Source organism: Salvelinus alpinus, chromosome 1 (assembly GCF_045679555.1).
Source record: "Salvelinus alpinus chromosome 1, SLU_Salpinus.1, whole genome shotgun sequence".
In the NCBI taxonomy this organism is placed as follows: Eukaryota; Metazoa; Chordata; class Actinopteri; order Salmoniformes; family Salmonidae; genus Salvelinus; species Salvelinus alpinus.
In genome coordinates, this window is record NC_092086.1 from 110,633,058 (window position 1) to 110,862,826 (window position 229,769).

Sequence of the window (229,769 nt, forward strand, 5' to 3'; positions counted from 1 at the left end):
ATCAACTCTAGGGGTTAATATAACCTCCCTGTTTATAAAGCCACAAAGCATTGAAGGAAGGCAGCTAGCTAACTAACGTTACTTATTATTATTATTTATAACTAACCTGGCAAAAGCTAGCTAGCTGGAGCAATGGTCAGGTAATATCAGAGTCACACAGCTTTTATTTTGAAAACAGTTAGCATACGTATCCTCTTGCAACCCCCACCTCTCTGTTCATTAATTTTATCTTGTGGACAACATAAGAAAAATGTATTAATGCAGTCGAAATGATTATCCGTCTTAATTGTTTAAGTTTGGATATTCATTGAACAAACCGTACACGGATCAACAATGTGCAGAAAATTATATATATATACATATATAAGCTTCTGCAGGGATTCGACACAATTTCCTGTCCCCTCCCTGTCTACTCTACCTGCTGAGCTACCGTTCAGGTGATGTTCCATAAAAAAATCCTAGCTAAATTGTAAATACGGTGTCAAGGAGAGGTCGGTGTTTGAAAACAATTTGGAATCGAAGAAATGGAACCACAGCGAAATCAGTGGGATCTCGCATTTTGCAACACACAGTTTGAAAAAGCATGTGATCAAATGAAGCTTCAGACTTCATTGATCATGTGATATCGTTACTTTGAAACGAGCATCGGTACATTGTGTCGGATCAGTGCTTTGAAAACTGCATCTGCACTCCGGTGTCAATCGTCCCATCAATAGTTGTATCGTTGTTACAGAGTGCTAAAAAGTATTGATGTTGATAACTAGCATGTCTTGTGTTACGACGGCTAGCTGGACTGCGACGTTTGTCAGCGCGGCATTATGGGAGATTTGAGCTCTTTAACTTCTAGTTCCTCCCAAACCCGGATCCGGGAGCACCCCCCACAGTAAAAAAGCTGACTAGCATAGCCTAGCATAGCGTCACAAGTAAATACTAGCATCTAAATATCATTAAATCACAAGTCCAAGACACCAGATGAAAGATACACTTCTTGTGAATCCAGCCATCATTTCTGATTTTTAAAATGTTTTACAGGGAAGACACAATATGTAAATCTATTAGCTAACCACGTTAGCAAAAGACACCACTTTTTTTACTCTACCAGTTTTTTACTCCATCAGTAGCTATCACTAATTCGACTAAATAAAGATATATATAGCCACTAACCAAGAAACAACTTCATAAGATGACAGTCTGATAACATATTTATGGTATAGCATATGTTTTTTTAGAAAAATGTGCATTTTTCAGGTATAAATCATAGTTTACCATTGCAGCCACTATCACAAAACTCACCAAAGCGACTAGAATAACTACAGAGAGCAACGTGTATTACCTAATTACTCATCATAAAACATTTCTTAAAAATACACAGTGTACAGCAATTGAAAGACACAGATCTTGTGAATCCAGACAATATTTCAGATTTTCTAAGTGTTTTACAGCGAAAACACAATATATCGTTATATTAGCATACCACATGAGCTAACATCACCCCAGCATTGATTCAAGGCAAAAAGAGCGATAACGTTATCACCACCAAAATATATTAATTTTTTCACTAACCTTCTCAGAATTCTTCAGATGACAGTCCTGTAACATCATATTACACAATGCATATAGAGTTTGTTCGAAAATGTGCATATTTAGCATCACAAATCGTGGTTATGCAATGTAATCTGTCAAAACATGGCATGCATTCTGGCCGGCGCCATCTTGGAAAGGCACCTAAGTTTACGATTATTTATCGATTAGATTGACAAAAAAAATACAGGTTGGACAGCTAATGAAAGATGCATTAGTTATTAATGCAACCGCTGAGTTAGATTTTTTAAATTAACGTTACTAGACATACAGTGTGCGTTACAGCCATACTAGTGCCGCAACAATGGCCGACAAATGCGTTTACATTTTTCCACATAAATACGGAATAAAATTATAAATAGCTCTTACTTTTGGACGAGCTTCCATCAGTATCTTGGGCAAGGTGTCCTTTGTCCAAAAGAATCGTTGCTTTGTTGTAAAACGTCCTCTTCAACTTCGGAACTAGCAGCTAACAATAGCTACGTGGCACACACATGTCCAAATCCTCAAAGCGCAATACTACGAAAATTCAGAAAATAGCAATATACTCGCATAAACTGATATAAATCGGTTTAAAATAACTTCGTTATGATGTTTCTAACACCTATATCGAATTAAATCACAGACGGATATATCTTAGCCCGATAACGAGAGCTTTTGAGCATGCCATTATGATGTCCTCTCTTGCGCCTTGACGAGCGTCCAAAAGAACGTACATGTCACTCCATGGCGTTTTATAAACTCTGAGAAATACGTACAGACTCCATTCCACTTCTCATTGGTTACTAACATCCAGGGGAAGGCGGGTGCAGTTCATTTCGACCCATAGGGCACATACAGAGTTTTAAACTGATCTCAGAACAGAGCCTAGTTTTCAGACCTTCGCATGTCCTGTCATGATTTTCGCTGTAGAAAGAGTTCTGGTTCACCCGCAGACATAATTCAAACGGTTTTAGAAACTAGAGATTGTTTTCTATCCAATAGTAATAATAATATGCATATTGTACGAGCAAGAATTGAGTATGAGGCAGTTTAATTTGGAGACGATATTTTCCAAAGTGGAAACAGCACCCCCTGTATTGAGAAAAGGTTTTAAGGTCCGAATGCGATTTCACATTCCAGCTTGTTTGTAATAGTGGTTTGGTACCGGAGTTGTTGTATTTTAATACTGTCAACACTGAAAAGCACCTAGCAATGTATTAGAGATGTGAGACAGGATAAGTGTTTAACTTTTCTTCATGCTCCTCTATAGAACATGTCAGATGGTGCATTGAAGACTTATGTGTGTCTGTCTTTTCATAATGTCATTGCAGGTATGGTTCTATTGTCTAATAATTACTTCCGAGGCTAATTTAGAAGTCAATTCATGGGAATAATCTAGAAGAAGTAATACATAATACTTTGGGTTTAGGGTTTAATCTTTAATGAGCAGCATTTTAATTCACAGATAGAACAAATAATCAATATAGTAATGAATCTGTATGTACTTTCACCAAAATAAACTCTGTATGGAAAAATATCCCTGTATTTCTTTTTGTAGTGCTTTTTTTCCTTTGTACTTTATTATTTTCTTTAATACAAAATTGTTTTGTATTTTGTAAATTGTACTTACAGCTATAGAACACTTTTCTATAACTATAGTTTTCTAAACCAGAAACTGAATCATCAGCTGGTACAGTATCTCTCTGAGACTAGACACATTTTATAAAAGTCAGAATAATACATTTAGATTAATTTAGAGGTTTCCCCAGTTGTGGTTCTACAAGAATCATTTCACATACACCTGCATAATATCTGTCTACAGAAAAGTATACTTTGCAAGTCGGTTGAGGAAATAGTCTGCAGTAGTACCTTTTGGAAATCAGTAGAGTTTCAATTTGCATTACATAGAGAGACAACAGAGCTGAAATAAGTAATAATTAGCATACAATTGAATTTACACCATTATGATCAAATACATTCATTATCATGAATAATCATGTATATTAAAAAAATAAATATATAGCTATTCAGTCTGGATTCTGAAGCATAAAACTGTTTTCCATCGGTTCTTGTATGAAGTACACATATATAGTTGGTTCTTTAACAGTTTGTGAGTGAGCTAAAGGGTTTTGGTTCTGCCTCTGACAGAAACTCTCCTCACTATCTCAAAGTGTTTGTAAGTTTTTGGGAGGTTAGCTTAGCCTTAGAGAGAACAGTTTTTATCCTCCACAGAACTATCCATCCAGACATCCTCAATGTACAAAACTCCTGTGCTGACCTGGAGACTGACAGAAGGGAGTCACAATAGCAAACTGTCTAGCTGTGTGACGTCACAACCCAGCTCGTGACTACAGGAGGAGCAGGAAGTTTAGCACACAGACTGTCTTTCAGACTCTCATGAATGAATCTAGAAGGTTCATTCATGAGAACCTTGAATCTAGATGAATCTAGAAGGTGGGCATCGTGGGGGCAGTGTCCACATAGCCGCTGGTGGTCAGGCACGTGCTCTCCTGGAGCTGGGTAGCTACAGGTCCGTCTTTGGCCGTCTTGCCCTGCTGCTGTGTGGGATATCTCTCAGCAGAACCCCCCTCCTTCTCCTGGTAGTCACAGTACTGCCCAGCCTCAGCCATCTCCCTCTGCCTCTGCAGCAAGAGCACGTTGTCATTGTTCACCCCGTTGACTTTACTGTAGTTCACCCCGGCCCCTCCGAACTGCACCTGGAAGGGGCCCCGGCCGTGGCTGGAGAGGGGCTTCAGGACCAGCTGGTTCTCCTGGTTCACTTTCTGGACCTCCACATACTCCATGGACCGGGAGGGGGGCAGCCCAAGCCCTGTGGCTTCTTTCTGGCGCTCCAGATTGCGGATGTTGAAGTTGCTGTGGGCCTGGGGGTGGTGCTGGGCCTCCCAGTGGTAAGCAACTCCAGCGGATGGGGATCTACTGAGATGGTACAGGCTGTCGCTGTACTCTGGGTGGTGGTGGTGGGGAAAGGAGGTGGATGTGGGGAAGAGATGATCTGGGACGCTGTATGTTATCTCACTTGTGCTGTGCTGCTTGGGCATCTCAAGTGTACCATAGTGGTGGTTGTCGGAGGATCCATGGATCGATGGGGAGAAGACTGATGGCCAGGTCTTAACCCTCCCATCTGATGAATCTGGGGTGTCCACCTCCTGGCTGTCTCCCTTCTCTAGCCTCTCCCAAGACCCCGCCTGGCCTTGCAGTAGCTCGGGTTCCTCGTAGCTCGACTCCTCCTTGGACTCCACACCTCCACACTTCTCCATCAGCAAGGTGTGGCTGTCACAGCTGCCCCGGCCCGAGTCGTTGTCCAACTGGCTCTTGGACTTGAGGCAGCCAACATCTTGGAGGTCTTTTCCCTCCGGCATCAGTTCCTGTTTCTCGTTGACGTACACGTCCAGGTATTCCACCAGCAGGTCCTCGTAGTCAGTAGACCTCGGAGGGAAACTTTGGACTACCAAGGCGTTGAATACCTCTTCTGGCTTGCCCTTCTGTAGACAGAGCAAAGAGGTTTAGTGGAAAGGACAATTAGACGGTGGAATCAATGGAATCACTTAACCCTGAGAAACATTGAGACGTTGAGTGAACTAATGAAATCACTTTACCTTGAGAAGCTGTTGATCAAATCCTTTTATTTTAGGTCCAGGAACAGGAGGTAGTAGACAGTGCTTCACACTAGAGGGAGAGAGAGAGTGACTGAGTGAGTGAGCTGTTCATGAACGGAGAGTACTGTTGCTATGCAATCAGCTTCTTCATTGATTCGTCTAAATGTCATGACTTCAGAAGGTTCTTTCTACCTGCTTCTGTTCATGGTGATAATCCATGTGAGAATCAAGAAGATGAAGGCAGAGAAGACGGCTATCAGGATCCACATGGATCGTTCCCGAGGAATGTCTGTCAACACAACAAGAAAATAATAAAATTAGAATACAACTTCTTTTGAAAGAGAAATGTTTATTTTTTTACTGCCTGACAGACATCACATACACTCCCCCCAAGTGGCTGGAACCAGCACAGCACATTAGTGACTGCGGTGCTGTCTAGACATGATTTAAAACTATGACAAGTATAGAGGCGTGGTTGGCAGACTTACAGTCTGGAACTTTGACATAGCTGGCGGTGCTCCACTCGCTCCAGAAGCCGTGGTCTGGCTTGCAACGGACCTGCACCATGTAGACACCACCAGAATGCAGGCTGAAGATGTTGAACATTTTCTGCTGACCGGCGCGGTGCTCCTGTTAGGGAAAAGACACACCAGATAATATTATTAGATTATTATTATTATAATATTATATTAGAGATTGTGAATAACCACAAGGGTATTGATGTGATGCTTTCATGAGGACTTTTATAAACCTACACTTTTATCCAAAGCAGTGCAATGCATACATTTCTAGTGTGTGTATGTTACCCCTGTGGGAATCAAACCCTCGACCTTAACTTTCTAAGAAACAGACCTGACCCTTTTCTGAGTAATGATATATTGGTTACATAGTTAATGATAACTTTGATTGTCTGGCTTTGAAAAGGTTCCAGGAAGTTTCTCTGAACGATCCGTGATGGCTTTGTGTTTTGGTCTAACTGGTTGATTATTCATATAGCTCAGCAATAATGACCAATCTTTAACTAGGGAAGCATATTTAATCATTATTTAACAGGTCCCGTGATAAAGACATTGGCCAGTCTAGCATTGTAGCTGTAGGGCAGATGACTGGGTTGTGCCTAGAAAGGCTAACTGCTACCTCAGTGTAGAGCAGGGGCTCCCAACCTTTTTCTCACCCCCTTTTACAACAAAAATGTCCTGCAATTATACATAGTTTAACAACATCTATCAGGTAGGCTATTTACTGATAATAATAATACAAATAATAATAACAACAATAATAATCATGTATATGGAAAATAAATTAACTCAGTGTTGCGTCTTCCTCTGGAATTTTACTGCTTGTTTCTAGCCCAAAGCATCATGGGATGTATGCGTCCTTTTAGATCGGTATAAACAATCGCAAATTGTAAAAATAAACAAAGTTAGGAAAGCCTGGTGTAGATAATACACCTGGCTACCGTGTCAGCGTGCACTGCGCCCGGCCCGTCACGCCACAGGAGTCGCTAGTGCACGATGAGACAAGGATATCCCTGCTGGCCATATCCTCCCTAACCCGGACGACGCTGGGACAATTGTGCGCTGGACCTCCCGGTCGCGGCCGGCTGCGACAGAGCCTGGGCTCGAACCCAGAATCTCTGGTGGCACAGCTAGCACTGCCTTTTACCACTGCGCCACCCGGGAGGCCCTGGTGTAGATAATACTTGATGTAGCTTAGAAAACAGTGATCCTAGAGACCTGCAGCTCTTTATCCCAGCTGAGCTTCATGCCTTCATCACATTAGCCTCAACTGATCTTCAACAACTTGATTAGCGAGTCAAGTGTTTCACTGCTGAGCACATGCTGGTACAGCAGTTCTTTAAGAGCAGGATTGAGGGTCACTGGCCTAGGGGTTACAAACTGTCCGCTCCCAATAAATCATTTCTAATCACATCACTTCCTCTTCTTCAGTGTAGCTGCAAAGGCATCACTTCATGATTGTGGTTGCAATGGTGAACGTTTTGAACGTTCTAGCTTGTGGTTTCTGTGGCAAAAATTCTAGTTGTGTGTTTAAGTACCTCCCACTCCTCCGCCTCCTCCAGTTTGACCCTGAGCTCATAGATGAGGGTGATCCAGCCGGAACGTGTGTCGGCCTTACGGGGCGGTTCCCATGACACCCTGAGGAAGGGACCATCTTCGTCCTCCAACACCCCTACCGTCACGTTCTCTGGTGTGTGTGGCTGGACTGTAAAGGGGGGACAGACAGATGCTAATGTCAATGACCATAGAAGAGCAGACACAAGGGCCATATTTTGGGAGTATTTGTCTGCTTAGTGAAAACCTGAAGAATAAACATTCATATTAAGGCATGCCATACTTTTTATGACCTTTTTTACTACAGTCCAATGACCATTTTTTTCTCTATTCTCAAGCTATTTTGGAACTCTTCCAATGGAGGTGTGTAGCACATTTTCTATACTCTCTGTATATCCTCTATACTCTCTGTATATCCTCTATACTCTCTCTGTATATCCTCTATACTCTCTGTATATCCTCTATACTCTCTGTATATCCTCTATACTCTCTGTATATCCTCTATACTCTCTGTATATCCTCTATACTCTCTCTGTATATCCTCTATACTCTCTGTATATCCTCTATACTCTCTGTATATCCTCTGTATATCCTCTATACTCTCTGTATATCCTCTATACTCTCTGTATATCCTCTATACTCTCTCTGTATATCCTCTATACTCTCTCTGTATACCCTCTATACTCTCTCTGTATATCCTCTATACTCTCTGTATATCCTCTATACTCTCTCTGTATATCCTCTATACTCTCTCTGTATATCCTCTATACTCTCTGTATATCCTCTATACTCTCTCTGTATATCCTCTATACTCTCTCTGTATATCCTCTATACTCTCTCTGTATATCCTCTATACTCTCTCTGTATATCCTCTATACTCTCTCTGTATATCCTCTATACTCTCTCTGTATATCCTCTATACTCTCTCTGTATATCCTCTATACTCTCTCTGTATATCCTCTATACTCTCTGTATATCCTCTATACTATCTCTGTATATCCTCTATACTCTCTCTGTATATCCTCTATACTCTCTGTATATCCTCTATACTCTCTGTATATCCTCTATACTCTCTGTATATCCTCTATACTCTCTCTGTATATCCTCTATACTCTCTGTATATCCTCTATACTCTCTGTATACCCTCTATACTCTCTGTATACCCTCTATACTCTCTGTATATCCTCTATACTCTCTCTGTATATCCTCTATACTCTCTGTATACCCTCTATACTCTCTGTATATCCTCTATACTCTCTCTGTATATCCTCTATACTCTCTCTGTATATCCTCTATACTCTCTCTGTATATCCTCTATACTCTCTCTGTATATCCTCTATACTCTCTCTGTATATCCTCTATACTCTCTGTATATCCTCTATACTCTCTGTATATCCTCTATACTCTCTGTATATCCTCTATACTCTCTGTATACCCTCTATACTCTCTGTATATCCTCTATACTCTCTCTGTATATCCTCTATACTCTCTCTGTATATCCTCTATACTCTCTCTGTATATCCTCTATACTCTCTGTATATCCTCTATACTCTCTCTGTATATCCTCTATACTCTCTGTATATCCTCTATACTCTCTGTATATCCTATATACTCTCTCTGTATATCCTCTATACTCTCTGTATATCCTATATACTCTCTCTGTATATCCTCTATACTCTGTCTGTACACAGACCACGTCTACGTCCACGCGGTCAAGTTTCTTATCTCTATAGACCACGTCCATGGGGTCAAGTTTCTTATCTATATAGACCACGTGCATGGGGTCAAGTTTCTTATCTCTATAGACCACATCCACGGGGTCAAGTTTCTTATCTCTATAGACCACGTGCATGGGGTCAAGTTTCTTATCTATATAGACCACGTCCATGGGGTCAAGTTTCTTATCTATATAGACCACGTGCATGGGGTCAAGTTTCTTATCTCTATAGACCACGTCCATGGGGTCAAGTTTCTTATCTCTATAGACCACGTGCATGGGGTCAAGTTTCTTATCTCTATAGACCACGTGCATGGGGTAAAGTTTCTTATCTCTATAGACCACGTGCATGGGGTCAAGTTTCTTATCTCTATAGACCACGTCCATGGGGTCAAGTTTCTTATCTCTATAGACCACGTGCATGGGGTCAAGTTTCTTATCTATATAGACCACGTCCATGGGGTCAAGTTTCTTATCTTTATAGACCACGTCCATGGGGTCAAGTTTCTTATCTATATAGACCACGTCCATGGGGTCAAGTTTCTTATCTATATAGACTACGTCCATGGGGTCAAGTTTCTTATCTATATAGACCACGTCCATGGGGTCAAGTTTCTTACCTATATAGACCACGTCCATGGGGTCAAGTTTTTTACCTATATAGACCACGTCCATGGGGTCAAGTTTCTTATAGACCACGTGCATGGGGTCAAGTTTCTTATCTCTATAGACCACGTCCATGGGGTCAAGTTTCTTATCTCTATAGACCACGTGCATGGGGTCAAGTTTCTTATCTATATAGACCACGTCCATGGGGTCAAGTTTCTTATCTATATAGACTACGTCCATGGGGTCAAGTTTCTTACCTATATAGACCACGTCCATGGGGTCAAGTTTCTTATCTCTATAGACCACGTCCATGGGGTCAAGTTTCTTATAGACCACGTCCATGGGGTCAAGTTTCTTATCTCTATAGACCACGTGCATGGGGTCAAGTTTCTTATCTATATAGACCACGTCCATGGGGTCAAGTTTCTTATCTATATAGACTACGTCCATGGGGTCAAGTTTCTTATCTATATAGACTACGTCCATGGGGTCAAGTTTCTTATCTCTATAGACTACGTCCATGGGGTCAAGTTTCTTATCTCTATAGACCACGTGCATGGGGTCAAGTTTCTTATCTATATAGACCACGTCCATGGGGTCAAGTTTCTTATCTATATAGACTACGTCCATGGGGTCAAGTTTCTTATCTATATAGACTACGTCCATGGGGTCAAGTTTCTTATCTCTATAGACTACGTCCATGGGGTCAAGTTTCTTATCTATATAGACCACGTCCATGGGGTCAAGTTTCTTATCTATATAGACCACGTCCATGGGGTCAAGTTTCTTATCTATATAGACTACGTCCATGGGGTCAAGTTTCTTATCTATATAGACCATGTCCATGGGGTCAAGTTTCTTATCTATATAGACCACGTCCATGGGGTCAAGTTTCTTATCTATATAGACTACGTCCATGGGATCAAGTTTCTTATCTATATAGACCACGTCCATGGGGTCAAGTTTCTTATCTATATAGACTACGTCCATGGGGTCAAGTTTCTTATCTATATAGACCACGTCCATGGGGTCAAGTTTCTTATCTATATAGACTACGTCCATGGGGTCAAGTTTCTTATCTCTATAGACCACGTCCATGGGGTCAAGTTTCTTATCTATATAGACTACGTCCATGGGGTCAAGTTTCTTATCTATATAGACTACGTCCATGGGGTCAAGTTTCTTATCTATATAGACTACGTCCATGGGGTCAAGTTTCTTATCTATATAGACCACGTCCATGGGGTCAAGTTTTTTACCTATATAGACCACGTCCATGGGGTCAAGTTTCTTATAGACCACGTCCATGGGGTCAAGTTTCTTATCTTTATAGACCACGTCCATGGGGTCAAGTTTCTTATCTATATAGACCACGTCCATGCGGTCAAGTTTCTTACCTATATAGACCACGTCCATGGGGTCAAGTTTCTTATCTATATAGACCACGTCCATGGGGTCAAGTTTCTTATCTATATAGACCACGTCCATGGGGTCAAGTTTCTTATCTATATAGACCACGTCCATGGGGTCAAGTTTCTTACCTATATAGACCACGTCCATGGGGTCAAGTTTCTTATCTATATAGACCACGTCCATGGGGTCAAGTTTCTTATCTATATAGACCACGTCCATGGGGTCAAGTTTCTTATCTATATAGACCACGTCCATGGGGTCAAGTTTCTTATCTCTATAGACCACGTGCATGGGGTCAAGTTTCTTATCTATATAGACCACGTCCATGGGGTCAAGTTTCTTATCTATATAGACTACGTCCATGGGGTCAAGTTTCTTATCTATATAGACCACGTCCATGGGGTCAAGTTTTTTACCTATATAGACCAGGTCCATGGGGTCAAGTTTCTTATAGACCACGTCCATGGGGTCAAGTTTCTTATCTTTATAGACCACGTCCATGGGGTCAAGTTTCTTATCTATATAGACCACGTCCATGGGGTCAAGTTTCTTATAGACCACGTCCATGGGGTCAAGTTTCTTACCTATATAGACCACGTCCATGGGGTCAAGTTTCTTATAGACCACGTCCATGGGGTCAAGTTTCTTATCTTTATAGACCACGTCCATGGGGTCAAGTTTCTTATCTATATAGACCACGTCCATGCGGTCAAGTTTCTTACCTATATAGACCACGTCCATGGGGTCAAGTTTCTTATCTATATAGACCACGTCCATGGGGTCAAGTTTCTTACCTATATAGACCACGTCCATGGGGTCAAGTTTCTTATCTATATAGACCACGTCCATGGGGTCAAGTTTCTTATCTATATAGACCACGTCCATGGGGTCAAGTTTCTTATCTATATAGACCACGTCCATGGGGTCAAGTTTCTTATCTCTATAGACCACGTGCATGGGGTCAAGTTTCTTATCTATATAGACCACGTCCATGGGGTCAAGTTTCTTACCTATATAGACCACGTCCATGGGGTCAAGTTTCTTATAGACCACGTCCATGGGGTCAAGTTTCTTATCTATATAGACTACGTCCATGGGGTCAAGTTTCTTATAGACCACGTGCATGGGGTCAAGTTTCTTATCTATATAGACTACGCCCATGGGGTCAAGTTTCTTATAGACCACGTGCATGGGGTCAAGTTTCTTATCTCTATAGACCACGTCCATGGGGTCAAGTTTCTTATCTCTATAGACCACGTGCATGGGGTCAAGTTTCTTATCTATATAGACCACGTCCATGGGGTCAAGTTTCTTATCTATATAGACTACGTCCATGGGGTCAAGTTTCTTACCTATATAGACCACGTCCATGGGGTCAAGTTTCTTATCTATATAGACCACGTCCATGGGGTCAAGTTTCTTATCTATATAGACCACGTCCATGGGGTCAAGTTTCTTATCTATATAGACCACGTGCATGGGGTCAAGTTTCTTATCTATATAGACCACGTCCATGGGGTCAAGTTTCTTATCTATATAGACTACGTCCATGGGGTCAAGTTTCTTACCTATATAGACCACGTGCATGGGGTCAAGTTTCTTATCTATATAGACTACGTCCAAGGGGTCAAGTTTCTTATCTATATAGACTACGTCCATGGAGTCAAGTTTCTTATAGACCACGTGCATGGGGTCAAGTTTCTTATCTTTATAGACCACGTCCATGGGGTCAAGTTTCTTATCTCTATAGACCACGTCCATGGGGTCAAGTTTCTTATCTCTATAGACCACGTGCATGGGGTCAAGTTTCTTATCTATATAGACCACGTCCATGGGGTCAAGTTTCTTATCTATATAGACCACGTCCATGGGGTCAAGTTTCTTACCTATATAGACCACGTCCATGGGGTCAAGTTTCTTATCTATATAGACCACGTCCATGGGGTCAAGTTTCTTATCTATATAGACCACGTCCATGGGGTCAAGTTTCTTATCTATATAGACCACGTCCATGGGGTCAAGTTTCTTACCTATATAGACCACGTCCATGGGGTCAAGTTTCTTATCTATATAGACCACGTCCATGGGGTCAAGTTTCTTATCTATATAGACCACGTCCATGGGGTCAAGTTTCTTATCTATATAGACCACGTCCATGGGGTCAAGTTTCTTATCTCTATAGACCACGTGCATGGGGTCAAGTTTCTTATCTATATAGACCACGTCCATGGGGTCAAGTTTCTTATCTATATAGACTACGTCCATGGGGTCAAGTTTCTTATCTATATAGACCACGTCCATGGGGTCAAGTTTTTTACCTATATAGACCAGGTCCATGGGGTCAAGTTTCTTATAGACCACGTCCATGGGGTCAAGTTTCTTATCTTTATAGACCACGTCCATGGGGTCAAGTTTCTTATCTATATAGACCACGTCCATGGGGTCAAGTTTCTTATAGACCACGTCCATGGGGTCAAGTTTCTTACCTATATAGACCACGTCCATGGGGTCAAGTTTCTTATAGACCACGTCCATGGGGTCAAGTTTCTTATCTTTATAGACCACGTCCATGGGGTCAAGTTTCTTATCTATATAGACCACGTCCATGCGGTCAAGTTTCTTACCTATATAGACCACGTCCATGGGGTCAAGTTTCTTATCTATATAGACCACGTCCATGGGGTCAAGTTTCTTACCTATATAGACCACGTCCATGGGGTCAAGTTTCTTATCTATATAGACCACGTCCATGGGGTCAAGTTTCTTATCTATATAGACCACGTCCATGGGGTCAAGTTTCTTATCTATATAGACCACGTCCATGGGGTCAAGTTTCTTATCTCTATAGACCACGTGCATGGGGTCAAGTTTCTTATCTATATAGACCACGTCCATGGGGTCAAGTTTCTTACCTATATAGACCACGTCCATGGGGTCAAGTTTCTTATAGACCACGTCCATGGGGTCAAGTTTCTTATCTATATAGACTACGTCCATGGGGTCAAGTTTCTTATAGACCACGTGCATGGGGTCAAGTTTCTTATCTATATAGACTACGCCCATGGGGTCAAGTTTCTTATAGACCACGTGCATGGGGTCAAGTTTCTTATCTCTATAGACCACGTCCATGGGGTCAAGTTTCTTATCTCTATAGACCACGTGCATGGGGTCAAGTTTCTTATCTATATAGACCACGTCCATGGGGTCAAGTTTCTTATCTATATAGACTACGTCCATGGGGTCAAGTTTCTTACCTATATAGACCACGTCCATGGGGTCAAGTTTCTTATCTATATAGACCACGTCCATGGGGTCAAGTTTCTTATCTATATAGACCACGTCCATGGGGTCAAGTTTCTTATCTATATAGACCACGTGCATGGGGTCAAGTTTCTTATCTATATAGACCACGTCCATGGGGTCAAGTTTCTTATCTATATAGACTACGTCCATGGGGTCAAGTTTCTTACCTATATAGACCACGTGCATGGGGTCAAGTTTCTTATCTATATAGACTACGTCCAAGGGGTCAAGTTTCTTATCTATATAGACTACGTCCATGGAGTCAAGTTTCTTATAGACCACGTGCATGGGGTCAAGTTTCTTATCTTTATAGACCACGTCCATGGGGTCAAGTTTCTTATCTCTATAGACCACGTCCATGGGGTCAAGTTTCTTATCTCTATAGACCACGTGCATGGGGTCAAGTTTCTTATCTATATAGACCACGTCCATGGGGTCAAGTTTCTTATCTATATAGACCACGTCCATGGGGTCAAGTTTCTTACCTATATAGACCACGTCCATGGGGTCAAGTTTCTTATAGACCACGTCCATGGGGTCAAGTTTCTTATCTCTATAGACCACGTCCATGGGGTCAAGTTTCTTACCTATATAGACCACGTCCATGGGGTCAAGTTTCTTACCTATATAGACCACGTCCATGGGGTCAAGTTTCTTATAGACCACGTCCATGGGGTCAAGTTTCTTATCTATATAGACCACGTCCATGCGGTCAAGTTTCTTATCTATATAGACCACGTCCATGGGGTCAAGTTTCTTATCTATATAGACTACGTCCATGGGGTCAAGTTTCTTACCTATATAGACCACGTCCATGGGGTCAAGTTTCTTATCTATATAGACCACGTCCATGGGGTCAAGTTTCTTATCTATATAGACCACGTGCATGGGGTCAAGTTTCTTACCTATATAGACCACGTCCATGGGGTCAAGTTTCTTATCTATATAGACCACGTCCATGGGGTCAAGTTTCTTATCTATATAGACCACGTGCATGGGGTCAAGTTTCTTATCTCTATAGACCACGTCCATGGGGTCAAGTTTCTTATCTATATAGACCACGTCCATGGGGTCAAGTTTCTTACCTATATAGACCACGTCCATGGGGTCAAGTTTCTTATCTATATAGACCACGTCCATGGGGTCAAGTTTCTTATCTATATAGACCACGTCCATGGGGTCAAGTTTCTTATCTATATAGACCACGTCCATGGGGTCAAGTTTCTTATCTCTATAGACCACGTGCATGGGGTCAAGTTTCTTATCTATATAGACCACGTCCATGGGGTCAAGTTTCTTACCTATATAGACCACGTCCATGGGGTCAAGTTTCTTATAGACCACGTCCATGGGGTCAAGTTTCTTATCTATATAGACTACGTCCATGGGGTCAAGTTTCTTATAGACCACGTGCATGGGGTCAAGTTTCTTATCTATATAGACTACGCCCATGGGGTCAAGTTTCTTATAGACCACGTGCATGGGGTCAAGTTTCTTATCTCTATAGACCACGTCCATGGGGTCAAGTTTCTTATCTCTATAGACCACGTGCATGGGGTCAAGTTTCTTATCTATATAGACCACGTCCATGGGGTCAAGTTTCTTATCTATATAGACTACGTCCATGGGGTCAAGTTTCTTACCTATATAGACCACGTCCATGGGGTCAAGTTTCTTATCTATATAGACCACGTCCATGGGGTCAAGTTTCTTATCTATATAGACCACGTCCATGGGGTCAAGTTTCTTATCTATATAGACCACGTGCATGGGGTCAAGTTTCTTATCTATATAGACCACGTCCATGGGGTCAAGTTTCTTATCTATATAGACTACGTCCATGGGGTCAAGTTTCTTACCTATATAGACCACGTCCATGGGGTCAAGTTTCTTACCTATATAGACCACGTCCATGGGGTCAAGTTTCTTATCTATATAGACCACGTCCATGGGGTCAAGTTTCTTATCTATATAGACCACGTCCATGGGGTCAAGTTTCTTACCTATATAGACCACGTGCATGGGGTCAAGTTTCTTATCTATATAGACTACGTCCAAGGGGTCAAGTTTCTTATCTATATAGACTACGTTCATGGAGTCAAGTTTCTTATAGACCACGTGCATGGGGTCAAGTTTCTTATCTTTATAGACCACGTCCATGGGGTCAAGTTTCTTATCTCTATAGACCACGTCCATGGGGTCAAGTTTCTTATCTCTATAGACCACGTGCATGGGGTCAAGTTTCTTATCTATATAGACCACGTCCATGGGGTCAAGTTTCTTACCTATATAGACCACGTCCATGGGGTCAAGTTTCTTATAGACCACGTCCATGGGGTCAAGTTTCTTATCTCTATAGACCACGTCCATGGGGTCAAGTTTCTTACCTATATAGACCACGTCCATGGGGTCAAGTTTCTTACCTATATAGACCACGTCCATGGGGTCAAGTTTCTTATAGACCACGTCCATGGGGTCAAGTTTCTTATCTATATAGACCACGTCCATGCGGTCAAGTTTCTTATCTATATAGACCACGTCCATGGGGTCAAGTTTCTTATCTATATAGACTACGTCCATGGGGTCAAGTTTCTTACCTATATAGACCACGTCCATGGGGTCAAGTTTCTTATCTATATAGACCACGTCCATGGGGTCAAGTTTCTTATCTATATAGACCACGTGCATGGGGTCAAGTTTCTTACCTATATAGACCACGTCCATGGGGTCAAGTTTCTTATCTATATAGACCACGTCCATGGGGTCAAGTTTCTTATCTATATAGACCACGTGCATGGGGTCAAGTTTCTTATCTCTATAGACCACGTCCATGGGGTCAAGTTTCTTATCTATATAGACCACGTCCATGGGGTCAAGTTTCTTATCTCTATAAACCACGTCCATGGGGTCAAGTTTCTTACCTATATAGACCACGTCTACATCCACAGGGTCAGAGAAGTTGTTGCCGAGGGCGTTGGTGGCCACTACAGTGATATTGTAGTTGACCCAGATGGATGTTTCATTCTTGTTGAAGAAACAGGAGTTGGCCCCTGCTGTACGGTAGTCTGGACACTCATAGACTGTTTCAGAGCTGGAGAGGGACAGAGAGAGTGAGGGACAGAGAGAGACAGTTAGTTCCAGTTAGAGACAGAGAGACAGTTAGTGAGGTAGTCTGGACACTCATAGACCGTGTCAGAGCTGGAGAGACAGGGACAGAGAGAGAGAGAGAGAGAGAGAGAGGGAGACAAGAGACAGGGACAGAGAGAAAGAGAGACAGGGACAGAGAGAGAGAGAGAGAGACAAGAGACAGGGACAGAGAGAAAGAGAGACAGGGACAGAGAGAGAGACAGAGAGACAGAGACAGACAGATAGGGAAGTAGTCTGGACACTCATAGACCGTGTCAGAGCTGGTCAAGGAGCGTTGACACAGAGATGACAATGTGATATTAGTGAGGAACAACATGTCCGGACAGGTGTCGGAATAACAAGTGTTCGTGTGGCCTTGTTATGATTTTTCAGTCTTGCTATTTACATGACAGCAGGAAAAAAACAAGTCAACATCCTTTGCCTTTGTGTTTACATAAACAATTCCTGAAAAACACCAGCGTGTTTGTACCTAAGCCTGTGTGTGAAGGTGTGTCCAAGACAAGTGACCAATGGTTTTTAGGTTTTTAGGAGGGAGCATGTGATAGGGGGTAATGCAGGCGTGGGGGGTAGGGGGGGGGGTGTTGCTTCGTGGGTGTCCACCTCCTTGCCAGTGGGCATGTCGTATGTCTGTATAACCACTCACTTCTCTTTGTGGTAGAAGAGGGAGTAGGTGGTGGGTCGCCCCCCGTCAGAGCCTGCCTCCCACCAGCAGGTGAAGGTCTCCTTATCTGGGGACCTACAGCTGGTCAGCTTGGGCTTTCCTGGGGGGGTGTGGCCTGAAGGATAGACAACCGGTAGAGCAGGTCAGACAACCGGTAGAGCAGGTCAGACAACCGGTAGACCAGGTCAGACAACTGTTAAACCAGGTCAGACAACAGGCACAGAAGGCAGCACAACACACAACACCTGTGAGACAACACACAACTCATTTGAGACAACACACACTACCTTTCACAGTTAGACCAGCTATTTCCTTATTCATTTTATTTGACCTTTATTAGTTTTCCCATTGAGGTCAAAATATATCTATCTAGAATATATCAAGATCTAAAGTGTCCATTTTACTTGTGGCTGTTTAGGGTCCATTAAAAATGCACAACTTATCGAGATATGGAAGTAGTGTATTCCCAGTGTCTACTGGGAGGAGCATAGTATTGAAACTACAGTCATGTTTTTACATTTGATTATTTAACCTTAATTTAACTAGGCAAGTCAGTTAAGAACAAATTCTTATTTACAATGACGACCTATCCTGGCCAAACCCGGACGACACTGGGCCAATTGTGCGCCGCCCTATGGGACTCCCAATCCCGGCCGGATGTGATACAGCCTTCAGCCGACACTGTTGATATGCTCCATGCATAGTCTTAATCATTCTGGACACACTGTCTCCCTTTAATTCAGCCAGTTATATATGGACATTGTAATACAAATCCAATCAGAGGTTACATGGCCTGGTCTTCGACTTATATGTTCTGAGTGACCACATGCAGATTAGTGGCAGTATCAGACACAGACACAGACACAGACACACACACACACACACACACACACACACACACACACACACACACACACACACACACACACACACACACACACACACACACACACACACACACACACACACACACACACACACACACACTTTGTGGTCTGTGACTTACGTGCTCCCTGAACAACCACATGCAGGATTAGTGACAGTATCAGTGTTACTCCCACGTCTCTCCACATCATGCCTCCTCACTGCCTCGCAAGTCAGGTTGAATTCTGGGAAAACAGAGACAGAAACAGACCAAGCATGAAGCATGCCCAGGGATCAACCTATCAGGTGTCTCTGAACACTAGAACACTAGACAGGCGACATCATATAATTGAACCCCTGGTTGTCTTGTGTGATCAGTAGAAACAAGACTTGATGCTAGGTGAAACAACATGGTTACTACCAGTAGATGCCGGCCAAAGTCAGACTGAAGACAACGATGGAAATACCTTTTTTGTGTAATCCTACTTGATGATTTTAAATGCAGTGTATCAACTTGTGTTATTAGTGGAGTTGTATTTTTTAATTGACCGAACAAATTCTTGCCATCTGACCAGTTACATAATGAAAAAAGGTCAATATGTCTCAATGGTTTCTAACTCATTTACTTATTATATCTTTAATGTTACATAAAAGGGGCTGTACCTCCATCCTCAGGAAATAATACTAACTGTAGGTTGCGTATTAGTAGCCTCAACTAGACCAGATTTGGAAAGAGCCATTCTAGACTGGCGTGTTAGTGAAGGTCAGTGTCAACTTGGTTCAACTGGGCCATCCTACCCATGTCCAGGTGGTTGAGTTCAACTTCTAACCGCAACATGTGTCGTTTAAATTACATTTTCTAATCCATCCATGGCCCCATTGAATTTCCACAGTCATGGAAATTCCCTCGGAGTGTGGTGTCAGGAAAATAACCTCTCACTCAACAAAACAAAGGAGATGATCGTGGACTTCAGGAAACAGCAGAGGGAGCACCCCCCCCCCCCTGTCCACATCGATGGGACAGTAGCGGAGAAGGTGGAAAGTTTGACTGAAGAAATGTGGCTTGTCACCTAAAAGCCTCACAAACTTTTATAGATGCACAATTGAGAGCATCCTGTCGGGCTGTATCACCGCCTGGTACGGCAACCGCCCTCAAACGCAAAGCTCCCAAGAGGGTAGTGCGGTCTGCACAATGCATCAGCGGGGGCAAACTACCTGCCCTCCAGGACACCTACAGCACCCAATGTCACAGGAAGGCCAACAAGATCATCAAGGACAACAACCACCCGAGCAACTGCCTGTTCACCCCGTTATCATCCAGAAAGTGAGGTCAGTACAGGTGCATCAAAGCTGGGACCGAGAGACTGAAAAACAGCTTCTATCTCAAGGTCATCAGACTGTTAAACAGCCATCACTAACATAGAGAGGCTGATGCCAACATACAGACTCAAATGTCTTGCCACTTTAATAAATGGATTTAATAAAGGTATCACCAGTCACTTTAAATAATGCCACTTTAATGTTTACATATCCTACATTACTCATCTCATATGTATTTACTGTATTTTATACCATCTACTGCATCTTGCCTATGCCGCACGGCCATCGCGCATCCATATATTTATATGTACATATTCTGATTCCATCCCCTTACATTGTGTGTATAAGGTAGTCGTTGTGAATTTGTTAGATTACTTGTTAGATATTACTGCACTGTCGGAACTAGAAGCACAAGCATTTCGCTACACTCGCATTAACATCTGCTAACCATGTGTATGTGATCAGTAAAAAAAAAGAAAATTGTTCATGTTGTCTTGATGTTTACCACCATTCAGGTGAAAATCAATATAAGATCAGAATATAATACTAAGCTGAGGAAAATAGCTGTGATATTTTGATAGAAAATAATAATAACTGAAACAAACAATAGCTGGAGAATTCAGCTTTTCAGGCAGAGTATTAAACATGTTTTATTTAATCATACACCTGAAACTGGGAAAAATATTCCCTCAGCAACAGAGTTTCCTCCCAGTATTCTCTGTAGAGTGGATCTTCTGCATGCTGACATCCTGTCTAATTGGGTAACTGGGTAACTAACGAGGTCAATTAGGCTCTGTTCATGGTGACGAACAGGGTTCTCTACACTGTGATGTAATCTGTGTGCAAGGCGAGCCAGAAAGACGTGTGAATCTCTCTGACAGCTGGAGTGTGCTGTGCATAAGGTCTTATTACTGAGCAATCATCCCAGGTCAGCATTTTAACTTAACACCCTGAGAAAGAGCTGGAATCACATAGCCTTGCTACTTTGAAGTAGTCATGAGTCAATTTTTGAAGTACTGTATATAGAATGATATAAAAAATATATTTAAGGCCTGCAGAGAAGAGTAAACATGACAGAAAAGCTGGAGAAAAAGGATATTGTTTTCCCCCATGTGTGCAAAGATTAACAAAGCCCCTCCTCTTTCCAGCTGGCATGTACAGCACATCTGATTGTGTAACGCTAAGGGCTTATGTGTCATCCTAACCAAGGAGAAACAAATCCAAATCAAATTTAGCAGATGTTAATGCGAGTGTAGCGAAATGCTTGTGCTTCTAGTTCCGACCGTGCAGTAATATCTAACAAGTAATCTAACCTAACAATTTCACAACAACTACCTTAAACACGGCTACTGCTGCTTCTTTATCAGACTGCAATGCAACCCCCATTTGCAGGACTGTGGATCGCGAAAATAAAATATGAACTGAAGGGATCACTAACTAATAGCAGCCAGTCAGAGATCGTCTGTGTTCTGCGTGCCTAACTGGTACTTCCACTAAGCCGATGAAGTAACACTGATTTAACTACATTACTCCATCTAGCTACCTCCACGACTTCTGACCCCCAGAGTGACGGTGGTATTTACTCCACGGTGCCTTGATTTCTACGTCACCCTAATCTGATAATTGTCAGATTAGAGTTGAAGTGGTTGAAAGGAGGGGAGGATTGTCCTCCGGCTGTATATAGCTCTGTCTTACATAACCATAGCATCACTAAGCTGCAGCCCGCTAAGCTGGCAAAGTGAGTGAAGGCAAACAAACAGGGAAAATTGATTCAACGTAAATTGATTCAACGTCTGTATAGTGACCCTAAACGTCTTCGTTCTCACGGTTCTCATCTTTCGCTCACTCAGGTCCCCCTTTTTCTATCCCTTGCTGGTTTATCCCTCGAGATACTTTATCGTGATTGAAAGGCTAAATTAAATCTCAACTATAGGCCAGAGCTAAGTCAGTAGGCTAGATAACAATGGGTTAGGTTAATATCTTGTATTTTATTTCTTGGTCATTAGTAGTTAAACTAGATTTCTTTGGAATCATAAAATAAAATAAAATAAAAGCATAAAATATCAACTTTCTTTGGAATAACTACAGAACCCTGGGTCTAGGATAACCCCTGGGTCTAGGATAACCCCTGGGTCTAGGATAACCCCTGGGTCTATGATAACCCCTGGGTCTATGATAACCCCTGGGTCTATGATAACCCCTGGGTCTATGATAACCCCTGGGTCTATGATAACCCCTGGGTCTAGGATAACCCTGGGTCTAGGATAACCCCTGGGTCTAGGATAACCCCTGGGTCTAGGATAACATCCTAGATGTTAAGAGGCTACAGACTGAAATTTCAGATGTGAGGTATCAGATTGCGCCCTGTGAGGTAAGGAGATCCTAGTGCTTCTTCTGATAGGCCCATATCCTGATGCTCCCTGGGTGAACAATGATTAGGGATATTTAATTATTAAGGGGCTCAGGTATGACTCCTCTAGGCTAGTAGGGTTTTGAATGGCTCTGGTGGGTGATGCCTTCAGACTGGAATAGTAGGTATTTAGAACCTGACCTGGGCCTTACCTTGTGCACAGGCCTGGTCGTCAAACATCAGTACACCAACTGGAGAGTGCTACAAAAGCCACAATATACAATCTTAGAAAAAAGGGATCCAAAACTTATCTTTAGCTGTCCCCATAGGAGAACCCTGTTTTGTTCCAGGGAGAACTCTTTTGGGTTCCACGTAGAACCCTCTGTGTAAAGGGATCTACATGGAACTCAAAGGGGTTCTGCCTGGAAGCAAAAAGGGTTCTTCAAAGGGTTCTCCTATGGAGACAGCTGAAAACCCCTTTTAGGTTCGAGATGGCACCTTTTTTTCTAAGAGTGTACAGTAGGTACGATGGCTCAACAAAGTAGTCTTTAGACACTAAGTGTGTGTAGTTGTTTAGATATCTTTCTATATGAATCACAGTACGCACACGCACACTAACCTTGACACACTCTGAGGCCTTGTCAGAAGAACCTTGACCGTCATGTGACCTAAACAGTAAAGTGTAAACCGGCCTGACCAGCCTCCTCATGATTCTGTTGATACAGGATGGGGACTGGGCTGTTGTGCACTGAGAAGTATCCTGGGGCATGGGATAATACACACACACACACACACACACACACACACACACACACACACACACACACACACACACACACACACACACCACACACCACACACCACACACCACACACCACACACACCACACACACACCACACACACACAAAACCAATTCAAGAGGATGGCTCTTCTTCCTAACATTAAAAAGTCTTTGGGTTAATAAACGTCCTGGTTTGTGATTGGACTGGTTACTGTGTTTCCAAATGGCTGCCATTTCTAGTTCTTCTAAGTTCTTTGATTGTGCTGACATTTTCCTCCAGGGCTGCGACACACCACCAAGGTACACCTACTGTAGGTACACCTACTGTAGGTACACCACCAAGGTACACCTACTGTAGGTACACAGAGCACACAGGGAGGGATGCTGAATACCATTAAAAAGCAAGGTGCTGCTAGACATGGATATGATATTTTTGCACTGAAAACACATATTATAGTAGTGTATGTCGGCACACCTCAGTATTGATGTAAAGTGCCTTCAGGAAGTATTCACACGTTTTCCACATTTTGTTGTTACAGCCTGAATTAAAAAATGGATTAAATAAAAGCGTGGCAAAGAAATTTCCTTTATTTCCTGAAAACAAAGCTTTATGTTTGGGGCAAATCTAAAACAACAAAATCACTGAGTACCACTCTTCATACTTTCAAGCTTGGTAGTGGCTGCATCATGTTATGGGTATTCTTGTCATCGGCAAGGACTAGGGATTTTAGGGTGAAAAGAAACGGAATAAAACTAAGCACGGGCAAAATCCTGGAGGAAAACCTGGTTCAGTCTGCTTTCCATCAGACACTGGGAGACAAATTCCCCTTTCAGCAGGACAATAACCTAAAACACAAGGCCAAATAGACACTGGACTTGCTTACCAAGACGACATTGAATGTTCCTGAGTGGACTAGTTACAGTTTTGACTTAAAATCGGCTTGAAAATCGGCTTGAAAATCTCAAGATTTTAAGAATTTAAAAAATAATAATATGAAAATATTGTACAATCCAGGTGTGCAAAGCTCAGACAGACTGTTGTAAAAATCACTGCCAAAGGTGATTCTAACATGTATTGACTCAGGGGTGTGAATACTTATGTAAATTTCATTTTCAATATATTTGCATTTACATTTTTTAAACATTTGTCATTATGGGATATTGTGTATAGATGGGTGAGAGAGGGGGGAAAAAATCAATTTAATCCATTTTTATTGAGATGTGGAATAAGTCAAGAGGTATGAATACTTTATGAATGCGCTGTATCTACACGATGGACATCGTTATTGCAGATCTCCCTGGTGAAATAGACATTGGTCTCATTAGACTCCCTTCTTATCGTTGATCTTCTGAATGGCACAGAGGTTGCTGAGCATCTTCAAACTGTGCCTTGTGTCTAATGAGTGGTATCTCTCATGACCAGGACTACGTCCCAAATGGCAATCTATTCCCTACATAGTACACTACTTTTAAGCCCTGTGGCTCCAGTCAGAAGTAGTGCACTAGGGCAGGGATGGGCAGCTCCAGTCCTCGGGGGTCTGATAGGTGTCATACTTTTAACCTAGCCCCAGCTAACACACCTGACTCCAACAACCAACTGATTATGATCTTCAGTTTAGAATTCAGTTAGTTTAATCAGCTGTGTGATGTGGACAACGTGGAACACCACTCCTGCCCCGGAGGACTGGAGCTGGCCATCCCTGATGTAGGGAATAGGGTGCCATTTAGGAGGCAACCTAGGTCAAATGATGTATAAAAGCTGAACCAGAGCATCATGGAACCTTTTGTAGGATGACGTTCATTGTAATGGAAACATCCAGAAGCTTGTCACCGTCGTACTGGAAAGATACTGTACATAATATAATCTAGTGAATGGACATGGCGAGCAGGCCCACTGGCATGGTTCTCTCACCACACAGACGCATATGCACAGACAAAACACATGGTACAACATATTGTGACGGTCTGTCTCACAGTAAATACCACTAGTGTTTCCTTCACCCTCACCATGTCTTATGCCTCAGTTTTTTCACTGTACACAGAGTCATAAAAACATTATCTTCTTCCACCTCCAAGAGCTGCTACACTCTCCACTTCTGAGTAGCCTAGTAGCCTAGCCTAGGTAGTTCTGTAGCAAAACAGCCCTGAGACGAGGTTGTTAAGTGGGAAAATAAACTCTGTTTTACTACTGTACTTTTGCCATTGAAACTATGGTATGCTAAATCATTGGTCCAGTTTAGCCAAACCTCAGGTTGAGGAGCTAACACGTGTATGAGGATGATACCGCTGTGCATTCTGTTGACAATGCTCTAACAGAACTACAATCGGCTTTTTGGGGCGGCAGGTAGCCTAGTGGGCCAGTAACCAAAAGGTTGCTGGATCGAATCCCCGAGCTGACAAGGTAAAAATCTGTCATTCTGCCCCTGAACAAGGCAGTTAACCCACTGTTCCCCGGTAGGCCGTCATTGTAAATAAGAATTTGTTCTTAAGTGACTTGCCTAGTTAATTAAATAAAGGTGAAATAAATAAAAAAAATCATAATAAATGATGCTTTGCAGAAAGCCTTTGTTGAACTGAAATTGGAACTTAATGCAGGCAAAACTAATTATATGTTATTTTCCAAATGACGTGAAAAATATATCTGATGATTTACACATTGATCGTGTCCCCGCTTATTAATATCTGCGTATCTAGATGGACGAGAAGCTATTTTTCAGAAAGCATATTGATTAGTTACTTAAGAAGTGAAGAAATAAAATGAATTTCCTTTATAAGAATAGGGCATGCCTTTCATTAAATAGCAGATAACAAATCCTTCAGTCGACATTCATACCGGTTATAGACTATGGGGAAAATTGATTATATGAATGCAGCTATCACTGTACTGAAGACAGTGAACGCAGTTTATCATAACACACTCTGTATCAGAAAGTAGGCTGACCCTCCTTGAAGTCTCGTAGATCGATGCATTGCACTCATTTTGTTTATAAAGCCCTCTTGCATAAGCTTCCACCGTACCTTACTACATTATTAACCTACAGACGAATACGAGCAACCAGACTGGTCTCAGGGATGGCTAACTCTGGACATCTCTTCATTATTTACCTACAGACATATACGAGCTATCAGACCGGTCTCAGGGATGGCTAACTCTGGACATCTCTTCATTATTAACCTACAGACGTATACGAGCTACCAGACCGGTCTCAGGGATGGCTAACTCTGGACATCTCTTCATTATTAACCTACAGACGTATACGAGCTACCAGACCGGTCTCAGGGATGGCTAACTCTGAACATCTCTTCATTATTAACCTACAGACGTATACGAGCTACCAGACCGGTCTCAGGGATGGCTAACTCTGGACATCTCTTCATTATTAACCTACAGACGTATACGAGCTACCAGACCGGTCTCAGGGATGGCTAACTCTGGACATCTCTTCATTATTAACCTACAGATGTATACGAGCTACCAGACCGGTCTCAGGGATGACTAACTCTGGACATCTCTTCATTATTAACCTACAGACGTATACGAGCTACCAGACCGGTCTCAGGGATGGCTAACTCTGGACATCTCTTCATTATTAACCTACAGACGTATACGAGCTACCAGACCGGTCTCAGTGATGGCTAACTCTGGACATCTCTTCATTATTAACCTACAGACGTATACGAGCTACCAGACCGGTCTCAGGGATGGCTAACTCTGGACATCTCTTCATTATTAACCTACAGACGTATACGAGCTACCAGACCGGTCTCAGTGATGGCTAACTCTGGACATCTCTTCATTATTAACCTACAGACGAATACGAGCTATCAGACCGGCCTCAGGGATGGCTAACTCTGGACATCTCTTCATTATTAACCTACAGACGTATACGAGCTACCAGACCGGTCTCAGGGATGGCTAACTCTGGACATCTCTTCATTATTAACCTACAGACGTATACGAGCTACCAGACCGGCCTCAGGGATGGCTAACTCTGGACATCTCTTCATTATTAACCTACAGATGTATACGAGCTATCAGACCGGTCTCAGGGATGGCTAACTCTGGACATCTCTTCATTATTAACCTACAGACGTATACGAGCTACCAGACCGGCCTCAGGGATGGCTAACTCTGGACATCTCTTCATTATTAACCTACAGATGTATACGAGCTATCAGACCGGTCTCAGGGATGGCTAACTCTGGACATCTCTTCATTATTAACCTACAGACGTATACAAGCTACCAGACCGGTCTCAGGGATGGCTAACTCTGGACATCTCTTCATTATTAACCTACAGATGTATACGAGCTATCAGACCGGTCTCAGGGATGGCTAACTCTGGAGATCTCTTCATTATTAACCTACAGACGTATACAAGCTACCAGACCGGCCTCGGGGATGGCTAAGTCTGGAGATGGCTATATTTTTTTGTTGTTGCTGCAATTAGACCTAGATTACAAAACATTCTTTGATATTGATCACCAATATTTACATTTCCCAACAGACATAATCATGGAGATAGATGGACATAAATTGATTTCTTTGATTCCTACGTCACCCTAATCTGATAATTGTCAGATTAGAGTTGAAGTGGTTGAAAGGAGGGGAGGATTGTCCTCCGGCTGTATATAGCTCTGTCTTACATAACCATAGCATCACTAAGCTGCAGCCCGCTAAGCTGGCAAAGTGAGTGAAGGCAAACAAACAGGGACGCTCATAAACGTAAATTGATTCAACGTCTGTATAGTGACCCTAAACGTCTTCGTTCTCACGGTTCTCATCTTTCGCTCACTCAGGTTCCCCTTTTTCTATCCCTTGCTGGTTTATCCCTCGAGATACTTTATCGTGATTGAAAGGCTAAATTAAACCTCAACTGTAGGCCAGAGCTAAGTCAGTAGGCTAGATAACAATGGGTTAGGTTAATATCTTGTATTTTATTTCTTGGTCATTAGTAGTTAAACTAGATTTAAAAATAAATAAATAAATGGCTTTATGGGAAATCTACACCCTGATACCAGTAAACCTGCCAAAAGTACTAATGAATGATTTTTACAATCTGCACTGCACTTACAACACTGTACTTGGACTTGTACTTTCTTTGGATTAAAACCATTAAATAAATACACTGTCTTTGGATTAAAACCATTAAATAAATACACTGTTTTTGGATTAAAACCATTAAATAAATACACTGTCTTTGGATTAAAACCATTAAATAAATACACTGTCTTTGGATTAAAACCATAAAATAAAACACTTTCTTTGGAATAAAATCATAAAATAAATACACTTTCTTTGGATTAAAACCATGAAATAATCAACATTCTTTGCACTAAAAGCAATTCTAGAACCTTGAGTCTAAAGATGAGATGGCATCCTAGAAGTTAAGAGAGGTGGTGTCCATGGCAACCCCATGGGGTGATACTTTATGTGAGGGAATGATTACAATTATTCCTAGATAATGGCGGAGGGGGACTCTCTTTTACTCTTTACCTCCCTTTCACCGATACATTGACTGATTATGATCAAACAACCATTGGTTACTCACAAGGAGTTTAGAACAGTCAAAGCACTTTCAAGGCCAATGAGGTAGCCTACGCTGAATTCTACAGCATCTGCCCTTTTCTCTCTCTGATTCCTCCTGACACTGGGATAGGGGTGTATTACAATTACAAGATCAAATAATGCTCCTCCTCAAAACAATAGGGTTATGTTTGATCTTTCAGCCTGGACCAAAGGGGACCAGCAGAGCACGTTATTGTATCCTAGTGTGTTGTTGATTCCCAACACCCAATGCTTGTTCAGAGAATAGAATAGGTAACAGACTGTAATTTCAGAAGGTGTGAGGTATCAAATCCCAGAGTTAACACACTGTGCGGTAAGGAGATCCTAGTGCTTCTTCTGATAGGCCCATATCCTGACGCTCCCTGGGTGAACAATGATTAGGAATATTTAATTATTAACGGGCTCAGGTATGACTCCTCTAGGCTAGTAGGGTTTTGAATGGCTCTGGTGGGTGCTGCCTTCAGACTGGAATAGTAGGTCATTAGTGTGTAAGTGTGTGGTTGTTAAGATATCTTTCTATATTGGCCGTCACTGTAAATAAGAATTTGTTCTTAACTGACTTGCCTAGTTAATTAAAGGGGGAAAAAAGTGAAACACACGCACACTAACCTTGACACACTTTGAGGCCTTGTCAGAAGAACCTTGACCGTCATGTGACCTAAACAGTAAAGTGTAAACCGGCCTGACCAGCCTCCTCATGATTCTGTTGATACAGGATGGGGACTGGGCTGTTGTGCACTGAGAAGTATCCTGGGGCATGGGATAATACACACACACACACACACACACACACACACACACACACACACACACACACACACACACACACACACACACACACACACACACACACACACACACACACACACACACACACACACACACACACAAAACCAATTCAAGAGGATGGCTCTTCTTCCTAACATTGAAAACAGTTTTTGGGTTAATAAACGTCCTGGTTTGTGATTGGACTGGTTACTGTGTTTCCAAATGGCTGCCATTTCTAGTTCTTCTAAGTTCTTTGATTGTGCTGACATTTTCCTCCAGGGCTGCGACACACCACCAAGGTACACCTAATGTAGGTACACAGAGCACACAGGGAGGGACGCTCGCTGAATACCATTAGAACCCTTTTTTCTAAGAGTTTAGGTCAAATTATTTACAAAGTGTAAAAACTGAACCAGAGCATCATGGAACATTTGTAGGATGAGATTCATTGTATTCGAAACATCCAGAAGGTTGTCACTGTTGTACTGGAAAGATATATAGTTATAGTGAATGGACATGTTGAGCAGGCCCCCTGGCATGGTGGTCTCCCCAATGGTTCAACAACATTTAACGCAGAGAGACATCTCATACAGACACATATGTACGGACAAACACATGGCACAACATATTGTGCCATATGTTGCTTACAGTAAATATCACAAGTGTTTACCCCTCTGTCCTGTCTCACATACTTCCTTCACCCTCACCATGTCTTATGCCTCAGTGTTTTCACTGTACACAGAGTCATGAAAACATTATCTTCTTCCACCTCCAAGAGCTGCTACACCCTCCACTTCTGAGTAGCCTAGTAGCCTAGCCTAGGTAGCTCAGTAGCAAAACAGCCTTGAGACGAGGTTACTTAGTAGCCAGATTAACCCCTGGGCTGCCCACATTCCCAGAGTAACCCCTGGGCTGCCCACATTCCCAGAGTAACCCCCGGGCTGCCCACATTCCCAGAGTAACCCCTGGGCTGCCCACATTTCCAGAGTAACCCCTGGGATGCCCACATTCCCAGAGTAACCCCTGGGCTGCCCACATTCCCAGAGTAACCCCTGGGCTGCCCACATTCCCAGAGTAACCCCTGGGCTGCCCACATTCCCAGAGTAACCCCTGGGCTGCCCACATTCCCAGAGTAACCCCTGGGCTGCCCACATTTCCAGAGTAACCCCTGGGCTGCCCACATTTCCAGAGTAACCCCTGGGCTGCCCACATTCCCAGAGTAACCCCTGGGCTGCCCACATTTCCAGAGTAACCCCTGGGCTGCCCACATTTCCAGAGTAACCCCTGGGCTGCCCACATTCCCAGAGTAACCCCCGGGCTGCCCACATTCCCAGAGTAACCCCTGGGCTGCCCACATTTCCAGAGTAACCCCTGGGATGCCCACATTCCCAGAGTAACCCCTGGGCTGCCCACATTCCCAGAGTAACCCCTGGGCTGCCCACATTCCCAGAGTAACCCCTGGGCTGCCCACATTTCCAGAGTAACCCCTGGGCTGCCCACATTCCCAGAGTAACCCCTGGGCTGCCCACATTTCCAGAGTAACCCCTGGGCTGCCCACATTTCCAGAGTAACCCCTGGGCTGCCCACATTTCCAGAGAACCCCCGGGCTGCCTACATTTCCAGAGTAACCCCTGGGCTGCCCACATTCCCAGAGTAACCCCTGGGCTGCCCACATTTCCAGAGAACCCCCGGGCTGCCCACATTTCCAGAGTAACCCCCGGGCTGCCCACATTTCCAGAGTAACCCCTGGGCTGCCCACATTCCAGAGTAACCCCTGGGCTGCCCACATTTCCAGAGTAACCCCTGGGCTGCCCACATTCCCAGAGTAACCCCTGGGCTGCCCACATTTCCAGAGTAACCCCTGGGCTGCCCACATTTCCAGAGTAACCCCTGGGATGCCCACATTTCCAGAGTAACCCCTGGGCTGCCCACATTTCCAAGCAAATCAAAGAGCCTTGCCAGGTTAAATATGGTAGGTGAAAAAAGGTTAATTATTATAGAAATAACTGTGAATAACTACTGCACTTTTACATTGAAGGGACATGCCATGGAAACTATGGTATACTGAATCATTGGTCCAGTTTACCCAAACCTCAGGTTGATGAGAGAGAGAGAGAGAGAGAGAGAGAGAGAGAGAGAGAGAGAGAGAGAGAGAGAGAGAGAGAGAGAGAGAGAGAGAGAGAGAGAGAGAGAGAGAGAGAGAGAGAGAGAGAGAGAGAGAGAGAGAGAGAGAGAGAGAGAGAGAGAGAGAGAGAGAGAGAGAGACAGAACAAAGTGAAAGCGTGTAGATGAGAGCAGCTTAGCCTTGTTCACAACTATACAAATAGATTTAGTTTGAATCGGAACATATCTACACATACTATCTCAATCAGCCTGACTAACCGGTGTCTGTATATAGCCTCGCTACTTTTATAGCCTCGCTACTGTCTTTTTACTGTTGTTTTTATTTCTTTACCTACCTTTTGTTCACCTAATACCTTTTTTGCACAATTGGTTAGAGCCTGTAAGTAAGCATTTCACTGTAAGGTCTACACCTGTTGTATTTGGCGCACGTGACAAATACACTTTGTTTTGATTTGAGTTAATTGCCATTACCTCACCACAGCTACTGTGGGACAGCATAGAGATAAATCAATCTCACACAACCTCCACAGGGGCTTGACCCTAAGTGTTAATTCCTAATTCTATGGACGCTGACACAGACAAAGGCACAGCAATACCCACTTCTACCACCACCACCTCTAATGACAACCTTGTTGAAGGTTCTGCACATCAAACCTTGCTGCTTGGCACAACACGTGCCAACCACACTCATACAAACAAAGTTGTACCTTTTCCTAGATTAATGTAGCCTAGATTTGATTTTAGGACTGTGGTTGATGTGATAAATCCTTGGAGTGTTAATCATTGTTAATAATAACCATGTTTTTTAAATGTTTTATTACCTATTAATCATAAGATTATTTTGGCTGAACTAAAAATGGCAGTTGACTTGACACCTACAGAGCGAATTAGATATAATCAAGGGGATGATACAAACATGATACAAATACACATCTCAGTGCTAAAAGAGAGAGCAGTGAGCAGCTTCTCTCTCTCAGTTGACAGCTAGTCTCCTCAATTCAAAACAAGCACACCAGCAGGATTACTCATTAACTCACAGGGGAAATCTCATTACACAATTCACAAATCAGCACTTTCCACCGATCCATTTACTACTAACTAGCCTCGACTACAGTGGGTTTCATAAGTATTCATCCCTGGATTTCATTCACATTTTATTGTTTTACAAAGTGGGATTAAAATGGATTTAATTGTACTTTTTTGTCAACGATCTACACTAAATACTCAGTGTGAAAAGTGGAGAAAAAAAATTATACTTAATAAAAAAGATGAATATATCTTGATTAGATAAGTATTCACCCCCCTGAGTCAATACATGTTAGAATCACCTTTGGCAGTGATTACAGCTGTGAGTCTTCTTGGGTAAGTCTCTAAGAGCTTTGCACACCTGGATTGTGCAATATTTGCCCATTATTCTTTTCATAATTATTTGAGCTCTATCAAGGTGTTGGGGATCATGGCTAGACAGTAAGCCAAAGCTGTAACTTGGCCACTCAGGAACATTCACTGTCTTCTTGGTAAGTCACTCCAGTGTACATTTGGTCTTGTGTTATCGGTTATTGTCCTGCTGACAAGATGAATTCCTCTCCCAGTGTCTGATGTAAAGCAGACTGAAATCAGGCTTTCCTCTAGGATCAAGTTGGGTTTTATCCTGAAAACTCCCCAGTCTTTGCCGATGACAAGCATACCCATACCATGACGCAGCCACCACCATCCTTGAAAATAAGGAGGCAGTTCCTCAGTGATGTCTAGTGTTGGATTTGGCTTAAACATTAGGCTTTGCATTTAAGCCAAAAAGTATTTTCCTTTGCTGTGTTTTTTTATTTGGGGTATTACTTTAGTGCCTTGTTGCAGGATGCATGTTTTTTTATAATATTTTTATTCTGTATATTTGTATTCTTCTTTTCACTCTGTCATTTAGAACTCTGTAGCTGTTTTAAAATCACTAATGGCCTCACAGCGACATCCCTGAGCAGTTTCATTCCTGTTCTCCAGCTCAGTTCAGAAGGATGACTATCTTTGATGCGTCTCTGTAGTTTAATACATCACCCACAGCACAATTATTAACTTGACCGTGCTTAAAGTGATATTCAATGTCTAATTTGTTATTGTTACCCATCTACCAATCACTGCCCTTCTTTGAGGCTTTTGAAAATCTCCCTGGTCTTTGTACTTGAATCTGTGCTAAATTCATTTTTTATTTATTTTTTTTAATTTTATTTATCCGTTATTTTACCAGGCAAGTTGACTGAGAACACGTTCTCATTTGCAGCAACGACCTGGGGAATAGTTACAGGGGAGAGGAGGGGGATGAATGAGCCAATTGTAAGGATGCATGTTGTAAGGATGCATGTTTGTAAGGATGCATGTTTGTAAATTTGACTTTGGGACCTTACTGATGTTGTATGTATGGGGGACAACCTGTTGAAGGTTCTACCCATGAAACCTCGCTGATCTTCACCCACACTCACACTCAAACAAAGTTGTCATTCAAAAATCATGCCAACCCCTATTATGTCACACATGGTGAGTCCATGTAACTTAATGTGTGATTTGCCACATTTTACTCCTAAACTAATTTAAGCCTGCCTAAACAAAAGAGGTGCATACTTTTACATTTTAGTTAATTCATTATTATAAATTAGTACAAATGTATAAAACTTTTTTTTTTCAGTTTGACATTGTCAAGCTTTTTGTGTAGACTCATGACAAAAAAAACACACAATTAAATCAATTTTAATCCCATTTTATAAAGCAACAAAATGTGAACGTGTGATACCGCCGTGTGTAGACTATACAGCCTATGTTCATAACTGTTAACCTTTAGGAAAAAGCTAAATGGAGGCGTATATCTGTGTCACGTCTCTGACAGCGGCTGCTGAGAAATTGGCCCAGCACAGCAGCGAGCTTTGAACAGAATAGAGGAAAGTGACAGTCAAAGTATGGAATGTGAAATGTCAGGACAACAAGCAGGAACAGTCAAATATGCAATATGTTATCTAAAAAGTTTGCCTCAACTTAAGCCAGACATTCAGCAATATAAGATAGATTGCTATGTTAGAGGAATTATGTGTGTCCGGTGCTTATATTTATTCTGTTACACACTTTACACACGTGTCATGGAAATGTGTTTACCCTGAGACAACCGCAAGGAGAATCGTCACGGAAACGATCACCATTGTCCAGCACCCCTGGAACAATTGGGGTTTAAGTGCCTTGCTCAAGAGCACAGCGACAGATATTTCACGTTATCGGCTCTGGTGTTCAAACCAGCAATCTTTCGGTTACTGGCCCAATGGTTAAACCTCAAAGCTACCCGCTGCCTCACATGTAGGATACGGTGTCCCAGGGCCGACGTTATGGGAGGACCTTAGGGGGCCTGGCCCGCCCTAACGCACCTCCTTGCCCATCCAAATAAAATATAATACAAAAAACACAGAAAGATACATCTCAGATAAAGCATCCAAGAGAGTGAAACAGCTCCCCTCTGTCTCAGTACGTGTAGACCATGTATCTCATGCTGTCTGGACAGTGAAACAGCTCCCCTCTGTCTCAGTACGTGCAGACCATGTATCTGATGCTGTCTGGACAGTGAAACAGCACCTCTCTGTCTCAGTATGTGTAGACCATGTATCTGATGCTGTCTGGACAGTGAAACAGCTCCCCTCTGTCTCAGTATGTGTAGACCATGTATCTGATGCTGTCTGGACAGTGAAACAGCACCTCTCTGTCTCAGTATGTGTAGACCATGTATCTGATGCTGTCTGGACAGTGAAACAGCTCCCCTCTGTCTCAGTATGTGTAGACCATGTATCTGATGCTGTCTGGACAGTGAAACAGCACCTCTCTCTCAGTATGTGTAGACCATGTATCTGATGCTGTCTGGACAGTGAAACAGCTCCCCTCTGTCTCAGTACATGTAGACCATGTATCTGATGCTGTCTGGACAGTGAAACACCTCCTCTCTGTCTCAGTACGTATAGACTATGTATCTGATGCTGTCTGTTCAAAAAGAGTATGACAGCATCAGATACATGGGCTGCACATGGCTTGGATGCTTTCTCTTGTGAGGTCATTTCAGCCATGTGAATTGAAGGGAAGTTGGCGGTTACAGTGTACTCTGTGGTGTACTGTTCGGATGCTGGAATAGGCCTTTCTCTCATTTCCAAGTTGGGACTTCCGGTTTTGGGAAATCCTATATCTGATCTAAGGTGTATCCGATCTAAGGCGTATGGTCTTTTCTCAAACCTCTATGGACCAAGAGCAAGTCTTGTTGTAGCGTACCTCTTTGTTTGAATTGGAGAAAAATCTAAAGCCTCGCACTTTGAAGTCAACCCGAGTTGGGCTGGTCTTGGAGGGCAAGCTCAATTTGCGTTTGCACTGCCTCTAGAATAGAAACGATGTCATGTTGCTAGCGAGCCAATATGACTGTGCACAGAGAGGAAGAGGAAGAGAGAGCCACAACTCTGCGAAAAAGTCTCCCTCCGTTTTTCTTTGTTTCGCCCACCAAGCAAGGAGTTTTTGTATGGACGTCAATGAGTGTTGAATTTGGCCAACAACAAAAAATGTATGGCTTATTTGCTACTTGAGGTTTATTTGATTGAATAGAAGTTTCATTATACTTACGTTGTTCTGGGTGGACTGATATAAGTAGGACACGTGACATCCCGGTAACTTTGCAGAAAAACACTTTATGTAGGAACATTGCTGCGGGGACTTGCTTCCATTCAGCCACAAGAGAATTAGTGAGGTAGGGCACTGATGTTGGGCGATTAGGCCTGGCTCGTAGTCGGCGTTCCAATTCATCCCAAAGGTGTTTGATGGCTTTGAGGTCAGAGCTCTGTGCAGGCCAGTCAAGTTCTTCCACAACATTGTTGTAAGGAACTCTGTGCCCGGGGGCATTGTTAGGCATTCCCCAAACTGTTGCCACAAAGTGGGATGCACAGAATCGTCTAGAATGTCATTGTATGGTGTTAAGATTTCCCTTCACTGGAACTAAAGGGCCTAGCATGAACCATGAAAAACAGCCCCAGACCATTATTCCTCCTCTACCAAACTTTACAGCTGACACTTTTCATTGGGCCAGGTAGTGTTCTCCTGGCATCCGCCAAAGCCAGATTCGCCCGTCGGACTACCAGATGGTGAAGCGTGATTCACCACTCCAGAGAACGCGTTTATACTGCTCCAGAGTCCAATTGCGGCGAGCTTTACACCACTTCAGAAAGACGCTTGGCATTGCTCATGGTGATCTTAGGCTTGTGTGCGGCTGCTCGGCCATGGAAACCCCTTTTTAACCTTCCGACGAACAGTTATTGTGCTAACGTTGCTTCCAGAGGCAGTTTGGAACTCAGTAGTGAGTGTTGCAACCGAGGACAGATGATTTGTAGGCACTACGCGCTTCAGCACTCAGCGGTCCCGTTCTGTGAGCTTGTGTGTCCTACCACTTTGCGGCTGAGCCGTTGTTGCTTCTAGACGTTTCCACCTCACAATAACAGCACTTACAGTTGACTGGGGCAGATCTAGCAGGGCAGAAATTTGATGAACTGACTTGGTGGAAAGGTGGCATCCTATGATGGTGCCACGTTGAAAGTCACTGAGCTCTTCAGTAAGCACAGGAGGTTGGTGGCACCTTAATTGGGGAGTTCTTGAAAAAGAAAAGGAGAGCCGCCCATTCTAGGAGCTCGGATGCAATAATAACCTAAGAACCTACATTTCAACAGAAAAGCTGTCTTCATCAGGGTATATGAATTGGGGAGAACAGGCTTGTGGTAATGACTGGAGCGGAATCAGTGGAATGGTATAAAATACATCGAACACATGGATTCCAGGTGTTTGATGCCTATCCATTTGCTCCGTTCTGACCATTATTATGAGTCGTTCTCCCCTCAGCAGCCTCCACTGTCAGTAAGGTAATTCTACTGTCAATGTTTGTCTATGGAGATTGCATGGCTGTGTGCTCGATTTTATACACCTGTCAGCAACGGGTTTGGCTGAAATAGCCGAATCCACTCATTTGAAGGGGTGTCCACATACACTATATATACAAAAGTATTTTGTTGATTGTACCGTATGTTATATACATAGTCTTAGCAAGCTCTTTGGCAGATAGCTAAGCTTTTCTAGCTATAATATTTAGCTAGCTAGCTCACGTTGCAAACATTAGCCTAGCTAGATAGCATTAAAAAATGGCCGTAAAAGAGGAAATTTACACTTGGTTGATAGAACGGGGATTATGTCAGTAACAGTGGGGGTCAATGCCATGTAAGATTAGGGAGGACAATACATTTTTTTATGACCATGGCCTTATTTCTATTACAGCATATTGGATGACTGTCAGTCATACTCCATTCACCCAGTTCAATGTAACATTGACAGGTTTAGGATCCTACATGACTCGAATTTGCCCTCTACCCATCATGAGGTTGCTACAACCTAGCCTACAAATTAAAGTTTCTAACATAAGGTGCACAGGTCGAGAGACATTTTTTAGTAACCAAGGTGACAGACAGGGACACATTCAATACCGCCTTCTGTTGCCTGAATCTAGCTGATCTAGGGTGTAATCATTAGTCCAAACAGTTTTAGTTGCAAAACATTACAAGAGTTTATTGGACACATTCAGGTAGGTTCATACCCGTTTCGTTCTGTTTCTTTCCATTGAAAAAACATTTTGCAACAGAATTGGCAGACTGAATAAACCTCTGATCACCCGCACACACAGTTCACTTTCATAGCAGCCATTCAAACAGCATCATCACATCTACCTGCTCTCATCCTCTCACATTTTCCCTTCACTTGTGGGCTTCAGTGCACAACACAACAGCTGTCTGTGACCAGGTGGAAAAAACCTCTCCATGCCAAACCTTAGTCATAGTCAACATACAGTAGCTAAAAGAAGTAAGGCGTTAGTAAACCCACACAATCCAATCCATGTGTACTATCACACAGTAGTGTACCTCAAGTACTTTAGCAGTTACAAGGGCGGGCCCTGGTGGCAATAAATTAATAAAACCGAAAGCTTACCTTGAATTGGAAGAGTTGGAGTGATGGATAGCATTAACCAGCTAGCTAAAAATAAATATCTTTCCTCTCTCAGTCATATTGTTGAGTAGGCTAAATTAGCTGCATTAGCTAGCTTAAGTGAAACTGGAGAAAAATAATATATTAAACATCTCTCTCTGCTGTTTCTCCTTGTCTTCCTCTCTCTTTGAGTCAACTACTCACCACATGTTATGCACTGCAGTGCTAGCTAGCTGTAGCTGATGCTTTCAGTACTAGATTAATTAAATGATTCACTCTTTAAAATTCACTCTTTAAAAAAAAAAATGTAATTCACCAAGTAGGAGGGTCCTCCCCTTCCTCCTCTGAGGAGCCTCCACTGGTCAGTAACCTCCAGTAGCTGCTAGATGTGGTTGTAATGAACAGAGAGGTTTCTGTTTTCTTTATAAAATGTGGCTCTATCTTTTGACTGGTTGAAGCTATAAAATAGTATGACCCCATCACTGAAAGATAAGACTCTCATGGACACTTACAAACCTACTGTTTCCCTCTAAAAAGCCCACGAGTCGTTAGAACCGAGTGGACAAGACCAGGCACTAAATCATACTGGACAAGACCAGGCACTAAATCATACTGGACAAGACCAGGCACTAAATCAGACTGGACAAGACCAAGCACTAAATCAGACCAGGCACTAAATCATACTGGACAAGACCAGGCACTAAATCAGACTGGACAAGACCAGGCACTAAATCATACTGGACAAGACCAGGCACTAAAGTAGACTGGACGAGACCAGGCATTAAATCAGACTGGACAAGACCAGGCACTAAATCATACTGGACAAGTCCAGGCACTAAATCAGACTGGACAAGACCAGGCATTAAATCATACTGGACAAGACCAGGCACTAAAGTAGACTGAACAAGACCAGGCACTAAATCATACTGGACAAGACCAGGCACTAAATCAGACTCGACAAGACCAGGCATTAAATCATACTCGACAAGACCAGGCATTAAATCATACTGGACAAGACCAGGCACTAAAGTAGACTGGACAAGACCAGGCACTAAATAAGACTGGACAAGTCCAGGCACTAAATCATACTGGACAGGACCAGGCACTAAATCATACTGGACAAGACCAGGCACTAAATCATACTGGACAAGACCAGGCACTAAATCATACTGGACAAGACCAGGCACTAAATCATACTGGACAAGACCAGGCTTTAAATCATACTGGACAAGACCAGGCATTAAATCATACTGGACAAGACCAGGCATTAAATCATACTGGACAAGACCAGGCACTAAATCATACTGGACAAGACCAGGCACTAAATCATACTGGACAAGACCAGGCACTAAATCAGACTGGACAGGACCAGGCATTAAATCATACTGGACAAGACCAGGCACTAAATCAGACTGAACAAGACCAGGCACTAAATCAGACTGGACAAGACCAGGCACTAAATCAGACTGGACAAGACCAGGCACTAAATCAGACTGGACAAGACCAGGCACTAAATCATACTGGACAAGACCATGCACTAAAGTAGACTGGACAAGACTAGGCATTAAATCAGACTGGAAGATCATACAACAATAGTGGTACTGATGACAGAATTATTGCCTGATGATCTTCTGAATTTCCCAACACCTTTCTGATGCATTTCAGTCACTAAAAACCACACTGTCTGTAGATTGAAATACTGTCAAAAATACTGTCCGACTGATTTGTAATAGACCAAATAAATAAAAAAAGTCAACATTGGTCAATAATTACATAACTTTTTTTTGTTACATGGTGGGGTCATGAATTGGTCTAGCAGATTATTGAGTTGCAGCTGTCAGTGATAAGCATCTAAAATATGTGTGAAGATAATAATTTGAGAATAATTTAAAATGTTGAGACAAGAAGAAGGGGAGGGGTGTGTGGCGGAGATATAGGCGAAACCCTCCACAATGCAATCTCTCAGCCTTCTCCCACCAATCTCTCAGCCTTCTCCCACCAATCTCTCAGCCTTCTCCCACCAATCTCTCAGCCTTCTCCTGCACATTCATTGTGTGAATTGTTTGCCCCTTTGATTGTTTAGTTTGATAAATTCCCCATTACATATGTCACCAGTGGTACATGTACTGTTAATCCCCATAATTTGGTTACATTAATTTATGTTAATGCATGTATTAATTACAATAATCTACAGTTCTCATTCTCAGATTAGAACCATTATCCTTCACTCATGTTGCCAAACATACTCTCGTAAAACTGACCATCCTACCTTGACTTCGGCGATGTCATTTAGAATATAGCCTCCAAAACTCTACTCAACAAATTGGATGCAGCCTATCACAGTGCCATCTGTTTTGTCACCAAAGCCCCATATACTACCTACCACTGCGACCTGTACGCTCTCGTTGGCTGGCCCTCGCTTCATACTCGTCGCCAAACCCACTCCAGGTCATCTACAAGTCTCTGCTAGGTAAAGCCCCGCCTCCAGCAGGTATATCTCACTGGTCACCCCCAAAGCCAATTCTTCCTTTGGCTGCCTTTCCTTCCAGTTCTCTGCTGCCAATGACTGGAACAAACTGCAAAAACCACTGAAGCTGGAGACTCATATCTCCCTCACTAGCTTTAGGCACCAGCTGTCAGAGCATCTCACAGATCACTGCACCTGTACATAGCTCATCTGTAAATAGCTCATCCAACTACCTCATCCCCATAATGTATTTAATTATTTATTATTTATCTATCTTAATTATTTACCCCAGTATCTCTACTTGCACATTCATCTTCTGCACATCTACCATTCCAGTGTTTAATTGCTATATTGTAATTACTTCGCCACCATGGCCTATTTTTTGCCTTACCTCCCTTATCCTACCTAATTTGCACATACTGTATATAGACTTTTTCTACTGTATTATTGACTGTATGTTTGTTTATTCCATGTGTAACTCTATGTTGCTGTATGTGTCGAACTGCTTTGCTTTATCTTGGCCAGGTCGCAGTTGTAAATGAGAACTTGTTCTCAACTAGCCTACCTGGTTAAATAAAGGTGAAATAAATACATAAAGAATATTTGCAGAGTTCACAACCTGCTACACTTGTAAGAAACTATTTAGATTTATTTCATAACCATCTATGAGTTTTGTTAATATTGTGTATTATATTTTGTTTGGAGTGTTCCATGTGAGCAATGAGCATGTGTCTGTTTTTTCTGTCTGTTAATGTTAAGGGAACACGCGCAGCTGACACGCACACCTGAGCATGCATAGAAGTCGGTCTACCTGGCCTGCTGCGCGCAAATGTAGGAAAGAGCCCATTTGGGGATGTTCTGATTGTCTTAACTCACCATTTCCACCACTAATAAACTGAGTTTCTCAGTAATTTTGTCTTCACCTCACACAGTAAGGCTACGAAGTAAAAAAAACAAACACGTTTTACATCCTTTGCAAATGGCCTAATTCAGTTGATTGATATGATACAATGTTGCACTTCACTAGCGATAGTTCAAGTCAAGATAGATAGAAATTGAGGCAGACAGGTGGAAGTAGAGAGATTAATGCGATTGAAAGTAGCTGGACTTTCATCCTGATATTTTCTACTGTTTTATTTGTCGACTTTGTGTATTTTGCTTGGTTTACAATGTAAGTTATAGGCCAATTTCTGCATTGGCCTATTTTTATGCTATGTCTGAGTTCCATGCATACGCTCATTTATTTTCGCTGCCTATTGATCACGGTGTATCAATGTGTCCATACGGCTGGTGCTCTTGCCTTAGTTGAATTTTTACTTTGAGATTTTTTTCCTTCATTTTAATTCAGATTTTTATGATTAACCAAGTCACAATGATTTTGACAAACGAAAACGTAATTATTGAAATGATTACTACTGTTCCATGAAAATGCGCATATGATAATCCTGTCACGCAGCTCCGTAGAAATGGTAGGACAATTGTAAGCTTCTCCAAACTTGAAACTCATGCACAGCCTACGATGTGATACACTGGTTGTGTTCATGCCACATTAAAAGGCAATAAATTTTTACAGTTAAATTATATGTCTTTAATATAAAACCCCTTTTAAAAACGTGACCCCCCTATGGAAATCAAATGCCCGTCCTACTGATTCGTTCTGGCACCGGCCCTGCTGTGTCCTACATACAATAGAGTTACATATCAGAATATGGTGCAGCGAATATAGTGATTCATTTAAATGATCATTATTTTCTATGATATTTCTTAACCTACTGTAAATGATGAAGTGTTGTGCTAAAGTTTGTATTTTTTTTAAAGGTTTAAACGTATTTCTTAATGTAGCCTATTTATGCTTTGGAAGTTAGCTGATGAAACTAACCAGATCGCCCACCCACCTAGTTTCCATCCCTGGAAAACAGTGTCAGTGTTACTGAGTGGACTACCCTGGCTAAGTAAATCAAATCAGGCTATGTAATGTAGCCTACTCACCTCACTTGCATTCGGCGAAGTCCAGTCAATTGCTTTAAATTCCTTATGCTTTCCAGAGGAGCTTGACTCCCATGCGACGGCGCTCCAACGGAAACTTTGTTGATATCTGTTGTTGTGTAATGGGATACTTGGCTATAACACAGAACGAGGACACACACAGCCATGTACCTCAAGAATAAACCCAACACTAAAGAGCTTTCAGCATCTCCGGTCCTGAGGGCGAGAGAGAGGAGGGTGGAGTTGACGGTGTTGACCGCTCCCTCCCACGAGATCTAGAAACTCCGCCCAGCTCCGAAATAATACTCTCCCACGCATTTAGATACAGTACACTCTATGCTCCTGTAAATCGCTCTGCTAAATGAAATAAATGTATGCACTTTGAGTTCAATACAAGCAACATGTTTCAATTTTCATTCATTTCATCTACTCAGTTGATCTATGTGTTTATAATGTGATGTCACTCCCTTCAGACTATCGGTTTTGATGGCCCACCATCTATCCATCTATAGGAGATACAACAGTTAAAATGCATTTAGCGCTGCAGTTATGTCAGGTTGGTCTCATAGACTAGACATAACATGGTCAACAAAAATCCGGGACACTCAAATTAGTATGATATGTTATGTTTGCCATAAAACAGAAGGTTACTGTGGTCCTGTATGGCTCAGTTGGTTGAGTATGGCACTTGCACTGCCAGGGTTGTGGGTTCGATTTCCAGGGCAGTCCATACTTAAAATATATGCATGCATGACTATACATCGCTTTGGATTAAAGCGTCTGCTAAATGGCATATATTATATTACTTAAAAAGGAGGATGGTTGGTTGGGGTGGCCGTGTTCGACTTTCATCACAGACAACTTTAGCTAATTAGCAACTTTGCAACTACTTTGCAACTACTTAGCATGTTAGCTAACCCTTCCCCTAACCTAACTCCTAACCCGCCTAACTCTAACCCCTAGCCTAGCTAACGTTAGCCACCTAGCTAACTTTAGCATCAACAAATTGGAATTCGTAACATATCATACATATTGCAAATTCGTTACATTGTATGAATTATAATTCGGAACATATCATACGAAATGGATGATGGACATCCACAACTTAATGCATACCATACCAAACGGATTTTTGTTTACTATGTTATGTCTAACCCTGAGTCCTGGGCTCAGTTTCCCAAAAGCATCTTAAGGCTAAATTCATCGTTAGAACCTTCGTAGGAGCATCGTTAAATCTCTGAACTATTAAACATAACCACTGTAAGTAAAGTTGCACTTGAAAACGCTCGTTATTTACCGACTGCCTCAGACCACTTGTAGAACGGCTAAGTACTTTTTTGCCCTTCCGCATCACTTTATACAAAGAATATCTCCTCTAAACATATAATCAAGCTGTTTATCTGTCTCTCTGTGACGGCCAATAAATGTAATGTTCAGCTAGTTGAGTTCTATTTGTAGGCTACACTGTCTGTAATTTGTGCCTCAATATATTTCTTGATGTGTAACATGTGCACAATGAAACATATTGTAAGCTTTACAAGGAATTATTCTAAGCATGGTCAGAGAGAGAGAGAGACAAAGAAGCCATGGCTTGTACCATGGCCCATAGCTCATGAGAGAGAGGTTGGTGAGATCAACACAGAGAAGGCTGAATTCCTAAGACAACACAGGAAATTATTGAGTATAGTTTATAAGAAGAGTCACTTCGGGGGCTGGCCTGCCCTACATTAGCAGAAAAAGTATTTTAATTAACCAAAGGTAAACAAATACGTTTGGTTTACACATTTAGCCATGCAGTGGGGAGACATTTTTACAGTTTGAAAAGCTAATTTCCTGCAATTCTACACATTTTTGCATTTACTTATGCCATGTTAATATGATATCTGAGTGAGAGTGACTAACAAAATCAATGGGTGCTCTGAGTGTCCGGTCGTTAATTCGGCCAGGTTTCTACAAGTTTAGATAGCTGGCTAGAATAATTTACCAATGTAAAACATTTTAACTGACATGGGCTAATTGGAGTGACTGTCAGTGAGCGACATATAACAAGAGGAAAACACCTGATACACATCCAAGTTTAGAAATTACACCTTGTGTATTCTACTATTCTAACTCTTAAACAGTAAGTTGAGACACCGACTGAGTTACTCTTTTTTATTAGATCGTCCTCATATGTAGCAACAGCCATGAGACTACTAGTCTAAATTTTTCAGACTATATTTTTGATTTGATGGAAATATATTTACCATAACGCCATGCATTACAAAAATTAACATTGCGTGGGAAGGGTTTTGCAGCCACTGCACAGTTAGGATGTTGAATGTTTTTTTAGCAATTGGATTTTAACCCTGAAGAACTGTGCATAGCAGACATTGTTGAGATGGAAGATATGGCGTTGTTGTCAAAGTCTTTCTTCAGCCTTATCATAATTCTATAGCCCGGGCCTAGCCTACAGATGAAGTCTGAACTGAACATAGCTAAGGATGGTCTGAGCATGTTAGCCACACCACATTATAGTTCATTATCTGATTTGAGGTCAGACGCAACATATTCTTCTGATTGCTGCTACCTCCTCACTGGCCCTTGACCTTATAAAGGATATATAGAAAACATGCATGAGAACCATCAGATCAGATTCACACGGTTAGCCTACATTACCTTCATCGACATCCAGTAAGACCTACAGTTGAAGTCGAAAGTTTACATACACTTAGGTTGGAGTCATTAAAATTCGTTTTTCAACCACTCCACAAATTTTTTGTTAACAAACTATAGTTTTGGCAAATGGGTTAGGACATCTACTTTGTGCATGACACAAGTAATCTTTCCAACAATTGTTTTCAGACAGATTATTTCACTTATAATTCACTGTATCACAATTCCAGTGGGTCAGAAGTTTACATACACTAAATTGCCTTTAAACAGCTTGGAAAATTCCAGAAAATGATGTCATGGCTTTAGAAGCTTCTGATAGGCTAATTGACATCATTTGAGTCAATTGGAGGTGTACCTGAGGATGTATTTCAAGGCCTACCTTCAAACTCTGTGCCTCTTTGCTTGACATCATGGGAAAATCAAAAGAAATCAGCCAAGACCTCAGAAAAAAAATTGTAGACATCCGCAAGTCTGGTTCATCCTTGGGAGCAATTTCTAAACGCCTGAAGGTACCACGTTCATCTTTACAAACAAAAGTACGCAAGTATAAACACCATGGGACCATGCAGCCGTCATATCGCTCAGGAAGGAGACACGTACTGTCTCCTAGAGATGAACGTACTTTGGTGCGAAAAGTGCAAATCAATCCCAGAACAGCAGCAAAGGACCTTGTGAAGATGCTGGAGGAAACAGGTACAAAAGTATCTATATCCACAGTCAAACGAGTCCTATATCGACATCACCTGAAAGGCCGCTCAGCAAGGAAGAAGCCACTGCTCCAAAACCGCCATAAAAAAGCTAGACTACGGTTTGCAACTGCACATGGGGACAAAGATTGTACTTTTTGGAGAAATGTCCACTGGTCTGATGAAACAAAAATAGAACTGTTTGGCCATAATGTCCATCGTTATGTTTGGAGGAAAAAGGGGGAGGCTTGGAAGCCGAAGAACACCATCCCAACCGTGAAGCACAGGGGTGGCAGCATCATGTTGTGGGGGTACTTTGCTGCAGGAGGGACTGGTGCACTTCACAAAATAGATGGCATCATGAGGCAAGAAAATTATGTGGATATATTGAAGCAACATCTCAAGACATCAGTCAGGAAGTTAAAGTTTGGTCTCAAATGGGTCTTCCATATGGACAATGACCCAAAGCCTATTTCCAAAGTTGTGGCAAAATGGCTTAAGGACAACGAAGTCAAGGTATTGGAGTGGCCATCACAAAGCCCTGACCTCAATCCTATAGAAAACTTGTGGGCAGAACTGAAAAAGCGTGTGCGAGCAAGGAGGCCTACAAACCTGACTCAGTTACACCAGCTCTGTCAGGAGGAATGGGCCAAAGTTCACCCAACTTATTGTGGGAAGCGTGTGGAAGGCTACCCGAAACGTTTGACCCAAGTTAAACAATTTAAAGGCAATGCTACCAAATACTAATTGAGTGTATGTAAACTTCTGACCCACTGGGAATGTGATGAAAGAAATAAAAGCTGAAATAAATCATTCTCTCTATTATTCTCTATTATACTATTATTTTCACATTCTTAAAATAAAGTGGTGATCCTAACTGATCAAATACAGGGAATTTTTACTAGGATTAAATGTCAGGAATTGTGAAAAACTGAGTTTAAATGTATTTGGCTAAGGTGTATGTAAACTTCCGACTTCAACTGTATATGTCGGCTGTGTATTAGTAATAAGCTATTTTATCCAGGTATAGTATTTAGTATTTATTAGGATTCCAATTAGCTGTTGATAAAGCAGCAGCTACTGTTCCTTGGGTCCACAGAAAACATGAAACATTACATAATACAGAACATTAATATACAAGAACAGCTCAATCAGGTGATTGTGGAGGCCAGGTCATCTAATGCAGCACTCCATCACTCTCCTTCTTGGTCAAATAACCCTTACACAGCCTGGAGGTGTGTTGGGTCATTGTCCTGTTGAAAAACAAATGATAATCCCACTAAGCACGGGGTGGCAGGTAGCCTAGTGATTGTGCCACTAACCGAAAGGTTGCTGGATTCACTCCCTGATCTGACAAAGTAAAAATCTGTCGTTCTGCCCCTGAACAAGACAGTTAACCGGTAGGCCGTCATTGTAAATAAGAATTTGTTCTTAACTGACTTGCCTAGTTAAATAAAATAAATACAAATTAAAAAGCACATGACGTATTGACATATTGCTGCAGCATGCTGTCGTAGCCATGCTGGTAAAGTGTGCCTTGAATTGTAAATAAAATCACTGACACCAGCAAAGCTCCATCACACCTCCTCCTCCATGCTTCACGGTGGAAACCACACATGCAGAGATAATCCGTTCACCTACTCTACGTCTCACAAAGACAAAAATGTCATGTTTTGTCTTTGATCATGTCTTGTCCCTGTGCTTCCCTCTGCTGGTCTTATTAGGTTCTTTCTCTTTCTCTCTCTATCGTTCCGTTCATGCTCCCAGCTGTTTCTCATTCTCCCTACGACCTCATTTACTCTTTCACACCTGTCCCCTATTTTGCCCTCTGATTAGAGTCCCTATTTCTCCCTCTGTTTTCCGCTCCTGTCCTTGTCGGATTCTTGTTTGATGTTTGCAGTTCCTGTGTCTTGTTCCGCCCTGTCGTGTTCTTTTGCCTTCTTCAGATGCTGCGTGTGAGCAGGTGTCTATGTCAGCTACGGCCTGTGCCTTCCTGAAGCGACCTGCAGTCTGTGGTCGCGTCTCCAGTCGTTCCTCTCTATTGACGAGAGGATTTCAGTTTCCTGTTTTGGATTTCCATTGATTTATATCCAGGAGTATCATTATTTGTTTTATACTGGAATAAAGACTCTGTTACTATTACGTCGCTTTTGGGTCCTCATTCATCTGCATAACAAAAAATCTCAAATTTGGACTCATCAGACCAAAGGACAGATTTCCACTGGTCTAATGTCCATTGCTTGTGTTTCTTGGCCCAAGCAAGTCTCTTATTATTATTGGTGTCCTTAAGTAGTGGTTTCTTTGCAGCATTTCGACCATGAAGACCTGATTCACGTAGTCTTCTCTGAACAGTTGATGTTGAAATGTATTTGTTACTTGAACTCTGTGAAGCATTTATTTGGGCTGCAATTTCTGAGGCTGGTAACTCTAATGAACTTATCCTCTGCAGCAGAGGTAACTCTGAGTCTTCCTTTCCTGTGGTGGTCCTCATGAGAGCCAGTTTCATCATAGCGCTTGATGGTTTTTGTGACTGCACTTGAAGAAACGTTCAAAGTTCTTGAACTGTTCCATATTGACTGACCTTCATGTCTTGAAGTAATGATGGACTGTCGTTTCTCCTTGTTTATTTGAGCTGTTCTTGCCATAATATGGACTTAGTCTTTTACCAAATAGGGCTATCTTCTGTGTACCACCACCATTACCTTGTCACAACACTACTGATTGGCTCAAACACATTATGAAGGAAAGAAATTCCACCATTTATTTTTTAACAAGGCGCACCTGTTAATTGAAATGCATTCCAGGTGACTACCTCATGAAGCTGGTAGAGAGAATGCCAAGAGTGTGCAAAGCTGTCATCAAGGCAAAGGGTAGCTACTTTGAAGAATCTCAAATATAATTTATTTTATTTTATTTGTTTAACACTTCTTTGGTTACTACATGATTCCATATGTGTTATTTCATAGTTTTGATGTCTTCACTATTATTCTACAATGTCGAAAATAGTAAAAATAAAGAAAAACCCTTGAATGAGTAGGTGTGTCCAAACTTTTGACTAGTACTGTACATGTACATAGGTCTACAATTGAATTAAGTCAGATAGGGGAGTGGCGTGAGGTGAGTTTTCTTTTTTTTCTTCGTTTTTTTGTAGCTAATTGAGCTTTTTGCTTGAGTAATTTGAGATGGAAGGGAGCTTCATACAGTATACAGTATAAAACTGTTCATTGCCTTGAATTCGTTCGAGATTTGGGGACTGTAAAGAGATCCCTGTTGGCATGTCTGGTGTGGTAATTATGTGTGTCAGAGCTATTTTGCATACAGAGTGACAGTGCCATGCTTGTTATGAGGTCTGCCTGTATTTTTACTGCTTTACCATCGCAAGTCAAGTTGTTCGTCCTCTCTACTCAAACACACAGGATTTACTGGTGTTCTAAGTCAAACATTGTAAAAACACATTATGACTGATCACAGTTGTAAAGGTGTACCATACCTTCAAACACTGTGTTTATTGTACTTTAGTTCTGTTTCTCCCAGTACCTGGTTAATGGTTCCTCCCACTGAGGGCAATTAGAATGGTTGCATCTCCTGGAGACAATGTAACGTGACTTGCTTAGGGACGTGTTGCTTTGTTCTAGGAAAAAACTAGGTAACACTTAAAAGCATTTTGTTTTATTATACGATTATTTTAACAGGGTGTCATGCTGAGACCAAGGTCTCTTTTACAGATGAATCCATCAATACACTTCAATATACACAATACAAATCAACACATCAATATAAACATCAAAATTCACATTAAACCATTTATAAATATTTCATTATTTGTAAACATTTATAAACATTAAGGAAAGGGAAAGGGGATACCTAGTCAGTTGCCAACTGAATGCATTCAAACGAAATGTGTCTTCCGTTTCTAACCCTACCCCTCTGAAACATTATAAGCAAACTAGGACCGGAATTATAAGCAAACCAGGACCAGCTCATCTTCAAGTATTGAGAATGGATGACCCAGGAAATTGCTAACCTTGAAATATATTTGATCATTCAACAATGATGGGGTGGTTTCTCCTCAAACTCATTTCCGTATCAGAGAGGTCACATATGTGCTATCCAATTAGTCCTAGTGGTGCATTTCTCCTGCTCCTATACATGTCCCTGGCCTCCACCTATAAGCTACATGCAGTACGGTACCTGAGATGTTCTCCTGTTATTTATAGCAGTGCATTTCTCCCGCTCCTCCTATACATTAAAGTATAGATGTAGAATGTTAATTAGAGACAGTTTGCTACAGCAGGAAATTAATCCTGCAGCAACAGGAAGTGTGAATATTCTAGTGGTGCTATATAATTGGTGCTTGACCCTAAATGAAGACAGGATATCATAATGGAAGATGGATATCCACCCAGTTCCACCCATAACTTAAAATATATCTTCTTTTTTTTTCTTTTTTTACCCCCTTTCTCTCCCCAATTTCGTGATATCCAATTGCAATCTAATTACGAGCTTTTCTCATCACTGCAACTCCCCAACGGGCGAGAGGCGAAAGTAAAGTCATGCGTCCTCTGAAACATGACCCACCAAGCCGCGCTTCTTAACACCCACCCGCTTAACCCGGAAGCCAGCCGCACCAATGTGTTTGAGGAAATACTGTCCAACTGACTACCGAAGTCAGCCTGCAGGCGCCCGGCCCACCACAAGGAGTCGCTAGAGCGCGATGAGCCAAGTAAAGCCCAACCGGCCAAACACTCCCCTAACCCGGACGACGTTGGGCCAATTGTGCGCCACCTTATGAGACTCCCGGTCACGACCGGTTGTGAGGCCTAAACTGTACCTTTCAAAGAAAGCTCTGGCAAGATTTCTCTCTCTGGGGGTGAGAAACAAAAAATCACTGCAGTTCACGTATCCCTTATGAGACAGACAATTCTGAGAACTGGCAGTTTCCTTGTAATATTGGTGTTTGAGCAAGAGAAACCAGGTTTTCCCTCATCCCTGACACTTGCCCAGGATACTGTCATTACTTACTGAGAGACAAACAGTTTTTCTAACTGGAATGCAGAAAAGGGAATATGAAGAGACATGATTTGCATACACAGAGGTATTATAAGGTGATCATGTCTGAATGACTTTGGATTAAAATCCTATACTTTACAAATACTGTTATGGTGGTGATATGTTCTAATTTTAAAAATAAGAAAAAGATAATTTGTATAATATAACATCTGGTGCCAAATTACACACACACACACACAATTATGTATTGGCAGCATGATTACCCTGTACAGAAGGTACTCTGCCTACCCAGCAAACCGGAAAAATTCCCAGAACATTAGCTAACATTACCATTAAGTTCTAGTTTGGGTTTTATCTAACATTAGGATGATAACATCCCCAAAACATTCAAATAATGTTTTTGATAACAACAAAACATTTTTTTAAATGAAATTTATGAAATATCATTTTCTTCTAACATTCCCAAAAATGTTGTGCACAACACCTGTAACAACCGCCACGGACTATAGGTTCTTATTAGGTGACCAGGCAATGTAATAATACAATGTTTTCTGGGAACCTTTTTGCAACATCAGGCAAATATTCTTTACAAACATTGTATAGTCATCAGCACAACTGGATAGTTTTTTGTGTTATTAGAACTTTTGGGGCAACCTAATTAATTGTTCTGGGAATGTTCACAGTACCAATTTTGGTTTGCTGGGTAGGTACACACAGTTCACTTCAGTCAACTGGGTCCCAGAGGGGCTTGTACTGACAGCAGTACACGCACGCACGCACGCACGCACGCACGCACGCACGCACGCACGCACGCACGCACGCACGCACGCACGCACGCACGCACGCACACACACACACACACACACACACACACACACACACACACACACACACACACACACACACACACACACACACACACACACACACACACACACACACACACAAGCTCTCATTCCCGTTTCTCCTGCTGGAGGAATGCTATGCAATGTGCATCCTCTCTGATCCCTCTAATCCCTGTGAGATTGAGCTCTATGCCTCTGCATCAGCGGCATGCCAGGGCAAGGCCACTCCAGCTGTTTGCTGTTTCACACTGGTTACGTCCCAAATGGCATCATATTCCCTATATAGTGCACTACATTTGACCAGTTCCCATAGGGCAGTATGTTGGGAATAGGTTGCCATTAGGGACGTAACCAGTCCATCCCTCTTTAGTGTGGTCCACTTTGACACTTAGCTCCTCTCCCTTCTAGAACACTGAGATGGGTGACGAAACGAGCCATTACCCGGCAACAGCGGGATCGGTTGCATGCTTCATGGGGCAGATGTGATGTAGAGCTCCACACCAACCAAGGACATAGAGATTATGACGGCTGGTTGATATGCCTGGATAACCTTTTCTACTGACCAATCTCCTCTGCAATAATACTCTAAGAATACCCTGATGATTCAGAAGTTCCCTCCATTCTATTCTATTCTATTCTGTCATCAACTAGTTATGTATGTCTGTAATTCCAAACTGGAAGCCTCCAACTCTGTATGTCCCTTAGCCAATGGGTAAGAGCTGCATGTGTCTGTCTATAAAGACCAGACCTCTGGGATCTGAAAACAATGGCTTAAAGGCAGATCATATAGAGATCATAAATAATAATCTTCATATCTTGACTGTATTTTCTGTGTTTATGGCAGCTCTTAAAGGTATCATGGTAGGAGAGAAGAGAATACACACCATAAACTAAACGAGCAGCTCATAAAATCATACAGTACATTTCCTGTCAGATGGCATTTGGTTGTTTGGGGAGATCTGGGAAATCTCTTTACCCCTCCCGATCCAACCTCTACTTAGAAGCAATAACATTATATAATAGCCCCATCTGGTCCACAGATTGATTTAAAAGACTCATTGTGTGTCATGTTATATTCCTTTGCAAATGATGGGTACAGTAAATATTAAACAACCTACACATACAAATGGGTTTTCCCAAGGCCGATCTAGCTCATCTGGATATGCAGACTACAGATGGGTAACTACTAAATTATGAGCGGTTTCGCCTTGAGGTGTGTGAGAGTGAAGCAGATTAGTGTGTTGTGTGAGTTCACCCAGTATTAAGGTGCATTCACGTGGATGGCTAGTCATTCAGAGGTTATGAACGGTGCAGTTGCCATCCTGCCAGCTTATTTACTCACTGAAACAATGGTAGTTTACATACACATGATATGTACAGTTCCTAATGCTCTCTTGCAATGACTGTTGTGTCCGTGTCTTCAGTGCTATGTGTGAGTTGCTGAGACAGCAGGGGCTGTGATGCTTTGAGGACATCTAGTGGTATTACAGTGATAGTGGCAAATTGAGATTAAATGACCACTTTATGAAAAAAGGTCTCAAACAAATGTAAATGACAGTTTTATCAACACAAATCTAGCTCTAATCTTAATGTTCAAATCAGCATTTAAAGTCAGAATAAAACCTGCCTTGTCTGCAAATACATACTATACTGCTTGACCTTGGAGAGAAAATGGCCATAGGATTACTATAAACATAATAATTTCTTAGATAGGATACCGTTTTTAATATAATGGATTAGTTTGAGCCATACAGTTTATTGGAAAATACAAAAGAAATAGAATCAAATGGAAAAGCTAAACTATATTGTATTATCAATTTTCTTAGAACCAGAAATGCATCCTCTGCCTTACACACACGCACGCACAGCATCCCTGGAGAAAGTGTCAGGCGTTAAGTGTCTTGCTCAAGAGCACAACAGCTGTGGATGGTACCTGCGATCAGTGACCAACAGCACCCCTCTGTCGCTAGTCCTACATTTCAATAGTTTGTTGATGATGCAGATATAGCTACAGTAGCCCAAACCAGACACAAAAGAAAATCTGTCTTCTGCATCCACATATAGTGAATGCCTAGCTACCTGGTATGCGCCAAAGTCTAACCTCAAGGTGGCGCTATATGACAAGCAAAACTGCTCAGTCTGGCAAAGCAACGTTTCAGGAACCTGCACAACCTGAAACAATAAGACAGTTTTAAGACGCCCTAGCACCTTTTTTTATTGGCCAGTTTGCTTTTTCAGTAGTTCTATAACCCGCGTGGTTGGCTTAATTTGTCTTTACTCACTCGAAGTCAGCTGTCACCAACGTTTTTGGACAAAACCGAAGGATATTAGCTTTGAGTTGAACTGGAAGAAGCAACTGGAGTCTCTGAATTCTCAGCCAAAACCTAAATACTGTAATGTTAGTGCCCCCTTTCCAGATTTATTATTTTTGACCGAACATAACATCACACTGGAGAGGATTACAAAAAAAACCGGCATTATTTGCTTGTGCCAATGAAGGATTCGATCTATCAACAGAGGAACCCACACATTCATTGAGGAGGGGACACTTTGCTATTGTTCAGGCTAGCCAGCTAGCTGTGTGTTTTTGTGTTAGCTCCTCAGGCTATATGGCTACGAATTTTGAACCCATACATGGCCTCTCCGAAGATGAAGTAAGTGAATATCTCATATCTCGATGTGTAGTGTTTTAGTAAGATATCTGTATGGCGAACTAACGATGTCCAAGCTAGCTAGCTAACGTTACAATGTGTCGTTCCGCTCCAACAGGAATGTTAGCCATCTTTAGTAGCTAGTGGAGGCCAGTTGTCAGCTGTTATGATAGCTAGCTAGCTAGTTTCCTCGACAATACTTATTCCAATTTGAGGTATGTACGTAACGTTAGCTGGATAAGATGAACTAGCGTTAACGTTAGTTAGAAAAAAACAATTTGAGTAGCCCTGCACTGTGCAAACGTTACGCTTTCTTACTCAATCGCACGTTTTTCCTACAGAAACATGTACAGTCACTGTACATGGTTTTAAGTTGCAGCCGACAGTTAAACACAATTTGGCGAAGATAAACATTAGCTAGTTAGTTATGGCATTTTTACTACAAGCTAGTTAACGTTACCTAACTTACGTTAGTGACAATCACTACTGTTAGCTACAGTGTCTGTCAATCAGTGTAACGTTAACTTCTAATTTGAAATCCAATTTAAAAAAAACATCTGAGCTCTAACCCTATAAATGTGTGTATCACTTTAACATGTTTGTTATTATTTCTCGCTCATATGAAAGATACGGTCCTTATGCTTCCAAAACCGTACCGCAAACGATGCGTGTTAATGTTTAGACCGAGCTCTTAACAAAGCTCTGTACAGAATACGCCTTCGTCCAATGACTCTTATGTGTGATGTAATGGAATTGAGTCGTGATCAAGGGCTGAATCTGACTGTCTTCAATGACCATTATAAAGGACATTATGTTGACCATTATTTGTTTAACAAGTGATTTTACTCACAAGTAGATTCCAATGGCAGTAACTTAACACTTCTTGTGTGTGTAACCTAGGCTACATGCCCTTGATTTCCACATTACACTCCCATGAAGTTGGACACCAATTAAACATTGAGGATGTAGTTAAAATTTTCTGGCCTCATACTGTAATTAAAACACCTCTGCAGTAAATGGTTTCCAGAGGCAGCACTTTTGGGACGACCCAGTTTTAAACCGCTAAAAACAGCAACGCTTTGTTTCAATCTGCCTACTATTCTCGTAACATTCCTTTAGAGATGAAGAGCAGAGGACGAGTGGGTTCCTTCACTGCCTTTCCCTGTGTAAGCAATGTCAATGTTGGGGGCGAATACTTTCTCAATATGCATGAAAGTTTAGTGTTTAGGGCTTATAGGCATCTCATTAATAATATTCTATGCACAATAAGGATATAGGTCGCAGTTGCTGCTAATAATGGAATTCATTATTTGTGCGCATCGAAACAGTAAGTGGTGTGACTGACTGTGTCAGAATTCAGAATCCTGGTACAAGGGAGACTCTTAAGTATTCGGAGTCATGACAGTCTTCAGGAAAAGGTGGGCATAATTATTCATTCCTCACATAGGGCTACTTGGAACAGCTGGGTAAGCCGCCTGGGCTGTTACAAGCTTATTGTACCCCACATTCCCATTCCCACCCCCACCCATTGCTAGCACTTATCATAATTAGTGACATGGTTTGTTTTCAGCTATTATGTATATGATGGTGTAAACATTAGCTCACAGACAGTGTCATTGATTTTGTTTAGCCGTTAGGCATCACAACTTGCATTGTAGTTTAAAAAAACTAAAAAAAACTGAGACAGCAAAGTGTATGGGAGACTGCTGGCTAGGCAGGCTGGCTGGGGTGGCAGGCTGGCTGGGTGGGGTGGCAGGCAGGCTGGCTGGCTGGGTGGGGTGGCAGGCAGGCTGGCTGGGTGGGGTGGCAGGCAGGCTGGCTGGGTGGGGTGGCAGGCAGGCATGCAGGTGGGGTGGCTGGCTGGCTGGGTGGGGTGGCAGGCTGGCTGGCTGGCTGGGTGGGGTGGCTGGCTGGCTGGCTGGGTGGCAGGCTGGCTGGCTGGATGGGGTGGCAGGCTGGCTGTCTGGGGTGGTAGGCAGGCAGGCTGGCTGGGGTGGCTGGCTGTCTGGGGTGGTAGGCTGGCTGTCTGGGGTGGTAGGCAGGCAGGCTGGCTGGGGTGGCTGGCTGTCTGGGGTGGCAGGCAGGCAGGCTGGCTGGGGTGGCTGGCTGTCTGGGGTGGCAGGCAGGCAGGCTGTCTGGGGTGGTAGGCAGGCAGGCAGGCTGGCAGGCAGGCTGGCTGTCTGGGGTGGTAGGCAGGCAGGCATGCAGGTGGGGTGGCAGGCAGGCATGCAGGTGGGGTGGCAGGCTGGCTGGCTGGCTGGGTGGGGTGGCAGGCTGGCTGGCTGGCTGGGTGGGGTGGCTGGCTGGCTGGCTGGGTGGCAGGCTGGCTGGCTGGATGGGGTGGCAGGCTGGCTGTCTGGGGTGGTAGGCAGGCAGGCTGGCTGGGGTGGCTGGCTGTCTGGGGTGGTAGGCTGGCTGTCTGGGGTGGTAGGCAGGCAGGCTGGCTGGGGTGGCTGGCTGTCTGGGGTGGCAGGCAGGCAGGCTGGCTGGGGTGGCTGGCTGTCTGGGGTGGCAGGCAGGCAGGCTGTCTGGGGTGGTAGGCAGGCTGGCTGGGGTGGCAGGCAGGTTGGCTGGGGTGGCTCCCTTCCTTCCTTCCTTCCTTTCTGAAGAGACTCATGCTACAGAGCTGGGGGGTGATTTTGTTTTTTCACTTCCAGAATCGTTACAGAAAAGGATTCGGGCGGACTAGAAACACAGTTGTGCAATTAGGCCTATTTGTTTATCAAATTAAGTTACATTTACCTGTAGTAAAAAACAACAACAACTAACCAGGTAAGTTAATAGAGAATGAGAACATTAATGTTGAACGACAACTTGAGGCAGTCTAATGGTTGACATAGCTAATGCAATGAATGATTGTATTAAACCAGGCTGGTCATTTTGAAAGGTGAGGTTGAAAATTGGGCCAGGACACAGTGTTGACTAGGCCGAACTCTTACAACAACAGAGATAGTTCCTGTCCTGGGGCATTAGGTACTCCTAGAATAGAGAGAGAAGCCCTCCAGCTCTGACACTACTCCAATAATAACCTAACAACCTGATCAACGTCAGCAAGGCAAAGGAGTTGATCATGGACTACAGGAAATAGAGGGGCAGACACACCCCCATCGATGGGGCTGTAGTGCAGCGGGTCGACAACCTAAGGAATTAACATGGTCCCCACACACTGTGGGGCATGACAACGCCTCTTCCTCAGGAGGCTGAAAAGATGTGGCATGGACCCTCAGATCCTCAAAAAGTTATACAGCTGCACCATCGAGAGCATCTTGACTGGCTGCATCACCGCTTGGTACAGCAACTGAAAGGCACCCGACAACAAGGCGCTACAGAGGGTGGCGATTACGGCCCAGTACATCACTGGGGCCGAGCTCACTGCCATCCAGGACCTCTATAGCTGGCGGTGTCAGAGGAAGGCCCCAAAGAATGTCAGACTTCAGCCACCCAAGTCATAGACTGTTCTCTCTGGTACTACCAGGCAAGTGGTACCAGTGCACGAAGTCTGGAACCAACAGGACCCTGAACAGCTTCTACCCCCAAGCCATAAGACTGCTAAATAGCTAATCAAATGGCTATCCGGACTACAAACCTTTTTTCGTTTTGTCATTATGGGGTATTGTGTGTAGATTGATGAGGACAAACATTTTAGAATAAGGCAGTAACGTAACAAAATGTGGCAAAAAAAAATAGGTGTCTGAATACTTCCCGACTTCACTGTACACTACATGACAAAAAGTATGTGGACACCTGCCTGTCAAACATCTCATTATAAAATCATGAGCATTAATATGGAGTTTGTGCCCACCCTTTGCTGCTGTAACAGCATCCACTCTTCTGGGAAAGCTTTCCACTAGATGTTGAAACATGCTGCTGGGACTTGCTTCCATTCAGCTTCGAGCATTAGTGAGGTCGGGCAATGATTTTATGCAATTAGGTCTGGCTCGCAGTCGGCGTTCCAATTCATTCCAAAGGTGTTTGATGGGGTTGAGGTCAGGGCTCTGTGCAGGCCAGTCAAGTTCTTCCACACCGATCTCGACAAACCATTTCTGTATGGGCCTCACTTTGTGCACGGGGGCATTGTCATGCTGAATCAGGAAACGGTTGCCACAAAGTTGGAAGCACAGAATCGTCTAGAATGTCATTGTATGCTGTAGCATTAAGATTTCCCTTCACTGGAAGTGTGGGGCCTAGCCCGAACCATGAAAAACAGCCCCAGACCATTATTCCTCCTCCACCAAACTTTACAGCTGGCACTATGCATTCGGGCAGGTAGCTTTCTTACACCTCTCCAGACAACGCTTAGGAAGGCCCTTTCCTGCACATGGTGATCTTAGACTTGTGTGTGGCTGCTTAGCCATGGAAACCCATTTCATGAAGCTCCCAACGAACAGATCTTGTGCTAACGTTGCTTCCAGAGGCAGTTTGGAACTGTGTAGTGAGTGTTGCAACTGAGGACAGACAATTGTTATGTGCTTCAGCACTTGGCGGTCCCGTTCTGTGAGTTTGTGTTGCCTACCACTTCGCAGCTGAGCCGTTGTTGCTCCTAGACATTTCCACTTCTAAATAACAGCATTTACAGTTGACTGGAGCAGCTCTAGCAGGGCAGAAATTTAACAAGCTGACTTGTTGGAAAGGTGGCATCCTATGATGGTGCCACATTGAAAGTGACTGAGCTCTTCAGTAAGGCCATTCTACTAACAAAGTTTGTCTATGGAGATTGCATGGCTGTGTGCTCGATTTTATACACCTGTCAGCAACGAGTGTGGCTGAAATAGCCGAATCCACTAATTTGAAGGGTGCCCACGTACTTTTGTGTATGTATGTGTGTGTAGCTACCTCAATTACCTCGTACCAAGTCGATGTGCTGGGGTACATGTGCTCCCTGTATATAGCCATGTTATTACCTCGTACCCCAGCACATCGACTTGGTACATGTACTCCCTGTATATAGCCATGTTATTACCTTGTACCCCAGCACATCGACTTGGTACATGTACTCCCTGTATATAGCCATGTTATTACCTCGTACCCCAGCACATTGACTTGGTACATGTACTCCCTGTATATAGCCATGTTATTACCTCGTACCCCAGCACATCGACTTGGTACATGTACTCCCTGTATATAACCATGTTATTACCTCGTACCCCAGCACATCGACTTGGTACATGTACTCCCTGTATATAGCCATGTTATTACCTCGTACCCCAGCACATCGACTTGGTACATGTACTCCCTGTATATAGCCATGTTATTACCTCGTACCCCAGCACATCGACTTGGTACATGTACTCCCTGTATATAGCCATGTTATTACCTTGTACCCCAGCACATCGACTTGGTACATGTACTCCCTGTATATAGCCATGTTATTACCTCGTACCCCAGCACATTGACTTGGTACATGTACTCCCTGTATATAGCCATGTTATTACCTCGTACCCCAGCACATCGACTTGGTACATGTACTCCCTGTATATAGCCATGTTATTACCTTGTACCCCAGCACATCGACTTGGTACATGTACTCCCTGTATATAGCCATGTTATTACCTCGTACCCCAGCACATCGACTTGGTACATGTACTCCCTGTATATAGCCATGTTATTACCTTGTACCCCAGCACATCGACTTGGTACATGTACTCCCTGTATATAGCCATGTTATTACCTCGTACCCCAGCACATTGACTTGGTACATGTACTCCCTGTATATAGCCATGTTATTACCTCGTACCCCAGCACACCGACTTGGTACATGTACTCCCTGTATATAGCCATGTTATTACCTCGTACCCCAGCACATCGACTTGGTACATGTACTCCCTGTATATAGCCATGTTATTACCTCGTACCCCAGCACATCGACTTGGTACATGTACTCCCTGTATATAGCCATGTTATTACCTCGTACCCCAGCACATTGACTTGGTACATGTACTCCCTGTATATAGCCATGTTATTAGCTCGTAAGCCAACACACAGATTCAGCACTGCTTCTCCCTGTATATAGCCATTTTATTACCTCGTACCCCAGCACGTAGACTCAGTACTGGTACTTCCTGTATATAGTCATGTTATTTTCTACTTCCTGTATATAGACATGCTATTTTCTACTTCCTGTATATTTCATTTAAAAAAAAAGATTGTACCTTTTTTTAATTTAACTAGGCAAGTCAGTTAAGAACAAATTATTATTTATAATGACGGCCTACCCTGGCCAAACCCTAACCAGGACGACGCTGCCGGATGTGATGCAGCCTGGATTCGAACCAGGGACTGTAGTGAAGCCTCTTGCACTGAGATGCAGTGCCTTAGACTGCTGCGCCATGTTATTTTCTGCGTCCTGTATATAGCCCCATGTTATTTTCTACGTCCTGTATATAGCCATGTTATTTTCTACGTCCTGTATATAGCCATGTTATTTTCTGCGTCCTGTATATAGCCATGTTATTTTTACTCCTTATTGTTATTCACTGTGTAATCATGGTGACACTTTCAATTATCACTAATCACATTTCCATCCACAGTTTTTATCCGAGTAAAGTCATACATACCGTATAAAAATAATCACGACAGCTGTGATGGAAACGGAACGTTATGGTAAAAGGTTATAAATGCAGACGGGTAATGTTTGTTCCACACGGTGTGATTTCTGTCGTAAAATGTGAGAAAAGGCGGTGGAAACGCTTTGATGCGCAAATACTGATGTAGCATCCAAATGGAAGTAAACTTGGAGTCACTCCATTTATGTGGTGTGTGTGTGTGATCCTCACTCCGACTCGTGGGGAAAGCATGCTGTATATTAGGCTACAGATGAAATAAGTTGTGATGAACTTCACAGGTTGGTGAAAGTGCACGGTGATTCTTTCCATTAGATACCGAGGGTCTTATTCTGTTGACATGATAATCGATGTTTGGGTGACGGCAGACAAGTTAAAAAATAATCTTGTTTTTTATGGTCCATTATAATCTCATATAGGTTATACTTGCGCTCTAGCCAACAGCGCACAGATATCGCTGTTGGCTAGAGCGCACGTGACAATACCAGTGGGCACACTCAATATATAACGCACTTTTTTTGTGTGTGAAAGAATCATCAGTAGTGTTGAAAATGGAAACCATTTTAACTCCCATGTACCGAAATATTTTTATTAATTTCTGTGCATGGGAATTGAGCTGCAAAAGGTGTTTTTATGTGCGCTATGTCATCACGCACAGCCTTTTTTTCTGCAAAGAGTCAATTTGATTGAAACTACTCAGGTGGCAATATGGGCGTATTGTTTTTATGCAGATGTTTGAATATTCATATGAAAATCTGTCGCCAATTGGATGGAAACCTAGCTATTACCTAACTTCTTAATCCACCAAAAAAAATCACTTTTAAGAATCCCAAGTTGAACAATGACTTCTTATTCAATTGAATGTCATTAATCAGTATCAAATATGGGGTGAAGATAGGCTACCCTGCTACCAATTTTTCATCATAAACACGTTTTCTCTGTTTCGGGATTGTAGAGGGAGTCTGTCTTACAACTGAAGTAGTCTGCAGATTTCACATGCCTTCCTCAAAGGTATTCTTAGAGAGCATCCTGTCAGAGTCCCGGGAGATGGCATAGCTTCTGTACTTGGAAAATTCCTAAAATTCCCTCTGGAAGCCAACAACAGTTATTTAAGTAATGCTTTAAAGAAGCCGCGGCCAGTCTTTCACCAGTGAACCTACTATCAGTCTTTCACCAGTGAACCTACTATCAGTCTTTCACCAGTGAACTTCTTGACACAATGCTCGCTTAACCCGGAAGCAAGCCGCACCAATGTGTCGGTGGAAACACTTGGCGATTGTGTCAGTGTGCATTGCGCCCGGTCCGCCACACAAGTCGCTAGAGCGCGATGAGACAAGGACAAGCAGGCCGGCCAAACCCTCCCCTAACACAGACGACACTGGGCCAATTGTGCGCCGTCTAATGTGCATCCCGGTCGCGGCCGGCTGCGACACAAACCAGGATCTGTAGTGACGATGCAGTGCCTTAGACCGCTGCGCCACTCGGGAGGCCTGTATACTTAATTTTTTTAAATGATATATATGGGCGTACTGTTGACATTGAGACTGGGGTTTTGCGGGTACTATTTAATGAAGCTGCCAGTTGAGGACTTGTGAGTCGTATGTTTTTCAAACTAGACACTAATGTACTTGTCCTCTTGCTCAGTTGTGCACCGGGGCCTCCCACTCTTTCTATTCTGGTTAGAGCCAGTTTGCTCTGTTCTGTTATTCTTATTGTGTTTTTATTATTATTATTTTAGTCTACTTGGTAAATATTTCCTTCTTCTTGAACTGCACTATTGGTTAAGGGCTTGTAAGTAAGCATTTCATGGTGAAGTTTACACTTGTTGTATTTGGCTCATGTGACAAATAAAGTTTGATTTGAGATAAATATAAAACAAAAATGTACCCCCTTTTTCTCCCCAGTTTCGTGATTACAATCTTGTTTCATCTTTTGCCCTCAGAACAGCCTCAATTGGTTGGATCATGGACTCTACAAGGTGTCAGGTATTCCACAGAGATGCTGGCCCATGTTGACTCCGGGGTTTCACACAGTTGTGTCAACTTGGCTGGATGACCTTTGGGTGGTGGACCATTCTTGATACACATGAAACTGTTGCGCGTGAAAAACCCAGCAGCGTTGCAGTTCTTAACACAAACCCCTGCGCCTGGCACCTACTACCATTACCCTGTTCAAAGGCACTTTAAATATTTTTGTCTTGCCCATTTACCCCTCTGAATGACACATACACAATCCATGTCTCAACGCTTAAAAATCCTTATTTTAACCTGTCGTCTCCTCTTCATCTACACTGGTTGAAGTGGATTTAACAGGTGACATCAATAAGGGATCATAGCTTTCATCTGGATTCACTTGGTCAGTCTATCATGGAAAGAGCAGGTGTTCTTAATATTTTGTATACTCAGTGTATAATTTTTTTCCCGGACTCAGATATTTCGGTTTGATACTGCTCATTCTGATATGTCTTAATTATTTTATAAACTTTTGGATGACGTGTGTATTGTTATTGTAATGTTAGATATTGCTGCTCTGTTGTAGCTAGAAACATAAGAATTTCGCTGCACCTGCGATAACATTTGCAAAACTGTTTACTCCACGAATAAACTTTGAATTAAGACTCATAGGCAAGAATTTGACCAAGACACTCTATCATGTTCAGTTTGAAAGCTAGTTGTAACACTACCTACCCCTATTATGAGGAGGAGAGAGGCCTAGATTGGACAGGGACTGTGTCATGTATTCTTCACCGGTAAGGCAACTTTAGATAGACGACACACATGGATGAAGGTACGTGGGAAAGGTTGCTCAAAGTAGTTTACTGTACCACACCTTACTACAGGTACTGTTGACCTGGTTGGCAGCTCTTATGCCTTTGTTCCAAGACTGCGTTGTTTGTGACTGGCACGGTTGGCTCGGCTGATTGGAGCACTCGCTCTGCTTACACACAGTGGGATAAAATACTAACCTGTCAGTTGAATAGGGGTAGAGCACGTTCGGAGTAGGGAACTCCTTCAACATTTACATTTAAGTCATTTAGCTCTTATCCAGAGCGACTTACAAATTGGTGCATTCACCTTATGATATCCAGTGGAACAACCACTTTACAATAGTGCATCTAACTCTTTTAAGGGGGGGGGGGGGGGTTAGAAGGATTACTTTATCCTATCCTAGGTATTCAAGACTGTTGGAAAAGCATTCCAGGTGAAGCTGGTTGAGAGAATGCCAAGAGGGTGCAAAACTGTCATCAAGGCAAAGGATGGCTACTTTGAAGAATCTCATCTCAAATATATTTTGATTTTAACACTTTTGGTTACTACATGATTCCATATGTGTTATTTCATAGTTTTGATGACTTCACTATTTTACAATGTAAAAAATAAAGAAACCCTTGAATGAGTAGGTGTGTCCAAACTTTTGACTGATACTATATGTTTGTAGGTCAAAGGGTAGACTAATGGGCTATATAAATTCATGAAAATCCCAGTCAGTCTTCAGTGAGAGTGAAGAGCAAGTAGGGCTAGGAATGGCCATGGACCTCACGATACGATATTATCACAATACTTAGGTGCTGATACGATATGTATTGCGATTCTCACGATTTTACACTGTGTACAAAACATTAAGGACACCTGCTCTTTACATAACATAGATCAGGTGAAAGCTATGATCCCTCCACTTGTTAAATCCACTTCAATCAGTGTAGATGAAGGGGAGGAGACAGGTTAAAGAATGATTTTTAAGCCTTGAGACATGGATTGTGTATGTGTGCCATTCAGAGTGAATGGGCAGGACAACAGATTTAAGTGCCTTTGAATGGGGTATGGTAGAACTGCAATGCTGCTTTTTCACGCTCAACGATTTCCCGTGTGTATCTAGAATGGTCCACCACCCAAAGGATATCCAGCCAACTTGACACAACTGTCAGATGCATTGGAGTCAATATGGGCCAGCATCCCTGTGGAACACTTTCGACACCTTGTATAGTCCATGCCCTGACACATTGAGGCAGTTCTCAGGGCTAAAGGGGTTGCAACTCAATCTTAGGAAGGTGTTCCTAATGTTTTGTACACTAGGTGAATATGTATTGCGATTCGATGTTCCAAACATATTGCTCTCTATATATCTGCTGCAAGAGAGACGAGACAGCATGGAGAAAAATGAGTTTTGATCAGTCAGGGAAATAAAAGCGCTGATGACATGTTTACTCACCATAAAGAAAAAAGCAAATGGATAACAAGCTATAGGATGAAAAATACAGGCACAGCTACAGTTATCTAACACGACTCTTTGTTTTAGAAGCAGGCCTATTGGCCAAGGCAGACTGAGGCTGCCAACAATGTTATCTATTCAAAGCATTTCGACTGTTGTGTGATAAAATATGTTTTTATTTTAAAATGTTTGTTTTTTCTTTTGCAGAATGAAACCAGAGTTCTCCGTGTCAAGGTTGTGGCAGGCATTGATCTGGCAAAGAAAGACATTATCGGAGCTAGGTGAGCATGAGCTAGGCTGTGTTTCTGTGTGTTTGGCTACCACTGCTGCCCTTTTTGAATTCTCTAGAACATTCCAAAGACATTGCGCAAACCTAGACTAGTAAACCTTGAGCCAAACCTAGACTAGTAAACCTTGAGCCAAACCTAGACTAGTAAACCTTGAGCCAAACCTAGACTAGTAAACCTTGAGCCAGACCTAGACTAGTAAACCTTGAGCCAAACCTAGACTGGTAAACCTTGAGCCAAACCTAGACTGGTAAACCTTGAGCCAAACCTAGACTGGTAAACCTTGAGCCAAACCTAGACTGGTAAACCTTGAGCCAAACCTAGACTAGTAAACCTTGAGCCAAACCTAGACTAGTAAACCTTGAGCCAAAACTAGACTAGTAAACCTTGAGCCAAACCTAGACTAGTAAACTTTGAGCCAAACGTTCACAATGATTACTAAACTGATTACTTCCAAGTCACATGACCCAGATCCATTAGTTAAGAGAAAATGAAGTATTGTCATATCTGTTTTACCCATGGATTTCTACCAAGGTTTTCTTTTGAGAAGTTGTGCGAAAGCTTTGTCCCCCTCCCCTTTTTGAAAATGTTAAAAATAAAAGCTTAACAATTTAAATGTGCTTTTATGCTGACAAGATTTAAAAGGTTAATTTAAACAGAGGGCCTATTTTTTTTTTTGTGTACAAAATGCAGGCAGGGATCAAAGGGGTTGCTTAAAAGCAGTTCTCACTGTATAATAGTGATAATATAGCCTAACCATCCTGTGAAGACACACGGATAGATAACCAACCTGCATATCTGTTGCTTCATGCTCCATTGCGTAAGATCTGTGTGTTGTTTCTAATGAATTCCAATGCCCTCCTGACCAGTGCAAAAGAAAACAACACAATCACTCATTAGCTTTCTGAAGCGCACACTCCCTTTTTAGTTAAACATTTTCTACTCTACTCTATTGTTTGTGTTCCGTGGAGTGCAGCAAGGCCTTCTAGTGAGTTGTGTCCCAAATGGCTCCCTATTCGTGCACCACAATAGGGCTCTGGTCAAAAGTAGTGCACTATATAGGGAATAGGGTTCCATCTGGGACGCACAGGTAACTCTGCTTGTTCATTTGTTGGTGGATTACATGCGTTGATATGCAGAGTCATTCACGAAGAGCCACGGTTCTATAATGGCTGTAGTTGGAGGGGTAGATGTGTTTTTATATTTGTTCAGTATTTACATTTTTTATTTAACTAGGCAAGTCAGTTATGAACAAATTCTTATTTACAATGATGGCCTACCGGGGAACAGTGGGTTAACTGCCTTGTTCAGGGGCAGAACGACAGATTGTCAGCTCGGGGATTCGATCCAGCGACCCTCTTTAGCTCTGGTGTGTGGCAGTGGCCACTCCCCAGGTTCTGCTACAGACCTACATATAGCCCTCTCCCCAGGTTCTGCTACAGGCCTACATACAGCCCCTCTCCCCAGGTTCTGCTACAGACCTACATACAGCCCTCTCCCCAGGTTCTGCTACAGACCTACATACAGCCCTCTCCCCAGGCTCTGCTACAGACCTACATACAGGCCCTCTCCCCAGGTTCTGCTACAGGCCTACATACAGCCCCTCTCCCCAGGCTTTGCTACAGGCCTACATACAGCCCCTCTCCCCAGGCTCTGCTACAGGCCTACATACAGCCCCTCTCCCCAGGCTCTGCTACAGACCTACATACAGCCCCTCTCCCCAGACTCTGCTACAGGCCTACATACAGCCCCTCTCCCCAGACTCTGCTACAGACCTACATACAGCCCCTCTCCCCAGGCTCTGCTACAGGCCTACATACAGCCCTCTCCCCAGGCTCTGCTACAGGCCTACATACAGCCCCTCTCCCCAGGCTCTGCTACAGGCCTACATACAGCCCCTCTCCCCAGACTCTGCTACAGATCTACATACAGCCCCTCTCCCCAGGTTCTGCTACAGACCTACATACAGCCCCTCTCCCCAGGCTCTGCTACAGGCCTACATACAGCCCCTCTCCCCAGGCTCTGCTACAGACCTACATACAGCCCCTCTCCCCAGGCTCTGCTACAGACCTACATACAGCCCTCTCCCCAGGTTCTGCTACAGATCTACATACAGCCCCTCTCCCCAGGCTCTGCTACAGGCCTACATACAGCCCCTCTCCTCAGGCTCTGCTACAGACCTACATACAGCCCCTCTCCCCAGACTCTGCTACAGACCTACATACAGCCCCTCTCCCCAGACTCTGCTACAGACCTACATACAGCCCCTCTCCCCAGACTCTGCTACAGGCCTACATACAGCCCCTCTCCCCAGACTCTGCTACAGGCCTACATACAGCCCCTCTCCCCAGACTCTGCTACAGACCTACATACAGCCCCTGTCCCCAGGCTCTGCTACAGACCTACATACAGCCCCTGTCCCCAGGCTCTGCTACAGGCCTACATACAGCCCCTCTCCCCAGGCTCTGCTACAGACCTACATACATCCCCTCTCCCCAGGCTCTGCTACAGGCCTATATCAAGTGAAAATCAAATCGCATTTTATTTGTCACATGTGCCGAGTACAACCTTACTGTGAAATGCTTACAAGCCCTTAACCAACAATGCAGTTCAAGAAATATTTACTAAATAAACTAAAGTAAAAAAAAATATAAAAATCAAAAAGTATTACAAGAAAATTACATTACAATAATGAGGTTATATACAGGGGGTACCGGTACCGAGTCAATGTGCGGGGGTATAGGTTAATCGAGGTAATTTGTAAAGTGGCTATGCATAGATAATAAACAGCGAGTAGCATCAGTGTAAAAACAAAGGGGGGGGGGGTGTCAATGTAAATAGTCCAGGTGGCCATTTTGATTAGTTGTTCAGCAGTCTTATTGCTTGGGGGGGGGGGGGGGTAGAAGCTGTCAAGGAGTCTTTTGGACCTAGACTTGGCGCTCCAGTACCGCTTGCCGTGCGGTAGCAGAGAGAACAGTCTATGACTTGGGTGACTGGAGTCTCTTTTATGGGCTTTCCTCTGACACCACCTATTCTATAGGTCCTGGATGGCAGGAAGCTTGGCCCCAGTGATGTACTGGGCCGTTCGCACTACACTCAGTAGCGCCATGCCGAGCAGTTGCCATACCAGGCGGTGATGCAACCGGTCACGATGCTCTCGATGGTGTAGCTGTAGAACCTTTTGAGGATCTGGAGACCCATGCCAAATCTTTTCAGTCTCCTGAGGGGGGAAAAGGTTTTCACGACTGTCTTGGTATGTTTGGACCATGATAGTTCGTTGGTGATGTGGACACCAAGAAACTCTCGACCCGATCACCACAGCCCCGTTGATGTTAATGGGGGCCTGTTCGGCCCGCCTTTTCCTGTAGTCCACGATCAGCTCCTTTGTATTGCGCACATTGAGGGCGAGGTTGTTGTCCTGGCACAACACTGCCAGTTCTCTGACCTCCTCCCTATAGGCCGTCTCATCGTTGTCGGTGATCAGGCCTAGCACTGTTGTGTCGTCTGCAAACTTAATGATGGTGTTGGAGTCATGTTTGGCCACGCAGTCATGGGTGAACAGGGAATACAAGAGGGGACTAAGTACACACCCCTGAGGGGCCCCAGTGTCAAGGATCAGCGTGGCAGACGTGTTGTTGCCTACTCTTAACACCTGGGGTCGGCCCGTCAGGAAGTCTAGGATCCAGTTGCAGAGGGAGGTGTTTAGTCCCAGAGTCATTAGCTTAGTGATGAGCTTCGTGGGCACTATGGTGTTGAACGCTGAGCTGTAGTCTATGAACAGCATTCTCACATAGGTGTTACATTTGTCCAGGTGAAAAAGGGCGGTGTGGAGTGCGATTGAGATTGCGTCATCTGTGGATCTGTTGGGGCGGTATTTGAATTGGAGTGGGTCTACGGTGTCCGGGAGGATGCTGTTTATGTGAGCCATGACCAGCCTTTCAAAGCACTTCATGGCTACAGACGTGAGTGCCACGGGCTGTAATCATTTAGGCAGGTTACCTTCGCTTCCTTGGGCACAGGGACTATGGTGGGCTGCTTGAAACATGTAGGTATTACAGACTCGGTCATGGAGAGGTTGAAAATGTCAGTGAAGATACTAGCCAGTTGGTCTGCGCATGCTTTGAGTACACGTCCTGGTAATCCGTCTGGTCCAGCGGCTTTGTGAATGTTGACCTGTTTAAAGGTTTTGTTCACATCAGCTACCGAGAGCGTTATCACACAGTCATCCAGAACAGCTGGTGCTCTCCTGCATGCTTCAGTGTTGCTTGCCTCGAAGCGAGCATAAAAGGCATTTAGCTCATCTGGTAGGCTCTGGGCAGCTTGCGTCTGGGTGTCCCTTTTGTAGTCCGTAATAGTTTTCAAGCCCTGCCACATCCGATGAGCGTCAGAGCCGGTGTAGTAGGATTCAAAGCGTCAATACAGGTTTAAGATTGCTTGTTTGATGGTTCGTCTGAGGGCATAGCGGGATTTCTTATAAGTGTCCGGATTAGTCTCCCGCTCCTTGAAAGCGGCAGCTCTAGCCTTTAGCTCGATGCGGATGTTGCCTGTAATCCATGGCTTCTGGTTGGGATATGTACGTACAGTCACTGTGGGGACGACTTCATCGATGCACTCGTTGATGAAGCAGATGACTGAGGTGGTGTATTCCTCAATGTCATTGGATGAATCCCGGAACATATTCCAGTCTGTGCTAGCAAAACAGTCCTATAGTGTAGCATCCGTGTCATCTACCCACTTCCGTATTGACCGAGTCACTGGTACTTCCTGCTTTAGTTTTCACTTGTAAGCAGGAATCAGGAGGATAGAATTATGGTCAGATTTGCCAAATGGAGAGCTTTGTATGCATCTCTGTGTGTGGAGTAAAGGTGGTATAGGATTTCCCCCCCCCTTGTTTGCACATGTGACATGCAGGTAAAAATCTGGTAAAACTGATTTGTTTGCCTGCATTTAAGTCCCCTGCCACTAGGAGCGCCGCATCTGGGTGAGCATTTTCTTCTTCTTCTTTGCTTATGGCCTTAGTTGGTTGAGAGCGGTCTTAGTGCCAGCTTCATTCTGTGGTGGTAAATAGACAGCTACGAATAATATAGATGAGATCTCTCTTGGTAGATAGTCTGGTCGACAGCTTAATCATAAGGTACTCTACCTCAAGGTGAGCAATACCTCAAGACTTCTTTAATATTAGACATCGTGCACCAGCTGTTATTGACAAATAGACACACACCCCAACCCCTCGTTTTACCAGAGGTGGCGTCTGCTCTGCCGGTGCATGGAAATCCCTGCCAGCTCTATATTGTCCGTTTCTTCGTTCAGCCACATTTCGGTGAAACATAAGATGTTACAGTTTTTAATGTCACGTTGGTAGGATAATCTTAATGGTAGGTCATCAGTTTTATTTTCTAACGATTGCACGTTAGCAAGAAGAATGGAAGGCATTGGGAGTTTATTCACTCGCCTACGGATTCTCAGAAGGATCCCCGATCTGCGTCCCCTTTTCCGGCGTCTTCTTCACGCAAAAGGCGTGGATCTGGGCCTGTTCCAGTGAAAGCAGGATATCCTTCTCGTTAAAGGAAAAAGTTTATTCTAGTCTGCGGTGGGTAATCGCTTTTCTGATATCATGAAGTTATTTTCGGTCATAAGAGATGGTAGCAGCAACATTATGTACACAATAAGTTAAAAAATAACAAAATTGCACAATTGGTTGGGAGAATGTAAAACGTTAGCCTTGTTCTTCGGCGCCATCTTTACTTTTCGCGGCCTAAACCTGGAGTTGACCTATTTACATGATATTGAACATCAACTCCAACAATAGGCTCGATTAGAATAAGTCAAAGCCCATGAAAAAGCAATAACTAGCTAACTTCCCTCACTAGGAGAGTAATTTACATTTTTGGCGTTTAGCAGATGCTCTTATCCAGAGCGACTTACAGTAGTGAGTGCATACATTTTCGTACTTGTCTACTGTGGGAACGAACCCACACCCCTGTTGTTGCAAGCTCCATGCTATACCAACTGGGCCACACAGGACAACTGTGGAGTGGATCCCACACAACAGGGTTTCCCCATCCATTGTGTGTGTACAGTTGAAGTCGGAAGTTTACATACACTTACACATTTTTCAACCAGTCCACAAATTTCTTGTTAACAAACTATAGTTTTGGCAAGTCGGTTAGGACATCTACTTTGTGCATGACAGAAGTAATTTTTCCAACAATTATTTTCAGACAGATTATTTAATTTATAATTTACTGTATCACAATTCCAGTGGGTCAGAAGTTTACATACACTAAGTTGACTGTGCCTTTAAACAACTTGGAAAATTCCAGAAAATGATGTCATGGCTTTAGAAGCTTCTGATAGGCTAATTGACACCATTTGAGTCAATTGGAGGTGTACCTGTGGATGTATTTCAAGGCCTACCTTCACACTCAGTGCCTCTGCTTGACATCATGGGAAAATCAAAAGAAATCAGCCAAGACCTCAGAAAAAAATTGTAGACCTTCGCAAGTCTGGTTCATCCTTGGGAGAAATTTCCAAACGCCTGAAGGTACCACGTTCATCTGTAAAAAGGTACAGTAGCACTGTCAAAGCTGTACAAAAAAGTACAGGAACCTACAGTGCTGGCCAAAAAAATACATAAAAAAAAAAAAAGCTAGCTAGCTCATGGATGCAAAAAAATGTTCTTCCCCAAAAACATAGCAAAGCGACAATCTGTTTCAGTAGCTACAGTTAGCTCGTTAACTATATAGCTAGGTGTCGTCTAAATGAACCCTAATTTATAAGACATTTCTTATTTGATTAATGGTGGTCGGACCTATCTATGTGAAGCTAGCCATAATAAGGATTAGCCACAACAGTGGACTTTGCGGTTAGCCTTCAAAATAGAAAGTATAGCATAATTAGACTATTTGTATTCATTTGCATAACTGTCAATATTATACATTTATTTTGAAGGCAACCCGCAAATTCCACTATTGTGCCTAATCCTAGCATCACAACACATAACCCGGTCCTGTCGAGCATCACTAGCCAGATGAAGCTAACAGGTTTGACAGTGCTACTGATAGTAGTGGTGGTGCTTGGCTTGGACGCGCAAATTCAGAACACACAACATTCTATAATAGAATTGTGTTATTTGACGTGTCAAATTAAAAGCTTATTTACCGCGTCAAATAGTGTTATTTGACGTGTATCTTTTTTGACACGCAAAGACCCAAACGGCGTTCCATATTTTGTCGTGAAGCTAATAGCAGTGACGCTATTACTGTGTAACTCCAGTAGGGCAACATCTGAAAAATAGCGCACTTGGTAGTGTGTACCGGTGCTCGACCAGTCGGCGAAAGCCAACATCACCCACGACAGAGAACGGTTGATTGTCAAGGGCAATGAATTTCATTATCTTGGCGTTAATGGATTTCACCCCTGAGTTGTCTCGCTTTCAAATGACTGCTCAACTTGTTGACTGCTCGATCCACACAGCAGACATTGTGGGCTAGGTTAGGAATGCTGTGTTGCATGTGTAGCGCAACATTTTCCATGGCATCATTACGTTATATAGATATGCACAGCAACTTTGACATCGGTTTTGCACCCAACTAGATGTCGGGCCGATACCGATGTTGACATTTTTAACTAATATCATCCGATTCCGATATATTCACCGATTTTTATATTGTGCATCCCTAGTAAGATAAGTTGTATGCTTCCCCAAACTTGACACTCACACACTGCCAATTAAGTCTTCATAAAAAACATGGAGGCAATTATTTTATAGTCAGATTTTCAAGCAAGGTAAGACATGCCTCATAAAGTAAAGTATTCAGGGTTCAAACAATTAAGTATGTTTTCAAAATGCATACTGCCTCCAGCTCACAGTGTAAAGTGGGATATCATTTTATATCATACCCCCAAGACATGCTAACCTCTCACCATTACAATAACAGGGTAGGTTAGTATTTTATATCATACCCCAAGACATGCTAACCTCTCACCATTACAATAACAGGGTAGGTTAGTATTTTATATCATACCCCCAAGACATGCTAACCTGCTCTATATTCCCATTGTTCTGTCATTACAAATAACAAAATATGAACCAAATGTGTTATAAAGACTCATGTAAATACTGTTCAGACAGTGTACCAGGCCACACAGGCTCAAAGCCACTATACTGTCTGTCCTTACTACTCCTGACTCAGCTAAATCACTGTGACGACAGGAGCCTGCCTGGTCAGTAGTCCTGTACTGCCAGCTTCAATCACTCAACAAAACAACAGGCAGTCAGTTTCACAAACCTGAAATTCTAACTTGGTAACAGATACCACAGAGGCAGCGAAACTGCTTACACGTGTACATTCATGACATTGGACTACACCCAGCTGAATTAGCCTCTATTGTTTTATTGACAAACACTGAGGCTTAAAATAGAAGTGTGTGTGTGTGTGCATTTTGTGCTTTAAAAAATATATATATATCAGGCTTGTTTTATTATAGTTGCTAATAACTGAGCAGAAATCTCTGTCGTTTCGTTTTTAGAGATCATCTATAGCTAGGCTATTACCCTGCTCCTTCAGAAGAGCTTGCCTGGTGCCCCAGACAGTCTCCTCCTCTGCCTCGAGGGGAGGAAGACTCCCAAGGGAGAGCAACAACAAGATCATGGCTGCTCTCCAGCCCTCAATTACTAATTAAAGTCTCCCTGCTGCTGAGTCTAATTGTGTGTTTATGTCAAAGCCTGATCCTTCTTGACTAAACAATGAAAATACTGTGTTGCAGACTGAGAGGCTCCTTGGCCCCTGTGTCTGTACTGTATCGCTACTACAGACGGGAGTCTTAATGGCCACTGCTCTGTCGCTCTCTCTCTCTCTTACACACACACACCCTCTTTGATGAATGCTTGTAGAAGCACAATCGGCTCAAAAACCTTAAAGTTACTGTAAGGCCTCACATTCAATACATAGAGCTACAGTACTGGCCACAGGCCCAGGCGTCACCCCTGGCCACAGGCCCAGGCGTCACCCCTGCAGCACACTGTCTTGAGACAGTAGCCCTTTGCTGTCATTAACTTGAGCATGAAGATCTCATCATCAACTGTCTTAATAATAGTCTCTTCTTTTTTCCCTTCTCTCTCTGCAGTGATCCCTATGTCAAGCTGTCGCTCTACGTTGCGGATGAGAACAGAGAGCTTGCCTTAGTCCAGACTAAAACCATTAAAAAGGTAACCCCTGGGGGCAATAATGTTTGACTTATCAATTGATCAGGAAGTCTGTTTGTCTGTAATTTATTATCTAATCCTCTGGTGTTTCCTTCTTGTGTCCTGTGGTTTTTAAACAACAACAATCTTGAGTTATTTAAAAATGTTTTGATTGTTGATGAATCTGAGCCGAGAAAGTGTTTCCTGTTTGCTGTTTACACTACTGAGCAATGTGAATAGTGTTGTGTAAAACCCAGTTAGAGGGAGGATGATGACCAGCTGGAGACGACCCCAGAACACTACTGTAGTCTGACGTGAACACCTTTCCCCAATATTAAGGCTATGTGGGTGAACTCCCTTACCTCCAGAGGGAGCTGTTTCACACAGTTCAGCATATCAAGTTAATTATACACACAATCTGAGGGACCTCTTGAGGGTATTTTGGAAGCCCTGTTTCAGGATTCTTAGTATTGTCGTGCTCTAGGCCTAACCTAATTAACAGGATTTGTGGAAGAAATTAGCTATAAATAGCATAGAGGTGCTCGCACTGGAGTTTGTTTCAAATCAAATTGATTTATATAGCCCTTCTTACATCAGCTGATATTAAAAGTGCTGTACAGAAACCCAGCCTAAAACCCCAAACAGCAAGCAATGCAGGTGTAGAAGCACGGTGGCTAGGAAAAACTCCCTAGAAAGGCCAAAACCTAGGAAAAAACCTATAGGAACCAGGCTATGAGGGGTGGCCAGTCCTCTTCTGGCTGTGCCGGGTGGAGATTATAACAGAACAGGGCCAGAACACGGATGCCACATTATTATTCCCAACCACCATCCTCTCCCTCTCTGGGTAAATCTCCTGTGATGACGGCCAGAGAGACTCTTATCCCCTTCCTGGAGACAGCCAGCCTCCCTAGCCCTCCCATGAAGTCAGCCGTATGCTGTCCATGGCCCTGGCTGGGATATAAATAGCTGACAATGTGCTGCTATGTGGAGCAGAAGACCCTTTTATTTCATAGTCACTCCGGGTTTATGAAGGTGTGCTGCTGGCGCAGTCAAAGCATTGTGCACCTGTGCCTCGTGGCAATATGAGGCTAATTCTGGGACGGTATTCATAAAACGTCTCTGAGAAGGATTTGCTGATCTAGGATCAGGTCCATTATGATCTTAAAGCCCAAACTGATACTAGATCAGACAATGTATGAGATGGGGCCCAGGATTGATTGTAAACTCTCCTAAGAAACAGGTCAAAGATTGTCCCTGACAGCGATGGCTGTATCACATTATCAGTGACGTTCTGCTAATATCAGATACCACATAGACAGTTTCTCTTTGCTCAAGCAGCAAGGTGGCCCAGGACTGGATCCATCTCTTAACATATATTTTGGAGTGGTTCTCCTGTTTGGCACGGAACCTTTTTCCGAATAGATTTGTATGATGTGTCTTCTCAGTCTAAGAGGCGGTAGATATCTCTCACCATGGTGGAAGAGTGTGTCACCTGATGTCACAAAGAAGTTATTTTAACAGACATGTTACTTCATCAAGGATGGAACATGTAGCTTAATCAGACTGCCTTGTAAAATGGACATTGTGGTGTTCCTAAACTTCATTGACATTCTGGTGTTTCTCTTATTTTAATAACCGGAGGTATTTTAATGAGTCTTCTCACTTAGTTTACAGACTGATTTTAAAGAAAGTGTAGGCTATTTGTTTCACAGCATGCAGGAAACACACCCAACTGACTAGCCTCACTCAACTTGTTTATCTATTCTTTCCTTTCAGACTCTAAATCCCAAATGGAACGAGGAGTTCTATTTCAGAGTGAGTTTCTTTACATTTACAGTGCCTTGCAAAAGTATTCAGACCCCTTGGATTTCTTCACATTTTGTTATACAAAGTTGGATTAAAATGTATTTAATTGTAATTTTTTGTTAACATTCTACAGAAGAAAAAAAAAATATATATATATATCCATCAAATGTCATAAATATAGTCGTTGCATAAATATTTAGCTCCCTGAGTCCATACATGTTAACAACACCTTCTTGACGGAGCTTGAAGAACTTTCAAAAGAATAATGGGCAAATGTTGCACAATCCCAGGGTGCAAAGCTCTTCGAGACTTACTCAGAAACACTCACAGCTGTAATCGCTGCCAAAAGTGCATCTACAAAGTATAGACTCAGGGCTGTGATTTACTTATGTAAATGATATTTCTGTATTTCATTTTCAATACATTTGAAAACATTTCTAAGAACATGTTTTAATTTGTTCATTGTGGGGTATTTTGTGTAGATGGGTGAGCTGTCATTATTTTATGTTTTATTCCATTTTCTAATCAGTCTGTAACACAAAATATGGAATAAGTCTCTAGGGGTATGAATTCTTTCTGAAGGCACTGTATGTAAACACATTATACCCGTCATTATCCTTCTCCATTTTTGTTCAAGGGTTTGGTGCTGCTACACCCCCATTTTATTGCCATTCAACACTACTATGGAAAACTTCCAGCCCTCAAACTATGTCATCAAATGGACCAATTGCATTGTTTACAAGCCCATCCACACATATGGGATTCATCCAGCTGGCTATTCTTAGAGGAATAATTGTTCATTCAGTGCTAGTGTTAGCAATTACATTCAGGCCTAGTGTTAGCGATTACATTCAGGCCTAGTGTTAGCGATTACATTCAGGCCTAGTGTTAGCGATTACATTCAGCTGTAACCTAGTGTTAGCGATTACATTCAGCTGTAGCCTAGTGTTAGCGATTACATTCAGCTGTAACCTAGTGTTAGCGATTACATTCAGCTGTAGCCTAGTGTTAGCGAGTTAGCGATTAGAGATGGAGACTGACGCTCAACAGAGCATGCTGAGGTTTGGCAGCCGGAAGCTATTGTGACACACGGGCTAAAAAACAGAGTTAAACTGAAATCGAGGTCTGATATCTTATCTCTAAGGCCGTGTCTAGCCTTGACAGTTCATGCAGCTTTTAGAGTTCTGATCATGGAGTTCTGATCATGGAGTTCTGTACGCCTAATGCTTCTACTCTATTGTGTCCGGATTCTCTTTTCCTGCGCTACAGTCAACTGCCAGTATGGATTCTGCAAACGGTGGAACAGGCTAAATCTGATAACACAACAACCACTTGATGATGGTATTAGCCAACTACTGTAGCTATCTAGCCAGCTAACCTCTGTCACTAGCCAGCAAAGTTTAAAAGGATTGCCAACAGGTTAGCATAACTTTAACCAAACCCCCCCCAAAAATCGAAATATGTTAGCTGGCTAGCATTTATGAAGCCAGCAAAATCATTCCTCACACGTCAGGAAAATATTTCCTCCCCCCAAAAAAAGGTGCCTCTCGCTCCCAAAACACACATTTCTGGAGACTTGTGGGTGAAGTGCTGCTGACGTCACCCACTGTTTTCCCTTTCGGTAGCCTGGTTGTGTCCAGACTGAGGAGAAATCCGCACACAAAGCATCCCTGACCACCTCCTGAAGTGATCAGCCAGATCTGAACACAATCTGACTACAATGCGACTTCAGTGCATCTAGGCATGTCTTTTCAATGCGATATTCGTATTCTGATAGAAGAATTATTATTATTTTTTATATATCCATTTTTTTTTCTCCCCAGTTTTATGGTATCCAATTGGTAGTTAGTCTTGTCCCATCGCTGCAACTCCTGTACTGACTCGGGAGAGGCGAAGGTCGAGATCCATGCTTCCTCCGAAACACGACCCCTGCCAAGCGGCTCTGCTTCTTAACACAATGCTTAACCCGGAAGCCAGCCGCACCAATGTGTCGGAGGAAACACTGTACACTTGGCGATCGTGTCAGCATGCATTGCGCCCGGCCTGCCATCGGCGTCGCTAGAGCGCGGTGGGACAAGGACAATCCGGCCAACCAAACCCTCCCTTAACCCGGACGACGCTGGGCCAATTGTGTGCCGCCTCATGGGTCTCCCGGTCGCGGCTGGCTGCGACACGGCCTGGGATCAAACCAGGATCTGTAGTGACGCAGCTAGCACTGCGATGCATTGCCTTAGACCGCTGCACCAATCGGGAGGCCCCTGATAGCGGAAGTTGCATTTAAGTGTCAAGTGTAGACACAGCTTTCTCTATTATTGTCCTTTTTTTTAACGACCCCATATCCTATCTATTCTACCTGCTAGATATGCTAATTCATTGTGTGTGTGTGTAAAGCTTTTATGCAATACTTTTTGTGTATGAAGCAAGCAGCTATTTTCTAGACTGTACATGTATTATAGGACTGCAGTAAAAGTGTCCCTTCTGTCGTCACAGGTTTGTCCTCTGAACCACAGACTACTCTTTGAGGTGTTTGATGAAAACAGATTGGTAAGATTCAGTTTTTGTGAAATTATATTCTGAATGATGATTATATTTCAAAAGTTCTTCCCTGCATTCTATCGTTTTCTCTTTTTGTCTGTACAATTTGAAATGTACTTTTGATCCCAAAGATATCCTCTTTCTACGTAACAGAAATTCTTATTTTCAGATGTTCTGTTGTATTTAATACACACATTTATTGTTTGACAGTTGTACATTGTTCTTGATGACAATATGATGATAGTGTGTTGCCATGCAAATCCTCTAACTATCACTAACAACATCTAATCAATTTGTTGTATTCAATGCTCTCTTTCTCTCTCTGTCAACAGAAGGTAATTTCTGATTCTCTTGTTGTGCAATGTCGTCTGCAATCCCACTTCAAATGACATAAGTAGCCTATTATCTGTGTGTTTAGGAGAAAACGCCTGTTCTTAGGGACCATAGAAATTCTATTTCTATAATTGGCACATTGTTCCTGTTTGAGTTCTTGGAGAACACATGATCAGGGCCCTAATTTCTAAAGTATCTCACAGTAAGAGTTTTGATCTACTAGGATCAGTTTAGCCTTTTCATTTTTTTGTATTTTTTTTGTACATTTACAAACTTAAACTTGTACATATACATATGAACAACAAGTTATAGACACACACAAACAATGACTACATCTCATCTGCACTGACCCGCATGCTCACACCTCCATCCCTAGTACCTGGTCACACCTCCATCCCTAGTACCTGGTCACATCTCCATCCCTAGTGTCTGGTCACATCTCCATCCCTAGTACCTGGTCACACCTCCATCCCTAGTACCTGGTCACATCTCCATCCCTAGTACCTGGTCACACCTCCATCCCTAGTACCTGGTCACACCTCCATCCCTAGTGCCTGGTCACACCTCCATCCTTAGTACCTGGTCACACCTCCATCCCTAGTGTCTGGTCACACCTCCATCCTTAGTACCTGGTCACACCTCCATCCCTAGTGTCTGGTCACACCTCCATCCCTAGTGTCTGGTCACACCTCCATCCTTAGTACCTGGTCACACCTCCATCCCTAGTACCTGGTCACACCTCCATCCTTAGTACCTGGTCACACCTCCATCCCTAGTACCTGGTCACACCTCCATCCCTAGTACCTGGTCACACCTCCATCCCTAGTACCTGGTCACACCTCCATCCCTAGTACCTGGTCACACCTCCATCCCTAGTACCTGGTCACACCTCCATCCCTAGTACCTGGTCACACCTCCATCCCTAGTACCTGGTCACACCTCCATCCCTAGTACCTGGTCACACCTCCATCCCTAGTACCTGGTCACACCTCCATCCCTAGTACCTGGTCACACCTCCATCCCTAGTGCGCCTGGTCACACCTCCATCCCTAGTACCTGGTCACACCTCCATCCCTAGTACCTGGTCACACCTCCATCCCTAGTGTCTGGTCACACCTCCATCCTTAGTGTCTGGTCACACCTCCATCCCTAGTGTCTGGTCACACCTCCATCCTTAGTACCTGGTCACACCTCCATCCCTAGTGCGCCTGGTCACACCTCCATCCCTAGTGCGCCTGGTCACACCTCCATCCCTAGTGCGCCTGGTCACACCTCCATCCCTAGTACCTGGTCACACCTCCATCCCTAGTACCTGGTCACACCTCCATCCATAGTACCTGGTCACACCTCCATCCCTAGTACCTGGTCACACCTCCATCCCTAGTACCTGGTCACACCTCCATCCCTAGTGTCTGGTCACACCTCCATCCTTAGTACCTGGTCACACCTCCATCCCTAGTACCTGGTCACACCTCCATCCCTAGTACCTGGTCACACCTCCATCCCTAGTACCTGGTCACACCTCCATCCCTAGTACCTGGTCACACCTCCATCCATAGTACCTGGTCACACCTCCATCCATAGTACCTGGTCACACCTCCATCCCTAGTACCTGGTCACACCTCCATCCCTAGTACCTGGTCACACCTCCATCCCTAGTACCTGGTCACACCTCCATCCCTAGTACCTGGTCACACCTCCATCCCTAGTACCTGGTCACACCTCCATCCCTAGTACCTGGTCACACCTCCATCCCTAGTACCTGGTCACACCTCCATCCCTAGTACCTGGTCACACCTCCATCCCTAGTACCTGGTCACACCTCCATCCCTAGTACCTGGTCACACCTCCATCCCTAGTACCTGGTCACACCTCCATCCCTAGTACCTGGTCACACCTCCATCCCTAGTACCGGGTCACACCTCCATCCTTAGTGCCTGGTCACACATCCATCCCTAGTGCGCCTGGTCACGGTCACACCTCCATCCCTAGTGCGCCTGGTCACGGTCACACCTCCATCCCTAGTGTGCCTGGTCACACCTCCATCCCTAGTGCGTCTGGTCACACCGCCATCCCTAGTGCGCCTGGTCACACCCCCATCCCTAGTGCGCCTGGTCACACCCCCATCCCTAGTGCGCCTGGTCACACCCCCATCCCTAGTGCGCCTGGTCACACCCCCATCCCTAGTGCGCCTGGTCACACCCCCATCCCTAGTGCGCCTGGTCACACCCCCATCCCTAGTGCGCCTGATCACACCCCCATCCCTAGTGCGCCTGGTCACACCCCCATCCCTAGTGCGCCTGGTCACACCCCCATCCCTAGTGCGCCTGGTCACACCTCCATCCCTAGTGCTTGGCATTATTGTTTGTCACTTGTCCTTAAATTCTATTAGTTGTTTTTTCTCGGTCACCCTGTCTTGAAATATGCAGACAGATTAAAAATATGTTTACATTGTAATACTTCTGACAGCCAACTTTCTAGCTCCGCCCACAACCTCTGGACTTCATAGCATTCCCAGAATGCATGGATTATTGAGTCATTATTAGTTTTACACTAAAGACATTACTGCCATTGTGCTGTAGAATTTGTGAATTTTGTTTCTTGTATAATAAATTATATACATTAGTTTATACTGGAATAAGCTTACATTTTTGTTAAACCTCTTAAGGATCGGACCCTTTTTTAAATGTTTTGCCTAAAATGACATACCCAAATCTAACTGCCTGTAGCTCAGGACCTGAAGCAAGGATATGCATATTCTTGATACCATTTGAAATGAAACACTTTGAAGTTTGTGGAAATGTTAAATTAATGAAAGAGAATATAACACATTAGATCTGGTGAAAGATAATACAAAGATAAAAACTTGCTTTTGTTTTTTGTTCCATCTTTTGAAATGCAAGAGAAAGTTCACAATGTATTATTGCAGGTTAAGCACCATTTCGATTTTGGCCACTAGATGGGAGCAGTGTGCGCACAGTTTTAGACTGACCCAATGAACCATTTAATATCTGTTCAAAATGTTGTCAAGTCTTCCCAAATGTGCCTAATTGGTTTATTGATACATTTTGAAGTTCATAATTGTACACTTTCCTCAAACAATAGCATTGTATTCTTTCACTGTAATAGCTAATGTAAATTGGACAGTGCAGTTAGATTAACAAGAGTTTAAGCTTTCTGCCAATTGTTCTTGTTACTTACAACCTCATGCTAATCCCATTAGCCTACGTTAGCTCAACCGTCCCGCGGGGGGACACACCGATCCTGTAATTTCGTTAGTTATGCTCCAACTTTCCCTCCATCTTGTGCCAACATCAGTTCTTTTTAAGTCTTGGATCCAATAGTTTATATATTTTTTGAAGAAATTGTCAGTTGGATAGGCTCTCTACAAGGTTTTGTATATATTCTCTGTCATATAAACATCCTTTTCTGCTTCAGTGTAGCCTTTTTAGAAGATCATGAATACAATTACATGGACAAAGGGGACCTGATCCTAGATCAGAATGAATACGGGCCCAGAATGTGTTGCTCTGAGAAGTCCAATATGTTAAATGGAGGACTGCTCTTTTCAGTGCTGAACTTCAGACTCTATGGCCTCAGTGTTGTGTGTTTGATGGGGCTTTCCCCTCCAGGACACAATAGTTATTTGTTCTCACTGGCAGCCAGGACTGACTTGGTTATAAAGAGACTATTTATTGCCTCTGCAGTTACTCCTAAATTATTATGTCATAATTTTGTAGTCTTATTTTCTTTTCACATAAGAAATGCTGGGAATGTGATTTCTTTTCCATCTAAAATATCTTGCATTCTTGAGGCCTGTAGACTACAGTGTCCTCTGTCTCCTTGACGATGATACTGAAATCTTCCTCTAATGTTACCTGCCATAGATGACTAATATTAAAAGGCAGTTAAAGTAAGGCCTGATCCAGTTGCTCTTTATCTCCCTGGGAATGTTTTGTACAGCTTGATGGCTGTCGTGGGGGAATGTATGCCTGCCTGTCTGTCTGCCTGTGTTCAGTCTTCTGTCAACAGAAAGAGAAGGACGGTTGCTTGTAGTGCTGACTTTGCTCTCTGTCTTGTCTTGGGACAGTCTCTCTGTTGCAGGGATACGGAGAGAGCAATGGCAGCCTCAAGCCTGTCTCTTCCCTCATAAATCTGAGGAGGGAGTATGGCCACTCTAAATGTTCCCCGAGAGAGTCTCGTTGCTCTGACTCAAAGGATTATAGATTGTGGTTCTTTTGTCTTTTGAGTTGTCTTTCACATGCAGCTGATGGTCATAACGATTGTGTGGTAGTCCTGAAGCTGCCAGGTTGTGGATTAGGGGAACTTCTGATTCCATGCAGCCAGAGAGAGAATGGACAAAGCCTGTGATATGGTTTGAGAGGCATATGTACAGTAACTATAGTGGCTGCTTTGTTCTGGTGGCTGGTTGGCTATGACAGCAGCAGCTGAGCCACGTAGTCTCCCTCCCCTGTGTGTCTGTCACACACACACACACACACACACACACACAATGATAGCAGCCTGACATCTTATGGTGCGTCAGAAAGAGAAGGGGGGGGGGAGAAATAAACAATGTCCCAGATTGTGAGAAGGGGATGCTGAGAGGGGGGGGATTGTTTCCAAGCACACAAACACCAAGGGCCCAAGGAGAGCCTGACTGGTGGCCCCCTTGGAGCTAAGAAGGGGCAGGCGGCATGGCGTAAAGCATTACTGTTGAATCATTGTCAAACCCAGTGTACAGTATAGTGTCATCATATCTGACATTTTCCAATCAACAACACACACAGAGGGAGGTTTTATAACCAGCAGCAGCATTTGCCCTCATTTGCAGTCCTGTTGTACACTGGGCCTTTCAGCGCCAGAGCAGAGGCAGGAGCTTCATTTAAAAGCTTGGCTTGTTTTCCACTGTGGACCGTGACGGAAGACAGCTGCTTATTATCTGTAGTGGCTGAGGCTGTGGATCCGTAACCTCCCCGTTCCGCCCCTCTGGTTCCCTTTCCCCACAGAGCTGAAGATCTGAGTCACGTTCTGTGTTTCTTTACCTCTACTTTACACATTGTTGTAGTCACACTCCCTTCACATTTCTCACTGTCAATTGTTAAATGATAATTCTTCAGGTTTCACCAACCATTTGATCTCAATCAGTTTTATATGTGTTTTGATCTGTTTTTGTAATATGAGTCTTTAAATGGCCGGTCTCCAAATATAAACACACAGAGAGCAGTTTGACAACTACTGTCAGCATGCAGGCTACCACTGTGTACATGTATTGTCATGCAGGCTAACCCTGTGTACGTGCGTTGTCAGGCAGGCTAACCCTGAGTACGTGCGTTGTCAGGCAGGCTAACCCTGAGTACGTGCGTTGTCAGGCAGGCTAACCCTGAGGACATGTGTTGTCATGCAGGCTAACCCTGTGTACGTGCGTTGTCAGGCAGGCTAACCCTGAGTACGTGCGTTGTCAGGCAGGCTAACCCTGAGGACATGTGTTGTCAGGCAGGCTAACCCTGAGTATGTGCGTCGTCATGCAGGCTAACCCTGTGTACGTGCGTCGTCATGCAGGCTAACCCTGAGTACTTGCGTCGTCAGGCAGGCTAACCCTGAGTACTTGCGTCGTCAGGCAGGCTAACCCTGAGTACGTGCGTCGTCAGGCAGGCTAACCCTGAGTACGTGCGTCGTCAGGCAGGCTAACCCTGAGTACGTGCGTCGTCAGGCAGGCTAACCCTGAGTACGTGCGTCGTCAGGCAGGCTAACCCTGAGTACGTGCGTCGTCAGGCAGGCTAACCCTGAGTACGTGCGTCGTCAGGCAGGCTAACCCTGAGTACGTGCGTCGTCAGGCAGGCTAACCCTGAGTACGTGCGTCGTCAGGCAGGCTAACCCTGAGTACGTGCGTCGTCAGGCAGGCTAACCCTGAGTACGTGCGTTGTCAGGCAGGCTAACCCTGAGTACGTGCGTTGTCAGGCAGGCTAACCCTGAGTACGTGCGTTGTCAGGCAGGCTAACCCTGAGTACGTGCGTTGTCAGGCAGGCTAACCCTGAGTACGTGCGTTGTCAGGCAGGCTAACCCTGAGTACGTGCGTTGTCAGGCAAACTCTTTCAGTTGCAGAATCAGAGGCATCCTTTAACATCTTGGCTCTGTTTATTCACTGTGAACCAGGAAGGAACACAGCTGCTTAATATCTTCAGTGACACTGAAATTAAGTAAATCTGGAGGTCGAGGGGTGGGAAGTTGGGGGTTGAGTAACTTGGCAGAGTATTTCAGTGTCTTTGTGTGTTAGCTGACACTACCTGATGTGGTGGGTAGGTGGCCACCTCAGAGAAAGAGTTCTAGTTGAACTGGTGTTAGAGCCGAGGATGACGAGTTTAGAGACTGTTCTTGTCGTCTTGGCCCCTGTGTTTGTCCTGAAGGGGGGAGGACTGGGGTTGAGTAAAATGGCGTTGTGTAACTGTCTTCTCGGCCCCTGTCGTCCCGAGCCCAGTGTGTGGGATCTGGGATGAACACTACTACAATAGATTTATGGCCCTATCAAGTCTGTGCTGCCTGACTCAGCTCTGTGTCCCCCTCCCACTGGGCCCTGGCCCACTGACGGATAAGGACCAGCTGAGAGACGGGGTGCTGTTCAGACCTGGTTTCAAGTTGTTATTTGTTCTCTTTCACATACTTCGAGGGTAACTTGATTGAGCCTGCTTGTCTGAAATAAATACTGTTTGAACCCAGGTCTGGTGTTGTTTCCCCCCCTGGCTCCGTTTAGGCTGGGGGCGGTGACACACTCACACAAACGGGGGGCTGGAGGGTGGAGAGCAGTCACATGACCACGGCCACCCTACCCTCACCTCAGAGGCAGGAGCGCCGGGTGCCCTTATCCAATCATGCCTGGAATGCTGCTTGTCACTCGGGCTATTTCTGCTGTCTGTCGCTATTGCTACACTGTCCAGTGCTAACAGTTTGGCAGATTTCATCTCTTTTTGTTGTTGTTTGTTTCCGTCTTCTTTCTACCTCTCGCTTTCTTTTCCTCTCGGTCTCTCTCACCCCCCTTTTGCCTGGAGTTTGTAGCTTGGAGTTTCCCTGGCACTGCCTCTCTTGTTATTGTGCTGACTCGCTGCTCCTCTTTCCTCCAGCTCTGCTGTTCACTGTGGGAGGGAGCGAGAGAAAAAAGATAGAGGGAGGGAGGGGAGAAAGGGGATCAGCCAGCTGAGAAGTGGGCGACTGGATCAGACACTGAGACAGAGCAGGAGGTGAACATGTCTCACCGGCTGCGTCTGTACTTTGGCTCTGGCCGCAGCAACACAGCTCCAGAAATGGAGGAGCTGGAAGGGCCGTCCCAGGCCCAGACCCAGGACGGCAACGATGTCGCCATGACATTCCACATGCAGCAGCCTCACCGGCCTCAGCGCTGGAGCAGCCCAGAATCAACTACCTTCTCCTGGTGTCCTGAGAGAGATCTGCCTATGAGGGCCTTCTCTGTGCCTTGGCAACGGCCTGAGAGAGAGATCTACTTTGGGCCTCGTCCCGTGTCTGAGAGCCCCCTGGCTGGTCATGGAGGTCCTGGAGACTCCTCACTCAAACGAAGCTCCTCCATGTTTATACCCCAGCTGACTTCTGCCGAGCCACGGCCCACAAAGAGTTCCTCTATGCAGATCTCTCTCCAACGGTCCTCCGGTGCCGGGCCTGTTGGAGCTGAGGAGCCACCGCCATGTCCGCCACCCAGCTACACCCCGGGACCTGCTCCGGCCTACACAGAACCAGACAGGAACTACCACTACGCTCTACCACCACCACCACCTCACTACAGCCGAGACGCTTCATCTACGGTCAGTTCACCACCTCACTACAGCCGAGATGCTTCATCTACGGTCAGTTCACCACCTCACTACAGCCGAGACGCTTCATCTACGGTCAGTTCAGTACCTCACTACAGCCGAGACGCTTCATCTACGGTCAGTTCACCACCTCACTACAGCCGAGACGCTTCATCTACGGTCAGCTCACCACCTCACTACAGCCGAGATGCTTCATCTACGGTCAGCTCACCACCTCACTACAGCCGAGACGCTTCAGGGAGCTCCAGTTCTGCCATGCCTCATAATGGGAATCGACAGCCCACAGAGTCCGCTCAACCCAAGCGAAGGGTATTCTGCGTCACACCCCAAGATGGCTTAAACTCAAGCGATCAGGTCAGCTCAACTATGTCTAACGGAAATGGAGGCTCACCGGGAATCAGCATCGGAGGCTTCCACATCTCAAGGAACTCCTCAGATGGATCTGAAGTCCAGCAGTTCAGGATCGGCTATGGCTCTGGCAACCAAGGAGCTGGGCCCCGCCGCTGGTCCGTCCAGCAGCAGAACTCTGACCCGGGTCAACCTGGCACCACTCAAAGGCTTGTGTTCCAGCTTGGACAGCAGGACCAAGCCAGACAGGCCAACAATATGAACCTCGTGGCCACAAGTGAGCCCACCGATCTGGGCTTCACTGGCTCCAAGGGAGGGCGTGTGGTACGTTACCCCAAGATCCGGTTGGAGAGAAGCTCTTCGCATCAGCGGCTGCCTCGTGGGCACCACCAGACGTTCGGTGATGTTGGGGATCCTCAGGGCATTGAAGGAAACCCTTCAGAGATGGACAGTCAAAGTATGGATATTGAAGATGGCTGTACTTTCAACATCAGGAGAGAACCCCGCAAGCGGCAGCCTCACTTCAAGATTTCTTTCAGTCAGAATGGTGATCCCCCTACCGTACAGGATATAAGCCTGGGAAATGGTCAGGTAATAATTATTTGGAAGTATAAATATCATTATGGTAGTGTATTTTAAAGTTTACACACAAGCTTTGAAGTATTTCAAAAAGTTTTATGTTGAAGGTAATTGCAACGTATTGGTGTCTGCAGTTTGGGAAGCAGCCTGTATTTGAGTTATGAGAGTAACCAAGAATTCAGATGGTTTGAAAGGCATCTGAGAGTCAGTGAATGTTCTAAACACATTGAAAAACTGTTTATTTATAGAAATCTATTTGTTATTCCTCACCAGACAGTCAAATCAAATTTGATTTGTCACATGCGCTTACTGTGAAATGCTTACTTACAAGCCCTTAACCAACAATGCAGTTCAAGAAATAGACTTCAGAAAATATTTACTACATCAATTAAAGTGATTATTTTTTTTATTTTTTTTTAATAACAAGAAAATTACATAACAATAACGAGGCTATATACAGGGGGTACCAGTACCGAGTCAGTGTGTGGGGCTACAGGTTAGTTGAGGTAATTTGTAAAGTGACTGCATAGATAATAAACAGCAAGTAGCAGCAGTGTAAAAATGAAGGGGGGGGTCAATGTAATAGTCCGGGTGGCCATTTGATTAATTGTTCATCAGTCTCATGGCTTGGGGGTATAAGCTGTTAAGGAGCCTTTTGGACCTAGACTTGGCGCTCCGGTACCGCTTGCCGTGCGGTAGCAGAGAGAACAGTCCATGACTTGGGTGACTGGAGTCTTTGACTATTTTCTGGGCCTTCCTCTGACACTGCCTAGTATATAGGTCCTGGATGTCAGGAAGCTTGGCCCCAGTGATGCCTTACGGTCAGTAGTGATTGGAGGGGGGGGGTCGATTCAGTTACATATTGGTATATTATTTTGGACAATATTTTATTGATACTTTGACTCCAAGTATTGCGTTGTAAAATAATAAATAAAATAAAAACGCATGCCTGCCTTGCGGTTGGGCGAGAAGGGGGTGTTCACATTCTGGGAAGTGAGAATGTCAAGTAGCCCCAAGGCAGCCTGGCCAGGAGCTGCGGCTGGTCTCCACTGCACCGGCTTTTATTTCATTTCACAACCACAGGCATGTGAACTTTTACACACTTAGATGGAGTCTCATTCACTAGGAAAACCTGAGGAAAACAAATGGGAGACGGACTTTGGAAACTAGTGCTCAACACACGCACACAATTGTTGCCCAGCCCACTCACTTCATTGTCTTTACGTTGAGGTAATAGTACCGTAACCTAACGTAGCAGTCGTAAAAGAAACGCCTGACCGGCATTTCTTTCTCTCTGGTCCTGACAAGAAAAAAAAAAATAATAACTTTCCGAGGTTCTCTTCTGCACTGTTCAATCAGTTCAGTAAATGTGGAGGAAGAGTTCAGATGGAGGGTCGCCTTGTTAACGTCCAAAAGAGGAAGTATCGTCACAGGCTCTCCATTTCTCCAGAAAACTCGATGCAGCCGGTTGTCTTCTAACCCTGCAGAGGGTGAGGTAATAAATAGGAACAAACACCCCCACCGCCTCTTTAAGATCTGGCTGTGCTTGTGCTATCTTTAGATCTGTTTGAAAGGGGCATGTCTCCTATGGCCTGGGTTGGTGTGGCGTCTCCTATGGCCTGGGTCGGCCTGGGTTGGTGTGGCGTCTCCTATGGGTCGGTGTGGCGTCTCCTATGGGTCGGTGTGGCGTCTCCTATGGGTCGGTGTGGCGTCTCCTATGGGTCGGTGTGGCGTCTCCTATGGGTCGGTGTGGCGTCTCCTATGGGTCGGCCTGAGTCGGTGTGGCGTCTCCTATGGGTCGGCCTGAGTCGGTGTGGCGTCTCCTATGGGTCGGCCTGAGTCGGTGTGGCGTCTCCTATGGGTCGGCGTGGCGTCTCCTATGGGTCGGCCTGGGTCGGTGTGGCGTCTCCTATGGGTCGGCCTGAGTCGGTGTGGCGTCTCCTATGGGTCGGCCTGAGTCGGTGTGGCGTCTCCTATGGGTCGGCGTGGCGTCTCCTATGGGTCGGCCTGGGTCAGTGTGGCTCCCTCAGAACAGTTGCCCCTTCTGGGTGATTCAGATCTGATATCATTATGACTCCAAATGACTATTAAAGAAGTTTAACAAGCTATCAATATCAGCATTTCGTTATAGCTTTGAGTCTTTTCATAAAGCTGTAAATAATCAACTGTATCTACATACTATAACAGAAGAGTACACTACTAAACAGCTCTCCATTTCCTAACCAATAACATTTGATTTGAGATGCAGACCTAACAGCATTTAAACTGTTTCTCACTCGTCGGAAACGTAGGCCTCTCAAAACGGTTTTGTTGTTGTTGTTCTCTGTAGTTTGTAGCTTGGTATTTAGACTATCTAATGACCACTGTGTCAGGATAGGACCAGAATCATCCAGAACTATTACTAGAGTCTGCCACCCCTCTTTTAGTTGCATCTTGATGAGGTGTATCAGACTATTCCCACTACCAACCAGGATACTGCTACTGGCTGGGAGGTTATGTCCTCACTCAGCTATTTGGGCATGTTTTTATATTACTATTGGAGCAGCATTGTCACCTTTTAAGACTGGCTAATGATATTGACATTGAATGGCGCGACCGAACAGGTCATAGGCCTATGTTTTGTATGAACCTTTGAATGTCCACTCATGTCAGTGCGCGTGAGTTGAATTTCAGTTGAGGGTACACGCTAAGTGGGTACATGGCATACTAAGGCAGCACCTCTTGTTTTGACTGGGCTTATCATTTAAGTGTGATTTCTACTGTCTGTATGACTGATCTCTGCTGACTATAGCAGCCACTGAAGTCAGGAATGTCACCCACCAACTGTTTGAACACTCCTCCCTATACCACATCTCTTCAGAATCTTTAGATTTTTTTGACCAAATATGGAAACAAACAAATAAATAAAACACAATTTTAGCCACTTAACATTCCCGCTACAGAATAAAGTTACCCTGCTCTCACATATAGGACACTTAACATTCCCGCTACAGAATAAAGTTACCCTGCTCTCACATATAGGACACTTGACGTTCGTATGTATGGTATTACCTTGATACCCATAGGAGGGGAACCCCCCTTTTTATAGACCTTAATGACAGCCATGCTTCCCCAGGTGCCCTGTGGTTGCCTGCCTAGTAGGCTAGTGCCCCTGGCCCTAGAAAAGCACAGTGCGTGTGCCAGGCTGGAGACAGACAGCTTTGCCTATAGAAATAGAATAACTAGAACGGAAAAGGGCATCCCCATTCAAGTCAATGTTTTGGGATGGGTGGGCTGGCGGCCATATTTAGTGTACCCATGCCAGGAAGTAATTACATTTCTATAGTTAGGCCTATGCCCTCGCCACAGCCGTAACCCAGACCAGTTCAGAGCTAGTGCAGTTGCCATTCACAAAGAGCTTTGACCGACTGGCTGGCTGTCACGAGGCTATATTAGCTTGGGGGTCTCCAACGTTATTTTTGTCAACATGCATGTGCTGTGCCGGGGGCTGGGGAGGGAATTGTTGTGGGAGCTTTTTCAGGCACCTTGTGCGGCATTGTAACTCAACCTAAACACACTCAGGGGCTTTTCCAGTGAATAGGTCAGGCTTTATTGTATAGGCCTATATTTCTTCTGTCGCTCAGCTGAAAAAACAGCTAGGGGTCGGGGGCCTGCTGTTTGATCCCTGATTGTCTGCTGACCCTAACCCTCATTCTCTCCTTCCAGTCTGTTGTCTCTCTCGCTCTCTCTCTTCAATTTCAATATAAGGGGCGTTATTGGCATGGGAAGCAAGTGAAATAGATAATAAAAGTGAAATAAACAAAAGAATGAGTAAACATTACACTCACAAAAGTTCCAAAAGAATAAAGACATTTCAAATGTCATTATGTATATATACAGTGTTGTAATAATGTGAAAATATTTAAAGTACAAAAGGGAGTATAAATCAACGTCAATATACAGTTGAAGTCGGAAGTTTACATACACTTAGGTTGGAGTCATTAAAACTCGTTTTTCAACCACTACACAAATTTCTTGTTAACAAACTATAGTTTTGGCAAGTCGGTTTCGACATCTACTTTGTGCATGACACAAGTAATTTTCCCAACAATTATTTTCAGACAGATTATTTAATTTATAATTTACTGTATCACAATTCCAGTGGGTCAGAAGTTTACATACACTAAGTTGACTGTGCCTTTAAACAACTTGGAAAATTCCAGAAAATGATGTCATGGCTTTAGAAGCTTCTGGTAGGCTAATTGACATAATTTGTGTCAATTGGAGGTGTACCTGTGGATGTATTTCAAGGCCTACCTTCACACTCAGTGCCTCTTTGCTTGACATCATGGGAAAATCAAAAGAAATCAGCCAAGACCTCAGAAAAAAATTGTAGACCTTCGCAAGTCTGGTTCATCATTGGGAGCAATTTCCAAATGCCTGAAGGTACCACGTTCATCTGTACAAACAGTAGTACACAAGTATAAACACCATGGGACCACGCAGCCGTCATACCGTTCAGGAAGGAGACGCGTTCTGTTTCCTAGAGATAAACGTACTTTGGTGCGGAAAGTGCAAATCAATCCCAGAACAACAGCAAAGGACCTTGTGAAGATGCTGGAGGAAACAGGTACAAAAGTATCTATATCCACAGTAAAACGAGTCCTATATCGACATAACCTGAAAAGCCGCTAAGCAAGGAAGAAGCCACTGCTCTAAAACCTCCATAAAAAAGCCAGACAACGGTTTGCAACTGCACGTGGGGATAAAGATTGTACTTTTTGGAGAAAAGTCCTCTGGTCTGATGAAACACAAATAGAACTGTTTGGCCATAATGACCATCGTTATGTTTGAAGGGAAAAGGGGGAGGCTTGCAAGCTGAAGAACACCATCCCAACCGTGAAGCACGGGGGTGGCAGCATCATGTTGTGGGGGTGCTTTGCTGCAGGGGGGACTGGTGCACTTCACAAAATAGATGGCATCATGAGGCAGGAAAATGATATGAATATATTGAAGCAACATCTCAAGATATCAGTCAGGAAGTTAAAGCTTGGTCTCAAATGGGTCTTCCAAATGGACAAATGGCATACTTCCAAAGTTGTGGCAAAATGGCTTAAGGGCAACAAAGTCAAGGTATTGGAGCGGACATCACAAAGCCCTGACCTCAATCCTATAGAAAATGTGTGGGCAGAACTGAAAAAGTGTGTTTGACCAAGGAGGCCTACAAACCTGACTCAGTTACACCAGCTCTGTCAGGAGGAATGGGCCAAAATTCACCCAACTTATTGTGGGAAGCTTGTGGAAGACTACCCGAAACGTTTGACACAAGTTAAACAATTTGAAGGCAATGCTACCAAATACTAACTGAGTGTATGTAAACTTCTGACCCACTGGGAATGTGATGAAAGAAATAAAAGCTGAAATAAATCATTCTCTCTATTATTCACTATTATACTATTATTTTGACATTTCACATTCTTAAAATAAAGTGGTGATCCTAACTGATCAAAGACAGGGAATTTTTACTAGGATTAAATGTCAGGAGTTGTGAAAAACAGAGTTTAAATGTATTTGGTTAAGGTGTATGTAAACTTCCAACTTCAACTCTAGGTTGTATTTACAATGATGTTTGTTCTTCACTGGTTGCCCTTTTCTTGTGGCAACGGGTCACAAATCTTGCTGCTGTGATTGCACACTGTGGTATTTCACACAATAGATATGGGATTTTATCGAAATTTGATTTGTTTACAAATTCTTTGTGGGTCTGTGTAATCTGAGGGAAAAAATTTGTCTCTATGGTCAAATATTTTGCAGGAGGTTAGGAGGTACAGCTCAGTTTCCACCTCATTTTGTGGGCAGTGTGCACAAAGACTGTCTTCTCTTGAGAGCCAGGTCTGCCTACGGTGGCCTTTCTCAATAGCAAGGCTATGCTCACTGAGTCTGTACATAGTCAAAGATTTCCTTCATTTTGGGCCAGTCACAGTGGTCAGGTATTCTGTCACTGTGTACTCTCTGTTTATGGCGAAATAGCATTCTAGTTTGTTCAGTTTTGTAAATTCTCTCCAATGTTTCAAGTAATTATCTTTTTGTTTTCTCATGATTTGGTTGGATCTAATTGTGTTGCTGTCCTGGGGCTTTGTGGGGTGTGTTTGTGATCAGAGCCCCAGGATCAGCTTGCTTAGGGGATTCTTCTCCAGGTTCATCTCGCTGTAGGTTATGGCTTTGTTATGGAATGTTTGGGCATTGCTTCCTTTTAGGTGGTTGTAGAATGTAACGGCTCTTTTCTGGATTTTGATCATTAGTGGGTATCGGCCTAATTCTGCTCTGCATGCATTATTTGCTGTTTTACGTTGTACACTGAGGATATTTCTGCAGAATTTTGCATGGAGTCTCTATTAATTTGGTGTTTGTCCCATTTTTTGGAATTCTTGGTTGGTCAACGGACCCCAGACCTCACAACCATAAAGGGCAGTGGGTTATATAACTGATTCAGGTGTTTTTAGCCAGATCCTAATTGGTATGTCAAATTTCATGTTCCTTTTGATGGTGTAGAAAGCCCTTGCCTTGTCTCTCAGATCGTTCACAACTAAACTCAGCAAAAAATGAAAAGTCTCTCACTGTCAACTGCTTTTATTTTCAGCCAACTTAACATGTGTAAATATTTGTATGAACATAAGATTCAACAACTGAGACATAAATTGAACAAGTTCCACGGACATGGGACTAACAGAAATGGAATAATGTGTCCCTGAACAAAGGGGGGGTCAAAATCAAAAGTAACAGTCGATATCTGGTATGGCCACCAGCTACATTAAGTACTGCAGTGCATCTCCTCCTCATGGACTGCACCAGATATGCCAGTTCTTGCTGTGAGATGTTACCCCACTCTTCCACCAAGGTACCTGCAAGTTCCCGGACATTTCTGGGGGAATGGCCCTAGCCCTCACCCTCCGATCCAACTGGTCCCAGATGTGCTCAATGGGATTGAGGTCCGGGTTCTTCGCTGGCCATGGCAGAACACTGACATTCCTGTCTTGCAGGAATTCATGCACAGAACGAGCAGTATTGTCTGTTGGCGTTGTTGGAGGATGCTGGAGGATCATGTCAGGATGAGCCTGCAAGAAGGGTACCACTTGAGGGAGGAGGATGTCTTCCCTGTAACGCTCAGCGTTGAGATTGCCTGCAATGACAGCAAGCTCAGTCCGATGATGCGGTGTGTCACAGCCCCAGACCATGACAGACCCTCCAAATCAATCCCTCTTCAGAGTACAGGCCTCGGTGTAACGCTCATTCCTTCGATTATAAACGCGAATCTGACCATCACCCCCGGTGAGACAACCTCGACTCGTCTGTGAAGAGCACTTTTTGTAATATGTTAACTCTCTATCCCCCTCCCCTTCTCCCTCCCCTCCTCCCAGTGATGAGTAATATGTTAACTCTCTATCCTTCTCCCTCCTCCTCCTCCCAGTGAGGAGTAATATGTTAACTCTCTATCCCCCTCCCCTTCTCCCTCCCTCCTCCCAGTGAGGAGTAATATGTTAACTCTCTATCCCCCTCCCCTTCTCCCTCCCCTCCTCCTCCTCCCAGTGAGGAGTAATATGTTAACTCTCTATCCCCCTTCTCCCTCCCTCCTCCCAGTGAGGAGATATATGCTATCTCTCTATCCTCCTCCCCTTCTCCCTCCCTCCCTCCTCCCAGTGAGAAGTAATATGCTAACTCTCCCCCTCCCCTTCTCCCTCCCTCCTCTCCTTTTCCCTCCCTCCCTCCCTCCTCCCAGTGAGTAGTAATATGCTAACTCCCTCTCTCCCTCCTCCCTTTCTCCCTCCCTCCTCCCAGTGAGTAGTAATATGCTAACTCTCTCTCCCCCTCCCCTTCTCCCTCCCCTCCTCCTTCCAGTGCAAGATGGCACATGGAGACAGCTGTAGGCTCAGCTGTGACCCCTGTTGAAAGCAGAAATCTCACCCAATGGTCAGCCTGGCCATATCAGCCTTGTCAGCCATAACTTAAAAGGCACATTATGTGAGCATGACCATGGGAGTCTTATCCTCTACCCAGGCATAAAAACACAAACACAAACACAAACCGAAAGTCGTCTGTTCTTTCAACCAATCGATTGGTCAACATTTTTCAACGTGTATTTTTCCATATATAGACACACCCTATGTGTTTTAATAAAATCAACTATGTACAGGGATGGTTTATTATTACTAATGAAATAATGAAATGACTCAAAGGAGCCAGAGATAAACAGAATAAAAAAAACTTAACCTGAACCAACTATTCTCCTCTCTCTCCTGCTGGCATTCTGCCATTACTCTCCTGAAGTCGCCGGTAAAAGGCTACACGAGGAGTCAGCAACCTTTTTCATGTGGAATGCCAATTTATCTTACCATTTCTACCGATCTGCATGCCAGTTATGGTTTCATATGCACATTTACATGAAATTTTATAAACCGTGCCAGCACACAAAATGAATACCAGAACCTATTTCAGTCCAAGTCAAGCACTGTGAGAAGAAGTAATCATGTAGGTCTATTTTATGACGTTTCCACTGAATCAGTGCATAGCATTTTTCCCTTTTCATGCTGAGTTTTTATCGAAAGGGAGAGACCTGGAAATATTTTTCAAATACATTGAGGAACTATTGTCATTCTCAATGGATGTAAAAACAGACTATGTTTGCCTGCTGTTTGAGGTGAAGAAAACATTACTTTGAGAAGCTCGACAGGTCATTAGTGGTGGTGCATTAAGCCAATCAGAAATACTATCAGATCCCCAAATGGGCACGTTTATAGGCCTACATTTGCGCGCAGGCCAGGTAGCCTATAGGCCTACTTCTATGTATAATCAGGCCAGGTAGCCTATAGACCTACTTCTATGTATAATCAGGCCAGGTAGCCTATAGACCTACTTCTATGTATAATCAGGCCAGGTAGCCTATAGGCCTACTTCTATGTATAATCAGGCCAGGTAGCCTATAGATCTACTTATATGTATAATCAGGCCAGGTAGCCTATAGGCCTACTTCTATGTATAATCAGGCCAGGTAGCCTATAGGCCTACTTCTATGTATAATCAGGCCAGGTAGCCTATAGGCCTACTTCTATGTATAATCAGGCCAGGTAGCCTATAGGCCTACTTCTATGTATAATCAGGCCAGGTAGCCTATAGGCCTACTTCTATGTATAATCAGGCCAGGTAGCCTATAGGCCTACTTCTATGTATAATCAGGCCAGGTAGCCTATAGGCCTACTTCTATGTATAATCAGGCCAGGTAGCCTATAGGCATACTTCTATGTATAATCAGGCCAGGTAGCCTATAGGTCTACTTCTATGTAAAATCAAATAAACCAAAACTTGTTTCTCACAAGTATAGCATAGGTTGTGCACTCTGCAAACAATAAGCCCACAATGAGAACAGGAAGACTGGAATAATAATATTCAATGCATTAAAATAAATTCCTGTAACCAAAGTAACAAACTTTGTAGATTAGAAATTATAGGAATTAATGGTAAAGGTACTAGTGGTTATATATGTAATGGGGAATTGATAAACGCTAACAATCAAATGCAAACAATTCACACAATGAAGTTATGAAACAATGAATGTGCACAAATTGGTGGGAGAGAGCTCATTCTGGAGAGAGTTCTCATTCTGGAGAGAGTTCTCATTCTGGAGAGAGAGCTCATTCTGGAGAGAGCTCATTCTGGAGAGAGAGCTCATTCTGGAGAGAGAGCTCATTCTGGAGAGAGAGCTCATTCTGGAGAGAGCTCATTCTGGAGAGAGCTCATTCTGGAGAGAGCGCTTTCTGGAGAGTCCCTTTTAGATAACATGTTTTCCTGTGTAGTGTCACACCTGAACAGGGATTGAGTGAAGCGGAAGCAGAGGCATCAATAATAAACCCTTATGTTCCATCCAGAAACTGTCCGTTTTGATAATATCTCAGACACAACTTGTACTGTCGTGTGTGTACCTGTATTAGTGCTGCCACACCTGACCAGCGAGTGAATAGAGCAAGTGGTATCCATGGTGATGGCATACTTACTGGCCCTCTACTGTAGGCTAGATAATGGACTATCTGCCAAAAGTATGGAGTGACCTTTTTAGGGTTTTGAAATACTATTTGCTGTTTTAAGACACGTCCTGTAATCTGTACCTTACGCAAGCAGTAAATAAACCAAATCATTCAGGAAGTGATTGTTTAATCCGTTGAGAAAAAAACTTGGGAAAAAATAACTTTTGCTACTGTAAATGAGTTACTGATAGGTACAATGTTTTAGATTCCCATTTGAGTTCTGTTTCTTAAGTCCCTTCTCCTCTCATCAGTTCCAATAACACAGACACAGGAGAGATGTGTTGTGACCTGTCTGTGTGCTCTACTAAGACCTGGCTTCAATACTATTTTATATAATTTCAAATGCTTTGTCTGTGCTTGATTGAGCTTGCCTGGCTTAATGGAATAGTCCCAAAACTGTAAGCCCCGCCCATCTGGCACTCCAAGCAGGCTAGAGCAAACGTTGACCATTTAAAAAAATATATATATTTGAACCCAGGTTTGGCTCTCTGTGACTGGTAACGTTTCATCATAAAATGGCAGTTATTTAAACCAGAGGGGTAGCCTAGACGTCTACTGCCCAGCTAGCTACTGTTCTGTACTTGTGTTCTGTCTGGCTAAATGTCAGTGGAAAGTCCAGTGTGTCGACTGGCTCAGTATTACGGTAAAACAAGGGCCAGCGGTTTCTATCATTGCTTTTTAAGGTTTTCCAGTGGCTTAACCCCTGACCTTTTTGCATTGTTATTATTTTCCCGTTTCCGCACCTTTTGACATTCTGTATATGACCCTTGACATGAAGTCTCAGTTGGCTAGGGCTATTTGAACACACCTACAGAATCCCAGAGGCAAACAATAAACAGTTTAACTCCAATCCACAAAAACACCTAATTCCTTCCTATCACACCTACTTCTTCCCTACTACACCTACTTCCTTCCTAATTCCTTCCTACCACACCTGCTTCCTTCCTTATTCCTTCCTACATGCTCATTCAGCCTGTGGCTCTAGCTACTAGCTCTCTGCTTCTCCCTCTCTGTTTGTCTAAACCAGTTGTATCCCACTACACAGGCTCTGTTGGCCTCTGACCGTTCCAAGAATGGGCTTTTCAACCTCGGACAGGTAATCTTGGTCTGGTGTGACTACAATACCGGTTAATCACCTGACCAGTCAATCACGCTCACCTTTGACCTCTGACCTTTTCCTCTTGGCAATAATAATGATGGTGGTGGTTAGAATGACTACTTCATATGGCTGGCACAACCTTTGGCTACCTCTCCTCTCCTCCTCCTGTCTCTCGCTCCCTCGCTCACGTCTGGTGGTGGTTGTTGTTCCTCTCGCTGGGTCATGGGATCTTCCCCCTCTGTCTAAAGTGATAGTACCTCTACCTACATGACCTACCACCCCAGTGACATCAGCGCTCCCCTGACCTCTCCTCTCAGTGCACCTGCTTCTCACCACGCCTGTGACAACCTGTCTTAATAAACTGATTCTATTGCACAGCTATAGCAGCAACAGTAATATGGAGTATAATTCCCCCTCATTGCTGTGGTCGGTTCTTCCTTGCCTTCAAGCCCTGCTGCTGGAAATGGAGTCAGTTGGCATTCTTCACAGTTGTCAGTGTATTAATCTCCATTTTGACTGACAATTATTGTTCTCTCTTTCTTCTGCAGACGCGGGATGATTTCCTGGGACAGGTCGATGTGCCTCTCAATCATTTACCGGTGAGTGTTGTCTGTGTACGACGTGTGTGTGTGTTTATTATCTGGTCAGTGTGTGCGCATATCTGTGTGCACACACACATTGTTTGCGTTTTAGAATGCTCTACTGGTTTTTAACAGCATGTTTGTTCTGCCTAGTGAACTCTGAAGGTTGTGAGGGCATAGGGGAGGGGGAAGAGTTAGCAACCTCTCTTGAGCAACCTGTTGTCGTAGGCTTTTTAAGTAGCAACAACACTGGAGAGTGAGAGCGACTAGCCCCCTGTTAGGAGTGGAAATAAACCCGGTAGGAATGTAAACAACAGGGCCAGTACAGGGTCTGAGGAGAGGAGGGTTACCCTGGCCTGGAACTGACGGAAAAAGAAACCGTGCATCTCCGATGGTGGTAAGCCACAATAACAAACAGAGTTGTAGTCCTAAAATGAATGCCGGATTCAAGTAGTTTAATCAAGTTTTATGTAGTTTCGTTGTTTTATGAAAGGAACATGATCTCTCTTCTAAATAATGATAATAATAATTGGCCAACCATGGATTGATCTCACTGGTAGTTCAGAGTGCGTTGCTGCTAATGATTAAACGACCCCTTGTCAAATAATCTTTAGTCCTGCTCATAAATGATTCATTGTCAAAGAATGTTTCGCTCTTGATTGAGTGGCTGAGCAATCAAGCAGGTCAAATAGCTTGACCCTAAAGCAGGTCAGTAGTGATTCTAAGAGGTAACTACATTTGAGAGTGGTGAAACTAAAAGCTTATCTGCGTAGGTGGTAAGGTTAATTATTAATCATGACGCACCACCTACTGTTGTCCCTACGGTGGAGGAATTAACATAAGATCAAGTCTGATGTAACCCTGTTGTTCTTCTGGATGGACACAGAGACATGGGTCATGTTCATTAGTTTCAAAACGTTTTGCAACTGATTGCCAACGGGTGTTTCTTATAGGGCAAAGACGATACCAATATCGTGATACTCGTTAGTATCGTGGCAAGGAAACAAAACACAAAGTGGATGTAACTTATTTAGGAAAACAGCCCTAATGTTGGAAACAAACATCATTATGTTGTCATCCAGAGTCACATGTATTTATTTTCCAAGCTGTAGCACATCATATTTTACCCACAGCTGGTTTTAAAGAACCCAATAGTTTGGTCTGCCTCATGTTTTCATTTTTTGCCATGTAAAAAAATATCACACTACTGGTATCGTCACAGCCCTAGTTATTGGACAAGTTCACATAAGTCCCGCAGTCTCACTCTTTTCTGAGCATTTTCTTCCCTTTGGTAGCTACTGAACATAACCCTGATCACAGCCAGCCAGCCAGTCAGCCAGTCAGGTGTCATACTGCCCCTGTGTGTCTGTTCTCTGTGCACCTATACGTCTTAGTCACGCTGGGTGGGTGTAGTCTTAGTCACCGTGTCTTTGTGGCCATTTCTGTTGAAGTATTCATGAGTCATGGTGATTCACCTCTGAAAGCTCTGACAGTGTAGAGGCTCTGGCTCCTTGGGGTAGTCACTGACGGGTACTGTCTAGCTACTAGCCCTGAGTGATCTGCTGTTACCATGTTAACTTGGGTTAGTCACTGACGGGTACTGTCTAGCTACTAGCCCTGAGTGATCTGCTGTTACCATGTTAACTTGGGTTAGTCACTGACGGGTACTGTCTAGCTACTAGCCCTGAGTGATCTGCTGTTACCATGTTAACTTGGGGTGGTCACTGACGGGTACTGTCTAGCTACTAGCCCTGAGTGATCTGCTGTTACCATGTTAACTTGGGGTAGTCACTGACGGGTACTGTCTAGCTACTAGCCCTGAGTGATCTGCTGTTACCATGTTAACTTGGGGTGGTCACTGACGGGTACTGTCTAGCTACTAGCCCTGAGTGATCTGCTGTTACCATGTTAACTTGGGGTAGTCACTGACAGGTACTGTCTTCACTGTCTAGCTACTAGCCCTGAGTGACCTGCTGTTACCATGTTAACTTGGGGTAGTCACTGACGGGTACTGTCTAGCTACTAGCCCTGAGTCATCTGCTGTTACCATGTTAACTTGGGTTAGTCACTGACGGGTACTGTCTAGCTACTAGCCCTGAGTGACCTGCTGTTACCATGTTAACTTGGGGTAGTCACTGACGGGTACTGTCTAGCTACTAGCCCTGAGTGATCTGCTGTTACCATGTTAACTTGGGGTAGTCACTGACGGGTACTGTCTAGCTACTAGCCCTGAGTGATCTGCTGTTACCATGTTAACTTGGGGTAGTCACTGCCGGGTGCTTCTTCACTGTCTAGCTACTATCCCTGAGTGATCTGCTGTTACCATGTTAACTTGGGGTAGTCACTGACGGGTGCTGTCTAGCTACTAGCCCTGAGTGATCTGCTGTTACCATGTTAACTTGGGTTAGTCACTGACGGGTACTGTCTTCACTGTCTAGCTACTATCCCTGAGTGATCTGCTGTTACCATGTTAACTTGGGGTAGTCACTGACGGGTGCTGTCTAGCTACTAGCCCTGAGTGATCTGCTGTTACCATGTTAACTTGGGTTAGTCACTGACGGGTACTGTCTAGCTACTAGCCCTGAGTGATCTGCTGTTACCATGTTAACTTGGGTTAGTCACTGACGGGTGCTGTCTAGCTACTAGCCCTGAGTGATCTGCTGTTACCATGTTAACTTGGGTTAGTCACTGACGGGTGCTGTCTAGCTACTAGCCCTGAGTGATCTGCTGTTACCATGTTAACTTGGGTTAGTCACTGACGGGTACTGTCTAGCTACTAGCCCTGAGTGATCTGCTGTTACCATGTTAACTTGGGTTAGTCACTGACGGGTGCTGTCTTCACTCAGGGCTAGTAGCTATTAGTGATGGGGGGAAAAGATAGTTGCATATCGGGATATAATTTGACAATATATTGTATCGTTTTGATAATATCGCAATATTATTTTTGTGCTAGTTGGCTGTACCGAGACTGAAATCCAAATCCATAATAGCTTGTTCTCAGCTTCTTTTTAAATAGGGAGACAATTTGTTTTCAGCACTTTTATTGACTGATCAAAAGGTGGTCTCTCTGGTCTCTCGTCTTGTCTCTCTGCAGCAGTCCGATGGTGAGCAATATGTTTGAAACATCCATTTGCAATAAAATCTTAGTATCGAATCGCAATACATATTGCTTACACCTACCTATCCAGTCCTAATATCACTTACACCTATCCGGTCCTCATATCACTTACACCTATCCGGTCCTCATATCACTTACACCTATCCGGTCCTCATATCACTTACACCTATCCGGTCCTCATATCACGTACACCTATCCGGTCCTCATATCACGTACACCTATCCGGTCCTCATATCACGTACACCTATCCGGTCCTCATATCACGTACACCTATCCGGTCCTCATATCACTTACACCTATCCGGTCCTCATATCACTTACACCTATCCGGTCCTCATATCACTTACACCTATCCGGTCCTCATATCACGTACACCTATCCGGTCCTCATATCACTTACACCTATCCGGTCCTCATATCACTTACACCTATCCGGTCCTCTCAGATCGACACAAGTATCTTGTCTTCGAGTTTATTTGGGATTCAACGTCTCTCTACAAACCCCCAACACACCAGACTTTTAGTCTACAGGGTTCGAGTTTCATAGCTGCTTAAACCTCAGCCAGTACTGACTGGTATGTCAGTCCACTTTACCTCTGAGTTTATCACACAAGGCTGTTAGTTAACTATGAAACAGGAGAGGGTCTACTCTGCATACGCACGCACGCACGCTGTTAACTAAGAAACGGGAGACATTCGTTAATCAGTTCAACAGGACGGTTACCAAAAGGTTTATCTTCATGTGATGGAATGACAGTGTGTGGCTTTTTATTTCATAGCTACAACATAATGTTTTCATGTACTGCATCTAAATCAGACCTGGGAGAAATACTTAATCTGGCAAATCCTCTCAAATATTTGCTGTGCGCTTGATTCCGGCTAGCTTAACTAGTGTGCATGATTCCGGCTAGCTTAACTAGTGTGCTTGATTCCGGCTAGCTTAACTAGTGTGCTTGATTCCGGCTAGCTTAACTAGTGTGCTTGATTCCGGCTAGCTTAACTAGTGTGCTTGATTCCGGCTAGCTTAACTAGTGTGCTTGATTCCGGCTAGCTTAACTAGTGTGCTTGATTCCGGCTAGCTTAACTAGTGTGCTTGATTCCGGCTAGCTTAACTAGTGTGCTTGATTCCGGCTAGCTTAACTAGTGTGCTTGATTCCGGCTAGCTTAACTAGTGTGCTTGATTCCGGCTAGCTTAACTAGTGTGCTTGATTCCGGCTAGCTTAACTAGTGTGCTTGATTCCGGCTAGCTTAACTAGTGTGCTTGATTCCGGCTAGCTTAACTAGTGTGCTTGGTGGACAGATTGTACCGGTCAAGCATATCACATGTATTTGACATAATGTATTTGGCTCCGGTCTGACAATGTGTTTATGTGATGGACAGTGTGGTTTTTCTATTTTATAGCTACATGCTTTCATGTCTGTAAACTTGGCTTGCGTTTCGGTGTCTAGGCCGGGTTACTGTAAGGCACTTTGACAACCGCTAGCATAAAAAGGGATTTTAAATACATTCGATCGATTGATTGATTGATGTGTCTTTGTGTTGTAGACCGAGGACCCTACGATGGAGCGGCCGTACACGTTTAAAGATTTCCTCCTACGACCACGAAGGTCAGTTCCAGACTACCGACGAAGGTGACAGGGAACTACACACACATTGACACACATTGACACACACACTCAAGTTACCCACAAACAATGTCCACCTGTTGTTGCTAATCCAAAGGAGATTCATGGTTAGATATCACTGAAACTACAGGCTTATGTCATTATGGTATTTGGTTTAAAGTAACTGTACTGTAATCATTGTTAGCTAAGACTGTTGTCATTCCACCTCTCTGGTTTCTGTTGAATTCCAAATATCATTCTAATTCTAGACATTCACTTAAATAGCATTGTTAAAATATTCCCCATGTATTGTTTATGGGGCGCTAACAGGGCATGTTGTAGTGTCATTTTAAATGCATCATCGCCCAACTCTCTGAAATTCATGGCTGGGTAAAACCATCTATTTCTACCTCTGGTTTCTTTTGAATAACTCCCAGCTAACTGCCATTTTGGTGTTCTCTTCTGTCTCCAGCCATAAGTCCCGGGTGAAGGGTTATCTACGGCTAAAGATGGCCTACCTGCCAAAGACTGGAAGTCCGGAGGAAGAGACCACTGAAGGGATTACCAGGGAGGAGGCGGAGGTAAGAAGATAGGGACACGCACAAGCGCACAGCTTTTTTTAATGTGAAATGTCAGGACTTTTTGGGGAGTAAAAATGTGTTTTCCCTAAGCCTAAGCCTAAACCTAACCTTAACCCCAAAACCCCTAACCTTAACCCCAAACCCTAAACCTAACCGTTATGCTTAAAAGCATTTTAACAAATTCAGTACAGTCCTGATTTTTTGAAAATAATATAATTTCCCTACATACAGTGCATTCGGAAAGTATTCAGACCCCTTGACTTTTTCTACATTTTGTTACGTTACAGCCTTATTCTAAAATGGATTGAATACTTTTCCCCCCTCATCAATCTACGTACACACAATACCCCATAATGACATCACAATACCCCATAATGACAAAGCAAAAACAGGTTTAAAGAAATTTGGCAAATTTATAATAAAATAAAAAAGGAACTGAAATATCACATTTACAAAACTATTCAGACCCTTTACTCAGTACTTTGTTGAAGCACCTCTGGGAGCGATTACAGCCTAGAATCTTCTTGGGTATGACGCTACAAGCTACAAGCTTGGCACACCTGTATTTGGGGAGTTTCTCCCATTCTTCTCTGCCGATGCTCTCAAGCTCTGTCAGGTTGAATGGGAAGCATTGCTGCACAGCTATTTTCAGGTCTCCCCAGAGATGTTCGATCGGGTTCAAGTCCGGGCTCTGGCTGGGTAACTCCAGGACATTCAGAGACTTGTCCTGAAGTCACTCTTGCGTTGTCTGGGCTGTGTGCTGTTGGAAGGGGAACCTTCGCCCCAGTCTGAGGTCCTGAGCACTCTGGAGCAGGTGTTCATCAAGGATCTCTGTACTTTGCTCCATTCATCTTTCCCTCGATCCTGACTAGTCTCCCACCAAGCTTCATCATAGGGATGGTGCCAGGTTTCTTCCAGATGTGATGCTTGGCATTTAGGCCAAATAGTTCAATCTTGTTTTCATCAGACCAGATAATTTTGTTTCTCATGATCTAAGAGTCTTTAGGTGCCTTTTGGCAAACTCCAAGCGGACTGTCATGTGCCTTTTTACTAAGGAGTGGCTTCCGTCTGACCACGCTACCATAAAGGCCTGATTGTTGGAGTACTGCAGAGATGGTTGTCCTTCTGGAATGTACTCCCATCTCCACAGAGGATCTCTGGAGCTCTGTCAGAGTGACCATCAGGTTCTTGGTCACCTCCCTGACCAAGGCCCTTCTCCCCTTGATTGCTCATTTTGGCCAGATGGCCAGCTCTAGGAAAGAGTCTTGGTGGTTCCGAACTTCTTCCATTTAAGAATGATGGAGGCCACTGTGTTCTTGGGGACCTTCAATGCAGAAATGTTTTGGTACCCTTCCCAAGATCTGTGCCTCGACACAATCCTGTCTCGGAGCTCTACGGGCAATTCCTTCGACCTCATGGCTTGGTTTTTGCTCTGACATGCACTGTCAACTGTGGGACCTTTATATAAACGGTTGTGTGCCATTACAAACCATGTCAAATCAATTGAATTTACCACAGGTGGACTCCAAGTTTTAAAAACATCTCAACGATGATCAATGGAAACAGGATGCATATAAGCTCAATTTCGAGTTTCATAGCAAAGGGTCTGAATACTTATGTAAATAAGGTTTTTCTGTGTTGAATTTGAAGAAAAAAAATCTACCTGTTTTTGATTTGTCATTATGGGGTATAGTGTGTAGATTGATGAGGGAAAAAATATTCAGTACCAGTCAACATTTTGGATAAACCAACTTGTTCCAGTGTTTTTCTTTATTTTTACAATTTTCTACATTGTAGAATAATAGTCAAGACATCAGCTATGAAATAACACATATGGAATCATTTAGTAACCAAAAAAGTGTTAAACAAATCAGAATGTTTCGTAAAATACCAAGTCCATATTATGGCAAGAACAGCTCAAATGAGAAATGACAGTCCATCGTTAATTTAAGACATGAAGGTCAGTCAATCCGGAAAATGTTAAGAATTTTGAAGGTTTCAAGTATCGTTGCAAAAACCATCAAGCGCTATGATGAAACTGGCTCTCATGAGGACCGCCACAGGAAAGGAAGACCCAGAGTTACCTCTGCTGCAGAGGATAAGTTCATTAGAGTTACCAGCCTCACAAATTGCAGCCCAAATAAAAGCTTTACAGAGTTCAAGACACATCTCAACATCAACTGTTCAGAGGAGACTGTGTGAATCAGGCCTTCATGGTCGAATTGCTGCAAAGGAACAACTACTAAAGGACACCAATACGAAGAAGAGACTTGCTTGGGCCAAGAAACACAAGCAATGGACATTAGACCGGTGGACATCAGTCCTTTGGTCTGATGAGTAGAAATGTTTGACTTTTGGTTCCAACCGTGTCTTTGTGAGACGCAGAGAAGGTGAATGGATAATTTTTTGCATGTGCAGTTCCCACTGTGAGGCATGGAGGAGGAGGTGTGGGGTTGCTTTGCTGGTGACACAGGTGAATTCAAGGCACACTTTATCGACATAGCTACCACAGCATTCTGCAGCGATACGCCATCCCATCTGGTTTGCGCTTAGTGGGACTATACTTTGTTTTTCAACAGAATAATGACCCAACACACCTCCAGGCTGTGTAAGGGGAATTTGACCAAGGAAAGTGAAGGAATGCTGCATCAGATGACCTGGCCTCCACAATCACCCGACATCAACCCAGTTGAGATGATTTGGGATGAGTTGGATTGCAGAGTGAAGGAAAAGCAGCCAACAAGTGCTCAGGATATATGGGAAATCCTTCAAGACTGTTGGAAAAGCATTCCAGGTGAAGCTGGTTAAGAGAATGCCAAGAGTGTGCGAAGCTGTCATCAAGGCAAAGGGTGGCTACTTTGAAGAATCTCAAATATAAATACATTTTTTATTGGTTTAACACTTTGGTTACTACATGACTCCATATGTGCTATTTCATAGTTTTGATGTCTTCACTATTATTCTACAATGTAGCCCTTGAATAAGTAGGTGTGTCCACACTTTTGAGTGGTACTGTATATACATACATATACATACAGTTGTGGAGGTGGAGTAACAAAAGTCTGATACTGCCAACAGGGAGTCTGGAGAAAACGTCTGTTCTGGTCTGGCCTCTCGTTCTGGAAACACCATTCACTCGCTCACTCACTTCCCCACTTCCTTCCATTTTCAAAAGTCTGATCGAATGGAAAATTAAAGTGTGTGTTTCTGTATGCTTCTGTGTGCCAGTGACTTAATCTGAGTAAGAGAGAGAGAGAGAGGCAAGATGGCTTATAGTTTTTCACTCAGTAAAATGAGGCCTAGCTAGGGTGACGTATAGCTAGTCTGGGTACCCGTCTGTTTAGCCGTCATTCCGCTCTTTGTCTTGCTCAACATCTTTGGCATATGACACAGAGTTAGATTGTAATTGTAGCTAAACAGACGGGTACCCAGGCTAACATTTAGCAGGAGAACTGGAAAAAAAATAGAAGTGAAAATCTAATGTCTCCAACCTTCTTGCGAGATCTCAGACAGACAGTGGAATGTAAGGTACACCAAAAGGAAAGAGCTGTCTTTTGTTTCCTGGCTGTGCCGTGTCTCTCTCTCTGTCTAAATCTTTGAGCACTCTCCTCCTGTGCTTTTGCTTCTCAGGGCTGGGAGGTGAACGACTCTGCCGATCCCAGCGTCCAGAGGCCCCAGGCGGTCCAGCCCCCACTGCCCCCAGGATGGGAGGAGAAGGTTGATAACCTGGGCAGAACCTACTACGTCAACCACAACAACCGCTATACACAGTGGAAACGACCCAGTAACGTGTATGTATACACAGCTACGTTATCTTTACACACAGTTATCAGAACTGCTCTAGGTCCTCTGGTGTCCCCCAGGGCTCTGTACTAGGTCCTCTGGTGTCCTCCAGGGCTCTGTACTAGGTCCTCTGGTGTCCCCCAGGGCTCTGTACTAGGTCCTCTGGTGTCCCCCGGTGCTCTGTACTAGGTCCTCTGGTGTCCCCCGGGGCTCTGTACTAGGTCTTCTGGTGTCCCCCAGGGCTCTGTACTAGGTCCTCTGGTGTCCCCCAGGGCTCTGTACTAGGTCTTCTTGTGTCCCCCAGGGCTCTGTACTAGGTCCTCTGGTGTCCCCCAGGGCTCTGTACTAGGTCCTCTGGTGTCCCCCAGGGCTCTGTACTAGGTCCTCTGGTGTCCCCCAGGGCTCTGTACTAGGTCTTCTGGTGTCCCCCAGGGCTCTGTACTAGGTCTTCTTGTGTCCCCCAGGGCTCTGTACTAGGTCCTCTGGTGTCCCCCAGGGCTCTGTACTAGGTCCTCTGGTGTCCCCCAGGGCTCTGTACTAGGTCCTCTGGTGTCCCCCAGGGCTCTGTACTAGGTCCTCTGGTGTCCCCCAGGGCTCTGTGCTAGGTCCTCTGGTGTCCCCCAGGGCTCGGTGCTAGGTCTTCTGGTGTCCTCCGGGACTCGGTACTAGGTCTTCTGGTGTCCCCCGGGGCTCAGTACTAGGTCCTCTCTTGTTCTCTTTGTGCACCAACATGTAAAATGTTAATTATCTCTTCTCTACAGGGATGATATTTCGGAGGTGGAGAATGACAATCAACAGCGGGCGAACAGCATCCAGGCCCACCGGGTTTTCAGATCCAGACGACACATCTCTGAAGACCTGGAGAACGAACACACAGAACCCAGAGACATGGAAGATGTGAGTCTGACCTTTGACCCCTCGACTGTACAATATGTTTTAATCAAGATCTTCTTAAATCCAGTGGTCAGTGGTACAGTACATACTCTCGCGCGCTCTCCCTCTCTCTCTCTCTGCACAGTCATGGGAGCCAATCACTGAAGAGAGTCCAGACGGCCCCCTACCTGGCCCCTCCTCCTCAATGGCGACGGCCATCCCCCAAACGCCTGCCCCCCCGCCCCTCCAGGAGTTCTCAGAGGAGATCAACCTGCACCCCTCTCTCTCTCTAACCCCATCCGGCCCCCCGCCTGACATCAACGGAGAGGTGGCCGCCCCCAGCCACGCCTCTGCTGTGGTGAGAATTCTTGACCAGTTTGAATCTGTTAGAGGCAAATTCAGCACTTTTTAACCTCATTCAATTAGCACCATTCCAGTATGTGTGAAAACATTTGTTCTTGTAGCCAAAAAGATGAGAAGACAAGTCTTAAGAAAACAATCCCTCCTTCCCTCCGTCTCCCCTCAGCAGAGTCATCTGTCCTCCAGGCTGCGCTCCTCCAGTATGACAGATGGGGTCAGTGACCAGGCCCAGCCTCCTCCTCCAGCGGTACGATACACACACTCCTTCTTCTCCTCCTCTTCCTGCTCTCCTCTGTTCTTCCACCTCTGCCGTCCGATTCCTTTACTACACAGGCAGCTCTTTCTGTTCTCCGGTCCTCTCCTCTCCTCGCCACTTGTCCTCTCCTTTCCTCCTGTCCTCTCCTTTCCTCCTGTCCTCTCCTTTCCTCCTGTCCTCTCCTCCCCACCTGTCCTTCCCTCCTGGCCCCTCCTCCTGTCCTCCCCCTCTCCTTTCCTCATGTCCTCTCCTGTCCTCCTGTCCTTTCCTCCTGTCCTTCCCTCCTGTCCCCTCCTCCTGTCCTCCCCCCTCTCCTCTCCATGTCCTCTCCTCCTTTCCTCTCCCCTCTCCTGCTGTCTTCCTCCTCTCCTGTTGTCTTCCTCCTGTTCTCTCCCCTCTCCTGTTGTCTTCCTCCTGTTCTCTTCCCTCTCCTGCTGTCTTCCTCCTGTTCTCTTCCCTCTCCTGCTGTCTTCCTCCTGTTCTCTTCCCTCTCCTGCTGTCTTCCTCCTGTTCTCTTCCCTCTCCTGCTGTCTTCCTCCTGTTCTCTCCCCTCTCCTGTTGTCTTCCTCCTGTTCTCTCCCCTCTCCTGTTGTCTTCCTCCTGTTCTCTCCCCTCTCCTGTTGTCTTCCTCCTGTTCTCTCCCCTCTCCTGTTGTCTTCCTCCTGTTCTCTTCCCTCTCCTGTTGTCTTCCTCCTGTTCTCTCCCCTCTCCTGCTGTCTTCCTCCTGTTCTCTTCCCTCTCCTGTTGTCTTCCTCCTGTTCTCTCCCCTCTCCTGCTGTCTTCCTCCTGTTCTCTTCCCTCTCCTGTTGTCTTCCTCCTGTTCTCTCCCCTCTCCTGTTGTCTTCCTCCTGTTCTCTCCCCTCTCCTGTTGTCTTCCTCCTGTTCTCTCCCCTCTCCTGTTGTCTTCCTCCTGTTCTCTCCCCTCTCCTGTTGTCTTCCTCCTGTTCTCTTCCCTCTCCTGCTGTCTTCCTCCTGTTCTCTTCCCTCTCCTGTTGTCTTCCTCCTGTTCTCTCCCCTCTCCTGCTGTCTTCCTCCTGTTCTCTTCCCTCTCCTGTTGTCTTCCTCCTGTTCTCTCCCCTCTCCTGTTGTCTTCCTCCTGTTCTCTCCCCTCTCCTGTTGTCTTCCTCCTGTTCTCTCCCCTCTCCTGTTGTCTTCCTCCTGTTCTCTCCCCTCTCCTGCTGTCTTCCTCCTGTTCTCTTCCCTCTCCTGCTGTCTTCCTCCTGTTCTCTCCCCTCTCCTGCTGTCTTCCTCCTGTTCTCTTCCCTCTCCTGCTGTCTTCCTCCTGTTCTCTCCCCTCTCCTGCTGTCTTCCTCCTGTTCTCTTCCCTCTCCTGTTGTCTTCCTCCTGTTCTCTCCCCTCTCCTGCTGTCTTCCTCCTGTTCTCTCCCCTCTCCTGCTGTCTTCCTCCGGTTCTCTTCCCTCTCCTGCTGTCTTCCTCCGGTTCTCTTCCCCCTCTCCTGCTGTCTTCCTCCTGTTCTCTTCCTCCTCTCCTGCTGTCTTCCTCCTGTTCTCTTCCTCCTCTCCTGCTGTCTTCCTCCTGTTCTCTTCCTCCTCTCCTGCTGTCTTCCTCCTGTTCTCTTCCCTCTCCTGCTGTCTTCCTCCTCTCCCCTCCTCCTCTCTGCTTGTTGTGATTCCTTACTGCCTGGTGGTGATTCACTCTGCAGTGTCAGGCTCTGTGTTTCTGTAACAGTGGCAGTAATTCTATCCTTCCTAATCAAACACATCCTAGACAGAGATCTGAGTCACAGTAGCCCAGGGAGCCAGGGCTTCTGAAGGGGAAAACACAGGTGCTGATGTCAGCCTTTTATCTCACTGACCTGAATGAGCGAGTGGGTAGGGTTTTACAACAACAGGATCTGAATGAGTGTTAAGTAGAATGAGTAGGTAGATAGGGTTTTACAACTGTAGCAGAATGAGGCTTTTTCTAGACTGGATTTGTCACAGTCAGAGGCTAAATTCAGTCACCACATGTTTCTGTGGTTTGACACACTTTCTTAGGAAGCGTGTGTAGGTTGCAGATCTGGGTTCATATAATATTTGAAATCTTTCAAAGTACTATGAGTGTTTGCTCTAGCCTACCTGGAGTGGAAGACTACTCTATTGGTTACATTGCACCATGCAAGCTCAATTACGTACATCTTAAGTATTTGGATTTGGATACTATGAACCCAGGTCTGGTGTCAAAGGGAAGATTTCAGTTTCCACATGTAGCTCAATCTGTCCCATATATACCGGTTTGGTTTGACACACTTTCCTGGGAATGAAAAGGAATGTGTAGGTTGAGCATGGTTGGTTGGTTATGTAATTCTTCCCCTGACTGGGCAGTGTTTCTCTTGCTGTGGAGTGCACTATCCCTCAGACGGATGAAAGTATGTCTATACAAATAAGCTGTGAAAAGGCTGTTTTAAATGGTCCTTGACGTGGACAGTGTGTGAGAGTACCTCAGTTATTGCAGAAGGGAGGGAAGGAAGCTACATGTAATTGGTTTGGAACAGCCCTGTACAGTTGACCCCTCTCTGCCTCGCCCGGGGTGAAACTTAGTTGTCGGCAATGTTCCCTCAAACAAAATGTCGTCACTGAGCAAATTTCAGGTTTACTGAGTGCAAACTTGAACATTGTGGAAATTCTGTGCATCTTCTGGCGCGTGTTTACTGTGAACACTGAGGCTGTACCCGTGAACACTGAGGCTGTACCCGTGAACACTGAGGCTGTACCCGTGAACACTGAGGCTGTACCCGTGAACACTGAGGCTGTACCCGTGAACACTGAGGCTGTACCCGTGAACACTGAGGCTGTACCCGTGAACACTGAGGCTGTACCCGTGAACACTGAGGCTGTACCCGTGAACACTGAGGCTGTACCCGTGAACACTGAGGCTGTACCCGTGAACACTGAGGCTGTACCCGTGAACACTGAGGCTGTACCCACTTTAAGTTAGTTTTAACAGTGGCCAAGTAGGCTACTGTGGCTATTTGATCATAATGTAGGTCTACCAGAGTGGCCTACCATCAAAAACAACGGAGAAAATGCATCCCATAACATTTTAACATGGAAATAGCTGTTCTATTCAGGTCCCTTCTGGAATAAAATAAACATGCAGGACTTGACATAAACTTGTTTATCCACTTGTCCTTCAGACAATGTGGTGACTGAAAATTCAGTTTTTTACGCAAGAAATCACTTTACAAAATAAAATGCATCATTATTCCCACAACATTATTATAGATAATCAGACAAATTATGCTGCCTATTGGCTACTTAGCTTTTTCAACCTGTCTCAAAATACAACACTGTCCCTTTAAAACAAAAAAAAGCTCTTTACCTGACTCGCTTTTCAAAGATGTCTAGAAATGTACACGTTTTGTGTTCTTGTATGAAGCAATCACTCCCCCATTGATGACTACACATGATCTATATCTGGGCTAATAACTCACTAACTAGCAAAGGATATGAACAAATGTACACACGTTGCTACATGTAGCTCTCACTTTGATCTCAAAACAAGCTCATCTACTCATGACGACTCATGCTGTAAATACAGTCCAGTTCAAAGTGAATGGCACAGATCCATATATGGCAGTGGTCTCTTTGCATATAGGCCTACTGCAGCTCTGATTGGTTATGGCACACCGGCTTGTGTAGAGTATGAGCCTTTGTCGTGCCTGTCAATGCAATACAATTCTACTTCGATGCTTTCTGCCTACAACAAAATCTCTTGCATAGTTAGTTTTGCATACCAGCATACTGACCACACTGCTCGCGCGTGTCAACGAACGCCATGTGGGTGATTGAAAGATAAACTGAGGTCCACACTCCAGTCCAGTTGGTGGTAGTAATGCACCTTAAAGTTGGTTGCCAACCGCCATATAAAGTCCAAAGAAGGAGAAGAAGCCTGAAGGAGGAGAGATTACTAGAAACTAACTTTTACCCTTTTATCTGTGGATTAATTGTTGGAGTAGAGGACCTTGTGCATTTCAGGTAAAATAACAACCCAATGTTTATATCCCAGGACAAATTAGCTAGCAACAGCAAGCTAGCTAAATTGCCAAATGTTTAATGCTTTTTGACCTGTCCCCAAATGAATATAGTTAGTTCAGAGTTTGTTTTGATATTTTGACCTGCGTGTCCTGATCGTGTCTGGTGTGGGTGGACGAAATCACATGCGCAGCGGTCTTTATTTTGATATGTTGCATTGAAAGTGGCAAATATTGCGCTGATTCGATCACAATTCCCACAGTAAAGGGAAACGTTGATGGTGTTAACTAACGGGGGAAAAGTCTAGAAAGCTGTGTGAAGTTCAATTTCGTTGTTCTCTGCGCGGGCTGATATTTCTCCTGCATGGCAGTCCCTGGGGAGCTGCATGCATGTGCACGCTCGCAGCATAGAGGAAATGTTGGTTGTTGGTTCATTATTTGGCAGCAAAAGTGTTTTGTTTTGTACTTTTTGAAATGTAGGCTTATGTCTTAAATGCAGTAAAGAGTGCGATGTATTTCCATGTTGCTCCATAAGGCTATTGTTGCTAATGACAAAGAAAAGGGTTACTGTTGCGAATGACAAAGAAAAGGGTTACTGTTGCTAATGACAAAGAAAAGGGTTACTGTTGCTAATGACAAAGAAAAGGGTTACTGTTGCGAATGACAAAGAAAAGGGTGAGCGCCAGTAATTTCTTTATTTTTATTTCACCTCTATTTAACCATGTAGGCTAGTTGAGAACAAGTTCTCATTTACAACTGCGACCTGGCGTAGTGAAGGGTGACCGCCAGTAATGACAAAGAAAAGCATTGGGAAGGGAAGAAAGGGTTAGAAAGAGTCCCAAAGTTATTTGGTGTGACTGTGCCTCTAGCCTACTAGATCAGTCACAGTCACACTAGTTCTCCTTAACATTGGCTGAGTGGGTGGGTAGTGCTATCTCACTTTGCATTCCACTCTCTTTGTGTGAGTTGGTGCTCTACTGTCATCAACAACTGTGGTGCTAGTCAGATCCATCTCACATGATTCTCAAAGAAAAAAAAGCTTAACAATTATTGCCTTTCTGCATCCATTAACAATAATCATTCTAACAATTCCAGATTTCTCAAATGGAAAGCTTTTTATTCAGCTGTTTATATACTATTTCACTCTCAACCCGTAATCCAATCAAACAATGATAATCCACAACTATAATCCACCCACGGTAATCTGATTCCATGTGCCCCTTCCCTCACCTCTCCTCCTGTGTGGTCAGCTGTTTGGGTATGCTCCATGTCTCCTGTCCCTACCATCACAGGAGTCTATCCCCCCTGAGCGTGGCTACACTCCTCACCCAGCTGTACTCCTACTGTCCCCCGCCTCAACCCCTGGACTCTCTGACTCTAAAGTCACCTCCTTCCCCATGTCAGTCTTTCCTGCTCCTCCACACATCACCTACCTGACCCCCTGCCTCAGCCTCACTGGTCATATCTGTCCCTGACCCCCTGCCTCAGCCTCACTGGTCATATCTGTCCCTGACCCCCTGCCTCAGCCTCACTGGTCATATCTGTCCCTGACCCCTGCCTCAGCCTCACTGGTCATATCTGTCCCTGACCCCCTGCCTCAGCCTCACTGGTCATATCTGTCCCTGACCCCTGCCTCAGCCTCACTGGTCATATCTGTCCCTGACCCCTGCCTCAGCCTCACTGGTCATATCTGTCCCTGACCCCTGCCTCAGCCTCACCGGTCATATCTGTCCCTGACCCCATGCCTCAGCCTCACTGGTCATATCTGTCCCTGACCCCATGCCTCAGCCTCACTGGTCATATCTGTCCCTGACCCCTGCCTCAGCCTCACTGGTCATATCTGTCCCTGACCCCTGCCTCAGCCTCACTGGTCATATCTGTCCCTGACCTCCTGCCTCAGCCTCACTGGTCATATCTGTCCCTGACCCCTGCCTCAGCCTCACTGGTCATATCTGTCCCTGACCCCTGCCTCAGCCTCACTGGTCATATCTGTCCCTGACCCCTGCCTCAGCCTCACTGGTCATATCTGTCCCTGACCCCTGCCTCAGCCTCACTGGTCATATCTGTCCCTGACCCCCTGCCATACCCTCACTGGTCATATTTGTCCCTGGTGCCCTGCCATACCCTCACTGGTCATATTTGTCCCTGACCCCCTGCCATACCCTCACTGGTCATATCTGTCCCTGACCCCCTGGCTCAGCCCCCCTCCCCTCCCCTCTAAAGAAAGCTGTGTTCTACCAGCAGAGCTCCCAGACCAGAAGAACCAGAGCTCTAACAGTCACTGGAGTTGAGGAGCCCATGGTAATGTTGTCCAAATCTACCTGCTGTACATCAGTAATGTTGTCCCATTCTATATACTGTACATCTATCTACCTGCTGTACATCATTGTTGTGTCCCATTCTATATACTGTACATCTATCTACCTGCTGTATATCAGTGCACCTCTGCCATATGAATATCCTCTCTACACCGTTTTAGTTTTGTCCCCCTCCCTCCTCACAAACGTTATGTATCAAGCTGGTGGTTAAGAAGTTAGGACTTAGAGACTGGAGACTAGACCACCTGTTTCTCCTCCTGCTTCTGTGTTGTGACCCCTCAATGGGAGAGTTCAGCTCACTTACCAAGTCAATAAGCGTATACATTTCTTCATATGAAGTTCAGTGGCTGTGAATTTGTAGTTGTACATGTATGTGCGTGTGGTTGTGTTTGCTGCTCCCCTGATAGGTCCACACATCATCACCGCCTGGGATGTATTTTAATCTGTAATGAGCAGTTTGAGTGTCTTAAGTATGTTAGGTTGTACAGTAAGGTTTGAGTGGCTTACTGTGGCTTACTATATACAGTGCATTCGGAAAGTATTCATACCCCTTAACTTTTTCTACATTTTGTTACGTTACAGGCTTATTCTAAAATGAATTAAATTGTTTTTTTCCCTCATCAATATTCACACACTACCCCATAATGACAAAGCAAAAACAGGTTTTGAGAAATGTTTGCAAATGTATAAATAACTGAAATATCACATTTACATAAGTATTCAGACCCTTTACTCAGTACTTTGTTGAAGCACCTTTGGCAGCGATTGCAGCCTAGAGTCTTCTTGGGTATGACGCTACAAGCTTGGTACACCTGTATTTGGGGAGCTTCTCCCATTCTTCTCTGCAGATCCTCTCAAGCTCTGTCAGGTTGGATGGGGAGTGTTGCTGCACAGCTATTTTCAGGTCTCTCCAGAGATGTTCGATCAGGTTCAAGTCCGGGCTTTGGCGGGGCCACTCAAGGACATTCAGAGACTTGTCCCGAAGCTACGCCTACGTTGTCTTGGCTGTGTGCTTAGGGTCGTTGATCTGTTGGAAGGTGAACCGTTGCCCTAGTCTGAGAACCTGCTCCAGAGCACTCAGGACTTCATCAAGGATCTCTCTGTACTTTGCTCCGTTCATCTTTCCCTTGATCCTGACTAGTCTCCCAGTCCCTGCCGCTGAAAAACATCCTCACAGCATGATACTGCCACCAGCATGCTTCCCCGTAGGGATGGTGTCAGGTTTCTTCCAGACGTGACGCTTGGCACTCAGGCCAAAGAGTTCAATCTTGGTTTCATCAGACCAGAGATTATTGTTTCTCATGGGCTGAGTGAGAGTCCTTTAGTTGCCTTTTTGGCAAACTCCAAGTGGGCTGTCGTGCCTTTTACTGAGGAATGGCTTCCATCTGGCCACTCTACCATAAAGGCCTGATTGGTGGAGTGCTGCAGAGATGGTTTTCCTTCTGGAAGGTTGTCCAATCTCCACGGAGGAACTCTGGAGCTCTGTCAGTGACCATCGGGTTCTTGGTCACCTCCCTGACCAAGGCCCTTCTCCCCCGATTGATCAGTTTGGCACGGGCGGCCAGCTCTAGGAAGAGTCTTGGTGGTTCCAAACTTCTTCCATTTAAGAATGATGGAGGCCACTGTGTTCTTGGGGACCTTCAATGCTGCAGACATTTTTTGGTACCCTTCCCCATTTGTGCTTCGACACAATCCTGTCTCGGAGCTCTACGGACAATTCCTTCAACCTCATGGCTTGGTTTTTGCTCTGACATGCACTGTCAACTGTGGGACTTTATATAGACAGGTGTGTGCCTTTCCAAATCATGAACAATTAATTTAATTTACCACAGGTGGACACCAATCCTGAGTGACGCAGCGGTCTAAGGCATTGCATCTCAGTGCTTGAGGCGTCACTACAGACACCCTGGTTCGATTCCAGGTGGTATCACAACCGTCCGTGATTGGGAGTCCCATAGGGCGGCGCACAATTGGCCCAGCGTTTTCTTAACCTGGTTTCGCTTTGACATTATGGGGTATTGTGTGTAGATTGATGAGGGGGGAAAAAAATAATTGAATCTATTTTAGAATAAGGCTGTAACGTAACGAAATGTGGAAAAGTTCAAGTGGTCTGAATAATTTTCCGAATGCACTGTATGTTAGGGTGTATGTATGTTTGACTGAGTCTTACTAATATATGTCAGGTTGTATGTCAGGTTTGAAAGCTGTTCTATGTGGTTTGTTTGTCATTGTGTGTTTGTTTTTTCTAAAGCTGTCCTGCTTCTGCTGGCCTGCTTCTGTGAGTTTCTGAGGAGCCGCAGTATTGTAGTACAATAGTACTAGGCTACTTGTTGTACTGCAGTACTGTTTTTTGTTGTCAATAAGCCACTCCCACTGTTTCTATATTTCTTATCAATGTGTAAAAAAATACAGTTTACACACAAGTTTCTTCCAGCTGGCCATATTGTCCGGCGCGAATAACTTTTGCTTCTCTTGCTTGGTTCAGTCTCAGTCGGCAGCCTATGCCCTGACCACACCAGGCTTACCTCCAGGATGGGAGGAGAGGAAGGACGCCAAGGGGCGCACGTATTACGTCAATCATAACAACCGCTGCACCACCTGGACCAAGCCTATCCTCCAGGTACATAGAGGCCTCACCTGGTGCACAGAGAGACTGCATGGGCTTACTCCTCCTTCCCTCTCCTGTCCTCATTCCATTGGGGCATTTCTCTGGGCCTGGGTACAACATCCACTGTTGTCTTTGTCCCTCTCTTCCTCTCGTCCTGCCTTAAAGTGTGGCTCTAGGTACATGTCTTACTTCAGGTCACCTTGAGTTTGTGTCCCTCTTCCTCCCTCTCCTCTCTTACTCTGTCTCTTACTATGTGCCAAATACTAACTTGAGAAATGTGCACGTAACTCCTAAGTATTGATGAATGGGAGATTTCAGTGGAAATTTAAAGTGGTGTGAATGTATCTCATGCATTCTATCTACACACATTGGAGGATCTCTGCCTGATCATCTCCTTACACTGTAACTTCCCTCACATTTCATCTGTCTATCACACACAGCCTTGTTCCTCCTTCTACCTGTGTTAACTAAAAAGTCTCTCCCTGACAGCACGCTGAAGACGAGGCGAGTTCCTCTGACTCCGGGGCTGAAGCCGCCTCCACCTCTTCCTCAGCCAACAACAATAGCCACCTGATTGAACCGCAAATACGCCGTGCCCGTAGTCTCAGCTCCCCTACCGTTACCCTGTCCTCCCCCTTAGAGGTGAGATTATCCAGCCTGTCCTGTAGGACTTCCTTACTTCAATCTCTCCTATCTACCTAACTGATGAGAGCGCCCCACCACCATCCTACCGCCCTCTAGACAACACTTTTCTTTCCTCCCCTTTTCCATCATCTGCATTCCTCCCGTCTAACATTCTCTGTTCCGTCATCTGCATTCCTCCCGTCTAACATTCTCTGTTCCGTCATCTGCATTCCTCCCGTCTAACATTCTCTGTTCCGTCATCTGCATTCCTCCCGTCTAACATTCTCTGTTCCGTCATCTGCATTCCTCCCGTCTAACATTCTCTGTTCCGTCATCTGCATTCCTCCCGTCTAACATTCTCTGTTCCGTCATCTGCATTCCTCCCGTCTAACATTCTCTGTTCCGTCATCTGCATTCCTCCCGTCTAACATTCTCTGTTCCGTCATCTGCATTCCTCCCGTCTAACATTCTCTGTTCCGTCATCTGCATTCCTCCCGTCTAACATTCTCTGTTCCGTCATCTGCATTCCTCCCGTCTAACATTCTCTGTTCCGTCATCTGCATTCCTCCCGTCTAACATTCTCTGTTCCGTCATCTGCATTCCTCCCGTCTAACTTTCTCTGTTCCGTCATCTGCATTCCTCCCGTCTAACATTCTCTGTTCCGTCTTCTGCATTCCTCCCGTCTAACATTCTCTGTTCCGTCATCTGCATTCCTCCCGTCTAACATTCTCTGTTCCGTCATCTGCTTTCCTCCCGTCTAACATTCTCTGTTCCGTCATCTGCTTTCCTCCCGTCTAACATTCTCTGTTCCGTCATCTGCTTTCCTCCCGTCTAACATTCTCTGTTCCGTCATCTGCTTTCCTCCCGTCTAACATTCTCTGTTCCGTCATCTGCTTTCCTCCCGTCTAACATTCTCTGTTCCGTCATCTGCTTTCCTCCCGTCTAACATTCTCTGTTCCGTCATCTGCATTCCTCCCGTCTAACATTCTCTGTTCCGTCATCTGCATTCCTCCCGTCTAACATTCTCTGTTCCGTCATCTGCATTCCTCCCGTCTAACATTCTCTGTTCCGTCATCTGCATTCCTCCCGTCTAACATTCTCTGTTCCGTCATCTGCATTCCTCCCGTCTAACATTCTCTGTTCCGTCATCTGCATTCCTCCCGTCTAACATTCTCTGTTCCGTCATCTGCATTCCTCCCGTCTAACATTCTCTGTTCCGTCATCTGCATTCCTCCCGTCTAACATTCTCTGTTCCGTCATCTGCATTCCTCCCGTCTAACATTCTCTGTTCCGTCATCTGCATTCCTCCCGTCTAACATTCTCTGTTCCGTCATCTGCATTCCTCCCGTCTAACATTCTCTGTTCCGTCATCTGCATTCCTCCCGTCTAACATTCTCTGTTCCGTCATCTGCATTCCTCCCGTCTAACATTCTCTGTTCCGTCATCTGCATTCCTCCCGTCTAACATTCTCTGTTCCGTCATCTGCATTCCTCCCGTCTAACATTCTCTGTTCCGTCATCTGCATTCCTCCCGTCTAACATTCTCTGTTCCGTCATCTGCATTCCTCCCGTCTAACATTCTCTGTTCCGTCATCTGCATTCCTCCCGTCTAACATTCTCTGTTCCGTCATCTGCATTCCTCCCGTCTAACATTCTCTGTTCCGTCATCTGCATTCCTCCCGTCTAACATTCTCTGTTCCGTCATCTGCATTCCTCCCGTCTAACATTCTCTGTTCCGTCATCTGCATTCCTCCCGTCTAACATTCTCTGTTCCGTCATCTGCATTCCTCCCGTCTAACATTCTCTGTTCCGTCATCTGCATTCCTCCCGTCTAACTTTCTCTGTTCCGTCATCTGCATTCCTCCCGTCTAACATTCTCTGTTCCGTCTTCTGCATTCCTCCCGTCTAACATTCTCTGTTCCGTCATCTGCATTCCTCCCGTCTAACATTCTCTGTTCCGTCATCTGCATTCCTCCCGTCTAACATTCTCTGTTCCGTCATCTGCTTTCCTCCCGTCTAACATTCTCTGTTCCGTCATCTGCTTTCCTCCCGTCTAACATTCTCTGTTCCGTCATCTGCTTTCCTCCCGTCTAACATTCTCTGTTCCGTCATCTGCTTTCCTCCCGTCTAACATTCTCTGTTCCGTCATCTGCTTTCCTCCCGTCTAACATTCTCTGTTCCGTCATCTGCTTTCCTCCCGTCTAACATTCTCTGTTCCGTCATCTGCTTTCCTCCCGTCTAACATTCTCTGTTCCGTCATCTGCTTTCCTCCCGTCTAACATTCTCTGTTCCGTCATCTGCATTCCTCCCGTCTAACATTCTCTGTTCCGTCATCTGCATTCCTCCCGTCTAACATTCTCTGTTCCGTCATCTGCATTCCTCCCGTCTAACATTCTCTGTTCCGTCATCTGCTTTCCTCCCGTCTAACATTCTCTGTTCCGTCATCTGCTTTCCTCCCGTCTAACATTCTCTGTTCCGTCATCTGCATTCCTCCCGTCTAACATTCTCTGTTCCGTCATCTGCATTCCTCCCGTCTAACATTCTCTGTTCCGTCATCTGCATTCCTCCCGTCTAACATTCTCTGTTCCGTCATCTGCATTCCTCCCGTCTAACATTCTCTGTTCCGTCATCTGCATTCCTCCCGTCTAACATTCTCTGTTCCGTCATCTGCATTCCTCCCGTCTAACATTCTCTGTTCCGTCATCTGCTTTCCTCCCGTCTAACATTCTCTGTTCCGTCATCTGCTTTCCTCCCGTCTAACATTCTCTGTTCCGTCATCTGCATTCCTCCCGTCTAACGTTCTCTGTTCCGTCATCTGCATTCCTCCCGTCTAACGTTCTCTGTTCCGTCATCTGCATTCCTCCCGTCTAACATTCTCTGTTCCGTCATCTGCTTTCCTCCCGTCTAACATTCTCTGTTCCGTCATCTGCTTTCCTCCCGTCTAACATTCTCTGTTCCGTCATCTGCTTTCCTCCCGTCTAACATTCTCTGTTCCGTCATCTGCTTTCCTCCCGTCTAACATTCTCTGTTCCGTCATCTGCATTCCTCCCGTCTAACATTCTCTGTTCCGTCATCTGCATTCCTCCCGTCTAACATTCTCTGTTCCGTCATCTGCATTCCTCCCGTCTAACATTCTCTGTTCCGTCATCTGCATTCCTCCCGTCTAACATTCTCTGTTCCGTCATCTGCATTCCTCCCGTCTAACATTCTCTGTTCCGTCATCTGCATTCCTCCCGTCTAACATTCTCTGTTCCGTCATCTGCATTCCTCCCGTCTAACATTCTCTGTTCCGTCATCTGCTTTCCTCCCGTGTAACATTCTCTGTTCCGTCATCTGCTTTCCTCCCGTCTAACATTCTCTGTTCCGTCATCTGCTTTCCTCCCGTCTAACATTCTCTGTTCCGTCATCTGCTTTCCTCCCGTCTAACATTCTCTGTTCCGTCATCTGCATTCCTCCCGTCTAACATTCTCTGTTCCGTCATCTGCATTCCTCCCGTCTAACATTCTCTGTTCCGTCATCTGCATTCCTCCCGTCTAACATTCTCTGTTCCGTCATCTGCTTTCCTCCCGTCTAACATTCTCTGTTCCGTCATCTGCTTTCCTCCCGTCTAACATTCTCTGTTCCGTCATCTGCTTTCCTCCCGTCTAACATTCTCTGTTCCGTCATCTGCATTCCTCCCGTCTAACATTCTCTGTTCCGTCATCTGCTTTCCTCCCGTCTAACATTCTCATGTCCTACCTCTATCCTGTCCTGTCTGTCTCCTCTTTCTGTCTTTCAGGTTCAGTACCACTCTGTTGCATGCCACTGTTCTCTGTCCTTCTCTTCCCTTGACCGTTGTAATGCTGTTTACCTCATGTACTCCTTCTCTGTCAGTACTTTCACCACCTTCAGTTTAACCTCATGTTACACTGTGAGAGCATCTTTCATCTGAAGATCATTTTGAAGCTGCCATTTTATTTTTTAAACACCACTACCTTCAAGCAATGTCATTCAATTCAGTAATCTGAATATAATAATGGATTTCAAAGTGCTGAAGTCTGACTGATTGTTGAACCATGGTGAGGCATGGCTTAGCTATGATAATCTCCTCAACGTGTGATCTCTCCAGAGTTCACTAAGGCTACATCCCAAACGGCTACCTATTCCCTACATAGTCCGTATTGGGTTCTGGTACAAGGTAGTACACTGCATCATGAATAGGGTGCCGTTTGGGATGGAAGGAGAGAGACACATTCATATGCAGACCAGGCAATGGACTGAAACTCCATAGGCTAGAGAGGGAGAGATTCATTCATATGCAGCCCAGGCAATGGACTGAAACTCCATAGGCTAGAGAGGGAGAGATTCATTCATATGCAGCCCAGGCAATGGACTGAAACTCCATAGGCTAGAGAGGGAGAGATTCATTCATATGCAGCCCAGGCAATGGACTGAAACTCCATAGGCTAGAGAGGGGGGGGGGAGATTCATATGCAGCTCAGGCAATGGACTGAAACTCCATAGGGGAGGGAGGGAGGGAGAGATTCATTCATATGCAGACCAGGCAATGAACTGAAAATCCACAGCTTATGGATGCAGGACCCTGTCCTGGAAGTGGGTCATGACTAATCTGCTATGAGATGCAATGAAAGCACTGAACGCTTTAGTTATTCTCCATGTGACAAGTTTACCTGTGATTGGTCTAGGCTTCTGACAGTAGGTCACAGCCCTCCTTATTGGTCACCGGATGCAGTCGGCCAAAGTGCACCAGATGTAAGAAGAGGGTAATATTATGTGGTGGACTGAACGGCTCTGATGTGTGACTTGATAAACCACACGTCAGTATTCTGTTACATCCCCTGTCCGTTAACCTCACCCCCCAGACTATGGGCAGAAGGAAGTGTCTCCATTGAGCTTCCAAAAAGATCATCTGGTTCCCAGAGTCCACAACCACAGATGTGACAGTCTACACAGCCCATTATTACATTTATCAGCCTCATCTAAAAGTCCCGGACGTTATGTCACAATAGATTGAGTGGCTCTGCTGCTTTTGGCTGGATGGGAATATGTGGGACAAAGCTCACCCTGTTATTTCTCTGTCTGTCATACCCTTTGTTAAGCCTTATTGTGGTATTGAATCATTTGTATACACTGTGTGGAAAGGGAATGGCTGAGAAATAGCTTTTTTATGATGCTTCTTAAGAGATGACACATATATATTCTCAGTTCAATGTGTTGATAATATGCTTTCTGAGAACTCGGTGGCAGTGGGATTTTTTTCCCCTTCCTTTATTGTCTTTAACGACGTCTTCTGATTTCTGCCACCACTTGATTTGAGAATGTTTCGTTACCAATAAAGAGTATAGAAGGTGTTCGATATCCAGGCGGAAGGAGAGAACCAGAGCTGTGTTCCTTTGGGTCATCTAGAAGATGTGTTGGTGACCTGTGTTCGGGTGATGTTGAAATGTTACATAATCGTAATGAAGTGAGGTTAGCAGCTGTTGGCCCTATCAGGTTAACCTCACTCATCACTGCGTGTGTGCGTGCGTGCGTGCGTGCGTGCGTGCGTGCGTGCGTGCGTGCGTGCGTGCGTGCGTGCGTGCGTGTGTGTGTGTGTGCTTAGCCTTAGACTCAGGGGAATGTTGTGATTTGAATGATTATTGTCCTTTTTTTAATGGTGTTTTTGTGTTTTAAAAACCTCAGTCTAAGCCGTCTATTTGTGGAAAAAATCTCCCTGATTAACTCTTTAGTCATATCCCAGTTTAACCTGATTTACAGTTGAAGTCGGAAGTTTACATACACTTAGGTTGGAGTCATTAAAACTCGTTTTTCAACCACTCCACACACTTCTTGTTAACAAACTATGGTTTTGGCAAGTCAGTTAGGACATCTACTTTGTGCATGACACAAGTAATTTTTCCAATAATTGTTTACAGACAGATTATTTCCCTTATAATTCACTGTATCACAATTCCAGTGGGTCAGAAGTTTACATACACTAAGTTGACTGTGCATTTAAACAGCTTGGAAAATTCCAGAAAATTCTGATAGGCTAATTGACATCATTTGAGTCAATTGGAGGTGTAGCTGTGGATGTTTTTCAAGGCCTACCTTCAAATTCAGTGCCTCTTTGCTTGACGTCATGGGAAAATCTAAATAAATCAGCAAAGACCTCAGAAAAATAATTTGTAGACCTCCACAAGTCTGGTTCATCCTTGGGAGCAAATTCCAGACACCTGAAGGTGCCATCTTCATCTGTACAAACAATAGTACGCAAGTATAAACACCATGGGACCACGTAGCCGTGATCCTGCTCAGGAAGGAGACGCGTTCTGTCTCCTAGAGATGAACATACTTTGGTATGAAAAGTGCAAATCAATCCCAGAACTACAGCAAAGGACCTTGTGAAGATGCAAGAGGAAACAGGTACAAAAGTATCTATATCCACAGTAAAACGAGTCCTCCATCGACATAAAAAAACATAACCTGAAAGGCCGCTAAGCAAGGAAGAAGCCACTGCCCCAAAACCACCATAAAAAAGCCAGACTACGGTTTGCAACTCCACATGGGGACAAAGATTGTACTTTTTGTAAAAATGTTCACTGGTCTGATGAAACAAAAATAGAACTGTTAGGCCATAATGACAATCGTTATATTTTGAGGAAAAAGGGGAATGCTTGCAAGCCGAAGAACACCATCCCAACCATGAAGCACGGGGGTGGCAGCATCATTTTGTGTGTGTGCTTTGCTGCAGGAGTGACTGGTGCACTTCACAAAATAGATGGCATCATGAGGCAGGAAAATTATGTGGATATATTGAAGCAACATCTCAAGACATCAGTCAGGAAGTTAAAGCTTGGTCGCAAATGGGTCTTCCAAATGGACAATGACACCAAGCATACTTCCAAAGTAATGGAAAAATGGCTTATGGACAACAAAGTCAAGGTATTGGAGTGGCCATCACAAAGCCCTGACCTCAATCCTATAGAAAATGTGTGGGCAGAACTGAAAAAGCGTGTGCGAGGAAGGCCTACAAACCTGACTCAGTTACTCCAGCTCTGTCAGGAGGAATGGGCCAAAGTTCACCCAACTTATTGTGTGAAGCTTGTGGAAGGCTACCCAAAACTTTTGACCCAAGTTAAACAATTTAAAGGCAATGCGACCAAATACTAATTGAGTGTATGTAAACTTCTGACCCACTGGGAATGTGATGAAAGAAATAAAAGCTGAAATAAATCGTTCTCTCTACTATTATTCTGACATGTCACATTCTTAAAATAAAGTGGTGATCCTAACTGACCTAAGACCTAAATTGTGAAAAATTGAGTTTAAATGTATGTACACTTCCAACTTCAATTGTAACTCTTTAGTCATTTCCCAGTTTAACCATTTGCTTAAGGCCTTGCCTACACCTAGCAACTTGCTTTTTAAATGATATGAGCAAAAAATATTACATTTACTTTGGAACGGCAGACAAAATGAACGGGCCTGTTTATATAATGAAAATGAATTCGGAGGGAAGAAATGATTAAATATTAAATCATTAGACCTCTCACCAAAGACATCATTCATACAAAAGTTATACTTAAATCCAACCTGGTTCACTAACAGATAAGAAAGAATGTCTCACACCTTGTTCAAGAATGGCAGTTTTCCCTTTATTCAGATTACGACCTCTCACTTTCGGTTATTTGAAAATGAAATTGTCTCAAAGGTTGCTATTTTTAAAACAAGCCATAGAAAGTTGGTTGTAATTTCAGTTTAATCCAACAGAAAAGAGAGGACAAATAATACAACAAATATTCTGGTTAAACTCAAATATACTAATTGATTAAACAATTATTATTTTTCTCCAAAAAATAAAAAAAGGTATAATCTTTGTAAATGTCATAAATAGGACTGGTGGAGTTATGTCTGCTCGACCCAAAAATACAACCAAATAATTGCAGCATTACCACAAAAATGGAAGGGGGAAAGGTAAGGAACTTGTCTGTTGGTCCTACATTAAAGACCAAAATTGGTTAAAGAAAATGTGATGAATAAAAAAGTATACGAGTTTAATTTAAAGACCAAAGACCCAATGGTCACTCTGACAGAGCTATAGTTCCTCTGTGGAGATGGGAGAACCTTCAAGAAGGACAATCTTCTCTGCAGCACTCCACCAATCAGGCCTTTATGCTAGAGTGGCCAGACGAAAGCCACTCCTCAGTAAAATAGACATGACAGCCCACTTGATGTTGGCCAAAAGGCACCTAAAGACTCTTAGACCATGAGAAACAACATTCTCTGGTCTGATGAAACCAAGATTGAACTCTTTGTCCTGAATGCCAAGTATCACATCTGGAGGAAATCTGGCACCATCCCTACGTTGAAGCGTGGTGGTGGCAGCATCATGCTGTGAGGATGTTTCCAGCGGCAGGGACTGGGAGACTAGTCGGGATCGAGGAAAAGATGAACAGGGCAAAGTACAGAGAGATCCTTGATGAAAACCTGCTCCAGAGCACTCAGGACCTCAGACTGGGGAGAAAGTTCACCTTCCAACAGGACAACGACCCTAAGCACACAGCCCAGACAACGGAGTGGCTTCGGGACAGGTCTTTGAATGTTCTGGAGTGGCCCGGACTTGAACCCGATCGAACATCTCTGGAGAGACCTGAAAATAGTTGTGCAGCAACGCTCCCCGTCCAACCTGACAGAGCTTGAGAGGATCTGCAGAAAACAATTGGAAAAACTACCCAAATACAGGTGTACCAAGCTTGTAGCGTCATACCCAAGAAGACTCGAGGCTGTAATTGCTGCCAAAGGTGCGTCAACAAAGTACTGAGTAAAGGGTCTGAATACTTATGTAAATGTCGTATTTCAGGTTTTTATTTTTAATAAAATAGCAAAAAATTAAATCTGAAACAGTTTTTGCTTTGTCATTTTGTGTAGATTGATGAGGGGAAAAAACTATCAATTGTAGAATAAGGCTGTCATGTAACAGAATTTGGAAAATGTCAAGGGGTCTGAGTACTTTCTGAATGCACTGTATAAATATATATATATATTTTTTTGTCACTAAACTATCTCCATATATACTTCCATTCATTTTTTTTTTATACAGGTACTGGTGACCTGAGACTTTTGGGCATTCTAGAGCAAAACAACCGAAATGTACGCGTTCGTGAGAGACTCAACTTTCCACATAGGGGTCATATTAGTGTGTAGCTCAAACTGTTTGGATGCTACAGAGAGAAGTTGGTAGACGAGGCTGTACTGACTTCAGACTAGTCCCAAGATGCTTGTGGGGGTCATAGAGCAAAACCGGTGTTCATGAGAGTCTCGTCTTTTCACAGAAAAAGTTTGTAGAAGACTGATTTTTTCCAGATGTCTCATGGTATGACAAACACCGTTCTAGCTTTGCCACCTTTCACTGCAGATGCGGGAGGCGGCGATATCAGCGGTGGATTTTAAGACACAGCCCATGCAAAAGAAAACATCTCTCTAGCTTAAACTGCTGGATTTTGATGAGGATTTACTTATTTAGATTGACGCATGGGTGCGTCGATAGACTCTTAAGGGATTTTAAATACTGTTCATTATCAGATGTGTCATTAATTGTATTATAAGACCTCAAGCTAAAGGAACATGAACAGGCGGGAGGGGTCAGGTGGTAATCTCCCTCTAGACTTGTTTGTTTATTACAGAAATTAAAGCCCACAGTTAATTACACTAACGGGCCTCAGGTAATATGTAATTATGATGCTGCATTAGCTTAGAAACCACATGAACTAAGTTGTTGTCTCAATTATGGTTGGCACTGTAATACAATGCATGTACAAAATCAAAATGAAGTTGTTTTCATGGCAGCCTCATCTCAGGGTGGTGAGGAACTGTCTGGAGAGGTAAACTGGAAGGAGAGTTAATTAAAGATTGGACGAGGGACTGGGGAAGTGTTTTTCTCAGACTGACGCAGAGAGTAGATTGAGGTGAAGACCTCAACTTGTCAAAGTGGTCATTTTACTTTTTTCATAGGAGATAACAGAATAATTAAGACAACCTTTTCTCTTGTATTAAAAGTCAGATATCATCAAGGAGCAGAAAGATAATCTTTTTTAAGGGGTGTGTAGGTACTGGCCTAATTTAAGTTGAACATATTTGCTTTTAAAAGTGATTAGCAAGTTAAGACTGTAGAAATCAGAACTTTTTTCCGTGCAACAAATTGTTGCTACTTGCTAGGAATTTCCTTAGTGTGTGACACACAGGAGCTAAAGACATCCACGTCTATATGACTCCTTACTTCACATTCTAATCTGTTCCGTTGGGTTCTGTTCTACTCTAGGGGGCGGCCAACAACATAGCTGTGCGTCGGGCGGTGAAGGACACCCTCTCCAACCCCCAGTCCCCCCAGCCCTCCCCCTACAGCTCCCCCAAATCAGGACATCAGTCCCAGCAGAGCTTCCTGCCCCCGGGGTGGGAGATGAGGATAGCACCCAACGGAAGACCCTTCTTCATTGACCACAACAGCAGGCTCACCACATGGGTGAGATGATACTGCTACTTCTTCTTCCCTCTTCTTCGTTTTCATCATCGTCTTGCAGCTACTAGTTCTACTGCTATTGTACAGTATCAGCCAGTCCTCATACACTCCCTGCCCCTTGGCCCTTCTCCTTGGCCCTGCCCCTTGCCCCTTGGCCCTGCCCCTTCTCCTTGGCCCTGTCCCTTCCAATTGGCCCTGCCCCTTGGCCCTGCCCCTTGCCCTTGGCCCTGCCCCTTGCCCTTGCCCTTGGCCCTGCCCCTTGGCCCTGTCCCTTGGCCCTGTCCCTTGGCCCTACCCCTTGGCCCTACCCCTTGGCCCTACCCCTTGGCCCTGCCCCTTGGCCTTGCCCCTTGCCCGTGGCCCTGCCCCTTGGCCCTGCCCCTTGCCCGTGGCCCTGCCCCTTGCCCTTGGCCCTGCCCCTTGGCCCTGCCCCTTCCCCTTGGCCCTGCCCCTTCCCCTTGGCCCTGCCCCTTCCCCTTGGCCCTGTTATCTGCTGCTGTCTGGTAATAATGCTAACCATTTTGTTTTATGTTCTTATGACTGTTAGGACTATAGAACATTAGCTGGATATATCTGTCATATTTACAGATTGTTGATCAATGCAAATTGGTGATGTTCTGCCAAGTTGACGAACAGCCCCAAAAAAAAAAAGCTTTCTGCGCAGACCCATTTGTCTAAAAACAGTGTCTGAGCCAACAACTAACAGCTCTAGTCTACAGTATAGACTAGAGGGCGCGATGGCGACCTCTGGTGTATGAAGGTAGTATCAAAAATTTTCACTCAATCTCATTTCGTCAGCCCCACTATACAGTAGTTGGACCTCCTTAAGAAATGTAATCAATTCGAGTGTAGTAGGAGAGATTGTATTGAATGTGTTTTTTCCCAAGCGAAGTGGGGACATTTATTTTTGTGTGGTTAATAAAGATTGTGTGTATAGTTATCTATCTGAAATTAAATGATTGGCCCCTCCTGTGTCAAATTGACAGCACATTGAATTATTTAGACTTGAACGTTGTCTCTCTCTCTCTCTCCTTCCTCTCTCTCTCTCCTTCCTCTCTCTCTCTCCTTCCTCTCTCTCTCTCCTTCCTCTCTCTCTCTCTCCTTCCTCTCTCTCTCTCTCTCTCCTTCCTCTCTCTCTCTCTCTCTCCTTCCTCTCTCTCTCTCTCTCTCTCCTTCCTCTCTCTCTCTCTCTCTCCTTCCTCTCTCTCTCTCTCTCTCTCTCCTTCCTCTATTTCCCCATCAGGAGGACCCGAGGTTGAAGTATCCAGTCCACATGAGAACAAAGGCCTCTCTGGACCCTGGTGACCTGGGGCCTCTTCCTGTAAGTACAGTTTATAACCTCTTTTGAACCCTTCATAACCCCTTTATAAACCCTTCATAATCTTTATCTCCTGAAAGACCAAGTACTCTCCAGCTCACATTTCCTCTGGATTATCTTAATGCACATTTTTTTTCAACATTAAACAATCACATATCGCCTTTACAGAATGGGGCGAAATCATCAATGTACAAAATATGCAGCATTAATTGTTGCTGCTCGGAATAATTTTCCGTTCTGAGATTATATCTAGGGCCGAGACGATACCAGTATCACCATACTCGTTTAGTATCGTGGCAAGGAAACAAAACATGAAGCGGATATAACTTATTTAGATAAACAGCCCTAATGTTGGAAACAAACCAACATAATGTTGTCATCCAGAGTCACATTTCTTTATTTTCCAAGCTGTAGCACATCATATTTTACATACAGCAGGTTTTTAAAAGGACCAAAGAGTGTCGATCAGCTTCGTGTTTTCATTGTTGCCATGGAAAAAGTATTGCGAAGCTGGTATCGTCCCAGACCTAGTTAACTTCTTGGAACTATAGGGGGTGCTGTTCCGCATTAGCATATTTGTGTCTCCAAATTAAACTGCCTCGTGCTAAATTCTTGATCGTACAATATGCATATTATTGTTATTATTGGATAGAAAACAGTCTATAGTTTCTATAGGAGTTGAAATTTTGTCTCTGAGTGGTACAGAACAATTTCTACAGCACTTTTCATGACAGGGTTCAGATTTCAGAAATTTTTACCTCTGATCTGGGGTCTGTTTATAAGGCCACAGTGAATGCTATGAAGAAACCGACACTACCTACGTCTTCCTCTGGGTGTCTGTACGTCATCACGTTTTCAATGAAGTCTATGGGACGTTCACAGCCATTATAAATGACAAAAATGTACAGAGACCCCTCTTTCTCAACGTGCGCCTCAAGCGTGAAGGCCATCGGACCTGCCTCGTTCCAAATCGTTTTCTAACCAGCAGTATTTCTCCGGTCATGTTTTCAGTCGTTATAGTTGTTAAAAACATCATAATGTAGTGAATTTTAACCGTTTTATATCAATTTATATCCGTTTAGTGCGATTTTGAGGAATTTCTTTGTCGTGCACTCTGAAAGTTTGGACACGCTTTAGGGTGTCGGTCGTTGGTGATGGACATTTCGAAGGACAGAGGACATCTATCGACCAAAAGACGTTTATAACATAGAAAGGATACATTGCCCAAGAATATGATGGAAGATCAGCTCAAAGTAAGCAATATTTAATATGATAAACCGTGTTTCTGTCGAAATATTTTAAACGCATACATCGCCATTTTGTTTGGTATAGCTTCACTTGGCCAACCCTGTATTGAAAAGTAAGGATAATTTTAAAAATGTAAATCAGCGGTTGCATTAAGAACTAATTTGTCTTTCGATTCCTGTCAACCCTGTATTTTTTAGTCAAGTATATGATTAGCTTTTAATTAAACTAGATCACTCTGATAGATGACGTCAGACATATTGAGGCTTGATTTCCTAGTATTTTCATTGTGTAACCACGGTTTTGTATGGCTAAATATGCACCTTTTCGAACAAACTGTATATGTATGTTGTAAAATGATGTTACAGGAGTGTCATCGGAAGAATTCTGAGAAGGTTAGTGAAAAAATTAATATCTTTTGGCGGTGATTACGTTATAGCGCTCTTTGGCTGGAATCGATGCTCTGGTAACGTTGGAACATGTAGTATGCTAACTTATCGATTTATTGTGTTTTCGCTGTAAAACGCTTAGAAAATCTGAAATATTGTCTGGAATCACAAGATCTGGGTCTTTCCATTGCTATGCTTTGTCTATTCTTATGAAATGTTTTATGATGAGTAAATTGGTCATACACGTTGCTCTATCTAGTAATTCTAGTGGATTTGTGATGGTCGGTGCAATTGTAAACTGTGAATTCTACCTGAAATATGCACTTTTTTCTAACAAAAACTATCCTATACCATGAATATGTTATCAGACTGTCATCTGATGGTTTTTTTTATAGGTTATTGGCTATCAATATCTTAGTTGAGCCGAATTGGTGATAGCACCTGAAGGAGTAAGAAACTGATGGAGTTAGAATAGTGGTGTATTTTGCTAACGTGTTTAGCTAATAGATTTACATATTTTGTCTTCCCTGTAAAACATTTTAAAAATCTGAAATGGTGGCTTTATTCACAAGATCTGTATCTTTCATCTGGTGTCTTGGACTTGTGATTTAATGATATTTAGATGCTACTATCTACTTCTGAAGCTATGCTATCTATGCTAATCAGTGTGTGGGGGGTGGGGGGTGCTCCCGGATCAGGGTTTCTGAGGCAGTAGAGGTTAATACATGCTGACATTTTGCCTGGTCCTCCTTTTGAGGTTGTTATTGTAGAACTGCTTAAGTCATGGACTGGCCTGGCAAAGCTTTGGAGTGGAAGCACACATTACCTTTTGTTTTTTGGAGTGTGGGAATGAAGCAAGCCGGGCGGGCACAGTGTGAAACGAGAGTAGAGTATTGCTGAATTCCAAATGTGAATCGATCACTAGCCTCTACTACCTAGGAACTCTGTAGCTCTAAAGACACTGGTTAGGTATAAGTAGGGATGTGCATCTTTCCCTTTCAAGACGATTCGATACGTATCTAGATACATGGGCTCTGATAAGATATAGGAACCATACATTTTATTTTGAAACAATTCGGTTTGATTAGAGGAACGAAACAATGCGATTCGGTTCGACGCAATACGAACATTTGTTGCATAATCACATTCATTTTTCATTCTAAATTAAAATCTGCTGCTGATGAAGCTCATGAGCTGGGCCTCTCTGAGCTGGGCCTCTCTGAGCTGGGCCTCTGAGCTGGCCCCTCTGAGCTGGGCCTCTGAGCTGGATCTGTGTGTGTTAATGATCTATATGTTTATGGTGTATGTAAGCCGTAAGGGAAACTGGGCATTTACCATACCACTATCAGCTAGGGGAGAAATGTTTTCTGTTTGTCCCCATTTTTGTATATTAAAAGTGTTAGCACTAGTGATGTATCAATATTTATATGTTTTTACCATCTTTACCCTATATATCTAAAAATGACCATATATATACCGATTGTTTCAAGCAAAACTACCAAAACTATTGCTGATAGCGAACCTGAACAAGCGAAACAGGATCTAATGTAAGCCCAGATCAGCATGTATAGGCAGATAGCTTTAACTTTTAAGGCTACATTTATCCTGGGAAAACACCATTTTCAACAGCGCATTTGATAAAATAATAACCTAGCAAATGACATTGGTTGTCACTCAACCAGGCAGCAGGTAGCCTAGTGGTTAGAGCGGTAGACTAGTAACCGAAAGGTTGCAAGATCGAATCCCCGAGCTGACAAGGTACAAATCTGTCGTTCTGCCCCTGAACAAGGCAGTTATAACACACTGTTCCCCGCTAGGCCGTCATTGAAAATAAGAATTTGTGCTGAACTGACTTGCCTAGTTAAACAAAGGTAAAAAGCCTAATTCCGCGCAAGTCGTCATAGAAACATTTGAATGCTGAAGGTGACGAGCTGATGTGCAAGATCAGAAATAGGCCTCTACCTCTCGTAGATCAGCACGCGAATCTGCACTCAACGAGCTGTTTGACCAGGCTACTGATATTACTGGGGTTGTTCGGCAAAATGGCTTGTAGATCAATGATTGTCAACGTAATTACATGCTTAGTTTGACCGTGACGGAGAAGATGCAGTTGTCACAAAATATTAGGTATTTTCTGAAGGTTGAAAGAAAGTAATTTGAGCAACAACAAAAAATAAAATAAGCGGCAAATTCGTAACGTTTGAATCTATTTCCTGACCGGTGCTTGCTACATTTGGATCTGTTTGGGGTACCACTGACCGATGCTTGCTACATTTGGATCTGTTTGGGGTACCACTGACCGGTGCATGCTACATTTGGATCTGTTTGGGGTACCACTGACCGATGCTTATCGGCGAATCGTTACATCCGTACGTAGAAGCAATTCTCACAATTTGACAAACCCTCACTTCGAGGAGAATGCACACACTTGACATGTAGCTGTACCCCTTATTCTTCTAAATGAAATGAGGCTTCCTGGCGCTAGTGGTGTGTTTGTTTTCTCTCTGTTCTCTCCATGGCGTGGGGGGGACGTCTTATGTGCCACGCCCGTCTTACTGGCAGACCCTACCAAACCTACCAGAGGAGGTTGGTGCTGAATGCAACCGTACAGCGCAGCCTCCCTCTGCCTGCCTTGTCTTACTGTGACTGCCTGCCCTATGCCCTGTGCTGCAAACTGCACTCTCTATCTCTCTCTCATAACTGGCATGATGGTTGGATGACAGTGTTGTCTCATTGCTCCCCCCTCCTCTCTCTATGCTCGTTTCCCCCCATCACCCCCTTCTCATTCTCCATCAGAGTCTCCCAGCTCACACTCAGCCCCCCCAGTCTGCACAATGTTCAGTGTCTGGGGTAGTGGTCCCCAGGGAGGTTAGTGGTCCCCAAGGAGGTTAGTGGTCCCCAAGGAGGTTAGTGGTCCCCAGGGAGGTTAGTGTTTCCCAGGGAGGTTAGTGTTTCCCAGGGAGGTTAGTGTTTCCCAGGGAGGTTAGTGTTTCCCAGGGAGGTTAGTAGTGTTTCCCAGGGAGGTTAGTAGTGTTTCCCAGGGAGGTTAGTAGTGTTTCCCAGGAAGGGTAGTAGTGTTTCCCAGGGAGGGTAGTAGTGTTTCCCAGGGAGGGCAGTAGTGTTTCCCAGGGAGGGCAGTAGTGTTTCCCAGGGAGGGCAGTAGTGTTTCCCAGGGAGGGCAGTAGTGTTTCCCAGGGAGGGCAGTAGTGTTTCCCAGGGAGGGCAGTAGTGTTTCCCAGGGAGGGCAGTAGTGTTTCCCAGGGAGGGCAGTAGTGTTTCCCAGGGAGGGCAGTAGTGTTTCCCAGGGAGGGCAGTAGTCTCCAGTAGTCTCCAGGGAGGGCAGTGAAGAGGGCAGTAGTCTCCAGGGAGGGCAGTGAAGAGGGCAGTAGTCTCCAGGGAGGGCAGTGAAGAGGGTAATAGTCTCCAGGGAGGGCGGTAGTCTCCATGGAGGGCGGTAGTCTCCATGGAGGGCAGTAGTCTCCATGGAGGGCAGTAGTCTCCAGGGAGGGCAGTAGTCTCCAGGGAGGGCAGTAGTCTCCATGGAGGGTAGTAAAGAGGGCAGTAGTCTCCAGGGAGGGCAGTAGTCTCCAGGGAGGGCAGTAGTCTCCAGGGAGGGCAGTAGTCTCCAGGGAGGGGAGTAGTCTCCAGGGAGGGCAGTAGTCTCCAGGGAGGGCAGTAGTCTCCAGGGAGGGTAGTGAAGAGGGCAGTAGTCTCCAGGGAGGGCAGTAGTCTCCATGGAGGGCAGTAGTCTCCAGGGAGGGCAGTAGTCTCCAGGGAGGGTAGTGAAGATGGTAGTGGTCTCCATGGAGGGCAGTAGCATCCAGGGAGGGTAATGAAGATGGCAGTAGTCTCCAGGGAGGGTAGTGAAGATGGCAGTAGTCTCCAGGAAGGGTAGTGGAGAGGGCAGTAGTCTCCAGGGAGAGCAGTGAAGAGGGTAATAGTCCCCGTGGAGGGCGGTAGTCTCCATGGAGGGCAGTAGTCTCCATGGAGGGCAGTAGTCTCCATGGAGGGCAGTAGTCTCCAGGGAGGGTAGTCTCCATGGAGGGCAGTAGTCTCCATGGAGGGCAGTTGTCTCCAGGTAGGGCAGTAGTCTCCATGGAGGGTAGTGAAGAGGGCAGTAGTCTCCATGGAGGGCAGTAGTCTCCATGGAGGGCAGTAGTCTCCATGGAGGGCAGTAGTCTCCAGGTAGGGCAGTAGTCTCCATGGAGGGCAGTAGTCTCCAGGGAGGGCAGTGAAGAGGGTAATAGTCCCCGTGGAGGGCGGTGGGGAGGGCAGTGGTCTCCATGGAGGGCAGTGGTCTCCAGGGAGGGTAGTAGTCTCCAGGGAGGGTAGTGAAGAGGGCAGTAGTCTCCATGGAGGGCAGTAGTCTCCAGGGAGGGCAGTAGTCTCCAGGGAGGGAGGGCAGTAGTCTCCAGGGAGGGAGGGCAGTAGTCTCCAGGGAGGGAGGGCAGTAGTCTCCAGGGAGGGAGGGCAGTAGTCTCCAGGGAGGGAGGGCAGTAGTCTCCAGGGAGGGTAGTGAAGAGGGTAATAGTCCCCGGGGAGGGCAGTGGTCCTGTGGAGGGTGGTGAGGAGGGTAGTGGTCCTGTGGAGGGTGGTGAGGAGGGTAGTGGTCCACTCTATTCTATTCCGGTGTGCTGCATGATGTGAGTGACCTCCCTTTTTATTTTCCCAGTCTTCACCATATGAAGCAAAGGTAAAGGTATGGTGGTCTTCCTCCTGATACACAGCCGTCTCTCTACTCGACTGGGACAGGGTCAGACTGAAGCTAGTGGACTAATCTAATCTCTCCCCTGGCCTGCTCTCTCTCTCTGTCCCACAGTCCCACTGACAGTCAGTGTGTTTGTGGCTCGCTGCGTCACTGTCACTGTGGTCACTGTGTCGATGGTGGTGTACTGTACTGGTCTGGATGGTCACTGTATCAATGGTGTACTGGTCTGGATGGATGTGCTGGTATTACCAGGTGTAACTGGTGTCACTCCTTCCCTACTGTCTGTCATCCCCCATCTGTCTGAGTCAGTTCCTCACTGTGCTCTCTCCTCTCTAGCCTGGCTGGGAGGAACGGGTGCATGCAGACGGCAGGACCTTCTACATTGACCACAGTAAGTTCCAACGCTCTCCCTCTTTACCTGTGTTAACGTATTGACTGTTTTGATCTCTTTCTCTTGGATACTTGAAGACCATCTCTTCCTCAAACGGTCAGACAGTGTTTCTCTATTTCTTTCTCTTTCTTTCTCCCTCAGTCTTTCTCGCTCGCTCTCGCTCTACTAACCTCCCTATGTGTTTTTTCTCTCGAGTTGCCTAAGTCCTAACTTATTACATACACAATCCCGTTCACAAAAATGAATCGCTCCTACAAACAGTGAGTCACGTGGCCGGCAGATAGGCATCAAGGCGTTCAGTTACTGTTCGATTGAATGTGAGAATGGGAAAAATGTTTTACCTAAGAGACTTTGAGCACGGTGTGATCATCGGTGCCAGGCGTGAGGGATCCAGTTTCACAGAAACGGATGGCAGTGTTTAGGGTTTACTGAGAATGATGCGACAAACAAAACACATCCAGTCAGCGGCAGTCCTGTGGGCAAAACGTTTCCGGCATCTTTTGGAATGCCCCTAAGAATTCAGGATGTTCTGGAGGCAAAGGGGGGTCCGACCCAGTACTCGATGTACCTACTAGGTGTATCTAATAAACTGGGCGGTGCGTATATCCAGTGCATTCGTAAAGTATTCAGACCCCTTGACTTTTTCCACATTTTGTTACGTTTGCAGCCTTACTCAAAAATCGATTTTAAAAATGTTTTTGTCCTCATCAATATGCACCCAAACAAAAACATTTTTTTCTAAATGTTTTCACATTTATTAAAAATACAGAACAGAAATACAATATAAAGTATTCAGACCCTTTGATATGAGACTCGAAATTGAGCTCAGGTGCTTCCTGTTTCCATTGATCATCCTTAATGTTTCTACAACTTGATTGGTGTCCACCTGTGGTAAATTCAATTGATTGGACAAGAATTCGAAAGGCACACGCCTCTCTATATAAGGTTCCACATTTGACAGTGCATGTCAGAGAAAAACCAAGCCATGAGGTCGAAGGAATTGTCCGTAGACCTCCGAGACAGGATTGTGTCGAGGCACAGACGTGGAGAATGGTACCCAAAAAATGTCTGCACCATTGATGATCCCCAAGAACACAGTGGCCTCCATCATTCTTAAATGGAAGAAGTTTGGAATCACCAAGACTCTTCCTAGAGCTGGCCGCCCGCGCCAAACTGAGCAATCGGAGAAGAATGGCCTTGGTCAGGTGACCAAGAACGAGAGGGTCACTCTGACAGAGTTCCTCTGTGGAGATGGGAGAACCTTCCAGAAGGACAACCATCTGTGCAGCACTCCACCAATCAGGCCTTTATGGTAGAGTGGCCAAACGGAAGCCACTCCTCAGTAAAAAGCACATGACAGCCCACTTGGAGTTTGCCTAAAGGCACCTAAAGGACTTTCAGACCATGAGAAAGAAGATTCTCTGGCTTGATGAAACTAAGATTGAACCATTTGGCCTGAATGCCAAGCATCACGTCTGGAGGAAACCAGGCACCATCCCTACGGTGAAGCATGATGAGGGCAGCATCATGCTGTGGGGATGTTTTTCAGCGGCAGCGACTGGGAGACTAGTCAGGATCGAGGCAAAGATGAACGGAGCAGAATACAGAAGGATCCTTGATGAAAACCTGCTCCAGAGCGCTCAGGACTTCAAACTGGGGGCGAACGTTCACCTTCCAACAGGACAACGACCCTAAGCACACAGCCAAGACAACACAGGAGTGGCTTCAGGACAAGTCTCTGAATATCCTTGAGTGGCCCAGCCAGAGTGCGGACTTGAACCCAATCGAACATCTCTGGAGAGACCTGAAAAAAATAGCTGTGCAGCGACGCTTCCCATTCAACCTGACAGAGCTTGAGAGGATCTGCAGAGAAGAATGGGAGAAACTCCCCAAATACAGGTGTGCCAAGCTTGTAGCGTCACACCCAAGAAGACTCGAGGCTGTAATTGCTGCCAAAGGTGCTTAAACAAAGTACTGAGTAAAGGGTCTGAATACTTATGTAAATGTGATATTTCAGTTTTTTATAAATTTGCTAAATTTGTCATTATGGGGTATTGTGTGTAGATTGATGAGGGGGAAAAAATAAATGTAATCCATTTTAGAATAAGGGGGTAACGTAACAAAATGTGTAGTCCAGGGGTCTGAAAACGTTCCTTACACTGACTATACCAAACATTAGGAACACCTTCCTGATATTGCGTTGCACCCCCCCACCCACCCTTATGCCCTCAGACCAGCCTCAATTTGTCGGGGCATGGAAAGAGCATGTTCTTAATGTTTTGTATACTATATATAGATAGATAGATACAAATGTATTAGTTTTTGGGATGGATAAACATTTTCAGTGTAAACTTGAATGTCTAAAACCAGATGTAACGTAGGTAGAGAAGATAATGGACCTATATATATATATATTTTTTAAATATCATCTTTGGGAACTAACAATGACCAAAATTAAAGTGAGGGAGAATCAAAAAATTCCCAAAACAATTAATTTAGCACTATTGATTTTGTTATGTTTGAGAAAAAGAACACAGCATTCGCCATGGCAAGATGTGTAGAAGAGCAGGACATTGGCTTAAAAAGTCCGATATTCTCTCAGCTCCTTGGCAAGATGTGTAGAAGAGTTAAAAATGTCTCTACACCGCCAAGATGAGGGCCTCTACAGTCTTCCCATTGTCACGCCCCCCTGCCACGGCCACCACATAAACCCCCTTTTGATACAGAAAAACCCTGGGTGTCACTGTAGAGCTGTAGAGTCTCTGTGTAACTGTCTCTGTCTGTCTGTATGTTGTCCTCATAGATCAATACCTCTGAATCTGTATGTGTCAGGTTACCTGCATTCATTATTCAAAGCTTCAGAGTGCTCAATTTAACAAGCAGGATGTCAGCCGTCGATGTTGTGGCTGACTGACTCATTGAGTGAGTGATGGAATGGATTTCACAGATGATTCACAAATGACAACAAAACAAAATAATTGAGGATGGAACCTTTTTTTAAATATTTTTTTTTCTTTCTGCTACAGCGTTATTTTAATGGTATATTACGGTATACAGTATAACCATATTCCTGATTTTTGTTATTTTGTCACCTTCAGACACCAAAGCCACTCAATGGGAGGATCCTCGTCTACAGAGTCCTGCTATCACAGGGCCTGTGAGTATCTCTGGTTTACTATGAGGCGAAGATATTGTCACCCACTGAGATCCTATTAAATTACAAGAGGGGCTATGTCCATTGTCTCACGTCAGATAGCGGGACGGCCGTCTGCACTGATCTGTCTAACTCGCAAACACTTATGGGATAGCTAAAAATAAGTTTGGCTACAATATGCTGTACTAACATTAGAACAATGTTACCACAGTGAAATTGTCCACTGAACCCCCTTTCATCCTCGAGTCAGTTAATCTTACCAAAGAACTATAAACCTGTAGCTAACATTGACAGGGGGCTTTCATGAGCAAATCATCACTACCGTATTTTCCTTCTAGCTGAGGTGTTTTGTGGTGGTAGAATCAGTATTTATGAAAATCGAAATGTGCACGAAAATTTGCTAGCTAGTGTCGGTTTGCTGAACCAGTCTCAAATCAATCCAAATGAAACAAAAGGCAGGGATGCTACCAACGCCAGTTCACACACTCAATGCGGAATACTCTCTAGCTAGCTAGCTAGTGTTGTGAAATTCTAGCTAATGCACAAATGGGTCTTCATGATGATGGCTATGCCACAAATCCTCAAAGTTCCAGAATGGCCTGAAAATGGCAGCCATATTGGTCAGGTATAAATTCAAACCAGTCTAATTGGAATGGCAGTAGAGGCATAGTCCTTATTTTACTTATGTGGTTAAATAAAAGTAAGGCTTGTGATATATCAGACATTTTGTAATATAATTATTGTCAACCTAAAATATTGTCATATAATCACGAATACAGTTTATATGAGTTTAATATACATTTCCTCTAAAATATATGCTAACAGACCATAAATGTCTTAAGTTTTTGTTTTCTTGGAAAGCAGTGAGTACTATTATGATAAAATATCAGTATTTGCATTTACAACTTGTCTCCTATCAACTGATTTCAGACAGTGTATGGCTGGCTGTGGATTGGCTGCGTTATTTATATGGAATTTTAGCTGATTGGCATATTATCTAACAAACTTAGTGCAGATAAATTCTTGAAATTCATAATTTTACACTATCTTATCACAACACTGGCAAACCATGGTTGACCAACTGCCTGACCAAAATGGCTGAACTTTATGCCTTCATAAGAAGGTTCATGTCCATTCTAATTCCTAATTTATATGCTGTCACCATCAGATAAAGTATTGTACATGGCAAAGATACTGTCTTTTACAACCAAGTTAAGTCACCCTTTCTATCTATAGCATAGACCGGGCCTGTGAGTATATGTGGTTTTCTATTAGCCAAATATACTGTTACCATCATATACAGTATTGTGGTTTAACATAAGGCAAAGATACTGTCAACCATTGATGCCGAAAACAGGATTGCACATTACAAAGATAGTGTCTTTCATGACCAAGATAAGCCACTCTCTCTCTCTAGAATAGACAATTATATTGACTGATTGCCACTTGTTTGTCCCATTGCAGGCTGTGCCATACTCTAGAGAATTCAAGCAGAAATACGATTACTTCAGAAAGAAGTTGAAGAAACCGGTAAGAAATGTTACCTTGCTGCTCAACATTTTAGTGCTTTGCAAAAGTATTCAGACCCCTAGGATTGTTAACATTTTGTGTTACAAAGTGGGATTATAATTGTAATTTTTATTGTCATCAATCTACACAAAATACTATGTCAAAGATGAATACTCAAAATACTCTGTTAAAGATGAATAAAAAAAAAAAGTATAACTAAATGTCTTTACATAAGTATTCAGCCACTTTGTTTAGGCAATCCTAAATTAGTTCAGGAGTAAAATGTGGCTTAACAAATCACACAATAAGTTACATGGACTCACTCTGTGTGAAATAATAGAGGTTGACATGATTTTGAATAACTAACCCTTTCTCTGTACCTCCTACATAAAACATCTGTAAGGTCCCTCAGTCAAGTATTGAATTTCAACTACAAAGACCAGGGAGCTTTTTGAAAGCCTCATAAAAAAAGGGCAATTATTCTGTGGAGTATGTATTAAACCACCCAGACACATCACAGATAGTTGTTCTTCTGAACTGAGATGCAGGACAGGGATCAACCTGCTCAGGGATGTTACCATTATTTTAAAACGAGTTCAATGTCTGTGATGGGACAAAACAGCTGATGATGGATCAACAACATTGTAGTGACTCCACAATAATGACTTAAATGACAGAATGAAAAGAAGAATAATAATTATACAAAATACAAATATTCCAGAACTTGCATCTTCTATGCAACAAGGCAAAAAAACACAACTAAATAATACACTTTTTGGCCTAAATGCAAAGCCTAATGTTTGGGTCAAATCCAACACTAGACATCACTGAGTAACTGCCTCCTTATTTTCAAGGATGGTGGTGGCTGCGTCATAGTATGGGTATGCTTGACATCGGCAAAGACTTGTTCAGGATAGAAAGAAACGGGATAGAGCTAAGCACAGGCAAAATCCTGGAGGAAAACCTGCTTCAGTCTGCTTTACAACAGAGACTGGGAAGGGAATTCACCTTTTCAGCAGGACAATTACTTAAAACACAAGGCCAAAGAAGTTGCTTACCAAGAAGACATTGAATGTTCCCGGAGTGGTCAAGTTACAGTTTTGACTTAAATCGGATTGAAAATCTATGGGAAAGACTTAAACATTTCTGTTTAGCCATGATCCCCAACATCTTGACAGAGCTCGAAGATTTAAAAAAAATAATAATAGGCAAATATTGTACAATCCAGGTGTTCAAAGTTCTTAGAGACTTACCCAGAAAGACTCACAGCTGTTATTGATGCCAAAGGTGATTCTAACGTGTATTCTAACGTGTATTCTAACGTGTATTCTAACGTGTATTGACTCAAGGAGATGAGCACTTATGCAACGACTATATTTTGGTTATTTCATTTCTAGTCATCTTCCACTTAGACATTAAGAGTATTTTGTGTAGATTGTTGACAAAAAAAATTACAATTGAATCAATTTGAAACACAATAAAAATGTATGTGAAGAAATCCAAGAGGTCTGAATACTTTTGCAAGGCACTGTATATGAAATATCCTTCAACACCCTTCATTTCAGCGACTCTGAATTAATTGTTCATTAATTAGGCCCACCTAATTCTTAATTAATTCACTGTAAATAAGTTGTCAAATGTGGCTTGTTGTTTTACATTCAGTGCAAAAACACTTTACCTTACCTCACACATCCTGGTGTTCATTAATCTAAAGAGAAATGAGTCCTCTTCTTTCTCTTTGTGTGTTCCCTGGTTAGAACCACTGAACGAGGCTTTTATCATAAACGTTTGTGATATGAACAACCATCCCCTGTACAGATAAATAATACTTAAGTAAACTCAACTTAAATAAACTGGCAAACTACCTTTTAGAGTAGACATGTATTTTTTTGGTGTGTATTCCCTTTTAGGAACACTGGATGTGTGTATGATGTATTTTCATCTTGTGTCCCCAGGCGGACATCCCGAACAGGTTTGAGATGAAGTTGCACAGGACCAACATCTTTGAGGAGTCGTATCGCCGTATCATGTCTCTGAAGAGACCAGATATCCTGAAGGCCCGTCTCTGGATCGAGTTTGAGTCAGAGAAGGGGCTGGACTACGGAGGTGTGGCCAGGGAGTGGTTCTTCCTGTTGTCTAAGGAGATGTTCAACCCTTACTATGGACTCTTTGAATACTCAGCCACGTATGTACTGTCTCTATCATTTTCCACCACTTATAGCAACTTACAGAAGTACAAATGAAAATGTGCACATTTCTCGTTCGTCGGTGCAGTTTGGTAATGGTAGCTGAGGAAGAGACGAGTTCTGGGGTCTGCAGTGCACTTTACTGCTGCGCTTCCCAAACCTTTTCCATTCCAGGGACCACACAATCCTGATCAAAAACTCTTGAGGACCACCATTTTGCGGAGACACAGATCTTAAAAAATATATATATATTGACAGTCAAATTTGGTCAATTGTTGCAGTATGTAACAAATGAAAGGCTTATTATTATTTACAGTTAGCACTGTGAAAAGTAATGTAAAATTGCTTATAATACCATTAATACTCCCAACTTATTCATTTTGGAAGGGAAAAAAGTAAACAAGAAAATACATGCAGTACCCCTGCGGACCACGGGTTGGAAACCACTGCTCTATTGTATAGTGTCTAAAACAGGGATGAGAAATTCTAGAGATGGTCATGAAAAAAGAGACAGACAATTTCCTGTTTTATTGGCTCCTTCTTCCTCTCGTTCCCTCTGGCTTCCTGACAATCAATGCTTTCCTCAGAAGACCAGCATACAGACAATTTCCGGCCTTACAATCAGTGACATTTGACTCAAAAGGGAAAGTTTGCACATGCCTGTTTCTTTCTCCATTTACTTTTCTGACCATACATTTCCCAAACAAATCTTAATCCTGGCCTTAGGAAGTGACTTCAGATCGTTGACTTCTGTTCTGGGATGTAATCATTGATTTGATTGGTTAGATTAGATACCAGGTTCCTAAAATTAACACCAGCCACGTGGCGGGTGGTCAGGGCTCCACAGTGCAAGCATTTCACTCACGTTAGCGAATAGTAATTGAGTTAGAAGTATGAGTTCATTTACAAATAAATGCTGCAGTAGCAGTTTTCAAAGTGTTTATGTCGATGTGTTTCATATCTGGTAGCTAGTCACACAAAGAACTAGCTAGGAGTCCTATAATATAGGTTAGGTTAGCCTGCCTGGCTGGGGAGCAACTGTGATTCAAGAGCTGAAGATTATACATTTTTAGAAGCGCTGCACAAAGGTGTTGAAGTTGGTCTAATTTACTCAAGTCTACTGAAGTGAGACTTTGTTCTTGTGTTTCTTGGCTATTTACATTGTTTTGTTTACAAGCTCGGTTGTTTTTCAATGTTTTGAGTTTGCTTCAACTGCTAGCAACGACACATCGGCTGACGGGCTACTGATCAGATTCTCCATCTCACATGCACACTGTCACTGACGACTCCGAGCGGCTCTCGAATCCACTTGTTGCCGTGGTAACCTCACGCCCTTAAAGGGGCAGCTGACATTTTTTGTGTCATCTGCGATATTTTAGTTAAGACTCGGGTTGCACATTTTTTTTGGGGGGGGGGTGGAATTGAGTAATATACCACATCACTTCTTATGACTAATACATGTGTTATTTTAGAAACATCACAACGCATGTTCATCCGGAGTTGTTTTTGGTTTAATAATGGGGGCAAAAAAAATTGGGCTGGTAAAAAATCTTAGTGGCTGGTAGATTTTAATTCTACCTGCCACAGTGGCTGGTGGACGAAGAAGTCAGTTTCAGGCCCTGTTAGAAGACTTTATAGTCCCACATGTGGAAATTATTTTGGTCATGTGTGCCACATTTTATATCTGACCCCAACCTCTGTCTCTTGTCTCTTCAGAGATAACTACACATTACAGATCAACCCTAACTCTGGGCTGTGTAACGAGGACCACCTCTCATACTTCAAGTTCATTGGTCGAGTGGCAGGGATGGCCGTGTTCCATGGGAAGCTATTGGACGGTAAGATCAGCTGCTCTTGTATATCAGAAGCTCTTGTATTTATGCAAAATTGTTTTCCAACCATCACAAGGCCTCAGACAATAGAATAGATCTTTGATTGTCCATTTTGTAAATAAGTTTTGTATGTTTTGACCCCAGGTCTGATTGAATGTTGTCTTGTCTCTTCTCTTCAGGCTTCTTCATCAGACCATTCTACAAGATGATGCTCGGGAAGCAGATCACACTGAAAGACATGGAGTCAGTGGTGAGGCCCTGGAATCATCTCACCATTAACATTACTTTCATTAGCTAGTTTAATCTCAGAGATTTAAAGTTCAATGGTAGAAAAAGTACCCAATTATCATACTTGAGTTAAAGTAAAGATACCTTATATAGAAAAAGACTCAAGTAAAAGTGAGTCACCCAGTAAAATACTTAAGTAAAAGTCAAAGTATTTGGTTTTAAATATACTTAAGTATCAAAAGTAAATTTAATTGCTATAATATACTTAAATATCAAAATTATAGATAATTTAATTCCGTATATTAAGCAAACCAGACGGCACGATTTTCTTGTTATTTAAAGGTAGCCAGGGTCACACTCCTAACACTCAGACATCATTTACAAATGAAGCATTTGTGTTTAGTGAGCCCGCCAGATCAGAGGTAGTAAGGATGACCAGCGTTGTTCTCTTGGTATGTGTGTGAATTATACAACTTTCCTGTCCTTCTAAGCATTCAAAATGTATTGAGTACTTTTGGGTGTCAGGGAAAATGTATGGAGTAAAAAGTACATTATTTTCTTTAGGAATGTACTGGAGTAAAAGTTGTCAAAATATCAGTAGTAAAGTATAGATACCCCCAAGAACTACTTAAGTAGTACTTTAAAGTATTTTTACACCACTGAATGAGTTAGGAGATTTAAAAAAAAGTGTCTAGCCAGAAGCAATAGCTTCATAAGCATACAAATTGAGTTGGGGTCAGACTTTAATCTAGAAAACTAGTTTGACACATACACAATATGTAACGTATTTGTTTCCCCACCGCTTTGACCTTGTAGGACAGTGAATACTACAACTCTCTGAAGTGGATCCTGGAGAATGATCCTACTGAGCTGGACCTGCGGTTCTGTATCGATGAGGATAACTTTGGACAGACGTATCAGGTGGATCTGAAACCCAGTGGTGGTGACATGGTGGTGACCAACCACAACAAAATGGAATACATCGAGTAAGTTCACCTTTCATCTTGAATCACAAAGATTTTTATTTTATTTTATAAAAAAATGTGACGCCATTTAATTTAGTTACTTCCCTTGGGGTTTTGTAATAATCTGATTCAAGACGCAATATTCAAGTTTATTTGTCATTTGTCGGTATTAACCCTTTATACTTGTACCTGTATATGGGTTGAAAATGGCAGCTTTGGACATTGATAAGCACCACAGTGGAACACAGTGGCTGTACAGTAACATGCTATGCATGACGTCAGAGCTCAGGCTCTGTGCTTCAGTGCTCTATGGATTTTGGCTGATAACCGTTCTGAACTTGTTGCCCACATACCTCCCGCCAATTGGGCAACTTTTGCAAATGTTTTGTTTGTCTGAGTGAGGGAAAAGCTGTAAATGAAGAGGAGTCCATGTATTTAGAAAGATGAGACGTTGAGGATTATAATAAATACAGCTTTGACGGCAACTCAAACACCTGCAACTCGGCAACTGACGGCAACTCAAACACCTGCAACTCGGCAACTGACGGCAACTCAAACACCTGCAACTCGGCAACTGACGGCAACTCAAACACCTGCAACTCGGCAACTGACGGCAACTCAAACACCTGCAACTCGGCAACTGACGGCAACTCAAACACCTGTTAATCCAAATGTGCACTTCACATTTTCATGTTAATATACAGTGTCAACTTTTAGGATCACTGTTTGATATACAGTTACAAGATGACATGGCTTCATACCCTGTCTTTTGTGAAGAAAATCGCAGAGGAACACACCTGAATGCACTCATGACTGAGTCAATCAAATGTATTTATATAGCTCTTCTTACATCAGCTGATGTCACAAAGTGCTGTACAGAAACCCAGCCTAAAACCCCAAACAGAAAGCAATGCAGATGTAGAAGCACAGTGGCTAGGAAGAAAGGCCAGAACCTAGGAAGAAACCAGGCTCTGAGGGGTGGCCAGTCCTCTTCTGGCTGTGCTGGGTAGAGATTAGAACAGAACATGGCCAAGATGTTCATAGATGACCAGCAGGGTCAGATAACAATAATCACAGTGGTTGTAGAGGGTGCAACAGGTCAGCACCTCAGGAGTAAATGTCAGTCGGCTTTTCATAGCCGATCATTCAGAGTTAGAGACAGCAGGTGCGGTAGAGAGTCCAGAACAGCAGGTCTGGGACAAGGTAGCACATCCAGTGAACAGGTCAGGGTTCCATAGCCGCAGGCAGAACAGTTGAAACTGGAGCAGAAGCATGACCAGGTGGACTGGGGACAGCAAGGAGTCATCAGGCCAGGTAGTCCCGAGGCATGGTCCTAGGGCTCAGATCCTCCGAGAGAGAATTAGAGGGAGCATACTTAAATTCACACAGGACACCGGATAAGACAGGAGAAATACTCCAGATATAACAGACTGACCCTAGCCCCCCGACACAAACTATTGCAGCATAAATACTGGCGGCTGAGACAGGAGGGGTCAGGAGACACTCCGACGATACCCCCGGACAGGGCCAACAAGGCAGGATATAACCCCACCCACTTTGCCAAAGCACAGCCCCCACACCACTAGAGGGATATCTTCAACCACCAACCTATTATCCTAAAACAAGGCCGAGTATAGCCCACAAAGATCACCCCCACGGCACGAACCCGATGGGGGCGCCAACCCAGACAGGAATATCACGTCAGTGACTCAACCCACTCAAGTGATGCACCCCTCCTAGGGACGGCATGGAAGAGCACCAGTAAGCCAGTGACTCAGCCCCCGTAATAGGGTTAGAGGCAGAGAATCCCAGTGGAGAGAGGGGAACCGGCCAGGCAGAGACAGCAAGGGCGGTTTGTCGCTCCATTGCCTTTCCGTTCACCTTCACACCCCTGAGCCAGACTACACTCAATCATAGGACCTACAGTCAGATAACTGGCAGTGTGGTGCCAGGACAACAACCTCTCCCTCAATGTGAGCAAGACAAAGGAGCTGATTGTGGACTACAGGAAAAGGCTGGCCGAACAGGCCCCCATTAACATCGACGGGGCTGTAGTGGAACGGGTCGAAAGTGTCCACATCACCAACAAACTATCATGGTCCAAACATACCAAGACAGTTGTGAAGAGGGCACTACAAAACCTTTTCCTCCTCAGGAGACTGAAAAGATTTGGCATGGGCCCTCAGATCCTCAAAAGGTTCTACAGCTGCACCATCGAGAGCATCCTGACCAGTTGCATCACCGCCTGGTCTGGCAACTGCTCGGCATCTGATCGTAAGGCACTACAGAGGGTAATGCGAACGGCCCAGTACATCACTGGGGCCAAGCTTCCTGCCATCCAGGACCTATATAATAGGCGGTGTCAGAGGAAAGCGCATTAAATTGTCAGAGACTCCAGTCACCCAAGTTATAGACTGTTTTCTCTGCTACCGCACGGCAAGCGATACCGGAGCGCCAAGTCTAGGACCAAAAGGCTCCTCAACAGCTTCTACCCCCAAGCCATTAGACTGCTGAACAATTCATAAAAATTGCCACAGGACAATTTACATTGTACACTGCTTCCTCTCGCTGTTTGTTTGTTACCTATACATAGTCACTTCGCCCCCACCTACATGTACAGATTACATTAACTAGCCTGTACCCCTGCACACTGACTCGGTACCAGTACCCCCCAGTATATAACCTCGTTATTGTTATTCTTATTGTGTTACTTTTTATACTTTTTTACTTTAGTCTACTTGGTAAATATTTTCTTCTTCTTGAACTGCACTGTTGGTTAAGGGCATGTAAGTAAGCATTTCACAGTAAAGTCTACACTTGTTGTATTCGGCGTGTGTGGCAAATAAAGTTTGATTTGAATTTAAGAGATGAGTCTTCAATGAAGACTTAAAGGTCGAGACCGAGTCTCACATGGATAGGCAGACCATTCCATAAAAATGGAGCTCTATAGGAGAAAGCCCTGCCTCCAGCTGTTTGCTTGGAAATTCTAGGGACAGTAAGGAGGCCTGCGTCTTGTGACCGTAGCGTACGTTTAGGTATGTACGGCAGGACCAAATCGGAAAAGATAGGTAGGAGCAAGCCCATGTAATGCGTTGTAGGTTAGCAGTAAAACCTTGAAATCAGCCCTAGCCTTAACAGGAAACCAGTGTAGAGTACTGCAGTAATATTAGTCGCAAAATGTACCTTTATTTTCCAGGCCATTTTAATGTTGTGCTTGTGTTGGGGGGAAATTAGCTAACACTGTAAAATCCTATTTTACAATTTAACTAGTCATGTTGGCAATAGAACACGTTTTCAAATTATGCCCAACTGACACATTGCGATTTATAACGTCAGTTTTTGGATTGCGTAAACAGCAGCAGTAAATCCAATCAAATGTTATTGGTGCATACACATGTTTAGCAGATGTTATTGTGGCTGTAGCGATGTTGCTTGTAGTGAAATAATTGTGTGATTGCAGGGTTGTGTTCCAAACAAAACTGATATATATATAAACTCAGCAACAACAAAGAAACGTCCTCTCACTGTCAACTGCTTTTATTTTCAGCAAACTTAACGTGTAAATATTTGTATGAACATAACAAGATTCAACAATTGAGACATAAACTGAACAAGTTCCACAGACATGTGACTAACAGAAATGGAATACTGTGTCCCTGAACAAAGGGGGGGGATCAAAATCAAAAGTACCAGTCAGTATCTGATGTGGCCACCAGCTGCATTAAGCTGGTGGCCACTGCACCATATTTGCCAGTTCTTGCTGTGAGATGTTACCCCACTCTTCCACCAAGGCACCTGCAAGTTCCCGCACATTTCTGGGGGGAATGGCCCTCACCCTCCGATCCAACAGGTCCCAGACGTGCTCAATGGGATTGAGATCTGGGCTCTTCGCTGGCCATGGCAGAACACTGACATTCTTGTCTTGCAGGAAATCATGCACAGAATGAGCAGTATGGCTGGTGCCCATGTCATGCTTGAGGGTCATGTCAGGATGAGCCTGCAGGAAGGGTACCACATGAAGAAGGAGGATGTCTTCCCTGTAACGCACAGCGTTGAGATTGCCTGCAATGACAACAAGCTCAGTCCGATGATGCTGTGACACACCGCCCCAGATCATGACGGACCATCCACCTCAAAATCGATCCCGCAGTACAGGCCTCAGTGTAACACTCATTCCTTCGACGATAAACGTGAATCCGACCGTCACCCCTGGTGAGACAAAACCGCGACTCGTCACTGAAGAGCACTTTTTGCCAGTCCTGTCTGGTCCAGCGACGGTGTGGGTTTGTGCCCATAGGTGACGTTGTTGCCGGTGATGTCTGGCGAGGACCTGCCTTACAACAGGCCTACAAGCCCTCAGTCCAGCCTCTCTCGGCCTATTGCGGACAGTCTGAGCACTGATGGCAGGATTGTGCGTTCCTGGTTTGTGCGTTCCTGGTGTAACTCGGGCAGTTGTTGTTGCCATCCTGTACATGTCCCGCAGGTGTGATGTTCAGATGTACCGATCCTGTGCAGTTGTTTTTACACGTGGTCTGCCACTGCGAGGACGATCAGCTGTCGTCCTGTCTCCCTGTAGCGCTGTCTTAGGCATCTCACAGTACGGACATTGCAATTTATGTAACTAGTATCAAGGTTTGCACTACTAATTGCTCTGTTTTCTAACAGTCTTGTCATTCAGTGGAGGTTTGTGAACCGAGTCCAGAAACAGATGAATGCCTTCTTGGAGGTGAGTGTTTAACTGTGAGCGGTAATACCGATAGGTCAACAGGCCTTGTTTTGAAGTGTAGAGAGACCATCTTTAGAAAGACGGTCTGGGGGTTTTGAGGTTTATATTAGAACCGTCGTACTGCAGATAAAACTTCTAGCCACCTGGTTTTGTTCAGTTGAAAGTCTGTACCTGTAGCAACTGAAGTTTGAGTAAATCTTGCATGTAATCACTCCAATAGCTGTTCAACACTGTGATTTATGGATTTTATTTCCCCCCTTATTTTCGTCCAACAGGGATTCACTGAACTCACTCTCATCGACCTCATCAAGATATTTGATGAAAACGAGCTTGAGGTAGGTACAGTATTATTGTTTGTTGTTTTGCCATCTTTATAGTGTTGGGATTTACACTCTCATGCTCTGTCACGTGATTCATTGTTAGTTCTCAAACAACATTTTCAAACGTCGCACCAATAAATAGATTTAGATGTAGTTTCACTTTAAAGTGTATCGCTAAAACAGAAAACCAACATAATTCATTATTATGGTTTCGTGGTTGAGTTTAACCTTAACACTCCTGCTCTAATTTGTGGCTTTGGCAGATATTCATTCTATCTGTCTGTCAGTAGGCTAAGTTTCTGTCTGTCTGCAGGCTAAGTGTCTGTCTGTCTGTCTGTCTGCAGGCTAAGTGTCTGTCTGTCTGTCTGCAGGCTAAGTGTCTGTCTGTCTGCAGGCTAAGTTTCTGTCTGTCTGTCTGACTGTAGGCTAAGTTTCTGTCTGTCTGTCTGACTGTAGGCTAAGTTTCTGTCTGTCTGTCTGACTGTAGGCTAAGTTTCTGTCTGTCTGTCTGACTGTAGGCTAAATTTCTGTCTGTCTGTCTGACTGTAGGCTAAGTTTCTGTCTGTCTGTCTGTAGGCTAAGTTTCTGTCTGTCTGTAGGCTAAGTTTCTGTCTGTCTGTAGGCTAAGTTTCTGTCTGTCTGTAGGCTAAGTTTCTGTCTGTCTTTTCTGTAGGATCGTTCCACCTTAAAGCACAAGAAAGGGTATTTTGACACCGACCATCTCAAATTGTTCTGATAAGATAAACATTATTTTGTTGAAATATAATTTGATCTCTGAGAAATTAAGCTATTTGATTGCACCCAAATTGGCCATGTCAATTTATAATTGGATTCATATAATATTCAATAAATATAGTACCCAACATTCGATTTGCACAAAAACCTCTTAACAATGATTTAAGATGTGATGAATCCAAATAGATGGTCAAACGCCGCCCACCCAACGGCCAGTATACAGTATCAGTTTTCTATGTTTGACAAGTAGTATGAAGCTGGGGCTTAGAGTATTGTTTATTCATACTGTCATTTATTTTCTGTGAATTTGGTGAATGGTTTTTGGGGTGGGGTGGGCTTGGTGTGTGGTTTGGGGGGGTCCGTGGGTGGAATTTGCCCATTTATTTGGATTCCTCACATCTTAATTATTGTTAAGAATACGTTTTTTTGTGCAAATCAGATGTTGGGTACTATATTTATTGAATATTATATGAATCCAATCAATTGAAATGGAAAATTTGGGTTCAATCAATTAGCTACATATCTTCAGAGTTGAAATCGTCTTTCAGCAAAATAATGTTGCAGGAATGCTTATCTTATCTGTTTCTAACTGCAGAAACCATTTCAGAACAATCTGAGATTGTGGGTGTCATGGCTTGCTGAAATAACATGGAATGACCCTGTAGGCTATGTGTCTCTGTCTGTCTGTCTGTCTGTCTGTCTGTCTGTCTGTCTGTCTGTCTGTCTGTTGTCTAAGGGCCCCTGTGTTTCTCCGTCTGTTGTCTAATGGCCCCTGTGTTTCTCTGTCTGTTGTCTAATGGCCCCTGTGTTTCTCTGTCTGTTGTCTAAGGGCCCCTGTGTTTCTCTGTCTGTTGTCTAAGGGCCCCTGTGTTTCTCTGTCTGTTGTCTAAGGGCCCCTGTGTTTCTCTGTCTGTTGTCTAAGGGCCCCTGTGTTTCTCTGTTGTCTAAGGGCCCCTGTGTTTCTCTGTTGTCTAAGGGCCCCTGTGTTTCTCTGTTGTCTAAGGGCCCCTGTGTTTCTCTGTTGTCTAAGGGCCCCTGTGTTTCTCTGTTGTCTAAGGGCCCCTGTGTTTCTCTGTTGTCTAAGGGCCCCTGTGTTTCTCTGTTGTCTAAGGGCCCCTGTGTTTCTCTGTTGTCTAAGGGCCCCTGTGTTTCTCTGTTGTCTAAGGGCCCCTGTGTTTCTCTGTTGTCTAAGGGCCCCTGTGTTTCTCTGTTGTCTAAGGGCCCCTGTGTTTCTCCGTCTGTTGTCTAAGGGCCCCTGTGTTTCTCCGTCTGTTGTCTAAGGGCCCCTGTGTTTCTCTGTCTGTTGTCTAAGGGCCCCTGTGTTTGGATGTTAAGAAACCCAGAATGATGATGATTCTTAATACCTAACCGATGTTCTCTAGAAAAGAGTGATCAACAATATTATTCTGAGCGCTGTCATTTCTGTATGTTAGTTGGCCAGTATGTGAGTGATAGTGAACTTTTATATTGGTGATGTGTGTGTTTTCCCTAGCTGTTGATGTGTGGTCTGGGTGACGTGGATGTGAATGACTGGAGACAACACACCGTCTACAAGAACGGGTACTGCCCCAACCACCCAGTTATACAGTGGTTCTGGAAGGTAAGACGGGCCTCGCTCTCTCGCCCTCTTACTCTCTCGCCCTCTTACTCTCTCGCCCTCTTACTCTCTCGCCCTCTTACTCTCTCGCCCTCTTACTCTCTCGCCCTCTTACTCTCTCGCCCTCTTACTCACTCGCCCTCTTACTCTCTCGCCCTCTTACTCTCTCGCCCTCTTACTCACTCGCCCTCTTACTCACTCGCCCTCTTACTCACTCGCCCTCTTACTCACTCGCCCTCTTACTCACTCGCCCTCTTACTCACTCGCCCTCTTACTCACTCGCCCTCTTACTCTCTCGCCCTCTTACTCTCTCGCCCTCTTACTCACTCGCCCTCTTACTCACTCGCCCTCTTACTCTCTCGCCCTCTTACTCTCTCGCCCTCTTACTCTCTCGCCCTCTTACTCTCTCGCCCTCTTACTCTCTCGCCCTCTTACTCTCTCGCCCTCTTACTCTCTCGCCCTCTTACTCTCTCGCCCTCTTACTCTCTCGCCCTCTTACTCTCTCGCCCTCTCTCACTCACTCGCCCTCTTACTCTCTCGCCCTCTCTCACTCACTCGCCCTCTCTCACTCACTCGCCCTCTCTCACTCACTCGCCCTCTCTCACTCACTCGCCCTCTCTCACTCACTCGCCCTCTCTCACTCACTCGCCCTCTCTCACTCACTCGCCCTCTCTCACTCACTCGCCCTCTCTCACTCACTCGCCCTCTCTCACTCACTCGCCCTCTCTCACTCACTCGCCCTCTCTCACTCACTCGCCCTCTCTCACTCACTCGCCCTCTCTCTCACTCACTCGCCCTCTCTCTCACTCTCACTCTCTCTCACACTCTCTCTCTCTCACACTCTCTCTCTCTCTCTCTCACTCACCCTCTCTCGCTCTCACTCACACCTACCTATGTTTAGCCCTGCAATGTGTGTGAAAGGTTACCATCAATCCTAATGAAACAGTATCTGTGTGGGTGAGTTAATATCCAGCAGGATAAACACTGAACTACTCAGACCACCAGTTGTTGTTACCCATCATTAATGAGATGTCTCAGAGAGGGAAATAATTCACTGTGAGTTACAGGATACAACCACATACGACTACATGTATCATTCAGTTGACACGGTTGTCAATCATTTTTTGGGGGCCAAAACCTGTGTAGTGTTTGAAGATCAAAGTCTGTTTGGTTTAAACCGGTCATGTTTTCTCTGATAAAAGACTAGGTCAGAGTAGTACTTGGCCTGGTTATCAGCCCTGTCACTCTATCTGGGTCCACCAGCACTTTTAACACACACACATACCACACACACACCACACACACACACACACACACACCACACACCACACACAGTGATACAGAACAGAGGAGAACCCCCCCAGGCCAGATGGTGTGATTCAGAGGACTGGTTTAAACAGATTCTGTACAGTGTCATGTGCCCCAGAGTTCTTTTGGGATAATGTTTTGCTAGTTAGCTTCAGACACATGTTTGTCTCATTAGAAGTTGAAGGACCTACACCTGGAATGAGTCACCTCAGTGAAACCTATAACTCACCCAAGGGGATAAATAATTGTATTGAATGTCTGTCCAGTTCCAAAATCCTAATGCGTTTAGTCCTGTGTGTCCCACCCTGCAGGCTGTCCTGCTGATGGATGCTGAGAAGAGGATTCGTCTGCTTCAGTTTGTCACCGGGACATCCAGAGTCCCTATGAACGGCTTTGCTGAACTCTATGGTGAGAGATAGCAACTCTATGGTTACATTAGGCTAGGATAGCTGTTTATTAATAGGGCTGTTTAGTAACAGCAGTGTACAGCCCATTAGTACACTTCTCTGTGTTCCATCCAGAACTGCACTGGTACTGTGTGTTTTAGTCCCACTTCTGTCTTCTCCCATGTCAGGTTCCAATGGGCCTCAGCTGTTCACCATTGAGCAGTGGGGAACACCTGATAAGCTTCCCAGAGCACACACCTGGTACGTATTGATCTTACAGTTTGCCTGCCCTCTTCGCTCTGACAAGTTGATTGAATCTGTAATGGTCTGGTTAAACTACTTTTAGGAAGTAGTGAACATGAAAATCTCACATTGTATAGTACATTCTGAAAGTATTCAGACCCCTTGACTTTTTCCACATTTTGTTACATTACAGCCTTTTTCTAAAATTGATGAAAGTTTTTTTACCCTCATCAATCTACACACAATACCCTATAATGACAAAGAGAAAACCGTTTTTTAGAATTTTTTGCAAGTGAATTAAATAAATAAAAACAGACCTTATTTACATAAGTATTCAGACCTTTTCCTATGAGACTCGAAATTGAGTTCAGGTGCATCCTGTTTCCATTGATCATCCTTGAGATGTTTCTACAACTTGTTTGGAGTCCACCTGTGGTAAATTCAATTGATAATTTGGAAAGGCACACACCTGTCTATATAAGGTCCCACAGTTGACAGAGCATGTCAGAGCAAAAACCAAGCCATGAGTTCGAAGGAATTCTCCGTAGAGCTCCGAGACAGGATTGTGTCGAGGCACATATCTGGGGAAGGGTATGTGAGAGATAACAAATCCTGTGATTCTCTTCTCCAGCTTCAACAGGCTGGACCTGCCTACCTACGAGTCGTTTGATGACCTCCGAGAGAGGCTACTGATGGCTGTGGAGAACGCTCAAGGCTTCGAGGGTGTCGATTAAACTAACGTCAGCCATCTTGGTTGAATACCACTACAGAGACGACACACCACCACAGGACAGAACGTTTAAAAAACAACTGCCACAGAACGTTCCAAAAAAAACAACTGACTAACTGCCGTTCTACAGCTGCAGACAATGGCCGTAGCAGGGTCTACCTGCAAGCATGTTATATGCACATGATCAACCACCGAGGTTACTCTGAGACTGTAGTGAATGTGACAGAGACAACGAGCCGTATCTGTCTTCTCCTATGTCAAGGTGCTGGGGAACATGGCCACTACAGTGCAGCCACTACAGTGCAGCCAATGCAAAACACTGCACCCCTGTCTGAAATCTGCAGTGCTGGAATCTCTGATGCTTTTCAATATGAATATCTCTCCTGTTGTATTTGACACCCACCATCCCAGTGACTCTGCTGTGGAGTGCATAGCCTAACCTGCTGGTTACTGCATTCTGTATGAAATTACTACTCCTCTCTCCAAGTTAACATGCTGGATCCTGCATTGTGTATATATAATCACTGATCGATTGGAATCCTGCATTGATCAATCACTACTTAAACTCCTCTCCAGGTTACCTTACTACTACAGTACTACACCACCAGATAACCTTAGGAATGCTAACCAATCACAGATTCACTAATGAGGATATAAGCCTAGCCGTGTCTCTCTCACTGTTTGACTACTATGCCTGCCTGGTCCCACCTCTCTCCCTCCCTTCCTCTCGCTACCTCCCCCCTCCCTCCCTTCCTCTCTCTACCTCCCTCCCTTCCTCTCTCTCTCTCCCCCCTCCCTCCCTTTCTCTCTCTACCTCACTCCCTACCTCTCTCTCCCTTTCTCTCCCTCTCTCTTTCCCTCTCGCTCTCCCTCTCCCCCCCCCTTCCCTCTACCTGTCTGTAGAATAAGGTCTATCCACCAGGGAAAGGGACGGGGCTTTTTCTCACTACAAGGACTCGTTATTATTTTATTTTGCAAGCCAAGAAGGAACGGGATCATTTTAATATCGTTATTATTATCATTCTTATGGAAAACACACTTCTGACTTATTTGTACCGATGATAAACGTTGTTTACTATTTTGACTGTGTATAAGAAGACTGTGTAAATCTGGCCATTGGAAGCAATGATATTAGGGTGACTTAAATAATAACATGATTATTGTAGTGCTATGAAAACAGCATGAAAATGTTATCTTGTGTTTGCTTATTCTCCTTGGTTTAAACTAAGATCCTTCTTGGGATAAAAAAGGAACCATTTTGTTAATTCAGAGGTTTTCCTCACAATGGTAATATCAATACTGTTATGCTTATCCTTCCCTGTTCATAATGCTGTAAATTCATTTCTTGAAAAACATTTAGAAATTGTTTCATTATTATAAATACATGTATAACATTTAATAATATAAGTATTAATAATAAATAACACATGAAGCTGAACTGTGAGAGGTGGCTGTGATGGTCCCTAATAGAAGAGCAGCAAGTTCTTCCAATAGAACATGTCTGTTGTGTTCCAAATACCACCCTATTCCCTATAATAGTGCATTACTTTTGACCAGAGCCCTATGGGCCCTGGTCAGAGAGCCCTATGGGCCCTGGTCAGAGAGCCCTATGGGCCCTGGTCAGAGAGCCCTATGGGCCCTGGTCAGAGAGCCCTATGGGTCCTGGTCAGAGAGCCCTATGGGTCCTGGTCAGAGAGCCCTATGGGCCCTGGTCAGAGAGCCCTATGGGCCCTGGTCAGAGAGCCCTATGGGCCCTGGTCAGAGAGCCCTATGGGCCCTGGTCAGAGAGCCCTATGGGCCCTGGTCAGAGAGCCCTATGGGCCCTGGTCAGAGAGCCCTATGGGCCCTGGTCAGAGAGCCCTATGGGCCCTGGTCAGAGAGCCCTATGGGTCCTGGTCAGAGAGCCCTATGGGCCCTGGTCAGAGAGCCCTATGGGCCCTGGTCAGAGAGCCCTATGGGTCCTGGTCAGAGAGCCCTATGGGTCCTGGTCAGAGAGCCCTATGGGTCCTGGTCAGAGAGCCCTATGGGTCCTGGTCAGAGAGCCCTATGGGCCCTGGTCAGAGAGCCCTATGGGTCCTGGTCAGAGAGCCCTATGGGTCCTGGTCAGAGAGCCCTATGGGTCCTGGTCAGAGAGCCCTATGGGTCCTGGTCAGAGAGCCCTATGGGTCCTGGTCAGAGAGCCCTATGGGCCCTGGTCAGAGAGCCCTATGGGCCCTGGTCAGAGAGCCCTATGGGCCCTGGTCAGAGAGCCCTATGGGCCCTGGTCAAAAGTAGTGCACTAAGTAACAGGGTGCCATTTTCGATGCAGACCTGATTTTGGCTTGTTTTGGTATTGTTTATTTTCTTATTTTTTAACACCACTAAACCTAAAGGGCACTTTATCCATCACACTAAGGTCATGATGCCTACCTGCCTGTCGTATGTCTTTTATCATTAACTTGAATGTGATTTATTTTTCATTGAGAAGAGCACCTGTTTACCCCGGTGCAATATCTAAAATATGTCCCAAATGGCACCCTATTCCCAATGTAGTGCACTACTTTTGACCAGAGCTCTATGGGCCTTAGTCAAAAGTAGTGCACTATATAGGGAATAGAGTGCCATTTGGGAATTAACCCAATAGTCCTGTAAATCTGCCTGCTGCTAATATAAAGTGACAGTCGTGAAGAATGGATCTTCGCACTCGTCCTCCTCTCTCTCTCTACTCCGTTATCTGTTCATCCCTCTGTTCCTGGTCCACTAAGTGGTTCACTAGATTCCTCCCTCTCTCCTTTATGTACTTGTTTTTTAGGGGGTTGTTCTTTTTTATTAATGGGGAAAATTAAAAGTTCACTTTTGTTAAATTCCACAACTCCACAACACAAGCCCTTGCGGTTCATGTAACTTGAGTCAAATTAAAACTGAAACATGGAAAACTCAGTGTTGTGTGAAATGGTTCTTGTTTTAACATCCAATGATACTTCTTAGACTTTTCTGTTGACTTTGGGTATGTCGTTTTAGGTGAAAATGCACCCAAAATAGGCCTCGGAGTTTAACTGATAAACTACCCCTAATTTTCCCATATTATTTAACGTAGTGTTTCGGATATTACATTTTGAGACGATGCTCTCCCTTTAACAATTATAGTGGTTTTCTGTTCCATTTATTTATGCAATAGCAAACGTTTCCCAACATTCCACTGTTTAAGCAAACAGGTTTTACTTTCAACCAAACTTCCCTTGACCTGAATAAAGTGGTCATGTCCTTGACTTTTCCAGGAAGAAGAGAGCAGCTATTGTGGACATTTCATTATGAGTACTGGGCAGAAGTCTAGCTATATGGTGACATTTCATTGTGAGTACTGGGCAGAAGTCTAGCTATATGGTGACATTTCATTGTGAGTACTGGACAGAAGTCTAGCTATATGGTGACATTTCATTGTGAGTACTGGACAGAAGTCTAGCTATATGGTGACATTTCATTGTGAGTACTGGGCAGAAGTTTAGCAATATGGTGACATTTCATTGTGAGTACTGGACAGAAGTCTAGCTATATGGTGACATTTCATTGTGAGTACTGAGCAGAAGTCTAGCTATATGGTGACATTTCATTGTGAGTACTGGACAGAAGTTTAGCTATATGGTGACATTTCATTGTGAGTACTGGACAGAAGTCTAGCTATATGGTGACATTTCATTGTGAGTACTGGACAGAAGTCTAGCTATATGGTGACATTTCATTGTGAGTACTGGACAGGAGTCTAGCTATATGGTGACATTTCATTGTGAGTACTGGACAGAAGTCTAGCTATATGGTGACATTTCATTGTGAGTACTGGACAGAAGTCTAGCTATATGGTGACATTTCATTGTGAGTACTGGGCAGAAGTCTAGCTATATGGTGACATTTCATTGTGAGTACTGGGCAGAAGTTTAGCTATATGGTGACATTTCATTGTGAGTACTGGACAGAAGTCTAGCTATATGGTGACATTTCATTGTGAGTACTGGACAGAAGTCTAGCTATATGGTGACATTTCATTCCGTAAAGAGGAAAATGCCTAGGCATACGTTACACAAAGCTGTTGATGATGCTACAAGGCAGGTGTGTGCGTGCGCGTGTTTTGTTTCGGTGAAGGAAACCCAGTTCATTCACACGGGCGATCTAGGACTTTATGTGTTCCAAGGACGAGCAAATAAAATCAGCCTGTTTGTCCTGGCACATGTTATCAAGCCCCCTCGCTAGCCCTCTCTGTCTCTCACAAACAAACCAGGGGCCAGAAATCCTTCCCAGCAACAGGGCTGTTTTTATAAAACTAGAGAGGACACTTGGGTGTAAACTGCTGCACAATTGTAGTGTCACCAACTGATAGTAATACTTTTTATTTTCAATTAAAGATATTTAGTAAGAGAAATACTGTGCGTTCCCAAGGAGTTGTGTCGTTTCAATCAGTGAGCTATCAATGAGCTATCAATGAGCTATCAATGAGCCACAGGTCTCTTGATTAACTTGACCTCTGTTCGGACTTGATATTGTAACACAGAAAAATGCTCAGAGTAACATCAATTACATTTTGACATACACTACATGAGCAATAGTATGTGGACACCTGCTCGGCCAACATCTCATTCCAAAATCATGGGCGTTAATATGGAGTTGTTCCCCCCTTTGCTGCTGTAACAGCCTCCACTCTTCTGGGACCTTGCTTCCATTCAGCCATGAGCATTAGTGAGGTCGGGCACAGATGTTGGGCGATTAGGCCTGGCTCGCAGTTGGTGTTCCAATTCATCCCAAAGGTGTTCGATGGGGTTGAGGTCAGGGCTCTGTGCAGGCCAGTCAAGTTCATCCACACCGATCTCGACAAACCATTTCTGTATTGACCTCGCTCTGTGCACTGGGGCATTGTCATGCTGAAACAGGAAAGGGCCTTCCCCAAACTGTTGCCACAAAGTTGGAAGCACAGAATCGTCTAGAATGTCGTATGCTGTAGCGTTAAGATCTCCCTTCACTGGAACTAAAGGGCCTGACCCATGAAAAACAGCCCCAGACAATTATTCCTCCTCCACCAAACTTTACAGTTGGCACAATGCATTCGGGCAGGTAGTGTTCTCCTGGCATCCGCCAAACCCAGATTCGTCCAGCCAGATGGTGAAGCATAATTCATCACTCCAGAGAACGCATTTCCACTGCTCCAGAGTCCAATGGCGGCGAGCTTTACACCCCTCCAGCCGACGCTTGGCATTGCACATGGTGATCTTAGGCTTGTGTGCGGCTGCTCGGCCATGTAAACCCATTTCATGAAGCTCCTGACAAACAGTTATTGCACTGATGTTGCGTCCACAGGAAGTTTGGAACTCGGTAGTGAGTGTTGCAACCGAAGACAGGCGATTTTTACGCACTAAGTACCTACCACTTCAAGGCTGAGCCGTTGTTGCTCCTAGACATTTCCACTTCACAATAACAGCACTTACAGTTGACTGGGGCAGCTCTAGCAGGGCAGAAATTTGATAAACTGACTTGTTGGAAAGGTGGCATCCTATGACGGTGCCACGTTGAAAATCACTGAGCTATTTTACTGCCATTGTTTGTCTATGGAGATTACATGGCTGTGTACACCTGCCAGCTATGGTTGTGGCTGAAATAGCCGAATCCACTCATTTGAAAGGGTGTCCACATACTTTTGTGTATATATAGTGTATCAGTGTGCAGACTTTTCTTTGGGGAAAGCCTGTTGTTGGAGATGTGAAAAGGTAAATAGTATGATTATTGTTCACAAGATCACATCAGTAAGAGTACCAACATACTGTATGTCCCGACAAATGTTGTGGTTTATTTGAATATTAATTGTCAGATCTATTATGACAGTTTGTAAACGACGGCTGAAGGTAAGATTCCGAGATTCTTCTCTCATCCCTGGCCCCAGGCCATGTCCAACTTTTCAAAGTCAAGCTGTCGACAATTTGAATTGGTCATACTGCAGGCTACAGTAGACTAGAGGATGGTGACGAGGTAAGGGGACTTTGGTAAGACTTCAGAAGAACACCGCCATGTAGACAGTGATATGTACAGTTCCGTCTGACTAAGATAAAAAATCTGTCGTCGTATGGGGTTTCATGTGCTCTCATTGGCACGAGGATCAGGCTCTTCATCACAGGTATTAGAACCTTAAAAAAACACACTAAGCACACAAAAAGATGGTGGGCAAAACATGCAATGAAGGGAAAGTAAAGTTGCTACCTTACAGTTCCTATCTTTATAACTATAGCTTCTGTAAATTACAGTTACAAAGATAGTGTATGATAGTGTCTTTATAAATAATAGCTGAATGTGAAATAGGTAGTGTAGATGCCTGCCTGTCTACCCTACCAGGTTAGTGCATTGGTGCCCCCTCCTCCACTAGTTAGTCAGGGTCGATCGATACTTCCCTGCCGCTTATCACTGAGGGGAATTAACTGTTAATCCATACAACCCCCTTCTGGCTACATAAAGGGAGGGGAAGGGAAAGCAACATTCCCAAATGCTGATTGTCTCTCTGTTCACACACCTGCACCTCTCCACAGACCTGCGTCAACCCACCATGGACTGCTGCAAATCGGACTGGACATGTAGGGCTACCTGGTCTTCACTGAAGAGCCTGGATGAGACGGTGCAAAGAAGGAGACGCATGCTTTGTCTGAAATGGCACCACTTGAGCATACAGGGAAAATGGTGTTGTTTTGGATGCACTCAGAGAGAAAGAGAGCAGTCCTGTCCTGGGGCCTACAGAGAGGGAGTGGAACGGGGAGAGGTGCCAAGACGGTCCAACAACAAGTAGTCTCACGGTGAGTTACCGTAGGATCTCAAGGAGCACGTCATCTAGTGTTAGTCAGAAAGTAACACAAGTCTACACCATCAAGGAGGGGGAATTGGTGTATTTCGTATTAGAGCAGAAGAAGCATGTTGTACTAGACCAGACTGGATGGGACTGGACTAGACCGGACTGACTGCTCCATCTGACAAGCGGCAGGTTTATTAACATAGCTGAGTAGAGCCTTACTGCAGATGGATGAATGGTCATAGAAGCTCATAATGTGAGGAGAAATGAGCCTTTACACGGCAGACCTGTACATCCTACTGTAGTACACCTGTATATATCTTTATATACTACTTCCTACTTTAGTACACTTGTATATATTTTTATACTACTTCCTGCTGTAACACAACTGAATATATATTTACATCTTTATATACTATATCCTACTGTAGTACACTTGTATATATCTTTATATATTTATGTACTACTTCCTACTGTAGCACAACTGAATATATCTTTATATACTACTTCCTACTGTAGCACAACTGAATATATCTATAGACTACTTCCTGCTGTAACACAAATGAATATATATGTATATACTACTTCCTACTGTAGTACACCTGTATATATCTTTATATACTATAATCTACTGTAGTACACCTGTGCCTTCGGAAAGTATTCAGACCCCTTGACTTTTTCCACGTTTCGTTATGTTACAGCCTTATTCTAAAATTGATTTTCAAAAAATGTAATCAGCAATATACACACAATACCCCATAATGACAAAGCATACACAGGTTTTTACAGTTTTTTGCAAATGTATTACAAATAAAGAACAGAAATACCTTATTTACATAAGTTGCACATCGATCAACACACACCTCTCTATATAAGGTCCCACAGATGACAGAGCATGTCAGATCAAAAACCAAGCCGTGAGGTCGAAGGAATTGTCCGTAGAGCTCCGAGACAGGATTGTGTCGAGGCACAGATCTGGGGAAGGGTACCAAAAAATGCCTGCAGCATTGAAGGTCCACAATAACACAGTGGCCTCCATCATTCTTAAATGGAAGAAGTTTGGAACCACCAAGACTCTTCATAGAGTTGGCCACCCGGCCAAACTGAGTAATCGGGGGAGAAGGGCCTTGGTCAGGGAGTCTACTGTTACATGGCGGTCTCACTAGTTATCAGTCTAAATTCATTTTAAGACTGAAATACTATTTGTAGGTGGTCATTTCTACATTGAAACACATCCAACAGCCTATGAAATTCACCAGGGACAAACGTACAATAGATGACTAATCTCTCTCTCTCCCCCCACATCCCAGGTATTCCCTCCCTTCCATCTTTATCCGCCGAAGCTGTGGAGTGTGACAATGGTGTTTGTGTCCTCTGCTATCAAACGCCATTATCACACTATATAGCTACGGTGAGAAGAGAACAGCGTCACTGCGACCCCATGCCCTGAGGTCAGTCAAACAGAGATAGTGGCGGTGAAGTAAGGGTCACACCGGCCATGGCCATATATCCTGGTTGGTTAACTCAATGTGGTTTGGTGCTCTCTTCACAGGCCTTGAATCTTGTTGTTGCTGGTTTGATAGTGGATTGTTGTTGCATGTATTCCTCCTACCCACCATTGGAAATAAGGTAATAAACTAAATACAGAGAGCGTATAAAGTTTGTAGTTTGAGTAAAGTTTGGCTGGCATTTGGCTGGATGAGATTTTAATATGACTAGTCGTGATTGGTCACATGCTGACCGCAATGTAAGTGTTAAAAACAGACGTGTGATACAGTGGCAAAACATGAAGCTTCAGATGCTTGCTGACCCATTTCCTTCTCTGCCTACACGTTATACTGTGTTACTAATGCACAGACATCTTTTAGAGACCAAGATACATGACCCATTGTGTTTTCATGTGATGCTGGAGGAAAACGCTATTGTGTCTTCTGTGCTGTCTATGTTGTTGTCAATGAAACCAAATTAAAAACATGTCTCTACTTACATAATGTTGGTCTTTGGTGTCTAGTTTAATGGCTGTAGGACATGAGTTGGTCTTTGGTGTCCAGTTTAATGGCTGTATGACATGACCTTTCACACTTCGGAAGTTTAAATTCCAATAAAGTTTAGTGTTTCAGTGAGAATCACTAGGCAGAAAAACAACACTTCCTGGGACACAAAGAGGGAACCTACAGTGTTAATGGGGCCATTGGTTTTCAGACAATCAGTCACAGGAGGTTGGTGGCACCTTAATTGGGGAGGAGGGGCTCATGGTAATGGCTGGAGTGGAATCTGTGGAATGGTATCAAGTACATCAAACACATGGTTTCCATGGTTTCCAGGTGTTTGATGCCATTTCCATTAGCTCCATTTCAGGCCATTATTATGAGCTGTCCTTCCCTCAGCAGCCTCCACTCCAAGTGGGAAAAATCATCTGCTTTTTTTTCTCAAATAGAAATAACAGCATTCTCCATGCACCTTAATTGATACATTTATAAGACCTAAATAATTTAGTAATCCGTTTGGAGAAGTGGATTGTGAAACCAGCCATATGGAAGCAAACTGAAAATCATATCAACATGAAATGTATTGTGGCCACATTGAAATAGGACATAAATAGCTGTGCCATTCCGATTTTAATTGCGTGCCCTCGTGATTTTCTTGGATGAAGTTTGGAGACCCAAGCTATAGGCTTCTGAAGGGCTGAACCTGCCGAGTTGATGTAACGTTTTATAATGTTTGGATTATATGGCCGGGTTTTTCTGTTTTATTTTACAATTTGTATCATGTTAAATATTAGCCACTATCGTTAGCCACCGTCAGTAATACCCACATATATGTATTTTTGCATCATTCCATTACATTTACCTTTCTTTCCTCTGTCACGTCCTTGTAAACTGTTCCTGAGGCTCGCTAGTATTATTGGATTATATTAGGCTAACGTTGTGCAATAATTGGGGGCCACGTAATGTAGCCTGTTTGCATTATTCTAGAACTCAGCCCGCACATAGCAGGTTAAACCTGGAGCCTGGCGCACGGTTCAACATGACTGGACCGTTGATGATTAGTGAGAATTAGGCTGGATTTTATTGTTCAACCCTTATTGTGAACTTGACTATGACAACTTTCAGGATGAATCAAACCACTGTATTTTTTATTCATCAATATATTCTGCGCATAAAGGCTCTCCTAACTGTTTATTTTATTCATACATAGGCTAGTTCCTAACCGCCACATGTGCCTAAATAATCTACAAGATCAAAGTATTTTTAAATCTACCAGTTGGTGCTGAAACAGAAACAAATATGCATAGATGGCTGTCTTTCATTGATTCCTACAGTATATTCTGTATTTAAAGGGATGGTTTAAGATACATGTACTGAAAACCCCATTGAATAAAAGTTCACGAGAAAATCTGTTGTGCCAGCAAGTGGGAGTGTTTTCAGTGGATGAATGACATTTATTCAGAGCGCGCAAGGTAGCCACACCGGCAGAGGCAACTGGTACAAGGTAGCCACACCGGCAGAGGCAACTGAATAAGTTAATTCTGAATACCAAATACTGAGAAGTGTTTAGAAAAAACATACAATTATAAATCGGTATCGGGGCCTTACATGAGTTACATTCACTTGAGTGTGCTGCACCACCGACATCACACGATAATATCTAACTTATCAAACATCAAGCAAGGCTCCAGAGAAGTATTACACTAATGGAAAAGGCAATATCCGATTACATATAACCTAATATCCATATGGTGATATGGATCATTTGTTTTGTATTGAATCGGAGAGACAGTATGAATGAATATATCAGCTGGACGATTACTCAGACATGGCGGACATTGTTTACTGTAGCCTAGCGCTGAGGTAGTCCAAAAAGCCAGCAGATGGCGATATTGAGTCGTTTCATCTCTGAGGCAGACTGCAGGGGTAGCGTAGCTGGAGGCATTCTGTCCGGGCCAAGCACATCAGACAGCTGGCTTGGGATGTCAAGAGGAGGAGATCTCAGGGGGCGAAGTAGTGTACTCTCACTCTGACTGGTCCTTCATTATTCTGTCACTGTATCTGTGCTGCAGGCTACTACCATATCGCTGCTATTTGCAGTACCATACATGTACCATTACCGTACCATCATATATTTTTCAGTTTGATACTGTACATCTTAAATATCTGTTATACATCATTTCAAAGTACATCTATTGGCAACCTCTAGTTACCTTACAACAACAAAAGACAAAATCAAAAAGAAACGCATCAAAAATCAAAAAGAAAATATAAATATAGATTTTCACTCATGTACATCATAGAAAATGCATAAAATTGTAGTCCTATGATTTATATAATTTTCTTGCATTGTCTATGTTCTTACACAATAATTATGTTTTACACATTTTCTTAAAACAAATGTTTAAATGTGTCCACAAAAAGTACAAAAAAATAAAATACACTAAAAGAAAACTAACAAAACACAGAAGAAACAACATAGCCTGTAGCTATGCTACCTCATCAAAGACAGAAACACTACCAGAGATGGTAGAAACGTATTATCTCTGATTATACTACCTCTTCGTTCTAATCATCACAGCTTCATCACAGCGTGAGAAATACATGGGAGAACCTATTCAAGTGAATGAGACAAGCCCTTCATGGTTGACAGCAGCAGATCCTCTCCAGGTAGATTGACTGAAGAGTACTGGCAGACGTCTACAACACATCTTCAGTACATTTATTCATACAGCCGTACTACCTTTGACCCAACAGTCTCTTTCTACACCAGATAGACAACCCCCCCGTGTCCGGGTAGCGCTCTAGTGTATTGTAGATCAGGTTTATTCATTGGGCGATATTCCCCAGTATCAAATCTGTTAGGTCTACTATCAGGTCTCTCTTGTAAAAATAGATTCTTATCTGAATGAGACAATATTAAAATGTAAAGGCCCTCCTCCTATCAGGATTTGCTCTTCAGGGTGGGTCCGATAGTCTTTTTAGTCTTTGTGGCAGGTTGAGTTGGCTTGGGTTTAGGAACCACACTCTTTTTGGGTTTTGGCTGTAAAGACTTGAGTCCAAGGATCTCACAGTACTTGTTGCACAGATGCAAGGCTTTGAACTGATCAATGAATGACGTGGCACAGTTCCCCTTGAACCCCTTGTATCTAGAGAACAAACAACAACAAAAAACGAGACATTGCATGTGGTTTGTGAGGCGTAATGTACAATACACACAGGTGAAAACAGTGTTTGTATCGTTTTGATTTAATCCATCAGGTTTTGTATTGTATTTATTTTTCAGTACTCACCCTTTCTTACACGTGGCTATTCCAACATCTGTCAATCTCATGCCAACTCCTACAATGAAACGAGAGAAATCAATCAATCAATCAGTTATTCAAGTTATTTATAAAGCCCTTTTTGTAGCAGCAGTTGTCACACGTGCTTATACAGTAAATATATTATTTATATTTCTAATCTCCTACTTTCTTTGCACTGCTGTTAAGTACAGTAGCCAGACTGGACCTTGGCTCACTGTGCAGATGCAGTAACCTACCTTGCATGTCAGTGACGAGCAGGTTACCCTCAGTCTTGTGGTAGACCCAGTGCTGGAAGGTACAACACTTCTGTCCTGCCTCTGAGTCATTCCTCTTTAGGTTGATCTCCTTTCCGTCCCGAACAGAGTACTTGACAAACTCCCCCATCAGCTCCTCTTCCAGGGTGGCATACGGGATGTCGTTAGACAGGCGGTGGACCAGGTATATTGGTATAATCCTGAAAGGGGGGGGGGGGGGAGAAACAGGAAGGTTACTGTTTTGCATATTTCACTGGGGAAAAAAGGATTTCATGTTTTTGCTGTAACAGAGATTGGAACACAAGGTGAGCTGGAGTGAGGTTTAGGGGTTAAATTGAGTGGGACACAAGGACGGCAGGAGAAGAGATGGCATCTAGGAATTGACACTGGGATTTGCAGGCCCACACCCCACCAGATGATGATGTGACAGCGATGACATCATACTCACTCTGGAACTTCTCCGAAGGCTTCCTGTGTCTGGGCCACGGCTGTCCAGACCTTGATGTACTCTCTGGCTGTGTTCTGAACATGGCACTCCTGGAATCACACAATACACATATGTACAACAGGGTTCAGGAAGTGACTGAATTGAAATGAAACTGACCTCAACCCTGGGTCAGAGTATTACACAATGTCAAATAGGGAGAGCAACTGTTTTTCTGACCCTAACCGTACCCCTGACCCTGTGTCTGGTGATATCAAGGTAAATAAACCCTCACCTCCACGGCCAGGTTATAGTTTTTCTGAACCAACTCCTCGTTGTTCTGGGTCCCGTAGCTGATAGCGTTGTGTACCTTGAGCACACAGTGGTGGCCCTGGGTGAAGACAGGCACCATACCGGCCTTGAGCCTGGTCCGGAAGGCCCTTCTGTGCATACCCTCTCCAAAGTGTTCCTTCTCTGTCACCAGACTGGCTGGCTGGTTCTTATCAAAGTACTGCTCTGACAGGAAGTCCTCTTTGAACAACAGACAGGAACATTTCACATCCTCCTCTTCGCCTACTAGCTCAGTGGGAGCAGCTGAGGTAGAGAGAGGAATACAGTCATTCAGAAAGAGCCTTTAACATAGCATAACATATTTCGATGCTTCCACAATGAATGACCTTTGAATGACCTCTGAACTTTTATTACCTAACACCTTGTCTCAGATGTATACAGTATATCAAACTGAAATTCAACATTAGATCACTACTCACCTGTGGTGTTTTTCTGGGGATGAGCCAGGATGACAATCTCACTCAGCACTATGAAAGAGACAGACAGAAACAGTGGGGGCTGTTAACTTCCAAATTATGTTTGAATTTTGCTGTTTTTATTGTGAGAGCCCTGTTGAGTAAGATTTCCAATATATTCATTGCACATGGCAAATTAAACCAGAAATTTTAAACTTGGATGTGAGTGTGACGTATTACGTGTCTTACCCTCGTAGGTGATGAGGTAGTCTAACGTGTCTTACCCTCGTAGGTGAGGAGGTAGTGTAACGTGTCTTACCCTCGTAGGTGAAGAGGTAGTCTAACGTGTCTTACCCTCGTAGGTGAGGAGGTAGTGTAACGTGTCTTACCCTCGTAGGTGAGGAGGTAGTGTAACGTGTCTTACCCTCGTAGGTGAGGAGGTAGTGTAACGTGTCTTACCCTCGTAGGTGAGGAGGTAGTGTAACGTGTCTTACCCTCGTAGGTGAGGAGGTAGTGTAACGTGTCTTACCCTCGTAGGTGAGGAGGTAGTGTAACGTGTCTTACCCTCGTAGGTGAGGAGGTAGTGTAACGTGTCTTACCCTCATAGGTGAGGAGGTAGTGTAACGTGTCTTACCCTCGTAGGTGAGGAGGTAGTGTAACGTGTCTTACCCTCGTAGGTGAGGAGGTAGTGTAACGTGTCTTACCCTCATAGGTGAGGAGGTAGTGTAACGTGTCTTACCCTCGTAGGTGAGGAGGTAGTGTAACGTGTCTTACCCTCGTAGGTGAAGAGGTAGTCTAACGTGTCTTACCCTCATAGGTGAGGAGGTAGTGTAACGTGTCTTACCCTCATAGGTGAGGAGGTAGTCTAACATGTCTTACCCTCGTAGGTGAGGAGGTAGTCTAACATGTCTTACCCTCGTAGGTGAGGAGGTAGTCTAACATGTCTTACCCTCATAGGTGAGGAGGTAGTCTAACATGTCTTACCCTCATAGGTGAGGAGGTAGTCTAACATGTCTTACCCTCGTAGGTGAGGAGGTAGTCTAACGTGTCTTACCCTCGTAGGTGAGGAGGTAGTCTAACATGTCTTACCCTCATAGGTGAGGAGGTAGTGTAACGTGTCTTACCCTCGTAGGTGAGGAGGTAGTCTAACGTGTCTTACCCTCGTAGGTGAAGAGGTAGTCTAACGTGTCTTACCCTCATAGGTGAGGAGGTAGTGTAACGTGTCTTACCCTCATAGGTGAGGAGGTAGTCTAACATGTCTTACCCTCGTAGGTGAGGAGGTAGTCTAACATGTCTTACCCTCGTAGGTGAGGAGGTAGTCTAACATGTCTTACCCTCATAGGTGAGGAGGTAGTCTAACATGTCTTACCCTCATAGGTGAGGAGGTAGTCTAACATGTCTTACCCTCGTAGGTGAGGAGGTAGTCTAACGTGTCTTACCCTCGTAGGTGAGGAGGTAGTCTAACATGTCTTACCCTCATAGGTGAGGAGGTAGTGTAACGTGTCTTACCCTCGTAGGTGAGGAGGTAGTCTAACGTGTCTTACCCTCGTAGGTGAGGAGGTAGTCTAACGTGTCTTACCCTCATAGGTGAGGAGGTAGTCTAACGTGTCTTACCCTCGTAGGTGAGGAGGTAGTCTAACATGTCTTACCCTCATAGGTGAGGAGGTAGTGTAACGTGTCTTACCCTCATAGGTGAGGAGGTAGTCTAACATGTCTTACCCTCGTAGGTGAGGAGGTAGTCTAACGTGTCTTACCCTCGTAGGTGAGGAGGTAGTCTAACATGTCTTACCCTCATAGGTGAGGAGGTAGTGTAACGTGTCTTACCCTCGTAGGTGAGGAGGTAGTCTAACGTGTCTTACCCTCGTAGGTGAGGAGGTAGTCTAACGTGTCTTACCCTCATAGGTGAGGAGGTAGTGTAACGTGTCTTACCCTCATAGGTGAGGAGGTAGTCTAACATGTCTTACCCTCGTAGGTGAGGAGGTAGTCTAACATGTCTTACCCTCGTAGGTGAGGAGGTAGTCTAACATGTCTTACCCTCATAGGTGAGGAGGTAGTCTAACATGTCTTACCCTCATAGGTGAGGAGGTAGTCTAACATGTCTTACCATCGTAGGTGAGGAGGTAGTCTAACGTGTCTTACCCTCGTAGGTGAGGAGGTAGTCTAACATGTCTTACCCTCATAGGTGAGGAGGTAGTCTAACATGTCTTACCCTCGTAGGTGAGGAGGTAGTCTAACATGTCTTACCCTCATAGGTGAGGAGGTAGTGTAACGTGTCTTACCCTCGTAGGTGAGGAGGTAGTGTAACGTGTCTTACCCTCGTAGGTGAGGAGGTAGTGTAACGTGTCTTACCCTCGTAGGTGAGGAGGTAGTGTAACGTGTCTTACCCTCATAGGTGAGGAGGTAGTGTAACGTGTCTTACCCTCGTAGGTGAGGAGGTAGTGTAACGTGTCTTACCCTCGTAGGTGAGGAGGTAGTGTAACGTGTCTTACCCTCATAGGTGAGGAGGTAGTGTAACGTGTCTTACCCTCGTAGGTGAGGAGGTAGTGTAACGTGTCTTACCCTCGTAGGTGAAGAGGTAGTCTAACGTGTCTTACCCTCATAGGTGAGGAGGTAGTGTAACGTGTCTTACCCTCATAGGTGAGGAGGTAGTCTAACATGTCTTACCCTCGTAGGTGAGGAGGTAGTCTAACATGTCTTACCCTCGTAGGTGAGGAGGTAGTCTAACATGTCTTACCCTCATAGGTGAGGAGGTAGTCTAACATGTCTTACCCTCATAGGTGAGGAGGTAGTCTAACATGTCTTACCCTCGTAGGTGAGGAGGTAGTCTAACGTGTCTTACCCTCGTAGGTGAGGAGGTAGTCTAACATGTCTTACCCTCATAGGTGAGGAGGTAGTGTAACGTGTCTTACCCTCGTAGGTGAGGAGGTAGTCTAACGTGTCTTACCCTCGTAGGTGAAGAGGTAGTCTAACGTGTCTTACCCTCATAGGTGAGGAGGTAGTGTAACGTGTCTTACCCTCATAGGTGAGGAGGTAGTCTAACATGTCTTACCCTCGTAGGTGAGGAGGTAGTCTAACATGTCTTACCCTCGTAGGTGAGGAGGTAGTCTAACATGTCTTACCCTCATAGGTGAGGAGGTAGTCTAACATGTCTTACCCTCATAGGTGAGGAGGTAGTCTAACATGTCTTACCCTCGTAGGTGAGGAGGTAGTCTAACGTGTCTTACCCTCGTAGGTGAGGAGGTAGTCTAACATGTCTTACCCTCATAGGTGAGGAGGTAGTGTAACGTGTCTTACCCTCGTAGGTGAGGAGGTAGTCTAACGTGTCTTACCCTCGTAGGTGAGGAGGTAGTCTAACGTGTCTTACCCTCATAGGTGAGGAGGTAGTCTAACGTGTCTTACCCTCGTAGGTGAGGAGGTAGTCTAACATGTCTTACCCTCATAGGTGAGGAGGTAGTGTAACGTGTCTTACCCTCATAGGTGAGGAGGTAGTCTAACATGTCTTACCCTCGTAGGTGAGGAGGTAGTCTAACGTGTCTTACCCTCGTAGGTGAGGAGGTAGTCTAACATGTCTTACCCTCATAGGTGAGGAGGTAGTGTAACGTGTCTTACCCTCGTAGGTGAGGAGGTAGTCTAACGTGTCTTACCCTCGTAGGTGAGGAGGTAGTCTAACGTGTCTTACCCTCATAGGTGAGGAGGTAGTGTAACGTGTCTTACCCTCATAGGTGAGGAGGTAGTCTAACATGTCTTACCCTCGTAGGTGAGGAGGTAGTCTAACATGTCTTACCCTCGTAGGTGAGGAGGTAGTCTAACATGTCTTACCCTCATAGGTGAGGAGGTAGTCTAACATGTCTTACCCTCATAGGTGAGGAGGTAGTCTAACATGTCTTACCATCGTAGGTGAGGAGGTAGTCTAACGTGTCTTACCCTCGTAGGTGAGGAGGTAGTCTAACATGTCTTACCCTCATAGGTGAGGAGGTAGTCTAACATGTCTTACCCTCGTAGGTGAGGAGGTAGTCTAACATGTCTTACCCTCATAGGTGAGGAGGTAGTGTAACGTGTCTTACCCTCGTAGGTGAGGAGGTAGTCTAACGTGTCTTACCCTCGTAGGTGAGGAGGTAGTCTAACGTGTCTTACCCTCGTAGGTGAGGAGGTAGTCCAGGATGACAGAGCCATGGGAACAGAGGAGACTACAGCGGTACTTCCCCAGATCTTTATTGGAGGCCTTGGTGATGGTGAGGCACACTCTGCTCTCATCTCCAGCACTACACAGAGCAGAAAGGAGAGAATAAACCTTGAATCATTATTCTGAGTTAACATAATCTATTCATACTTGTTCTCCAGTGTTTCCCAACCAGGGGTACTATGAGACCATAGGCTCACTGGTAAAATGCTTCAGGTGTATTCTGTGCAGAGCAAAACTCAGTTGGTAGTACATTAATCAAAAAAGGTTGGAAACCCCTGCTCTATTAAACTACCCTGAAGAAGGCAGCTTGCTGACAAAACATTGATTCATTAATGAATAATGAAAGTGTTATATTGAGAGTGATAAGAGTCTAACTGGAGGCTATATTCCTTTAATTTCTTGGTCTCTGTTCAAAACATACACCTGACTCAGCATACACCTGACTCAGCATACACCTGACTCAGCATACACCTGACTCAGCATACACCTGACTCAACATACACCTGACTCAGCATACACCTGACTCAACATACACCTGACTCAACATACACCTGACTCAGCATACACCTGACTCAGCATACACCTGACTCAGCATACACCTGACTCAGCATACACCTGACTCAGCATACACCTGACTCAGCATACACCTGACTCAACATACACATGACTCAGCATACACCTGACTCAGCATAAACCTGACTCAACATACACCTGACTCAACATATGTGTTAACTCACTTTCACTCTTTAGACATTTTTCAACAATGTTATTTCTAAAAGTTGTATTACGTAAGTAGAGACAGATAATCTAACACAATAATCGTGACTGGCGGTATTCCAACTAAGTGGAGATTTCTGGAACAATAACAACGATATAGCACCTGATGCACAGTTGAATCATAGCGTTATATAAAAACGGGACCTTCCTCCCACTCATGGCTGAATCATCATCACACATTGATGGGTTAATATCTGCCAAATATATTGCTACAGTAACTTACACTGAGAGAGAGCAACACCAAGTGGTCTTTCAAATAGTGGCGTGTCTCCCAAACCTCTCGTGGAGTACCCTCAGCTGTGATCTATACCATTACAATCAGGTGGAGCTAGTTGCATCAGGTGTAGCTAGTTGGATCAGGTGTAGCTAGTTGCATCAGGTGTAGCTAGTTGGATCAGGTGTAGCTAGTTGCATCAGGTGTAGCTAGTTACATCAGGTGTAGCTAGTTGGATCAGGTGTAGCTAGTTGCATCAGCTGTAGCTAATTGGATCAGGTGTAGCTAGTTGCATCAGGTGTAGCTAGTTGCATCAGGTGTAGCTAATTGGATCAGGTGTAGCTAGTTGGATCAGGTGTAGCTAGTTGAATCAGGTGTAGCTAATTGGATCAGGTGTAGCTAGTTGGATCAGGTGTAGCTAGTTGGATCAGGTGTAGATAGCTGGATCTGGTGTAGCTAGTTACATCAGGTGTAGCTAGTTGGATCAGGTGTAGCTAGTTGCATCAGGTGTAGCTAGTTGCATCAGGTGTAGCTAGTTGGATCAGGTGTAGCTAGTTGCATCAGGTGTAGCTAGTTACATCAGGTGTAGCTAGTTGGATCAGGTGTAGCTAGTTGCATCAGCTGTAGCTAATTGGATCAGGTGTAGCTAGTTGCATCAGGTGTAGCTAGTTGCATCAGGTGTAGCTAATTGGATCAGGTGTAGCTAGTTGGATCAGGTGTAGCTAGTTGGATCAGGTGTAGCTAGTTGCATCAGGTGTAGCTAATTGGATCAGGTGTAGCTAGTTGGATCAGGTGTAGCTAGTTGGATCAGGTGTAGATAGCTGGATCTGGTGTAGCTAGTTACATCAGGTGTAGCTAGTTGGATCAGGTGTAGCTAGTTGCATCAGGTGTAGCTAATTTGATCAGGTGTAGCTAGTTACATCAGGTGTAGCTAGCTGGATCAGGTGTAGCTAGTTGGATCAGGTGTAGCTAGTTGGATCAGGTGTAGCTAATTGTATCAGGTGTAGCTAGTTACATCAGGTGTAGCTAGTTGGATCAGGTGTAGCTAGTAGCTAGTTGGATCAGGTGTACCTAGCTGGATCTGGTGTAGCTAGTTGGATCAGGTGTAGCTAGCTGGATCAGGTGTAGCTAGCTGGATTGGTGTACCTAGCTGGATCTGGTGTAGCTAGTTGGATTGGTGTACCTAGCTGGATCTGGTGTAGCTAGTACAGTGCATTCGGAAAGTATTCAGACCCCTTCCCTTTTCCACATTTTGTTACGTTACAGCCTTATTCTAAAATTGATTAAATGAATGTTCTTATTCATCAATCTACACACAATATCCCATAGTTAGAAACTTTTGCAAATGTATTAAAAATAAAAACAGAAACACCTTATTTACATAAGATTAAAAATTGAGCTTAGGCCCTGTTTCCATTGATCATCCTTGAGATGTTTCTACAACTTGATTGGAGTCAACCTGTGGTAAATTCAATTGATTGGACATGATTTGGAAAGGCACACACCTGTCCATATAAGGTCTCACAGTTGACAGTGCACGTCAGAGCAAAAGCCAAGCCATGAGATTGAAGGAATTGTCCGTAGAGCTCCGAGACAGGATTGTGTCAAGGCACAGATCTGGGGAAGGGTACCAAAAAAGGTCTGCTGCATTGAAGGTCCCCAAGAACACAGTGGCCTCCATCATTCTGAAATGGAAGAAGTTTGGAACCACCAAGATTCTTCCTAGAGCTGGCCGCCCGCATCAAATTGAGTAATTGGGGGAGAAGGGCCTTGGTCAGGGAGGTGACCAAGAACCCGATGGTCACTCTGACAAAACTCCAGAGTTCTTCTGTGGAGATGGGAGAACCTTCCAGAAGGACAACCATCTCTGCAGCACTCCACCAATCAGGCCTTTATGGTAGAGTGACCAAAACGGAAGCCACTCTTCAGTGAAAGGCACATGACAGCCCACTTGGAGTTTGCAAAATGACACCTAAAGGACTCACAGACCATGAGAAAGAAGATTCTCTGGTCTGAAGAAACCAAGATTGAACTCTTTGGCCTGAATGCCAAGCGTCATGTCTGGAGGAAACCTGGCACCATCCCTACGATGAAGTGTGGTGGTGGCAGCATCATGCTGTGGGGATGTTTTTCAGCGGCAGGGACTGGGAGACTAGTCAGGATACAGGGAAAGCTGAACGGAGCAAAGTACAGCGAGATTCTTGATGAAAACCTTCTCCAGAGCGCTCAGGAACTCAGACTGGGGCGAAGGTTCACCTTCCAACAGGACAATGACCCTAAGCACACAGCCAAGACAACGAAGGAGTGGCTTCAGGACAGGTCTCTGAATGTCCTTGATTGGCCCAGCCAGAGCCTGGACTTGAACCCGATCAAACATCTCTGGAGAGACCTGAAAATAGCTGTGTAGTGAGGCTCCCCAGCCAACCTGACAAGCTTGTAGTGTCATACCCAAGAAGACTCAAGGCTGTAATCGCTGCCAAAGGTGCTTCAACAAAGTACTAAGTAAAGGGTCTGAATACTTATGTCTCCCAGAGCTGGGCAAACATTTAGCAAACATTTCTAAAAAATAGGTTTTGCTTAGTCATTATGGGGTATTTTGTGTAGATTGATGAGGGAAAAACAACAACAGTTTAATCCATTTTAGAATAAGTCTGTAACGTAACAAAATGTGGAAAAAGTCAAGAGGTCTGAATACTTTCCGAATTTATTGTAAGTACTGAAATAGATCAAATAAATGGAATGTCTGGGAGTATTCAATAAGATATTTGAGAAACACTGAAATATGGTAACGGGGTAGGGTAACTAGCTCTCCCATAGGAACATTTAAGGGCATGGACAATGTAATATACTGTCAAATCAAATCAGGACTTGTACCTTCTCTTGATCTCAGCCAGCACTGCCCCCTCTCTGGTCCAGGTGACGGTGTAGTCGGTAAAGACAGCCGTGAACTGACACCCTAGACTGAGACTCTGAGGATCGCCACTGACAGGCACTGCCTGGATCCGCTGCACCACTCTGGGCACTGGAAAAAAATATACACACATGTGTCTAAGAATTACACAGAAAATGTATATTATCGTTAATAATAATTTTAGAGTAGTTATCATAACACTAGACATGGGCTCAAATAGATTTATTGTTTTCTTTCAAATAGATAAGTTGCGTAATCGAACCAATGGAATTGTTTCAAGTGCAAATCCTGCCCATGTGGCGCTCCAAGTAGGCTCAATCAAACGCTCTACGTATTTGAAAGAAAACAAATACCATCTGAACCCAGGTCGGTGTAATAGTAGAGTATACTGCAGTGCATTCCCACCTTCTTTTGGTGCATGATGTGTTCTCTGTTTCAGTACATCGCTGTAGGCCTTCCTACGAGTTGTCTCAACAGCAGCCTTGGGTTCGTGTTTACCAAACTTGTCCTCAGACAGACGGCGCCGCTTGATGACATCATCATTGGGCTGCTGGCCAATGGGGATGGTAGACTGGGGCACCTTGGAGGAAGGGTCACTCACTGTGGCACCTTGGCTGATGACAGAAGCGTCAACCAGAGATTTCACACCAGGTTGTTTCTGAGCGCTGTCTGAATGAACACTGTCCTTCTTACAAGGCAGAGCTGCTGTAGTCTTATCTTTGGTTTTCCCAGCCTTGGGTCCAAATTTGGCAACAAAGGTGTCTATTTTCCCATTGGTAGCAGTCTTCTGTTTAGCCCTGTTCTCCACCTCAACCAGGGGCTCTACCCCCTCGCTCTTCACTGTTGCATTCTGGGAGTGTTTCCCAGAGTGTTTCTTCTTCTTCCCGTGGGCGTGGCCTTTGGTGTTAACATTCTCTGTTATGACGATAGTCTCTTTGACAGTCACAGATCCATCGTCGCCATCCTCGCGTGTTGTTAGGGGATCACATTTAATGTAAGATCCGAGCGGTAGGTTCTGTTGTGTTTTGGAGGTTGGTGGGGCCAGATGGTGAACCACAGCTGGCTTCTCTTTCTTGGAGTGTGTTCTGGTTTTATGAGGCATCTTGGAGCCTTTCTTTACGTCTGCTGTAACACAGTGATTGGGTTCTTTATTTCTGTCTGATTGTATTTGTTTCAACAAGGACGTTCTGGAGTCTAGAGGGTTCTCCTGGTCTAGAGTTAAGTATGCAACACGTTCCTTCTCTGAGATCATCAAGTGATCACCGGTCACAATGATATAGTTGGAGAGTTCTTTACCGAGGGAGCTGACCTCATGTGGGACTGTGCTGTTTTTCTTTCTGTCAAGAGACCAAGATGCTGTTGATTCCTCACTTGACGAAGACGATGCTGGAAAGTCCCTGTTCAGATTCCGACCAGAGCAAATGGTCAACTTTCCACCCTTGTCCTCTGATGTTGTATCTCTAGAACCTGTATTCCTCTTTGTGTTCGTCAACAACAGTTTTTCCTCTTTGTTTACCACAGGTGTCTTCTTATCAATCTTCCCTCGGAAACAGGCGGGCAAAACGGGCAGTCGGGGCACATTAGATTGTATAAACCCACAACTCTGACCTTGCTGTTCATTGAGTAGTGAGCTCTTAGGACTGGCTTGGATGGCATCCCCTTCCAAAGCGCTGTTCGTCCGGCAAAAGAGAGATCGGCCCACGCTGAGACTCAGAGGAGCTAAAGGCATAACAGGCATTAAAAATGGTGGATTCCCCCACTGTGGCCTCTTCCCCTCTGTCTCCTGGAGGTCCTTCCTGTCTGTGTTGGGGGACACATGTATGTCTGCCTTAGTACCTCGGGACGGTGTGTCTCTGTGTGCCATCACGTATGTGTTCCTGTCAGAGTCTGTGGTACATTGAGACTTCTTAAATGACTGTTGATGTCTCTTGTCGCCACACAGATGCTCCACCTGATGTGTCTTGTTACTGGACGGGTAACCGGAGACGCTCACCGACCCATAACGTCTCTCTTCATCTTCCCCCTCAATGAACACGCCGCCCAGCTGGGAGACACTATTTTCTGTCACATTCCGCACTGCATCTCTAAGGTGCTACATGGGGAGAAATAAACAATGTTTCAAATGGTTCAATAGTCACCAAAGGTGTAGGCTCGGCCCTAATGTATGTGCTCTCTGTCACCTGGAGCTGCATGACAAATGGTCCAGGAACACAAGGAAAGCACAAAGGACAATACCCAACTTGTATCTGGACAGGGTGAACTCTGATGTTATCTATATGGATGTATGATCTCTGTGGTAACTGTTCACTGAGGATAACTCTGATGCTATCTATATGGATGTATCCAGTCCTTGTTCTCTCTCTTATCCTGTATCCAGTCCATGGAGGAAGGTTATATGATCAATTCTAATTTCCTAGGCTTCTAGAGCTCTGGGCTTCTAGACCTCTAGACCTCTGGGCTTCTAGAGCTCTGGGCTTCTAGACCTCTAGGCTTCTAGACCTCTGGGCTTCTAGACCTCTGGGCTTCTAGACCTCTAGGCTTCTAGACCCCTGGGCTTCTAGACCTCTAGGCTTCTAGATCTCTAGGCTTCTAGAACTCTGGGCTTCTAGACCTCTAGGCTTCTAGACCTCTGGCCCAGTAAGCATTTCTTTGTTCATGTTTTGTCTTGTAAGTTACCCTTAGGATCTATAGTATATGCTTAGCAATGCCTTGTAATGCTTGTTAATATCTTGTAACTTAAGCTACGTGCCTTGTATGTGAATCCATTCATTTTACAAAGTTATTAAATACACCTGTATTTAGAATTCCATTCTCAGATTTTTCTTCAATTCCTATTTCTGTGTTCTTGCACATTGCTATTTATCTTGATGGAGTCAGATAAACATTTTAATAGGCTAATTGCTGCGTCTTATTACGAGTCACATGCAATGTATATATAATATACTGTATATCAAATATTACTGCCCACTACACAGGTTAATATTGAAAGGTTCAATAGGCTAAGATTCAAAAGACATTAAATAGTATAACATGTTCAGATAAGTCGTAAGTTAGTAGCAGGTTAGACAATAAAGAAGGATAAACATTGTTCCCGAAGACACCTATCTAAAACATACTGATTTCTCATGTATTTGTTGTCATAGATTGTCGTAAACATATCTTGCTATATAACAACTTGCATTATGTTGATTAGAGTCAACTGCCTTACATATAACCTACTGTAAATGTGGGAGTGGTCTGGTCTATAGCACTGTTATGGGCTGTGCACTATTAACTGTGCAACTCAAAATGTTTAAGCCAATCAAAGTGTCCCTTTATCCTCCCAGGCGTTTAACCCAGTGAGTGAGCTTTGTTAGACTGCTCTGAAGGTGTGTGTGTGTGTGTGTGTGTGTGTGTGTGTGTGTGTGTGTGTGTGTGTGTGTGTGTGTGTGTGTGTGTGTGTGTTTGTGTGTTGTGTGTGAGAGAGAGTAGGGGGGAAGAGAGTCTTGTTACACTCCTTAGCTGTGCTTCCATCCTGGGGTGCGTGCTATTATCATCAAACACCCACTATAATTAGCGATGCCATTTCTGTTCTGTCTCTCTGAGGTTTTTCTATGCCTCTCATTTCCTTAGACCACTTCACAGGGCCAGACCCAGCTGTCAGTCTCAGAGCTACAGTAGGCTCCCAGAGATAGGCTCCCAGAGCTAGCCGAGAGCTATCCTCCCAGAGCTAGCCCAGAGCTAGGCTCCCAGAGCTAGGCTCCCAGAGCTAGCCCAGAGCTAACCTCCCAGAGCTAGCCCAGAGCTAGGCTCCCAGAGCTAGCCCAGAGCTAACCTCCCAGGGCTAGCCCAGAGCTAACCTCCCAGAGCTAGCCCAGAGCTAACCACCCAGAGCTAGCCCAGAGCTAACCTCCCAGAGCTAGCCCAGAGCTAACCTCCCAGAGCTAGCCCAGAGCTAACCTCCCAGAGCTAGGCTCCCAGAGCTAACCTCCCAGAGCTAGCCCAGAGCTAACCTCCCAGAGCTAGCCCAGAGCTAACCTCCCAGAGCTAGCCCAGAGCTAACCTCCCAGAGCTAGCCCAGAGCTAACCTCCCAGAGCTAGGCTCCCAGAGCTAACCTCCCAGAGCTAGCCCAGAGCTAACCTCCCAGAGCTAGCCCAGAGCTAACCTCCCAGAGCTAACCTCCCAGAGCTAGCCCAGAGCTAACCTCCCAGAGCTATCCTCCCAGAGCTAACCTCCCAGAGCTAGCCCAGAGCTAACCTCCCAGAGCTAGCCCAGAGCTATCCTCCCAGAGCTAGCCCAGAGCTAGGCTCCCAGAGTGAGCCCTGAGCTAACCTCCCAGAGCTAGCCCAGAGCTGGGCTCCCAGAGCTAGCCCAGAGCTAGGCTCCCAGAGCTAGCCCATAGCTAACCTCCCAGGGCTAGCCCAGAGCTAACCTCCCAGAGCTAGCCCAGAGCTAGGCTCCCAGAGCTAGGCTCCCAGAGCTAGCCCAGAGCTAACCTCCCAGAGCTAGGCTCCCAGAGCTAGGCTCCCAGAGCTAACCTCCCAGAGCTAGCCCAGAGCTAACCTCCCAGAGCTAGCCCAGAGCTAACCTCCCAGAGCTAACCTCCCAGAGCTAACCTCCCAGAGCTAGCCCAGAGCTAACCTCCCAGAGCTATCCTCCCAGAGCTAACCTCACAGAGCTAGCCCAGAGCTAACCTCCCAGAGCTAGCCCAGAGCTATCCTCCCAGAGCTAGCCCAGAGCTAACCTCCCAGAGCTATCCTCCCAGAGCTAACCTCCCAGAGCTAGCCCAGAGCTAACCTCCCAGAGTGAGCCCTGAGCTAACCTCCCAGAGCTAGCCCAGAGCTAGGCTCCCAGAGCTAGCCCAGAGCTAACCTCCCAGAGCGAGCCCAGAGCTAACCTCCCAGGGCTAGCCCAGAGCTAACCTCCCAGAGCTAGCCCAGAGCTAGGCTCCCAGAGCTAGGCTCCCAGAGCTAGCCCACAGCTAACCTCCCAGAGCTAGGCTCCCAGAGCTAGGCTCACAGAGCTAGCCCAGAGCTAACCTCCCAGAGCTAGCCCAGAGCTAACCTCCCAGAGCTAGCCCAGAGCTAACCTCCCAGAGCTAGCCCAGAGCTAACCTCCCAGAGCTAGCCCAGAGCTAACCTCCCAGAGCTAGGCTCCCAGAGCTAACCTCCCAGAGCTAGCCCAGAGCTAACCTCCCAGAGCTAACCTCCCAGAGCTAGCCCAGAGCTAACCTCCCAGAGCTAGGCTCCCAGAGCTAACCTCCCAGAGCTAGCCCAGAGCTAACCTCCCAGAGCTAGCCCAGAGCTAACCTCCCAGAGCTAGCCCAGAGCTAACCTCCCAGAACTAACCCATAGCTTGGCTCCCAGAGCTAGCCCAGAGCTAACCTCCCAGAGCTAGCCCAGAGCTATCCTCCCAGAGCTAGCCCAGAGCTAGGCTCCCAGAGTGAGCCCTGAGCTAACCTCCCAGAGCTAGCCCAGAGCTGGGCTCCCAGAGCTAGCCCAGAGCTAGGCTCCCAGAGCTAGCCCAGAGCTGGGCTCCCAGAGCTAGCCCAGAGCTAGGCTCCCAGAGCTAGCCCATAGCTAACCTCCCAGGGCTAGCCCAGAGCTAACCTCCCAGAGCTAGCCCAGAGCTAGGCTCCCAGAGCTAGGCTCCCAGAGCTAGCCCAGAGCTAACCTCCCAGAGCTAGGCTCCCAGAGCTAGGCTCCCAGAGCTAACCTCCCAGAGCTAGCCCAGAGCTAACCTCCCAGAGCTAGCCCAGAGCTAACCTCCCAGAGCTAACCTCCCAGAGCTAACCTCCCAGAGCTAGCCCAGAGCTAACCTCCCAGAGCTATCCTCCCAGAGCTAACCTCACAGAGCTAGCCCAGAGCTAACCTCCCAGAGCTAGCCCAGAGCTATCCTCCCAGAGCTAGCCCAGAGCTAACCTCCCAGAGCTATCCTCCCAGAGCTAACCTCCCAGAGCTAGCCCAGAGCTAACCTCCCAGAGTGAGCCCTGAGCTAACCTCCCAGAGCTAGCCCAGAGCTAGGCTCCCAGAGCTAGCCCAGAGCTAACCTCCCAGAGCGAGCCCAGAGCTAACCTCCCAGGGCTAGCCCAGAGCTAACCTCCCAGAGCTAGCCCAGAGCTAGGCTCCCAGAGCTAGGCTCCCAGAGCTAGCCCACAGCAGCCTCCCAGAGCTAGGCTCCCAGAGCTAGCCCAGAGCTAACCTCCCAGAGCTAGCCCAGAGCTAGGCTCCCAGAGCTAGCCCAGAGCTAACCTCCCAGGGCTAGCCCAGAGCTAACCTCCCAGAGCTAGCCCAGAGCTAACCACCCAGAGCTAGCCCAGAGCTAACCTCCCAGAGCTAGCCCAGAGCTAACCTCCCAGAGCTAGCCCAGAGCTAACCTCCCAGAGCTAGGCTCCCAGAGCTAACCTCCCAGAGCTAGCCCAGAGCTAACCTCCCAGAGCTAGCCCAGAGCTAACCTCCCAGAGCTAGCCCAGAGCTAACCTCCCAGAGCTAGCCCAGAGCTAACCTCCCAGAGCTAGCCCAGAGCTAACCTCCCAGAGCTAGGCTCCCAGAGCTAACCTCCCAGAGCTAGCCCAGAGCTAACCTCCCAGAGCTAGCCCAGAGCTAACCTCCCAGAGCTAACCTCCCAGAGCTAGCCCAGAGCTAACCTCCCAGAGCTATCCTCCCAGAGCTAACCTCCCAGAGCTAGCCCAGAGCTAACCTCCCAGAGCTAGCCCAGAGCTATCCTCCCAGAGCTAGCCCAGAGCTAGGCTCCCAGAGTGAGCCCTGAGCTAACCTCCCAGAGCTAGCCCAGAGCTGGGCTCCCAGAGCTAGCCCAGAGCTAGGCTCCCAGAGCTAGCCCATAGCTAACCTCCCAGGGCTAGCCCAGAGCTAACCTCCCAGAGCTAGCCCAGAGCTAGGCTCCCAGAGCTAGGCTCCCAGAGCTAGCCCAGAGCTCAACCTCCCAGAGCTAGGCTCCCAGAGCTAGGCTCCCAGAGCTAACCTCCCAGAGCTAGCCCAGAGCTAACCTCCCAGAGCTAGCCCAGAGCTAACCTCCCAGAGCTAACCTCCCAGAGCTAACCTCCCAGAGCTAGCCCAGAGCTAACCTCCCAGAGCTATCCTCCCAGAGCTAACCTCACAGAGCTAGCCCAGAGCTAACCTCCCAGAGCTAGCCCAGAGCTATCCTCCCAGAGCTAGCCCAGAGCTAACCTCCCAGAGCTATCCTCCCAGAGCTAACCTCCCAGAGCTAGCCCAGAGCTAACCTCCCAGAGTGAGCCCTGAGCTAACCTCCCAGAGCTAGCCCAGAGCTAGGCTCCCAGAGCTAGCCCAGAGCTAACCTCCCAGAGCGAGCCCAGAGCTAACCTCCCAGGGCTAGCCCAGAGCTAACCTCCCAGAGCTAGCCCAGAGCTAGGCTCCCAGAGCTAGGCTCCCAGAGCTAGCCCAGAGCTAACCTCCCAGAGCTAGGCTCCCAGAGCTAGGCTCCCAGAGCTAGCCCAGAGCTAGGCTCACAGAGCTAGGCTCCCAGAGCTAACCTCCCAGAGCTAGCCCAGAGCTAACCTCCCAGAGCTAGCCCAGAGCTAACCTCCCAGAGCTAGCCCAGAGCTAACCTCCCAGAGCTAGCCCAGAGCTAACCTCCCAGAGCTAGCCCAGAGCTAACCTCCCAGAGCTAGGCTCCCAGAGCTAACCTCCCAGAGCTAGCCCAGAGCTAACCTCCCAGAGCTAACCTCCCAGAGCTAGCCCAGAGCTAACCTCCCAGAGCTAGGCTCCCAGAGCTAACCTCCCAGAGCTAGCCCAGAGCTAACCTCCCAGAGCTAGCCCAGAGCTAACCTCCCAGAGCTAGCCCAGAGCTAACCTCCCAGAACTAACCCATAGCTTGGCTCCCAGAGCTAGCCCAGAGCTATCCTCCCAGAGCTAGCCCAGAGCTAGGCTCCCAGAGTGAGCCCTGAGCTAACCTCCCAGAGCTAGCCCAGAGCTGGGCTCCCAGAGCTAGCCCAGAGCTAGGCTCCCAGAGCTAGCCCATAGCTAACCTCCCAGGGCTAGCCCAGAGCTAACCTCCCAGAGCTAGCCCAGAGCTAGGCTCCCAGAGCTAGGCTCCAAGAGCTAGCCCAGAGCTAACCTCCCAGAGCTAGGCTCCCAGAGCTAGGCTCCCAGAGCTAACCTCCCAGAGCTAGCCCAGAGCTAACCTCCCAGAGCTAGCCCAGAGCTAACCTCCCAGAGCTAACCTCCCAGAGCTAACCTCCCAGAGCTAGCCCAGAGCTAACCTCCCAGAGCTATCCTCCCAGAGCTAACCTCCCAGAGCTAGCCCAGAGCTAACCTCCCAGAGCTAGCCCAGAGCTATCCTCCCAGAGCTAGCCCAGAGCTAACCTCCCAGAGCTATCCTCCCAGAGCTAACCTCCCAGAGCTAGCCCAGAGCTAACCTCCCAGAGTGAGCCCTGAGCTAACCTCCCAGAGCTAGCCCAGAGCTAGGCTCCCAGAGCTAGCCCAGAGCTAGGCTCCCAGAGCTAGCCCAGAGCTAACCTCCCAGGGCTAGCCCAGAGCTAACCTCCCAGAGCTAGCCCAGAGCTAGGCTCCCAGAGCTAGGCTCCCAGAGCTAGCCCAGAGCTAACCTCCCAGAGCTAGGCTCCCAGAGCTAGGCTCCCAGAGCTAGCCCAGAGCTAGGCTCACAGAGCTAGGCTCCCAGAGCTAACCTCCCAGAGCTAGCCCAGAGCTAACCTCCCAGAGCTAGCCCAGAGCTAACCTCCCAGAGCTAGCCCAGAGCTAACCTCCCAGAGCTAGCCCAGAGCTAACCTCCCAGAGCTAGGCTCCCAGAGCTAACCTCCCAGAGCTAGCCCAGAGCTAACCTCCCAGAGCTAACCTCCCAGAGCTAGCCCAGAGCTAACCTCCCAGAGCTAGGCTCCCAGAGCTAACCTCCCAGAGCTAGCCCAGAGCTAACCTCCCAGAGCTAGCCCAGAGCTAACCTCCCAGAGCTAGCCCAGAGCTAACCTCCCAGAACTAACCCAGAGCTTGGCTCCCAGAGCTAGCCCAGAGCTAGGCTCCCACATGAGAAATCAAGGAACAGATACTACATAACAACCCTTCCACATCTGACTCAGTCAGGGTGAATAAACCAACATACTGTAGCGATCAGGGTGGCTTGGCTGTTTCAGACCACCTTCAGTCCTCAGTCGGACTACGTGCCACTGGCTACAGAGTAGTGCTCTGCCCTACAGAATAGTGCTCTGCCCTACATAAGAGTTTTGCTATACTCTGCTCTCTCTCTCTCTCTCTCTCTCTCTCTCTCTCTCTCTCTCTCTCTCTCTCTCTCTCGGTGCTGGGCTGGCTGTGAAGGTATGGAATACTGAACGTTGTGATGATGTTTCAGGTTGCAGTGTAATTGATGTTGTGGACTATTATTAGTACATGATAAAGGTGAGTGTCGCCTCAGGGTTAGTTTCTGACAGACAGAAAGACATAACTCTAGTGAAAGTGTTTGTGTGTGTCAGTACAACGCCGCTGTTGCGTCCTTGGGTTAGTAAGTCTAAAAAACATACTTTCCCCGTCTCGAAAAATAAAATGATTTCACAGAAATATCCACATATTTAGTTAACTACACGACCATGCAGTTGTAAACAAACAAATCCACTGCTGTTAATCAACTACTACAGTATCTAAATCAAATAACATAATAAACTTGAAATCTTACCTGGTTCTGAAATCTGCCAACACTGTCCTCTAGTAAATAACTGTCTCTCTTGTGGCTAATATCAATGTCTGTTTCCATTTCCAACACATCTCTCCCCACAGGAGCAGCACCCGAGGCGGATGAGGAAAAGGATATGGGGGGAGGAGCCAGCACCGCCTCTGTCGTATTGATCACCAGCCCGTAGAGTTTGGTGGTGGGAAAGACCAGTGTGTCAGACGATGAACCCAGGGTTGAGTGGCTATCTGTGGGATAGGCAGAGCAGTCATCCTCAGTGATCACCAGCTCTCCAACAGGCTCCTGATCTCCCTGCCCTGCTGATGATATACACCCGCTGTGGGACTCCTCTGTCTGTGTGTCTTCCCCTTCCCCTTCCCTGTCCTGGAGGCTACCCACTTCCAGTAGCTCTTCTGGCCCAGCGTGGATGGGGCTCTCTGTGCTGGCTCGCGGCTCCACTGCCTGGTGTTGGATGGCCATGGGTGTCTGTGGATATGCTTGTGCCTGTCCCTGTTTCTGTGTGAGTGCAGCTGTTCCTGTAAAGTCTTCGGGTCGCGGTCCTCCTCCAGGAACTATGACAGCCCAGTCGGAGAACGTGCTATACCAGCTGTCAGTGGACACAGACCTATCAAAAGGTGGCACAGACAACCACTGGTCCGAATCACAGCCTCCCTGACCAATAGCAGCGTCCGTTCCCAGTAGGAAACCCGACTCCTTTGTGTTGCCCGGACATTCTGTGACACCGCTGCCTCTGATAGGATAAAGGCCCCACTCGTCCCCACCCAAAATAGCCCCTTCTTTCCCCTCCCCATCCTCAGCTGCCAGGGTCTGATACTGGCAGGCGTCCAGCCACAACTCATTAGGACTGTCATTGTTTTCCTCTGAGGACTTTAAACTAGCTCCCTCTGTCCCATCATGTGTCACACTAGTGATGCTATCACATAAGACCCAATAAGCATCAACAGGTGGTGGTGTAGCATCATGATAGCCTGGTGCTAGTCCCTCTGACTGGGCCATGTCCTCTTTCTCTGTCCTAACATGGTGGTGGTGGTGGTGGTGGTGTAAGAGTCCTGTCACCGGATCCTGGGTGACTAGCATTAAGACATGTGTGTCACAGTGACAGTCAGTCACATTGCCCTCCACTGTGTCACTTTTTTGGGTAATCTGTCGCATCTGTCGCGTCTCCTGGATTAGGTTAAGTGTGTCAGGGTCAGTGACACTGGCCTGGGTATTTGAGTGAGGGGGTATAGGTTCCATAGGGCCAACACTGATACCAATACCAACACCATGTGTCCGTTTGTGACTGGGGCAGGGGCGATGAGGGGCCACGGGCCCCTGTGGGGGGTGGATTAAGACAAGTGTGCCAGGGTCAGTGATGCTGTTCTCTGTCTGGGTATTTGGCTTAGGCGATATGGGCTCCATGGAGCCGGGGCCAGGGCTGGGGCTAGGACCTGGGCAGCAGTGGGGCTCTGGGCCCTGGGAGGTGAGTGCAGGTTTGGGCTGGGTGTCTGGGAGGGGTGGTATGGGCTCCGTAGAACAGAGCCTGTACATCCGTCTGCGGCTAAGGCTGGGGCAGGCTGGTGTCAGGATGTCTGGCTCTAAGAGGGGTGGTATATCTTCCTCCATAGCGCCGATGTATCCAACGTGAGTCAGGCTCTCAGTCAAAAGGGAATTTCCTATTGGGTTAACGGTAAAGAAGTTGGTTTCTCCCGTGGGAGAGTCGGATTCAGATCCCACCCGCAACACCAACACAGTTCATCCCTCTGGGGTTGGGGCAGCAGGAGGCCCCTGAGAGGTCGGTGCAGGCTGTGGTTGGGTCAGTAGGAGGCCCCTGAGAGGTGCAGGCTGGGGTCGAGGCTGGGCACTTCACGGGTCTGTGGACCGGAGCTGGTTGTGGTGACACCAGCCCTTGTCATTTAGATATTGTCCACCAAGAGCTAGTAACTACAACCTTCCTGTTCGACTGTTCCTTCATCCATTCTACAGTACTGTCATCCACTCCGAATGGGTTTGTTCAGGAAGATCTGTAAAGTAAAATATGGATCTTATTACACAAAATAATACAACACCTTAAGTCTCTTAGGACCGATCCTAATCTCTTAAAGCTTGATAATAAATTACCATTGGAGAAGATAAGCAATAGATAGCCTACAACAGGGATCATCAGCTAGATTCAGACGCGGGACATTATTTTTCTTTTCTTGAGGGGATAATAAACCCACCGTCTCCATCTAGCGGTCAATTAATCCACTATCTACCTCTAGATATCTCCCTCTAGCTGTCAATAAACCCACTTACTCCCTCTAGCTGTCATTACACCCACTATCTCCACTTCGCTATCTCACTCTAGCTACTGTATCGCCCTCTAGCTATCAATAAATCAACGATCTCCCTCTAGCTATCTCCCACTAGCTGACAGTAAAACTATTATCTCCCTCTAGCTATCTCCCTTCAGCTGTCAATAAGCCCACTATCTCCCTCTAGCTATATCTCTCTAGCTGTCAATAAAACCACAATCTCCCTCTAGCTATCTCCCTGTAGCTGTCTCCCTCTAGCTCCCAATAAATCCACTATCTCCCTTAAGCTGTCAATAAACCCACTATCTCCCTGTAGCTATCTCCCCCTAGCTGTCAATAAATCCACTATCTCTCTAAAACTCCCTAGAAAGGCCAGAACCTACCTCGCACTAACAATCTCCATCAAGTTGTCAATAATCCCACTATCTCCCTCTAATTGTCAATAAACCCACTATTTCCCTATAGCTGTCAATAAACCCACTATCTCCCTCTAGCTGGCAATAAACCCACTATCTCCCTCTAGCTGGCAATAAACCCACTATCTCCCTATAGCTATATCCCTCTCACTATCAATAAATCCACTATCTCCCTTCAGCTGTCAATAAAACCTTGTTCTCCCTCTCACTGTCAGTAAATCCACTATCTCCCTTCAGCTGTCAATTAACCCTTTATCTCTCTTTAGCTGTCAATAAACCCACTATCTCCCTCTAGCTGTCAATAAATCCACCATCTCCATTTAGCCATCTCCCTCTAGCTGTCAATAAACCCACTGGCTCCTGCTAGCTGTCAATAAACCCACTATCTCCACTTCGCTATCTCACTCTAGCTACTGTATCGCCCTCTAGCTATCAATAAATCAACGATCTCCCTCTAGCTATCTCCCGCTAGCTGACAGTAAAACTACTATCTCCCTCTAGCTATCTCCCTTCAGCTGTCAATAAGCCCACTATCTCCCTCTAGCTATATCTCTCTAGCTGTCAATAAAACCACTATCTACCTCTAGCTATCTCCATCATTCAGTCAATAAAACCACAATCTCCCTCTAGCTATCTCCCTGTAGCTGTCTCCCTCTAGCTCCCAATAAATCCACTATCTCCCTTAAGCTGTCAATAAACCAACTATCGCCATCTGGCTAACTCCCTCGAGCTATCTCCCTCTAGTTGTGTCCCTCTAGCTATCTCCCTGTATATAGCACCCTCTACCTGTCAATACACCCACTCTCTTCCTCTAGCTATCTCCCTGTAGCTGTCCACTGTCCACTATCTCCCACCAGTTATCTCCTTTTAGCTGTCAATATACCCACTATCTCCCTCTAGCTAACTCCATCAGGCTGTCAATAAACCCACTATCCCATCTCCTTCTAGCTGTCAATAAATCCACCATCTCCCTGTAGCTATCTCCCTCTAGCTGTCAATACACACACTATCTCCCTCCACCTGTCAATAAATCCAGTCTTCCTGTAGCTGTCAATAAAACCACTGATTCCCTTTAGCTGTTAATAAACCACTATCTCCCTCTAGCTATCTCCATCTAGCTGTAAATCAAACAACTATCTACCTCTAGCTAGCGCCCTCTAGTTACCTCCTTCTAGCTATCACCCTCTAGCTGTCAATAAACCCACTATCTCCCTCTAGCTGCCAATAAACTCACTATCTCTGACTAGCAATCTACCTATAGTTGTCAATAAACCAACTATCTCCCTCTAGCTGTCCAAAACCCACTATCTCCATCTCGCTGTCAATAAACCCACTATCTTCCTCTAGCTGTCAAAATACCCACTATCTCCCTCTAGCTATCTCCCTCTAGCTGTAAATAAACCCACCATATCTCTTTATCTGCCAATAAAACACTATCTCCCCTAGCTATCTCCCTCTAGCTATCTCACTCTAGCTGTCAATAAACCCACTATCTCCCTCTAGCTATCTCCCTATAGCTGTAAATAAACCCACCATATCTCTTTATCTGTCAATAAAACACTATCTCCCCTAGCTATCTCCCTCTAGCTATCTCACTCTAGCTGTCAATAAGCCCACTTTCTCCCTTTAACTATCTCCCTATAGCTGTCAATAAACCCACTATCTCCCTCTAGCTGTCAATAAACCCACTATCTCTCTCTAGCTGTCAATAAACCCACTATCTCCCTCTAGCTGTCAATAAACCTACTATCTCTGTCTAGCAATCTACCTCTAGTTGTCAATAAACCCACTATCTCCCTCTAGCTGTCAATAAACCCACTTTCTATCTCTAAATATATCCCTATAGCTATCAATAAACCCAATGTCTCCTTATAGCTGTCAAAAAACCCACTATCTCCCTTCAGCTGTCAATAAACACACTGTCTCCCTCTAGCTATCTCCCTCTAACTATCTGCATCTAGTTGTCAATAAAACCACAATCTCCCTCTAGCTATTTCACTCTAGGTGTTAATAACACCCTATCTCCTCTAGCTATCTCCCTATAGCTGTCAAAAAACAATATCTCCCTCTAGCTTTCTCCCTCTGGCTATGTGTCCCTCTAGCTATCTCCCTGTAGATACCTAACTCTAGCTATTACATTTACGTTATTACATTTATGTCATTTAGCAGACGCTCTTATCCAGAGCGACTTACAAATTGGAAAGTTCATACATATTCATCCTGGTCCCCCCGTGGGAATTGAACCCACAACCCTGGCGTTGCAAGCGCCATGCTCTACCAACTGAGCCACACGGGACCAGCTATCTCCCTCCAGCTGTCAATACAGCCACTATCTCACTCTAGCTATTTCCCTCTAGCTATCACCCTCTAGGTGTCCATAAACCCACTGTCTCCCTGTAACTATCTGCCACTAGTTGTTTATAAACCTACTATTACCCTCTAGCTATATCCCCATAGCTGTCAATGAATTCACTATCTCTCTTTTTCTATTTCCAACTAGCTATCTCCCTCTAGCTGTCTACTTCTAGCAATCTTCCTCTAGCTGTCTCCCTCTAGCTATCTCAATCCAGCGGTCAATAAACATACTATTTCCCTATAGCTGTCAATAAACCAACTATCTCCCTCTAGCTGTCAATAAACCCACTATCTCCCTCCAGCTGGCAATAAACCCACTATTTCCTTTTAGCTGTCAATAAACCCACTATCTCCCTCTAGCTGTCAATAAATCCACTATCTCCCTTCAGCTGTCAATAAACCCTCTATCTCCCTTTAGCTGTCAATAAACCTACTATCCTTATCTAGCTAACGCCCTCTAGTTATCTCTGTGTTGCTATCTCCCTCGAGCTGTCAATAAACTAACTGTCTCCCTCTAGCTATCTCCCTCTAGCTGTCTCCCTCTATCTGTCAATAAATCCACCATCTCCTTTTAACTAAATCCCTCTAGCTATCCCCCTATAGCTGTCTCCATCTAGATATCTCCCTGCAGCTATCTCCTTCTAGCTGTCAATAAACCCACTGTCTCCCTCCAGCTGTCAATAAACCCACTGTCTTCTTCTAGCTGTCAATAAACCCACTATCTCCCTCTAGCTATCTCCCTCTAGCTGTCAAGAAACACATTGTCTCCCTCTAGCTGTCAATACACCCACTGTCTCCTTCTAGCTGTCAATAAACCTACTGTCTCCCTCCAGCTGTCAATAAACCCACTGTCTTCTTCTAGGTGTCAATAAACCCACTATCTCCCTCTAGCTATCTCCCTCTAGCTGTCAAGAAACACATTGTCTCCATCTAGCTGTCAATACACCCACTATCTCCATCTAGCTGTCAATAAACCCACTATCTCCCTCTAGCTATCTCCCTCTGTCAGTGAACCCACTATCCTATCTCCCTCTAGCTGTCAATAAACCCACTATCTCCCTCTAGCTGTCTCACTGTAGCTATCTCCCTGTAGCTATCTCCACATAGCTGTCAATACACCCACTATCTCCCTCTAGCTATCTCCCTTTAACTGTCGGTAAACCCACTATCCTATCTCACTCTAGCTGTCAATAAACCCACTATCTCCCTGTAGCTGTCTCCCTGTAGCTATCTCCCTATAGCTGTCAATTAACTCAATGTTTCCCTCTAGCTGTCAATAAACCCACTGTCTCCCTCTAGCTGTCTCCCGGTAGCTATCTCCCTGTAGCTATCTCCCTCTAGCTGTCAATAAACTCAATGTCTCCCTTTAGCTGTCAATAAACCCACTATCAATAAATCCACTCACTCCTTGTAGTTATCAGTAAACCCACTATATTCTTTAGCTATCTTCCTCTATCTGTCAATAAACCCACGATCTAATACATATCTCCCTCTAGCTGTCAATAAACCTACTATCTCCCTCTAGCTGTCTCCCTCTAGCTGTCAATAAACCTACTACCTCCCTCTATATGTCTCCCTTTAGCTATCTCCCTCTAGCTATCTCCCTCTAGCTGTCTCCCTTTAGCTGTCTCCCTCTAGCTGTCTCCCTCTTACTATCTCCCTGTAGCTATCTCCCTCTAGATATCACATTGACAGCTAGATGGTTCTCTCCATCTAGCTGTCAATAAATCCACTATCTCCCTCTAGCTATCTCCTTCTAGTTATGTCCCTCTAGCTGTCTCCCTCTAGCTGTCTCCATCTTGCTATCTCCCTGTAGCTATCTCCCTGTAGCTGTCAATAAACCCACTGTCTCCATCTAGTCAAGAAACCCTCGATCTCACTCTAGCGGCTAATAAATCCACTATCTCCCTCTATCTGTCAATAAACACACAATCTCCCTCTAGCTGGCAATAAAACCACTGATTCCCTCTAGCTGGCAATAAATCCACAGTCTCCCTCTAGCTATCTCGCTTTAGTTGTCAATAAACCCACTACCCCCCTTTAGCTGTTGATTAACCACTATCTCCCTCTCGCTTTCAAGACACTTATAAATTAATAATCTGCTACTCTCCTCTGAAAACAAATGATCTGTTATACTGTTTTTTTGGATAACGAAGTGGGATTAAAATAAAATACTTAATTGTGTTGTCTGTGGTGGGGTTTGCAGTTTTTTTAACGTTTCTTTTGGTTCCATTGCAATAGACAAGCTCAATCAAGCACAGATCAAGTATATTGACAGTGACATTAGTGCTTGAGGGAGATGGCCCCTTTTTCTCCACCCTACCCTGCTCTGCACTGCACTGAGCTAAGCTGTCCAGCTGGGTAGGTGTCTGGTGGCATGGACTGTGGAAAAATACCAGTTCACCCTTGTGCTGCATTAGTGTCATTCCAGTTTAGACGAAGGGCACCTTAGCCTGGACCTCAGCACGGTTGTTTAACAAGATCTATCCACAGCTATTGACTAACATAACACTTTCCATGACATTCTGAAACAAGACATTCCAATCCTTCCAAACTAATCCCACCTGGCACTATTCAAGCTTTGATAAGATGTAGACAGAGATAAATTATTAAAAATAGTATTGATTAAGCCTTCATTATGCATTGAATCAATTATCAAATAAAATAAAATATTATTTGTCACATGCTTCGTAAACAACAGGTGTTGACTAACAGTGAAATACTTATTTACCGGTCCTATCCCACAATACAGACAGACAGAAAATATAAGTAATAGACAAATAATAGCACAAGGAATAAATACACAATGAGTAATGATACCATGGCTATATATACGGGGAACCAGTACCGAGTCGATGTGCAGGGGTACAAGGTCATATTTTATTTAACTAGGCAAGTCAGTTAAGAACAAATTCTTATTTACAATGACGGCCTACACCGGCCAAACCCGGACGGCGCTGGGCCAATTATGAGCCGCCCTATGGGACTCCCAATCACGGCCAGTTGGGATACAGCCTGGAATCAAACCAGGGTCTGTAGTGACACCTCTAGCCTTAGACCTCTGCGCCACTCGGGAGCCCCAAATGTACGTACATATATGTAGGGATAAAGTGACTAGGCAACAGAGTAAATGATAAACAGTAAAGAGTGCATAAAGGGTCAACTCAGATAGTCCGGGTAGCTATTGGTTAACTGCTTAACTAACTATTTATCAGTCTTATGGCTTGGGGGGTAGAAGCTGTTCAGGGTCCTGTTGGTTCCAGACTTGGTGCATTGGTACCACTTGCCTTGCGGTAGCAGAGAGAACAGTCTATGGTGGCTGAAGTCTTGAAATATTTTAGGGCCTACCTCTGACACTGCCTGGTATAGAGGTCCTGGATGGCAGTACTGGGCCGTACACAATAGCCTCTGTAGTGCCTTGTGGTCTCGTTAACACTGTAAGGTGTTCTGACAGCAAGTTCCAACATGATAACTGATTTAAATCTATGACATAACAAAGTGAGGCAATTCCAATTGGAGTGTAAAATTCCAAAATACAACAGATGATCCTTTAGAGAGGGATGCTGATGTGATCTGTACAATTCCAAAGTAGAACAACTCAGACTTCAAAGAGCTAAAGGTGAAAGCTTGTCTTCAAGCAGGAAGTGTCCAAGACTATGACCAACTGTCACGGCCGTCAAAAGGAGGAGACCAAGGCGCAGCGTGGTATGCGTACATTCTTTATTACAAGAATGAACATCGAACAAAATGAACCGTGCCGCTATACAAATGAGTGCTGACATGCAACTACACATAGACAAGAACCCACAAATACCCAAGAGAAATGGCTACCTAAATATGGTCCCCAATCAGAGACAACGATAAACAGCTGCCTCTGATTGGGAACCATAATCAGGCCACCATAGACATATATATACCTAGACCTACTAAAACCCCTAGACTTACAAAAACCCTAGACAATACAAAACTAGCATACCCACCCTAGTCACACCCTGACCTAACCAAAATAATAAAGAAAACATAGATAACTAAGGTCAGGGCGTGACACCAACATACATCAACAAACACATGACTAGTGCTAAGAGACAGCTGTATTTCTACATCTAGTTGGTATCTGACCCTGTGGAGTGTGTGTGTCAGTGGAGACTGCTGACGGGCAGACGCCTCATTATAATGTCCAGAATGGAGTTAATGGAATGTATTCAAACGAATGTTTTTTATTTTATGGGGGGGTTTGATGCCATTCCATTCTGGACATTATTATGAGCTGTCCTCCCCTCAGAAACCTCCACAGGTGTGTGTGTGTGTGTGTGTGTGTGTGTGTGTGTGTGTGTGTGTGTGTGTGTGTGTGTGTGTGTGTGTGTGTGTGTGTGTGTGTGTGTGTGTGTGTGTGTGTGTGTGTGTGTGTGTGTGTGTGTGTGTGTGTGTGTGTGTGTGAGAGAGAGAGAGAGAGAGAGAGAGAGAGAGAGAGAGAGAGAGAGAGAGAGAGAGAGAGAGAGAGAGAGAGAGAGAGAGAGAGAGAGAGAGAGAGAGAGAGAGAGAGAGAGAGAGAGAGAGAGAGAGAGAGAGAGAGAGAGAGAGAGAGAGAGAGAGAGAGAGAGAGAGGCTCTGGGCTCTGTTCACAAACACAAACACACCCCACAGAGCCCCAGGACAACAGCACAATTAGACCCAACCAAATCATGAGAAAACAAAAAGATAATTACTTGACACATTGGAAAGAATTAACAAAAAAACAGAGCAAACTAGAACGCTATTTGGCCCTAAACAGAGAGTACACAGTGGCAGAATACCTGACCACTGTGACTGACCCAAACTTAAGGAAAGCTTTGACTATGTACAGACTCAGTGAGCATAGCCTTGCTATTGAGAAAGGCCGCCGTAGGCAGACATGGCTCTCAAGAGAAGACAGGCTATGTGCTCACTGCCCACAAAATGAGGTGGAAACTGAGCTGCACTTCCTAACCTCCTGCCCAATGTATGACCATATTAGAGAGACATATTTCCCACAGATTACACAGATCCACAAAGAATTTGAAAACAAATCCAATTTTGATAAACTCCCATATCTACTGGGAGAAATTCCACAGTGTGCCATCACAGCAGCAAGATTTGTGACCTGTTGCCACAAGAAAAGGGCAACCAGTGAAGAACAAACACCATTGTAAATACAACCCATATTTATGCTTATTTATTTTAACTTGTGTGCTTTAACCATTTGTACATTGTTACAACACTGTATATATATAATATAACATGTGTAATGTCTTTATTGTTTTGAAACTTCTGTATGTGTAATGTTTACTGTTAATTTGTATTGTTTATTTCACTTTTGTATAATATCTACCTCACTTGCTTTGGCAATGTTAACACATGTTTCCCATGCCAATAAAGCCCCTTGAATTGAATTGAATTGAATTGAGAGAGAGAGAGAGAGAGAGAGAGAGAGAGAGAGAGAGAGAGAGAGAGAGAGAGAGAGAGAGATTAGTCAGATTAGTCAGATTAGTCAGAGTCTGGTCTATTCTGGAAATAATAAAGCTGTTGTCACATAGCTATAGTGAAACTCTGCGGTGTCATCCATCGGATCACTGTTCTGACTCCAGGTCTACTGTCCACACCAAGCTACAAAGATAGTCATACATGTCCTCATTTCAAATAACAGTTCTTCAAATAAGAGTTGGTTCTTAATTGACTTACCTGTATGAGCAAACGTTTTCAAGAAATGTACTGAAGACAATTCCGCCGTCTTGATGTCTAAATACTTTTGAATCTATAATCGAATCCCAAAGTTATAAAATGTATAATGAAAACATAGGTTCTGTTGGATATTAATTTAATAGGACACTGAGTATGCATGATTTAATAACTAAATCAACATATAAAATAGACCCATGTGTTTTACAAATTACATCTCAATCTTTTTCAACTCATAATATGACGTCATAGAACAAGCTGTTAATCTACACGTATTAAGATGTTTTGAAGTTAAACGGTTTAGTTCACAACATCAGAACATATTACTGGACAAAAATATAAACGCAACATGTAAAGTGCTGGTCCCATGTTTCATGAGCTGAAATATAAGATCCCAGAAATTTCCCATACGCACAAAACGCTGATTTATCTCAAATTGTGTGCACATATTTGTTTACATCCCTGTTAGTGAGTATTTCTCCTTTGTCAAGATAATCCATCCACCTGACAGGTCTGGCATATCAAGAAATGTATTGAACAGTGTGATCATCACACAGTTGCACCTTGTGCTGGAGACAATAAATGGCCACTCTAAAATGTGCAGTTTTGTCACACAACACATTGCCACATATGTCTCAAGTTTTGAGGGAGCGTGCAATTGCCATGCTGACTGCAATAATGTCCACCAGAGCTGTTGCCAGAGAATTGAATGTTCATCTCTCTACCATAAGCCGCCTCCAACGTCACTTTAGAGAATTTGGCGGGGGGGGGGGGGGCTGAGGAGTATTTCTGTCTGTAATAAATCCCTTTTATGGGGAAAAAAACGGATTCTGTTTGGCTGGGTCTGGCTCCTCAGTGGGTTGGCCTGGCTCCCAAGTGGGTGGGCCTATGCCCTCCCAGACCCACCCATGGCTGAGCCCCTGCCCTGTCATGTGAAATCCATAGATAGGGCCTAATTTATTTATTTAAATTGACTTGATTTCCTTATATGAACTGTAACTCAGCAAAATCTTTGAAATTGTTGCATGTTGCGTTTATATTTTTGTTCAGTATACATACAGTTGACTACAACAGGTAAATCAGTAGACTACAACAGGTAAGTCAGGTAAATCAACACCATCCCCAAAAGCCTAATGAACACAGACGAAACATAATCAAAACCCCATTTTACGATTCCCAACAACAACCTAATAATTGTTGACATCTCAACCTAACTCCAAAAGATCTGGCCTCTCTACACGTATATAAAACCTTGCAAATCCACACACATCAACACAAGGAGAACGTGCCCACTGGGCACAGACGTCAGTTCAACTTCTAATTTTGATATAAATTTGGTTGAGTTGTCAAATAACGTGGAAATTACATGGAAACAACATTGATTCAACCAGTTTTTGCCCAGTGTGTTAACACTTCTCTGAATAGTTGTCTACCCTTTTGGTATATTCTCAGCATGCTTTTACATACCGTATTTTCTTCCGTATAGCTGATTATACAGGGGCTAGATGAAGGAGACGGTAACATGCTCAAGTCAAAGCTGAAGCTTCAGGGGCTCTGGAGCTATTTCTAACACTTGTCCCTCCAGTACAGTCAGTTACCTGATAGCTGGGACGTGTGCAGATCCTAGATTCTATATTCATGTCTTAAAAAGGTACCCTATGCCCCATGTAGTGCACTACTTTTAGTGCACTATAAAGGGAATAGGGTGCCATTTGAGACGTAACCCACAGTACCAGTCAAAGGTTTTGACACACCTACTCATTCAAGGGTTTTTCTTTATTTGTACTATTTTCTACATTGTAGAATAATAGTGAAGACATCACAATTATTAAATAACACATATGGAATCATGTAGTAACCAAAAAAAAGTGTTAAACAAATCCAAATATATTTGAGATTTGAGATCCTTCAAAGTAGCCACCCTTTTCTTGATGACAGCTTTGCACACTCTTTGTATTCTCTCAACCAGCTTCATGAGATAGTCACCTGGAATGCATTCAATGAACAGATATGCCTTTTTTTGTGGAATTTCTTTCCTTCTTAATGCATTTGAGCCAATCAGTTGTGTTGTGACAAACTATGTGTGGTATACAGAAGATAGCCCTATTTGGTAAAAGACCAAGTCCATGTTATGGCAAGAACAGCTCAAATAAGCAAAGAGAAACGACAGTCCATCATTACTTCAAGACATAAAGGTCAGTCAACACGGAACATTTCAAGAACTTTGACAGTTTCTTTAATTAAGTGCAGTCGCAAAAACCATCAATCGCTATGATGAAACTGGCTCTCATGAGAACCGTCACAGGAAAGGAAGACCCAGAGTTACCTCTGCTGCAGATGATAAGTTCATTAGAGTTACCAGCCTCAGAAATTGCAGCCCAAATAAATGCTTCACAGAGTTCAAGTAACAGGCACATCTCAACATCATCTGTTCAGAGGAGACTGCGTGAATCAGGCTTTCATGGTCGAATTGCTGCAAAGAAACCACTACTAAAGGACACCAATAATGAGAAGAGGTTGGGCCAAGAAACACAAGGAATGGACATTAGACCAGTGGAAATCTGTCCTTTGGTCTGATGAGTCCAAATTTGAGTGAGACGCAGAGTGGGTGAATGAATGATCTCTGCATGTGTGGTTCCCAACAGTGAAGCATGGAGGAGGTTGTGTGATGGTGTGGGGGTGCTTTGCTGGTGACACTGTCAGTGATTTAGTTAGAATTCAAGCACACTTAACCAGCATGGCTACCAAAGCATTCTGCAGCGATACGTCATCCCATCTGAATTGCACTTAGTGGGACTATGATTTTTTTTTTCAACAGGACAATGACCCAACACACCTCCAGGCTGTGTAAGGTGTATTTTACCAAGGAGAGTGATGGAGTGCTGCATCAGATGACCTGGCCTCCACAATCACCTGACCTCAACCCAATTGAGATGGTTTGGAATGAGTTGCATGCAGAGTGAAGGAAAAGCAGCCAACAAGTGCTCAGCATATGTGGGAACTCCTTCAAGACTGTTGGAAAAGCATTCCAGGTGAGGCTGGTTGAGAGAATGCCAAGAGTGTGCAAAGCTGTCATCAAGGCAAAGGGTGGCTACTTTGAAGGATATAAATATAAAATATATTCTGATTTATTTAACACTTTTTTGGTTACTTCATGATTCCATATGTGTTATTTCAGAGTTTTGATGTCTTCACTATTATTCTACAATGTAGAAAATAGTAAAAATAAAGAAAATCCCTTGAATGAGTAGGTGTGTCAAAACTTTTGGCTGGTACTGTATATTTACGCCTTTTGCAGTTTCACCGAGTATCATCGTGTTAGCTAACTTAACTTACAAACATCCAGAACTAACCGATCTCAGACTCAAGAGTCTTGTTTTCTTTGAAGTCATTAGAGTAATATGTGAGTCTTTAAATCTGTTTTTTAAATTGATCAAGTCACTGATCAAGTCAGCTGATCAAGTCAGCTGAGTGGTCTAAAGCCTTACGTCAGGGCCCAACATGATCTGACGAATCCAGCTAGTGACCAGCCTGCAGGGCCAGTGGGCCAGGGTGTCGTGAGGAGGGTGAGAATTCATTTGGAGGTATCTTAACGGCTCTCTATGTTACAGTAACAGCCGGTCACAAGACACTAGGAGGAATCTATGTTAACAGTCTGACACAAGACACTAGGAGGAATCTGAAAGGCTCTCTTGGGGAGCGTGGTGGTAACAACCTTATAGCTTGTTACAACATTATAGATCTGCTGAGAATTGAAGGAAGGTCCCTAGACTGACAACAGACTGACAACAGAAGGCCACGGCATAGAAATAGAACGCAATTTTATGTCATATTCTGTCATTCTATTTCTAGGGCCCGCAGAGCCAACGGCAGCTCCAGCTCCACGTGAGTTAGTAATGTGAGGTGCTCCTTACTGCCAGGTGACCTTTTTCGTGAGCCAGGCTGGCGAGGGGGACTGACATAAAGTTACTTCCGTTTCTCAGTTCGAGGAAAACATTGGCACGGAACAGCATGGAAAGAGTTTTCCCCTCCGCTCTGAATGGATTTATCGACCTGTTACTACCTTGGTGGTGGAAGTCAAAGTCACAGTCATTGGGAAACATGATCTCATCAACTCACTGTATTATTTTGATGGCTGCAGTGCAGTGAGGTGTGAAACTTGGATCTGAATGCCAATCTGGTGAAGCAAGCTAAATGACACGTTGTTTGCTTAGTTAGCTAGCTATATACATGCCAAATGGATAGGCTACCCACATGTATCTGAAATGACATGATCAATTGATAAACTTACTGATCATGAAAACGTGCAGTTACTTGCTGTATAGTATCCCGTTGCTATACCTCCAAAATCACATCGTTATCACGCCTCCTTCCCGTTTTAGGGAAGCCTGGTTCGTGACGAACTCTGATGAGAGCTAAATGTGGAATAATGGGACGTGTAGTTCTAACATATTTGTCAATGGTTAAGTGGAGCTGGGCTCTCCTTGCCCCCCCAGCAGCCAAATCGAACACTCTGCACCGTATTGTAACGTTTTATCAGAGAGGAAGAGGTGAAGCTGGGCCAAAAATCTGTCTTCTCTAGCAGGTGGCATTGTTTTTGTTTCTTTCGCTCACAAACCGAGGCGTTTTTGTATGGAGGTCAATGAAAAGGTGTCGAATTTGTTCAACAAAAAAATGTAATGGCTTATATGCTACATGCGGTTTATTTGACCAAATTAAGTTTCGTACTGCTTAAGTTGTTACTAGTGTATTGATTTAAGTAGGACACGTAAAATCCCGACAACTTTGAGAATAAAAAATTATATCGCTGTTGTCAAGTGATGACTATGCATATTCATAACATTCGGCTAGTAGCATAGCATCTCTCTCCAATGCTAGGGTGGAGACATAGGTATTTCATCATTATATCCACATCTCTGGTTTTATTGATAATGACCTATAGCTGAGTTATTTTTCATTAAGTCCATGGTATTCTACTCATGTGAAATGTTTCCACTAAGTGAATGTTGACCAATCATGAGACAAAAAGAGAGCAACAACAGCTCAACATCAGACTGCAGGGTCATGTTCATTAGGGCATGCGACGGAAAAAGTTTTAAGACACGTTTTAGCACAAAATGAATATGAGGGTTTCTTATTTGGACAAGTCCATGTAGTCCTTCCCTGTTTCAGTCCGTGTTATTGTGTTTGGTGCGTCATGAACCCAACCAAGGAGCCTGCTTTACCTCAGGTCACAACCCAGGATCCACATTTACTCAGGTCTGAGACAAAGCCTTAAGTGTACTCTTAAACTGATACCGAGACCAAAATACCAAAGACCCTCAGGTTTCGTCTGAAAGCCCTGTGGGCTGTTAGAATATCCAGGGTCAGGTTTCGTCTGAAAGCCCTGTGGGCTGTTAGAATATCCAGGGTCAGGTTTCATCTGAAAGCCCTGTGGGCTGTTAGAATATCCAGGGTCAGGTTTCATCTGAAAGCCCTGTGGGCTGTTAGAATATCCAGGGTCAGGTTTCATCTGAAAGCCCTGTGGGCTGTTAGAATAACCAGGCTCAGGTTTCATCTGAAAGCCCTGTGGGCTGTTAGAATATCCAGGGTCAGGTTTCATCTGAAAGCCCTGTGGGCTGTTAGAATATCCAGGGTCAGGTTTCATCTGAAAGCCCTGTGGGCTGTTAGAATATCCAGGGTCAGGTTTCATCTGAAAGCCCTGTGGGCTGTTAGAATATCCAGGGTCAGGTTTCATCGGGAGAGGCGAAGGTCGAGAGCCGTGCGTCTTCCAAAACACAACCCAGCCAAGCCGCACTGCTTCTTGACACAACACCCACTTAACCCAGCTACCCCAATGTGTCAGAGGCAACACCACACACCTGGCAACCATGTCAGCATACATTGCACCTGGCCCACCACAGGAGTCACTAGTTCACGATGGGACAAGAACATCCCTGCTGGGATGTTCTGCCAAACCCTCCCCTAACAACACTGGGCCAATTGTGCGGCGCCCCATGGGTCTCCCGGTCGCAGCCGGCTGTGCCGGCGCCTGGACTCGAACCAGGATCTCTAGTGGCACAGCATTGCAGTGCCTTAGACCACTGCTCCACTCGGGAGGCCGTTAACATTTTACAGCTAGACATTGTTATGTAAATGGAAGCTGAAAAGTCAGAGCAGGTCCACCAGACCCATGGCCCAGTTAGACACGGGTACCGGCCCGTGTAGATGGAAACAGAAAAGTCTGAGGCCGTTGGGTAAAACACTGGGGTAAATCTCTGATGCAAACTCACTACAAGTGTCTTATTAAATTCCCTGTTCCATTCTGCTTCCCTCTCCCAAATCATCTACTGTACCTACGTATCTCCAGCTCTTCCATTCTACCTCTTCTCCTCTCCCTTTTTTCCCCTTCTTCCCTCTCCCCGTCTCATTCCTCGCAGGCCGTACCCTCAGGGCTGGCATCCCTTCAGCCTGTGGCATCTCCTTATCACTGCCGCACCTCAAGGTCAAGTGGACCAACCCCCAACAGACTCTCAGGGCGGAGTTACGTCATCCAATCGCACCTCACGCCTCTGGCCTCCAGCTTTCAGCGATCTATTTCCCTTTAATAAACACCTCTCTAATCTTATTATTAATACTATTTCAAAGAAGATCAACAATTATTTTTTATTGTGGGAAGTCACTAGTATGCCTCGTGCTTAATGGGCGATGTTCATGTTCTATTTTTTTTTAATGTTACGTTCTCTTCCAAGAAGACCAACACCAATGGTTACATCATCACCCAGATACAGACACACAGAGGTCAGTTTTATAACCTGGGTGTAATAATTGATGTGTTGCCATGGGTTGTGTCTCATTGTCTTTGAAACAGCAACAGGTGGGGAGTGGTGGGTGCCACGGTAAACTCAGAAACTCAACACGGCAGTAAAATATACATTTAATGAGGACCTGGGGGTGAGATCGGGGAGTGAGGGAGCTCCATTCTTCCTGGTTCTGTGAATGGATGAGCCTGTTGCTGAGGTAGTTTCATGTAGAAGTTCTCCCTCCCTTCCTCCCTTCCTCTCCCTGCACCCTAGAACAGATAAACAGTTATACTGTGTTGATAAAAAGGAACGAGAGGTCACTAGAGGTCACTACTTCTTCTAATCTCTTCTTTAAAATGTCAAGTGCTGCTGACCTCCCATCGAAAACCAGTTTTGCAACCGACGGCGATGGCTTCACAACTGTTCTTCACTGAGCTCCCGAGTGGCGCAGCGGTCTGAGGAACTGCATCTCAGTGCTAGAGGAGTCACTACAGACACCCTGGTTCGATTCCAGGATGTATCACAACCGGCTGTGATTGTAAGTCCCATAGGGTGGCGCCCAGTGTCATCCGGGTTAGGGTTTGACCGGGGTAGGCCGTCATTGTAAATATATATATTTTTTTAATTGTGGTCACTTGGACCTTCACTGAAATTGTCATGGAGACGCACAAGAAAATGTCTTTCTTTAACTGAACAACAACCATGTTCCTAACTGGACAACAGCTAATAACATACTCTATGAATGGAGTTGCCCCTTTGAATTGAGCTTTCAAGTGATGAGGTTAAAGGTCATCAGATAGTGTTTATGTACATATTCATGTACGTCGACTGTTTATTGTATAATGTGTGTTCATAACGTTGTTGTTCCATCCAGATACATTACTATTCTAGTCTCTCATTTGGTTGCAGAAATGATCACTCATCAAACGACAACAGTAGGGTACAACGTCAGTGGTTTTGTATTCAGTGAGTGAACATGGTCTTCAGAGCAGTACATGTGTTGCCCATATTGCCATATCAATAGACAAAGTGGCTGATAAGGCGTATGTGGCAGGGGCTCCTAACAATCACGGGTTACAAAAAGAAAGCCAACCACATCACGGTCACCAACGCCCCCTACCGGACGAGCTAAACACCTTTTTTTCTTAAGATTCGAGCACAATGACCCTGAGCTGCCGAGGAGAGCCCCTGATGACAGCGTGGGCTACACACTGACAGTCTCCACTGAGGACGTATGTAAGTTATTCAAATGTGTTAACCCTGGCAAGGCTGCCGGCCCAGACGGCATCTCTAGCCGTGCCCTCATAGCATGTGCAGACCAGCTGGCTGTTGTGTTGTCTGACATTTTCAATCTCTCTCTAGAAAGGGAAAGTAACTGAACTGAATGACTACCGACCAGTAGCACTCACTTCCGCCATCATGATGAGCTTCGAGAGGCTAGTCAAAGACCATATCAACTCTTCAACACACTCGACCTTCTCCAATTCACCTATCGCCCTGACAGATCTACAAATGACGCAATCGCCATTGCAGTGTACACTGCCCTCACCCACCTGGACAAAAGGAATACATATTTGAGGATGCTGTTCATTGACTACAGCTCGTCCTTCAGTACCATAGTGCCCTCTAAGCTTATTACAAAGTTCACGGCCCTGGGTCTGAACTCCTCCCTATGCAACTGGGTCCTGGACTTCCTGACGGGCCACCACCAGTAGGTGAAGGTAGGCAACATTACCTCCTCGACACTGATCCTCAACACGGGGACCCCACAAGGGTATGTCCTCAGTCCCCTCCTGTACTCCCTGTATACCCACGACTGCATGGCTTCACATAGTTCCAACTCCATCATCAAGATCACTGACGACATGACAGTAGGAGGCCTGATCACCAACAACGACGAGACGGAGGAGGTAGGCACTCTGACGGCGTGGTGCCAGGTGAACAACCTCTCTCTCAACGTCAGCAAAACAAAGGAGCTGATTGCGGACTTCAGGAGGAACCAGGCTGGACATGCCCTCATCCTCATCAATGGCACAACCGTGGAGCCGGTCAATAACTTTGAATTCTTCGGCGTACACATCTCAGAGAAGCTGAAATGGTTTAACCACACGAACACCGTAGTGAAGAAGGCACGATAGGGACTCTTTAACCTCAGGATGTTGAAGAAATTCGGCCTATCCTCGAGGGCCATCACAGTGTTCTACAGGAGCACCATCGAGAGCATACTGTCGGGCTGCATAAGAGCCTGGTACGGCAACTCCATACGTGCAGCCAAAGGCTCCATTTGGTGCACACTGCCTGCCCTACAGGACACCTACAACACCAGGTGTCGCAGGTAGGCCAAGAAGATTATCAGGGACCCCCCCCCCAAAAAAATTACTCTGCCCCCACCCCAAGGACATTCATCACTGTTGCAGTTGTTAATATGTATGTTATAACTTTTTTGTTTTTATTTCACTCAATGATCATGCTGCTGCTCCCCCTGCGATCATTCCACCTCACCCCTTCAATGATCATGCTGCTGCTCCCCCTGCGATCATTCCACCTCACCCCTTCAATGATCATGCTGCTGCTCCCCCTGTGGTCATTCCACCCCACCCCTTCAATGATCATGCTGCTGCTCCCCCTGTAATCATTCCACCCCACCCCCTCAACATTCTTTATTCTGCCTCCACCCCAATGGACATTTATTTATTCAAAACTGCCACAGTTGTTATTAATGTATATAGTGCTATTTTTATATGACAATTTTAATTTGTTTATTTCACTTATATCTGCATGTTGGAGCTTGAAGCCTAAAATTGTCACTGTACCCTGCAATCGCACCTGCAACCATGTACATGTGACTATTAAACACTCTGAATCTGGTGCTCTAGTGAGTATGCAGTACTGTACTGTTTGTCCAGTCCAACTGCTCAGCCTCTTCCGGGCCCCTCGGACCATGGTACACAGAGCTCAGGACATCCTGTGAGTAAAACAAACCCTCCTACTTTTGGGATGTGCCCTGTCCAGTGCCTCTCAGTGACTTCACTGAGTCAACAAATATCAGTTTATCACTTGCAAGTCTTTCATTATTCCTGAGTGTGTAAATACTTCCTGTCTACAGGAGGGGGGAGGCTGTGTGTGTGCCTGTCTACAGGAGGGAGGAGGCTGTGTTTGTGCATTAGAGGACTGCATTCAGACTGTGAATGTTACATACTGCACTGTGTTGTATGCTATGGTGGATGAAATTAACGCTACAATGCTCTTCGGGACCATGTTCTTGTTAGAGGCTTTATCTATGGAATATAGCTGTGCTTTAGACCCATGAAAGACCCAGCAAACACACAACCATCACACAACGTTGTCTCCATGTTGTTGGCCTCAACGTGTCATGGCTACTTTGTAACAACATTAGACAATCAAGCTCCATGGCTCTGCCCACACCAGATCATTTGTTGTTGTTGAGCTCCTAGCCTGTGAACGATATCCTCCTTCAGTCCCAGCCTCGATCTTAACATCCCTAGGAGTTGGTGTCAGCTTTCCAAAGGCAGCTATATTTAAAACGTGTCGTCGCCCGGACGACCCATCCCTCCCACCATCCTGCCGGCCTTCTAGCCTTCTAGCCAGGCCAAGTGGACGATGGTGTTACACACGTAAGTAGAACGGCAGCTCAGTTCTTGACTCCTGACGGACTTCCCGGTACCGACGCAGTCAGATGCATACGGGGGGGGGTCTGACACGTGAGTATTTTCCCTTTGCCACTGCGCCACAGTTGAGATGTGTGGCGTAACTCTGGAATCAGAGAATTCTAGGGTCTACGGTAACATAGTGTCTTGTGACAGACCGTTGACGTCATAATCACACTGAATAACGTAAATTAATCTTGGAACCATTGTCCAAACCGTCCAAGAAAACATAAACAAACCTAGAGAAGCAGACAGGACAGACGCCAGGCTGACAATGTCATTTAGAATGTATTCTTAACTGACTAACCTTCATTTAGGTTAAATGAACACATCAACTTCTGTTTACTTGCGGGTAACAAGCTAATAGGAGCCATATACCGGTACCTCACATAACAACAGAACATCACTTCTGTGAGTGGCTGGCTTTCTGTGATGGGTAGGAGGGGATCTTAAATGTGACACCACAAAGCACTAACGCCCATTTTCCAGCAAGTAGCCTATAATGTGAGACATCAATCCCCCAAAGAAAGAGCATCAGTCGTCAGTCCGGAGCTAGAAGATCTCTGCCTTGCATGGTTGCGTCATGATGACCAACTGAGTGCCTAATGACGTAAGTCACCCTGATTAGTCACTCTCTTTCGGGATGTGAGCACTCAGTCTGTATAACCTGACGAAGATCCGTTTCGGATGGAAACGTTGTCAATAAAGCGATGAATTGGGAGCATAAACATTGTGCGCGCCTTCTTGTTCTTTACAGGTATGCTTCATTAGCCCAGAGCCTCACTTTTTAAGGATGTGTGTATGACCACTAACTTTTCACTCTCTCTCTACCTCTCTCTCTCTATCTCTCTCTCTCTCTGCCACGCTCTCTCTCTACCTCTCTCTCTCTGCCACTCTTTCTCTCTGCCACTCTCTCTCTCTGCCACTCTCTCTCTTTGCCACTCTCTTTCTTTGCCACTCTTTCTCTCTGCCACTCTCTCTCTTTACCCACTCTCTTTCTGCCATGTCTAGTGGTCTGGATCCTCACATACTCAGGTAACCTACTGACACACAGACTTCATATAGTCACCTGTCATTCCTCAAACTGACCTCTAGAGGGACCCATTCTTCACCTTAACATGTCTTGGTCCTCAGTGGAACTACAGTAGGTTAGGTTCTACTGTGTGTGCCACTGACGTTAACCTTTCAAAAAGTTAAATTATGAAATTGGATGGAGAATTATAGTAATTATATAGTAATTATTAATATTATAGTAATTATACTTAAGAATCTGACGTCTTTAATCAGGAGAAATTAGTCATAAGTGTGATAATTATTAATTTGTGTCAGCAAGCGGTTGATTACAGTGACTTAGTTTCCATGAGACACACGTAGCTAAGCTCAGTGACTAGTGCCCAGCCTCCACCGCTATCACCTGATCTGGCCCACTCCATCAGATGACCAATCAGTGCATCCACTGCCTTGGCCCATGTTGGTCCCTGTTGCACACCCGGGCCCCTGTTGCTCCTGTTAGCCCCACATGGGCCCATGTTTCCTCCTGTTGGCCTCTGTTGGACCCAACTGGGCCCCTTTTGCCTCCTGTTGGTCCCTGTTTCTCCCTGTTGGTCCCTGTTTCTCCCTGTTGGTCCCTGTTTCTCCCTGTTTCTCCCTGTTGGTTCCTGTTTCTCCCTGTTGGTTCCTGTTTCTCCTTGTTGGTTCCTGTTTCTCCCTGTTGGTTCCTGTTTCTCCTTGTTGGTTCCTGTTTCTCCCTGTTTCTCCATGTTGGCCCCTGTTTCTCCGTGTTGGTCCCTGTTTCTCCCTGTTGGTCCTTGTTTCCCCCTGTTGGTCCTGTTTCTCCCTGTTGGCCCCTGTTTCTCCGTGTTTGTCCCTGTTGGTCCTTGTTTCCCCCTGTTGGTCCCTGTTTTTCCCTGTTTCCCCCTGTTGGTTTCTGTTTCTCCCTGTTGGTCCTGTTTCTCCCTGTTGGCCCCTGTTTCTCCTTGTTGGTTCCTGTTTCTCCCTGTTGGTTCCTGTTTCTCCCTGTTTCTCCCTGTTGGTTCCTGTTTCTCCCTGTTTTTCCCTGTTGGCCCCTGTTTCTCCCTGTTGGTTCCTGTTTCTCCCTGTTGGTTCCTGTTTCTCCCTGTTGGTCCCTGTTTCTCCCTGTTGGTTCCTGTTTCTCCCTGTTGGTTCCTGTTTCTCCCTGTTGGTTCCTGTTTCTCCCTGTTTCTCCCTGTTGGTTCCTGTTTCTCCCTGTTGGCCCCTGTTTCTCCCTGTTTCTCTCTGTTGGCCCCTGTTTCTCCGTGTTGGTCCCTGTTGGCCCCTGCTTCTCCGTGTTGGTCCCTGTTGGCCCCTGTTTCTCCCTGTTGGCCCCTGTTTCTCCCTATTGGTTCCTGTTTCTCCCTGTTGGTTCCTGTTTCTCCCTGTTTCTCCCTGTTGGTTCCTGTTGGTCCCTGTTTTTCCCTGTTGGCCCCTGTTTCTCCCTGTTGGTCCCTGTTTCTCCCTGTTGGTCCCTGTTTCTCCCTGTTGGTTCCTGTTTCTCCCTGTTGGTTCCTGTTTCTCCCTGTTGGTTCCTGTTGCTCCCTGTTGGCCCCTGTGGCTCTCTGTGGCTTTAGGATCATATTTGTTTATTTACTGATGGATTCAGGATCAGGAGGCTCCAGTTTCAAAACTAAGGGAATGGATTGACTATTTGAGTGCATTGATACCTAACTAGATGGGGGTGGTTGAACGATTGGCAGTGACATTTTTGGGTTACTGGGCTAAGACTATGCTAGATTTTGTGGTCATGCAGTGGTAAAGACCATGGTGTCTGAGAGACACACAAACACTTGCCTAATAACCCACTGCTGTGACATATGTGACTCACCACCTGGATTCAGTCTTATGTAGCAACATTTGAAATTGTGTTTTTTTACATTGGATAAAAATAGAGACTGGTTTATCAGCAAAATGGTTTATCATACACAGCATTTGAGGAACAATGGGAAAGTAATTCTGCTTTGAAAGTTGATCAAGTTGTAAACTCACTTTTGAGAAAATGGCCTTTGTATGTTTATGTATCTAGTGAAGAGCTCTTCTTATACTGCTTGGCTTCACGAGTAACATTGCACCTCAATACTACAGTCAGCGTTAAACATTCTAACCATAGAAATAGTATTACATTCTAACATACCACTCTGTTCAGACTTTACGTTTCAGGTTTTATACATGGCAAATTATACAATCATTTACACCTCACATCTTCCATCTTACAATGAACACGGTCATCTTTATAAATCAGCCCATACATCATTCCTTTAAATTTATGGCCATACTGCTCACAGCTATCCAATCCTTTCAGATCTACAGGAGTGTGGTAGAGGAGGAGGGTCTAGGGGTCATGTCCTAGAGGAGGAGGGTCTAGGGGTCATGTCGTAGAGAGGAGGGTCTAGGGGTCATGTGGTAGAGGAGGAGGGTCTAGGGGTCATGTCGTAGAGGTGGAGGGTCTAGGGGTCATGTCGTAGAGGTGGAGGGTCTAGGGGTCATGTTGTAGAGGAGGAGGGTCTAGGGGTCATGTCGTAAAGGAGGAGGGTCTAGGGGTCATGTCGTAAAGGAGGAGGGTCTAGGGGTCATGTCGTAGAGGAGGAGGGTCTAGGGGTCATGTCGTAGAGGAGGGTCTAGGGGTCATGTCGTAGAGGAGGGTCTAGGGGTCATGTCGTAGAGGAGGAGGGTCTAGGGGTCATGTCGTAGAGGAGGAGGGTCTAGGGGTCATGTCGTAGAGGAGGAGGGTCTAGGGGTCATGTCGTAAAGGAGGAGGGTCTAGGGGTCATGTCGTAGAGGAGGAGGGTCTAGGGGTCATGTCGTAAAGGAGGAGGGTCTAGGGGTCATGTCGTAGAGGAGGGTCTAGGGGTCATGTCGTAGTAGAGGAGGGTCTAGGGGTCATGTCGTAGAGGAGGAGGGTCTAGGGGTCATGTCGTAGAGGAGGGTCTAGGGGTCATGTCGTAGAGGAGGAGGGTCTAGGGGTCATGTCGTAAAGGAGGAGGGTCTAGGGGTCATGTCGTAGAGGAGGGTCTAGGGGTCATGTCGTAGAGGAGGAGGGTCTAGGGGTCATGTCGTAGAGGTGGGTCTAGGGGTCATGTCGTAGAGGAGGAGGGTCTAGGGGTCATGTCGTAAAGGAGGAGGGTCTAGGGGTCATGTCGTAGAGGAGGGTCTAGGGGTCATGTCGTAGAGGAGGGTCTAGGGGTCATGTGGTAGAGGAGGAGGGTCTAGGGGTCATGTCGTAGAGGAGGAGGGTCTAGGGGTCATGTCGTAGAGGTGGAGGGTCTAGGGGTCATGTCGTAGTAGAGGAGGGTCTAGGGGTCATGTCGTAGAGGAGGAGCGTCTAGGGGTCATGTCGTAGAGGAGGAGGGTCTAGGGGTCATGTCGTAGAGAGGAGGGTCTAGGGGTCATGTCGTAGAGGAGGAGCGTCTAGGGGTCATGTCGTAGAGGAGGAGGGTCTAGGGGTCATGTCGTAGAGAGGAGGGTCTAGGGGTCATGTCGTAGAGGAGGAGGGTCTAGGGGTCATGTCGTAGAGAGGAGGGTCTAGGGGTCATGTCGTAGAGGAGGAGGGTCTAGGGGTCATGTCGTAGAGGAGGAGGGTCTAGGGGTCATGTCGTAGAGAGGAGGGTCTAGGGGTCATGTCGTAGAGAGGAGGGTCTAGGGGTCATGTCGTAAAGGAGGAGGGTCTAGGGGTCATGTCGTAGAGGAGGAGGGTCTAGGGGTCATGTCGTAGAGGAGGAGGGTCTAGGGGTCATGTCGTAGAGGAGGAGGGTCTAGGGGTCATGTCGTAGAGGTGGAGGGTCTAGGGGTCATGTCGTAGAGGAGGGTCTAGGGGTCATGTAGTAGAGAGGAGGGTCTAGGGGTCATGTCGTAGAGAGGAGGGTCTAGGGGTCATGTCCTAGAGAGGAGGGTCTAGGGGTCATGTCGTAGAGAGGAGGGTCTAGGGGTCATGTCGTAGAGAGGAGGGTCTAGGGGTCATGTCCTAGAGAGGAGGGTCTAGGGGTCATGTCGTAGAGAGGAGGGTCTAGGGGTCATGTCGTAGAGAGGAGGGTCTAGGGGTCATGTCCTAGAGGAGGAGGGTCTAGGGGTCATGTCGTAGAGAGGAGGGTCTAGGGGTCATGTCGTAGAGGAGGAGGGTCTAGGGGTCATGTCGTAGAGGAGGAGGGTCTAGGGGTCATGTCGTAGAGGAGGAGGGTCTAGGGGTCATGTCGTAGAGAGGAGGGTCTAGGGGTCATGTCGTAGAGAGGAGGGTCTAGGGGTCATGTCGTAGAGAGGAGGGTCTAGGGGTCATGTCGTAAAGGAGGAGGGTCTAGGGGTCATGTCGTAGAGGAGGAGGGTCTAGGGGTCATGTCGTAGAGGAGGAGGGTCTAGGGGTCATGTCGTAGAGGAGGAGGGTCTAGGGGTCATGTCGTAGAGAGGAGGGTCTAGGGGTCATGTCGTAGAGAGGAGGGTCTAGGGGTCATGTCGTAGAGAGGAGGGTCTAGGGGTCATGTCGTAAAGGAGGAGGGTCTAGGGGTCATGTCGTAGAGAGGAGGGTCTAGGGGTCATGTCGTAGTAGAGGAGGGTCTAGGGGTCATGTCGTAGAGGTGGAGGGTCTAGGGGTCATGTCGTAGAGAGGAGGGTCTAGGGGTCATGTCGTAGAGAGGAGGGTCTAGGGGTCATGTCGTAAAGGAGGAGGGTCTAGGGGTCATGTCGTAGAGAGGAGGGTCTAGGGGTCATGTCGTAGAGGAGGAGGGTCTAGGGGTCATGTCGTAGAGGAGGAGGGTCTAGGGGTCATGTCGTAGAGAGGAGGGTCTAGGGGTCATGTCGTAGTAGAGGAGGGTCTAGGGGTCATGTCGTAGAGAGGAGGGTCTAGGGGTCATGTCGTAAAGGAGGAGGGTCTAGGGGTCATGTCGTAGAGGAGGAGGGTCTAGGGGTCATGTCGTAGAGGAGGAGGGTCTAGGGGTCATGTCGTAGAGGAGGAGGGTCTAGGGGTCATGTCGTAGAGAGGAGGGTCTAGGGGTCATGTCGTAGAGAGGAGGGTCTAGGGTTCATGTCGTAGAGAGGAGGGTCTAGGGGTCATGTCGTAAAGGAGGAGGGTCTAGGGGTCATGTCGTAGAGAGGAGGGTCTAGGGGTCATGTCGTAGTAGAGGAGGGTCTAGGGGTCATGTCGTAGAGGTGGAGGGTCTAGGGGTCATGTCGTAGAGAGGAGGGTCTAGGGGTCATGTCGTAGAGAGGAGGGTCTAGGGGTCATGTCGTAAAGGAGGAGGGTCTAGGGGTCATGTCGTAGAGGAGGAGGGTCTAGGGGTCATGTGGTAGAGGAGGAGGGTCTAGGGGTCATGTCGTAGTAGAGGAGGGTCTAGGGGTCATGTCGTAGAGGAGGAGGGTCTAGGGGTCATGTCGTAGAGAGGAGGGTCTAGGGGTCATGTCGTAGAGGAGGAGGGTCTAGGGGTCATGTCGTAGAGGAGGAGGGTCTAGGGGTCATGTCGTAGAGAGGAGGGTCTAGGGGTCATGTCGTAGAGAGGAGGGTCTAGGGGTCATGTCGTAGAGAGGAGGGTCTAGGGGTCATGTCGTAGAGGAGGAGGGTCTAGGGGTCATGTTGTAGAGAGGAGGGTCTAGGGGTCATGTCGTAGTAGAGGAGGGTCTAGGGGTCATGTCGTAGAGGAGGAGGGTCTAGGGGTCATGTCGTAGAGAGGAGGGTCTAGGGGTCATGTCGTAGAGGAGGAGGGTCTAGGGGTCATGTCGTAGAGAAGGAAGGTCGAGGGGGTCGTGTCCTTAAGCCTTACTGCCCTTGAGGAAGAGGTAGGGCTTCTCCACCAACACGGTCAGCACATAGCCAATCACCACCGTCAGAATCATGTGACCCAGGAACAGATAGAACTGAGGAGGAAGAAAACAAAGGAAAACAACACCATGTGATCATCTCCAGAAGAGCAGAAAGATGCATCTCCTTCAAGCATAATATTCTATTATGATCTACAGTAGTAGGCCTGTCCCAGATCTGTTTGTACTTACTTGCCAACTCAAGTCAAAAATGTTTGGCATGATAACAACTATGGAAGTTGGCTATGCAGCAGACACTTATCTGGGACTAGGTTACTACTGTGTGAAATACTTACAAAGTTCATGTCTGTGTAGTGTATAGGAGTCTCCTGTTTGCCGTTGTATAGTATAATAAGAACAGGATGGATCAGGTAACAGGCAAAGCTGATGTTGGACAGAGGAACCCACAGATTTAGTGACAGGAGGTTATCAACGAATCCTGGAGAGAGAGAGAGAGGGACAGAATATACAGCATGTGAGAGAGACACTAGGTAGTTATTGTAGACTAGTTAGTTACTGTAGACTGGGTAGTTACTGAAGACTGGGTAGTTACTGTAGACAGGGTTGTTACTGTAGACTGGGTAGTTACTGTAGACTGGGTAGTTACTGAAGACTGGGTAGTTACTGAAGACTGGGTAGTTACTGTAGACTGGGTAGTTACTGAAGACAGGGTTGTTACTGTAGACTGGGTAGTTACTGTAGACTGGGTAGTTACTGAAGACTGGGTAGTTACTGAAGACTGGGTAGTTACTGTAGACTGGGTAGTTACTGTAGACTGGGTAGTTACTGAAGACTGGGTAGTTACTGTAGACTGGGTAGTTACTGAAGACTGGGTAGTTACTGGAGACTGGGTAGTTACTGGAGACTTGGTAGTTACTGGAGACTGGGTAGTTACTGTAGACTGGGTAGTTACTGAAGACTGGGTAGTTACTGAAGACTGGGTAGTTACTGTAGACTGGGTAGTTACTGAAGACAGGGTTTGTTTAAGGGCCAGGGATTTTACCTGACCACATGAGGAAAAACTCTGATCCTTTGCTAAAGGATATAACTAAGACTCCTACATAGAAAACGACTAGGGACCATCATTTGTACCGGTCAGATCAAATGGTCAGCAAAGACTTCTAACCCTAGATCTGTTCAGGAGAGTATGTCTGGGACTTGTGGTAGGTGGGTTGTCAGTGCTCAGGTCTCACCTCCGTATCCCTCCTCACAGGCCAGTATGATCCAGGCCACGGCCAGGGCCCAGAGGGAGCGATGGATCCCCTGGTAGAGGGCGTGAGGCGCGGACGGCTGGGGTGGGACATCCCGGAGGACATAGGCCAATCCTACCAATATCGCCATGACTGACAGGCAGCAGAACCAACCTACTGCAGCCTGCCACTGAGTTGTTACACAGACACAGGAGAGGAGAGGAGATGGATATGTTATTGAAACGAAACAGGGCTGTAGTGTTAAAAAAAAAATACAGGTAGGTAAACCTTAATGCAAAAAAAACACACTTATATAGCATTAAAAGGTGGGTAAACCCTGTTCACAAAATTGTAAAGGTAACTGAGTTCACTGAGTGTTAAGCAGTTAAAGGTTATTCAGTTGATTCATATTATTACCTGATGTTTTAAAAGGTGGCGTTTCTTAGTTGTCATGCTTATCCCTGCCAGGATCCCGATCAGGTAGGGCCCGTATCTGGTGTAGGGTTTATTGTAGTAATACTGGAAGTAGTTTTCATACTTTCTGGACCATATACAACATAAACAATAATGGAAATGTTGGAACAGAATACATATTATACTGGACATTTTCGGTGATTCATATTTGTAACAGTTGATCTGGTTTGATATAATATAATATGACATTTTCTTACAAATCTTTTTTTTTTTAAATGATTTATGTAGGTCTTGTAATGGGTCAATGAAAGCTTCATTATGCTTTTATAATTATTCTTTGGTTAAAGTGTTACCAGTTGATCTTACAGTGTGGTAGGCTGGGTAACGTACAGTGTGGTAGTCTGGGTAACTTACAATGTGGTAGTCTGGGTAACTTACAGTGTGGTAGTTTGGTGAACTTACAGTGTGGTAGGCTGGTGAACTTACAGTGTGGTAGGCTGGTGAACTGGGAGGTGCAGTAGGGCAGTGAGAACAGCGCTAGTCAGACTGGACAGAAACAGCAGAGCTGAAGCCACACCAACCAGAACACCTTTGTTCCTGAAAGACAACAGAGAGAAGGACATTTATTGAGAAAGAAATAGAATGATCATTAGAATAGGCATTTTGCATTGTGAATGACTTACAGCCTATAGAGGTAGATGAGCAGGGGGGTTGTTGCATAGAACTGGAAATCCAGGGACAGATACCAGGTCCATGGAGCACACTGTAGAGACAGATGACCTCTGCATTATCTCAGTCATAACCAACAGTCATAGATAATGACGTATTACCTCTGCATTATCTCAGTCATAACCAACCATCATAGATAATGACAGATGCCCACTGCATTATCTCAGTCATAACCAACAGTCATAGATAATGACAGATGACCTCTGCATTATCTCAGTCATAACCAACAGTCATAGATAATGACAGATGACTGGGTTGGCGTGCAAGGTCCCTGCAGGGTCCCCTACACTGGGTTGGCGCCCCCCCCCCCCTTGGGTTGTGCCGTGGCGGAGATCTTTGTGGGCTATACTCGCCCTTGTCTCAGGATGGTAAGTTGGTGGTTGAAGATATCCCTCTAGTGGTGTGGGGGCTGTGCTTTGGCAAAGTGGGTGGGGTTATATCCTGCCTGTTTGGCCCTGTCCGGGGGTATCGTCGGATGGGGCCACAGTGTCTCCCGACCCCTCCTGTCTCAGCCTCCAGTATTTATGCTGCAGTAGTTTATGTGTCGGGGGGCTCGGGTCAGTCTGTTATATCTGGAGTATTTCTCCAGTCTTATCAGGTGTCCTGTGTGAATTTAAGTATGCTCTCTCTAATACTCTCTCTCTTTCTCTCTCTTTCTCTCTCTTTCTTTCTTTCTTACTTTCTTTCTTTCTCTCTCTCGGAGGACCTGAGCCCTAGGACCATGCCTCAGGACTACCTGGCCTGATGACTCCTTGCTGTCCCCAGTCCACCTGGCCGTGCTGGTGCTCCAGTTTCAACTGAACCCTGACCTGTTCACTGGACGTGCTACCTGTTCCAGACCTGCTGTTTTCAACTCTCTAGAGACCGCAGGAGCGGTAGAGATACTCTGAATGATCGGCTATGAAAAGCCAACTGACATTTACTCCTGAGGTGCTGACCTGTTGCACCCTCGACTTCCACTGTGATTATCATTATTTGACCCTGCTGGTCATCTATGAACATTTGAACATCTTGGCCATGTTCTGTTATAATATCCACCCAGCACAGGCAGAAGAGGACTGGCCACCCCTCATAGCCTGTTACCTCTCTATGTTTCTTCCTAGGTTCTGGCCTTTCTAGGGAGTTTTTCCTAGCCACCGTGCTTCTACATCTGCATTGCTCGCTGTTTGGGGTTTTATGCTGGGTTTCTGTACAGCACTTTGAGATATCAGCTGATGTAAGAAGGGCTTTATAAATAAATACATTTGATTTGATGACCTCTACATTATCTCAGTCAAAACCAACAGTCATAGACAATGAGAGATGACCTCTGCATCATCTCGGTCATAACCAACAGTCATAGATAATGACAGATGACCTCTGCATTATCTCAGTCATAACCAAGTCATATTTTTTGTACACTGTCTGTGTGTTTGTCCTGTCTGAAGCACCCTTTCAGCCTTGAACGAATTGCCCCTCTGGGATTAATAAAGTTGTATTGTATTGTAGTGGCTACTACCAGTCCAAACATTTCAGTGTAGTACTACTACTGCTAAAGAAATGACACTTACAGGATATCTAAAAGGCTCACTATGTCAATGGTGGTGAAGAGGTTGTTGACCAGTAGTAAGCTAGGGTTAAGGTTAGGTTTAGGATTAGGGGTTAGGGGTTAGAGTAGTGGTTAGGTTAGGGGTTAGGTTTAGTGTAGTGGTTAGGGTCAGGGGTTGGGGTCATTCTCACTATGTCAATGGTGGTGAAGAGGTTGTTGACCAGTAGTAAGCTAGGGTTAGGGTTAAGGTTAGGTTTAGGGTTAGGGGTTAGGTTTAGTGTAGTGGTTAGGGTCAGGGGTTGGGGTCATTCTCACTATGTCAGTGATGGTGAAGAGGTTGTTGACCAGTAGCAGGTTGGACCACCAGTACTTTTTACAGTTGATAATCTCATCCTCGGCGATGAACCAGAATGCGCCTCTCTGGACCACGGAGAAGAGGCCGATAGCGAGACACACGATGAAGAGGTGCAGCGGCTGGACTCTGGGAGGGAGGGCAGGACAATAACAAATCAACTATGATCAGCAAAGAAGAACACAAAACATACAGCAGATTGGTGTTGTGGTTCTATAAACAGACTGTAATGATTTCAGTGATCCAGGTCACCCTTACACATAGCATTCAGGGTCTCTCCTGGTTAAATTAAATTGAGGAGTGATGGATTTACCTTTTAAACCTCTTGAAGAGGAAGTTGGCCACCAGACCTGCACTCAGTTTGTCCTCCGCTCTCTGGATGGACCCCAGCAGGGACCTTGCACTCAAAAGACCCCTGGGACACAGACCAGACAGGTGCAGATCAGTGATTACTTCAAGGAAGATGAGGAAGGAAGGATGCATATATGCAGTACACTCTTAGAAAAAAGGGTTCTTCATCTTTCCCCATAGGAGAATCCTTTTTGGTTCCAGGTAGAACCATTTTGGTTTCCATGTAGAACCCTCTTTAGAAAGGGTTCTACATGGAACATAAAAGGGTTCTACCTGCAACCAAAAAGGGTTCTTCAAAAGGTTCTCCTATGGGGACAGCCGAAGAACCCTTTAAGGTTCTAGATAGAAAGAAATGTGCTAAGAGTGGAGTTGAACTGGGCTGTGTTCTCACCCTAGGAGCAGAAAGGTATCCACAGCCAGATAGACAGGTCCACTGAAGGCAAACACATGCAGAGGGTTTTTCTCCACTGTCTCTTTCCATCTCTTGTCATTATCTGTAATCAGTGAATTGTATATCTGTATCTGTAAATAGCTGATATTAATATCAAATTCATTCATCAAGTATTGTAGATAGAATTTTTACGGTATACTATCCTATCAAACGCTAAGTCTGAAATAGCCGCCTGTCCCTTTTAATAGCTGGGCATCGGAACATATTTCAGTAAATAAACACCTGTTTCAAATAAACGGCGGATCTAGATAAATGGTTTATGAGGTTACCATGGACACCACTCTGATATTCCCGCAAAAGCCGACTCCGGGTGTCCTGCAAGATGATCAGGGTGAAAGCAAATTAGATCTACGCCACTGTGAGTGAGAGTGGGGCCTCTGACTTTGCTGCTAGTGCAGGCTGGCTTGACAAATTCCTAGAGCGCAATGGTTTTTCCTCAAGCACAATGGGCTCAAATTGAAGCCTGTCTCTAATAAGCGACAGTTGTGTTCAGTGATTGAAGCAATAGCGGGGCTATTAATTGAAGTTTTAAGGTAGACAGCATTGTAATGAACCTTGCCTAGGTAAGCCTGTTACCATCCACCCAAAAAGGGCTAACCCTTATTGGAACAGTGGTTGGCAGGTCTGCCTACAAGCTGGGAGACGTGGGTTTGAGACCTGCAAGGGCCATTCGCAAGAATTGCTACAGTACAGAGAATGAGTATTTCCTCTGACATTTACATTTAAGTCATTTAGCAGACGCTCTTATCCAGAGCGACTTACAAATTGGAAAGTTCATACATATTCATCCTGGTCCCCCCGTGGGGAATGAACCCACAACCCTGGCGTTGCAAGCGCCATGCTCTACCAACTGAGCTACACGGGACCACATACCTAGGTTGTTCCAGGCGCTGAGCTGGACAGTGTGTCCACAGATTATCCATAGAAGGCTAAAGATGCGGATCCCATTCAGGGAGGAGTAGCCTCCACCTGGGCTAGCTGTAGAGAGGACCTCCTGGCTGCAGGCCTGGAAGGAGAAGGCCTGGAGCCACGAATACATACAACCTGTAGGCAGACAGCAGGAGTGTGGGTTAGTTAGTTAGGAATGATGCACCAAATCAACCCAGTGTACAGTTTTTCTGTTGATGTATGCAATGACACCTTTTCACCTGCAATAAAACCTTTTTTTTTCTGAGATCAAAGTTCAGGAAACTATAAAGAGCTCCAGTAATGAATAAATATGAATAATATATCCCAGACAAAGCATCAGTAGTCCAGTGTGTTTGTAGATTTGTGGTGCAGACTATTCAAAAAGATGTACTTGCTCTTCTTACTGCCGTCCTCCCCCCCCTCTTCCTCTTCCTCCTCTGTGTATTGCTCCATCTGGCTGTCCAGTTGTCCAGAGCAGCTGTTGTTACTGCCTCCACCACTAGACGTGCCGTTGGATATCAGCGTCCCGTAGAGGTTTGGGTCCCTGGTTTTCAGAGAAGAAGACTCTACTCCAGGGCCAACCTCTCTGTTTCTCTGCCATCTCACTATGGCCACGAACAGGGTTGCAGTCAAGGGGACGGCCACCAACGCACAACACACAAATCTGAGGGACGGATGGGGACAGAGTCAGACAAACCTGACGGACAGATAGGAACAGAGTCAGGCATCCCAAATCACTTTCTTGGACTTTGGATTGAGTTTTTGGACTATCTGTGGATGTTAGTTAGATACTCAGAATGAAATCATTTTTGTAAGTATCCCATCTACGCAGATTCGATATGGTTGGGGTTAGAGTTATGACGTACAGTCAGGTGACAACAGTGTCATGACTACACATGAGGATCCAAGGGCTCAGATCAGCTTGGCATGGTTGACAAATAACCAGGCCCTCTCTCACCCACAGAAGAGGGGAAGGGGGGCTGGGCCGCTTTTTGACACCTCACACCCGGTTGTACATTTTAAGCAGCAGAACTCTCTCTAACATCTATTTTGTGATGTCATATTTTTTTAAATAAAAATTGTATAACGACAATACTGTAACTTGAAAAGTATACACATTGTATATGTCAGGTTTTCATCTTATATGTTGTGGTGAGACATGAACAATGATGAAAATATTTTTGTTAGGATAGGAATGGGGTTTTCGTTTTCTAACGAGATCATAGATTTGATGATACTTTGCACCAGTAAGTAGCCTAGCCACCAAGGGAGCTCAGAGATTGTGTCAGGATGATGGAATTTCCCTTTTACGGAGAGTGCATAAAGGCTTGGAAGAGAAATTAACATCAGACCAGAAAGACGTGAGACCGTGGTCCACATGTTTGAAATGGTTAGAACTTAACCTCAACACGAGGTGAAGAAGATAAACTCTCAGGACATCGCCGGTCTGCAGCTGCGCGTGTAAAGTGGTTCAATTCTGACTATTCATACGAGCTAAGAACAAGTTCTGAACAAAGACACCACTGGTGACCGGACAACTAAAACTAAGGACATTGTGACCTCTGGTGGACAATCAGAGCCTTACAAGTGAGCTGAGTGAATACACAGCCAAATAACCCCTTTCAAGAAAGGTTGGTTTCACCAGAGCAAGACAACAAACGACGGCATTCACACATAAATACATTAATGATGATTTTTTACTCCAAACGGGCGGTGGTTCAAGGTGTGCAAGGTATTAGGATTACTTTGAGGGTAGTTTCCAAATATATCAACAATAAGCGTCTCTTTCCCTTTGTCTCTCTCTCTCTCTCTCTCTCTCTCTCTCTCTCTCTCTCTCTCTCTCTCTCTCTCTCTCTCTCTCTCTCTCTCTCTCTCTCTCTCTCCATCTATGTTTTAACAAGCCATCATATCTTGTCAGTCCACTAGAGACCTTTGTCTCATGTACGTGTGTATGTTTATTCTGTGTTATTATTTAGTTAGCTAGTAAATAATTAAACCAATTTGTGTGGTACGGAATGATCAGTAAGGCTGGGGTTTTTGCGGATCCAAGAAGGTTGCGATCGTTCAGATCATGAGACTGATATGAGGTAATGATTAATAAATGACTGTTATCAATATATAACTTCTAGATCTTCTGGAGTTTAATTTGAGAGATGGTAACTCGTTAAACAACTTATTCCGTGGTGCCCCAAATCTTAATGAGTTAATTGTTACATTATTAATTTAATCGGGTAACAATTAAACATAGTTAGTGGATTGAATAAATAACAGTCATCAGATTAATGAAAGTAAAGTCACGACAACAGACAGGTCTGGAGCACCAGTATGAGTTAGACACAGGGGTCAGTGGCAGGGTTAGGTGTCAGGGGTTAGGGTGAACTGTACTCACAGGCAGGTGACAACAGACAGGTCTGGAGCACCAGTATGGGACAGACACTGGGTCATGAACAGGCCCTGAGTGGACTGGGCCAGTAGGGTGGATGGTACTGGAGGGATCAGGGAGGTCCTGGCCTGCTGGAAGGTCTCTGGGGACACAGACACAATGGGTACAAGTCATAATAACAACATAATACATGCTTATAACTGTTTATAAATGCTTTATGGATAATTCTAAATGTTATTCATGCTATTGCAGACAAAGCTACTGACCGTAAACAACTAGTGTCTGAACCTCTTCCTCCACACAGGAATCAGGAACACATATTCCAACAAAGTACTGGATTGGGTCCTGTGTCAGAACAACATTATAGTACTGTAATTCATTTATCTGAATGTACATACTGTAGTTAGAATCAAATAGAATACAATAACACATGATATAATTAAATACTACAATAGAGAGTTGTAGCAGTGTGACTATATATAAAAAAAGAAGGGTTTATTTCCTCACTTGTTTGAGGAAGACCTGGCAGTACTGTCCAGTAAAGGAGGGTCCCTGGACAGACAGACACTCCTGGAGAGACCCAGGCCTGTTCACGTTGCCCCCCACCACATCACTACCCATCTTCCCAAAGGCATCATACACTAGACAAAACATACACATACCAATGAGTGAATGCTACGCTAAGCTATGAAATATCTTTTGAAATGTTATAGAAATGGTGTTTTAAAACTAATGCAGTCATGTCTCTGACAATACATGTTGTTTTAAAACTAATGCAGTCATGTCTCTGACAATACATGTTGTTAGAGAAATAAATAACTATTCATTTAATTAACCTTTATTTAACTAGGCAAGTCAGTTAAGGACACATTTTTATTTACAATGACAGCCTACCAGGGAATAGTGGGTTAACTGCCTTGTTCAGAGGCAGAACGACAGATATTTACCGTGTCAGCTCAGGATTCGATCCAGCAACCTTTCGGTTACTGGCCCAACGCTCTAACCACTAGGCTACCTGCCGCCCCACATGTCAACAATAAGAAAACCTTTTATTTTTTTCAAATAGAGGTCAAGTACTCACTTAAAGCAGCATATTCACTGGGCAGGTCCTTGTTTAGCTCTGAGAGGAAAGTCCTGGTGTCCTGCGTGCATTTCTCAGAGACATTCATGGAATATACTGCTAAAGAACACAACGTTAAGCAGTGGACCAAACAACTAGCCCTCCACAGTAGCACCATCTTGGGGAGGATAGCATCCTTCCATTTCGTGACTAGGACCTTTAAATAATGTTAAGAGTTACATGGTCACAGTGGAAGTGATGATGACTTCCGGTTAGGTAATCTGTAGCTTGACCAATCAGTGTGGTAATTGGTGGCTTCACACATGGATGTGAGTGACCAGTCCCCCGGCACACTAAATCAGCTGTCAATGGCTTTTGATCCAACAGGTACATGTAATGGTTCTTTCATCACAATTATCATTCATTCAAATGTTTATTCATGAAGCAATAACGATCTACTCTCATAATATTGACTGATTTGTGAGGCCATACAGGCTTGAATTCAAATGTTACGGCGTCACTAAATTGTTAATCTAATCCAATCGAATTGAAATTCAAATCCCATGAAGACCAACTAGGCATTTTGGACAAGAAATGAGTTCATTATGTGTGTTGAAGGTCAAATGTGACTCATAACATGGATGTAATTGGCAGTTAAGAAGTCTGTAAACTGCTTGCTTGACGTCAACACATGTATCACTGCGTGTCCTAATGACACCCTTGGATGGGATTAACGTACACATTAACGTACACATTAACGTATACACATACCAATGAGTGAATGCTACGCTAAGCTATGAAATATCTTTTGAAATGTTATAGAAATGGTGTTTTAAAACTAATGCAGTCATGTCTCTGACAATACATGTTGTTTTAAAACTAATGCAGTCATGTCTCTGACAATACATGTTGTTAGAGAAATAAATAACTATTCATTTAATTAACCTTTATTTAACTAGGCAAGTCAGTTAAGGACAAATTTTTATTTACAATGACAGCCTACCAGGGAATAGTGGGTTAACTGCCTTGTTCAGAGGCAGAACGACAGATATTTACCGTGTCAGCTCCATACAGCCTTGAAGCAAAGAGAGAGGAGAGAAAGAGACCATAGCAGGGAAGAGAATGGAGAGAGTCTGTAGCAGGGAAGAGAAAGGAGAGACAGTCTGTAGTAGGGAAGAGAAAGGAGAGACAGTCTGTAGTAGGGAAGAGAAAGGAGAGACAGTCTGTAGTAGGGAAGAGAAAGGAGAGACTGTAGCAGGGAAGAGAAAGGAGAGAGACTGTAGCGGGGAAGAGAAAGGAGAGAGACTGTAGCAGGGAAGAGAAAGGAGAGACTGTAGCAGGGAAGAGAAAGGAGAGAGTGTAGCAGGGAAGAGAAAGGAGAGACTGTAGCAGGGAAGAGAAAGGAGAGACTGTAGCAGGGAAGAGAAAGGAGAGACTGTAGTAGGGAAGAGAAAGGAGAGACTGTAGCAGGGAAGAGAAAGGAGAGACTGTAGTAGGGAAGAGAAAGGAGAGACTGTAGCAGGGAAGAGAAAGGAGAGACTGTAGCAGGGAAGAGAAAGGAGAGACTGTAGCAGGGAAGAGAAAGGAGAGACTGTAGCAGGGAAGAGAAAGGAGAGACTGTAGCAGGGAAGAGAAAGGAGAGAGTCTGTAGTAGGGAAGAGAAAGGAGAGACTGTAGCAGGGAAGAGAAAGGAGAGACAGTCTGTAGCAGGGAAGAGAAAGGAGAGACTGTAGCAGGGAAGAGAAAGGAGAGACAGTCTGTAGCAGGGAAGAGAAAGGAGAGACTGTAGCAGGGAAGAGAAATGAGAGACTGTAGCAGGGAAGAGAAAGGAGAGACTGTAGCAGGGAAGAGAAAGGAGAGACTGTAGCAGGGAAGAGAAAGGAGAGACTGTAGCAGGGAAGAGAAATGAGAGACAGTCTGTAGTAGGGAAGAGAAAGGAGAGACTGTAGCAGGGAAGAGAAATGAGAGACAGTCTGTAGTAGGGAAGAGAAAGGAGAGACAGTC

General features: G+C 44.8%; 4 protein-coding genes and 1 non-coding gene across 24 annotated transcripts; 1 reads left to right on the forward strand and 4 right to left on the reverse strand.

The window, feature by feature from the left end:
• Window positions 1-2,987: 2,987 nt before the first annotated feature.
• prlra (prolactin receptor a) lies at window positions 2,988-43,547 on the reverse strand. Its single transcript, XM_071341089.1, has 9 exons — window positions 43,356-43,547; window positions 19,109-19,211; window positions 18,085-18,217; window positions 17,216-17,385; window positions 7,237-7,403; window positions 5,669-5,810; window positions 5,373-5,469; window positions 5,181-5,250; window positions 2,988-5,066 (listed from the first exon to the last, which is right to left on the reverse strand). The coding sequence occupies exons 2-9, from the start codon at window positions 19,176-19,178 to the stop codon at window positions 4,011-4,013; spliced, it is 1,905 nt and encodes a 634-aa protein (XP_071197190.1). The 5' UTR covers window positions 19,179-19,211; window positions 43,356-43,547; the 3' UTR covers window positions 2,988-4,010.
• An 11,130-nt stretch (window positions 43,548-54,677) lies between these two features.
• nedd4l (NEDD4 like E3 ubiquitin protein ligase) lies at window positions 54,678-162,081 on the forward strand. 20 transcript variants are annotated; one of them, XM_071341268.1, is made up of 32 exons: window positions 54,678-55,202; window positions 66,176-66,249; window positions 75,385-75,466; window positions 77,219-77,257; window positions 79,739-79,792; window positions 99,964-100,014; window positions 100,566-100,616; window positions 105,261-105,346; window positions 105,792-105,900; window positions 109,531-109,691; window positions 110,445-110,580; window positions 110,702-110,914; window positions 111,083-111,163; window positions 117,387-117,446; window positions 119,949-120,083; window positions 120,561-120,713; window positions 130,995-131,195; window positions 132,436-132,513; window positions 136,707-136,730; window positions 139,189-139,243; window positions 142,342-142,400; window positions 143,862-143,927; window positions 145,862-146,091; window positions 147,809-147,930; window positions 148,104-148,174; window positions 148,969-149,138; window positions 153,783-153,843; window positions 154,119-154,178; window positions 156,391-156,498; window positions 158,115-158,211; window positions 158,378-158,450; window positions 159,064-162,081. In XM_071341268.1, exons 1-32 carry the CDS (start codon window positions 55,158-55,160, stop codon window positions 159,164-159,166), a joined length of 3,108 nt encoding a protein of 1,035 aa, XP_071197369.1. In that variant the 5' UTR covers window positions 54,678-55,157; the 3' UTR covers window positions 159,167-162,081. The 20 variants fall into 20 exon arrangements, with proteins under 20 accessions (XP_071197369.1, XP_071197380.1, XP_071197388.1 ...); XM_071341279.1 differs by having other exon boundaries at window positions 105,261-105,322; XM_071341287.1 differs by lacking the exon at window positions 99,964-100,014.
• A 7,287-nt stretch (window positions 162,082-169,368) lies between these two features.
• Window positions 169,369-191,489, reverse strand: alpk2 (alpha-kinase 2). Its single transcript, XM_071389041.1, has 10 exons — window positions 190,398-191,489; window positions 181,163-182,849; window positions 180,721-180,868; window positions 176,807-176,934; window positions 172,697-172,744; window positions 172,222-172,520; window positions 171,951-172,039; window positions 171,485-171,702; window positions 171,237-171,285; window positions 169,369-171,092 (listed from the first exon to the last, which is right to left on the reverse strand). Exons 1-10 carry the CDS (start codon window positions 191,487-191,489, stop codon window positions 170,888-170,890), a joined length of 3,963 nt encoding a protein of 1,320 aa, XP_071245142.1. The 3' UTR covers window positions 169,369-170,887.
• A 3,836-nt stretch (window positions 191,490-195,325) lies between these two features.
• Window positions 195,326-195,402, reverse strand: trnaa-ugc (transfer RNA alanine (anticodon UGC)). The gene has a single exon. It is a non-coding gene; the product is annotated as a tRNA-Ala (tRNA).
• A 22,759-nt stretch (window positions 195,403-218,161) lies between these two features.
• oacyl (O-acyltransferase like) lies at window positions 218,162-227,943 on the reverse strand. The gene is made up of 15 exons (XM_071390240.1): window positions 227,787-227,943; window positions 227,213-227,346; window positions 226,972-227,050; window positions 226,712-226,847; window positions 224,727-224,986; window positions 224,287-224,457; window positions 223,354-223,456; window positions 222,925-223,026; window positions 222,575-222,740; window positions 220,686-220,765; window positions 220,489-220,599; window positions 220,006-220,129; window positions 219,592-219,778; window positions 218,695-218,837; window positions 218,162-218,455 (listed from the first exon to the last, which is right to left on the reverse strand). Exons 1-15 carry the CDS (start codon window positions 227,941-227,943, stop codon window positions 218,351-218,353), a joined length of 2,058 nt encoding a protein of 685 aa, XP_071246341.1. The 3' UTR covers window positions 218,162-218,350.
• Window positions 227,944-229,769: the final 1,826 nt, after the last annotated feature.

Bases quoted from the DNA above. Each gene is read 5' to 3' on its own strand.
- oacyl (XM_071390240.1), bottom strand. From the start codon at position 227,943: ATGGTGCTACTGTGGAGGGCTAGTTGTTTGGTCCACTGCTTAACGTTG. The intron at 219,779-220,005 runs GTAATAATATGA...GTAACAACTCAG, and splicing joins GCCACCTTTTAAAACATCAG to TGGCAGGCTGCAGTAGGTTG. The intron at 218,838-219,591 runs GTGAGACCTGAG...CTCTCTCTCCAG, and splicing joins CTGTGAGGAGGGATACGGAG to GATTCGTTGATAACCTCCTG.
- prlra (XM_071341089.1), bottom strand. From the start codon at position 19,178: ATGATGTGGAGAGACGTGGGAGTAACACTGATACTGTCACTAATCCTG. The intron at 17,386-18,084 runs GTGAGTGGTTAT...GTCCCTCTCCAG, and splicing joins CTCTTCTACCACAAAGAGAA to CTCTGAAACAGTCTATGAGT. The intron at 5,251-5,372 runs GTAGAAAGAACC...CTCTCCCTCTAG, and splicing joins ATCACCATGAACAGAAGCAG to TGTGAAGCACTGTCTACTAC.
- alpk2 (XM_071389041.1), bottom strand. From the start codon at position 191,489: ATGCTAGTCACCCAGGATCCGGTGACAGGACTCTTACACCACCACCAC. The intron at 172,521-172,696 runs GTGAGTAGTGAT...TCTCTACCTCAG, and splicing joins TCCCCAGAAAAACACCACAG to CTGCTCCCACTGAGCTAGTA. The intron at 171,093-171,236 runs GTGAGTACTGAA...TTTGTTCTCTAG, and splicing joins ATAGCCACGTGTAAGAAAGG to ATACAAGGGGTTCAAGGGGA.
- nedd4l (XM_071341170.1), top strand. From the start codon at position 87,358: ATGTCTCACCGGCTGCGTCTGTACTTTGGCTCTGGCCGCAGCAACACA. The intron at 142,401-143,861 runs GTGAGTATCTCT...GTCCCATTGCAG, and splicing joins GTCCTGCTATCACAGGGCCT to GCTGTGCCATACTCTAGAGA. The intron at 156,499-158,114 runs GTAAGACGGGCC...CCCACCCTGCAG, and splicing joins TTATACAGTGGTTCTGGAAG to GCTGTCCTGCTGATGGATGC.